The 247,560-nt window shown below is 47.3% G+C and overlaps 8 protein-coding genes across 12 annotated transcripts; 4 read left to right on the plus strand and 4 right to left on the minus strand.

The window, feature by feature from the left end:
* The first annotated feature begins 563 nt into the window (after positions 1 to 563).
* Positions 564 to 22,650, plus strand: STK25 (serine/threonine kinase 25). 2 transcript variants are annotated; one of them, XM_082287822.1, is made up of 12 exons: positions 564 to 692; positions 1,540 to 1,654; positions 7,813 to 8,043; positions 9,205 to 9,261; positions 10,284 to 10,392; positions 11,645 to 11,802; positions 12,057 to 12,242; positions 12,788 to 12,933; positions 13,800 to 13,914; positions 14,210 to 14,281; positions 17,662 to 17,798; positions 20,520 to 22,650. In XM_082287822.1, the coding sequence occupies exons 2-12, from the start codon at positions 1,625 to 1,627 to the stop codon at positions 20,557 to 20,559; spliced, it is 1,281 nt and encodes a 426-aa protein (XP_082143948.1). In that variant the 5' UTR covers positions 564 to 692; positions 1,540 to 1,624; the 3' UTR covers positions 20,560 to 22,650. The 2 variants fall into 2 exon arrangements, with proteins under 2 accessions (XP_082143948.1, XP_082143949.1); XM_082287823.1 differs by having other exon boundaries at positions 570 to 688.
* A 2,822-nt stretch (positions 22,651 to 25,472) lies between these two features.
* Positions 25,473 to 99,935, minus strand: FARP2 (FERM, ARH/RhoGEF and pleckstrin domain protein 2). Of its 2 annotated transcripts, XM_082287923.1 has the most exons (28): positions 99,905 to 99,935; positions 94,761 to 94,984; positions 79,934 to 80,038; positions 78,477 to 78,519; positions 74,793 to 74,871; positions 72,714 to 72,811; positions 70,645 to 70,759; positions 63,023 to 63,170; positions 62,151 to 62,246; positions 60,914 to 61,077; positions 60,714 to 60,782; positions 59,218 to 59,275; positions 57,414 to 58,563; positions 46,958 to 47,136; positions 41,768 to 41,857; positions 40,438 to 40,571; positions 39,480 to 39,561; positions 37,445 to 37,682; positions 36,501 to 36,631; positions 35,641 to 35,709; positions 35,153 to 35,242; positions 34,755 to 34,775; positions 34,403 to 34,485; positions 32,187 to 32,305; positions 31,221 to 31,384; positions 28,516 to 28,623; positions 27,585 to 27,736; positions 25,473 to 26,463 (listed from the first exon to the last, which is right to left on the minus strand). In XM_082287923.1, exons 2-28 carry the CDS (start codon positions 94,962 to 94,964, stop codon positions 26,376 to 26,378), a joined length of 4,077 nt encoding a protein of 1,358 aa, XP_082144049.1. In that variant the 5' UTR covers positions 94,965 to 94,984; positions 99,905 to 99,935; the 3' UTR covers positions 25,473 to 26,375. The 2 variants fall into 2 exon arrangements, with proteins under 2 accessions (XP_082144049.1, XP_082144050.1); XM_082287924.1 differs by lacking the exon at positions 34,755 to 34,775 and having other exon boundaries at positions 58,323 to 58,563; positions 62,157 to 62,246.
* A 12,939-nt stretch (positions 99,936 to 112,874) lies between these two features.
* SEPTIN2 (septin 2) lies at positions 112,875 to 129,422 on the minus strand. Its single transcript, XM_082288296.1, has 12 exons — positions 129,343 to 129,422; positions 128,103 to 128,223; positions 124,805 to 124,891; positions 123,808 to 123,931; positions 120,052 to 120,186; positions 119,695 to 119,812; positions 118,292 to 118,393; positions 117,853 to 117,998; positions 117,123 to 117,206; positions 115,361 to 115,418; positions 113,567 to 113,679; positions 112,875 to 113,142 (listed from the first exon to the last, which is right to left on the minus strand). The coding sequence occupies exons 1-11, from the start codon at positions 129,349 to 129,351 to the stop codon at positions 113,575 to 113,577; spliced, it is 1,089 nt and encodes a 362-aa protein (XP_082144422.1). The 5' UTR covers positions 129,352 to 129,422; the 3' UTR covers positions 112,875 to 113,142; positions 113,567 to 113,574.
* A 2,444-nt stretch (positions 129,423 to 131,866) lies between these two features.
* HDLBP (high density lipoprotein binding protein) lies at positions 131,867 to 169,243 on the plus strand. Of its 2 annotated transcripts, none has more exons than XM_082288100.1 (28): positions 131,867 to 131,994; positions 150,183 to 150,250; positions 150,792 to 150,904; positions 151,836 to 151,990; positions 152,462 to 152,677; positions 154,303 to 154,509; positions 154,969 to 155,184; positions 155,996 to 156,202; positions 156,407 to 156,514; positions 157,038 to 157,142; positions 157,577 to 157,655; positions 158,321 to 158,460; positions 158,739 to 158,843; positions 159,149 to 159,262; positions 159,585 to 159,671; positions 159,858 to 159,989; positions 160,306 to 160,524; positions 161,360 to 161,581; positions 161,807 to 162,025; positions 162,728 to 162,866; positions 163,266 to 163,420; positions 164,033 to 164,137; positions 164,795 to 164,929; positions 165,477 to 165,620; positions 165,795 to 165,980; positions 167,388 to 167,504; positions 167,929 to 168,057; positions 168,697 to 169,243. In XM_082288100.1, exons 3-28 carry the CDS (start codon positions 150,829 to 150,831, stop codon positions 168,781 to 168,783), a joined length of 3,804 nt encoding a protein of 1,267 aa, XP_082144226.1. In that variant the 5' UTR covers positions 131,867 to 131,994; positions 150,183 to 150,250; positions 150,792 to 150,828; the 3' UTR covers positions 168,784 to 169,243. The 2 variants fall into 2 exon arrangements, with proteins under 2 accessions (XP_082144226.1, XP_082144227.1); XM_082288101.1 differs by lacking the exon at positions 131,867 to 131,994 and adding an exon at positions 145,962 to 146,013.
* Positions 169,244 to 179,664: 10,421 nt separating this feature from the next.
* On the minus strand, positions 179,665 to 195,814 carry PPP1R7 (protein phosphatase 1 regulatory subunit 7). 2 transcript variants are annotated; one of them, XM_082287957.1, is made up of 11 exons: positions 195,742 to 195,814; positions 195,007 to 195,084; positions 194,717 to 194,839; positions 190,513 to 190,568; positions 189,504 to 189,569; positions 188,707 to 188,837; positions 187,654 to 187,816; positions 184,462 to 184,578; positions 183,077 to 183,181; positions 182,165 to 182,251; positions 179,665 to 180,045 (listed from the first exon to the last, which is right to left on the minus strand). In XM_082287957.1, exons 2-11 carry the CDS (start codon positions 195,047 to 195,049, stop codon positions 179,869 to 179,871), a joined length of 1,068 nt encoding a protein of 355 aa, XP_082144083.1. In that variant the 5' UTR covers positions 195,050 to 195,084; positions 195,742 to 195,814; the 3' UTR covers positions 179,665 to 179,868. The 2 variants fall into 2 exon arrangements, with proteins under 2 accessions (XP_082144083.1, XP_082144084.1); XM_082287958.1 differs by lacking the exon at positions 195,007 to 195,084 and having other exon boundaries at positions 195,742 to 195,799.
* A 1,094-nt stretch (positions 195,815 to 196,908) lies between these two features.
* PASK (PAS domain containing serine/threonine kinase) lies at positions 196,909 to 214,286 on the plus strand (the record flags this gene model as incomplete). The annotated part of the gene is made up of 16 exons (XM_082288008.1): positions 196,909 to 197,080; positions 198,135 to 198,370; positions 199,445 to 199,615; positions 200,904 to 201,044; positions 201,613 to 201,747; positions 202,281 to 202,568; positions 202,936 to 203,035; positions 204,565 to 204,739; positions 206,953 to 207,821; positions 208,482 to 208,663; positions 209,076 to 209,243; positions 210,014 to 210,139; positions 210,726 to 210,860; positions 212,274 to 212,473; positions 213,717 to 213,850; positions 214,096 to 214,286. The coding sequence occupies 16 exons, from the start codon at positions 196,909 to 196,911 to the stop codon at positions 214,284 to 214,286; spliced, it is 3,423 nt and encodes a 1,140-aa protein (XP_082144134.1).
* A 955-nt stretch (positions 214,287 to 215,241) lies between these two features.
* On the plus strand, positions 215,242 to 216,481 carry MTERF4 (mitochondrial transcription termination factor 4). The gene is made up of 3 exons (XM_082288212.1): positions 215,242 to 215,570; positions 215,635 to 215,819; positions 215,902 to 216,481. Exons 1-3 carry the CDS (start codon positions 215,249 to 215,251, stop codon positions 216,253 to 216,255), a joined length of 861 nt encoding a protein of 286 aa, XP_082144338.1. The 5' UTR covers positions 215,242 to 215,248; the 3' UTR covers positions 216,256 to 216,481.
* Positions 216,482 to 218,110: 1,629 nt separating this feature from the next.
* SNED1 (sushi, nidogen and EGF like domains 1) lies at positions 218,111 to 238,514 on the minus strand (the record flags this gene model as incomplete). The annotated part of the gene is made up of 33 exons (XM_082288191.1): positions 218,111 to 218,240; positions 218,614 to 218,652; positions 218,872 to 218,955; positions 219,541 to 219,628; positions 220,096 to 220,212; positions 220,413 to 220,499; positions 221,282 to 221,364; positions 221,680 to 221,824; positions 222,198 to 222,476; positions 222,980 to 223,092; positions 223,180 to 223,363; positions 225,413 to 225,709; positions 226,295 to 226,408; positions 226,490 to 226,603; positions 227,026 to 227,139; positions 227,757 to 227,870; positions 228,048 to 228,221; positions 228,301 to 228,414; positions 228,572 to 228,688; positions 228,763 to 228,879; positions 229,333 to 229,449; positions 229,581 to 229,694; positions 230,130 to 230,234; positions 230,512 to 230,637; positions 230,911 to 231,027; positions 231,150 to 231,263; positions 231,506 to 231,619; positions 232,375 to 232,488; positions 232,600 to 232,725; positions 233,654 to 233,816; positions 234,519 to 234,659; positions 235,132 to 235,419; positions 238,311 to 238,514. The coding sequence occupies 32 exons, from the start codon at positions 238,512 to 238,514 to the stop codon at positions 218,616 to 218,618; spliced, it is 4,335 nt and encodes a 1,444-aa protein (XP_082144317.1). The 3' UTR covers positions 218,111 to 218,240; positions 218,614 to 218,615.
* Between the last annotated feature and the right edge of the window lie 9,046 nt (positions 238,515 to 247,560).

Raw genomic sequence — 247,560 nt, forward strand, 5'->3', positions numbered from 1 at the left:
TTTCCTTTGAAAACGTTAATCAGCCACTGACACTACAGCACGTGAAGGAAAACCCAACCCCGCAGATGCAGCGCTGGGAACGAGGCTTCCGTCCCCTCGCCTCTCCTCCTCCCGCCCTGCCGGCGCCCCCGGGAGCCGGGCGTCCCGCGGCGGGGTGGGGGCACCGGGAGGGCGGGGAGGAGACAGCCCCTCACCCTCATGAGGGGCACCGGGAGAAGAGCTGAAGGCGGGCCTGCATGGTGTTACCCGGGGGACTCCAAGGCGCAGTCCCGTAAAGGCTGGGCAGAGGAAAGCCCGGTGAGGCGGGACTGGCAGGACAAAAGCGACTCCTCCCCGCCAGTGCGCGGGGGCCGCTGGGCCGGGCAGCGCCCGCCCCCCAGGACTCCCCGCCCCAGCCACCCCCGCGCCACCGCCCCGCCCTGCAGCTCCGCCCCGCCGCTGCGCGCGCGGCATCCTGGGTATCGCAGTCCAGGAACGCGGTCGCACTGCCGGGTGGCGCGGCGTGGAGACTACATCTCCCGGCATGCGGCGCGGCGCGGCCTCCCCCACCGCCGCGCCGTGTTGTTGCGCCCGGCCCGGCGCTCCCGCCCCCCCCGCCGCGCCTGGTGTCCCGGGGCAGCCCGGGGCGGCGGCGGCTCCGTGCGCCAGGGCCCGGCATGGCGCTCCCGACGGCGGCGCAGCGCTGCCCGTAGGTGCGGCGGCGCTCAGGGCCGGGCGGGCCTGTGCGGGCTGGGCGGGGCGGCGATGCGCCACAGAGGGACTCTGAGGGTGCCGGGCGGGGCTGGGGGGGGTGGGGGCGCGCTGAGTACCCCATGATGGCGAGAGGAGCACGGGAGGGGGGAGATCTCTGAGGTGTGAGGTGGGACGAGGTGTCCGTGACGGGAGTGTGGGGCCGCACCGTGGCGGGGGATGCTGGGGTCGGGGGCCCTGGAGAGGGCTGGAGCGCGGGTGCCCCGAGGGGGCTGAGCTGGGGGGCCGGGCTGGGTTGGGGCTCAGCTGTTGCTGGGTGCAGGGGAGGGCCGCTGAGGAGGACAGAGCTGGGGAGCAGCGGAGAGGGAGCGGGCGGGCTGGTGCAGGGTTGGGGCTCCCTGAAGAGAAAGGTGTGTGCTGAGCAGCTGAGCTTTGCCAGTGGCTGTACCGGGGACAGTGGGAGCGGAGGAGTGCTGTCAGTGACAGAGTAGAAGTAGACGATGCTGTGGGTTGTGCTGGGGAAGATGCTGCGAATGGTGGTGAGGGAATAGAACTGTGGGGTTAACTCTAATACTGGGGAGCGTGCTGAGGTGATGGTAGGGAAAATGGAGCCTGAGACTTGGTCAGTGTATAACATTAGAGTGAGGTTCCTTGACACATCTAGAAGGCATTTCTGTTAAGAATTGAGAAGTGCTGTGTGCAAGGAGGGCCTAGCATACTTGGAACGTGTTGGCAGGTTCAAGGAGAACTTCAGATCAAGGAGGGAAAAAAGATGCAGGTAATTCCTCAGGGGAATGAGCCAACTTCCAAGAACCTCACATGAGAGCTCTGTGTTCTTGCTTGTTACAGGTGACCAGTAGAGAAATCATCACTTTCCTGCTGTGCTGCCACATCCTAATCCTCCCTGATTTTGCAAAAAACCCATTCTGCAGGCATGGCTCACCTGAGAGAATTTGCTAGCCAGGTAAGTGGTGATTAAAAATTTATTTTAAAACCCTCTTCAAGGGTTTATATAAAGGTGTTTGCTCTTGATATGAGGGTTTCAAACAAATAACGAGAAAATCACTTTTTGCCACTCTTTATCTCTCTTGCACAGGTCTCAGCTTACTCCTGTTAGCTGATTGACCTGTGTCTCACTCTATGCTGGTGTTGGGCTGATAGCATTGTGTTGCCAGCCATACAGAAAGCGAATTCTTCACCCACTGTGGAGCCTTTCTCTGGGATTAACTGTGTTCTTTTTAGGGAGGCAGGAGTCATTGGCTTTCTGAGTATTTTTGGAAGGGGAAGTCTAGAAATGGGAACAGAAAAACTGTGTGTGCTGGCTCTGCCAGACATGTCTTCCTGAAGTGTTCATGGCATTAGTGTCAGAAAAATGGTGCTTGTAACCTTGCTGCATAAGAGGCAGTGATATTTGATACTGGGCTGTAACTCTTCCGAGACATCTCAGCCTCCGTGGATGTGATAAAAGCTGCTGTTGTGACGACATTTTCATAAAAGGAATGTGGAAAGATGATGCCAGGGTTTGGGACTAAAAGCTAAACCACATTAATAGTATGGGCTTGCATCTTCCCTCTGAATTTTGTTGCGGGCTGTGTTTGATTATTGGCACATGTCAATGCTGAACATAGGTCTTCTAAAACCATGTTCTGTGAGTTTTGGGGCATTATTCTGTTCTGCTCCTAGGTGTAGAATTACTAAGAGCTTTAGTGGTTTGAGATAATGCTTTCTCTGAACCTTTTTTGATTTAAAATTGATTTGCAATGCACCTCAGTTTACATGCTGTCTTTCACGTCAACTGCTTCCCCAAAGTGCGTATGGAATTAAATGTAAATATAGTGCCTGGCTGAGTCACTGTACAGGGGGAGAAAGGGAAGGATACTGTCTGCTTAGGGCTGAAAACTGAGTTCTGTAGCTGCAGAGGAGGTTGCTCTGAAGCTTTTTTTATACACAGCATTCACTCATGAAGCTTATCAGCATTCTAGTGGTTTCAGCTCTGAATTTATTATGGAAATGTTAGGCATTCTCAGATCATGCCATCCCATGACTCTCTATCTGGTCTTGGAATAGGAAACCAATCTGTGTTGTCCATTTTCCGGTCTTTTCAGGAATCCCTGGTGGAACCTCGTAATCTGTGTAACTGAGGCTTGCTGCGAGGGCAGTAGGAACTGGCCTGAAATTCCCTTCACTTAGGGGGAGATTTAGGGAGCAGTGGGAGGTGCTGTGAAAATCAAGAAACTAAGACTTGCCTTGGCATGTCAGAGGCTTGACTTGTTTCTGATTCTCAGTTCTAGTGCTGATGGGCACTTACCTTAGGCCAATGCCCAGGTTGCTCTGCCTCTGTGCCTCCATTTCCCTGCCTCAGCTGGTTGTTTCCTCTCTTTCCTTGGCTCCCTTGTGCTGTGTACATACAGCACTGCAGGCCTGGTCTTGGTCTGAAGCTCTATCTGCCAGGTGATGTGTTAGTCACTATGTTTAAAGCTCTGACCTGAGCTCTGTTTCTAGATTTGCTGTTCCTTATGTGACCTTGGAGAAGCCATTTAGGGTTTTTTGGCTAAATAATGCTTCACTACCTGAAGCAAAAGAATACTGTCTGTAAAGAGTTGGGAGTCTCAGACAAACAGATGTGTTTCAAAGTGTTGAACAGAAACTTCTCTCTTTTTTATGCTCCAGTAATTCAAAACTGTCCCAGGTTTTGGCAGTTGCAGAGAGCTGTGCACAGATTTCATATAGACAGGGAAGCTTTCAGATAGTTCCAGATAGGAAGCTGGTTTCACCAGAGAGACTGTTGGTAGCCCAGAGGTGAGTGTTCAGTATGCTGGCTGGGAAGTTGGGGAGCAGAGGAGGCAATGAGGGAAAGAGAAGAGCAGATGAGTTCTATTAAAACCAACTTCCTTCTTCCACTGTGTTTGGCAGAGCAATATTATGTTTGTTTGGCTGGTGGGAAAGTGCTTCAGTCAGAAATAACACTAAATGTGGCTGTAGTTCCACATAAACCCTTTGAAGTTGCCACATTCCTGGTCAGCTTCAGCTTGTAAAGTGTTGTGGCCTTGACAATCTTCTGTTACAGACCTCTCCCATATAGAACAGCAATTCCAATTCCAACCTGCCCCAGATTAAGGAATTCTCATTTCCAAAAGGGTTTAAGCACCCCTCAGTGTTTTATGCAACAAATGCAGGCGTGATTCTTGCTCTTGAATATTTTGAGAGTACGATCCAGCTGGACACAGCCCAGAGAGAAGATCTGCAGCTGGTTCAAATGGTGTTTGCTTCTGTTCCCAATATGCAGCTTATCCTTCCAGGCAGTAACTTTGAAATGAGAGCAGATACTTACCCTTCTTCTCTAGTACTTATCCACATCTTCTCAAAGACTGTGGGTATCATGTCTCTGCAGCTGGAGGTGGCAGAGCTGCCAAAACCATTCTTTCCCCATGAAGCAGTTGGTGTTATTGCCAGGCTCGTCTCACAACACACGGCAATTCCTAATTCCTGATGGCTGCAGCGAGTTGGTCTGTTTTAAAACATGGTATCATCAGTCAGGATGGCAAACACTCCCACACCTGTCAGGACAGAGCATCCTTCTTTCCTGTGCTGTGAGATTAGATCCCAGAGGGCAGAAGTGGAGCACATTACTAGGAAATTGTCATCATCCCTCTCATACTTGTTCCCTTCCTGCACTTACTGAGATAGTGCATTGTGTGCTCTCCCTCCAAAGCCTGCCCAGGCGTGCCTGAGCCATCTCTAATGCCTGACTGACTGCTCTCAGTGGTGAGGAACAGCAGGAGGCTTTTTGCTTCAGAACTGCTGTGTAATGAGCATTCAGTCAAGCACAAAGTTACGATGTAGTGACCATTCCTTAACGGCTTTACATGTAGTAGTAGAACGAGGAGCAGCCGCTGCTGACCTGGAGCTCCATTTTTCAGCTCTGGTGGGTGCTGCGGATGTGGAAGAAAAATGGGAAGAACCCAAGCTGGTGAGCAGTTGCAGAGGTGACAGGTGCTAATAAGCTGCTTTGGGTTATCTGTGCTCATTTAAGCTGGTACAAAACATTTCATCTGGATTCTGTTGCTTCCTACTAATGAAGTGTCCCAGGTGTGTTTGTAGTAGTGCAATTCCAGAGCACAGATTTCCAGCCAGGGTGATTCTCTAACAAGATGACTGGTACTGAGGTAATTCATGTTTAGGAAAGGGACAGATGGTGCTTGTTACACCTCTTACCACACTGCTTTGCAGGTGCAGATGTGTTGGGGTAGGGGAAAGTTGGGCTCATGGAGTGCATCCTTCTCTCTCCTGACAGAGCAGTGCAGTTCCATAGCTCTCCATTCTTGGTGGAACTGTGTTTGTGCTGCTGTCTGATGCGTACTGAGGCTTTTATGCCTATGGATCTGAGCATTTTTGTTTGTCAGCACATGTCGCCATGTGGTGTCTCAAACTGGATTTTTTTAATGGACAAGGGCTTTTGAACAATGTCCTGCAGCCAGGACATCTTAGTTTGTTGTGGGAATTCGGAATTGCTGGAAGTGCTGCCTGGAAATTTCTTCTGCGAATGGTAGTCCACAATGGTAGTTCACCAGGTGTTCTGTTGAGCAGACATTGACCTGCTTGAATTGGGGAAGGGCCTGTTTCCTCCTCCCTGGTTACAGAAAGCAAAGAAATTCATCAGCAAACTATGCTCCTCCAGCAGTGTCTGGGGACTGTAACTGTGGCTGGAATGACTCTGTACCCCCTGGCCCTATACTGGCTCCGTGGGTTCTGTCTGTTGCTGGGTCTGATTTCTATGAATTTGGCCACTGCATTGAGGGATGTTTGTCCTCAGGCCCTCCATAGAGTCAGGCTCTTGCCCTGTCACCTGCGGGCTCTACAGCAGTTCCAGGTCAGTACTGGGAAGGTAAATGCAGTACCTACAAACGAAGTGTCCTAATGTGTCCACCCTAATGGGAGTGGGCCTGTCTCACATGCCCATCAGTTACATTGTTCTCCTGAGTCCCTCGGGCAAAATTTCTGTCTGCCTGTCAGGAAGCTTTGTCTCCTTCACCGCACCTACCTGAACTGCTTTGTTCTACAGAAAACAGGATAAACCAACATCCAAGTCTGGAAGCTTGTTTATGAAGCTGTCCATGATTACAGAGCCTGCCACATAAAGTGGTGGCTGTCCCAAAAGCTGCCTGCCATAGCCGGTGCATTTGATGTCCTGATTTGGAGAAATCAGTCCTGATTCTCTGATGTGCCCTACCAAGCTGAGGGGGGAGCACTTACTTCCACCTTGCTGTTTCTTACCTCGTGTAAAAGTTATGTGGGAGGGGAGGAAGATTTTCTTGAAGGTTTGCTTCCCTGCAGTATTCATGTGGATAGGGTTTCTTTTCCGAGCTGAGTGGGTACTTCTAGGAGATGATCCTCTTTCTCTCTCTTCTCCCTGGTTTGTGGAAGTGGCTGAGGTGTTGAGTGGCATTTTTAGGGTGCAGTAGGTCACTGTGCACAGTAATGTCTGGGGCACTTTCTTGCCCCTTCCTCCAAGTCGGTCAAGAGATGGAAACTGCTCCTGGTCTGTAGTGAGCCTGGACTAGTCAGACTGTTCTCCCTGCCTGCAGTCATCATTCTCATGTTGTTCCCTGGTATTCCTCAAGCTTAAATTCTCTTTCCCCCACCTCCCTCTCTTCAGTCTCTGCTATGTATGTCCAGTTCTTTTTGTCTCTGAACATCCCTTCTGGTCTGTTTCCAGTGCGTTTGTTCAAAGTACAGCCTATTTGGTGTTGCTATGGATGCCAGAGGATATTTGGTTATCCTTCTGTATCTTGGACTGGAGTTTGTGTGGAAATCCTGTTGAACGAGCTGCCTGTAAAGATCACCTGGGCCTGGCTTAGAGCAATGCACTAGGTACAGAAGGCAAACAACCTGTGATGACAGACTGGCTTAATCATTAAGCAGCACCTTGGGCTGCTCAATGATGGCCTACTGCTAGAACCTGGTGTGAGATGGAAAAATGCAGCTTCCCTGTTCTCTGATAAAATCTGCCAACTCAAGACGCTTGTGAGGGAGCAGTCTCACTGAGTGACGTGTTGGAGGTGAGACTGAGAAGTTCTGGGTGTGGAAAATTCCTTCTAATGGCTTGGCTGCTTCCTAAGGTCAGGCCATATTTTCCAGGGTTTTTTTTTCAAACTATTATAAAAAAAGGCAGAAAAATTAATCACAAAGAGCGTTTCAGTAGCATGAAGCTACTAGTAGCATGAAGGACTTCCTGGTGTGCAGGTGGACTGAATGAAGCAGCATGAGAAAGTGACTGTGATTTGTTCCCTTTCTTATCCATACTCACCTTAATAAAGAATTCACTGTGCAGCTGCTGTTAAAGAGTCAGTATTTCTCTGTTAGTAACTGCCTGGTTGATGTGCTTATCTGATGAAGGAGATGCTATTTGCCATTGCATCTGAGTGTGCCAGCCAGGGAGGAGGCTGGTCCAGAAAAGCAGGTCAGGTAGATGGAGTGTCCATTCTGCTCTCCTGCCTGCTCCTTGCTGCTGACCTTCCAAAAGATGTGAGGCTCCATCTGGAAATGTCTGAGGAGAGCTGGGCTGGGTGCTGCGTGGAAATCAGGCTGCAGCAGAGAAGACACTAAATGTGAATTCATATTACTGTAATATTTCATCCCCCAGACAAGTAGGGAAGGATGCAGATCAGTCTTTGAGTGCAGGAAGGCTAGCAAGTGTTTTTGTGGCCTCTTGCTTGTGCCTGTTTTCTCATCTGGATCTCCAAGAGAAAGCTGGTTCTGATACCCCTTGCTGGTCTCTGTTGAAGTGTGAACAGATGCTTGCTCATGGAGCTGCTTTGGCACCAGTTAGTGCCTGCAGCTGGGCAGCCCTGTCCCAATGGAGCTGACACTTTCCATAGAGGTATTTGCTGACATTCTCATGCTGGGCTTCCCTCTTTTGTCTCCCCGCTGTGATCTGCAGGGTCAGAAAGCCTTGGATATATTTCTGTGCTAAGTTTCTAAGACTGCTTAGGGTATGTGAGTTGCAGGTGAATTTATCTACGTAGTAGGTGCACAGATATGGAGATGAGCTGTATGGGTATGTGTGGTGCTCTGCAGCCCGGGAACTTAATGGAATTTTCCCATCTCTACTTCATGGTGTAGCACTCCAGGGTGGATCCTGAGGAGCTCTTCACCAAGCTGGAGCGGATCGGCAAAGGATCGTTTGGTGAAGTGTATAAAGGGATCGACAACCGCACCAAGGAAGTGGTTGCTATCAAGATCATTGATCTGGAGGAGGCTGAGGATGAGATCGAGGACATTCAGCAGGAGATTACGGTGCTCAGCCAGTGTGACAGCCCCTACATTACCCGGTACTATGGCTCCTACTTGAAGGTAGGACAAACCATGGTGATTCCTTGCCAGTAGTTTGGGAACGGGGAAGGCTCCTCGGTGGATGCTGCAGTGGATGGTGGCACAGGGCACTGGAAAGTGATGTGTGAGTGGCAGCATGGCAGCAGGAGCAGTGGTGGCTCTGCTCACTGCATCGATGTGCACTTAATAGCAGAGTGGGCTTTGAGACACTTGCTAAGGGCATGGAAATGAAGTGCCCTGTACTGTGTGGTACCAAGACGAGGGCACTTCACTGGAGAGCAAATTATTTGTTGAAGACTGAACTTCCCCTGGTCTGACAATTCCGGAAAGGAAGTTGATGGAATACTTTTGAATACTAAGAATAGCTTAGTCTTAAGGCAGTACCACTGAGGGATTTATGCCTCTGAAAAAAAGAGGAGGTTTAAAGTACTTAATGAGAAATGGTGAAAAGAATTTGGACTGGGTCTATGAAGGAGTGCTAATACTGCTTCCATCGAGAACAGGTTTAGGAATCCCTAATGGAAGCTGCGAGTAGTGTTGATCAGAAGTGGCCTAGGCAGGCTGGCTTCTGGAGATGAGTGTAACAGTGGGACTGCAGCAAACAGTTCCTAAGCTCCTTGGGTCCTGAATATTCCTTACATATTTTTCAAAGGCCATAATAGATTTTCTCAGCCTTCTGCTGTAGTTTCATGGACCTGCTGCTTATGTTCTCTTGGCTCCCTGTGAACCTCAGCATGGAAATCTCTTCTCTGAGGAGTGTCTTGCTGATTGTACTGTTCAAGCTGGCAGTCCTGTTAATGAGATCAAAGGCTGCAATGCTCCCCTGCCATTGCCAAGAAGAACTTATGCCATATGAGCTGTTGGAGAGATGTTAAAGGGCTCTAACCTGGGAATAAACTTATCTGTGGGCTGGGCAGTCTGGTGCCTTTAGGGGCGCTTCCTCAGGTGAAACTGCAGACTGAGAGTTAGAAATGTGCTGAAGGCAGGTCCACCTCTGTAATGCTGTGTCAGCAGAAAAGAGGGAGCTGGGGGCTCCTTCCTTGAGCCCCTGAGAGCTGCAGTGTGCAGCATCTCTTAGATTGTGTACAGGACTGCTCTTGTGCCTTGCTGCTTCATGAGTGTTTAACTTTTTTGTCTGCTTTTATTACTGTCTTTGCTCTTGATTTGTGCTCTTGCTTGCAGGGCACTAAGCTGTGGATAATCATGGAGTACCTGGGAGGAGGTTCAGCCCTGGATTTGGTGAGTAAGTGGCAAGTTCTGGACTACAAAAATTACTGACTGAAGACTTGGTTTGTGCAATCCTCATAAGCCAGACACTCACTTGCCACATACCATCTTTTTGTCAGCCCTGTGCCCGAGGGATAAGCAGTGCAGGACAGGCATGTTGGTTATGCTTATCCCAGGACAGAGGGAATGCTTTCAAGGAGCTCAGCTGTCCCAGTACTGTTGTCCAGCATGCTGTGCTGCTGTATGAACACAGTGAACTGAAAAGTGACCAGCAGCCAGTTGGTTTTGAGTAGTGCAAATCTGTACTTCACCTAGTCAGAGTTATGGTATTGCTCCGTGCTCACATAGCTCAGTAAAGACATGGTCTATAAGTTACCCCCAATTTTAAGAGAATACAAATGCAGAATGTATCCATAGGCAAAGGTCTGCTGCACTGTATTCTGTCACAGCATTTTTCTCTTCTCTTTAGGACAGTAATGCCCATTTTTCCAGAGCAGTAACTAGTCATATAGGGAAAACTGCTGAGCCTACAGTGACTTGGAGGAAGGTGTAGTGGGAGGATGTCATCAGCAGAAGTTACCTGAGTGTCAGAACCTCAGTTATTGCCCTGAGAAGGCAGGTCTTGGTTAGAGAACTGATGGAAAGGAGAAGAGCTTTGATACAGTACTCCACAGCCTGAGGGTTGATGTCTCAGAGGCTAAAATTCACTACTTGTATGCTAGCAGAGAGACCTGAACAAGAAAAACTCTTAAAATGTTCTGTTGGCCAATGTATTTCCAGGCCAAAGTGAGAGATGAACTGCTGTTTGTTTGGGAAGCCTGTAACAAACTGATAGACAAGTAGAAAATCCCCCAAAGTTTTTCCATTGAATACTGCCAGGTGCAAAGACCAACATTCTGCTTGTAGAATGTGCACCAGGTGTGCAAGAACGTGCTTCCTGCTGGATATGACCTGCTTGGCCAAGGTTTCCAAGTAACAAACAAGTCCAAGGCATCAGTCACCCTCTTTTAAGTCATCTTTCTGCCTTTAATCAGCTGAAGCCAGGACCACTGGAGGAGACTTACATTGCTACTATCCTGAGAGAAATCCTAAAGGGCTTGGATTACTTGCATTCAGAGAGGAAGATCCACAGAGACATCAAAGGTAAGATTGGAGAGCTCAGCTCCCTTTCTTGTAAGGGATGTTAGTCATATAATACTCAGAGGTGTTATATTCCACCATAATCGGCAAGGTTTCAAAGACTTTCTCAGTGCTGCTTTTCTTGTTGGCTTGCCGTTTTCTGAATCTGATGCTTGTCACTGTATCACAACTCATGCTTTTCATGTCTTTAGGGTTTAGAGTAACAGCAAGGATCTGTAGCTCTCTTCTGGCACTTGGAGTTTGGACAGTGAGGGAGCTAAAGCAAAGGAGTCAGTGAAAGGCATGCTCAGATATTAGCTGACTTGTGTCTGGATATTTGCTTTGCTGCTGGACCCCAAGTGTGTGTGTGCTGGGTATTGCAGTTATAACTCACAGCAGAAGTGAGCTGTCCTCATGCAGGGTTCACAGCCCTAGAAAATCAGGGCAGCTTGTGCCAGCTTATCCTCTTGCTGGTTTTTATAGTCACTGGCCACGTGCTGTGTAGAGAGAGCTGGCATCTGCCTCCTGAAGAGCAGTGTCACAGCGAGCCCAGAGCATCAAAGTGCTGCAGGGGGATGGAGGGACAGTGCTGTGGAGCTGGGACAGTGCTGTGGAGCTGGGACAGTGCTGGATGCTCGCTGCTCTGACCCACTGCAGGAGAGGGTGTGAGCAGGCAGGGAGCAGAAACCTCATGCAGGGAGATTGGGAGAAAAGATTTCATTGTGTATGTGAGACTGCACATTTCTAGCACTGCACAAGATGTGTAGGGCTGTTGGCTGCCAGTGGTGGGGAAATGCTGAAAGTTGTTAGGTAGGGTCTCAGAATGAAAAGTCCTGTGGAAAACCCCCATTCCCAAACCTGCACAATGTTACAGTCTTATGAGTGAGTGGGAACTAGTACAAGAGCTCTTTAGAAGGATCTGCTATTTCACCTGTGCTGAATGCTACTCTGGAAAAAAAATCAAGAGCATTAGAGGCTGTGTCACCCTCCCTTCTTTGGCCAGGAGTCACATTGACTTGGTGTGGCCCTTCACACCTACTCCCTGCTCCTACCTCAGCAATAGTCCCCTTCTGATCCAACAAAGTGCACGAGCTTGTTCCACATTACCCAGTGGAGTTCAAAGTGTGAGGATGGGTCTGAGGCTGGAAATCCAGGCTGAGGGTTATCACTGGTGTGAAGGAGGATGGCATGGGAAGGCTTCACTCAATACTCGGTTCTGTGTGGGCTGGGGGTGATTCAGAGGCCAGCAGATTTAATTGCTTATTTGTGTGTCCAGCTGCCAACGTGCTGCTTTCGGAACAAGGAGATGTGAAACTGGCTGACTTTGGGGTGGCTGGACAGTTGACAGACACCCAAATCAAGAGAAACACCTTTGTGGGGACTCCATTCTGGATGGCACCAGAGGTCATCAAACAGTCTGCTTATGACTTCAAGGTGAGCTGGGAGCAGGAGGATTGCTGCTTGGGGCTACTATACAGGTGGTGGTGCTTGGACAGAAACAGGGATTGGAAGTGCTGCTTGCTGCAGGAATTAGTCTTTTCTGTTATGATGCAGGGTCTGCTGGAGAAGTTTGTATATTAGACTTAAAATGCCACATCTGATTTATGTGATTAGCTGTCCTAAAAATGTGCTTTCATGTTGTAGAATTGCTCCTTGCTGTTCTGTGTTGTTCTTCTTCTCTTTTCCAGGCAGACATCTGGTCCCTTGGGATTACAGCCATTGAACTAGCAAAGGGAGAGCCTCCAAATTCTGACTTGCATCCTATGAGGGTTCTCTTCTTGATCCCCAAAAACAACCCTCCGACACTTGAGGGTCACCACAGCAAGCCCTTCAAGGAGTTTGTGGAAGCCTGCCTCAATAAGGATCCTAGATTTGTGAGTATTGCTGCCCACCTGTGAATTTGGGTGAAAGTCAGCAGAGGTCAAAAATTCCTTCAACAGGAAGGTGCCAGAATCCTGGAGTGAGAGACTTGCTGACCTTACAGGGTGGACACATGAGCCTGGCAGGATTTCCTCATGAGGGGAGGTGGAGGGGTGGGCACTGATCACTCCTCTCTGATGGCCAGCAATGGGACCTAAGGGAATGGCATGAGGCTGTGTCAGGGGAGGTTTAGGTTGGATATTAGGAAAAAGCTTTTCCCCCAGAGGACAGTCAGGCACTGGAACAGGCTCCTAAGGACAGTGGTCATGGCCCCAAGGCCGCTAGAGTTCAAGGAGTGTTTGGATAACACTCTCAGGCACTTTGCTGGGGATTGGTAGCATTGTTGGGGGCTGTTCTGTGCAGGGCCAGGAGTTGGATTTGATGATCCTTGTGCATCCCTTGCAGCTCAGGATATTCTGTGATTCCAGTTGAAGTCAGTGAGTTGCGTGTTTAGTGTGCAGAGATGTTAGATGTGACATGCTTTCCTTATCTGCTCCAGAGGCCGACAGCTAAAGAATTGCTAAAGCACAAGTTCATCACACGCTACACCAAGAAAACCTCATTCCTAATGGAGCTCATCGATCGATTCAAGCGCTGGAAGTCAGAGGGCCATGGAGAGGATTCCAGTTCTGGTGATTCCGATATGTACGTACATGTTTTGCATGGAGGGGTGCTCCTGCTGCCCCTGCTTGCCCCAGGGTAGCCTACTGCAAACAGCTCAGGTCCTTCTCCCACCTGAGACCTCAACTTTGAGCTTTTGTTTGTGGGAGCAAGTGAGTGCTGCCTGAAGAGCCAGGCTGTTACCTCCTGTTCAGTGGGACCCCGTTCTCTGTTCTGGTCTTCACCTGTGGAGCCTCTTTGCTGAGTGTGAGGAATCAGGGTACTGACACAAAACAGTCTGTGTGTAACTAGTAGAACAGGGCTCTTGTTGCCTGTATTTTATGCACATTTCATGAACTACAAGAGCCCCAGGCTTTAGTAACTGTGGCAAGAGCTGTGTTTGTGTGTATAGTCAGGGGTAAATCTTTGCACTGCCATGCAGGACAGTCAAGTTATGGGCCTTGGGTGGGGAAAGGGCACTTCACTGCCAGACTGGTGTCACAGAGCTGCTCTTCACCTGTAGTGGCAGCGACTCCAGTGACCAAGGACTCGGGGAGACTGGCTTATAATATCTAAGTCTGGCCCCTCACCTTGTGAGCTTGGATTGTCTTGAAATTCTCTTAAATTTAACTAGCACTAGAAACTTCTTCAAGCTGGCTGGATCAGAGAGGTGAATGTGGTTGTTTGGAAACATGATATAGTACTTAGCTCAGATCTCTTTGATGCTGCATATGTGCTGTAGAGACTGAAGTGGTTTCTCTTCATAATTTGTTCTGGGATAGGGAAAAGCCTGAAGGCCTGCAGCAATATGGCAGTCAGGTGGGGAGAACTTGTGACTCTGGGAAAGGGTGGGCAAACCCCCAGTGTATGGAACTGAGGCTTTGTCTTGACTTTCCCCTTTTCATTTGCAGTGATGGAGATGCAGAGGATGGAGACCAGGGTCCAATCTGGACATTCCCACCAACCATTCGCCCCAATTCCTTGAGCAAGCTGCACAAAGGAATGGCTCTTCATGGTTCCCAGAAGGTCTGTGTGCTGTCTGGTCTTTCTGAAGTGGACTGAACTAGCACAAGCTTTTGGATGTCTTGGGGAAGCCACCAGGCACTTGTCTTCTGTCTGAGATTTACTTCAGTCTGGCACCTAGGGCTGATGCTCCAGAGGTGCCTCTTCCACATCATCAGGGTGCTGTGACTTGTGGCTTTCCCAAGATCTAGTGATGGGATTGCCGTGGAGGGGCTGTGAATTCACCAAAGGCTTAGTACTTCATGTGACCTGGGAGCTTTTGCCTGTGCTTGTAACTTCTTTTCTTGCTGCTTTCCAGCCTACTGAGCCCATCAAGAGGCAACCACGGTCACAGTGTCTCTCCACACTTGTTCATCCAGTTTTTGGGGAGGTGAGTAGAACCTTCTTGCTCTCTACTGGTTGGAGATGAAGAGATACCTTCAGATAAGTAAATAAGGAAAGATTTGGAGAAGGGAGGTGTGGTGGGGTAGCTTGTAGGGCTAAGGGACTCTGAAGCATTTGCACCAGTGGAGGGGGCAAGACCATATGTGGGGAAAGTGAGTGTGTCCCTGGCGTGTACTGAAAACACTTGTGTTTGGAAGAAGGGCATTACCCTTCTGGTAATCTGTCTTCTGGTGAGGATCTGATAGAGAAGTGTCTGTCTCCTGCCTGCATCTTAGGCTTGCTGATGCCTAGGCAGCTCCAGACTCTGATGTCCATGGCTGAAGTGCAGCTCCTGGTAGAGCAGATAGGTGCTTGAGCTGGCCCGTGACTGTGCATGTCCCCTGCCCTTCTGCTGTTACTGAGGGGAAGGTAGGTGGGTTAGAGCAGGAATTGGCTTTGCTGGTTGCTAGGCCATTTCTTGATCTGTACAGACTGCTATTGGTAGCAAGCCAAGACCAAGGAGTTCCCTGCCACCTAGCCTCTAGAAGGCAGGCAGAGAAAATGTGTTCAGAAAACCTACTCAAATCCCCTGCCTTGTGGTCTGGACGGGAATGTGGAGTTGAAGTAAGAGCTGCCATTAACGATAGGATGGTGTCTGTATCAGCAGAGAGGTGACAGCTCATCTTTCCAGCTGGGTGATGTTGTCAGGGAAGAGGAGGATAATCACAAGGGGGCTGCTGGCTCTGAGCTCTGGTTGCTCTTTCCAGCAGAAGGGTAGGAAAGGAGATTATGCTTTGGAAGAAATCAATTAGATGCTGCATGTCAGGGTTCTGTTCTTGAGATGCTGGTGACAGACACCCTTTCTCTGGTCCTGAGGAGTTACTCTTCTGGATCCTGATTGCATGGCCCAGCAGAGAGCTGAGCTTTTTCCAGGGATAGTTTCTGGACTTAACTCTCTTTTTTCAGGTTTACTGATATGTGGAAAGAGGGTTTGCTGCATGGCAGGAACCAGAGGTCATTTGGAAAACCAGGCTCTTGACACTGCTTCAGTTGGAAATTGGGAGTTTATTTAACTGGCCTCTTCTGTGCTCCACAGGGCTTGACTTTCAGAGGTCGGAGCATGAGGCCAGTGACCTGGGTCTTGTAGGCCTAGAGCTATGAGATGAAACTGCATTAAAACCATGTTGATTTGTTTGTGCAGCACAGTCACTGATGTCTGGGTCTCTGCTCAGTTTAGGAGCCTCCTTGGGCAGAGTGCTCAGGGCTGTGACTGTTAATGCATTTTTGTGCTTCTCCTTACTAACTTTGCTGCACCAGTTCCAGGCAGGAAGTGGCTTCTTGGACATTTCATTTCTGCTAGTTTGACTCCCTTGCCCCAGTTTGTTGATCCCCCTTTCCTTTGAGTAGACTTTTGCTGGCTCTGCAGATCTGAGTGAAACTGGGAGCAGGAAAGGTTCTGGGCAGTCTCTGAAATAACCTGGCTTTTGTGTGCAGTAGAGAGGGCTTGAAAGAAAACTTCTCCAGGTTGGAAATCTGCTTCACTGCTGGTTGCATGTGTTATTTGCTATTGGTAGGAAACTAGAACTGAAGACTTTGTCCTCCTCACTCTTGTGTGATTGCAGTTTAAACCAGCTAGGCTTGATCCCCTCTTTCCCTAAAGGGGCTGAAGCTGGGCTTTGTGAATGGAAATCTGACTGAGATGTTCTTTGTAGTCTTTCCTTTACCTTCCCTGAATGTGTGTTACTGGATGTTAATATTGAAAATGGCCCGTGAGGAGTCATTAACAGGTGTGGGCAACTGCAAATCTGGAAACATCCTGGGGCAGGGAGGTAAAATGATGTTTGGGCCTAGTAAGGCTGAGCTCATTGCAGTGCTCTAACTCCCACAAGCCTCCAGAGAGCTCTTCTGCAGTGGGAACAGAGAGTCCAGCACACACTGCTCCCTCCCATCATAGGCTGCTGGGCAAGCTGAAGGTCAAGGGCTTGGCATCAAAGGCTGATGATAAACTGACAGCTTACCTCAAGGACAGACCCTTTGCTTACTCTGAGGTGGGCAGCCTTTGGTAGGTAGACATCAAATTCTTGGTTTTAGCATCATACCTATTTTTGGCTGTGAAATCTGTATCCTTGATGTGTAACTGAGTTGCCCTCCGTGCCCCTGCCACTTCTGACTGAGCAGAGGTGTGCATGGGTTGTTCCCACAGCTTTGTGGTAGGGAACAGGTGCCCCACTGAGGAGGCAGCAGCCCTTTTTGGCTGGGAACTGTTTGTTCCCAGCAGGGGCCTTGGTGCACAGGAACGACTGCAGCTGGGGATTAGCATTCACATTGTTCTGCTTTCCGAAGCACAGAGAAAAGGTGAGCTCCAGCAACAGGATAGGCTGATCCTGGAACTGAGGCAAAGAACTGCGAGGCTTGTATAAAGCCCTTTAATCAGCAGGGCCTAATGAGAGCTTAATTGAACTGGACAGTGGTAAGCTGGCAGATGTTGCTGGTTCAACAGGATGCTTGATTGTTGTTCAGCTTCTTGTGTGATGGTGCCCTGAGGAAGGGGCTGTCATATCAGCAGCTTGTGGGAAGGAGATGGGGAACTGCTGCAGGGGGTGGAAATGTAGGATTTCCAACAAGGGACTCCTTCAGGCTCAGCACCAGTGACCTGTCAGGCATTCCTTCTCAACAGAGGTGTAGCTATTTCAGATTAACAGCTGGAAACATGTGCAAGTAGAGGCCTAGTCGGAGTGCACTGATCATGAGAGATGTGAACTGAGGCAGATGCTGCATGTGGGGGGTGTGGTGCGTGGACTTTCTTTCCCTGCCCCCCTGGGTAAAGCTCTCTTAGAGAGGAATGTTGGAAGTGAAGGTGCTCAGGATCCCTGGTGTGGCAGTTGTCTGCCTTGGCCTCCCAGTCACTAGAAGCAACTCAAACTTTTTTATGGTTATTAAAAGGGGTGGTGACTAACTCCTGGCATTGGATATATTCTGCCCAACCTGCCTGTGAGCCTGTGTGTGTGTCTGGGTGCTGGGCTGTCATGAGCAGCAAAGGTCATTGTACTGCTTCAGATACACCCGGAGTTCTTCATGCTGTTAGGAGTTTTCAGGGCTGTTGGTCCATTTCTTGTAACATTTAGTTACAAGAGTACATCCTGTTAGGTAAGGACTTTGATTGCCGTAAGTACCTGGAGGCAAATTTGAACCCCAGACAGTGGACTTCTACTTTCCTGACCAACAAAAGGAACTCTTTTTGGTTCATTTAAGTGGAATGTGGGTGCCCTCCTGCACCCTGGTGGAGTCATACTAAAAGGGAAAGGGCTTTAATGTCAGTGCTGCACTTTCTCAACCAGTACTTTCTGCAACAAAATAAGGACCTAATACCCTGTTTCTGGGTTGCAGCTCAAAGATAAGCACAAGCAGACTGGAGGCAACGTGGGAGCCATGGAGGAGCTGGAGAACGCCTTTAGCTTGGCTGAGGAGTCCTGCCCAGGCATCTCTGACAAACTGATAGCGCACATGGTGGAGCGGGTCCAAAGGTGAGTGTCCTGCGTGTGAGCTGGGGTGGAGCCAGCACTGAACCACGTGGCTCTTGTGCTCCACAGCTGTGCAAAGGTCAGTGCCAAGCAGTCAGGACAGACAGAAGGGAATATTCATGACAGCTGCCCTGATAGTTCCTATGGCACTTCTTTTAATTGCTTTCATTTAATGCAAACAGTTTGTCTGCCTCAGAAGTCAGGTTTCTGTAGTGGTGATGTATGTTGCAAGGCACAGAAAGATGCTGCTGTTCACCTTCATTCTGCACATATATCTATATACATCTGATATCCTGCTGGTCCCATTACCCAGGCAGCAAGGACTATGCAAAATCTCACTGGGATCACTTCTGGGATAGAAAGTTTCTGTTAATAAATATCTGTTTCATTGCAAGGAATGTGCTTCAAAGCACTGTGTGCAGCTAGTCACTGCTTGCCCAGCTTTAGGTATACAGGAAAGTGTACTTTTCCTGGAGAGAATTACTTACTGAACCAGTGAAGGAGTGTAGTCTGGTAGAATTTAGTTCTTTGCCAGGTCAAACTTGGCTCCACTGGTGGCACCAGGTCCAGTCAAATCCATGTGTTGCAGGCACTAACACAGCTAACCTGGTCACAGATTTATCAGGCTTTATTTAACATGATTTTGTCTTTTTTCCCTTTCCCTAAATCTCACCCTTTCCTTATCAAGAGAGAAAGTTAACATTTGGCTCCTCCCTGGTTAGCAGGCTGGAAGTGCTTTATGTGACAGAAGAAGCTGTTCTATGCTCTGGCTGCCCCTGTAAACACAGCCCAAGCTCTACAGTCTTTACACCCTTGAACTTAGGCTTTCTAAGCCTTTCTTTCTGATGGGTTAAAGTTTGTGCCTTGTAACTCAAGTACCCATTGAATGGAACAGAATCATTAAGGTTGGAAAAGCCTTTGACTGATAGCCACTGTGTCTACTAGACCAGAGCACTGAGTGCCACATCCAGCTGTTTCTTGAACGTCTCAAGGGCTGGTGACTCCACCACCTCCTGGACAGCACATTCCAATGCTTGACAACCCTTTACATGAAGAAATTCTTCCTTATTCCCAACCTGAACCTCCACCAGTGCAGCTTGAGGTCATTCCTCTTGTCCTGCCCCTTGTTCCCTGGGAGCAGAGTCCAACCCCCCACCTGGCTGTCCCCTCCTGTCAGGGACTTGTGCAGAGCCACAAGGTCCCCCCTGAGCCTCCTTTGCTCCAGGCTGAGCCCCTTTCCCAGCTGCTCCTGGTGCTCCAGCCCCTTTCCCATCCCCATTCCCTTCTCTGGACATGCTCCAGCCCCTCAATGTCCTTGTCATGAGGGCCCGGAACTGTACACAGCACTCAAGGTGGGGCCTCACCAGTGCCCAGCACAGGGGGATGGTGACTGCCCTGGTCCTGCTGCCACACTACTGCTGACACAAGGGCAATTGCTGGCCCTCTAGGCCACCTGCACACATGCCAGCTCATGTTCAGCTGCTGTTGAGCAGCATCCCTAAGTCCTTTCCTACCAAGCAGCTTTCCAGCTGTTTTGCCCCAAACCTGTAGCAGTGCAGGGGATTGTTGTGACTTCGGTGCAGGACCTGGCACCTGACCTTGTTGAACCTCACCCCATTGGTCTTGGTCTAGCCTGTCCAGATCCCTCTGCAGAGCCTTCATGCCCACCCAACTTGGTGTCATCTGTGAATGTGCTTAAGGGAGCCCTCAATCTCCTTGTCCAGATCATGGATAAAGACACTAAACTGGACTAGTCCCAACACTGAGCCTTGGGGAACCTTCCTAGTGATCAGTCCCAGCTGGATGTAACTTCATTCCCCACCACTCTCTGGACTCAGCCAATCCAGCCAGTTTTTAAGCCAGCAAAGTGTGTACCTGTCCAAGCTGTGGGCTGCAGCCTCTCCAGGAGAATGCTGAGGTCATGGACTACCTGCAGAGCCTTTCCCTCATCCACTAAGGGGGTCACCTGGTCATAGGAGATCAGACTGGTCATGCAGGACCCGCCTTTCCTAAACCCATGCTGTTTGGGCCTGACCCCCTGCTTGTCCTGTCAAGCAAAGAAGAGCTGTAGACATTAAGGACCAAATATAATGGCCATCTTAGAGGGATTCTGTTTCTACATCATTCAAGCTTCCAAGCAAATACACCATGGGACTGTGTAGAACCCTGATCCAATAATCACTTAATGCCAGGAAGAGAACACTCATTCTGCTGGCTGACCCATAGAGGTCACAGAAGGTGTCCTGTGATATCTGTAAAACCTGAGCCTCTGACTGAGCAGGAGGTGCTCATGGATGTGTGGGCGTGACTGCAGACAGGTAGTTGTTACAGCATCATTCCCTTCTGTCAGCCTAGAAATGACACTGCTGGATGGGGCAGAAGCACAAGATACTTGTTTTTTGGGGGGGGCTTGCAAAACCTCAAAGACCCGGTTGCTTTCTTACCATAAAACACTAGTGCTGAAAACTTCTTACTAGGTGCAAACTGAATCTTGAAAGCCTGAAAAAGTGTCAAACCACCTTGGCTTTTTGTTAAAGTGCTGGTTTTGTCTGTCAGGACTTTATCTAGTAAAAGCTGGCAGTGGCAATGGCAGTGGGGACAGACCCACACAGCCTGACCCCTTCCCCCACAGAGCTGCTGGTGGGTGCCTCTGGGCACCATTCCAGGTGAGAGCTTCAGCCAGCCAGTGCTGACCAGTTCTCCCTTGTCAATTCTTCCCTGCAGGTTTTCACACAGTCGGAACCACCTGACCTCTGCCCGCTGACACTCACACTCCCTGCTGTTGTCGTGAGGGGGAAGGATTTTTTCCAGCTTCATAAGAACTACATCTCTAATCCAGACCACCATCTGCCGTTGGATGTGACATTGTGATGGACTCCAGGACATTTCAGAGCCTTCATGTTAGCCGTGTTTCCATGATAACCCAGGGTGGGGTTTGCAATGCAAGTACAATTTAGACCTTTTGCAGAACCCGAGATGGGTGGTCTAATTGTTTTTACAATGTAATCAATGCAGTTTTTAATTGTTTTCCTACAATGGTTGTGTCCATTTTGGCTTGGTTTGATTCACAGCTTGTTTCTGGTAAATGCCTGGCTGCTGGAAAAAGGGAGATTCTCTTCCATTGATGTGTTTCACAGGCAAGTCTGATGGGTTTAGTCTCCTGCCCTTCCTAAAGAAGCATTTGTGAGCAGTTGTGTGTGAGTACAGGGATGGTGGGAAGCTCTCCAGGCATTTAGGGCCTCTGGGAGAGTGAGACCCACTCTCCAGTTGTTCTGGAGGATCACTTCAAGCCCTTCACACACAAGTAACAATGCTTTCCAGTGCTGCAGCAGCTGAGCTGATACACGGTTGCTCTTTCCCAGCCTGTCATTTCATAGGAGGATGGGTTTGCTGATTGTTCTGGTTTTGGCTCTGGGACATCATTTTGTATTAGGCTTTAGTTCATCTACTTCAGGCAACAGCAGAACTTGCCTTGGATCTCCAGGGAGCAGAAGGCAAAGTGGGTATGTTTGCTGTGGGAGCTGGTGGAGTTCCTGTCCTTGGCACTTCTGGCAGCTGAAGAAGCTCCACAGGCAGGCTGGGCAGTGCTGGTCTGAGCTGAGCAGGCCCACGTGGGGCAGAAGGGTTAAAAAGGGGAATGGGGGCAACACAACAGCTGCAGGTATCAGCAGGGCTTTGGTCCACAAGGCAGAGGGACACTACAGAGCAGGTTTTGATGCAAGAACCTGTGCTCTACATGAAGACATAAACTGGATGGCTCACAGCAGTGTGGTGGGGCTGGGGATTCCCAAAAGCTGCTCTAGGCCTCCCTCTCCTTCTCAACCTTCCCTTTCTGGCTCCTTCTTCAGCCTGGGATCTAGACTCACTGCAGCCAGGGCTCTGCTCCAGTTGACAAGCTGGGGTGGTGTTTGGTAGCAGAGAAGGTAAAGCGTCTACTGCTGTGTTGGCTGCTTAAGGTGTTCCAGCAGAGCCATCCCCAGGAGCTTTGCTTTCTGTATCATACTAGTTTATAAAGCAAATCTTTAATTCAGGTAAGCACACAGATCTTATATCTACACTTTAAAGGTCTAGAAAAATAGACTTAGGAAAATAACCCCGGACAGCTGGTTGCTTAGAGAGCTGCTCTCTAACTGAAAAGAGATTCCCATGAAGTCAGCAAGAACTCAGTTACCCAGACCTTCCTGTCTGAGTGTTTGTGTGTGGATGATATGGCTCATCCCAGAGCCACTGAGAACAAAGGCTGGAGCTGTTCAGCATTTTTTTAATGATAGGCCACTTGGTTATAAACAAGGCTTGATTTTTGGTACTTAGATTCAGACCTGCAGACTTTAAGTGCTGGGCTGCAAGTAGCTCAGGAGGACCATACGTTCCCTCATCCTGGTGTATGGTGCTCACTTTACCTTATGACTGTCCTTTATTTGTCCTGGGACAAATCCAGGCTCAGCAACGCTATGAACTTGTACAGTAGAGAAGAGGTGCTGCTGTTGGATCTCTGCTGCAGAGCAGTGTTGTGTGGTGAGAGCCAGCTCAGAGCCTGCAGTTAGGAAGAACAGAACAAACCCACTTTTCCCTCAGGAGGAGAAGTTAATGTAGAGACAGGACTTGGAGAGGGGGAAGGCAGAGGCTGCAGGCCAGCACAAGGGCCCCTGCTGCTTTTGAAGTTGCTGTTCACAGCAGTAGCAAACCGTGTGGATAAGGTACCTGTATTGTTACTCACATGCTCTGCAGTGTAATGAGGAAACTTTTTAAAGGAAACAATCCCCACACCCTTCGTCCAGTACTCAAAGCAACAATGGGTTTAGTTTTCAAAAACGTTGAAAGGGATCTGCCACTTTCAATAAAGTAACAAAACAAATGAGGCTGGTGTAACTGTGTTATATGGGGAAGAGCATCGGTTCCAGCTGCTTTTCTCTGCATTCTTCTTGGTCTTCCCCTAAATTTTCCTCATGCATCTGTAACAGAGACCCCAGAGACAGAGCCAAGTACTTTGTGTGCAAGGATTACAGCTGCAGGCACATCAGCCTTTCCTGCTGGCACTCCAGGAAGCCCACGCTGTTGGCAGAGGTGTAGCTGTGCACTGGGGGCACACTGCAGCGTGGTTTTTTGCTGGAGTTTGTTTATTAGTTGCAGTCTTTAGAGTCAGGCTCGACTGGTAACAGGGTATCTCTGCCTTCCTCTGTCTCACTTTGCAGCTGGGAGGGGGCCCAAGTGGTGGCATGGGTCACCCACGGAGGTGGTGGAGTCTCCATCTTTGGTGATAATCCACTGCACAGATGCAGCCCTGCATGAGCAGGGATTGAACCAGACAGCCCTGAGCCTGTGTGACCTCAGGACAGCATGAACACCCTGGAGATGCCACTTTAATTGTGTGTAAACCCTTGTGACTGTCCTTCCCTGGGCAGCAACAGAGGCGAAGGGCTCAGCTGCTGCTGTGCCCAACTCTACAGTGCTCCTCATCTGTTTATGCCTTGGAGCCAAGAAGCGGAACTGATTAATGTACTTCTGACTGTGCTTTTTGGTGGGGGAATTTTGCTAAATGCCATGTGCTCAGCTCAGCAGGTTGTTGCCAGGACAGTGGTGATGAGCCAGCCTCAGCAGCAGCAGCAGGAGTGCGGAAGCACAGGGTCAGTGCACCAGGTGCTCTGTGGGTGGGTGCAGCTTGTAATGGGAATGGTGCCTGATGCCTCATAAAAATGGAAGTCTGACAGTTAATGTCTCCCCAGCAATCAGGCACTAACCCTGCCTAGCAGAGGACTTGGCTCCTGGCACGCCAGCCCTTGTCCCCTGGCACAGCTGCGGTGTGGGCACTGCCAGGCACAGAACACCTGGAGCCCACGCCTGCTGCTGCTTCAGCAGAGCTAAAGCTGTGCTGCTGGGGCCAGTCTGAAGGACTGCACTGGTGTAACAGAATCACTGCTATGACCAGGGAGGAGAAGGGAGCAGTCACCAGAACAGCTCCAGTCTGTTGGGTTAAATGTGTCAGGAGTTACTGCACAAAGTCTGGTGTCTTAAGCAACGAAGCAGGACAGTGTTATCCTGGATCAAGGCCAAGCATGAAGAGGGAAATCTGTAGTGTAGGGGTTGTTCAGCCTGGAGAAGAAAAGGCTCCAGGGTGACAAGGGCGGGAATAGCTTCACACTGACGGGGCAGGGTTAGATGGGGTATTGGGAAGAAATTCTTCCCTGGGAGGGAGGTGAGGCCCTGGCACAAGGTGCCCAGAGAAGCTGGGGCTGCCCCATCCCTGGAAGTGTCCAAGGCCAGGTTGGATGGGGCTTGGAGCACCCTGGGCTAGTGGAAGGTGTCCATGCCTGTGGTGGGGAGGGGTGGAAGTGGATGGTCTTTGAAATAGTGAGACTATGGCTATTAAGCCATGCAGTCCCAAATGCATCTCCCCCTCATGTACACCTTAGCTCCATAGCAAGAACATAATGCATAAGGACCTGTTTTAATTCTGTTCTTGCCTAATGCTCCTGTTAAGGAAACTTCTCATGCTTGTAGTTAAGAGAAAAACAAAGTATTTCACAGAACTGATACACCACTGAAATCCCCACCACTTTTAAAGTTCACTGAGGTAAGGCAGCTGCAGTTTTGCTCGGAATAGCAAAGCTTTTGGCTTTTCGAGCCTGAGCTCCTGCACTATAAATGCACAGACATTTGAGCTCAATATTCTCAAACCAAGAAGAGGCTTTTGCTGCCTGCTGTCCTTCCAGAGGCTCCTGGTTTAGAGACCCCACCTCAGCAGTTGCATCTTTAAGAAAGATGCTGAGCTGCAGGTTCAGCACAGGAGCAACTAAAGGATCATTCACTCACCAGCCCAAAAACCATAGGGAAAGACCCTTGCTCACTGTGGGGCAAGTGCCACTCAAGCTCCACAAAGGCAGCTCTGCCACCTCCTCCACACCATCCCCACTCTGTCTGGAGAGCACTTGGTACAGGGTGAGCTGAGATCCAGAGTTGTGGAAAACTACTGAGTAACTTGAACGTGGAATGGTGGGCCCAGGAATAAGAGGCTGAGAGAGTTTTATACCAAGATGCTATTTACTTTGAACAGTCATATTCAGCCACATGTCTAATCAATCCACATGGATACACCTACAACAGGTAATTTAAAAAATAATAAATGAAGACGCTAATAAATTAAGTACATTTAACTTAGATGGGACAATGGTCTTTGTGAGAGCGGCGGCAAAGGCTGGATCTGCAGTCACTCCTCTAGGATGCAAATGCCAAGCAAGAAAATCCCTCTGGACTCCCCATCCCTTCAGTCCTCATCCTGCTTGAGACCATAACTGAACATTCGTGCTGGCCTCTGTCCTTCCCATTGTCCCATGGGATCTCCACATTCCTCCATCCTCACAGCATGCAACACTTTCCTTTTTCTTTCACTGCTTCACTGCATTTTTCCTTCTGTTAGTACACAAACACTTTTCTATCTAATGTAAATCAGAGTCTCCTCAGCCCATCAAAGCCACTTCCAACAGCATCTTGTGGCACTTAGCGTGTGTCAGTCCTTCTTGTGGAGGCACCCAAAGGTGACAGCTTTACAAAAGAGAACAAGCTGCAAACATTTCAGAGTTAATACAGAAATTTAATAGAGTCCACAGACACTACTGCTCCATCTGGAATCCAGTGACTTTTACACCTTCATGAGAAACAGAAGATGGATCCCACCCCGAACTGAAATAGAAGATTAGGGATTTTCAGAAGTCTTTGCATGACAAAAGCACAAGCAACAGTGACTTTCAGAGGCTTGTTCTCCTACAGTGCTTAAATGCCTTGAAAACATCACCCACACCAGAGTGGAGAGTGTTTGCCATCCCGTGCCTTACTTAACTCCTACTACAGGATAAAGAAACTGGAGCTGTGATATGAGAACAGTGATTGAGTTCAGAGGACAAACCATGCACCCCCCTGCACCGATCCACAATACACCAACACCTCAACAGCTCAGCAGAGACTTGGTCCTCCTGCTTCCCTGGAAAACTGCTGCTGTGGCAGCTCCTGAGGAGCAGAGCTGTTCTGGGAGAGCTGCGGTGTCTGTTCAGAATGAGCTGTGGGTAAGCCAATGCACCGTGTGCTCCTGTTAGTCTGAGACAGCTGTGCCAGCAGGCCGATGGTGACAGCAGCAGGACGGGTTGTGCCGCCAGCCCCGCGGAGCACCTGGGGCCTGGGAGCCCTGGCACCCGCTGCTGCCAGCCAACTACACCACTGGAAGCTGCTGCTTTTCTCCCATGTGTGCTGATCATCCAGTCAAAATGTAAAAACAAGGTGGTACCTGCCTTCAGGGCAGGTGAAGGTGTTACTGTACAGGTACAATGGAACAAGAACCCTTCCGCGATGTGTGCGCACTGCAGCACTGCTGTTGTTGGGTTCTCTCTAAGTAGGTTCAACTGGAACGGACTTGACCCTCTTCCACACCATCGGGAATGGATGCGATCCCTGTCTGCAGCCCCCTCACTCCCACTTTCCATCCCAGGGGAAATGAGCCTCCTGGGTCTTTGCTTTATCAACTCCAGATACTCCTGTTCCCACCTGCTTCTTTTGTTGGTGTTGCCAGCAGAGATCCAGCTCTGCCCCACTTCAGTCTGTGTGAGTGTCCTTCTCCTTGGGAAGCAGCAGGCTCGACCTGGCCGGAGAGCTGGTGGCTCTTTTGATCACCTCCATCCACCTACCAAGAACAGACATGAGAAAAGCTTGCCCCTCACTCACAGATAACTTTGTCCTTTGGTTATGAGCTGTAACCCTTTCCCAAACCTTCCAAAACAGCCATTTTCTTTCTTTTACAGGTCTTCTGGGAAATTAACTCTTCAAAGGAACAGCTTGAGATGTGGTAAATACCCTGCAGAATACAGTTGTCTGTCCAAGTAACAGGTCCACAGTGCTCTGAGATCCAGAGAACTCTCATGAGAGCTCCCTGTGTTCTCTCCTCAGTGTTATCAAGGATGGCAAGGTGGCAATAATTACTGCTTTTCTTAACAGTAAATTAGGAAATAGGTAACAGCCTTGCTCAGATGGAGGAAAGCAAAGCAGCAGTGAAAAAAGCAATACAAATCCACTGTCAGTTAGACATTTTCCCCTTGACATCACTACATGAGCCCAGTGCATTAAAGAGCACAACTTATGGCCCGGGTAGCTGATACCTAAGCTGTTCACAAGTGTGTGACACTCTCCCAAGGAAGGGGGACATGTGACACCTCAGTAAAACCACATTCCAAAACAACCAATATGGCCCTGCATGACAGGACCCAGTGCAAGGGTTCTCAACGTAGCAGCAAAGTGTTGTATGTTTCACACTCTGTGGAACTCCCTAAGAGCAATTAATTGTAATTATAGAGGATAATAAAATGTAATTACAGAGAAACCAGCCAAGTGAAAGGGAGCCCTGCACTTATTGCTCTCAGCCTTGTGTTGTAACTTCTTCTCCCAGAGATGGAAGATAAAAACCAAAAAACTCTTTACAGAACCTGGAAATCTGACTCCCAAAGAGCTGGTGGAGCTGAGCACCCCACAGCCCCTTCCTCCCACATCCCTCCCTGGCTCCAAGGAAGCCCCAGACTCCTGGCACAAAGCCCAGCTCACAGCTCTAGGTGTATCCCCACCTCTCCCCACACAGAGGAGGGTTCTGTCAGAGGAGGGATCTCCAAATATCATCGGTGGGGAGAGGAAGGGAATGTTACTCCTGAGAATGTGCTGGAAGATCACTCAGACTAGGAGGAAAGAGAGGATGGGATGACCAACCACTGAGTTAAGAGCAGGTTATACACCAAGACAGAGAAAACAGAAAATTACCTCTCAAAGGTGTATTTGCTCTCAGCCCTGAAGAAATACACGTGGGACTTGAACTGCAGCTTGAAGACATAATCCTTCTGAATCCCATCTGCTTCCACAGGGCAGCTGACCGTGTAGCCGAGCAGCGGGAGGCTGGCCAGGGGATAATCATCCTGCAAGAGCCCAAGAGCCCAGCCCTCAGTGCAAGGCACCCCTGCCATGCAGCCCCTGTGCCACAGGTAAGGGCTGTGCACTCTTGTTCAGGAGACAACAGGAGGACTCTTCTGCAAGGCCACCAACAGCTAACAATGAAACCTTCCCCCAACTCCTTTCATTTTTTTTACAGTTATTTGCTTCTGCTCCTCTGCCTGACGCTGCCTCCTGGGCTCCCTCCTCCCTCTCTGCACCCTTTCTATGGAACTCCAAGCACAGATCTGACAAAAAAGGTAAAGTAACCCTCACAAAAGAAATGTGCCCTCAAGGCAAGAAGCCAGAATAACCCAGTTATAATAAACCAGTTAATAAACACAGTTTATTTGGTTAATAAGATGAAAAGATTGTGCTGCACCATGGTTCATTATCAAGCAGGTGCTGAATGTACCGTGGGCAGAAAAATCCCTGGAGCCCGTCAGGCTGAGCTGAAGCCCAGCAGGGAGAGAAGCTGGCAATGGAGGCCCAGAGGCTGCTGCATCCCTCACATCCTTTAGTCACTGCATGAGGAGATGCTTCCCCCTCCCCCACAGAAGGTCAGTACCATCAGAACTGGGAATCCTGATGAAGTTCCACAAGCAGTGCCCACAGCCTTTCAGAGAGCAGCTTCATTATGAACTACCTCCTCTTCCACTTGTTACTCTCCTTCAAACAGCAGCGATTTGCCCCTGGAGCTGAAAGTTAAGGATCCCCAGGTCCCCCCAACACCCCGACCATCATCCCCTCACCTACACCTGCCCACCTGGTGTGTCTTGTAGAAGAACAAGCAGAAGTTGGTGAAGACCACCCACAGTTTCTGCCAGCCATTGCTGTTCTTGAACTTCCTCAGCAAATACCCAGAGAGCTGGTTCTGGCACAGAAGGAAAAGAGGATTCCCATGAAATCCCAGGTTGCCCTCCTGCTCTAGGTGAACAGCTCAACGTTGCTCCTGCGCTTGTTCCCTGGTGTCAAAGGCCTCCCAGGTATGGAGACAGCCCCCAGGGCCCATCCCTTTCAGCCACCCTTTCTCACATGCAGAAAACCCACATGGAACACACTGTGTGAGAAGGGAAATAAAGCAGGAGAGGAAACAGAGGACTGCACAGCTGGGAGATAACATGTGGCAGCTACACAAAGCCAAGCCAGCGTGGAAAGGGGGGCTGCAGGGAGGGGAGCACCACTGCCTTGGAGTCAGCCAGCGGGATAAGGAATCCTATGGCATGGAATGACAGTGCATGGATTTTGTAATTTGATAAAAAGACAGGATACACGACAGATTTACAGAGAGTACCATTTTTTGAGGCATAAACAGGAGGAAATCCTGCCTTAACAAGGCAATGGTACAAGTCTGCCTCTGAGGACGAGCATCCTCACGTGAGCAGTTAGGAAGCAGGACATTTTCCTGGGCATCCCATGGCTCCTCCCCACCAGCACAAAATGTGAGAGGCATCTTTACCTGGATCATGCACAAGTAATCAGACAGGGATAGGCTCTGGTTCCGGTACCAACAAACATGGGTGATTGTGTTGGGCCGTTGGGCCTGGCCCAGCAAATAGCGAGGAGGAAGCTCTGGAGAAACAGCAAGAGAGCAGAAAACTGAGCACAGAAAGGGGGAGAGAAAGAGAAAAACAGAATGTTAAGGTGAGAGGAGTGATGCAAGAAAGGTGGCTGTCAAAGGAAAATGGATTGTGAAAAAAATGACGGCGTTAGAACACGGAACAGATCAGAGTGAGAGGGAGTGCAAGAACTCACACGTTCAATCCCAGAACCTCTAGCAGGGTGGGCTTGTTATCCATGCACAGAAGTGTGAAATGGTGTCTTTCCCAAGGTGTCAGCAGGGAAAGGCCTGTCCCTTCCAACAGAAACCACAACAGAAGCCAGCTCGAGTGTCCAGTGTCTGCACCTCAAGCCCAGGTCACATCTATAGCACTTCTCTTACCAAGCTAATCCACACGGTCTCTACATCAGAAAAATGCAGGAGCTCCAGTGCCCAAACTTTTAACTCCAGTTAAACAAGTGCCTCAAGAGCAGAGCAGGACAGGCAGGCACAGACATGCTGCAGCCCCCTGCCCCATTGCTTTTGTCAGGTTAGTGACCTTCTTTTTCTCTCCATGTCATTTAGGGTCCTTCCCACTTCTGGAAGTCTTCCAAGCATGCCAGCCTCCAGGAAGGTGTTCTACCCTGCCAAACTGCTGCCTAAAGTAAAACCATAGAGTTGGTGCAAGCAGTGTAAGGAGTGCTGAGCTGATCTGTCTCGAAATCTGCAGGATTCAGTGCCCAAATGTGCCACCAGTGCTGCCCTGCACTGTGAATAACAGCAAGACCGCAGGTACCAGCGGCTCATAGAATCCCAAGAAGGTTTGGGTTGGAAGGGACCTTAAAGCTCATCTGGTTCCACCCCCTGCCATGGGCAGGGACACCTTCCACTACCCCAGGTTGCTCAGACCCCCACCCAACCTGGCCTTGAACACCTCAGTGGGCACATAATAAACATCTCTGCTCAGCATCAAATGATGCTGCCATGAAGACACTTGACTGCTCAGTCCTGCCAACGAGGCAAGGGCAGAGAATTCCAACTGAATTCCCTCTTCTTAATTCTGTGTGCAGTACAGCACCTAACCAGAGCTCAGTACAGCATGGTCAATCTCTAAAGGAAAATATCATGGATAGGGAACTTACAATCGTAGAACCATTAAGGTTGGAAAAGACCTCCAAGATCATCAAGTCCAACCTTTGACCAAATCCCACTGAACAATATAGCGAAGTGCCACATCCACACATTCTTTGAACATTTCCAGGGACAGTGGCCCCACCACTGCCCTGGGCAGCCTGTTCCAATGCTTAACCACTCTTTCTGTGGAGAAATTCTTCCTGATTCCCAACCTGAACCTCAACTGGTGCAGCTTGAGGTCATTCCCTCTTGTCCTACCCCTTGTTCCCTGGGAGCAGAGCCCGACCCCCACCTGACTGTCCCCTCCTGTCAGGGAGTTGAGCAGAGCCACAAGGTCCCCCCTGAGCCTCCTTTGCTCCAGCCTGAGCTCCCCGAGCTGCTCCTGGTGCTCCAAACCCTCCCCCAGCTCCGCTGTCATTCTCTGGATACACTCCAGCCCCTCAACGTCCTTCTTATCATGAGGGGCCCAGAACTGACCCCAGCATCAGCAGTGCCCAGCACAGGAGGATACTCAGTCCTCCAGCAAGCAGGATGAAACCCAAAGGAGCAATTCAATCCCAGGATATCCTGGGTTGCCTTTAAACTTTCCCTGCTTTGATCCTGCTGCCGAAGCAAAGCCATGCTGCACGGAGAGCAGAGTGTGAGTAGGGACACGCAGACGAGCACAGAGGGGACAGGCATGCAGTGGTGTTGGGTGGCCCACGCTGTCCCTGGACACAGAACCACTGCCGAGGCGCAGGGGCAGCTGGAGGCCAAGGCAGGGGGACAGAGCGAGGCGAGCGCTGCGCCCTCGGTACCTCGACGGCCACACTGTGGTCGGTCATGGAGACGCTGGTGTTGCGGTACCAGCACACGTGCATGGTTGTGTTGGCACGGTGATGGCTCTGCCTGTCCAAGGAGCTACGAGAGGAGTGAATGTCATCTTCGGACTCCTGTTCTACAGAGACCTCATCAGAGGATCCTGGGGGAGGAGAATTGGGTAGTGGTTTAAGAAAACCGTGCAATACAAAAAAGCAAGAGGAGCTGGGGTTCCTGAGAAAGGCTGTTTTCTCTTGCCATGGTCCAGTTTTAAGTATGTCAAGCTGAACTGGTGACACAGCTCCTATGACCATGCTAAGCACATCAGTCTGGGTTTCATTATTCAGTTCTGCCTGGGGCAGCTGACGCACAGGATCAAAGGAGAGTTTGGGTTGGAAGGGACCTTAAAGCTCATCGGGTTCCAACCCCCTGCCATGGCAGGGACACCTTCCACTGGAATAAAATCACAGAATGGTTTGAGTCAGTGCTGTGTCAAACGAACAAAAATGACCACACTTCATCTTGAGTCAAGGAACAGGACAGAGGGCTCCAAGATGAAATCCTCCATGTTTCAGCACAGCCATAACACCACCAGACAGGCACAGGAATACTGGGCTGTAAAAGCTGACCTTCAGAGACACCACATTTTGGACAAAAAAATTCACCACGCGGTTAAATTGAGAAAAATCTCTGTAAAAGGTGACTTAAGGACACACTTAAGGACTTAAGTTGCTATAAAATTAACAACTCTGTAATGGGAGCATCTCTGCTGCATTTAAAGCTACCTTGAACATCAGTCTAGGAAGACAAAGCATGTCTCTTTTGATTAAAACCAAAGCCCAATTGACTCTCCATTATCATATGAATTATAAAAATACTTCCTTTATGTCATCAAACTCACAAAAGGAAAAGCAGAAAGGACAGAACTGCTGCTGCTTTCCAAGGAGGCAGGGAACAGCACTTACTGTTGGAGCGGTTGCACACCGAGTTTTCCAGAAGCATCTCGGATTTCTCAGTAGATTTCTTGGCCATTTCAATTGCCACATTGAGGTCTTCCATCCACTTGCTCATCTCCAGGCGGGTACTGCAAGGGAAGAAGTGGGAATGAGGATCCACCAGCCCAGAGCTGAGCCCATGTGCTGAAGGCACAGGTCACTGCCCAAAACAAGGCACAGCGTCCTTCCATTAGATAAATAAAAACAAAATTAGAATTCCTCCAAAGCAGGAGCTTTCCAGAAAGCAAACTGAAGTCATACAGCCTCCACCTCTATATTCAATCCTTGAAACAAGACTAAACTAACAATTAAACACTTGGACTTTACAGCAAATAAAATGAACTGACAGCTGGCGGGGGTCAGGAGAGGAACTCTGGAGATGGGGGATATGAGCCATGATTTTTGGAAGGATAAATGGCAGCCTGAAGCACAGCCCATCTTTTAAAGGGCATCTGGGACGTACCTGACATCTCAAGCCAGTAAAACCCAGAGCACAGGAAGAGGAGACTTCCTTCACCCCTCCCAGGATCCACTACAGAGTGAGACCTTCACAGCCCTTCCAGGTGTATCAGTGTCCACAGGGATGCAGCAGTGGAAGGTCTGGCTTTAGACACAGCCACAACATTTCCTTGTTTTGGTAACCATCTCTTTTTTCTGAAAGTTTTTAATTTAGACTGAAAATTCCACACATGGTCTAAGCCCAGCAGCAATTTTTTTTTTTTTTTTGACAGGCAACCTTTGAGCTATTTTTAAGTCATGACAAGGTAAAACTTGTATTTATTTTTCCAAATTTAAAAATCTTTCAAGCACCTTATGACTCACAGCTGCTGAGAAATAGCTGATCTTAAAAAAACCTGTGTTTTCAGGTCTTAGGTTGGAATTAAAAAAATACATCTGCATACCAAACATATTGGCTCATGTGCCATTACACACCTGATTGATAAATATACTGTAGTGGTTATTTTTCAAGAACAGGTCATCAAGCAGTAAAAAACCCTGTGATTTAAGGCTGAGATTTAGTGCTCCCACCCTGTATCGTTGGCATTCCTGATTCCAGCTGCCTTTTTATAGCAGACTTGGAGAAAGACACAAACTCCTACAGCTGTTTCTGAGACCAGGTGTAGGAGACATCCTAAGTACAAAAAGGCACCAAACTCACTGCACAGGGATAATTTAGGCTGAAAAGAGATTGTTTTTATTACCAAGTCAGCCTTTAATTTCTCCTCTCCCCAGCTTCCTCCATGAGATCCTGCAGGAACTCTCCCCTCCCCACAGCAATTCACATGTTCTGAATTTTCATTCTTTTGAGTCTCTAAAATATTTTTATGTTTAGATTTTGTCTCCTGAAGTGGTGTGAAGGATGACACTGGAAACTCCCAAATAAACAAACACACTGGCAACCTTATTGCTGCTGTTTGTGCTTTGAGTCAGATAGAAACAGAGAATCCCAGGATGGTTTGGGTTGGAAGGGACCTTAAAGCCCATCTCATCCCACTCCCTGCCATGGGCAGGGACACCTTCCACTAGCCCAGGCTGCTCCAAGCCCCATCCAACCCGGCCTCAGACACTCCCAGGGATGGGGCAGCCACAGGCACCCTGTGCCAGGGCCTCACCACCCTCATAGGGAAGAATTCCTTCCCAATATCCCATCTAACCCTGTGGCACTGGGAAGCCATTCCCCCTTGTGCTGTCACTCCATCCCTTGTCCAAAGTCCTTCTCCAGCTTCCTCGTCGGCTCCTTCAGGCCCTGCAAGGCCACACTGAGGTCACCCCAGAGCTTCTCCTCTCCAGGCTGAACAATCCCAGCTCTCGCAGCCTTTCCTCCCAGCAGAGCTGCTCCATCCCTCTGCTCATCCTGGAGCCTCCTCTGGGCTCTCTCCAGCAGCTCCACGTCCTCCCTGTGCTGGGCCCCAGGGCTGGGGCAGCTCTGCAGGTGGGGTCTCACCTGAGGGGGCAGAGGGGCAGAATCCCAACCCCTTTCCTGCTGCCCACGCTGGGGATCAGCCCAGGATAAAGTACTCCTTCCCAAAATTCAACACTGAAAAAGGAGTTGTGAGGAGTCCTGGGCTTGTTTTGAAGTCCAGAGGATGCATGAAACACCCCTCTGGCTCTGCACCACTTGAGCAGTAACTTTCTGGAGAAGGAATCCATCAAAGCCATAGGCAACTGAGGAAAACTAGGATTACCTGGCTGCCACCACAATGGTTTTCTGTGCAGAATAGATAGTGAAGCAGTGTGGCACAGACCATTCATTCTCACTCTCCTCCACCTGCAGGAAAAGAAAAGATTTTTTTCATCAGTGCTCAGTCATCAATAAACACTAAAACTGTCCTGTGCTGGCTGGGACTGGAGACAAACAGAATTCCAACCCGGCTGCAGAAGTGCAGAAGAGCAACTCTTTGAAGAATATCACCTACTTCCAAGTCTATTTTGGCTCTCTACGAAAATCTATGGTGTGTTTCTACTGCAGGAGCACAACACCACTTCCAACAGGGCAAGGAAAGGAAGGGGTTGGAGCAGATCTGGCTCATTACTCACCGGAGGGTCGAGCACTATCAGCTGCAAATCAAAGACAGAAAGAACAATCCTGTTAGAAAAGGTGTGGGGAGGCAGGAGGATTGGTTATAAGCCAAGGTGTGTGCAGGGGGACAAGACACCAGGATAAATAAATGCCTATTTCCAGATCAGCCTCTCACAGCAGTGTGAAAATGAATGGACAAGAGGGTGTGCTCCAGCTGTTTTGCTAATGTGGAAGGAACAGACTCATCTCCTGCAGATAAAGAAAGCTCTGCTTGACACACATCAAGGTCCAATTGCTGCTGAGATCAGCCTTGGAGCAGTTTGTGGCTTTGGTCCTTGTGCCCTGAAGGAATTCCTCAACCTGCCTTAGGCAAAGCCATGTCCTTAACCCTATGATGCAACATGGAACCACTTACCAACATGCCATGCAGAGAGAGATGTCCGTGGATTTTGAACTGATTTGTCCCTGTGACCCCTTTGCTTGTGTACAGTAACATATCTGAGAACTGGAAAGGCAGGAAGAGAACAATCAATGTTCTGAAAGCAGCAGGCAGGGCCAAGGATTTTTTGACATCTCCTTACAAATCTGTTGTTTAAAGGCCACTGTAATGCATGAAAAATGCCATTTCTCTGTCTCAGTCAGTTTGGCCAACTACCCTTAAAATCTCTCTTTTGTTTACCCATAAGAGAGGAAATTAAGTTTTTAAATTCTATTAAAACTCTGTGCCATTAAGGAACCAAGTTGACCAGAAAGTAGTGTCACACTCATGCCCTCTTAAAACATTGCTTGGAGTGAGTTTTCAGTCTCAGGTGCTGATTTTCAACACAAGCACATGAAAACACACTTCCCCAACAACTTTATCTTGAAGACTTTGGGTTTATAAAAGTCAGAAGCAACACCCACCAGAAAGAACATCCTCTGCTGTAAGCCCTTCTTAGTGAGCTTGTACAAGCAACCTTCCCGGATAAACTCCTGCAGTGGAAAAGAAAAAGTCAGACAATGTTTGATCTTTCCTGACTCAAGGGAATTTTATTTTCATCCCAGAGTACACAGATGTTGATTGGTGCCCAGCAATGATCACTAACAGATTTCTTAGAGGCCCGATGACACTTTTCCTTCCTTTTTTATGATGTGAATCAGCTCCTTGCTGCAGCCAGCATTTAAATCAGTGAAGGAAGAGAAGGGAAAAGAGCAGAATTCCTGTTGGACACCAGCAGTTCACCTCTCACACTTACATCCCACTGCAGTGACTGCCATAGCATCCCCAAAGCACATGTGATGCTCCTGTATTTATGCCCAGAACATCTATCAAAAACAAAGACACAAAAATCCAGGCAGGAACTGCACAAACTCCTGTAATACAGAGGCCCCCACACCAGCTTAGCCCAGTACAGTGGCTCTCACCGTCCCTCCATTCTCTGAGGCTGCACCAGGCAGACACAAGCAGAGCTGGGAGTGGATTTCCAGTACGACACACCAGTTCCCACTCACACACACAGCACCATACCCCAGTATACCCAGTATCTGTACTGGAAACATGAAACTGCAGCCACAGTTTAAGCAGAAGCATTTCTGATCTATCCCTCTGAATATCACCAAGGTGATGATCCCATCATCCATGGCATTCACTAAGAGACAGTTACATGAAGCCTTTAGAGTTGTCCCGTAGACATGGGGGGCAGCAATGGCAAATCCACGCTTCAAAGGCACTTCCTTGGAAATAAAACCAATAAAAGCTCTCAAAACTAAGCAGAGGCACTTACCCTGCCAGGTGCTGTGAGATTGTCTATCCCAATCAGGTCGTGCTGCAGCTCTGTAAGCTTCTGGAAGTTTTCCAGGCGGATGAGGCTGTGCTGCAGCTGTGAGGTCATTTCTGTGACTTCCTTCAACGCGTCTGTGTGGAGAACAGCACCAATGGGACCAGAGCAGAGCAACCCAGGCCACCCATTTCACCCCTGGAAAATTGAATCTGAACTTTAGATCCGAAATTTATAGCCAATTTTCGAACAGAATAGTTCAGTCAGAAGGGACCTACAGCGATCACCCAGTCCAGCTGCCAACTTTAAGTGTATTTTAGAGGGTAAATAGAGACAAGCAAGTGACTTCACAGCATTTCCTGTGCTTCTGGAGATCATTGTGTATCTCAGATCTTGCTTAAACAAAAAGTATTTATCATGTAGCTGAAAGTAAATGAAAAAAATCAAATCCAACTATTTCTGCCAAAGATTACTTTGTCATGAATGGAATTTACTACACATGCTTTTGATGCTACAAAACAAGCACTTTTTGGTCATATTTTTACATCTAAATGACAACGAGTTCATTAAAAAAACCACTATTTTTGTCCCCTGCTAAAACAGGAGACAAGAAAAGGACTAGTTTTCCAGCTTTGGCTGAAACATTGGGATCCATCATGAGAAAACCAATTTCTGGAATGCCAGGAAAAAGAAGCACTTACGTGAAATTTGTGGACATAAGTGAACATAAGTGCTCAAGGCGAGGTTGGACGGGGCTCTGAGCACCCCTGGTCTAGTAAAAGGGTATCCCTGTCCATGGTGGAAGGGGAATGAGATGAGCTTTAAGGTCCCCTTTCAACCCAAACATTCTGAGATTCTGTGAGCCTATAATTCTTGTCTTCCCAGGGTAGGATTTTGGAAGTCTGTGGGAAGGGGTGTTGCCAGCAGGACATGGCTGGGTGCTCACTCACTCCGGCAGTCGGTGAAGTCCCGGTGCTCTGCTGTGTAGTGCTTGCACAGCCTCCCCAGGATCAGCTTGTAGTGCATCAGTCTCTGGATGGGTTTGAGCAGGAAGGTGTTGAGGGGCAGGTAGCAAACCTTCTGCAGCTCAAACTCCTTATAAACCATCTCCAGCTTCTTGAGGCGTTTGGTTGCTTTCTCCAGTTCCGTCAGGACCTCGTCGTGCTTCTGCAGGTAACTGGTGAACTCCTGTGGAATTGGACAAAAAGTTACTTGGATCAAAGGAAAACAAGTCTCTCATAACTAAAGCAGGCAGGCAGCTCCCAGTCAAGGTTAAAACAGGGGTCTGTATGGCATTGTGCCTGCTGGGAACACCAAATGCTGGTAGTGGAAACGGCAGTCCCACACTCCTGCGCTCCCATTCAAGCCACTGGTTTTAATTAAATTACTCCACTACTACAGCACTAATGTAACTGTCCCTCAAAGGCACTGTGCTCCACATAAAGTTGACTTCATTTCAGAAGAAACTATTCTGCTTTTAAAAAATACGTATGTTTTTAAATTAAATAACCTTATGAATCAAGGTCTCAATAGGGGAGCTAAATAAATAATGTTTGTTTTCTGCTGAATAATCAACAAACACCTTTCCTCAAGGTAAATGTAGGTGGCTAAATAAGCAACAGTGCTTCAAAGCCTTCCTGCAATTATTTTACTCTGTTTTATTTTTAAATTGTTTCTCAACAATAATTGTCTGCAAGTTACTTCAAGATTGACTAAAACAGAATGGGTTTAGATGGGATATTGGAAAGAAATTCTTCCCAGTGAGGGTGGTGTGAGATACTGGAATCTTATAGTGCATGGCTTAAAGATTATTATGAAGCTTCTGCCCGTTTGGCAAAACTGTATAAAGCAGCTACAAGCTCAGAAGCCCAGCCCCCCCTGAAGACGCCTGACTGGAACTTTGGACTGTGAGTTAAGATGCCTTGATAAGATAAAGGGAACACTGTTGTTCATCATCTCAGGTCTAGGGAGAAATAAACAAGGCTGAGGGAAAGGAAGGCATCCACAAGAGAGCCAAACCCAGCAGAAAATCATCCCTGGCTGGGTTTGGGGTGGGGGAGGCCACAGCCCAAGAGGCCGGGTTTGCACAGACCCCCGCAACGAAGGCGAGAGGAGGAGAGTTCTGGGTGCGTGGCAAACCCACTGGTCAGAGGCAGTGAACACAAACTGGAGCAGTTGTTAAACCACATCCCCCCAAGGAAGGCCACATCCATGGGACAGTCACGTGGGAGGCAGCTGAGAGGGTGTCACAACCCATCAAAGACCCCCCAAAGTGCTCCCAAAACTTATTCCTGTGGCCTTGCAGCACAGGACTGCACGTGATGCAAAGTGATTCAGTCTGCTGCAAGAGACAGTGTCAAACTGTCCTCCCTCCCAGGGAGGTACCATCTGGCCTGAGCATACATGAATCCATTGGATTCTATGCTTTTTGGGGTCTATGTTTTCCCACCACCAAGATGACCAGCTGGAGAGGATCATCAGGATGTTGGTGGGATCCATGGAGTGGTGATATTTTCTTTAATCTGTCTCTGCCATTCTCCTTCTGTCCCCCCACCTCTTTTCTATTTCTTTCTCTTCTCTCTCTCATATTTACTATTAAATAAAGCCCATACTACTGACTTTGGCATATGGTCTTGTTTGCACCTCAATTCAGGCAGAGGCATTTCTAATAATTTTAAGAACCAGACCATAACAGGTGGGGAGGCTCTGGCACAGGGTGCCCAGAGAAGCTGGGGCTACCCCTGGATCCCTGGAAGTGTCCAAGGCCAGGTTGAATGGGACTTGGAGCAGCCTGGGACAGTGGAAGGTGTCCCTGCCCATGGCAGGGAGTGGGATGAGATGGGCTTTAAGGTCCCTTCCAACCCAAACCATCCTGGGATTCTGTGATTAATGGAAATACTAACCCTGAGCTCTGATCCTTGACAAAACAAAACAAAACAAAACCTCAGTAATCCCAGAATTCCAGGTCTTTAATCCTGTATCTACCTTCAGAGTGCGCATGTTCCTGAGCATGACATCTCCGATGCGCTGGTGATCCCCTTTCACGTGGGCATTGGTTCTGCCTTCCCTGGAACACACACAAGGAGGAAAGAAGAAGGCAACATACATATGGGGGATCAAGACATTTCTGTTTTCCCCCTCCATCTTCCCCTGTAATTCAAGACATAATCTTTAGCCACTTGACGTTCCTATTTCACTGTTCAGATTGAAAACTTGGTATATTAAATATGGATGCTGCACAAAACAGCAAACACAAAGCCATGCTTAGAAAACTGAGAAAGGACTAGAAAGGAATTTGTGTGAAATTCTATTCGAGAGTTTTATGTTTCAGACCTCCAAATTAATGTCATAACATGACCCTACCCGATTTTGTGAATTTATTTTTGTTCATACTTTGTTTACATTGACCACCTCCTTTTGAAAGGTAGTTATACTGTAATACATAACATGTCAGGTCAGGAGAAAATAATACGAAGGTTAAAAGACTAAAAACATGATCTGTGAAATAAACTGCATTGCAAGAACCAAACTCCCACCTTAATCACAAAGATGTTTCCTAGATTTTCACCTAGAGATTCATTAACTGGAAGGTGTGGAAAAAACACACACACTGTCTTTTTGATCTTGTGTTCCTTCTTTTTTCTAAGGCTTGAGAGACACTATCAGGTTGTATGAACAATTGGACTTGACAATCTTAAGGGTGTTTTCCAACCTAAATGATTCTGTGATTACAAAACCCTCAGTCTGGTGCACAAGTCATACAACTACAGGATATTATATACAAGGCAAAGCTTGAAAAACGGGCTTTGTGCAAGGTAGTTGGCACTTTTTTAATAACTTTCAATTCGTAAAAGATTTCTCCTTGCTTCTCTTGACGTGGAAATACCAGTTGTAGTCTGGTTTTGACATGAGGATATAGAAAAAGGTCCCTCCCCTCGCTTACCAGAGTGAGAGCCTTTGTTCAATCTCCTTCAGAAAGCCTCGATGGAACTCATAGATGGGGTCAATGTTGGAGAAGAGCAGTGTCATCAGGCCCTCTGGCATGGCATTCTCCTTGATCACAGCACTGCGGAACCACTGCCAGAAAACCAGAAATTCTCATCAATCTCCCTGCTTCAGAAATTCATTGTTAGTATGAAAATTCCTGCTCCTGCAGTGATGGGGTAGGAGAAGATATGCACAGGGAAACAGCAGGAAGGAAGAAGAAATATTTAGGGAAGACGTAATTTGTGAAAAATGAAAAGATGGGGGGTTTTTTTCCTTGCCAAATATTAGGAAGATGAGGCACATGGCTGGCTCTGGGCACAAGCTTGTTTCTGAATGCAATGATGGGATGGTTGGGGACAGCTGAGTGACAGTCAGTTACCCAGTGGCTGCCCCAGCTGCTGCCACTTCCACGCAGATACAACTGCTGTCATACACCTGGAGCCCTGTTACTCAGCTGAAGACATCTCGTTGCAGGTCACATTCCACACTTTATCTCTTCCAGGTCCCCGCTTTCTGGCAGGGATGGGGATATTACAAAAATCCTCTGAGGTATCAGGTATTCCCCCTTCTTTTAGGAGAAGTGCTGGGAAGCCTGTAGGAGGAATTGGAGTGAGATGGTGCTCAATGAGCTTGCAGAGAACACCTCCACTGAGGCCACGCAGAGTTAAGGGACTTTTTTTGATGAAATTAAAACAACAGCTTACAGAAAGGCAACAGTCCCAGTGCTCAAACATGGAGTTCATTAGCAAAAAAGCTCTTTTAGAAACACAGCTGCAAGTTCATGCTGCCCTCCAAACCGGGACTCACTTGTCTGTTCTGGGTGAGAGGAGGAGGAAACAGAAGCAACAAAACAAGAAAATACTCTTCAAATCCCCATGGGTTTGATGCCCTTTGCAACTGTCATCTGCTCTCATATTCAAAGGCACAAGGCTGTTAAACGCTTCCCAAGGAAAACCATGGAGAAGATGGCTAGGTTATAAGCAGAGCTGGCAGCTATCACTGAAACTGAACTCAAAACATTTTGAGGCTGTCCCTGTTCATGGTTTTCAGACCAAAAGTTTGCCTAAGTCATCAGGATGGCACAGGATGTAGCTGCTGGAGCAAATGATGGAAGCCCAGAGAAGGTATCTGCTCTCCCACAGAAGGAGCTATGGAACAAGGAAGGGGACAGCAACTTGGCTCATGGATTACTCTACATCACAGGAAGAAATTCCAAGCTTTTCCAACCTAACAATCACCAATCTGTTTAAAAAAAAGGGAAAACAAATAAAATCAAGCCCACTTACCACTGTAATAACCTCCAGGTCCTTTAAATAGGTGCGTTCTGTGGCAAGGATCTCCTTGGCTATGAAGTACGCCTTGTCGGTGGGGTAGCGCTGAAAGGACACACAGCCACCAGTCAGTACTGAAATACAAACCTCTTTTTACTACTGGCCATCAAACCTTACATCCACTTGCCCTTGCTGTGTGCAAATGGAGCAGATCATTACTAACAGGACATCTCTCTGTTCAGTACTGGTCATTTTCTCTGCTGTCGTTTCGTCTCTGAATCGCGCGTTCTTTTCCTCCGAGTTCGGACTGAAACGCAGCAGAAGCCAGGCTTTCCTTCTAATTGATGTTTATTATTTCCTTATCCATGGCACAGCTGCACAGAGCGTGCCTCCAAGTTAACAAGGTGGAAAATGGCTCTGAGTTCTACCTTGCAAGGCCATTTAAAGGTCCAAATCAACCAATTATGCAATGCTAAGTAATGTGTTTTTATTTATAACCCAGTAACTATCTATTCATGACCTCCAGTGCAGGGGTTTTGACCCAATACCAGAACAGCCACATTTGTGAAGAAGGAGAAAAGATGAAGAATAAATCCACTTCCAAAATCCTCCATATTGTTACATATATATTATTATATCTCAGAAATCTAAATTCTCTAAACCCAGGGTTCCAACAAGTATCACATTCCCAAATACTGACGTTACTACAAAACATTCTTTGTATTGCAAGGGTATTAAAAAATAATGTCAATTATCATAGAACCACAGATGGTTTAGGTTAGAAGGGACCTTAAAGCTTATCTCATTCCAACCCCCTTCCCACTAAGGGCAGGGACACCTTCCACTAGCCCAGGGTGCTCCAAGACCTGTCCCACCTGGCCTTGGACACTTCCATTACATGAACTTCCATCTCAAATCAAGGAAGCACTTTACAAAAATATGGAAACACATATTCCAAGATACCTAGATTTTAAACACTTCTCCAACCAAACACAGCACAACAGATCTGCAAACAGTCCTTTTCCAAAACCATTTATTTCCACTTACAGCTTTTATTCAAGCTTTTACTCCTTTGAGGACCATATTAATGAGCTAAGAAAAACAGAAAACTGCAGCAGTTGGTGGCTGCATGATTGCTCTGGGCTGCTATTTGAAGAGAAGACAGAATGGATATGGAAGAACAAAGGAATGAAATGGTGGTAAGAGATGTTCTGCAGCTGCAACAACACAAAATCAGCCTGAAAACATAGATTACTAAAAATAATGAAATATTAAGGAACTAGTCACTCTTCAAGGTAAGGGACTGCTCTGTCTCCTTAGCTCACTATGCTGTACTGTAGTTCCCTGCCAAATGCCACTGAGTTACATCAAAATTTCGTCTCCTCCATTTCTACCCCTCCTGAGGGAAACACTGCTTTGAAAATTCTTTCTTCTGTTTCCTTGTATGTTCTGAGTTAATTAAAAATTCTCTTTATGGAGTCACTTTGAGATGCCTCCAGTGCTGTCAGCACAGCTACTGAGTGTTTCCCAATCCTCCAGCTCAATGTTGCCCATGGAGGAGATTCTCCTGGTTGCTCAGTAACCTCTCTGTTGAGCCCACAGAGAATCCCTGGAGGTGTGTATCCTCAAATAATTAATTCTGAAACACTGTCTAGTCTCTTCTCAGGTTATTTTATGCTAGTTATTGTAGTTCCACACATCAGCCCCCTCCCTGGAGGGACCAGAGGACATACTTCTACTCACTCCATAGCCATCCTCTTAACTTCAGCATACCTGTCTCAGGTACAAGGTGTCAGGCAAAGTCCTACCTAATCTTGGCTTTTTCCCTTGGGCTATTTACCTGACTGCAGTCTCATATGTTGTTGAACCCTTTCTCAAACAGCCTCTTCCCAAAGGAAACAGCCATCATTTTTCTGCCCTCCCTGGAGCCTGAGGTGACACAGTTTCACCATCTCACTTACCAGCCTCAGCAGTTCCTGACATGACAGGAGAATTTCTGCTATCAGGGATGTTTTTACACAGCTCTGGGTACATCCCCTTCTGGACTATGTACAGCATCCTACTGCACTTCTTTGAAATCTTACAGAGCATGAAGGTGCATGAAAACGTGGGAGCATGACTTTTACACAGGCAGGTAGGATAGGGGGATAGGGGGATATTTTTAAAAACTAAAAGAGGGGGAACTTTTTAAAAACTAAAACCACACCATGGTCATAACTTGTCACTTCTCATAGCCTGCATGGATCACGTTTTTCACCACCTCTGAGCATTTCTGCAGGTTTTTGCTTCATTCTCCAGCTGACTGTGTGCTAACCCAGGGCACAAGAGATGCTTTTCTTTTCCCAGGTATCTTCTCTTCCTTTCTCCCTCCCCAACACATCAGCCCTTTCTGTTTATTCTCAGAAGTTCCTGCTCTTTCCAAATTGCTCCCTGGTGGAATTCAGTGCCCTTAACTTGCTTTTTTCCAGCCTTGCACCACTCCTAAGTGCATCCCTTGTGCTGAGTGCTGGCAGCAGCTGCTGGGCAGACCCTGCACCAGAGGAGTGGAAGGTTGGTCTTTTTTTGGCAGAGGCCCTGCCAAAAACCTTCTTTACTGCTCAGGCTCTGCAAGGGGAAAGAAAATCAGCTCATGCCCCAAAAAACCAAACACAAGAACTCTCTGAGGTGGCAGTCTCCTTCTAGAGTTCAAAGAAAATGTTTTTACAACCACAGCAGGCATCAAGGCAAATATTCCCACTTGGAAAAACTGGTGTTTCACCGTATCATGTACACACAATCCCACCTGGAAACCTTCAACACTCACCAGATGCAGCAACCCCCAGCTTGTGGGGAGTGAAGAGCTCCACTCTACATTATTTTTGTAATAGCCAAAATGTTTAACTTTTCACTTCAAACACCAGGCTTCAGAAGTGTTAAAAATAACTCTGAATGGGGGACCTCCCCCAAAAAGCCTAGCTTCGATGCCCTTTCTTAAGTGGGTTGCCACAACCAACCTCCATTAGAAAAGGAACAGGGAGAAATCTACCAGTAAGATGAAAGAAAAGCACAGTGATTTAAAAAGAAAGAAAAAACCTCATCTTTCTCAAGGTTTCAGTACAGGACCAGCAGCACCATGGCAGCACAGAGCAGAAAGCACACATTGTGAGGGCTGAAGAGTTTGCAGAACATGCCCTGATTAACCAGGTGGAACTACAGCACTATCACCTTCAAATCAGACCTCTAGTCGGAGAGATATTGCAAGATTACATTTTTCTTGTACAATAAAGCTGTAAAGCTCCTGTGAAATTGAACCAATTTAACACTGGTTTCCTCCTGGGTCTGTTTCACTTAAAACAATGTCTCTGAATAGACATCTAAGCCTTGGAATGCTCAGGAGCTGATCAAGCTTAAGATCAATACAATAAAAAGAAGTTCCCTTCTAAGGAGTCCCACTTCTATAAATTAGTTTCAGCCTGAAGGAGAGCACAAGCTGCCAAAACACCAGACCTTGCAGAATGCAGCAGAAAGGGTTGGGCTTCATGTTTAAGTCAGCTAACACAGACTCTGCTCATTATTTCCAAGCTATAAGGATAAATGAGAGGAGTTATTTTTAAAATAACTATGGAAACTAATAGATCAGCCAAAGCTATAAACTCCACCTCAAAAAGTCTAAATGAGACAGGGAAGCTACCAGCTGGGCAGGTTGTCTGCAGCTCAGCTCCCAGTTACTGGTTAGACCTTCCTCTCTCTCTGGCAGGCACTTACACCACGTCCACACCATGGGTGTTTCTCAACAGCATCACAGAAGTGCCTGGAGGTGCCCAAGAACATGGTAAAGACACCAAAGAGCAGGGGCCTGTGACCTTCTTGCCTGAGGATCCTGATCCTGACAGAGGTAAGACAACCAGAACACTGGATGGGGTAAGCAGAAGAGCAGAAGCAAAGACCACAGAAAGTGGTTTCTTCCTCTGTGTGGATGTATGGAAAACTGTAGATCCCAGTGTGGCCACTGACTCCATATGGAACTGAGTTTGGACAGTGGAGCCTTCCTTGCACTGTAATGGAAGGTCCTGGATCCTTCTCAAGCACCAGAGTCAACAAACCTCTCTGCAAGCAAGGCAAGGAGAGCAGAGAGTCTTCCAGAAAAACACTACTGTTAGGTGGACTTCTCTATCCTACTGGAAGAAATGCAGCAAATCCTGAGCTCTACATGGGGGTGAGGAAAACCTCACATCATGTGGGGGAATCCCTGGTTAAAGCAACCAGTGCTCACCGGTAGGCAGGCAGAAAGCATTCCAGGCACAGAGCAATACCTAGACATAAGCACATCTTGAAGACCCAAAGCTGTTCCTGGTTTGAGACTCACTGCACCTGGCCCCTCTTTCCAGAAAGTGAGACTCAAGCTTCTGCAAGGCCAGAGCACTGTGCACCTCTCTCTGGACAGAAGGGTCAGCCACGGAAAGAACAACTTCAACAACACAGCCAGCTCTGCTGACCAAGCCCATGATGAAATGGGTGTGAGAGAATTCACACTGAGCTCAGGTCCTCCACAGTTCAAGAGGAACACCTCAGGACCCCTCCAAAGGTCCTGTTATGGTCAGAAAGCATGACCTGGAGAAACAATGTATGGTGAGATGGACCAATGAGACCATCACGAGACTGCACGGGAAGGAAGGAACCCAGGAAACACACAGCTTACACATTAACAAGTAAGGATCTCTGAGGATCATTGTGTCCAGCCCCTCATTCCTTGCAGATCCACCTGAAAATAAACCATATGACCAGGGGCATCATCCAGATGTTCCTTGATCTTTGTTAGGCTTGGTGTCGTGATCACTTCCCTAGGGAACCTGTTCCAGGGATCAGCCTCGGGGTGAAGAACCTTTCCCTAATGTCCAACCTGACCTCGTTTCCATTCTGGGATACAAAAAGTGGATTTTGAACACAGTTCCCTGACACACTGCTCCTGCTAAAACAGGGGTAGGTGGTCCCAGTGGCCATGCCAAGAAGACACAAGAAATGCCAGGAGGTCATCGGGAACTCCTGCCACAACAGCGCAACACATCCCACCAGCCTTCAGCACTGCAGTTTTACCACAGCCACCACAGAATAAAACACAATCAGCATTCAGCACCCAGCAAGCACAGCTCCTCACCTGGCACCTTCAGTGCCCACAGCACAGCTCCCACATGGCACCATCATTCCCCAGCTACATCATGACCTTACCTTCCTTTTCATTTCGTCATCCTCTTCTATCCTGGCCCCGCCAGCATCGCTGAGGACAGGGCTCAGCAGAGGGGATGAGCCCTGAGTGACTGCATTCAAGTTCACCTGAAACGCTGGGGTCAAGCCTAGGGCACTCTTCAGCACAAAGGAGGAGAGCTGGGGATGGTCCACGGGGAGGCCTGGATGGGAAGACAACAAGGAAATGGAGTGGAAAAGGAGAGAAAATTATTTCAAAGATAGTGCAAATAAGGTGATTATCCACTGTTACAGCAAACCAGAATTGCAATCTCATATTATTTTAAAAAAAGTAAAAGAGCAAAAAAGCATACAAATCCAAAGACTTCAGCGTGTATCTCAAAGTAAAGGGAGCGTTCCCTGCATCCCAGAGGTTGGATGGCAGTGTAGTAAGGACAGACACTGCCACAACCACAGCTGAGGGAAGGATAAACTGCTTATTGTCAAGGAAAAATTGCTGCTGAGTAGCAGCACAGTTCACAACACAGGGTTATACTGCAGGGACAAGAATACAGCTTTTAATTTTTGCTTTTCAATATAAGAGTTACTTTTCAACACAGGGAAAAGCTAGGACACATTATTCCATGACTTGCCACTCCAGGAGACAAAGTATGTTAGAAATACCCTGGTTTCTGAATGCATCTCCAAAACTGGCCCAAAGGGAAAGGAAAGCCTATTGCTATACAAAGAGGGAGCATGGAAAAAATTTCATTCCTGGCTTTTCTAAATATGCAAGCAGAGTAATCTCAAGGAAAACCATTTTGCAGCACTGAGTATTAACTGGATGGACACAAGCCACAGCTAAACCTGTTAGAAGCAACAGGCACCACTTTGCTTTAGATTATTAAATGTCTTTGTTAAAAAATTATTATTATTATTTTGTGGACCCTTTAGAGATTTCTGACCCATCACAGTGAATTCAAGCCTCCTCTTTTCAGCATGTAGACCCCCCTCGGGGGTGAAAATGACCATTCAAGATCAACTTTTTTGGGCCAAAGGAAGGCAACAGACACATTATGCCCACAGAATTCCTCCTAACCTCACATGCTGTTTTTCTGATCTTCCCTGTGATAAACAAATGAGTTTTCTCAGATCAGGCAATGAAACAGGTACCAGCACTTAAACATCTACAGCTCTAACACCCTCCCAAGCCTCCCCAGCAGGATTTGTTGTGCCACAAGTGCTAAACCACCCACCCGAAGACAAATGGGGAAATCAACATCCAACCCCAAACTGCCAAATCATCATTTCCCAGACTGAAAATCATCACAAAAGGCTTTAAAAAAACCAGTCCTCACAGATACACAGTAACTCCTCACACTGTCATGGGTGCTGCAGGAGGAGTTGGGAGCTTTCGATTCCCAGCTGCTCCGGCTTGGAAAGCACACCCAGGGCGAGGCAGCCCCAGCCTGTAATTCCACATGGACAAACGCAGGAAGCTAAACAGTGCTGCACTCGGTCACCTGGAAGAGATTCAGATCATCCAGGCTGCAGAGTTAACTATTCGTACACTAGTCCAGCACCAACGTTGGAGCAGATTTTGGCTTCTCCCTGAGCATTTGGTCCATTCACATTGCTTTTAATAAAAGCAACACTGAACAAAGTGTTTGTTTCACCTATCCAGGCACCGGATTCAAGTTTGCTTTTACATGCCAGGAACGCTGAAAAAACAGCTTCCAAACAAATGAGCTTGCAGGGGTGAGGAGCTTCTTTAAGTTCTTGGAATTTAACACAAAGTAGTGACAAATTCCAGAATCTGTAACTTGAATTGCTTCCAGACAGCCTGAAAACTCGGATACAGTGGGAGCACATGGGATATAAGTTGCTATAAACCACCCTGCTTTTTTAGTCGGGTTGTTCTACCTTTTATCTCCTCCAACAGAAGACAGCCAGTAAATTAATTTCAAACATTGAATCCGAAAGCAAGAACCCCTCCCCAAAGCCAGAGGGACTGACGGAAATGAGAGGCACATTCACAGAATCACTGAAGGGTTTGCATGGGAAGGGACCTTAAAGACCATCCAGTCCCACCCCCTGCCATGGGCAGGGACACCTTCCACTAGCCCACGTTGCTCCAAGCCCTGTCCAACCTGGCCTTGGACACTTCCAGGGATCCAGTGGCAGCCACAGTTTCTCTGGACACCCTGTGCCAGGGCCTCAGCACCCTCACAAGGAAGAATTGACTCCATTTAAAAATACCCTCCTTCAGCTTAAGGCCATTCCCTCTTGTCCTGTCACTTCCCAATTCTATATTTTTTTTCTAGAAGAGGCTATAAGAAGTCACAGAGCAGCTCAGGTTAGCTTTTTGGCAAACATTTGTTTAATTAAATGTTTGATCTAAGCTCAGTGTGATGGTGTGTCTTGGCAGATGATATTACAAGTGAGGACTGAAATTTTCATTCTCATAATCCAAGTCTTCTCCACCAGAGCAGCACAGGAGGACTCCAGGCAAGCAGGTAGGATGTACAGCAATTCCTCATTCTCATGGAGAAGGATGGTAAAGGGAGAAGCCATTTCAACTGCTGTTCAGTGTATAAAACTCATGATTAGGTAGAAATATTGATGTGAAGATCAAAACACGCAAATGATTCCCTTTGACATCAAACCCTGGTGCTCCGAGGTCTTCCCTTCCCCACAGGCAGCATCCTCCAGTTATACTTAAAGGGATTATTCTTTCAGAGGGATGTTTCTGTGTTTCAACGTCCTGCATGAAGTGGAAATTTGTTCTCTACAAGTAAGTCACACAAACATCCCCAACTGGTGTCTGTAAATGCTGTGAGCACAAGCCAGGCCTCCGCGCAATGACATGAATGAATTCAACGCTGTAGCCCAGACTGTCAGACATGGCTGCATTCTGTATACAACATATTTCTGCCTCCACATCACATACAAATGCACTTAAGGCAACATCCAAAAATGCACCAGCTCGGTGTAATACTCCACATACTCACAGACCTTTCAGTATACTAATACTTCTTAGTTACACTACGTAGTGAGAAACACGTATCCTTAAGCAAACAAACCCACAGTTTCATAAAGACCAGAATACACGTAAGAGAAATAAAAAATAAAAACTAATCAATAAAACATTGCAAAAGCACTGTAGTATGCAAAAGCATAGCTACAGAATGTGGTGAGAATGCTGAAAATATCCTCCAGAGCTACTGTGTAATATTGGTCATGTAGAAGCAGGTTCTGTTTGATTTTCACTGAGATAAGAATAATAAGATAACAAGCTTTTGGTGTCATTTCCCAGTTATTTTTTCAGCAGGTATTTCCATTCTTCAATCTAAATTCAATTCCAACACAGAAAGCCAGACTTGAGTGTACAGGCTGGCCAAAACGAAAAGTACAGGTTCTGTAAGCTTTATGCATGGATGCTTAAAATAATTCAAACACAGACAACTAAAATAGTACCCCAATAATACTGAGCATTATGGGATGGACAAAAGCCACGTGAGGGTCAACTGTCAGTAATGGCTTTTTATCAAATGGAGCATCTCCTGCATTTCCCAGAAAACATTTAAAGACACAACTTTATTATTACATCATTGCTATTACCACTACTTCAAAAGGCAAGATTATTTTCAGGCTAAAACCCTGCAGGGGCTGACCAGAGGACAATGGGAGCCTGCTCAGAGCCTCCCTTCCACCCAGTGCCCTGCTGAACCCATCACATGCACAGACCAAACATTATTTTCTAGAGTGAAAGTACAGAGAGTTACTTCTAGAGTGAGGTCATTAGCAAGCTGATGTACTACAAGTAAAATCCTGGATACCTTCCCTATCTTCCTTATTTCAAAACATCGCTACTAGCAAATTTTCCCTCTGCAAATCTTCCCTTTAAAAAGATGAGAAATAGCTGGGAGATAAGAGAACCTTGAAAATTATCTAAGAGCCTAAAAAACCTACGCAAGCGACTTTAAATTCAAAGATCTCAAACAGGTACAGGTCACGTGAAACATTAAAGCACATTTACAGCACTTGGCACGTGTCCCAGTGCTGTGTACCTGGGAAGTCACACCTACATGTGGTACTAGCAGGATCCTAAGGTTGGCCCTGGTTTTATAGTTATGCCCACAAAACAGCTGAAACAATCCCAAATAACCACCCTTCTTTTGTCACCTGTCCAACTTGTTAAAGCCCTGTTTGCATGGCAGAGGATTTACCTAAACACTGGTCACAGACACCTGAAGGATAACCTGCCAACTAGAAAACATGCAATTGCCGTCACATGCTACGTTTGCAAAAAAGGACAATCTTCCAATAAAAACAGATATGCAGGAGAGAGAGTTCAAGGGACACACCAAGCTTAAAAGAAAAGGTCTCCACAATAAATATAATTCCTACAAAGAAATCTGAGCTTCTAGTCCCATTTGTATCCCAAGCAAAAGATCTGCACAAACCAGGAATTTGAAACCCACACACCAGTGTTTGCCTACTGTGCTCTATTTTCAACAAAGTGGTACAGGTGGAAAACCGTGTGGAGAAAGCTGGGAATAAAACTATAAGATGCCTTGGCTAGGAGAACAAATATTTATTCTATTTCAAAGATAAGGGTAATGAAAATAAAGCTAAAAAGCCCATGTTGTCATTTATATCAAAGTTTTCCTTGTTTTATTGCATAAACAATTAAAATTATGAATTAGTACAAATCTGTAGGTTCATAATCGGCAATCTGAACAGACACAAAGATACTCAAAACCCCAACATATAATTCAATCAACATTTACCATATAAAAGATAAAGTTCAAGAGATCAATTAAAAAATTCCAGCTCTCTTTGTTCGAAGGTAATCTTTCCCTGGCAAGAGTGAAGTAGCACCTATGGAACCGGGGAGTCCCTCTAACCAAGGCACACGTACCCCTGTACGTACCGAGAAATGGGAATTTCGTGCTTCGAGCGACTGCGGAACGTTATGACTTTGGAAAAGGCACAGGAACACCTTCCCACAGAGCAGGTTCAGTGAATCACATTCCAAATATGAACTCCCAAACCTCCAGCTCACCCACTGGAGTAATTCTACAGGAGCCCATGGGCAGGTAATTAATTAGATTTTATGATGCATTTGAAACTGTGAAGTCTCCCCATCTTCAGACAGAGAATGTATATGTACAGCCATACATATACACACAGCCCTTGTGACAAGTGAGGTGTAAGAGCCCCTAAAAAGAGCAGGCAATGACAGCTAAAGGACTGGATTGAGACCTGTGATTACACTCATTCAGTACTGAGTAATTATGGCTTAGAACAGTTTGCAAAATGACAATAATGGGAATGACTTACCGACAGGTTTGCACCAAAAAAGCATAAAATTACAACTTTTATTAGTGTCTTCACAAAATCTTACCCCTACCAAGACTTGCAACTAGACAAAACCTACCACCACCAAAAAAAAAAAAGAAAAACCCAAATAAAAATGCCCAACACCAAACCATAACCAAGCCACCAAAAAAACCAAAACAAAAATCCCTTAAACAAGATCACCTATGACCACAATACAAATAAGCACAGGAAAAAAAGAGATCAATACTTGGTATTATCCAGATTATTCAGCAACTCTGAAATTTACTGGAAATTAAAGTGAAAGTTGAGAGTAGATTGATATATCGCCCTATTCCACCCTAAGATAAAATATGGCAAGTCCTGGGAATACACAGCATGTATTACTTCACTAATGAATACTTTAAAATTACAAAGTCTATGCACAATAGATAACACAGGTTAGTGAATTTAACAAAGCTTAACCAGGTGGTGGATAGGTCAGAGAATATTCCATGACCCACGTTTTGTGCAAATTAAGTTTCATTAACTGCATAGATGATGATCAAAAATGCTCTGCTGTAGTGCTTTACATTTAATAAATGTGTTTAAGCATCAGAAGGGTTGTAGTACACACATAGAGAAGTGCAGGTGGGGATTAAATTGCTCACTCGAAACACCCATTTTGCTTTCTTTCAGTCACACTGCAACCTTCAGTTGAGCACTGCAGAGAGTTAAGCCCAGCAGCCTGACTCACTGGGAAAAGCCACTAATACTGGCATGCATCCTACAGCTGCATGTGTTTGCTAAAACAGAACAGAGAGATGTGGAAGGATGGGAAACAACCCTGCTTCACTGTGGAGCCCTGGCACCCTCCCTCTGCCAAGCCAGCGCTGCAACAGCTGCTGGGTGCACTGTGTAGAGCAGGAGAACACACCTGGAAAGTCCTGTGGTTCTCCTACTGGAAAAGCACAGCACTAAAACCTGTGCACTGGCCAGAAATGTTCGTACCTGTGTGCGTCCCCAGCTCCCCCACGGGGTGGGAGGCACAAAGCCAATATGCAAGGATGTACCTGTGATGCCATTGTGGGTTTCACCCTTTTTTTCTTTTATATATTCTCTGTATCCTTTACACATATACTTGTAGCTTTGTAGCTTCGTATTGCAGCTTAGCTTCAACATTTTCCTAGGCAGAAAGACAAAACAAATTCCAGGACCCCTATGCTGTCTTGGTTCTCCTTAGAAACCAAGGCTGAAACCAGCTTTCTGAGACATACTTTTGTAAGCAGGGCCTGGATCTCATCCTAAGGGGGGGAGAATCTAGAAGGTACTAGAACTGGGGAAATTACTTCACCAGGCAGGTTCCTAATTGGGGGGTTCTTGTCAGATATGCTAATTTGCAGGATCTATAACAATTGTACACGCATTACGTGGGGCACGCATCTTCGGCCTTTTCTACCTGACGGATTTGTGCACCTGAGGATCCTCATATAAAGGTACCCTTTTTACCACCCTAACTGTGTCTGACTCGTATTTTTAGGACCAGAGAAAAAGGCATCACCTGCAGAGGTGTTTGCTGGGAGGAGCAGGGGGACGACTGCTCACTGGCCACGGACTCACAGAGTTTACACCTAGGTTTTATCTGCTCTACCACAGCTCCTCCAGTGCTGCTTTCTTGCATAGGATACTCAACAAAGATCTTCTCGATCTTGTCCTTTTTCCTAAGTCATTTCCCCTGTTTTCCATGCCATGTGGTTCCCGCAGCAGAGGTCACTGCCTAGGGTCTGCAAGGCTCCTGGCCAGCTCACCACTCACCTTCATGAAAGGAAAACTTGTGTTCTCAGGAAATAAACAGGAATCAGTACCAGGAACTAAGTTTTAATATCAACACTGTAACAAGAAAATAAAGCAAACTACAGGGAATAGTGCTGGAAGTTAAGCAGCATTGCCAGGACTCAGGACACACCACACTTCTCCAGTTCACCACTCCTCTCACCCCCAAAAGTAAATGAAGGGGACAGAGTAGGGAAAGACATTGCTTGTCTCACCTTCTCCTGCCACCTCAGGAGACACCCAGGGGGGAAGAGGACAGCTCCACTGCACTGAAATAACCCATACATGGTGCTCGAGCTCCCTGAGGTCTGAGCTGCCACCTTCCCTTGAGGGCAGCTGGTTTTCTCTGCATCTCTAGTGGAAAGTCAATCTGAACTTATGCCTCTGAAGGAAATGATGAAGAACCTTTGCTCACAGCTTTCTTGCTATAAGAAAAACTCTACTTATGAACCAAATTTTCCGCTCTTTGTGTCTGTCTGGGAAAGCTTGAACAAAACAACACAGCTCAGCATGCAAAGATATCCTCAGAAGCCATATGCCTTTGGAAATCAAGTGAAGCACAGAAGGAAACCAGGACAGTTCTATGCTCTCAGTCAGCCAGAGCACAGACAGAACTAACAGGGGCACAGCAGCAGCTCTGAACTCTCATTCTGTACCTAAAACCTTCATCTGAACAGATCTGTACCAGGGTCAAAGCTCCCCTCACCCCTTCCTCACCTGTGGATCCACACAACGTGCCCTAAGATAGAAGACTGAAATCCTAGTCACTACCACTCCTCTGGAAAACAAAAAGGGCACTACACTAAGAATCTTATTGCTTCCTTTAAAAAAAAAAAAAATAAAATCCCTGAGAGTTAGAACTGCCAATAAAAGATCCACACAGTTGCAAAATAAGAAAAGAAGAAAATAAAATAAGAAGAAAAACATTGAAGATGCCTTTTCAAACTAACTGTGGTGCAAGAAGGCAAACTGGCAAGCCTGTACATTGAAAATACAGGCAGCTTTTTACCAAGATCTTTTGAAAACTAGAATTTCATTGGATTTCTTTCCATCTTAAGCTATTCTAACACATTCAAAGGAATGCTTGTGATTGAGGCACAGGACATGAAACACAGTTATATGTAATAGCTGAATCCTGATTCTTTTTTTAAAAGATCAAAGGCATCAACAGCCTTTCCTACATCTTTATCTATATACTTGTCCCTGAAGCTACCACCTGTTACAGAGTTTGCAGACAGAATTCTATCTTTATGCTGATTTTCTTTTCCTTCCTTAGGTTACACAATGTAGTTCATCTTGGGAAGAAGTCAGACAAACCACCTAGAAACATACTTAAAGGCACCAGCTCTCTACACCACTGCAAACCTCCTCCAAGTCCTATTTCAAAATGTCACACCACAGACCCATGACACCATCTCCACAGGCCAGAATAAAGTCCCACAAAGAGCCAGAACACACATTCTTACAGGAAAGAAATAAAATAGAAGTAACATATAGCAAAAAAAAAAAAAAAAGAGCACCTTGTTGTGCATTACTGGAGGTCTGGGCTAATACTTTGTTCTGAGTGTGCTTTGTCTTTCTGTGCTGCTGGCAAAGGGGACAGGTTTCTCATGGGACAGCACACATTGCACTCAAACACAAGATAAAAGCAAGCACTGTGCAGAATAGTTATACCTTGGTAAAACTAAACTGGAAGAAATGGGTGACTAAAGGAGGTTTCACCTCCTTGTGTTCTGCCTCATGTTGAAAAGTATTCCATCGAAGTTTCAGTTGAGAAATAATAGTATTTTTTAAATGTCTGAGTAAACAATGAAGGTCTTTAACAGTATCTCAAGACCGTATTTAAACTGCTACCAATAACATTGACCATAAAGTTGTTTGTAACTAAGCTGCTTATTTTGGAGGCATCAACTGTATTAGTACTGCACTCACTCTACAAAGGACTGAAAAGAGCAGAAAGGAACCCAAAACCAAATGGCTGAAGAAGATGATGCTTTCCATCACAAGATTTGGGTCAGGTGTTAACAGATTTCCCATTCTTGCTTGGATGTAGTCTAAAAAATGCTCTTACAAGCTGAAGCTCAGAATTCCACCCCCACAATCCATGGCAGTTGGGAAGGACATTTCACAACTTTTGTTGTTTTGCCTCAATAAATGTTGCTAAATTAAATGTGATCAGTTAAGCAACAATTCAATTGTCTTTTCAATTACACTTCTGAACTTACAGCTCAAGTCTCACATCAAAGCCACCTGTCTAAAAGAATTTACAAAAGCCCTGAAACCCTGTTGTCTCCAGTATTTACCTCTCCTAACAACTCCATTTCTCAGAAAAATTACAGTATTTTTCTGCATGCAGCCCATATTTTAAAGAAAAAGTTAAAGCTATCACCAGGTTGACCACCAGCTGTCCTCCACAGATACAGGACACTTTTCTGAATTAATTTGTAAGTATTTTTATGCAGAGTAATTAATAACAAGAAAGAAGGGAAATGTGATGGGGATTAAGTGCTTTTATAGTCTCTGTGTATCTCCAAACTGCTGCAAAATGTTTGCTGCTGGACTGCTGAAGACATCTGGAAGTCAGCAAATAAGCTTGTCTTCACAAGAAGTTTGGAAACTGCTATTTCCATTTGGTTGTATATGCATTCCCTCTTCCAAACTACCTTCCAAAGGTAGGTATAGGCTATTTATTCTTCAAAGCCTACCACAGACGTGTAGCACAGGTTGGTATTTTAAAACTGTCCTTCAGAGATCATTTGAAGATTGTGTGGTTTTTTTGATTATGGGAACAAAAACAAACCCAAAATGAGGCTCTTGCTACAGCACAGGAAAACAGGCAATTTAGGATGCAGCTGCTGGTTAAGAAGCATGTGCAAAAGTGACTGTTTTATTTGGATTTTGGAGGAACAGCATATTATATGAGACTCTTACAGATATGTTTACAGCTGAAGAAATCGTTCAGTAAGTTGTGATGTCTGCATGAGCCAGTTGATACTTAAAATTCTCTGAAACCAGTTTTTTCCTAAATGCAGTATTTTCCAACATTGTAGCCTATTATAACCCATTCTTGATGTAGTGTGATGCACAGAAACAGAGCACCAAAACTTGCATTCTTGGAGGGACACTGAAGAGGCACACGAATTTTTAAAAAATTTTTAAAAATCAACTATGTTATGTGATTTAATATCCAGACACTGGATTGACTGATATCACACCCTACTGACTTCCAAGCCTGAACAGCATAGAGGAATCCACCACAGAAATCAAGACAATCAATTGATTTGTGACTTCTCTGTCCAGTCTTCTTGAGTGAGATTTTTTAAATTATTCTGAAAGTCAAAGGCACAGTTGTCCCCGACGGTTTGAGCAAAGGGGTTACTAAAGAAAAGGTTTTCATCCAGAGGCGCAGCCGTTCCCGAGTCCCAGGAGTCGGTGTCCGTGCTGCTGGAGTCTTCTGTGGTGGTGGGTGGGTAGCTCAGCTGCTCCAGCTGGTCAATAATGTCCGTGAACTGGAAGGCTGAGCTGGACTCGGAGCGCACGGAGTAGGCAGGGAAGTTCAGCATGGAGCTGGCCTCGGAATGGTTGGCAGAGCTGTAGGTGTGCAGGGAGGAGGTCCCATTCAGCGGCAGGTTGTTGAGGGAGCTGCTCTCGGAGCGGTTGTTGATGAGGGAGCTCGTTTCTGAGGGGCTCAGGAGGCTTTGCATTCTGCTTGCTTGGGCCTTCACCTCAAACAGCTCCGAGGTGTCTGATGGCCTCTCATTGCCGTTGAAATCGCTCCCTTCTTCAAATTCAAACTCCTCTTCCATATTCATATCCACGGCCTCAGTTGAGTACCTGTCGGGGCTCGACTGAGCAGAGACTGTGTTTTGCTGGAGGGCATCTGCAGTTAAACCAGCTGACTCTGACAGACACTTAGAAAACTCAGAACCCTTTAATTCTAACCCACTGTACACATAGGAAAATGCCTCAGAGCCCCCAGCAAAAAAGGACATTTCTGCTGGGTCGTCATCAATAAACTCCTCCGACACCTGTAACTGGGAACTTGTCAGTGTGAAAAGAGGGGCACCTCGGCTGCCATGCTGCTGCTCTTTTTCAGCAATGAATACACCTGTGGTAAAGTCATCCTCATCATTGTCATTTTTACAACCAGCAACCCTGCTCTCCTTACTACTCCTCTCTACATCTACATCACAACCACTCTCAACAACAGGACAAGACGGGTTACAGTTTCCTGCAACACTACCAAACCCAACACCTTGGAGCATGGGAGATCCAGGCTGCTGCATCAGCTTCCTCCCCGCTTCTTCCACTGGTGCTGCAGTGGTTTTGTCTGGAATCCTTGTGTACGGTGCTCGGGGGTCCAAGGAGGAAGGGCTGGGTTCAGCAAACATGGGCAGGATAGAAGCAGGACCGGCCAAGGAGTGAACCGAGTGGAAGGGGGCAGCTGTTGAGGCTGGAGACCCTGGAGTTCTCAAGCCCTCACTGAATGGGACACTCTAAAAGGAAAAAAAAAAAAAGGCAGAAATACAACAGATAAAAAGGTTTTTGTCATACATAAAAAACAAATGTAACATCCAGTTACATCCAGATGCAGAAGGAATATATGCTTCACAGGAGCTCACTTTACAGCAAACACTGCACAGAAACTGATCCAGCAGCCCATGTAAAAGGCAAGGTTTTTTTCCTTAATTCTGATAACTGGATGGAAAATTAAATGCATGTATTTTATAGCTGAACAAGCATCCACAGGGAAAAATAACAAAATGACAGTGAAATTCTGTGATCCTTCCTTAACCTCTCCCATGTAACACAAGTGGTTTCAGTGAAATGATTGTTTCTCGCTGTGTCCTGCAGAAGGCATCTTGAGTCTGCCTTGAGACTGCCAGAGAGTAGTCAGAGAGTACCTGGAGATAAACTAATCCTCTGAAATAACAACACCCTAGAAAAGTCCAACATTTCCTTTTCAGTTCAGTGGAACTTTGAGTAAAATAGTATTCAATTTACACTCCACTGGCTACAACTATCTGGCTACAGCCAGACAAAGAGCAAACAGTGGAAGCAATCCTGGTGAGTTGACTCCTTCACTATCACCTCAGAAAGTTGTTTGTCAATGCCCCTGACCACACCACCGAGAGCGCTGCAGAACTGACCTGCTTTGGCACATCTGTGTTCGAGGTGCGAGTGGATGCTCTGACCTTGCTGTGCCTCCTGTGGAACAGACCAGTCTGTCAGCATCCAAGACATGCATCAGACTCTTTCTTTCCCCCATCACTTCTTGTGATCATTCCAGTAGACAACAGAAACATCTCAAGCTCTATTTTTTCATGTGTTGTTAATAACTAGTTCAAGTTTTAAAAGGTCAAAAGAGTTGTAAATTAAATGATGCAAGAGTAAGAAACGTATAAAAATGGAGTAAAGCAAGATCCAGATCATTCACGGAACTAGAGAATCATTAAGGTTGGAAAAGACCTCTAAGATCATCAAGACCAACTGTTGCCCCAACACTACCCCATGTCCCCAAGCACTTTATCTCCACGTTTTTTGAACACCTCCAGGGACAGTGACTCCACAACACTTCCCTGGGCAGCCTGTGCCACTGCCTGACCACCCTTTCAGTGAAGAAATTTCTCCCAGTATCCAACTTAAACTTCTCATGGCACAACTTGAAGCTGTTTCCTCTTGTCCTGTCACCCACTATCTGGGAAAAGAGCCTGACCCCGACCTGGCTCATGGGGAACTCAAGAACAACTTGGGGCTGAATACTAACTGGATACTAAACAGCACATTTTAGTTTAACTCCATCCTCTGTCATTATTATAAACATCTACAGAGGAATGGCTTCAGAACCAGAATGAGCTAACCTGCAACAACTGTTCAAATTTTTACAAATTCACTCAACCATATAGAAGTCTGTATGTTAGACTCCAAAAAGTGGTATCCTACCTAACTCTCGTAGTTAGGTCCATTCTATATCAATAATGAAACAGAAAATCAAATTTTCATATAGAAAAGGAGCTCAACTGGAGTCTGAGACACTAAAAGTACTTATTAATAGTAGATTGATGCAAACTTTAAAAAATTCCTATTAAGTCCCTATAATCTTTTGGATTAGGAGTAGGAGTCTCCCACACATAGTTTGGATTAGGATTTGGAGGAGGAGGAGGAGTTTCCCACATGTAGACTGGACAGCTTTAGAGTCAAGTAAGTAAAAAACAATTTTATAATGAAAAAGCATATTCTTAATTTATATATTTCTATGTTTAGAAACAATTGAGTCTTTTAAGGTCACAGTTTCAAACTTGCAGATCCCAAGTTCCATTATGTGCTCTGCCACTGGCTGATTGCACAGCCACAGTGGCACACACACAGGTCCTCATTAACATTATGGAATCTTGAGTATGTGCTGAACTTTCAGACAGGTAAGCCACACATTGTCCATAGACATCAAAATGTGGTACCAAAACTTTCCTAATCTTCTTACATCATCACAAAATAATAAATCTTTCACATTTTTGTTTAGCTACCTTAAATTTGATAACTGAGGATGAGCCTGCCTCCAAGCAGCATGAAAACACTGAAATTTAGGCAATGAGGGCACTGTGAAAGTCTCAGCTGTGTTTTGCCTTACAAAGCTATTTCATCTTACCTTTCATATGGGGTTCTCTTCATCCCACTGTCCTTAATATAATCCACTAGTTGCTTCTGTGTTCGTCCACTGTGAACCCACAGAAGTACAAAGGTTATCAAACACAGGGGATGAGCATTAGAGATGGAATGACTTTAAAATACTTCTTCCTTCTGATCTCAGTTTCTAAGACATACTGAGGCTGTTGTGTTTCTCCCTACCTGTATCTGAACGATGACCCTCTGGTGAAGAACACTGCTTTAGCCTTTGGCTTTGGTTGGTCGAAGAGCCTAAAGAACGTGTGATACTCCACACAGATTTTCCAGAAGTTTTTACACTCATCCCTACTTCCCAAAAGAAACTCCAATGTATCTTGATATGGGCCCTGGGAAAAAAAACATAGAAGTTCAGTAGCACCTAAAATGACAATAAGGAGAAAAGGAAGGCGCATATGGGTGCCAACAAAAAAGCTGAATTCCAGCGAGAGGCAGGACTTTGCTAAATCACTACTTGCATGCCTTAATGGGAGTGATTCTGAATGCAGCTGAAAATTATTTAATAGCTTTCAAAAATGTTTGCTTAACCTGAAACTGTAAGTGTGTTTAGACTTTAGAAACCTGCTCAATATAACTCAGCTTTAGAAATCTCAAAGAAAAATTTAAATATTTAAGTGAAATAGTAGCTACTTTAAAATACTAATCTTTTTCTAAGAGTTCTGATGCTTGTTTCCCTGAAATTTAGACAAAACTGGAAAATACTGCATATGTCAGAGTACAGTTATCTCATGGAATTTCTGAAGGGCTCTTTGTGAGACACACTGCTACACAAGCAGACTGTTTCAGGTGTCCTTGATACATGAAATTATAGTATGTCCAAATTTGGTTTTTTTCTCAATTTTAATATAAATTAAAACCTGAGTGCAATCTAGTCATCCAGCGTGGAAGCAACAACAACTTTGATGACATCTGCAATCAAAAACATCTACTGTAAATCAGCTAAGCATGAAAAATAACACTTGTGCTATACAGATGTATAGAAAAGATGAAGCAAGAGTAATCACACCATCCTTAAAATGAAGCTACAACAATACAGTTTCAGCCACCTATTCCTACCTGAGATGTATCAGGTAATTCTCATTTGATTCAAGAAAGTGGATGTAACTTTTTCAAAGTAGAAGTACTGAGACAGGGTGCACCAAATTCCTGGGTCTAGTAATTCTTCTCTGTTTTACATTTATACCTGTGTAAGCTTGTGTCAAGAATAAGCTTTGATTGAAACACAAAACCTAAAGATCCTAAGTTGTGGGGTGAGAAAGGAAGGATTTACCCTTGAATGATGAAGCCAAGCTTGCCCTGCTGAGGCTGTTTCATAAAATCACAAACTCCAGAAACGTTCATAATAAAATGAAGCATAGGTATTTTTTCAACACTGACCAGTCTATAGTACAGTAAAACTTACACAGACCTCTGGGTGGAGCTTAATAAGGAATCTTTTCCTCTTGAAGCTCAGTTTACGGACCTTGGACCAGTTGAAGGTATTGATTTTCGTGTTACCCTGAATTAAAATGAGAACGATTAAATGTTAGCAAAAGCGTCAGAAAAGCAGAGTACCAAATAAAATTCTGTTGTGGGTACATAGACACATGTATGTGGACACATTCAGCTGGATTTTTAGTTCTGGTAGCAATATTCCCTTAAACAAGAAAAGCCACTGAGCAGTCTGAGAGGAATTGCAGGACTGCAGCGGCTGATGCACCTCCAAAAGAAGCTGCCCCACAGTAACTAAAGGACAGGTAAGACTCAGCTGAGCACCCAAACAGAGATATTTCAGTAGATCAGCTGCCTCTGTGTTTTGGGGAGAGGAAAACAGTATCATTGCTTTCATAAACAGGACTCTGAGCACAGAGTCACTTATTTAATACAACAAACATAGTAACACTAATTGGCCCAACCACTCCAATCAATCAGCATTCCTATACAGTAAGAGCAACAATATCCCAGCAAAAAAACACTGGAATATGAAAAGAAGAGAAACCAAACCAAAAGTCCAGGATGACAGACGTGACCCAGGCCTGTTCCAAATGAATTGATTTTCTCTGATGACACACCTAACTTCAAGCAAAGACCCTCTACTTCAGTGTCACTTGGTTTTGATGCTCTTCACTCTGCACAAGAACAAGCTGCACCAAACAGTATTTTGGGGGCTTAAATGACACTCCTTGACCATAGAACACATTAGATTTTCAAGACATCAGAGATACCTTATGGTAGAATGGGAGACTTACTCCCAGACTTGCTAAAGGACAGACAGACACAGTTTGCCATCTGTACCTGGAACACCAGCACACCCATGTGTGAAACTGCCAGATTGATTTTGGTGCCCTCACGGTCAGAGGCAAGGTGGAATCTGATGCCATACATCTCCAGTTTCCGGGCAATTTCAAGAACTTGAAAGTCAGATTCAGCAGGAGTTTGACCCCTGTAATGAGGAAGAAAAATAAAGTTTTAAGAACAATCTGGTTCGACTATACTGCCAACACTGCTAACACACTTAAGTCTGAACTCTGGCACTAAAATTTTCTGTCTCATCTAGTTGGGTGGTTTCACTCCAAGTCACATGTAACATTGAAAATTCTGTAATGACACAACTGATGGCCAATGTCAAATGTATCCCAAGACAAGTGCTGAAAGAGATTTTAATTAGCTCAGAGCTTTTTCAGTTTAGAAACTACGAAGTTAAACAAATCTAAATTCAATCCACAGTGCTCCTCCTTCTGCTTGCTTGTGTACACATCAGCATTAACTAAGATAAGAAGTGAGAGCTGGTAGAGCTGCACAGCCAGCAAAACAGAAACAATGCAAATATTGCAACAGAATGACCCTTTTCAGGTCAGGTTTTGGGATCACAAGATTATTACTCTATTACTTCCAGGTGCAACACATTCCTCCAGTCTTTGGCTGGATAATTCTCTCTCTGCCAAGGATCCTGAGAAGGATCTTTAAATGAAACCTCATCTTGCTGTCAAAATTACCCTAAAAACAGGAGGAAGCTGTACACAGACAGGAGCAACTGCTCTGTAAGGGTGCACAAGGTCCAAAACCACAACACAGAGACTGTTCCTGACTCTGGCACACACCTGTCACAGTTTCAGCCCTCACTGACTGCTCCCCAGCTTAGCTGATGTCAAACCACTAACACTTTGCTCTCCTGCATGAAAACAGTTCTTTTTTTCCTCAATCCCCCCGTTTTTCTCAGTGAGAGGGAGTGTGTTAGATTGCAGCGCATTTTCAGCTGGTACTCATACTGACAAGAGCTTTGCCCTCTAAGTCAAAGCACTCTCTGTAAGTTCATGGGTCCTGACAAGGAGTTAGAGGTCCTCCATGAACGAGCAAATGGTGCTGTGGAAATGAAGGAATTCTTAGAATCATAGGATCATAAAATCATTAAGGCTGAAAAAGACCTTGAAGATTATCAAGTCCGACTGCTGCTACTGATCGTGCCCCAGTTACACTGCAAAGCAAGAAAGCCTTTATCACAAACATAAGCATGTCACCCAAGTAGGTCTCTGAACCAGAAATATCCTGCAAGAAAACACTATTACCTAGTTTTAGTCCAGGAGAACCAGGAAAAGCAGGAGAACCTTTGCCTGTGCTAACCCTCAGGAAACCCCACTGCAGAGCTGCCTCCAGATCTGGGGCCCCCAGCATAAGTGGACACTCCATAAGATAAAGCAAGACTAGAGAAGGGCACAGAGATGCTCCAAGGGCTGGAGTGGCTCTGCTCTGGAGACAGGCTGGGAGAGCTGGGGGTGTTCACCTGGAGAAGAGAAGGCTCCAGGGAGAGCTCACCGTGGCCTTTCAGTACTTAACAAGGGCTAATAAAAAACAGGGAGAGGGACTTTTCATATGGACAGAAGGTGAGAGGAGAAGGGGAATGGTTTTAAATTAAAAGAGATGAGATTAGGATTACATTAGGAGAAATTCTTCCCTGTGAGGGAGGTGAGGCCCTGGCACAGGGTGCCCAGAGAAGCTGGGGCTGTCCCATCCCTGGAAGTGTCCAAGATCAGGTTGGATGGGGCTTGGAGCAGCCTGGGCTAGTGGAAAGTGTCCCTGCCCATGGCAGCAGGTCAAAGTAAGATGAGCTTTAAGATCCCTTCCATCCCAAACCACTCCAGAATTCTATGAAACACCAGCAGCACAGGACCCGCTGGGGCATTCAGAGCAGTGAGGCTGTAGCAGCCACAGCTGGATAAACTGACCCCCCTACATCACTGCTGACAATGATTAGAAATAATAAATACCAAATTACTTCCATGTACAAGTTCACTAGGATAAGTGTAATGATACAAGGAAGACACCGGTGCTAAACAAATATTATTTTTCTATTTACAAACAACCAGGGCTGAAACCGGATTAGATTCCTGCACACACAGACTAAGCAAATCTTACAAGCCTTTTTTTCAAGAAGAAAATGGCCTTCCTTCCACAAATCTGCATTTCATTTCATTAAAACAGGTGATAAACTATTTTTAGCATTACCTATTTTTGTGTACTATGCAGTGCCAACCACAACACTACTAAATAAATTCTCCTGCTTCCTTGACTGGCCTTTCTAGCCATACTCCTTAAAAATACCTCCTTCAACCCACCTAGAGTCACGTGTTAGATTAAACAATTGTTTAGTGCCATATAGGGGGTTTTTTTTAATATAAATAGAGAATATTGAAATGAATAATTATTACACTTGAATTTAACAGAACTAGGGATGATGACAATATATATTAACTCCAAGTAGGAGCTGTCTCTACAATTCAGAATACAATTATGAAACTTATTTCATATGCTATGGTTTTAAAAATAGAAGTTGTTGGTAAAAGCAATGCTTCTTTGATACTGACTAAAATGCTCTTTAGTGTAAAACACACACATACACAAAATGCCCTGAGAAAGTAAGCCTGACTGCATACAAGTTTGACAACAGGATTTCAGCAGTGCTCTGTTGCCTTGTTCATTCTGGAGGGGAAAACAAAGAATCTAAAACACTACAGCAGGAAATCACAAATTCATTTTGGCACCTCCAGAAGGCAGGGATTCAATGACATTCCTGACTTTACAAGCTCATTCCATAATCCACCCTTACCCAAACGTCACTGTTATGTGACCATGTAATATAAAGGGAAGAATATAAGAGGAACAAAAACCTGATTTCAAATGGAAACAGAAATGCCAAACTACAGAGAGAGCCTTGTAGCTGCATTTCTACCAGTGTTACTACTACATGTATTAGTTATGTCTAGAATTTCAACTGGCAAAGCAGATTTCTCTTCCCCTCACTGAAATGAGTAACACTGGAGCAAGTGCTTTTAATATTGGCTTTGAGTGTTGTTTCCATTTCCACCACAGATTCCTTAACTGCATCAAAAAAGCTGGAGTACCAGGGTTCCTATTTATTAAATATATACAGGACAAAGGAGGTAGATCATAAATCCTACTTTTGGCCAGAGCTTCCTGAGTTACACTCTGAGAGCACTGTGTGTAACTCCCACCCACACTAATTCCTGCTGTAATTCTTCTGAATACAGCGACATTAAGAATGAAAGCAGGGCTTTGTCTTTTAAAGAGGGTGCTGAGGTTGGGAAGGAGGGTTGGAAGGGAAGGGAGGCAAAACAAAAAAACGGCAAGAGGAAAATTGGAGCTCTGCAGTACTAAAAATTCCTCATGAATGGTCTGGTGTAACTGATGTAGAACCACTGACAGTTATTTCGTGTACCATTACATATGATCCAAAGCACAGCACATCTCAGAGAATTAAAAATAAGATACCAGCCAATTTTAAGAATGTTCACTTGCACACAACCTGCCTGTACCCACCAAAGAAGGCTGAGCCTGGTGTGGAGGAGCTGGGAGCAGAGCCAGGCAGCTCTGACTGTACCACAGACGGGGGTACAAAGAGAGGCAGTTTCAGAAATTGCCCTCAGATGCTGCCTGCAGGCTTAGCTGCACAGCCCAGTGCCAAAACAATCTGCTCTAATTTTGTCCAGCCATTAAGCAGATAAATCTACTTAATCTTCCCCAGGTCAATGGACGACACACTAATATCAGTATTTCCAGCAAAAACTGCTGTCAGTGCAATAGATGTTAGAGGTTCCTTACAACCATCCAGCTAGACAAATATTGGTTGTGATACAATATTCCCATGGCAACGGATTCAAAATAAATGCTGTCAAGTGGTAGGTGATTTACAGAGTATTTAAACCCAGTGATTAACAGAGAACTTTAAAGATGAAGTGTCAAGTTAGAGTTTTTCTAGTTTACACAGAATTTAAAGAATTTAAATCCAAGGACAACTAAGCTAACACATTGTGAAAGGACATGAGGGATAACAGTAAATGTAAATATAAATCTATTAAATCTTCTAATTCTTTCCTGATTTATGTATGTACAGACAAAGAAACCACAGACATGTGAACACAGGCAAAATGTGTCATGTTGAATCCTGCACTCACCTTGCAGCAAGTATTCTGCTACTCACACGAAGGCAGAAAACATTGTATTTTGAGTGCCTGGGTACCAGGAATTAACTGCACCAGTACCAATACACCATCTACAAAATATACATCTTTTATTTTTAATTAACTATAGAAATAAAATAAGTTACTTCAGGCTCTTGCTGAAGCAGTAACTAATGTGCTACACCAAAAATATAACTCATCTTGTTTACCATTATTACATTTGCAAAGTATAGAAACCATATTGCTATATTTTTGAAAGTAAAAGAAAGAATTTATAAATGTAAAAAATTATATATGTTTAATAGAAAATAAGCATTCAATTGCCATCTTTCCAATTACAACATTCTCCATATACAGAATGGATTGGAAACACAGGTTCTGTTTTATTGAGGGTGATGATGTTCTACCACTTCTAATAGCTACAGTGAAGTAATTAAAACAGAAAAGGAAAACTGGGGCAGAAAGAAAGTGCCACAAAACAATCTGGAGGAGATGAGCCATCCTGCCAGAAATGGGTTTCTCTTCCTGGGCACCCAGTTTGTACAAGAAATCTCTGTCAGGAGCAATCATCAGTGAAAGAATCACAGAATCCCAGGATGGTTTGGGTTGGGAAGGGACCTTAAAGACCATCGAGTCCCACCCCCTGCTGTGAGCAAGAACAACTTCCACCAGCCCAGGCTGCTCCAAGCCCCATCCAACCTGGCCTCAAAAATATTAGTCTGCTAAAGGTAAGTGGGGGAATAAGGTAATTAAAGGTCACAAAAAATTAAACCAAAAAAGTAAAAATATGACACACCAGGATAATATGAGAGAGAAGCAATTTTGTCTGTCCAACTGCACTGTGCGTCGCCAGGAAAAAGCCAAATGCCCAGGTCCCTGCTCCTGCCTGCTCCTTGGAACAGAAATGAGGGAAAACATGTCTGCACAGAGAAAACACAGAACCCTGCTCAACTGCTGAAGATGGGAAAGGGTGGTCAATCCTCCCTGAGAAAGGGAAGAGGGAAGGGATGTGTGTGCTAGTTCGGGCTGGGTTAATTTTCCTCACACGAGCTGGGATTTCTATTTGAGCTCGACACAATGTTGATAACCCAGGGGTGTTTTCCTTATCGCCCAGCAAAGCTCACCCAGAGCCAAGGCCTCTTTTGCCCCACACCGAGCTCCACCAGGGAGGGGCTGGGAGAGGAGCAAGGACTCAGGAGGAGGCACAGCAGGGACAGCTGATCCCAACTGGATATTCCACCCCGTATGGCCTCTTGCTCAGCATATAATGCTGGGGGAAGAAGGAGGAAGGGAGGACATTTGCAGTGATCTTGTTTGTTTTCCCAAGTCACTGTTACCCATGAACAGATCCTGCTCTCCTGAGGATGGCTGAACACCTGCCTGCCCATGGGAAGTAAGGAATGAATTCCTGGTTTTGCTTTGCATGAGTGTGTGGCTTTTGCTTCAGCTATTTAAACTGTCTGTATCTCAAGGTGTGAATTTTCCTACTTTCACCCTCCCAAATCTCTCCCCCAACCCACCAAGGGGGAGCTAGCAGCTGATGGGGCTAAGCTGGGGTTAAACCATGGAAGCCACAGCTAATTGTAAGATTGCAGTGCTTGTAAAATGACATCTCTCTAACAAAAATGTTTCCAAAGGTGCAGGGGAAATTTGAAACGTGCCTTCAAGGTACCCAGGTATTGCTAACATTCCACAGTAACCATTTCTAATTACATGGCTCAGCTGTTAATCTTAACATGGCTTGCATATATACCTCTAAAACACTGCCTTAAAATCAGATTTACAATCATTTTAATAATATGGCTGTATTAAATGCAATTCTCATGAAACTAATTTTGCAAAGTACATTTATGAAGCAAGGAATCTTTACCTATTAACCTTCCTCTGACTCCTTCCTGAAAGGCAAAAATACAAACTTTCCTTACTGTAACGAATGATTAGAAGTAACTTGTTTGAAAAAAAAAGCTCAAATCCATTTAACAAAACTACCAGTCCCTGACTCAGAAGACAGTCACAGCCCTTCCATCAAGAGAAGCAAAGCAGGAAAATTCCCCACAAGCAGAATCAGCTCAACAGAATCCTGGTACATGACTAACACTGGGCTGTTCTGTCCATGCTCTGGGGGTACTTAGATCTAAAAATCCCACATTTCACCTCAAATTTGAGAGCCATCAGCCGACACTGCATGGCGTCATCAAAACCTTGCATGACCCATTTGCACCTTCAGACTCCACAGCACCTTGCAGCAGTATCACAATATTGCTACAAGTTCTGTGAAAAGGATGTTTCCCTCTTTTAATTTGCTCTGAAGTTACTAATTCTTTCAGCACTTTTCTTTAGACAAGAGAAAAATAATGAAATTAATGGTGCCCCTCCTCCAGCTACCTTCTCCCAAGGTGAAGAATCCTTCCACATATTTTCATTTACTTCAAAATTACTTTAAAACATTTATTTTTTTCTTCATCATTTCCACGTGCACCTCAAAGGTTCAAAAGCAGAAAAAAGTAACCACCTGATTTCACGAAGAATCGACAAAGCTGAAATTTCATCATTAACAATAATTTCAGTACAAGTTAAAATGACTGATCATAAACAGCAAATAGTTAATCACTGAAATTCTCAGGAACTAATTTTCCAATACTACAGGATGTGTCTTTAAACACAGATGCTGCCCTGAAAAACCTTTGTTCAGTCTTAAAAGAAAATCAGTCAGCAACAATCCACAAGTTTACCCACAGAGAGCAAAGGAAAATCTAAGTTTGGATTAGAACACACAAGTATGCACAATAAAATGTGTGTGTGAATATTCGCAATTTATAAAAGAACTTCTAAATTTATAAAAGAACTGCTAAATCCTAATATGCAAGGTCTCGAAAAATACAGAAAAGTAAGTTCCTGCAGTTCCTGACTCCATGTTGGAACTAATTTTATTTTAGTGGCAGAGTTTGTCACCAATAATCTTCCCTTATTTCAAAAATACCCAGCTGTAAGATAAGGTATTACATGAATTCTGATGGAAGTTATTTCTTCCCCACTCCCTCCGTCCCTTCTCCATCTCCCTTATGCTTAATGTGTAGCAAAAGAATATGATGCAATTGATATCTAATTATTTAGACAAAAGCAAGAGCTCTGCATATGCTGGCAAAACAAACTTTGTAGAACGGAAATTCTGAAGAATAATTTTGCATAAACCCATTATTACATGACAGCTGTCTTTGGCACACTATTAAAGATACACTGCAAAAATCACTTGAGAAAAACCACTGCCCAACAACTCCATCCTGACTATGTAACTATTGCTACACCCAACTTTTCTTGCTCGAATGGTGTTTAATTTACACACTCTAACGTCATCTTATCATGCAGCTGCTCGACCTCCCCCAGACAAGCCCATCTGCTGCCCCAGGGTTACATTAGTGCTTTACATTAATCCTCACTTACACGTGCTTCCTGTGGAACTCCAGGATCTTTCCCTCAAGTTTCTCCTGGTTTGGCAAATACTGGTTTGTTTTAAGGTGTTCTCGATCTTCCGATTCATCGAAATCCCCTATTTCAGCTACGACAGAGAACAAAACAATGTTAGAGTAAGAAGAAACCATGGGAAAGGATTGATGACAGGAGTACTTGGTAAGGAATTAGAGAGACCACAAGAGCCTTTAATGATTCAAATTTGTGCATGATGCTTTGTATCCAGCTTCATTTTACCAAACTCATATTTATCCCAACATGACTTCCAGGGGATTACAGCAGTATTTGAACATGGTCTGGAAAATTTAGACTTCTTATGGGTGCAAGATGTGAGACCTGTAGAAGACCTGTGAGGTGGTCTGGAACATTTCTTCCTTACAGATACCTTATACCAAACATCATATTTCAATTTATTTTTTAGTAAATATATGTAAAATAGTAATAGACAAGGCTACTTGGGAAGATGGCAAATTACATCTGGAATTTTGGTCTCCCCTTCACATATCCATGTCTTTCAGATGCAATGCTGTGAATTTAGGAAGAGATTTACAGAAAAAAAAGAAGCATTATTGTAAAGTGCAGAACAGCTTCCATCTGATACAACATGAAATGACCAGAAGTCTTTGGCTTGGAATACAGAAGCACAAGGCAAGCTGAACATATGGCAAATGTATATAAAAATTACAAGCTGAACAAATAAATTTTTAAAAGCCATTTACTTTTTTCCTAATAATAAAATATGAAGTTGCAATATTAAATTCAAACACAAAAGGTTTTTAAAGCTAAAAGTATATATGTTATCCTAAAAACTTCCCAAAAACTAAGCTGTGAAGCTCATTTCTGTGGAAGGATGCCAAAAATATAAGCAAATTCAAAAATTAGACAAATACAAGGACCACCAAACCCAGATGCAGAGTCAATCTGTGGTGCTGTGTGTGCAGTGATGATGGGATGGATGCAGCAGAGTTGCCATATGCTTGCTCTATGTCTTAGTGCTTCCCCATTGCATCTGCCATCAGCTACTGTCAGAGAAAGAACTGGGCTTGTTCTTGACAAGAACACAGCAAATCCTGTTTAAAATCAAGCCAGCACATGAAAGAACGAGTGAAAAGTACTGAAAGGTGCTTTTGTAAAATAATTTCTGCTGAAAATAAACTTTCTCACAGCGCACCTTTCAGAAGAGCAGAATCAAGCTAAGCAAGGCCTGATGGTGAGATTTGCTCATCAGCTCCACAGTGCTGGAAAATCATGAGCAGGTTTTGAGGTGTCACTCACTGATGGCACACACACAAGACAGAATTGCTCTTCCAATAAAATCACCAGAAGTAATACTATCATAACTGTATTATTATATTGCATTGCAGAATTAGACAACCAATAACTATTTAGCTGTGCACATGTGAAGAAGCATCATTGATCAGCTTTTGCTGCCAGCCAGCAAAGAGCCACCAACAGGCCCTGTCTGCAGGTCGGGTTGCAGATCTGTGAACACTTCAGCTGCTGCTCCAGCTATTTGGTGTTTGAACTCACTCAAGGTTTCCACCCTCCTTGTCTCAAAGGCCACATTTTAGGTCTTTAAGCATGTACAGGCTGAGCCAGCAGCAGCATGGAGTGCTTCCAAAAAAATTGCTTCCTATTTCCACTTTCAGTCCCAGTGAGGAGGAAAGCTGCCGACAGCCCCACTGCAGAGCCTGTTCCAGCATGGCTCTAGTTGTATTTCAGCCCAGTTCCTGTACAGCCATCTCCTCCCAGACACAGGGAAAGTGAGAAGTGAAGCTGAGGGAGCACAGAAACAGGTGGGAACAGCTGTCTGGAAGATGTGGAGTGCTGGCAACACAGCTTGCAGAGCCAGGGAAACAGACAGCAAAGGGCTCCCCACACCAGCCCTGATGACCATCCCAGGGTTGAAAATCAACATATTTACAGTGTGTGGAGAAGGAAATACTGTGAGACAGAGACTTCTTTTAGTTACCAAAAGCTTCTGTGTGCTATTTAACGTGGGTTGGCCCCGTCAGCAGTGCCAGCCCAGCTGGGATACTCACACTGCAGAAGGTGGGAGACCAGCAGAGCAGCCGTGTTGTCGCTGCAGGTCAGTCGCTCCTCCGCCAGGTCCCTCTTGATTTGCAATGCAAACAGGTACCTGGAGGAGAGGTACAGGGCTGCAGTTACCCAGACCATCCTGACACAGGAAAGGACAACAGAACAACTGAGCAGAAGGTTATAAAGGCAGCATGTCCTGATCCTTCTGCTCTCCAAAGAGTAACACAACAGCCTGGCTACCAAGGAGTGTCAAATCAAACCAAAATAACCTGTGACTAGTCCAGTGCAATTCACCAGCACAAAAAGACTCACAGCAACAAGGAAGCAGAAGGAAAACCACATTTTAAGCAGGCTTTGTCTGTGCAGTAACAGCAGCTGTCATTTTTAGCTGGAAAGAAACTTAAAGAACACTTCAAGTGATCTTATCTATTAGAAAAAAAGATGGAAGAACATCACTGATTCCAGTATTTTGTTAGGAACACTGATAAGCACTTCTGTTAGCACTCAACTAATCTACTCAGCAGTTGTATTTTCCAGAACTATATTAGCAGCCTACAAAAACAGTAAGTTCAATTTACTTTTCTTATACTGCTATATTAGTTCAACTAAAATATTTCCCATTCAGTGGTTAAAGAGGAATAATTTCTGTTTAACAGCTTTCTATGCTGTTCCTTTTACTTGGAAGAAGATACAGTAAGGACTCCAGTAAACAGGCAACAACTCACTACTACAAACCTTCAAACTGACAGACTGATCCTTTTTCTTTACTGAATTACACCCTGAGAAATAGCAATAATGTTTTTTAAAGAAGAACTTATTTTAAAACTTTATTCCTGAAGCAAAAAGATAATAAAAGTTATTGAATGGTAGGGGGTTTTTTTAATTTTAAACTACTGTAAATATGTATTAAAGGCTTCTCAAAAAGTGTGCCCTGCTTTCAGCATGTCTGATGAGCTCTCTCAGTTTCTTCAGTACTTTACTCACAATAAAGAATACATTATCATTAACAGCATCATTAACTATCCAGCTGCTTTAAGTGCAGACCATAAATACTCAATAAATAGGCAAAATACAGTTTCTGCTCTAAAAAGCTGTATTCCTAGTGAATTTCCTATATGAAACAGCAGTTAATATAAGAAAACTTGGTGCAAAGGAAATATTTAGGTAGTATTTCTCTTTACAAGAGACAATCACAACAGTTATCATGCTGGTTTTGTTCTTAAATACATCTGAAGGATAATAAGGAACCTCTCTAAGAGGAATTCCAATTAAAAGTAGTGAAACTGTGAAAAGCACCAAATGAGCTCTTTAAACAACAACATCTGGGTAATGTCCTTGTTAGAGGCACAGACTTCAAACCAGATCCCCAGGTGATAGCAGGTGGATAGGGCTCCTTAATTGACCATAGATCAATCAGCAATCAGCAAAAATGACCCATGATAAGCAGGGTGAAAAATGTGAACAGTGAAGTGTGCTTGCAAGTGTGAGATTTGGAAGTTTAAATCACTTATTAAAATATGTACTGATTATTTTGTGTTTACTCTACAGGCATTGTTTATAAACATTATTGTTTTCTGATACTCTGACTCCCTTGACACCATGATGCTGGAAAGCCTAACCCTAAGCAGAGACTGTGCTGTTCTTAGTTTTGAAAAAGTATTTCTTCTGGTAACATTTGTTTGACTTTGTTCCCTGATTTGGGGGTTTCAGTAAGTGCAATTTTGGCAAGTTTTGGTCCTTTTCAGTGTGCCTCATTTCATCCCAATCCATTTGGTTGGAGTCACTCCATTCCCAAATTTTCTTCTTTTTTTCAGTTGTATTTCATTTTATCATATCTCCCATCCAGAGTTATTGTTACACTTTCTTCTCTGTTTTCAAGGATTGTGCTGTTTTCTGTTTTGAAAAGTATTTTTCCTGATAACATTCATCTGCCAACACCTGTCTGCTGGAACTGTAACATTCACTGTAAGTGTTCTTTCACTCATCTTCCATCTCAGCTTTGCTTGGAAGCAGCTGTGCTGCCCTCCTACTCTATTAATTCAGTATGTAATACAAGTCCAATGGTTCTAAAAATACTTTACCTGGTATATTCCTCTTGCAACTGACCCGGATCTGGAGGGAAAAACTTTACAGCCAGACGAAGCATTGTAGTCTTTGGTCCTAGAAGAAAAGTTGGTAATTTCACAAAAAAAACCTAGTGTTCTTCATGAACACATGCATATTCTGTTTGCCAACAGGCATAAAAATAACACAAAGAAAGTCTAGGCAGATTTCAAGTCCCAGCTAACCACAGCAGGCTCTGGTGTAGATTGTCCATGTCAAGGGAGATAGAGCAGCTGATTTCCAGAGGAACTTGGATACCACAGACAAGGTGAGTCTGCAGGCTGAATGCTAGAGAAAGTGTTTCATGCAACATGAAGTCTGTAATACCCCAAAGCAACTACTTGGCTGCATAAAAGACCATCACAGGTGACTCAGGGAGAGGGTCCCAGAAGGGGAGCAAGAGGGAGACACATCCCACAGGCTCCCAACACCCACTTCCACCATCAGGACTGATGCCAGCACACCCAGCTGGCTCACCATGGAAATAAAAGGGTGTTTGCAGCCTGCTCCCAGCATGTCTGGTGATACCCATGTCCTCCCATTTTCAACACTGTTCTTGTACATCTCAACAACAAGAAGAAAACTAATTTAATTGTCAAAATTAAAGAGAACCCTTGCTCACTCTTGGGAACAGTCCATAATGCTCTGAATTAACAGTTCCAGCATCACAACTCAGCCTGCAGAACCACAATCCCTGTTCCACCTGGATTTCTGAAGGAATTACTACAGGGCCTGACCGTCTCTCACCATGCCAGGACTGGGCACCACTGTTTTCCCATTGTTTTCCCTGCCTTAAAGCAAATGAGGCCAAGTATTCCACAGGCAGGCAAAGCACTGGCCAGCCTTTGCTTACAGGAGCCTGCTGAGCATCCACCTGATGTCCACAGGCACCCTCTGGACCAGAGCCAGGCACAGTCCCCCAGGACTCCCCATGCCACTGCTAATTCAAAGTAAACTTAGCCAAATTAAAAATAAATCAAACTTGTTGGAGCACAAGCAGCCTGCTTTAATTTATTTTAAGCACCAAGATCTCTTAAAGCCTGTCAAAGTCCAAGGTTTAACCCCATCAGCCCCAAAGTGCACTGATTTCTTCTGTCTGGAATACCTGATTCCCACAGGCCAAACGTTCCTTCCCTCACCCTCTTGGTTGCTAATGAGAGAATAACAAACTTTGCTTTTTGACAAGTAGCTGGGAGAACTCACAGACTATCACAGCTATGACAAGAGCAGCTCCCAGCCTCCAATTCCAGAATTACCAAAGCTTTGGTGAATGAAAAAAACCCTAAAATCCACACCCTAATTACAGTGTAGTGTCTAGAAATAAAGGGAGGCTGGAAATAACACCCTGTAATGACGCAGAAAGCTCACATTTGGCAGAGATTAAGGATTCCACAGTTCTAGAGATACACCAAGTGAAGAAAATAAACAGTTTTAATTATTCCAGTTAAAAGACCAAAATTTTACATCAAATTTCTGAAAATATTCTGAGCCTCTGGAAGACCTTCACAAGGTTAAGAACAGTCCTGCACATCACTGATACCAATCAAGTGGAAGTATTAATGTGGGAGCAATTTTGGAAGTGTTTCAAGCATCACTTACATCAAATGATAACAAATACAAAAAAATGAAAACATAATACTGCAGATTTGCTTTTGTCACACAACCCTCCTCTTTTTGTTTAGTCAATCTTGCCTCTTCTCTGTGAATGAGTTGCACTCAAATCAGGAAAAGAAACATTTGCCCAGTCTTAACCAAGATGCAGAATTCATTTTAAGAAGCCAAGTCTGAGCAAAAACAAGAAACAAAAAGGATGTGAGGAAAAATTACCCAGGCGGGAATGGTGAATATAACACTATATAAAGGGGCAGCACCTCAGAGAAGGTACCCAAATGTCAACCTGATACTGTGTGCCTGTTAGGAGGCTGGAAATTTGGATCCTAACTCCTTCCCATCTGGAGTGCTTCAGTAGTAAAACTGATTGCATTCATCTGAATTTAATAAAAAAACCCCCAAACCTTACCACACAAGAGAAAGTTCAGTGTATGTCATGATAGGTCATTAGCCAAAACTAACTGGGAGAAGAACTTTTGTTTTTAGAGAGAATGTCAAAGACTGAGAAGTGCTTATCTGCAGGTACACAGCAATCACCAGCAACATCAACCAACAGGTTTGAGCAAGATCACCACCCTAAAGCCAGTAACATCTATGTTCCCCTGCTGTCAGACTAAAAGTTAAATGGTTAACTTCAAAATCATCACACTCTGCAGAAAAAGCCCCCAACCAAACAAAGCCCCCAATCTACAGAAAATAGGACATTTCAAGCAATTTAAAATTGATTTCAGAATGTGAACATCTGCCAGACAACTGACTGGTATCTCTTACAGACTAATTTTTTTTAAAAAATTAAATAAATCTTTCAGTTTCACTGGCAACACAACATGGGTGGTAGACTGCAAAGCAGCCATAAATCTTAGTACATCCCCATGATTTTAGACCATTTTAGAACAATATTTGTATCATCAGGGAACACTGTCTGTGGTCTAAGGTCAAGTTTCCACAATTTACATAGTATAGGAGAGGATACAGAAGGAGTAACCAAGCAGCACTGCAGACCTATGATCCACCAGGTCTTTTGACTAGGACATAAATCCTTCTAGCCAGGAGCATATAAAAAGATGGCACTCCCAACATCTTTTTGGCAGGAAAAATAGAGTGAAAATATTCTGTTCTCTCCTAAGGGAGCCTTATTTTATAGATGATTTGGCTCTTCTGCTTAAAAAACAATGTTGATAAAAGTCAAAATCATGACCTTAAAGTTAAAAAATTAGCTAGAATTGATGATTTCATGTTTTCTGGCAATCAATTTTAAACAGAAGGGTAACTAAAAGCTACTTCCCAGTACTCATATTCAACATATTTCAACAGGATTTGGAAAGGAGTAGGAATCCACCACACCCTCCTGATCTTGTTCTTCCACAAAGCCTCTACAATCAGAGCCACAAAACAAACAAATAGCTTAACTGTGTTCTACAGGGGAAAAACAAAAATTTGGACCTAATCTTTCAACATCTGAAGAACCACCCAGCATCCTGCATTCTTCAACTATTTTTGGCCTTTAAAGTGCCTGTCACATTAACACTTTTTAGGTGGTATAAAGACAAGACAGCATCACTACTGCAGGATCCTCCTGGCCAGGCAGCACAAGCACACTTCACAGCCAAGGCAGAGGCTCTGACATTGCAGCCACCAACCAGGTGGGAGATCCCCACCTCTGCTCTTCCAGCAAAGCTGCTCCTGAGCACGTGGAAAGAGCTGACATGGGAATCAGCCAAAATGTTCCTTTTTCTTCCCACAGTGTGACAACACAACTTCCAAGAGCTAACACAGCAAGTGTTGTATTTCACTTCAACGTCACACCAGCTGGCCCAACCTATCCAGATATTTATCAGAGAAAGAACCCTACCCTCAGGAAGTTTCCATTCCACCCACCACATACTACCTATTGAAATGTCAGGCTGGCATGCCCCAGCAGGAACCTCTATCACCCCTACCACGTGTAATTTGCAGGGAAGCATAACCAGTAAATCAAGTAGTAATTGTGAAAGCAACCCACATAAAGAAGACGCAAATTAAGGAAAACTTCCTTTTTTAAAACTACTTACTCCGTACTTGTTTAATAACAGGTTTCATAGGTTCCAGCCAAATCTGAAATTGAAGAGAAAAAAAACCACAAATTTACATTCTTATTGAATATAATATGAGAACATCAAAAGTAAATTCAAATTAAACAGTAATTTATGAGTAGCATTTCTTCCTCAGTGCAGTAATTCCTTTGCTTTGCAAAAAGTGTACTTATCTATTTGAATTGACATTTCTCATGCATCAATAGAAAAGCCACTGATCTGTGCTTAAAGCTCACTGGACAGAAGAGGAGCCAAGTCAGCAAAAGCAGAGCCCCACTACCAAGAGGACAGGAGTCATGCCAAAACCCACAGTCTGACAGGAGCCAGGCTGCAGAATTACAGAAAGTCTGTAGAACATGAAAAGGTCCAACATTTTTTTCCCTTCTGTGCTTTTTCTGTCACTTTCACCTACTTAAGGGTTTTTACTCAATATTAGCTTCCCCCCATTTTTTCCCTTCCGACAAGCATATTTTAAGACTATTGTTCTACTAAAAGGAACATCCATAAAGGTAATGCAAAATATTCTGAAAGCTCAACCTTTTATTTTCCCCACTCTTCCAAACAGAAAATTGTTACAAGACAATTATGTTTGGTCCTTATTAGTTACTGCTCTGTTTAAAAGACAGCTGAGGATTTTAAGAACCTTGTTAGCTACAGAAACAGTTTGGACACCATGCACAAGAAATGGAAACTAAATAAGCTTTACTGTGTTTCCTCAGCTCGAGAGCAGCATGGATTAGTGCCACTAGCATTGCCTATGTTCTCAGTCATATTTTCTGGATGTGAGTCCTAAGACTAAAAAAAGTAAGTAAAAATGTTAAAAAAACCAAACCAAAACAAAACAAAAGAAAGTTTGGGGAACCTTTTCTAGTTTAGAAGCCACATTGTCCTCTTTGCAAGGTACAGGATAAGTGACTAGGAGGCTTAAAGGTGTCAGCACTGATCTAGATCAATGATTTAAAAAGGTTGCAGGCCTGTGTGCCTGCTGAGGTTTGTGTTGATTAGAAAGAGGTTTGTAATGGCTCTTCAGGAAAATTAATTGATGACTGAATTAACTGAGGATAAATACAAACACTACAAAAATTACACATTGTAATTTGATTTTATAAGCACTCCACAGAGTACACTTTGAGTTCATGTTTCCTCTTTCAGAGGACAGGAGGATTTTATTTTTGTCCCTGCAAGTAGGAACATCAGCAGCTATTTAACTGCTTTATATAATTTCTGAAATGTAACAAGAAGCAGAATTTGATTCCTCCCTTCTGCTTTAATAGCTCTCGTCATTCTGGTGAGTGAAACAGATTTACAAGAATCCAAGAGATAATCCCACAGGAGACTACAGAAGACTTCAGCAGACTGAGAAATTTTTGTCACTCAAGGAACTGCATTCACCCAACCTTTTCATTATACCAAATTCATCAGGGAACTGTACGCACCCAATATGACTGGATATTCTGGAACTCAATTCCAAAGTAGTCTGATTCAATCAAATTCAGATGCTTGTAAACTTCTGTCAATAATGTCTGGCCGTAACACTTCGACTAAGGAAGCAATAAAAAAAAGTTACAGTGAGATTAATAAGAATAAACAAGAATAAGTTTACAGCAAATTCAAAAACAAACGGCATCTTTAGAAACTGGAGAAAAAATATCACAAAGATTTTTCACATTATTCTTGCCACTGTAACACACAAACACCTAATATACAGACACGACTCCATATAAAAATCCTTCTCAGAACGAGAGGAACTGAAGTTGGAAGGGGCCACTGGAGGTCACCTACATCCAGTCTCCTGCTCCCAGCAGGGTCAGCAGAGAGCTGAGGAGACCAGCTGCAGGCTATTTGCAGCTCCCTCAATAAACCCACACGTTTGTTTGTGTAGCTGAGTAGTTCGGTCTGCCTCAGCTGCAGCACATGGAAGCAGGAGCTGCCAAATCCCTGCTCCACACAGACCCCTCACTCCTTCCCACACCAGGAACCCCAGGGCCACACGCAGCCTTCGCACCAACCAGGCTGGAAATGCCTGTGGACAGCGGGAACCCAACCAAACCTCCTCTCACACCACGCTTGCTGGGGAATCCTTTCAATGAATCTCTCCCTCAAGAAACTCACTCACCAACCCTTTCTGACAGTCAAGTTAGGGGCAAAGCCACAAACGCCTACAGCAACACAGGAGCGAACAGGAAACTTCCACAGCACACCCAAACCAGCAACACTTGGGGCTGCTGGTTCAATCACCCAGCTTGCTCTCAGCATCTCTTCCCCTGTGACTGTAGCAGGCACCAGGAGAAAAACAGCATTTATGAACCCACACATCAGTCCACCTTCATCACTCAGGAAAGGATCCAAAAAGGCTGTCGCATCCCATTCCAGCAACACACAAAACCTAGCAGGGTTCAGCGGGAGGTTGCGTGGCCACCAAGCTACACCTTGGACCATGGGAGCAGTCCCTCAGCTGTGGTGACAGGGTGTGGCAGCATTCTGGTTGGCCGGGTTATCCAGCAGAAGACTCTGGCAGTGTTGATGCCACCAGGGTTTTGTTCATTTGGAAAAGTCCAGTGATGGAAGACTCTATGACTTTGCCACCAAAGCAGGCACAGAGCTCTCTAATGACTCCACACACTCAGAATAGTACCTCCTTTAAAACTATTAGGCATTATAATAAATTATCACAGAATCACAGGATGGTTTGGGTGGGAAGGGACCTTAAAGCCCATCCAGTCCACCCCCCTGCCACGGGCAGGGACACCTCCCACTATTCCAGGTTGCTCCAAACCCTGTGCTCCAAACCCTGGCCTGGAACACTTCCAGGGATGGGGAAGCCACAGCTTCTCTGGGCAACCCGTGCCAGGGTCTCCCCACCCTCATAGGGAACAATTTCTTCCCAACATTTAATCTAAATCTACCCTTCTTCCATTTTAAAGCCAAATTAGTGTTAGAATTAGAATAATTTAATACAATGCAAATTAAAATACCCGAGAGGAAAAATGTGCTATTTTAGGCTTAAAAGGTAAAAAAATAAGGTGAACATTGGGGAAATACTTTCACATCACTGAGGTGCATAAAAAATTCAAAAGTAAATGCCTCTTACAGGAAAAAGATATAAACTGCCAATGCTTTTAGAATTGTGCAAATGCCTCTGTAACACTTCAAAAAACCCTGAAATTTCATAGAAAGAAAGTCTGACAGCCATGCAGTGCTGCAAATCTGAAACAGCTTTGGTATCCGCAGTGGTGTGAGCGAAGCTGACTGAATCCAACACTCAGAGAAAAGCACAGAAGCACGGCAGAGAACGACACAAGATGGGCTTGTCCCTCTCACTCAGGCTTTCACCAGCCACGCTACCTGTAAGAGCCACCACAGCTTCAGTCAGGTGAATTCATCTGGAGCAAACACAAGCCATTCAAAAAGCTCCTTGGTATCACACTGGCTCAGGCCACTAATGCTGAAACCCCCAAATAAAACTGCAAGTCAGGAGAAATGATCCAGTTCTCGGTGACTGCAAGGGGTACAGAGATGCCAGGCTGAGTGCTGACACGGTACATGAGCAGGAGTACTCATCTCTTTTTCTGAACAAGTTTGGTCACGTCTAAAAAGGCATTGTCTTGGTAAGAACAGAGCTGAACTTTTTTAGCCAAAATCTGTGCTTGCAGAAGACTCTGTGGGTATGGGTTTTGGTTTTTAAATGGTGACAATGAAATAAGGAATGGTACAGGTAATGGCAAGCCACATCTCCAGTAAATGACATTCTTTCTCTGCTGTCTCCTGCACATTTCCCAGGCAGGTTACAGACTCTGCCACAGGAGACACATAAGCCTGGAGAAATGCATTTTGGTAACTATGTTTTTTAATTCCAGTTGAAACAAATTTCTTGCGATGGACTTGCGCATAAATCTTCAAATAGTAACAGAAGAAAATACCCTCAAATATAGTAGGACCCTTTCTTTTTTTTAAGGTACATCCACACACATCTGTTATTGTAAACCTCCTTCTCCCAGGCCCCTCAGATCCAAGAAGGGAACACTTTTCAGCCAGCAAGGTTTGTGGGGACGCAGCAGTACCCTGACCAACCTCATATGCAGAAGATGGGACATGCCACTTGCCTTTTCATGGACAAATCTTATCCACAATCTACAAACCTTTAGAAGCCTCTGAACAGGAGGTGTCCTGTGACCCAGATCTCTGATTTCTCATTCATGAAACAAGAAGGGATTCTGGTTCCAACCACCTTCTGTTAGAACTGATACACTTGGATTAACTCGTGAAGGACACCTGCTAGCAATCAGACAAGTTTTACAGCCAAAATGTGCTGCACTGATCAAGGAATCTGTGTGCATGGCTAGTTCCATACACAGGCATTAAAATTATCCCAACTAGATTCTAATACACAGATTTCTTCCATTTAAACTGAGTCACATCTCTTGGCTCCATCAAGTTCCGTGCCTGAAGACAATCTAGCTGCCTTCATCTCTCCCAAGAAAAGAGCCCATATGGCACAGATCCCTGGCACTTCTCTCCTTCCACTGTCAAGAGAAACTTGTCTCCTTCAAGAGAAACTGCAGATGAAGAAATTAAGATGGTTGGAGCTGGAAGCACTTGGCAACTGATTAAATTATAAAGGTATTAACATCCAAATGTTAAAAGTGTAAAATAATTTTGCTTGGGCTACCAACTATAATTTTGGGTGTCATTTACACTGACAAGCTAAGAAAAAGTCCAGTTCAAGCTCGGTATCCTTTTGCATCCTTCAAAGGAAAAATGTCACATTTTGAAAGAACAGCATTAATTTTATTTTAAAATAAAAATGGGGTTCAAAAGCTTGAGACAGAACACAGTCTTTTATTATTACACCTCAAATTATTTGGGAAAACTCCTCTTAGAACTATTTAGTTCCTCAAGTTATTACATTTATAACCATCCTTTCCAAAGAGCTGAACATTTTGAAGTACACAGAAACGAAAGTGATGTAGTGGGCAGCTCCATGTTATTGTTTAATTTGCATAACAGCAGCACAAAGCAAAATACTTTAAGTAATTCCTTAATTACTGTAACTTTGACATCAGGGCAAGTAGCTGCATGAATGCATTTCATAAAGGTCCTGCTTTCAATACAAATTCACAACATGGCATACTTTCCATTCCAAACTTCTCAATTACTCTTTATTTTCTGCCAAGACAATGACTACTGATATTACTGAATTATTTCACATAAAAAGGAAGAACAAGAAAACAGGGTAAAGAAACTAAATAGGCAGCTAACAACAGCTTTCCTCAGTGACCCAGCTCCAACTGTACTGTAGATAATTTTAACAAGTCATCATCAGAAGACTGTTCAATAGAACAGATTTATTTCAAATTGATTTCTGTAGTGAGGTCAAGCTTGAAAAGTTCCCTCAGAGCTGTGCAAATGCCAGCAGGGTACCCTGACAGGCAGTAACAGCACAGAGAGCCCTGTGTGGCAAGAAAAACTACACCTTCAGACCCCTCTCAGTGCCAAGACAGCATCAAACAGGAATAAGCATTCCCAGCTGAAGTTTCTTGCCTCATGGAGGTATCTGTGTTTTTTACTTTATCAGAAAAATAAACATATTTAATGTTAGGAATGCTTAGGACAGAGGAGTAAAATATAAATATTTTTTTTAAAGTTGTAACAACAGTTATTTTTGTTTTGTAGAACCATGTAATCACAGAATGGTTTGGGTGGGAAGGGACCTTAAGGCTCATCCTATTCCAGCTCCGTGCCACGGGCAGGGACACCTTCCACTATCCCAGGTTGCCCCAAGTCCTGTCTAACTTGGCCTTTGACACTTCCAGGGATGGAGCAACCACAGCTTCTCTGGGCACCCTGTGCCAGGGCCTCCCCACCCTCACAGCGAACAATTTCTTCCCAATATCCCATCTAACCCTGCCCTTGGCAGGGGGATGCCATTCCCCCTTGTCCTGTCCCTCCAGACCCTGGTCCAAAGTCCTTCTCCAGCTCTCCTGGAGCCCTTTTAGACCCTGGAAGGGGCTCTGAGGTCTCCCTGGAGCTTTCTCTTCTCCAGGCTGGACACCCCCAGCCCTCCCAGCCTGGCTCCAGACCAGAGGGGCTTCAGCCCTTGGAGCATCTCTGTGGCCTCCTCCAGACTCACTTCAGCAGATCCATGTCTTCCTGGTGGGGTCTCACCAGAGCAGAGCAGAGGGGAGAATCGAGCCAAGTGTTGTTTGCTATTTTCTCAAAAATCACTACCTACATGGCAGATTCCCCCTCTGCCCTAACGTCTGAGCTTAGGAAGAGAGAAAAACAAACTCACAGCCTAGGATTTTCAGTAGACCATAGCTCCATATTATCAAAATCAATTCTTCCTCTCTTAACTCCTAAACTTGTCTTCCAGAACATCTTAACTTCCTGCTTCCACATATTTTAATTTAAAAACCAAAAACCCCAGTATTTTCATAAGGAGTATTCTCATCTTCCAAAACTGGCAAGCTGCCCTTGCTCCAACTTTCCAAAAGAGAAATCCACTTTTGGCAGCAGATAAAATGGAAGGGAAAATCAGTCCAAAAGTCAAGAGTTTGGAAAAAAACAGAGTTATAAAACTGAGGTATAGAATGGAAACTCTTGTGCAGCCAGAGCCAGGGGAGCCACTGGACCCTAGCACCAGCAAACACCTTGGATTTTTGTGTCACAGAAATCTGCAACTGTCAGGAGACCAAATCCTCTAGTTAATAGTGGATGTGCATGAGAAGCAGAAGTTTAGATTTGACATCATCACTGACAAGCAGGAAACACAGAGCCAACGTGGAGCACCCTGTGAATGGCCAAAGCAAACTAAACTGATTTAAATAAAAGTCCCTTCAACAGACACAGATTTTTATTGGTTTTTCTTCTCTGGGGCACTTTAGAGAGCTTCCTAATGAAAAAGTGATTTTTCATTTTTTGGCAAATTAAAAAAAATAGACAATTTGCAACTAAACATAGACTTGTTGTTTCCTTTCTTAATCAGAAATATGCAAACATTTTGGTGAGTTTATAGCTCTGTTTATCTCCAGCCCTTCCGTAATCTGTTAGATCTCTGTCCAAATGAAGCGTGAGACAGAAAAAACACCCTCAAAACTCCCTGTTAATAACCATCATTAATGCCACATATAAACAAAAATGCATTTCTGAATACAGGGTGGACATTAGAATCCTTATTAGAAAGAAGGAAATAATCTAAGATGGCAAGGAATACCAGTCATTAAGTTTGTGCTTTCATGGCTGAAACAAGATGACCTTACAGCTCTGTATCTAGTATTCAATCTGCAGAGTGGAAAAGCAAGAAACAACCGCCTTTCCTTTTCAGTACTTTATTAATTTCCTCAATTTCGAATGGAACTAGTAACTCCAATGAAAACAGTCCCTGCTCCCCCACAAAAACAAGCACCAGGTAATAACTCTGTCAAACACTGTTTTCATGTGCTCAGCCAAATTGCTTAAATACTATTCTATTTTGATCATCTGAACATTTAACAGTAAGTGTCAATTCTTTCAATTTTTCTCTTAACTCTTTGTGAAGAAAATGGTATTTAAATACATTTATTTTTTCACTCTTCTACATTGACAAGTCCCAACTACAGGTTACTTCACTAAGAGACCACACCATGAATAGTCGCAGAGCATTTAGCAGCTTACAGAGCACAGGATGCTCAGCTGGAGACATGACTCTCATACAAGGTCCTGATGACCTGCAGTCCCATCCTGCCACTGAGTGAGGATGCCAATCCTCAATTCTTCCAGAATTAGGTGAAGACCTGTAGGAGCCGACCTAGCACACATGAGTTTTGTGAAACTTCATCCACCTTTCTGCCCTAGTTGCTGGTATGATTTTTTTTTTTCCCCCAAACTTTTTTTTCCTACCCTAGAGAGCACAGTTCAGCTACTGGGTTTCCCTCTTGCAACAGCAGTCTTACAATGTGGCTTCATTATCACAAAACGAGACAGCGTGCACTTTCATCTTGAAAGTCCTTTATTAAAAAGAAGTTATTATGTTACAGAAAGAAGAATTATTGTGTTACAGTATTTCTACACAGCACTGAAATACCATTTACTCAAATATGGAAGCTGCAAACCCAAATAAAAATCTCAGAGCTATTTTAAGTTCCATTATTACACTCCATATTGGGCATAATTTTTTGTTTAGGGGGAAAAAAAAAAATCATTCTAAGACTCTCTCCCCATGATTTTTTTTTTGTCCTAAGATTTCAGTGGTTGGTTTTGATGTGGGTTTGTCAGGGTTTTTTTAAGCAGAATCCACAGCCAGACAAATTATTCTAGAAATGGAAGCCTCTGGCTCATTTAATTAAGGCGAGCTTTAAAATTATGATCATTTAAAGGATCATTTAAGGCAATGTCAAAGCACATCACTGCCAATTGAACCAGCTCTACCCAACAAACAAGCTTTTCCAGAGCAGCTAGACTTGCTGGATGCCTGAAAGTAGGAAAACAACAATTGGCTGACATGGGAAAGATTCCCAAAAGGGAGGGAATTATGTGAAGGAGATTGGAAAGTGTATACTTAGGTAGAGAGCACGTGGAGACAAAAAACGGTCCTAAGTTTTAGAAATGGTGCTGTGCTGAAACACCAAACTACTTGGAATAAAACACACTGTGCTCAGAGTAAAAAGCAAGCAGAAACATGGCTGAGAGCACTCAGCCAATACACGGTGCCCCGGTGTACAAGCAGCAACGTGGAGGAGCCACAAACCGGGCACCAAGCAGAAATTCTCAGCTGTTTTCATTACCTGGAGAGGTAAACAGATACATGAACCTCCACACCTCTACTTCACACACTGCTGTAGACTACTTGGGGAAGAAGGAAGTTGCATAAATCAACACTGTGGGCCACATCCTTGGACAGTTTCACAGGTAACTGCTGGATGATTTGGCACCAGAGCTCCTGCTTGTTAATAATTAAGCATCCAGGTGACAACAGTGACACTATCACAGAGAGGAGATGCTTTGGGGTAGCTGATCCCAGATTCAGGTTCATAACAAAAAGTCTAAGCACCTACTTTGCTCACACAAGCTAATAAAGAGAAGGAACTAGGAAGTCAGGAGACTGATGTCAATTTTCCCCCCTTGAACTTTGTTACAAGCCCCTACTCACTTGCACGAACCCCTGAACCTTTCTATGCCCGTTCCCTCGGACAGGCCTGGCCACTCCACACACTCAGACTGTCAGTGCTTCTGGGACCTTGCACAGCCTCATTTCACAAGTGTGTATATGCATATAAATAAAACTTTATTTTTAAGTCATTTTAAACATAGAAAATACTTTGTTTTCCTCTGTTCATAAAAAAACCCACCTCATTAAAATTGCAAGTCCTTCTCCATTAATTATGCTTTTGCCTCAAAACCATCGTCCATGCCCACATTCACCAGATTTGATTTGGGCTTTCACAGAATTCCAGAACGGTTTGGGTTGGAAGTGACTTTGAAGACCATCTCATTCCACCCCCTGCCATGGGCAGGGACACCTTCCACTACACCAGGGTGCTCCAGGCCCCATCCAACCTGGCCTTGTCCAACACTTCCAGGGATGGGGCAGCCACAGCTTCTCTGGGCACCCTGTGCCAGGGCCTCCCCACCCTCACAGCGAACAATTTCTTCCCAATTTCCCATCTAACCCTGCCCCCTGGCAGTGGGAAGCCATTCCCCTTTGTCCTGTCTCTCCAGAACCTTGTCCAAAGTCCCTCTCCAGCTCTCTTGGAGCCCCTTGAGGTGCTCAAAGACTACAATATGGTCTCCCCAGAGATTTTCCTTCTCCAGGCTGCACAATCCCAATTCTCCCAGCCTTCTCTCCCAGGAGAGGTGTTACAGCACCCAGGTACTGTACTTCCCCTGCAAGGTGTTAGGCTACTCCAGGCTGACACCCTGCTTTGAGAAAATCTGCCCAAAGGAAATAGTTTAAAACATCAAGAGGACAGTTATGACAGACTCTTTACACAAAAGACAAATACAACTGTGGTATTTTTACAGAAAAGGCCAAAACTCCCTTTTGTTTTGTGCAAAACTGAAATTGTACCAGCTGTCCTAACATCACTCCCCACTGTACTTTGAGCAGAGGTTCGATAACATGGTGATGGGTTAATAAATACCTACAGGCCAGATTAGATAAGGCCAAGCTTTTCTAATTTCCCCCTCACCAGCAGAAGTCTTTCCTACACCACTGGCTTTGGGCTATCTGCCTGAGACGTGGGCTGAGGGCACAGTGACATTTTTCCTTCATGACTTCAGTTGAAGACTCGTCACACAGTTCTAACAGAGTCTCTACAAAGCTTTTCTTTTTTTTTTTTCCCCTCTTCTAATTCTTGTTTTTATTAATGAATGACTGCTCTGTCAGAGAGAGGGGCCTACCCCCCTGCCATATCCAACACTCCAGCTTTGAACAGTAAATCTCTCACACCAGGCATTGCCACCATAGCACAGCTTTTTAAATATTCAATGGATACAGTCTCTCTCTTACCCAAGCAGGCAACACTGCCTTTTCCAGATGTGAATTTGGTTGCAAGGAGAAAGGGCTGACACACAGGTGTGCTTTTGCAACCCTGTTTAGCTAAATGCACATCCCCAAGCCTGTGCTGCTCTGAACCCTGAGAGTACCATGTCACACCATCCTTGCTCAACTCCAAGCCCCTTTTTTCAGTAGGCACAAACCTAAAATTTCTCTGATCTGCCTCTCAGCACACTGAACTTCTGTAGCTGTCTTTAGCTACTCATGGGTTGATTCTTGCTTTGGTTTGGGGTTTCTTTTCCCTTTCAGGCTCCACATATATTCTACAGAATTACCCATCTGTGGGTCCAACCTTGAACGTCACACACACCCAAAAAAGGTTTTAAAAGGTTTCCAGCGGACTTCTTAGTTTTGGGTTTTTTTGTGGAATACAGCATTTCCTGCAGCCATTTTGGCTGAATGGCATAAGACTGATTTCAGCTGACTTTCACTATCCTGCATCACTAGATTATGAAAACAAATGAACACCTGCCTAGCCATACAAACTGTTATGAATTCAATTCACTACATTAATATTTCAAGGACTGTGATAACACTTGATCACCATTTTGCTAAATGGTTTCTGTGTTTTAAGATGTGCACATAACCAACTTTTTGTACAGGGATATTCAGACTGTTTTTTCTTTACAGCAGTATAAGTGAATTTTCTTTACATGTGATATGACACCTAATGTCAAGAGAACTGTAAAATAATAAATTTGGCTTATTATACAATTTAAGTTCACATTTTTCCTAAAAAAAACCACCCAAAACCAAAAAACTCAAATGAACAAAACACACACTCTAAATGTCTATCAATAAAATGGCTGTGGTTTCACCTTTCTCCACCCAATACCACATTCTTACATAGCATCAAAAAAGTCAAGCTTCCAAACACAAAATAACAGGCCTAAAAAGTATATAGTGGAATCAAATGGTACACAAAATGCAAAGCTTTAGTTACCTTCTTTTCAAACCCTATAATAATTGCAAATTTAAAATAGTGAATTAGTAACTTTCTTTTCTGAGGTCAGATAAAAATAAGTCCTAAGGCAGCTTATTTGCCTTATTTAGGAGGCTCAAACCGAAGCAATGACAAACATCTGGCTATGATTCTTTCTGGAATTTTGACTATTTCTTCCTGGCTAGGGAAGAAAAACACTGAGCTGACCAACAGCACCTCAATTCCTCCAGCACAGCACTTAATAGGATTCAGCAGCAGACTATCCCTTGACTCCTCACATATTTAAGCTGTTAATACTTTCACAGCACAGAGGGGAAAAGCCTTCATGAAAGGAAGGTCTAAGCAGGCACAGGGAGAGCAGGGCAGAGGCAGGAGGGCAGCCAGAGCCCAGAGCCAGGACTGGGCTGCCTGTCCCACCAGCAGCGTGCCCAGGGCTCCTCATGGCACACAGCAAATGCTTTTCAGTGCCCACAGCTTTATCCCAGTTTTTAACTTACACGTCTTTCTTATTTTAAATTGCTCAATAACAGCAGTTAAAAGTTGCATCATTTCTGCATCACCCCACAAAAGTTCTTGGGGGCACTAACACTACCAAAAAGCTGCTACTGAGAGCAGCATTTTGCCTTGTGCACGAGTGGGAAACACTGTCTCCAAACCATGGGAAGCATACTGCAGCCAGATTGCTTCCTCTGCCATCCCAAAAACCTCCTGCAGCCCCAGCCCAGCTCCCGATTTCAGGGCCTCCAATGGCTGGTCAAAAACAATGGGCATCCACGGGAAAGTCACTATCATGGCACCTTTTCAACCACAGATAACTGCAAACTGCGCAGAAACCAGAATAACCAGACTTATTCTATCCCATTCTAAACTTAAGGATGAAGAGTAGCTTTGCACTTTGAAGAATGCAATTTATACATTTCAATAAGCCAAGGAAGTGCCCAGCAAAGACAGTATCACTATCAGAGTAACCACCAAGTACACATTTTCAGTTTAATATAGAATAAGCCACTTTGGTTTTGTATTAATGTAATAATTTTGCCCAGTACATTAATGAACACCAAAGTAGACATGAGCAGTGAGAGGGCAATACTTAATAATAAAATAAGAAGGGGAATGAAGGTGTAATCTTATCTCACTAGCCTGTTCTCAAGAACAGCAGTGGAGTGGAGCATCTCCCTGCTAGGAGTCCACCAATGTCAGAGGGAGAGGGACACCTCAGACAGCACTGCAGGGATACATCATTACTTCATTACATAAAAGAAAAATAAAAAAGAACAGACTTCTGCTCTCAAAACGAACCAACAAAGATTAGCACAAAAGAAAAAAATTCCAGTTTAAATTTTCCCTTAGAGTGGAGCAAGCAGGCAGACCCTATAATAAAATGTAGAAGTATTTTTCGCTCCCAAATTTCATTTGACATCCAAGCAGAAGAAGAGGAAGTACATGCCACTGAAGAAGCACCAAGTTCTCCCCAAACAATTTGGTAAACTTGAAGTGTAATAATATAAACTTCTTTTTCTGGGGCACTTCCTCATAGCATAGAGCATAACTCATGTAAAAGAATTTCCTAAATGACACGTACTTCCTACACAAGGAACAACACAGAGCCCAAATATTAAACATCATATTATGGCAGCAATTCCACTAAATGTCATTTTGGTGAATTCAACCCAGCCCAGACCCTTCTGCTTAAGAATCTGCCACATTTTTGTGCTGATCAAAAGCCTCCAAGTTTAATCTCCTCAGAAAATCTGGAAAGCTGGCAGAACTTCTACTGTAAAACTCTGATTACTTTGAAGTGTGCCCACAGTCTGAACTAAACTGAATTTGCCAGTCATTCATCTCACAGTCTGCAAAACCACCCTTTGGACAGACTTAGTTTGGAGAGAAGAGGTACATGAAATGGCACATGCAAGATTTGAGCTGACTAAACAAGCTGGCTGTAAAAAGGGAAAACAAAACAACTCATGAAAATAATGAATATTGCAGCCTAGCTTTGAATGGATATGTTTCATTCTCTCTTCTGTTTTGGAAGGGAAAGGAGAAACCATAAATAGCCCATTTTCAGTTTTTTTAAACGCTAGAAAACACTGAGTATTTCTCTATCCCCTAACATTCAAATCAGATTCCCTGGAGAAGGGCTCTGCCCAACATACTTTAGGGAATAATTCCCTCTTAGTAATTAATGAAATTGCTACTTAGAAATCAAACCTTACGAAACAGATGGGGAAAATGGACAGAGGCAGGGACTTCAGACAAAAGGTGGTAGAATGTAGCTACATGGAACTTCTTGCAAACTGTTCCAGGTACACCAGTAACACAAAGAAAAAGACTGTTCTTTCCCATTTTGTTCTCTCTCCATCCATTACATCACTCTGTCAGTCTCTTTTCTTGCTCTTTGGCAAGTTAAAAAGTCAAGTGGGCTATCAGTGAGGGCAACCACCAACTCCTTGCTTCTCTCCAGGCAGATGATGTTTTAAACACGTCTTGGAGAAAGGAGGGGATGACAAAGTAAGGCTGCATGATTAAGTTGTTACTGTGGCTACTGCTACTGTTGGCTCACTTTAGGCAGTGAGGCAATAAACAGAGCTACTGCATCAGGTTCCCCACCACCCTGCACAGGGAAGGGTCTCTCCAAGAGCTGATCCTACACCCAGTCTGTCCTTCCACTGACACCCCATTTTTCCCAGTAAAATGCCCTCTGCCATAGTTCTTACAGACAGGAGAGAAAATAATTTGAATAGGAGGAAAAAAAGCCCCAAACCACCTTTTGCCATCACTTACATCTCCCTGAGCAGGCAGTGCCAAAACCCCATGGGAAAGGCCTGTTTCCCACTGCACTGGCAAACTATTGCTGACCTGAATCAAACAAAACCTCATGACATCACACCTTGTTGTGATGACAAAAATTGCAAAAGCAAAGAGAAGTGGGCAAGTGGCATGGCAATCTGAACCTCCACTCCTCTAGGACAGCTGCTTGGCCATCAGTTTCTCTAATTTCTTTTTGAGAAATTACCGTGCTAGCACACACCACCTATTCAGCAATGTCACTGCCTTTTCTTAATTCCTGCCCTCAATCCCAAGTGAAAAATTCCCACTTTCCATGACAAACAGCAGTCAGCAGCTCCTCCTATCCCATCAGCTCACCAAAGAAATCAAGCAGAGGGTCACAGTTTAATACCTCATGCCTGTTTGCTATCATTTGCTACCTTATTTAGCCAAAGCTGAAAGGCAATGGAGGCAGCGTTAGCTGGACTGTAATGCCACAGCTGCTGATTCTGGACCTTTTTGTGCTCAGTGCTCTGAAGCTGACCCGAGGCTGACCCCTTCTCCTCACCACTCACAGAGTCAGGCATGATGTTTCTAAGTTTTTCACTTCCAACTGATCTCATAAAGAAGATCAGCACAATATTAATTATGGCCTCAGCAGGCTAGTGCCCAAATTCGGGTGTTTCTGTGGGTGCCATAATCAGAGAGAGCTTTCCAGGTAAAAAAAAAAAACTAAGATAGCTCCTAATTATGGGAAACACATACAACACAACTAGCTGAAAGCCCCATAAACCTGGCCTCGCACTGACTTTCAAAATTACAGAGCTGAGGGTGCTGCTTGGGTTTTTTTTTTCTTTTTTGAATCAAAACACAAAAGCACCATCTACATGAACTTGGAAAAATAAATAAAATTATCCTTCAAAAGAACCAAAGTCAGCGGATTTTCTAAAAAAATATTCTAACGTAATTTAAAGGGGAAAAAGAGGCTTTTGTGTTCTACGTGGTACATGAGGGATGGGTGGGTTTGCAGTACCAGACACTGTGTGCTCAAGTGGAAGGACACAGGCACAGCCTCACTCTTAAAAAAACAAAAAAGCAAACAGCTTTCATGTCTGAGAGTTGAACAGCTGGACAGAATCTGTAGAAGACATCCCCAAATCCACTGTTTCTTCAGAGTTCCACAGACATCTTTTTCACTTTATTTGAAAAACCCTTTTTGAGTCTGTGTAACAAACTAAGGTTCCAAGTGCTAATTATAAATTACACATTTATAGACTACACAATTATAAAACTGATTACAGTTTGATACTAATGTAGAATATCTGATAGCTGAGTATGTTCACTAGAACACAGTTATTTTCTACAACACATTTAAGGCAAACTAGAATTAAACTCTGAGGTTAGTGCTGAAAATGTAACAAGAATTGGAAAAAAAAATGTTTAAAAGCAAAATCTCCCCTTATTTGTCATGGCTTCTATGTCTTATGGCAGATTTCCTCAAGCATACTTTTAAATAAACATTTTCAGAAACACTGAACTGGTTTTGGTGCATCCCTCCTAAAGTGTGCTGGCAAGCAAAGACTTTCAAATAGGAGCAAGTTTACTTAGAGAGGATACAAACCATTAAAATAATCAATATAAATCAGTAACTAAGGCAAAGCTCTTCTGCTCTCCCAGCTGCCAAATTGACAAAGCTGCATGTGGCTCAGGAAGCAAGAACAGTTTGGCAGGAGATGTTTGGTATTCCCCCAAAGCAAACAACAAATAAAGACTCTCCTTACAGTATGTGCTTGTATTTAAAGTCTGTTAAAAACACAAAACATGTGTTATACTCAAAAGATTTTAAAAAACAAGCCATGCAACTGCTATCACTACTTCTCAGCAGGTAAAATCCCAACAGGAATCTTCATTCAGATATTGCCTCAAAATGTCCCAGCTCTCTACAGAGGCCCATCCTTACGAGCTTTGAATTATCAGAGGCTCAGTGTACATGACATCAGGTTTAAATATCTCTTACCTCAATGTCAAGTACTTCCACTGTGTTGTCCAACATCCTTATTTTGACGGGGAGGTCGCGCTCGTGCGCTTTGGCAGGCGATGATGCCATGGCAGTCAAGAGGTTCTGTCCTGGCTCCAAGGTACTCACTCCTGAGGTCTTCTGGGCACCCAAACGAGAGCCTGGTGTCTGCAGAATTCTGTATGTTCCTTCTATCTCTCCCATCTTCCAACAGCGAGCAGAGTCTACAGAAACATGGAAGAAAACAGAGGGTTACAGCCTGAAAGATTTTCCACTTACATTCTGTATGAAAGTATTACCCACTGAAGCACTGTCACAAAATCCTTATTCAACACTCTTTATCTCACTAGCAAAATCAGTAATAAGGTTAGTGAAACTCTGGACAGGGCTTAGAGAAACCTGGTCTAGTGGAAGGTGTCCCTGCCCGTAGGAGAGGTTGGAACAAGATGAGCTTTAGTGTCCCTTCCAACCCAAATCATTATATAATGACTAAAATCCAACAGCTGGGAAGAAAAAGCAGGAAGAAAAACTAACTATTCTGAAGCATGGTTAAGAAATGGGACAGTCCAACCTGTGCCTTCTGCGCTCCCAACACGAACACCTTAAGTTTCTGGTGAGTTTTTCTGCTGATGAGCCCCCTACCACCAGCAGCATGAGCACTGGGGACAGTGAAGGGTAAGGCAGAACTGTGCGTCTCACCTGTACCCAACCATCCCATTGACTGCTCACTGAGATAACAGGAACTGTTAACTTCCTGCATCCCCAAAACCATGGCTCAGGCAAAACCTTTCATCAAGGTAACAGTTCCTCACCTCACTGGCACACTCGTGCTACACCCATATTAAATCAGTGGGCAAAAAGAGACACACAGTAGTACAAGGAGGCCAACTCCTACAGAGCAAGTCTTGCTGTCACGGCTTGGTGGCAGCTGTGCAGAGCAAATGTTTAATTCAAAATGGGGAAAAAGGGCTGTGTGGCTCTCTCCCCAGCTCTCCCATGCTGCCAGAGCAGTGGTGATATTTGCACAGGGAACCACGGCGGGGTCTGTACGAAGGTGAGGCCTGTGTGCTCAGAATGCAGCACAGCCTCTGTGTCCCATGCCCACCGCTGGCACCATTTGGCAGCAAGGTGCAAGGAACCCAGCAGGAACACACAGGGAGGTTCCTTGGGCCTTTTGGGTGAATTACCCAAACACCACACTGAGTGCCAACAATCCAGAGTATGTGGGTACTGCGGTGGGACAGCCTTCACATGGCTTCACATCCAAAGGAGTGAGAGGCTGTTGTTTTGTAATAAATGTGTTTTGTCAGAAAAGAAGAGAGGCAGCCCAAGAAAACACTCCTTTGTCTCTCTGTGCTCAGAGTAGGTAGGCAGCCTGCTCCAAGGATTTGAATGAAGCCCGACCTACATGTCTACCAACAAATTAGTTGGGGGCGGTTTACATTTCAATTCTCACACACATCGAGACTGGTCAAATGTCTTCCTAGCCTGCAGCCCAGTGCATTTTAACATTTTGGGGGTTTTATTTTTAATACTTGCAGACCCCTGTAGAGATAAACTTATCCCAGGAGGGCAGACAGATGCCTCCCCACCTCATCACACCCACCACAAAGCTTGTGTGGCCTCTGAGCCCCTGAAGAGCCCTGCCTGAGCAGCACAGCTGAGACCACCCAGAGACACCACCAGCCTTCCAGGTGATGACATGCAACAAGAAAGTGTGACAATCACAGAATCAATACAACTGGAAAAAGTCTCTGACATCATCACATCCAACCATCAACCTAGCACTGCCAACATCATCACTAAACCATGTCCCCCAAGTGCCCCACCCACACGTGTGAAAACTTCCAGGGATGGGGACTCCACCACTGCCCGAGGAAGCTTGTTCCAACACCTGACAAATCTTTCAGTGAAGAAATTTCCCCTGATATCGAATCTAAACCTCCCCTGGCCTAGCTTAAGGCCATTTCCTCTTGTCCTGCCTGCCCCATGTTCCCCGGGAGCAGAGCCCAGCGCAGCCCCTCTGCTGCATCCTCCTGTCAGGGAGTTACAGAGAGTGAGAAGGTCCCACCTGAGCCTCCTGTTCTCCAGGCTGAGCCCCACCAGGCTGTGCCTCATCTGTCTGACTTCTTCTCCAGACCCTTCCCCAGCTCCACTGCCCTTCTCTGGACACGCACCAGGGACCCAAAACTGAACCCTGCATGAAGGATGAGCTTAAGCTTTAAAGTGGGCATACATTGCCCAGTTGCCCAACCTCACAGCTTTGGGTGACAAATAATCAGAAAGTTTCTTTCTTGGGGTGTTTTGTGCATATTCTTTGGCTGAACTTCTTGGTTTGTGTGACCACACAGCCAAGGAGAAAAACTTTTAGGTCATAAATTTTAAAACCATCCTAACAACAAAAGTCAGCAGAAAGAGATGCCCAGGTTACACCTCTAACTGCTCATCTGAAGAGAAACCAGAGCTTGATGTCATCTGAATCCTCTTGATACTGTGTCCCTTATCATGTAATTGCATAGTAAGATTTTTGCTATTGGCATTCAGGAGCCTATGAGCAACTGGAGCTGCCCAGGATCGGTCATCCTCCTCACAAGGCTATTTATGAGCCACCCGCTCTTAAAATTAGTGCTCCAGGAGCACTCATTCCCTTCTGAATAAACAGCTCCTGGAAGAGACACACACTGCAGTTACTCAAAAGGAAAAAAATGCAAGCGGCAATAGCCGAGGCAGCACAAGGAACAGCCCTGCAGCAGAGACCTCAGCAGCCTCCCCTCCAGCTGGAGCCAGCTGCTTCCCAAAGGCAAGGCAGGCAGGCCACCCAAGGCCGGGCTAATGAGGAGCTCCTGGGCACTCTCTAGCTTTGGTCGCCAGCCAGGAGAGACCAAAGTCATATCAAACAGAAACTGCAGATGTCAAAGTCCTTCCCCACAGGTGGTAACAGGAAAAGCGAACTCAATGGGGCTTGACCTCGTGTCCTACTGATTACATGTTCCTAAAAATATTTATACCGGCCAATATTCAGATTTGAAAGGCCAAACAAGAACTAGGCAGAACACATGATGTGCAGAAGCAAGCATGATCCCCAGAAGAGCAGTGGCCTGCTGTGCCAGCTGGGAGCATCTCTCCCATGCCACATCCTGTTCCAAGGCACCCTACTAATGCCATCACACCTATTAACAATCCCCATACAGCCTGGCCTGCTCCCACTGTCTTCAACACTCAACGTGTGAGGAGTGCTAACCAAGCCAAGCACTATTTCCAGTTTCACCACCAGAGTTACACACCATGTTTTATGTACTCTGACTACATATGACATTTCTGGACAAAAACCATAGTGTCATGGTTCAGGAAACACTTCAGTTCAAGGGGCTGACTACATGAGAGGAGGAGGAAAATGAACTAGTGAAGCCTGAGACAGGCTGCAAGCTCCAAGAACACAGAATTTCTACAGGCAGAGCAGAGCGTCCCACAGCACCGAGAGCCCCCTGCCACAGGTGAGCCACAACAAGGTCTCAACAATGCAAAACTGAAATGCAGTATTACCACAACAGTAAAAAAATCTTCCTTGCATTGCCTCTCCCTGAACTTGTTTGCACCTAGTGTTTATCCTGATAATTTCCTACAAACTAGGACCAGGCACCAAAGCTAAATCTGCTCCCTGAAGCACAGTGACTGAATGAGTGTTGCTCTCAGCCCTAAGTGAAGGAGCAAATAAAACAAAATTTACAAAATTTAGGTAGCCGTATATAATCTTTTTTTTTAACTTTTTGTACCAGCTACTTTTTGAAATAGCTTTTAAGTCACAATGAGTTTCATCTTCTACTTGGATGGAATAAACTTTTTTTTCAGAAGCAAGACAACGTTTTCAGCTACCAGCAAATCTGGAAAGGCAGCTTATACCTGAGTATATGTAAGATCACAGAAACATAGAGTGGGGTTTGGACTTGAAGGGACCTTAAAGCCCATCTTGTTCCAACCTCTTGCCACAGGCAGGAACACCTTCCACTAGACCAGTTTACTTCAAGAAGCTCCATTCAATCTGGCTTTGTGTGCTTCCAGGGATGGTACCAATGGCTTTCACAGGAACTCCTCTGAGCACCGTGCCTGTCGGTCAGTGGCAGGGTCTGTGCTCCATCCCTCACCCGTGCAGAAGGCAGATCTGAAGTAAGGCCAGCTTCCCAGTTGCTGCATCTGAGCAGGGTGGTCCCTGCCTTCCATAGGAAGGGATTGCTACACACAGAAGTACTCTCAGATCAGGTCCCTTCAGGCATCAGGAGCAACCTCTCCTCTTTTAACTTTCTCACTAAGCCATCGCCACCCGTTAGCATCGCTACACTGAGCTGGCACCAACTGATGCAGCAGGAATCCACCACCGCAATTAAGAGGGATGAAGATTCCGAGTGCCCAGTTGTGAGAGGAGCGACATGTCTCCCTGGGACGCGGACCTCACGCTTCCCTATGACCACGGTCCCTCCTCACGGCCTCGAAGGGTTTCATGGCTCTCCCCTGCAGCGCTGCACGGCAACACGCTGGCTTGGAAGGAGCTGGATGGGCGGGGAGAGTGGGGAACGTCCGCAGCCGGTCCCTGCCAGGTGAGCGGGGCTTCAGGAGCGCTCCTCTGACCCAGCAGCAGGGCGACACAGCTCGCCTCCCAGCGCGGGTCCCCAGCACAGAGGCGGACGCAGCGCACGGGGTGTGCCGGGGCGCTCACACACTCCCAGCCCGAGAGAGCAGCGGCGAAGCCGCCAGGCCAGACCTGCGGCAGCCCCCGGCGAAGGGGCTCTCTGAGCCCCCAGCAGCCCCGGGGAAGCCGCTCCCCAGGCCCCGGCAGCCGCCGGGAGACCTCGGCAGCCGGAGCCCTCGGGGCTGGCGGAGCGCGGGCCGCAGACCCCGTTCCCTTCCCCGGCCAGGCTCCCACGCGAGCGCCCGGCCCGGGGCCGCACCGCCCGGCAGCGGCGGAAGCGCGGCCGCGCAGGCGGGGCGGGCCGAGCCACCGGCCTGGGGCGCCGCTCGCCGCCGGCGCCGCTCCAGCCCCTCAGCCCCCGCCCCGCGCCCGCTCCCCGGGCTCCGGCCGTCGGCTCGGCCCCGGCCCCGGCCCGGTTCGCGCCCCGGCCCGCGCCCCGCAGCCACCGCCCCGCGCTCACCTCCAGGCCGGGCCCGTGCCGCCGCCGCCGCCCGCGCACACCGGCCCCGAGCCGGCCCCGCCCCGGCCCGCCCGCCCGTCGCCAGTGGCCAGCGGGGCCGGGGCGGGGCCGGCCCCACCCTGCGGGCGGGTAACGGGGCTGGGGCAGGCCCGGCGGAGCGCGGCTCCGCGCACCGAGCTTCGCCGCGGGGAGCGGCGCAGCGAGTCACATAGCGATCCCTCCTGTTTGCCCCACCGCCCGGCCGGTTCCGCCGAGCTTTGAGGATTATTTCATACCGCAGTGAAACCCAAAGCGTGGTTTTTAAGCACGAGGAAGGCTTTAGAAGAGTATTTCCATCCGAAGCTGAAGGGCAGCCAGCTCACAGGCTGCTGCCCAATGCCTGCACCCCAAAAAAAGGCACATGAAACCCCCCAATGTACACCCCAGAGATCCACCACGCGCACCCCCGAACCCATCCCACACCCCACAGATCTCATTTGCTCAGGGAAACACTGCCCTGGTGGACGACACCATGCCAGTAACCAGCCCCAGGGCAAGTAACGAGCGCCTTAAGTCTTCACTTAGCTAAATTTTTCATATATAGATTTTAAGTGGGGATAGAAACAGACTCAGCGCTACAGAACAGGAGAAAAGGTGGGTGCTGCGCAGAGGCATCGGGCAGTGTTGCTGGCCAAAGGAGCTGAAGACCACCAAAAGCAGCAGCATCTTCCTCCTCCTCACTCCCCAACCAGCAACCCCATCCCTCACTGACACAGACAAGAACACGACACTGTAGGAAATTCAGCACAGGACAAACAGATCTTTGCACTGTCTGGATTTCATCAGCTCTAAAGCTGAGGCCAAGGCTGGCAGATAACAGGACAGCCAGGAAAAGAGCTCTTCCTGAAAAGGGCCACCTTTGACAGCCCCTGAGCCACCCAAAGCTCACTAGAGTCTGCACTTCAAGATAAGAAGCAACAGGAATGAGAGAAATCCTTGGGTTTCTCTAGGTAGGGGTTGTTGGCCAATAGCATGAGAAATGCAAGGAGCTGTCTTGTTTCTGAGAACTTGACCTTTTCACAACAATTTGAAAAACAAAATATTAGCATAGCATATGACTTTTGATAATAACAAACACATAAATTATGCAGAACAGCCCTTTCAAACAGAAGCAGCTTCATTAGTCTCACTCACCGAAAGGCAACTTGCAAATTTAATGAGTAATTCCTGACTAGCAGCATTCTCATCTCTTCAAAAGAACAAAAGACACAAGGTTTTAAAAAATATGTCCCATGATTTGTTCTCCTTAAAAAGTGAAATGGAGCTGAAGAATCCCATGGATACAGGGAAAAAAACCGCATAAATATGAAAGCTGCAAAAGTGTACACAACATTTTAGACAACTCCATTCATAATATCAGTTGTGATTTCAATTGGGTGAAGTGCTTTCATTACTGACAGGCTGTTTCAGTATCCTATTTGCATGGCTCTTTATTTGCAACTTAATTACTAATACAGTTCCACATCGTTCAAAGTGCAGACACTTCAGAGTCATCTTCATTTCAATCACTTTCTTAAAGAGCTAGAAAGAGCACTGGAGTTTTCTTGTGCAAAAAAGCAGCTGCCACTAAGTCAGAGAACAAATCTGATGTGATCACTTTAAAGCCACATACCACCCCACTCGGGAGAGGAAGCAATAATTACGGATATGGCAGAGTCTTTAGAAATGTCAACACCCTGCTGCTGCTCTTTCTGCTTCACTCAAGAGTCCTGACTTTATTGCTTACCCAAAACACAAGTCATTTACTGAACTAAAACAATGCAGTAAAGAAAAGGCACAAAGGTTCAGTGTGTTTAATTGTCCACATCCCCAGCACCTCTGTTTCCACATGCGGCTCATTTCTGACTTTTTTACCCCCACAAACAAAAAAAATATTTTCCATCATATCAGAGAATTCCAGAATAGTGTGTGTTGGAAGGAACCTTAAAGATCATCCAGTTTCAAATCCTCTGCCATGGGACAGCTTCCACTAGCCCAGGGTGCTCCAAACCCTGTCCAACCTGGCCTCAGACACTTCCAGGGATGGGGCAGCCACAGCTTCTCTGGACAACCCTGTGCCAGGGCCTCACCTCCCTCCCAGGGAAGAATTTCTTCCCAATATCCCATCTAACCCTGCCCTCTGGCACTGGGAAGCCATTCCCCCTTGTCCTGGTACTCCAGAGCTTTGTCCAATGTCCTTCTCCAGCTTTCTTGGAGCCCCTTCAGATCCTGAAAGAACACAATATGGTCACCCCAGGCATTCTCTTCCCCAGGCTGCACAGCCCCCATTCTCTCCGCCTTTCCTCACAGCAGAGGTACTCCATCTCTTTGATCACCTTGCTGGCCTCCTGTGTACCTGCTCCAACAGGTCAGTGTCCTTCCTGTACTGGGCCCCCCACAGGTGGATGCAGTACATATACATAAATGTTTGTGTGTGTGTGTATAAGAAAACTCAATCATGCACACAAACCTTTGTAAGAGCTGACTTTTCCCTGTTAGAGAAGTCCCCACCCATTTTCACACTCCTACCTGCACATTTAGAACCAGGCTGCAAAGAGACACGTGGCACCACCTGCCGCCACAAGCAGGGGAAGTGACAAGAAGGGACAAGACTCCGCTTGTACAGTCTAGATGACAGCTCTACCCTCTGTAATTCCTACTCCCAACCAAACAGGGTACGATTAGGAAGGGCCATATCAGGTTGAACCTCTGTTCTATACACTCAATCATTTGATAAATCCTCAGCAACTGTAAGAAAAAACATGCTTGAGATGTGGTGTTTGGTGATTTTGAAATCTAAAAGAGGGAGTGGATGGTTATCTCTGCCAGACTCAGCAGCATGTTCTTCACAGCTATCCACAAAGAGCTCTGAGTTCCTGTAACACCCATGAAATCAAACTTTTCAGCCATCCAGGCAGTGTTTGAAGCCTTTACAGGAGGAGGAAGAAGTTTAGAGACCAAAACTAGAAGAAGAATGTCATTACACATGAAAGTCAGCTGTTGCTGTTGGAAGGATGCAGTGTCAGGACAAAGTACAACTTTCTCCTTTTGAGATAAAAACTGCTAACAAAGTGCAACTCTTTCACTCAACTAATATAACAAATTATCTGCACCACATTCTCCTCTTGGCCTGAGCAGGACAATTAAAATTATCTTTTCACTACACTATAATATCATCTTTTTCTTTAATCACACAGTGGATGAGGGTTGAGGAAGTTCTTTAATGCAGACTTCTTATCCAGCCAAGATAAACAACAGCTGGGAAAGCTTCTCTTTGTTCAGAGCCTTCACCATGACAAAGAGAAACTCTGCAGACTGAAAAATTACACCTATTGATGATTTTGTCAGCACATATTTTCCAAATACACACTACAAAGCTCTGTCTCTCAGAGGTCTCCATCTCATAACAAAAAGGCAAGCAGTTTCAAAAGCTTACATTATGTCTTCCCTTCTGTCTACAGAAGCAAGCCGGCATAGCTGAGAGCAAAAATAGTTACAACCATTTAAACCAGTGTTTTATACCATGTACACCAAACTAACTGGGCCACACATCACCAGTTCACTTCTCTAGTGTGTTGTACTGGGACTCTACAACAACAACATGCATGAACGTGCCAAGGCTGAAAATAGGAAGATGGATTGGTATGGATTTCCTTGCAGGTGGGTCACTGAAAGCACCAGAATCCCTTTTGGGGCAGTTCACAGACCTTTGATTGCCACAGTTCACTGCCATTATCCTACTTTAGTTCAAGACAGTGCTTTGAATTGACAATTCTCCCATCTGTTACTACCTGGAGATACTCAACAATTTGCTGTAGGCATCATTAACCTAAGCCTAAGCACAGTGTCACTTAGCACTAACTGGAAGGGCTGAGAGCTTTCTCCACAAGATGATCACACTTCTATCACTTTTGAGGACCTGGTGACACCACACCACCTGCAGAGCACCTCAGAGGTCCACCAAGGGAAAAACTTGCTTTTCAACAGCTATGTTCACACGTTAAATGAAATGTCATGACAATCAGTGACCACTCTGGCCATGTTTCTGGTCTGGAAGTGTTTCAGCCCTGAAGAGTTCAGCCAAGTACTTCACAGCCTGTAATGGCCTGTGCCACAGAACCAGACAGAGACCAGTTATCTTGTCTTACTGACCCATCCTCTGGATTGCCTTCCACATCACTTCAGACATCTCAGTAGGGACTAGTCTGCATGGATCAACAAATCATTCCTCAACCTCTCTCATCACTGAGTTCTCTACCCAACAGTCACAAACAGTCACAAAGACCATTAGTTTGTTTCTTAAGTAGCAAAATCAAGCCAATGTCAGCAATTTTTATTCAGGTGGTGTTCTTCCCACCAGTGTTCTAACAGGTGGTGTTCTAACAGCCCACCAGTATTGCAGGTGGTAGAAAAACATGTAAAGAGTGAAATCATAAAGTTGTATATTCCACCTACTGTCATTAACAAATGACAAAAGACTCAAGTCAAGGTGAACAGGAATTGCTGGATAAGCAGAGATACGATCCACATGATGGGCACAAAGGTTGAACAACACAGCCATACCTGTACATACCACTCACCAGAATTACTCTCTTACTCCAGGCTCACTTACTGTTAAAACTGACCTGAAAGCATAGGAGAAATACTGTTCTTCAACAGCAATGAATGAAGATACTTCAAAAGCAGTCAGAATGCACCTCATTCTACTGGCAGAGATGCAATGGCAAAGGCACTCAGCAGTAGCAGTACCTTGCAAAACCAACTTGACAAACTGATTTCCATGCTACAGATACTTGTACACTCTGTGGCTGGGATTTTACACTTCCAACCTTAAATAATTCTCCCCCCCACAATCATGCTCTAGCACTTCTCCCAGAAGGAAACCTTTGAGCTTCTCAGATTGTTCCCCTTTGGAGAATTCTTGAAGAGCCCTTCTACACACACTGCAACTACTAATTACAGTGGCCTTTATAAAGCACAAAGTCCACCAGCCTTAGACCGTGACCTGGAATTAAACCCTCAGTATTAACCAATTCTTTAGAACAGGCCTGAGTACTTACATACAGGAAAAACTTCTGCTAAGAGAAAAAAACCCAGGAGGCTGCAATCCCTTTTTGCAATCACCTACTTTGACTTTCATAATTATATCTCTATTTTAACTTGGCTCTCATGGTGAAGATGGCAATTAGAACAAGTAAATTAAGCACAGCATATGTTTGTACCTGCACACACACAGACGCACTCACTCAGCAGCTCCTCTCAGTCTGACTAGTGAACTTGTCCAAGCACGTCCTCTCTACCCAGAAGGTTCAGTCTGTAGCCAGCAGCAGTTCTGAAGCCACAGCATAAAAATCAAGAGTATAGACAAGCTACAAGCTGCAACAAAATAGAGCTGCTGAGCCACAACACTGGAACAGAAGTCCAATCTGCAACTGTGTCTCCCGTGTTCTTATCCACAGGTAAAAGCTGAGAGACAGTCCCTTATTGCCCCCACGTGGTACATCGATCCTATTGCACAGAAGCACAAATATGCCCCGAATTTCCTCTAAATTTGCTTTAAATTGAATCCTGAGGTTTTTTGATAGGTGTTCGTTCTGTGGCTGTAACAGCCTGAACATTAAGCAGCTACCAAACAGTCTTTTCTGCAATTACATTGAGTTTTTTCTTCTCTTACACTTAATGATGTCTGCACAGTGAGGGTAACCAAGCATCTGAAGCAGCAAGGCCTGACAACCACCCCCCAATAAAACTGGGAGTGCCAGAAAGCTCACCCTGCTTTTTTTTTGTTTTTAAATCGCATTGAGATTCATCTCATTTCCCTGCCCATCAAATCAGCCTGGGTTTTGTTACCCCAGAGAAGTTGCACAAGGGCTCAATTCAGTCGTGACTTGTACCATGCCTCAAAAATTACATGAAAAATGTCTGTGTGTGTTTGAGGGGGTAGGGAACAAGACACCCCCAAACAGAAAACACCGCTCCCCCACAATCTGAAATTCTGACAAGAAAGAAGATCACCTCATCTTCACATACCGATCAACTTTAGTCAACTCAAATACACAAAAGCCCAGTTAAATATAAAGGAGAAAAAGGCCTGGTTCTATTTCATGGACAGGACTCTTCAGATTAAATGATAAATGTAGGATCTCCAAACACTAGCCACGGATAAGCTTGGCAATTATTTTACTGCCAGATAAACCGCAGTTGAGGCTGTCAGTGACACCAACTCTGCTGCATTAAGTTCTTTCAGAAATGAGGCAGCCAAACACAGATTGCTGGCAGAACAAACTGGCAGATTCCCCACTCTGCCCCCAACCAAAAGGACTGTTCCAGCTGTTTGTGCCAGGACGCAGAGCACGGCAGTCCCACTGCTGCCAAGACGCAGCCCCTGAGCCGAGCCCAGCTGTCAGACACATGGAAAACCATCCCTGCCATGCTGTGTTTCCGTGCTTCAAAGCAGTCTGAGACTACTTGCTGGGTAGGAAAGGAAGACTCAAACCAGTTTTCTTGGGTACAAACTTTCAAAGAGACTGAAATATTCCTGGAGAGCCAAATTGAATGTTCTCTGCAGGGGAGAAGCTCTGAACTCAGAGCAAGTACCACTACAGGAACAGCTCGACCTAGGTTTTAGGCTCTCCTTTAAGGAAAAGCTTCTCAAAAGTAAAAAATAAATCAAAAACTTTAAAGTAACTGGGGAATTAGAGATTGCCAGGCACAGGAGTGAGCATGTTCTGAACAAAGCCTTTTACTGTCAGTGCCTTTCTTTTTTTTTAATAAATATGCTATTGAAGCAGCACAGGATCTGTTTAAATGAGTGTTTTGCATTAGCTCTCAGGGTGTGTATATTTACCTATTCTATAGAATGCACTGAGTTACCTTCACATCACTTATAAGCTCCTATGCTTCCTACATGGGTTTTTTCCCATGAATTTTTGGCTTCTGCTTATAAAAATGAGGCAACTCCTCATTGCCCCACCAGCTTCAAATTGTTTGTCAATAAAAAACAGGAGGACAGCCAGCCTGAGGCACTTTAAGCACGATGCCTCAACATGGTGAAGTTGCTAATGGAAAGCATGTTGTATAACTCAGATCTCCCTGACTTTTTGCCATGTCTTCCTGGATGTGACTTACAGGGCCGAGCAGAAATTTCTATCTGGCAACGTGGATCACTCTTGGAACGCAGCCTTAAACCTGACACCATTTACATCACCACAGACGATATGTGCAAAGCTGAGAGCCAGGGAGGGCTGGGATAGAGCAAAAACAACCAGCTCCATCAGTTCTACAGAACTGTTCACAGTGGGTTTCAAAGGGAGCAGGATAAGCCCCAGGCTTGGGAGAGAGAGTAGAGCTCCTCATTCTTTTCCTGCCTAGGAGTTCAGTGTTTCCTACGGCAATGAGAGCGCTGCACTGCTTTCTCTGTGGGACTGCTCCGTAAAGCCAGGCAGGATGGCTGCGGGGCTGTGTCTGCTCTTGCCAGGGTAGATTCCCAAAAGCATGTTGTTCTCTGAGGTAGCTGGACACCCTCCTCTGCCTTGCTGGACTGACAGGCTCTCATTCCTGTGGGTGGGAGTGAAATTCATTTGCCTTCTGCATTTCAAGCACCGAAACTAACCTTGCAAACACACAGCTACATCAGATCTCACCTTGCTAAATGCTGCAGAAACTCCACAAGGCACCTGAAACTTGGGCACACCCTGCTGTGGCTATGAGCCAGGCCTGGGTGATCCCATCGTGTCTGGGCTGCACAGGCAGTGTGGCTGCCCATCACACACTCCTTAGACAAAGCTCTTCCTCCTCATACTCCCTCCATTCCCAGTTTCTGGGCTTGACCCATGACATCAAATGTCACTTCACTGCACATGGCCTCACCTGGTCTCTCTGACAACAGCCTGGTTTCAGTACCCTTCATATAAAAGGACACACGAGCAGGTGGCAGCACCTCCCATTTTTTGGGTTAGGAAGAGGTTCTTTAGGAAACAACTACACACCAGGGGCTGCTCCAGCACAGGGACACCTGCTTCACTGTTAAACTGGCCTGCATTGCCAGCCATATGCCTTTGGGACTGTCCAAAGGAACAGGGCATACAGCAGCCCAGAGCCTTGTTCAGCATCCCCACGAAGAGGTGGCAGACATGGTAGGGAATAGGGCTCTAAGACAACAAGCTGCTAATCGAACTGTTATCTCTCCTGAGAAATCGCCCTTGGGAATCGTGGGCTGTGGGAAAAATCTCTACAGCAAGCTGAGTTATGAAGTGTTTTAATCACAGCTTTCTTGCATTGCAGGAATCCTTTAAGCATTTCTTTCTGGCTTTCTCTGACAGCAGGAGCCCTGTGTTAAGCTCTTTGCGCTCTATTCCATACGCAGCGTTGAGAGAAAACAGCAAATAGGGAAGAGCACATAATTCCTGGGAGTCCTTTGCACTGAAGTCCAGTACAATGTCCTTCCAAGCAATAGTTTCAACTCTTCCCACAGCCTTTATAGATTGTGTTCTTGCACATTCCAAGCAATTAACCACCTCATTTGTCCTCTAGTTTGGACACTTCACTGAGGCATGTAGCATTTCAGGATCTATTACAAAGTGTCCAGAAAAATACAGGAAAAGTTACATATTTCATTTTTCTTAACTCAGATGTCACAAAACAGGAGTTTAAAGATATTTGTTCATTTTCTTTCTCTTTTTTGTAACCACTAAATCTGTATAACAAGCTAGCAAAATCCTGATGGAAATCCTTCTTCAGGGCCCAGAAACCAGATAAACCAACAAGAACACCACAGAGAAGCCAATGAAATGGACACACGAGGTTTGCTTAGCCCTGTCCAAACACTCAGAAAGATCCAGACAGTATTTGGCAGTGTGGAGCAGAGTTGCCTGAAAACAAGGCACTTCTCTGCACTCATGCTATCTACTGAGATAGAAACAGCAAAGGATTCAACTGACATCGAAGTTACAATCCATGAATCTGAACTTAAATTTCTTCCAGTCTTGGGAGGATTTCCTACTAAATGCCTTCTGAATATAGTTGGGATTGGTAGCATTTGTTAATGAAATGCTAAACACTCCCTTCCAGTCACATCACAGGACAGCTTTCTCCCCAGTGGCTTACTCTGTGGTCATTAGAGTGTGCATGAAGACAGAGGTGTGACTAATTCATCCTCAGGTGTCACACAAATGGAAAGCCTGGGAGCAAGCGGTGACAATTTCATCTCCAGCCCAGCCATCCTAATATTCAAAACTACCTGAAAAGGGCACACCACAAGCTCTGAATGATCTTTTTCCTCATTCCTTGCTGAAGAGCCATAATGGCCAGGAAATGAACTTGAACTACTCTCCTCAGAAAAGAGAACATTTGGATCCCAAATGGAAGGAGCAAAGAAAGGGAAGGAGTCTAAAGACAGCCACGGTGCCTGTTGCTCTGCTTTCCTCCTCCTCCCCTGAGGGTGCTCTCCAGTGAAGAGCAGTATCCAGTAAATAAAAGCCAGGGCTCAGCACACTGCAATAAGCTGCTCCTCTCTGGAGTTGCCACAGCATTCTCCTTGAAAATATTGTCACTTTACTAGGGTCCTGTACTTCTTTAGGGGTGAACTTCCAAACCATTGTAGCAAAGAATTTCCCCAAAACCTGGCTCATATTCTCCCATGCTGTGCATGTCTATTCACCCTTGGGGGCAGATGTCTGAATGACCTCCATAGAAATCTCTGCCCTGACTCTAAACACGGTATGGAGTCCACTGAGTAGACCTGGCAGACTTAGCAACAAGAACACGCTTTCCTAAACATACAAAGGGAATTCAAAACTCTCAAAAGCTGTTGTAACAGGCCTGAGGGAGGCAAAAGGGGCAAAAAGCTGGGGAAAATCATCCTTCCCTGCTCTCCCTGGATAGCAACATTGAACACACATCAAGTGACCCTCATTGCCCTTCATGTTATCATGTCAGGAACTGGCATCCCACAGTACAGCAACAAAGCAACCCTGATTGCTCTCCCTGCTCTGAAAAAACTCCCCACCAGGAGCATCTACAGCAATATGCAGAGTTAGGCACCTCACCCACATGAACGGACCGAGCAGCATTGTGACCAGTGGCTCTGTACGAATACAGAAAATGCTTGGATCAAAACTATTTCCAACCCATTCTGGGCAGTTCTGTTGTTATCTCACCCCTTTGTGCCCCACATTGGGGCCTGGTTAAGGTTGTGTAGTTTAGGAATGGTATTTCCCAGTTTAGTGTTCCCACTGAAACTCCAAACCACTCTGCCAATCACCTGCTCCCTTTTCCTCTCTCCCTCTTTTCTGCATCCGGATGGAGAGGAGAACTGGAAGCACAAAATGTAAAGATCACACACTGTTATAAGAACAATTTACTGGAAACAGCAATGAGATAAGAAAAGGAACAGTAATAGCAACCATATTAATAAGAAAAGGGTACAAAAGACAGAGTGATTCACATGCAAAAATCCTTACCATGGAGGCCAACCCCACTCACTGCCACTCCAACCCTGCCCTTCCTGGTTGGAACAGGACAATATTTCAAACATATCACCACAAAATAATATTGATTATAATAAAGAACCATAATAAACACGAAATAGCTTTTTAGCAATTTTTATTACGGTTTTGGCTAATTGCAGTACATAGAATATAACAGGTTTTTGTACCAAGAACAAGTAATTTTTGCTATCAACTATAAAAGTCTCCAAATTCAAAGTGTTTTTACTCCTAAAATAAAAACCATCACAACACAGTAACAGAAAAAGAACTGTGGCCAGTTCAGCAAGCCACCAAACAGAATCTACCTGTTGTCCCCAAGTCTTTCTGCTGCTCATAGCTTTCTTTTACCAGCAGCTTTTCTGAGAAAAGCAGTCTTGCTTTTCATGCCTTAGCACAAACCCATGAACTTCAAGACCATCCCAAGAAAAGTGAAGGGGAAACAGATCTTCAGAGACATCAGGCACACTATGAACAATTGCCCCAAGGGCTTGGGAAGAAGCAGCAATTAATTACCTGTCTTGAAATGGCTAGTGCCATAAACTTGTTTTTTCCCATTAAATACCAAAACAGCGTACAAAAATATTTCTCCTGCTGAATTTTTAGATCAGTCTTTTTTTGCTTAAGAATCAAATGAAATGCTTTATCCTGATCAAATATTTTAATAGATGTGTAAATAGTCCAAAGAATCACACACTGCCTGAAATAATTTCACAGATGGTCACCAAACAGCACTAAACAAACGGACAATCTGCTCTTGTTCCCATGCTAAAAATATAGGAAAAAAAGTAACAACCCAATATACACAGTGAGAGTGACAAGTACAACCAGGCCCCTGTGCAGACATTTTACATTTCACAGTTTTTCTTCAAGTACAGGCTCATGGAAATAGAAATAAATAAGGTGGTGTGGAGTGTCCTCTGACAGTGCTGCTACATTACTTTGGTCCTATACTTTCTTTTGAAAAAGCAACTCAAGAATTTAGAAGCATATGTGTTTCCATCCAAGTTTTATATGTAAAGATTTGACAAAATGGGACTTAACTCTTCTATGCATCTCAGCATACAAAAAGGTTCTCATTTTCACTTTTGTCGAGGTTAGGGAAGGTCAAATGAGCCGTGTCAAACTTTGATAGTAATTACTTTTGAAAAGAGAGCTGGAGCTCCCCAGCAAAGGCTACGACACAAGGTTTTACTTCACATTTTCAGAAAGATTCAAACATAAACCAGTAGTTTCAGGCAAGCAAAAATTTCAGTTGATTAACAGGTTTATATTTAATCTAGCCACTGAAGTACCATTGGAATGATACACTAGCTGTAGAAATTCTATTATTTTTTTCAAAGAAACATTAACAAAATTATAAAAGTCACAGCTGCACCTGAGCTCAAAGAGCTGAAAGAAGTTGCAATTCTATCTGTTCATTAGCTGCTCAGATAAGGATATTTTGTGACAGATCAGATGAAGAAATCTGATTGCTGGCTTTATCAGAAGCAGGAGACAACCCGAGGTGTGTCACTGCTTGCCCTGTCAGCCACCACCAGGGCAGGTGTGTGCTACAGTGTGATTACTTGCTGCAAACACAATACGAGGCATGATCTGCAGCACAAGTCCAGCCAAGATAAGAACAGACTCCTCTGCTATCAGTATTAAGAAAGCGACCTTGGCCTAATTAAAAAATCAGCCGCTCCTGAAGTAATACTGCTGACTCCATCCTGGAACAAGAAGTTAGAATACTGTTTGCATTGATCCTGTCAGGAACAGATCACTTTTAAAAAGAGAAGCGTGCTAATATATATTTTTATATATTTATATTTTTACTACATAGAACAGTTTGCAATGTCCTAAAAACACTATGAAAATACTGATTAGGAATTATAGAATTTCTTACGCCTTTGGATATAGGAAACACCCATGCATAGAAAACTACTCTCTGGAGTTTACCTCATTCAACAAAATCAGCCTTATTCAAGTTTATTTGGCTACAATAATGCCAGAAAATAGCAGGAGTGATTTGTGATGGCCTACAAGAAACTATTCAAAATTAGCTGCAATAGAGGAAGAGATTTTAGGAAAATAATAACCCTCAAGGTTAAATCTAAAGGAAATAACGTCTGTCATGTAACATACAGTGTGCCTCTCACAGAGGCATTTCCTCTTCTTTCTTTCGCTAAGACACAAGGCATGCTTGAATTTTCATTTGATATTTTGCAGAGGCCAAGGAAATCCTCTGCTGTGAGCAGAGACAGAGAAAGGGCTGCTGGTCTCGCACACATATGTAAACACTGCAACATATATAAAAGTAACCTTGCAGGGGTGCAACCTTAGTGAGGTGACTGTTACCTGGCACTGAACAAGGTATCACTGACAGCTGTTTATTTCTAAATGGAATACAAAGTTAAAAGCAGGGAGCTAATAAGGTATATTAAAAAAGTATTATCTAATGCTTATCAGGCTAGAAAGCTATCAATTACTATTTTGTATCCCTAATATAATAGGAAATTTAAAATAACCCCTAAGTAAGAAGAACTAAAGAAAACAAAAGTCAAACGTGTATAATATATAAAAATATCAACTGACTACATGTTATGAAATACATCTCACAAGGTGTTACCACAAAATATTCCCGCATTAAACTCTACAGCAAGCTCCAGACCACATAGAAGCAAGAGGCATCCTTTCTGCCTCCACCACTGCAATCCAACTCCAGGTCTCCTGTAAGTCAGGGGATAAAGTCATCTAAAAACAAGACAGGAAAACACCATTTCAGATCAGCAGTCTTCTCACATTAAGAAACCTGAAAGAACTGCACATATTTTATAAGTCACAAGGAAACAATGAGTTACTTCATCATGAGCTTGAGAAACCTGTTTAAACTATTTCAAAGACTTCCTCCATAATTCTGACCAGTATATATTGTATTGGCTTTCTGGAAAATTTTCATATACACACACACATACAATACCACACTGTTTACTTTGACTCCAAGCCATTTAACTTTGCAAACAGCAGTTAATCTGTATAAATTAAAAGTAAGACTGAAACCTATAGACCTATAGACTGAAACCTATCTTGCAAACATTTTTCCAAAACTTCTTAATACCAAGCACATTAGAGAGCAGCTAAAGGAGAAGCCCTTTAAGTGGCTATTTGAACATCTTACCCAAGACTTTACACATGGTGCCCATGAACTGCACTGCTGTCACCTTCTCCACTTTGCATCTGCATCTGCATCTGTGCCTGCATTCTTGCAATCATCTCCTGCATGCGACGGAGCTGGAAAAGCAGCACAGAAGAATTCTGTACCCTAATCTCACTTCAGAATATAATTTTTCACTGTCACCACCCTATTACTTATTTTTATTGAAGAGGGATCACATATCTGCATTTTCTTTATCTGACACGCAATGATCTCAGGTTATGGCATCTTCTTTTATTGCTCTTCATCCCTGAAGAGGCTGGCATTTACCGACCAAAATAAATAGGCTTTATTGTTGTACTGTGGGATGGGATTTTTAAGCATCCCTAAATGGAAGTCTCTGACATTAAATGTACAAAAATTATGGTTCTGAAGCATGGAACAAGCATTTACACCTACTAAAGTTTATCAGAAAAAAATGCAGCTTGTTTATGTCCCTCCAAACTACTCCTGTATCTGTCATCAAAAAAAAAATTGTCAAGATTACTCCCCAACTCCCTTGCTAGCAATGACTAGGTGGAAGCAAGTATTACAGGCAAACCATCCAATGAGACAAAAGCATAATTAAACTTGGTTGAAGCTCAATTTTAGAGTATTGCATTTAAACATATTAAACATTTAAACACAAGGAAAGTATGTAACTCACCTACTAAGATTAATTGAACCATGTTGCACATACATTATTTAAATCCTTTTGTTGCATCCAGCTCTGACAGGTGGCAAGTCAACCTCACTATGGAAATAATTTTGGGTGCCTTTGTGCACTTACACTGTAAACTCAAACTAAACTGTTAAGCTTAACAATAAAGTTAAACCTGTAGAATGTTTACACTATACTTGTTTTACATATTGCTTGAAACAACAACCCTTTTCATTTTCACTCAGTTATATTTTGAGACTTGGGTCCCCACTAAGATCACTGGTAGAAGTCTGAGCATCTGCTTGTGCTAGGGGAGGCTAAGGAGCTCATCTAACTCAGCTCTCTCCCCTGTACAAGCTGTTAGGAAGTGCATGGAAGAGCCTGACAGCCAGGTGCCCACTCCCAGTGCTTATCCACACGTGCTCAAAATCCAGAATCTGTCCCTTTGGAGCTTGCCAAACCAAAAAAATTCTACCTCTGCATTTAGTGAGCACATTCATGGAGAAAGTAAACTCTCCTGTCTCAGCATTTTTTGCCTTACCTGCTCAAAAATACCTTGCTATGTACAAATTCCATGCTAACAAATACCACAATCTACAGACTATGTTAGAAGTATCTTTTTAAATTGAAATCAGCCATCTATTAATCCCATTAATCTACTACACAAACGACCTCTTGTTTGTGTAGTAGATTCCCATTCATCCTGCCATCTATGATCATGTTAGTCCCTTTCCCTCCAGTCATCTACTTCTCAACAAGGCTGTTAATCTCATCTACCCTATCACAGGACCTGCTTCAGGTCTCCACTTCAGCCTTTCTGCCCACATTTTGCTTTTCATTGCACTTTTTCTAGTCTTGCAGTGTGCGTTACATCCATCGCTGATCACTACAGTGGAATCATGTTTTATCAGATTCCATTTGTTCCAAAAAATCCCTATCCTGAGTCTCCTCTCACCTCTTTTCATTCTGTTTTCTTAGTGAACTTTAAACAACTTTATATTGGCATATAACAGTTTTTCCTTTATGAATTATTAAGATCATATAGATATTTGCTCTAAAGTAGCAACAAAAGAACAAAAATTCCCCCATTATAAGAATATAAAGCTCTGTCATCTTACTTCTGCTTCCTTCTCAAGCAGAATCTGGTCTTTATTTACTTCTTCATCTTCTATTTTCCTAAAATAATATTAATATTGTTAGAACCATTAAATAATTAAGGTTGAAAAAACCCTCTGAGATTGCTGAGTCCAAGCATTAACCCACCATTGTGTTCACCAGTAAACCACGTCCCCAAGTGCCACATCCACAAGCAGTTTGAACACTTCCAGGGATGGCAGCTCCACCATTGTCCTTGGGCAGCCTGTGCCAGTGCCCAAACACCCTTTCTGTGAAGAAATTTCTCCTAATATTCAATCTAAACCTCCCCGGTGCAACTTGAGGCCGTTTCCTGTTGTCCCATCCCTTGTTACTCAGGAGAAGCAATTGACTCCCACGTGGCTTTATTCAAGATTATCTACCACTTTGTTAAAAGCTTTCTCCTACTCCATGTCACGACAGGGAAGATCTACTAATGGATCTAATCAAGCAAGTGCCATCAAATATGCAAAGCAAACAACCTTGTGTTTGTTAAAAGGTTAACAGAGAAATAGATTGTAAAAAATCCGCTGTGCCCCAAAGCCTCTGAGATCATCAGTGAGTACAGTCAACAAGCACCTATTGCCAAGCACTCCTGGGAGCAGAAGTGCAAGCTTGAAATACACTCACGTGAAATCTACCCTCACTTATAGTAAACCTGACTATGTCCTAGCACCACCTCAGAAATGTGAAAGCAAAGGTGTATGGGCCACTTAACTAGGCAAGATACAAAAACATGCTTTAGCTTCACATACCCAACTTAACAGCAACTTGAAATCCTCTAAAAATTGGATGACCTTAGGTCACATTACTTCTAAGGCCTTTGTACACACCTGTTGGATAAGAGACGCCAGAACTTGGGAAATTTGGGGACTTTCACCTTGAATTTCAGAAAGCAGAATTTAAAGTCAGGAGAGAAGAGCATTTCATCTTGCCTGGAGGCCAGCGCTACAAGCAGAAACAAACTCCTTTTGCTGAAAACTGACCAGACGTGTGACAAAATCTCTCTCAACAGCAGGATGGGGAAACTTGTGCAAAATGCCCCAAAGCCCCCAAAATGTGCAATTCGGAACCCTCTAGTGGCTGTAAGAAGAGACGCAGCTGAAACACCTAAACCAGGAAACACGTGGTTTCCCACAAGACCTCACCAACTCACCTTTACAGACCCTGCTATTGTACTTAAAAATGGGGTGTTTTGCCCAGTTCTCTTTCCAGGAAAGATGTGCCCTACCCACTCCAGCTCAAAACAGGGTTGACAGCCATTACCCTGTGGCTGCTATGTAGAGAAAATTATGTATGTCATGTTCAATAAAACACCTCAAAAAAATTCAATCATCTCTTCTAAAGACCCAATCCAAATATTCCGGCTGCTAGTTCTGAAAAAAACCCACACTCTTTTTAACATATCAGCTCTGATCTAATTTTGCAGGTTTTTTAAGACAACATTTATCATAGACATCTGTCCTACTTAGTACCTTCGACATTCCAATCCAACTGTGTTCAAGTCTCAGACCAAAGCACAGATGTAACTATTCCCACAGTTCCCTAACTCCACAACTGTCACTTCAGATTTACCAAATATTTTTTGTTACACTCTTTGTAAGCTGGTTGATAGAACTTGATGTTGACTGGAGTCACAGAGCTGCCCTTGATCTACCAAATCCAAATGCAATGCTAGGTGAGACACACAGAGCAAAATATAAATTCAGAAGAGGAAGAAGCAGCATGTAACCATGAGATGACAACCTGCTGCCTCGTTTGAGCCTCTCAGAGCGGAAGTTCTCATAGTGAAGATCCTGGGTCACCTCCTGAAGGTCTTGCATATGGGTGCTGGAGGAAGAAAAGTAATTAAAACATAAAACATCCTTATGTCACATCAGTTTACTTAAGTAACTCTCACATTCAGCGCTGCCTTGGATCAATGGGCTCAGCATGCACACCCAATTAGCATACTAATCTAAAAGCTAATTTCAGTTAAATTGGTGCAGTAAAGGACACCGAGAGATCACCTCAGCCCTGAGACTTCCCTGACAGAAGCTGTACTCCTGGGCGAGGCCTCTGATGAATGTGAGCAGGCGAAACAGAGTAGCAAAGACCAGGAAAAAAAACAAGCAGTGGACTTCTCAAGCCTGCTCCTTTGCAATTGTATCTGCTTAAAGATACATTGAAATAAGGACAACTTGTTTTATGTTCCTGGGGATCTGAGTAGCAATACAACGCTAGGTTGGACAAAAGAATTAGACAAAGCATTATTAGTCTGAATCACTAATTCAGATTGGAGAGAACCTATGGGGCCTGTGTGGTCCAATCCCTGACTAGGCCTAGCTCAGCTAGGTAAAGGCTGCTCATGGCCTTCCCCACACAAATTCTGAATGTCTTCAGGGATTACACAACTGCAGCAAACCCCCAACACAGCGCTTGATTATCTTGGTGATTGTTTTCTAAACTACTATTTAATTGGAATTTTCTAACTTACATTAACATGGTCCTCAGCTTCAGGAAGTCATTATGCTCTGGATTCTCCACTTCAACTACACCCCATGGGTAGAGCCGACCTCTAACTTTTTTACCTTTTGCTTCGATGAGTTGATTGGACCCCACTACACAAAATGGAATGCTGGCCTGAAAGCCAAAAGCGCAAAACTTACTTATAATGAACCAGGACAAACAACTCCAAGAACAACTCTTGTTCTGCCCAGCACTGCATATTATGGTAATAAGTTCATAACTCTTTGAATTAAAAGGTGTAAAATGAATAAAAGTAATTGCTGCTACCATCTTCCAAGCTAGGGAAGCCTGGGCAGACACACAGTGACTCACTCCAGGTTGCATTGCAGGTCTTGTTCTAAAGCCATCTGAGCAGTCTGAAAAAATACAATATATTATCCACATATAACCTATTAAACCAGTCACACCTTCAGGAGTCTGGTCTGCTCTTTAAAATCTTCATCCTCATCTGATTCTGCATCAGGCAGGTGATAAATCTTGATGCCATGCTCTTCTATTTCATCCAGAATCTGAGATTTGCAATAAAAGAAATTTATATAATATGCATGTAGAATCAGCACTTTAAAATCTTAACATAAAATTACTTAATATGCAGTCTCTTAAGAAATCTGGATTTATCTTACTGATCCAAATTACTCAACAAGGATTTGGTTTTAAATACCATATTTCTTCATGGTACTCAACAACTACTTGCCACAGACTTTCAGACAAACAACAGTGTTCACAAAACCACAGTCCTTTGTGGAAACTGTGTTTTGTTAAACCTCTGCAATTTTTTTTGTAATAACAAAAGCATTGACTCAGAAGTCATAGTTGCTTTCTACAGCTTAACCTCCTTGCTCTTACCTCTGAATTACAACTTGGGAGGTAGGGGTGGGAGTGTTTGAAAAACTGAGATATACACACAACAAATACTTTTTCCTTCATGACTGCCAGTAACGGCATCTGGAGCAGGAATCCATTTGCCATAGACCCCAAATTTTGCTCTTTTAAAAAAGAATAATCCTTATTTCTGCAGAATTCTAGCACAGTAAACGTACCTACTAGAATATACTATATAAAAAGTCTCTATTTTTATTCCAGATTGGCTAAGATGGCTATAAGGATTTTCAGAATAACTGACAAAAAATCATAGTTTTCAATGCAAGAACTAAGACTGAAGCATGCCTTTGAGAAGTTAATCCTAATGCTTCTTTCTAAACTTCATAGCTGTTATTAGTGTGCAATGGTTTGCTGAATTCCACCTCCTCCCAGCAAGTACATCATCAAGTCCTGCAAGACTGAATGTGTTAAGAGGTCCTGCCTCTGGAAGAAAGAATTGGAAGGCTTTAGAAGGAGTGACATAGGGGAAGAAAAACAGCCCCAAAATCAGAAACATCACTGAAAATCCCATTTTTTAACCATCAGAATTCTGACTGGGTAAAAGAAAAAAATATATAATACATATGCACATTCTATATGCAGATACTATCTCTGCTTTGGGACTGATTAAACAGGTAACAGACCAATTACCATCAGCAAATGTATTTAAATATTTTTCCAAAGTTTCAAAATTCACTCATAATCTCATTGTAAATGTAGCCAGTCTGCCATTTTGCAAACAGCATTCTAAGGACAATTTCTCAGTTAAATACGTAATAAAATAATTTACAAGATACCAAACTACATATTAAATGATGCTACACTGTGCATGAGATTATATTTTCCTCAGCTAGGACAGAGTAAGGTTAATGAGAACAGTCCTCTCTTCAGCCACCATACTGCTACAACCAAAGCACAACACATTTCTGCAAGCCAGGAGAACACTCACCCTTTTCTTTAGTCTCTCTCGCTCTTTCAGAGAAAGTGTGTCAGCTTTTGCAATCACTGGTACAATATTTACTTTGTTGTGTATGGCCTTCATAAACTCAACATCCAGAGGCTTAAGGCTAAAATTAAAACATGGAGAAATTTTATTTATTTTTTACTGTAAATTACCAATTTATTTTCACTCCAGCATAAATATCTCTCTTTACACAGAGAGAAAGAACACAGCCAATTAATGTCAGCAGTTATAGCACTTGCTTAAGTACTGGCAACCCGATTCTGAAAATTTAAGTCAACAGGCACAAACCAACTCTCTAAAATAAAATAATGAAAAAAAAAAAAAAGACAGAGAAACACCTACCCATGACCAAATGGTGAAATGAAATAGAAACAGCAATGAACTCGATTATCTATGATATGCCTTCTGTTCAATCCACTCTCATCATGCAGGTATCGCTCAAACTGCTCATCAATGTATGAGATTATGGTCTTAAAACTGTAAAACAAACATGGATTTGAGAAATCACCAAATGGTCCACAACTTTAGGACCCTTTCAAAGGTAATATTAAACCACTAAGATACCCTGCTGATGAACCAATCTTCTGATGGACAAAAATTCATTTACTGATTCTATAGAACAGGGAAAATAGAAGAGCATGTATCTCAAAATTTTATTTGAATTCTAGAATAAAAAGCTACTATGCATATTAGATATATATATAGTAAGATAAAATATATATAACCCAACCTCAGTTCTACAACAAATTTCTCTTGGGTTAGTGTTTATATCTTGATCAACATTAACCACACATTTTCAAGATATTTTAAGGTTCTTGTTCCAAACTGATTTAAAATCATAAATGGTTGGTGGTGGAAGGGACCTTTAAAGATCACCTAGTTCCAAGCTACTGTCATGGGCAGGGACACCTTCCATTAGTGCAGGGTGCTGTAAACCTTGTCCAACCTGGCCTTGAACACTTCCAGGGATGGGACAGTCACAGCTACTCTGGGCAACCTGTGCCAGTGTCTTAACACCATCACTGTAAAAAGGTCTCTGCTACATCCAACCTAAATACACTGTCAGTTTCAAACCATTGCCCCTTGCTCTGCTACTACAGGCCCTGTTATTAAGTCTCTCTCCATGTTTCCTGTGAGACACTTGGATAAATTTCAAGGTGTCAGTAAGGTCTCCCTGCAGTCTTCTCTTCTCCAGATGGAGCTCAAACTCTCCCAGCCTCTCTTTACTGCTGTTCTAGCCCTTGAATCATTTTCGTGGTCCTCCTCTGCACCTGCTCCAGTAGGTCCATGTCTGTCTTGTGCTAGAGCCCCAGAGCTGGGTGCAAGTCTCACAGGAGCACAGTAGTGGGGCAGAACTCCCTCCCTCAACCTGCTGGCCACACTGCTTTTGATGCAGCCCAGGATATTAATGGCTCTCAGGGACTGCCTGCTTATATCCAACTTTCTGTCCACTAGTGTCCTGGTTCTGGCCCAGATCAGCAGGAGGGGGCAACTCCAGAGAGGAGCAACTTATTGCAGTGTGCTGAGCCCTAGCTTTTATTTACTGGACACTGCTTGTCACTAGAGAGCACCCTCAGGGGAGAAGGAGGAAAGCAGAGCAACAGGCACTGTGGCCTTTCCAGCTGCAGCTGAACCACTGCAACAACCTGTGCCACGAACAGTTGCCCCTACACAGAAGAAGAAATCCAAGACCAAATCAGTTTGCTCAGTGAAGGATGAAGAGGAAGCAGGGCCCTCACAGCAGGAGGAAGAGACAGGGCCAGAGATAATCACCTGACTGCTATCCCTAGTGAGCTGCGAGATACATGAAAACATTTCAGCCGCCATCTGGGGGAGCCCCTGGCAACCCGGCTGCACCGGTACTGGGATACCACGGCCCACGCTATGGAACCAGATGGTAGGGGAGCCAAGCAACTGGGATCCCTGGCCTGGGATGTGGGCATTGACAAGGGGATTGGGAAGAGGACAGAAACTCTCAGCTCTGGTGGCGACTCCTGTCAAGCGTGAGGGAAAGGTATTCTCTCAAGGATGATCTAATAATGTGACTAGGCAGGTGGAAGGCCATGGAGGAAGGTATCCAGTACCTGAGAGAATTAACTGTGCTGGAGGCAATCTATAGGGGTCCAAATAATGATCAGTGCCCTGTGGATCCAGATGAGGTCCACTGTACACAATCCACATGGCAGAAGTTTGTACGGAGCACGCCATTGTTGTATGCCAACTCATTTGTGTTGTTGTCAATGAAAGGAGAACAAACAGTGCTTCAAGTGACCTAACTCTGGCAGTAATATCATCTTTTTCCTTCCCTACCAACCTGCACCTCAGCTGCGGAAAGACTGTCCAAGATTAAGAGTAGATTTGAAGAACTCGAGCAAACTAGAGAGGAAATGTTCCATACCCCACCAGTATGGGCCAGAGCCTCTGCTACTGGGAGCAAACACTGCCCTCCTCAAGAGGCACGATATACACCAAGATGTAACCTGTGGTTTTACCCACATGACCACAGAGAGGACATGAGGAAGTGGGATGGAAAACCCACCACTGCCTCAGCAGCATGGGTGCAGGAGTTGAGAGGAAGTACAACCACCACAGGAAATTCTTCAAGGATAAACACAGCTCCAGTTTCCAGTGGGCATGTCCTCAGACAGAATAGAAGGGCTGATGTTACTTCTGATCCTCTTGGATGGGACCTACCATGAGGGGACTTCCAGGTCATATTTACAAGAAGCTAGCAATGAGTACCACAACCAGAACCAGCCTCCAGCCAGGTGGAGGAAAGAGACAATCCCTATTAGGCTGTGTTGATCCAATGGCTTGGCAGAGCAGAACAAGTGTACCCTGATGCCATCGAGATACAAAGGGGAAGAATTTATTTCTGCAAAGACAGGGAATCCCAACAGCTGATTGCACTGGAAGCTGAAGTACATCTGGAACTGACTGCCTCAGGGTGGAAGTACAGCCTACCATTTGCCATGGACTGATCCAGACTGCACTGAAAAAGTGCAAGGCTTCAGAACACTTGCAATACATTGATTACATCACTGTGTGGAAAAACATGGCAAATGAAGTTGTTGAAAAGGGGGAGAAGATAATCCAGCTCTTCCTGAAGGTTGGTTTTGCCATAAAACAAAGTAAGGTCAAGGTACCTGTCCAGGAAGTCCAGTTTTTAGGAGTAAAATGGCAAGATAGGCATCATCAGACTCCAACAGATGTGGTCAACGAAACAGCAGCTCTGTCCCCAGTGACCAGCAAGAAGGAAGCTCAGGCTTTCCCAGGTGCTGTGGGTTTTTGTAAGCAGCATACCCAGAGTACAGTCAGACTGTAAGGCCTCTCTATCATGTGACCCAGAAGAAGAATGATTTCAAGTGGGGCCCTGAACAACAACAAGCTTTTGACCAAATTAAACAGGAGATTGTTCATGCAGTAGCCCTTGGGCTCACCAGGACAGGACATGTGGTCTTGAACCAGAATTTCACTTTATTGGGAAGCACTTAATTTCCAAAGTTCTGGGGAAAGCCAGAGGTCACCTTGAGGTTCACGGGCTTGAGAGATGTGGGAAAAGGGATTACCATTGAAAACCGATTGCCATTGATCTCAAGATTACTTCTCAGTATTTACTATAATGTAAATTTGTAAAAAAAAAACCAACCAAACAACCAAACAATCAAAATCTAAGATGGTGAAAAGCACTAAAAAATTAGGCACAGAATCTGAGAATGCTCAAGTGAATGTAGACAAGATCTAAGGGTGGATTTTTGCTTGCACTGAAGAGTAGGTGATTTACTTTCTTAAAGTATAAGTGAAGTGTGACCTTGACTCTCAATAAAAGCTCTTTCAAGCAAAATGAAAGTTAACAAAGAAAAAAAAAAAGTGCCACAAAATTTATTTCAAGTTGTGTCGAAGCCACTGATGCCTCTTTACATGTATCAGAATTAATTCATAACACTGAAATTAAGCTTCCTCAAAATAAGAAAATGAAAAATCCCACCTCAAATTCAGCATTTCACAGACACACACCACACTTCCACTCCCCAGGACAGATAAGAAATCTATGTCAGTCTCCATAGATAGATCAAGATACATTCTCTGTGCACGTACCAGTCCCGACAATTGATAGCATCCCCATATCCTGGTGTATCTACAACCGTCAGCCGCAGTTTCACACCCCTCTCTTCAATTTCAACTGTTGAGGCTTCAATCTGCACAGTGCGTTCAATCTTATCTGAAAGACAACAAACTCCATCTTTCAGAATCAAATTTGTAAGACCGTGTCATTTTGAGATAAGCTCCAAAGATTAATTGGCAGATAAAACCACATAAATATTATTCTATCGATTACATTTTAAGGCCTGATAACAAAAGGACTCAGTACATAAATTCTTTAGATGTTATTAGAGGACTATATGAGATTTTAAACTTTTCTTAAAAATAATGTAGAAATTAAAGCAAAAGGGACTGAGACAAAACCATAGCTAATTGGAGAACAATACAAAATTATACCTAATGGATTTTTTTCCTAAGGCTGGAAGTTATATGTAATCATCAGCTAACATGATAAAACCCTTAAAGCAAGTCACTCAACAGGTAGCAAAAAGGGAAAAATTGCATCTTTTATTTTATTACGATATCCTCTTTTGTTGGATTATTGCATGCCTTGATTAACAGAATAAAAATAGGACAAGGGAATGAAGAAGAACAGGAAGTGAAGCCCACATTCACTAAATATCCATCCAAAGCAAAGGAATTAAGGTGCAAGCAGGTATAAACAATTCATATGTTTACAATTGCAACAAATTAAAAACTAAATAAATTCTCTGATTGTTTTAGTTGATTGTTTCTCTTACTGTGGCACAATGACTATTTTTAAGCAAAAGAAGGGATCAAATTTCTAGATGCTAATACAAATACACCCAAGGACTAAATAACAAAGACTCGATAGACATCCCAGTTGCAGAGGAAAATGGTTTTATCAAACAGCTCAAGTGTCAGGAAATACATTAGAAACTCTTACAGCTAGAAATCACTGCTGGCTGTTACCAAAACTCAAAGATAAAAGCACTCAACTCCAAAAATCATTGAGCAAAGATGTATTTACCAGCAGCTCCTGGGATTATCCTTTCTGGGTAGAGATCTGTCAAGAAGAGGCTGTTTATTAATGTAGATTTCCCCAATCCAGATTCACCTGTGATTCAATATAAAGATAAATTCAACATATTTACATAAATAATTTCAACAGTATCTGGACAGTATTATCTGACTATACATTTTTTCGTATTTCTTTCAAATTAAAAATTTACAATTTATAATTTTGTATTAACAAAGTTTGCACAAAAGGGTTGAATAACAATTTTTACATCTTGGCTTTATAATGCACTTTCCCAGAGCTTTCACTGATGATTTGTAATTAATTCTGCTAGTCAAGCAGAGTTGGGATCCATTTAGACCTAAGATTTCCCATTTCATGTCTCCTGATTTTTTAAGACATGCTTTTCTTTTATCACTCCAGAATGTGAAATATCATACCCAGTGAGAAGCTATATCCTCTCAAGGCTACATCATCCATTTAAACAATGAAAAATGCATTAATGAACTTCTGCACAGCCAGGCATCATAAAGTGGGATTTATTTCTGCTTTTTATGCCAATATGGCAAACAAGAACTAAAAGCAAGAGGAATATGGCCATTGAGTAATTTTTTTTATACTGATGAACTTGGGGATTCCCAATTTGTACTGTAAATATATTTTTGTTCTAGAGATAATGACAGCCATGAGGAAAGTTCAGAGGACAACAAACTAGTTAAAGATCAAGATTTTAATCAGAAAAAATGTTCATAGCATAAGAAAGAGCAGCAACTTGTAATGCTCAGTACTTGAATTCACTGAGGAGATCTTTTTCTAGAATTTTAGTTCTATTTCAGGTGTTGATAGAATTAAACTTAAAAATTAGATGTTAAAAAATGATGGGCCACAGAATCCCTGAGTAACACAGACTATTCTACAATATGAATCTGACAAAAATATCTGAACAAAAGAAAAAAAAGATGAAAATTGTTTTTAAATAAAGATTTGAGTAGGGGCTGCCAGTTTTTAATGCCTTATAGAATGCAGCTTTCAAGGTCAGATTGTGCCAGTGCAGCCTTCACCAGTGAAGGTGACACGCACCCAGAGTAACTCAACAGTCACATGGAGTCATTTTGGCAAAACCAAAAAAAGTATGATTTCATCCAGTGCCACATTCCATAGTTCCAGTATGGGTAAATATTACACATAAACAAAATCAGTTTTCATAGTCACCGGCGACAATGATACTGGCTACAGTAGTTTAGTGACTCTTAACTGAAATAACTATTTAGATGAAGTCATAGCTAAATAATGAGAATGAACATAAAATTGTTAATAAATACAAGTGATTGGGATTTCTTTGGGAGCAACACAGCCAAGCAGCCAAATTCTTATAAACTCCAGCTCATATTTTCAGATACCACAGTAAACAATAGCAGGAAAAAAAAACATAACCAAAAGCAAGGTGAAAAAACAACATCATTGATTAGGATTCTGTCAGCACAGGCAGCTTTTAAAGTATTACCCTGCTCACAAATGAAGGATGGCAACTTAATGAAGAATGATAGTTTGAAACAGGCACTGTGACACAGTCCACAAGGGAACATACTTAAACTCCATGCATATTTGAAGAGAAAGAATTCACATTCCAAACTGTTGAAATAATCAAAAATTTAAAGCATGGTTTATTTTATCTTACATCAGCTGCCTGCCTCTGCTAGTGTATCTTAAAATACCATTCCAAACTTTCAATGGAATTATTTTTTTCCGAGTTCTCTTCCTGTAGTTTTCATTTGTCCCTTAAAACAGTGGCAGGCAACAACCGCAAAGTTCCACTTTACTCCAACATGGGTGGATTAAACCCCTTTCTGTTACTCTTACACCATGTCATTTCCCCTCTCTATTCTATTTCTATTTTACAAGAGGCTAGAAACAACTGTTGGTCTACATAATTTTGCACTGCTTTCTTCCAGAACTGTTTTACATGGCACTGTTTGCAATTAGAATTCAAAGAGGTCTGAAAGTTAAGTTTAGCTACAGCAGAGAAAGCCCATCTCTTCTTTCTCCAAACTATTCCCACTTTTAGGATCACTGAACAGTAAATTCTGAAGAGTTACAGTAGATAGCATAATTTAAAGCAGCTACTTATAGTTTGGCTTGACTCTTAGATTTTATAAGATATCCTTTATGGTATCATCCAAATCAAGTCTAATGAAAGATACAGTAAACAACTACAATAAAATTCTAGGAAGACAAACATAAGGGCAAACTCTGTACAACACTGAAGAACAAAACTCAGAAGCAGGACAAAAGCAGTGCTAGGGCTGTCATTTGGCAAAACTAATGAAAGGTTTGAGGATAGACTCTCTCTGTAACTACTAAAATCAAAAACAATTAAGAAGTTAAACACCTCCTATCATGTACTGTGTGTCACCTCTCCTGCTCGTTCCCACTGTGATCTCTCTTGGGCAAATCTAACACACAAATGGGATTTATTTCTTGTGGTGCCAGGTAATAAGAGCCTAATTCTATCAGGGTACTTCTTGTGAAAGCAAGAATTACAGAGTTCAAACACCAAAACTCACAAGTTATGGCTCACAAACAGAGAAACAGAGAAGACACCCAAGCCTGATTTGGGAGTCTACTTAACCTTCAAGAATATCAACCGATTTCTCAAAGGATCAAGGTATTTCTTCTGCAGACACTAGATTTTTCTTTCCATTCCAGATACCAACACAGATTCCCAATGAATTATCAAATAGAACAACACTTTAGATTACAACTGCTAACATAAAATCATGATCAATGTAAAAAGTAACAGCTCACACCAAAAACAACAGGTCCAATTCTCAGTCTTTGTCACTCTTTCACGAGAGTATTTGGAAGGGTTGAAAAGACTAGAGTTCAGATTGTTTTGAACTACAGAAGCATAAACAACATCTTAAATAGAATGGTCTCCTTAATCCTAGTCTCTTAATCAAAATATGCAAGTGAACCAAGATTGTATTCAAATGCAAAACCAGTTTAAAACTACATTTTAAATGGAATGCTGGAATACTGTAAGGGGAGAAGGAAGGAAGAAATGATTGATGGAGAGCACAATAAAATTTCTTCACCCACAAACTTATTAATGTATTCAAGCATGGTTTGTAATGTGGTAAACAACTGCTGCAAGAATCAATAAAATAGGAAAGAAAGCTAAATGCTACAGTACAGGAAAGTTTCTGATGCCAGCTGGAGCCTTACAATAGTGGAAGTAACATTCATTTTAACATCAAATTCCCTGTGAACAAGCACTAATTGTGAGAAAAACTATAAAACGTTTCCTTACCAACCACCATAAGAGTAAATTCAAACCCCTTTTTCACAGACTTTCGGTGAACCTGATTGGGAAGGTTTGCGAATCCAACATAGCCAGGAGTTTCTGGATTGGTAAATTGAGCAGGCTGTTGCTAAAAATGAAATTAAAAAAAATAAAATAAGACAGTAATAAACAACCACTCAAGACTTACTAGTTTGTAGAACTGCTTTCCTCACTTATCTCAAAAAGTTTGAAGCTACGTGACATACAGAGAGGAAACTACTCAGAGGTTCCTACTACTCGACAGTTTCACAAAGAAGTGCAAAACAACTACATTGACCCAGAGCTTAAAAAACTTCACTTGTTCAGCTCTCCAGCCAAGATCACCTCAAGTAAAACAGATAAAACAGAAACAAAATCCCAAATAATTACTTATTGAAGTATGACAAAGTATGAAGTGTGGTCACTAATCACACACTTTTTGAACAGTCTTCACACACAGTTAAAATGAAACAGTTTTCTGTGGACTTGAATAAAAAGTTGACCATTTCTGATCCGTTTTTAGCACATCCAAAGGAAAACCCTGAGCAACTTGTGAAGTGACAGCCATCTGCTGGAAGTGCTCTTCAGAGAGCTCTCTTAAAGTGTGGGCAAGGGGAATTTACACAGGAGCGTTTTGAATGCTCACTGCTACAGATATGGCAGAGAAATCTTTACATCTCTTATTTCCTTCCTCAAACACATTACTCAAGCACCCTTTATCATTCATTTCACCCTAATAAGCCAAGATGGATATTTTACCTATCATATCAACTGCTGGGGGCCAAGAATTAGATGAATCCCAGCATGACAATAGTATTTTCGGTTACAATATTTTAAATGAAGGATTTTATTGGAAAACCAGTTGATTCTATTAGCAAAGAAAGAAATTATACCTAAACCATCATTTTCTTAAACGAGTCCTGCTCAAAACAAAGTTGAAGAAAGGAAGTTTCAACGAAGATGCACCAGGGAGTTTGCATACAACTCTGACTAAAATCCTTCCAAGAGTATTAGTTAACTGCAGAGATTTATACTTGCATGAAACTACTTTAATATATGTTTTACATCACTCATCTTTCAATATCATGTCTCCTATAGACAGTAAATTTAGAATACCTTTCATCATCAAACAGATGCAAGTTGCACAATTTGTCATTGAAGATTAGTATTTAAAAACAAAAAATAGGTTTCACATTGTTACATTGGAAGACAGAAATATTATTCTTACCTTGGACATTTTTAGGGAAGGGCAGGAAAAAATCTGAAAAAATAATAATGTTTTTCAGCTTCTTAAAAATTGTATGAGAGAAAAACTCACGCACAAACCAATGTAATATCCACTGTTGCACACTAAATTGAAAAAGGAGCATCCCTGACTGGATGTCCAGATTCTGAAACAGTGTCCACTTCTTCACAGAGCACAAGCATTTGACTCTTCTGTACTAACAAGAGGCAGAATTTTCAGCTACCATTGCTCCTATAAACACAGTCAGACAATAAATTCAAGCAACATGAATGTGGGGTGCTGAAGGCATCAGGTGAGTGACAAACTGTTCTGAAGCCTTGAAAGTCCACATCCTTTCCGGAAACTAACCAAACCAAACACTCTGCTAAAAGACACCTTGCTCTTTACAGGAAACAGTTTCTTCAAAGCTAAAAAAACCCCCAAACTCAGTTAATTATTTTTCTTTTCAATCCTCTTTCTCTTCAGCATTTTCCATCATGCTCAAGTGTTTTGTAAAGAGCTAACAGCTTCAAAATGAAACTTTTTCTCCTCCTCTTTTATCTAGATGCTTAAAACTCAGTCATTCTACCTTCTGTCACCAATATAAAATTTTCACGTGTAGCTGCATGTGAAATATAAATCATGCCAGGGACACACACACAAAAAAAGTAAAGATTTCTTATCTAACACTTCTATGCAAAAAGGTCTCTTAACAAAGACTCACCAACCACTAACTTGCATGATTTCAAGAGATCATGTGATTTACCGTGGCAAAATAAAAATGTCAGCATATGCTGTATCTGCAAGCGATGAGAGCTCAATTCCCCTTTCTAGTCCCTCCCCTGGCTTACCCTCTTACCACAGGGTATCTGTTCCCAATCCCAAAGCCCACACTCGCCTCTTATCAAGCTCACTCACACTTTAATTCTACGGATTTGAAATTAGCACTGATTCCTTTCCATCTTCCAAGCAGATTTTTGTCAGCAAGTTCAGCTTCGTGTGAAATTACACCAAACTGCTTCAGTCTGTTCCTCCCAGCAAAGAGACATCTTGGAATCAAAACAAACTGTCCAGTGTTAGATAGCAGAAGCCAAACTTTTTGTGTCAGGCACAAGGTAAAGTTGTTTCAATGTGTGGACGATTTCGAGGATTTTCTTCTCAAAGCTACCATATAGGTGTATATTTACACAATTGCAACCTCATTTGGGTTTGATGGGAGGTCCAGACTGAAGATGTTAAACATTGAAGCAATCTGGTGTCCCTTCTCATGAAGCCGAGGTTGCTAACAAAAATCCGGCACCCTGGTTACTCACGCAAAATAAAAACTGGATAACATGGTTCTCAAGGGAAATTTCAAGATAAAAATAAATTCTAGTATCTGCAACATCTGTGTTTCAGTCCATAAAACGATCTATGACCTGTGATGTATTCAACTAGTGAAGAGGTTATCCGTGAGCCTTTTATCATGTAAGACTGCTCTGATAGCAACTCTTCCTTCCAAGAGTGTTTCCTGCCAGTGATGTCATTGATTCCTGCTTAAGCATTCTCCATGAGAGGTTTTCAATGCCAAACAAAACTAGATCCTGCTGGAACACAGAGGAACATTCTTTTAATTTGTGAGACTTGTCTGTCACCCAACCATTTCTCAGAGGCAGGCTAAAAGCAGAGGAAAGTTTCTCACAGCTGCTAAGAAACGAAGCAGCGAGCAGAGTTATGCAGACGGCTACAGCTGCACTACATTTTAACAAACGGACCAAGCACAGGAATGTTTCACGAATGATCGTTCCCACAGCGTTCCCATCAGGTCTGAGCTCTCCGTCACAGGCAGGAGCACACCCGAACCCGAAGGCCAAGGCCCTGCTCGACCGCAGCCCGAGCCCAGGGGGTGGCTCGGGGGGCTTAGGGTTGAGGTCGGGGTTAGGGGCTTAGGGTTCGGGTGCCTCGAAGCAGCCCGGATTTTCCTCAGGAGCTGGTCGGTCACGTTCTTCACCCTCCGGTTTCAACAGCGCGGCTGGAGTTTTCTACGAGACCGTGTTCAGAAGCGACTGCCTTACACGCTGTGGGAGAGGCCCCGCTCCTCCGCGGCCCCCGCTCGAGGGTCCCACGGCGGCCCATACAACCACTAGGTCCCGCGCTGGGCGGTGCCTCACCGGGGACCCCGGTACCGCCCGCAGCGCCCATCGTCCCGCTCCCTCCTCACCAGCATCACCCAACCTCAACCAAACCCCTCAGGCTCGGGGCTTCGTCTGCGCGGCTGAAAAGGCGAAACCCTTCCCCAGCGCTCCTCCCCGCCGCCTCCCCTCATCCCCGCTCCCTTTGCCGCCGCGCAGAGGGACCCCGAGCTCCCCCGAGGCAGGGCAGGGCCCCTCACCTCAGCGCAGCCCAGTTCGCGCCTCCCTCAGCCGCCAGCTCCGAGCTCCGCTCCCGCGCGCGCACGGCCGGAGGAGGGGGCGGGGCCGCCCCGCCCCAGGCCCCGCCCCCGGGCCGCGCCGGGCTCCGCGCGCAGGCGCGCGCCCCATCCCCATAGCAACCCACTGGGACGGGGCGGGGCCGCCCGCATGCTGTAGGTCACGCACATCCCCTCTGCTGCACCAAGATGGCGGCCGGGCCGTCGGCCTCGTACCCAGCATAGGCTTCGCTGCGGGCCGACTAGAGGTAATGCCGGGCCCGGCGCGGGAGGGCGGGGGCGGGAGCGCCTCAGGTGAGCGGGGGGAAGGCGCGGGCCCGGCGCCGCGGCCGGGCGCGTTCCGTCGCCCGCAGCAAGATGGCGGCAGCGGCGAGAAGGGCAGCGGGCGGGATGTGCAGCGAGCGCCCGGCCCCGCTCTATGGTCGCGGCCGCTGCCATTGGCGCAGCGCGGGCCACGTGCCGCCGGCGCACCCCGCACCGGGCCGGGGCGCGGGGGCTGCCCCAGGGCCCCGCTCCGCCGCCCGAGGCCCCGCTCCGCCGCCAGCGCCGCCTTGGCGGCGGGGAGCGCTCCGGGGCCACCCAGGAGCAGATAAAAGCCATGAGTCATGTCCCGCTTCCTTCCCCTGCGGCGGATCGGCCGGGGCTGCGCCCTCGCCCCCGCTGAGGGGATGCGGCTGAGGAAGCTGGTCGCTTTCCCCCTTCCTTCGGCTGGTGGTGGGGCCCGCCCTGTGTCCCCGGACTGCTGCGGGCTCTCGAAGTGCCGTAGTCTCCATTCCCACTGTTCCTGGTCCCAAAAGCTGAGGCTGCGCCCTGGGCCGCGGTGGGGGAGGGTTTTGGCCTCACCTGTGGCACTGTAGGTAGTGTCAGCTGCCTCTGTGCATGATGTGTGAGGAAATTCAGCCTCTGCTGGCCTGCTCTCTATGTCTGCAGTGTGGTTTTATTTCGGGTTATTTATAGACCAGGATGATCCAGCAATCCTGCAGCCCTGAAGAGGGTTAAGCACAGGGCGCTGATGATTCTTGAGCTATAGCTGAAGTGACACATGATAAGTAGCACTTCCCATGATGGCTTTCCCCAAACGGTAGGAACAGTTTCCTGCCTGGCAAGAGTAATTTCTTCCACTGAAAGACAAGAAGCAAGAGAGGAGATTGTGCTGGGAATGTTGGTAATGTAGAGATCAGTTAACTTGTAAGATGAGATAAGGGCCTTGAATTCACTAAGTTTAGAATTTAAACATTCTCAGCTCCATATCTGGGAAGGGAAGATTGGTGACATTCAGTCCCAAGGAGTTGAAAAGAGTAATTTTTTTTCCCATCCTGTTGTGTAATGACAAAGAAAAATCTGCACACTCATATGTGCTGTGTTGCTTTATCACGTTTTCCGTTCAGTAAGGTAAGTGAAGAAGCTGCCTGGGAATTTAGTCTCCATTTTTCCTACTGCTTCTGTTCTGACAACTGTCTTCAGTTAAAAGACAACAGATAGTAGTATGGTTTGTGGGGTTTTTTTTTCAAACCTGGCTTGGAAGTGGTGTTTCATAGGTGGGCCGGATATCCCTCTCTCTGGTAAAAGAACATATCAGAGGTGAAGCAGGAAAAGAAGTGGTAACCTAATGATAAGCTGTGTGTCTGCTAAAGCTCTGTCTCTATCCCTTTGCCTGTTTAGATTTAAGCTGTTAGAAAAAACAGTCTTCCTACTTGTACATGGATTTTCATAAGGCATGGCCCAAATCATAGGCAGAGCCATCCACAACAAAAACACACAACCTTTTTCATAAAGGTCCACGGTATAATTTTACAGGGATCAGAATGACAGGCACTTTTAGGAAAAGCTCTCACTAGATAGGAAAGTAACAGTAACTGGCAGTATGTAACTGCAGGGTGACAGAGGCAGTGTAACCAGCCGGCCTGAGCTTTGCCACTGCTGCAAGGTACAGTAAGTCCAGATCATTCTCAAAGGACAGTTTTCCAAGTAGCTCCTAAGAAACAGTTAAAGACTGCTCCATGTTTGTTCTATGTAGATCATTCTGGTGTGTCCACAGCTGGTAGTTTGATACACACTTCTGTATCCTCCTGTGTTGCAAGTTAAGCTGATTTTTTTTGTTGGCTTCTTTTTTGCCTCTCCCGCACTTCTGCTTGACAGGGTGAAAAAATTGATATATCTTCTTATGATTTTGAAGGTTGTTATGGTCCCTACTTTTTTATTGGCCTCACTTACCTAGACTGGGATGGTGAGGGAGGAGGTTTCCCCTTGAACTGGAATTGGATCATAATGTTGCTATTTGTTGCACAGCATAGTGGTAACAATAGTAACTTGGTTTTGGTAGATTAAGAGCAGTTGTTCTTAGTCCTAGCTGGTCTTTTTCCATCTGACATTAAGCTACCTCTGAAGATAGTATGGTCTGTTAGAAAGCCCAAGTAACCTTGGGCTTTCCATAGCTGTTATCTGAGTGGGAGCCATCCCACACAAGGCAAACTGTGCAGTTTTCACCTTTTTGAAGAAAATTGCCATGTTTTACTGGTTACAGTATTTTGGGTGATACTGCCTTTTCCAAAGCATAGTATTCTTGTTGTATATAGAAGCTTGTTAAACTGGTACAAATGCACTTAGGATGGTGCTGCTGTGGAAATTTGGGTAATTCATCCAGTCACTACTGGTTGGATGGTCAGAGTAGTCAGCAGTGGCCCTGGGACCAGTCCAGAATGTTCAAACTGAATGCAGATGTGTGGTTAGAATCATAGGATCATTTAGGATGGAAAAGACCTCCAACACCATCAAGTCCAACCACTCACCCAGCACTGCTGTGTTCACCACTGACCCATTCCCCAGGTGCCGTGTCCATACAACTCAAATGCTTCCAGGGATGGTGACTGATGGGTAGCCTGTGCTGCTTCCCAATATCCAATCTAAACTTCCCCTATGAATGAAGGGTTCACTTACTGTAACTGGCAGCGTTTTGACAATTTGATTGGTGGATTTCTGTAGAGTATCAGATTTATGTGAAAATGTTTCTTTTTGAAAAAAAAGTCACTCAGCAATGGTTCAACTTTGTTTTGTATTTAAGAATTCTGCAGAAGGAAGTGCTCAGACCTGTGCTGTGCAGAGCTTATAAAATAAACTTTAGAGTGAAACAGCAAGACTGGCAAGTGTTCCCATGCGTGTTTTGAACCCTTATGGGAATGTTGTTACAGTCTTGACAAAGATACACAGAGTAGCGGTGGTTTCCCCATTCCTGGCAATATTTAAGGCCAGGTTGGATGGGACTTGGGGCAACATGGTCTAGTGGAAGGTTTCCCTGCCCGTGGCCGGGGGTGGAATTGGGTGATGGTTAAGGTGCCTTCCAACCCAAACCAGTCTGGGATTCTGTGCATCGTTGAAGAAGTTGCAACAGGGTTTTTAAAGCAGTCTGAGAAAGGCATGTTCATCCAAGAGGTAACAAGTCTAACTTGTCCAGGAGCACATTACTGAGAGGCCCAGAGCCTGTAGAATTTCTGCAACATGTGTCTTCGCAAGAATTAAGTAGGTGTTACTGTATTAAAATATGAAAACAGATAAAGAAGAGATAGGAAAATAAAACCCAGCTGCAGGATTAGGCCTCTGTTCCTCTTCCTGATTACCCTGCCTTTGAAAGCAGAATGCTGTTGTGTAGCTTGTTGGGCTTTGCTCATGTTTTTTTATTTTACTTATTGTTTTTTCTAGGCCTTTGGTCTAGAAGCTGTTCCTGCAGTCTGTGCTTCCAGGAGGCTGTGGTGTTGATAGTGGCCTGTGAGACTGCATCTGGAGTGGAAGGGAGGGCCCTGCTCAGTAGGGCCTCTTGGGGAAGGGATTGCAGAGGACTCAGTACACCTGGAGCTGTTCTCTGGCCTCCAGGTGTTTATGCTAGACTGGTCACTAAGTCAAGAATCTAGTATTGTTTCAAGAATCTAGGACTTGTTTCAAGAGCTCTTTCCATTTTAGAAATTCCTGGGTTTAGAAGAACAGTTTTGGGTTACTAGCTTATCCTGGATGTGGAATTACACCTGAGAGATTTGTATTTATATTTGTATTTATTTGTCCTTTAGCTTTAAAAGGAAGCAGATTTTTAGGACCTAAGCAGTCTTATTAAAATCTTGTGATTTGCATTCCCATCTTAAAGAGCAAGTCCTGAACGCCTAATAACTCTAGTAATCTTTTTCACATCTTCCTTCTGTGAACTCATGTTGCCCCTTAGCTCTCATGATATGACTTCAGTGGAAGGAAATCAGAAAGTCAGGTTGGAAAAAGATGTATCAATAAATGAGAATGAAAAGTTCCATCCAAACCAAGGGGAAAAACTGAGTTACTAGAGGATTTATCTGTTTAAGGTTTTAATTGCATCAAGGAGAAGTAGTCAGGCTGTAATTAGTGTTCTGAGTTTGATAAAAAAGGTATGTTAAAGCTGAAATACTTAATTTTTCCTTCATTTAGATGTTCTTTGGTGTTTCTACCTACACAAGCTCTGATATTTTCCCAGCAGTCTTGCAGAAGTCCAGGAATCATTTCTGGCAGCGACTATATAATACAGATACTTTTCTTTGATCCTGCTGGTAGACTTCACTTGTCTCTCATGACTGGTTCTGTGTTGTTGAATCTTGCATTTGGTAGATCTTTCAAGCCTCAAAGATACCTACTAATATTTTGCAAATTATTGCTAGATATATTAGCATGTAAGTAACTTAAGTACATTTAAGTACTCTTGTGGGTGCAGAGGGCTGACCTTGGCCACAGCTGCCTGGCCTGTGGGAGCTGGCTGTGTTGCTGAGGCAGCAAGGGAAGCATGTCACTCTTTTGTGAGGAGCAGGGGTTGGAGCAAGGAGTTATGTCCAGCTAGAGGCACAAAAGAGGCACTTGCATAGCAGTGGGCAGAAAAAAACAGGGAGAAACCTGAGAGAAAAGATGGACCACAAAAGGCTCATCTAGAGGAAGTCATAATGAGTTTAACTTCAGTGGAAAAACAGCACTAGAAGAAGGGAAGGGATTGGTTCAGTAGCTGCAAGACACAAAGAAATGGTGACTCACAGGAAAAGTTTTGCCTTTGAGAGGATTGAATAGCACAGTCATATTTATGCGACCTCCCTTAAATGATGTTATTTAATTTAATTGCAAAATAAAATGAGTTTACTTGTTGACGCAAAATGGAAGCAGTACCAGATTCTCTTACACTCCACAGCACAGTGTCTGGAACTGTTTTCCAGCAACAGTTTTTCTGTCTTTACTGAATATTTTTCAGTGATGAGAAAGAACCACTTGGGAGAAATTTGAGGATGGAACAGATAAATTTATTTAGCATTATTGGAAGAAAAGAGACACACCCATCCCTCCCCCCGGAAGAAAACAACAACATCAAAACAAACTCAAACATGAAAACAAGGAAACAAAGCAGAACCAAGAAAAAGAATTCTATAAGGAACTTGTTTATAAACGTATGTCAGTGTGATTCTGGTAAAAGTATCCGCACATATAACTTGTGTGTGTGCCCCGTCTTTTACCTGCATGAGAAATACCTGTGAAGGAGAATTTCTGGGAGTGCTCATATCATGACAATTGATACTTGTGTGCTGTAGCTATGAATTCAGCAACATCCCAGCAAACAACTGGATTTTAAGGAGGAAAGACTCGGAACCGTGTTGTGTTTTGACTGTTACAATCCTGTTTGGAGGAGGCAGGACCCAGCCTTCTCTCTGTGTTATTGAACTGATAGTTGCTTGTTGAGATCTCTGTCAAAGCCCATGAAGTGCTGTCTGACCCCAGGTCACAGGCCAGGTACATGTCAGGACTCTGGTTTTAAAGGAAGGTTACTGGTATCATATCTCACAGTAAATACCGTGAGGCAGGTATAGTTGACTGTCACAAAGGTAACCTCTGGCATATTTTTCATCAGGGATTGGATAGCTGGAATAATCTTCTTACACCCATCATTCAAATGTCAGGCTTGGTTCAGGGTATTGGCACATAGCATGGGCATCACTCCCCTGTCCCTTTTCCCCACCCCTGTTAGTTTTGGTTGACTGGTATTTCACAGGTTTTACAGTGAGTTGCTGAAAAATCTGCAAAGGCTTTTTTTCAGAGGAACACTGACTGCTTTGATGGCCAGTGCTTGATTCAGGTGGTACCACCTGCTTTAGCATCACTTGCTGGTTCTCTTCTGCTTTTTTGTAGTGTTGTGGTTTTGTCTATCCCTGCATTTCTGGCACTGGGAATTAAACTGGATATTTCACAAAGTAAACTGGATAGTTGCCAAAAATGAGTGACAAACAAAGCCTACGACAGGCTGTGTGACTGGAACAGGGACCTCGGGCAAGGGGTGGTTACATGGGTTGAGTTAGGAAAAAGGAAGAGACTAAGGGACAGGGTTAAGATTTCCCCACTGGCAGGGACAAAGGCAAAGCCAGAGAAAGCCACAGTGGAACAGGAGGCCAGGAGTGATTGAAGTGGACTGATTACTGCTCGCCCCAGATGTTGGGGGTCATTTTTATGTCTCCAGTGGGCACTGGAGATGGTGTGGACTGCCTGACTTCTGCCTTTCTGAAAGAGGAGAGCACGGTTCTGCTGTTTGTACACCAGGCCCCAGCTGTTTCCATTGCTCAGGAGAAAGTAAGTTGGCTGTTATCGCTGTGCCAGTGATAAAGCTGAATGTAAACCTGTGCTGGAGCAATTGAAAGGGAAGCTGAAAAGAACAATTCTCAGAGCAGGCAGGGTGAGAGTGGGAATGGGAATATATTATGGTTGACCTGTTAGTGCACATGCCTTTGTTTTCAAAGTGAATGCTTCAGCAGTTGGTGCAGCCTGCTGGGATTTAGGTGTTTGGTCTTACAAGGACCCTTGGAATGTCTGGAGAATAGCAAGTTGTGGGTATGACTATTGCTTAAAAGTAGAGCTAGTTAAGCATTGAGGAAGCTTAAAAGTCAAGTTTTACACCTGCTCTTATAAGCAGTTTCATGAAATTAAAATACTGAGTTGATGGCTCTGTTGCTTGCAGCATGGTTATGGGTAAAATGAGAGCAAGCAGTGAGTATTTACAGAAGAAGTTCTTGCAAATTTAGGAAATGTTAACCCCTCTATTTTATTTGAAAACTCATCTTGCTCAGGACACCGTTCTATTAATCCAAAAGACAATAACTGAGTGGGTGGAGGACTGAGCAGCATGAGGTATCAAAACAAAAAAATTGTACCCGAAATGGTTCATGTCCTGTTCCAGTTCAGCCTAAAGATGAGCAGAGTAGAACTGGGAATGATTCAGTTATGAAAAGGGGTTTTAAGCGTAAAATAATATTATTTGTAACAATTAGGGGGAATAGTTTTACTCTGAGTTCTCACTATCTCTCTTTCTCTTCTTTCATAGCAGGCTTAGAGTGGCCTTGCAAATTTGGAAGGGAAGACTGTCTGGGTTTTTCACTGTCAGTTTAGATCACCGTGATGTAATTCTGTCTAACACATGAAGAGCCTTTTGCTTGGCCTAGTAGAGATTAGGAATTAGTGCTTGTCTGTGGATATGCTGAGCCCCTGTTGCATGTGCTATGAATAGGACAAAGGAAAGGCAGTGCTTAAATAGTGAGGGTCCGAGCATTGCTTTTCCAAAGTAGCAGTTGGAATCAGATATTTACTTTAATGCTTTCTCAGAGGAATTGTTGCCAAACTGAAGGTGGGTTTTTTCAATATTAAATAGTTCTGTCCTGCTCCAAACAAAGCACTAGCCTCCCTGCAAGTTTCAGGCTTTTATTCTTTCAAGTGTTTTGTTTGTCACAATAACTCTGACTTTACTGGTTTGTAATTTCAAGCTGCTTATTGCAAATGAAAGACAGAAATAAAGAAAAATAAAATTTACAGAATAAGAGAGTCTTGTGAAGCCATGTGACTTGGGAAACTGGAATTCGGAGCAAAACATACCAGAGCGCATAGGAAGTTTATAAAAATGGAGCTCTGGCATTCTCTTGAGTCTTCGTTATCCAATAAACATTAGAAACTCAGGAATCCTTAAAATCTTTCAAGAAGCCTTTTACAAGTTTGCTGAGGTTTTTTTATATAATACATCAAATCAAAGTAGCTAAGCAAGATTAAAAAGAACTGTAACCTAAACAAAATGGACAAAACCAAATGTCTGTTTACATTTTTGCTTCAGTTGCAATTTTTCCGCTCCTCCCCTGAAAAGTGGCACTGGGGAGGTCTCAGTTTGCCACTGTTTGGTTGTTTTTTTTTTTTTCATTTTCTGTATATATTTATCTAATCAGCATGAAAAGAAGTTGTTGTTGTCATCTTTATAAACTGCTGTAAGCAAGTACTTAAATTCTGTCCTGCAAAACATCAGCCTAAGAGTACCTGGAGGAGGGTCTTGGTGAGTTTGGTGACAGGTTTGAGCTAAGGGACACAGCTGACTACATTTTCTAAGTATGTGACAGTTAATGTGGAAAAAGGTAAATTTAGGGCTTGCAAATCCCCTGCTTTTTTAAGCTAAGTGATGTATAGTGCATGAGAGCTGCTGGCAGCATTTCTTTAAAAAAATTGCCACGTGTTCATTTTATATTGCAGTGGCCAGTGGAGAGAGAGCAGGAGACACTGAAAGGTAAACAAAAGAACTTCAATGCAGTAGCCAAAGGAGAGAGAAGTGAAAGTTTCCATTTGAAGAACAGAAAGAAAATAGTGCATGCTTTCTTCTGCAGTATCTCCAAAATCCTCATTTCTTGGGTAACTGGGATATTAGCAGGCTTTGGGAAGTGCCTCTCCGTTCACTAATTGTGAAAGAGTTTCGTTCTTCTGCAGTGTAGAATGGCAAGCAGTGCTGCAGCACCGCTCTGAAAGCACCTGGGAGTGATAAGCACACAGTGTGGTGGTAATTTAAACTAAAAAGCAGGTTCAGATCAGCATAAAGAGCCAACATTGAAATTAAAGGTTCTAACTGCGAGTTAAAAACCTTTTTTCACTGTAAGGATAGTCAGGTATTGGAATAGGTTGCCCAGAAAGTTTGTGCAGTTCTGGAGGTTTTCAAGAGCTGAGTGAGGAAAGCCCTGAATGCCCTGGTCTGACCCTGCTTTGAGCAGGCCCCAGAGACTCAGACCTCCATGTGTTGCCAGATATTCTGAATTTCTGTTATTTCTGTGCAATATATTTGGAATCTTTTTTTTTCTGAACCATTTTTTTCATTCTTGAGTCAAAACAGTGTTTTGCTTTACTGTGAAACTGAAAAATACTGTATTTTACTTTATCCCTCATATTTATTCCTCATGAAAATGTTTATTGGGTCCCCAAGGCCAGGAACCTGAAATTTGCTTCTACTCCTTAAAAATTCTACTCCTTTGCAACTTCTTGAAAGCCAAGTTTATGTTAAATCAGGTCTTTCTCATGGTGTAAGCGGAAGGGCAGATGCAAACTGGTGTTCTGTGGCTTCCTTTTGCTTTGCTTTTGAATTGATTTTATTAAACTGTCCATTGATTTTTTTTTTTCTTCCTCATCTCTGAAAAGGCATTTGTTTTGTCATAGCACCTGACATCCAAGTATCACAGCATTCTGAACAACCTGAAATGAAATAACAAGTCCACAGAGAAAATCAAGATGCTGTGTGTGCCCAGCCAGGGCAACCAAGAGAATTTTGCTGGCCAGTTCACCAAATCTGCAGCAAATCTAAGAGCAGAGCTTGAGTCTCTTTATTTTTTTTTTTTTTCATTAAATCTCATTTTCTCACAGTGTCCCTGTATAAAACCAGCAGCTTTTCCTCCCTCTGCAGTCAGAAGGCCTGATGCTCCTTGTTCACACTAGAACTCTGTCCACACCAGGAAGCTGCTCCTGTTCTTCCTACCATTCTGCATGCCCCTTGTTATAGATCCCCTGTGACAGGCTAGGAAGGGCAGTGTACATATTCTTTGCTAGCTGATGGTTGCATAATTTTATTGTCAGAGTGCCCAGGAAATAAGTCTTTTAAAGACCCATATTGGCCTGAGAGCCCTGCTGAGGTTTGTCATTTTCCTTCAATATCTAGTCAGCTCTTCTGTTCCTGCGAGAGAATTGCCCTCAATAAACAATGTAGGTTACCAGGAGAAAGGCAGGTGGTGTTGCACCCACCTGGGACCCTGTATTTTATACCACCCAGATCCTGTGTGAGACAAACATACATAGTCGCTCATCTTCCTTCCACCACCCTCCCTTCTTCACTATCACTTCAATATCACTAAGTGGTTGGAGCTGGGATTAGTGTCTAGGCTTGGGTAGACTTTTCTCTTTCTGCCTTCAGTTCTCTAATTAGGTATTTGCAGTGGGCCTCTGAAGATGGAGGGGCTGCATTAAGTACAGCCAAGGGGCAGAATTTAGCCTATGGAATAATTTCTTCCTAGCCCTGGTGTGTGAATGCAGAAGATAGGTGTCTGATTTGCACGTCCCTGGAAGTTTTGTTCCTCATGGCAAATAAGTAAAAACTAGTCTCAAAGTCACAGAGACATAAGCAATGTGGACTCACATTCAGTCATTTTTTAATGATTAAACTTTTTTTATTGTCTTAGCAGAATGATCTATGTAATTTGACTCAGCTTCAATTTAATAGAGATTTTCTGTAGAAATGCAAATGTTCTGTTGGAAGATCCCCTGGTGAGCCACAGCGATAGCTGTAGAGCTGAGACACATATCCTGCTTTGGCTGAGAACCTCAGTACTCTCTGGCATACAAGTGCCCTGCATCCTGAATCCTCTTTTGCTTCCTTTTTCTAGTGTGATGCAAAGTATACCCCCAGCCTTTTTCTCTTAATGCCACTGGCAAGGGATGTGCTGAAATGGATGCTTTCAGGGGTAGCTCTTTTGTGGTGTTCTCTGACTTGAGTGTGTGGGATAAGCACCCAGAGTACAAAAAGGTGCTTATTTGTACAGTTTTAGAAATCTGGGGTTATATTTAACAGGAAATAAAATCACAGCACACACTCTTTGGAACATACTTGGGTTGCTTTCCAAATAAGGCTTTCGGTTTCTGGCAGGAAAAATAGGACTCTCTTATAACAACAGAAAATACAAATAGGCTAGAAGAAATGCTTTGCAAAATCCCAGCTCAGCTGAGGGTAGATGTGCCAGGAAAGACCAACCTTTTTGCTCCAGTCATTTAAGGTGCAGTTTCCTCTCCCTTCCCCAAGAGTCCTGGGGTGAAGCGATTATGGAAAGCTTCTTAACTCCTCAACCTTGCCTTCACATGGGTGAACACATGTTCCAAAAAAACAAGCCCCAAATCGGTTCAGTGTTAGTTTTATCTCTGTGCGTGTTTGATGTTTTTGCTGGTCCCATTTCTGTGTCCTCCCTCAGACTGGTGATATGAGCTGCCAGTCCGATAAGCCGTGGAAACTATGCACTGCCCAATCCTTTACCCTTTCTGCCACCCTTTGGTGTTCTCTTTGGGAGACTTCTTAATCAGTTGTTCTAACAAGTCATGAAATTGGGGTCTGCTGTAATGCTGCCAAAATATGGGTTGCTGGAGGGAGAGTGGTAGGTTAGTGTTTGTCAAGGGGTAGGGTACCTTCTTCTGTCTCCATTCCCCTCAGCTACCAATTTCTACACCTGGCTTATAGCAGAGCCATTTTACACACATCTCCATGACACATATATTTTTAATTTAATTTTTAGTGAGAGGTTGTCTTTGTGGGCAAGTAAGTAGACAGAGCAGGCCTGAAGCAATCCCTGCAGACCCCTCTCTGCCCATACTCCATAGCCTCATTGAAGAAAAGGTATGGGATGGGACACGGATGGTCTGGTGCTGGTGGGAGCAGGATGTGGAAATAAGCCTCCTGGCACTCTCTAAATGTGCTTTTGTCCTTGCACAGGACGCTTCTGCACTTACTGAATGTGGGAGGAAAGCTGAGCTCTTCCCCCCATACACACACCTCTTTCCCTGTGGATGATCTTCCTCTAAGGAGAACAGCCTGTGACAGGTTTCCTTCAGCAGAAATCATTATTTGAGGGTGGCACACAGTGAGGTGCTCGAGGCCTTCCAGTAGTTTCTGGGACTGGCAGGCTTCCCTCCCACCACTTGGAGCTGGAAATAAAGGAAGAGCAACAGGCAGAGGAAGATTGCCTCTTAAGCAGACCTGGAGAGGAAGCTGTGATAGAAGCCAGAAATCCATAATGACCTGGCAACCTGTGGCTGCAGCAACACTACATAGAGAGAGCAGGAGAGGGCCATGTGGTTATCCCAGAGGCACAAGGTGGCATGTCCCCACAGAGGGCCCCTGCTGAACCAGATAATGAGGTGGAGTTGAGGGAGAACGATGTTGGTGCCTTGGTAGGATGCTGTAGGCTGGAGGTTGCGATGCTTCTGTGGTTCCCTGGCACAAGGGATCGTGGTACTTACTCAAGTTAGAGTTAATTGGAAGTTAGGGTGTTGGAAGGAGCCTGCCTGCTTTGCACTGGGGAGATAAACACCAGGGAGCAAAAGCACCAGAAAAGCATCCTGCACCTTAAGCAAGGGTCTGAGTCCCAAATTACAACACCCTGCACTGCAGCTGCTGCCCAAAGTCTGGAGGTGCTGAGGTTTGCCCAGGTCCCTGGAGCTCTGCTCTTGCACATCAATGCCTTGGTAGGCACCAGCCTGCTTGTGTGCCTTACGGATGCTTGTGGCACCCACAGCCCAAGCGGTTTGTGGCAGAGCAGCTAGAGCCAGCTCCTGGAGCATATATGACGTGGCAGCAGTTTGTCAATGCCTTTCTGTGGAGAACCCCATGCTTGGAGCGGGATTCCTGCATCCCCAGACTTTCTGAGGAGAGGCTGGGGTGGGGGAGATAGATCACAGAGGTGCCTGGCCATGGTGTCAGTTCTTGATGATTGTTCTCCTCTGTTCAGGAGACTTCCTGCTTTCACCCACAAGTGTATCTTTATTTATAGTTCTAAATTGTTTGTGTCAAAAAATTCAAGTGTTTTGATGATGTCTTCCCAGCTATAAGATAAAAAGAGGAGAAATGGAGAAATATACTCTTGTTTAATAATAAGTAATAATTTTACTAAAGGCTAAATAGCATCCATGTTTCTATAAATACAGTGCACAAAATCTCTAAAATTTACTGCATGTAATCAAAAGCAGTTATCCCAAAGACCTCAAATTTTTGTGGTCAGAGCTCCACAGAGCAGCGTCTTTTGTTTTGTTTGCTAGGGCCTGGAAGTGCTCTCTCTCAAGGTGGGAATGAGAAAACCAGTCACTAAGTGTGTTAGGAATTATGAGAAAGATTAATGCTGTGTAGGAAAATGAGCTAACACAAAAATCAGTTCAAATCTGATGTATTTTTACAGTGATGAGACAGGGTTTTTTCCTTGGTTCCCTGAGAGCATAGAGCTAATAATTAAAAACATCTATATTGCACAAACTAATAAACATCCTCTATGCAGGAAAGGAGGGTATTGTGCTTGCTGGCTTGCCTTTTCCCCCCCTTCACTCTTCCCCATTTTCAAATTAGAGACTGGAATAAGAAGAGGGGCTTTTCTCTTTTTTTACTTTTCTGGGAGAGAGGGGGTGTGTTGTGGTTTTGGGGATTTTATGTTATTTTGTTCGTTTTTCTTTTTCTTTCCTACTTTTACCTTGCCCCTTCTGCCTGCCTGCAGCCTCACTTCAGGTAGCTGCTGCTCTGTCACAGTCTGTGCAGGAGGAGGCGGATCAAGGGGCCACCTGGGGCTGGGGCCTCGCTGTCCCTCTCCACTCGCGGCACCGGGCAGGAGCCCCAGGTGTTCGCTCTCTCCGGTGCCAGCTGTGGTTTTCAGGCTGATCAGAGCCCTCATGAGCCACTGCTCGCTAACCCTGCGTGAAACCGGGCTTGACCAAAGTGGGTAATCCTGAGCTCTGGGGCCGTCGCGGGGCTGGGTAAGGACCCGCGGGCGGTTGGGCTACAGCAGCCCCAGCCCCCTCTGCCGCTGGGGGGGATACGCAGGGAAGGTGGAAAGGGCCTGTACCGCGGCTATCAGCCGGGGAGCAGGCGGCGGCGCGGTCCCGAGGCGCGCAGAGCGGGCGGTAGCCACCCGCGACTCGCTTGCCTCGCCGTGCGCCCCGCGGGCCGGGCCGGCCGGCGGGAGCGAAGCCACCAGCAGAGCCGCAGGCTCCGGGGCCGCTCGGCCGCGGCGGGGCGTCCCCGGCGGCGCAGGGCACGCGTGGCGGGCCGGCCCCGCCGGGAAGGGGCATGTCCCGCTGACGTGTGGGCCGGGGATTGGCAGCAGCCCGGCCTATATATGCGGCGGGGCGGGCGCCGCGCCGTTCTCCCAGGAGCGCTCCGTTTCTCCAGAAGGGCGGGCGAGCGGGCACCGGCCGGAGTGAGTCACGGGGGACGGGGGGCGGCCCCTCCGCCGCGGCCGCGGCGCCGACGTGGAGGCTGGCGGGGCGGCCCGGCCCGAGGCGGCCTCGCATCCTCCCCAGGGCACCGACGTGTCGGCGCTGCCTGGAAACTCCGCACTAACTTCCCGCCGGCCGGGCCGGGCAGGGCAAAGTCCGGCGAGGGAGGGTATCCGGCGGCGGGAGGTGGGGAAAAGTCTGGCCCCGCGGCGCGGCCTCGGACGGTGGTGGTATGGCTGTGCCGGCCGGCAGCAACTGCCGCGTATCGCCGGCATATGGGGCCGGACCGATGGGGAGGCCGAGCCCCGCGGCTGCGTGGGGAGGGGGCGGCCCGGCCAGGCCGAGCGCGGCGTGGTTCCTGTCGTCGGTGGCAGACGGTTAGCGGCGCAGGCCGACGCGGTTCCACGCCGTTCCCGGCGGTCGTAGGGTTTGATTCCGATACGAGTTAAAGCAGCCGGCGGCGAGCGTTCGTCCAGTGTTGGTCAGCCCGCGGAGCACCGGCGGCGGGCAGCCCAGCCTGCCGCGGGGCCGAGCGCTCCGCTCCTGCTGTGGCTATAGAAGGACAAGCGCCCTGGCCCCGCTTCCTGGCCACCGTCGGCGGGGGGGAGGTGCCAGCGCCGGGCCCGGAGCTGGCCGTGCCCGCCACGCTACCGCCACCGGCAGCGTCCCGGTGGCCGCGGAACCGCGCTCGAGGCTGTCACTGGGCCCCGCGGGAGCGCCTGTTCCCCGCTCGCCTGATGCGGCCGCCCCGGCCTGCAACCCGCAGGGCCGCGGCGGGCTGGGGCTGCCCCGTGGCACTGGCCGCGCCCCGGCCCCGTTCCCGCACGGTCCTGGTGCGCTGGGCGCGCCCCCGCCGCCCCCTCCCGCTCGGCCCCGCGGGGGGCGCGGTGACAGCGGGGCCCGCCGGGCCCTTTAAGGGCGCCGCCCCGCCCCGCCGCCCCGCCCCCGGTGCCGCCAGTGCTGAGGTGGCGCTGGCGGCGCCGCCCGCCCGGCCGGGCCCGCGGGGCCTGGCGGCTCCCCCGCCCCTCTGCCGGGCACCGCGGGGCCAAGCGGAGGGGTGGCCCCGTGCCGCTGCCCCGGGGGTCACGGTGGCGGTGTGGGCCTGGGTAGGCTCCGGGCGCAGACAGCCCGGCGCGGAAGGCTCCCCCGGGCCGATGCCCCTCTCGGTGCGCGGCCGGGGAAGCCCTCTGCCAGCCCCGCTGAGAGGCACTATCTGTGCCTGCCCCGCCGGGCCGGCCAGCAGGACGCGGCCGGGTGCACGTCCTCGGTGGCGGGGCCGCCACAGGGCTCCTCCTGTCCGGGGCCAGACGTGGTGGCGGGGCCGGCGCTAGTGGAAGAGTAAACATGGGGGATGGGTCAGGGCTGCCCGCGGCCAGGGCTGCGGTCGTGTTGCACTCTATGGTGTACTAAGTCGGGAATCGCTACGAAGGGAGACTGCATTCTGCCACACAGCAGCTGTGTCAGCGTGATTCCCCCAAAACTGGGGGGCCTGGGCCTCCAATCTCTGAGGAAGCTCGTCGGGTTTCAGAAAGCAAGTATTTTCGTTTGTGTCCATTCATCAGCCAAGAGATTGCCCTGTCCTGCGTGAACGTTTGGCAGAGGACAGTGCCTACCACAACCAGCCCAGTCCTGTTGCTACGTGCGGTTCTTGCTACATGGGATTAAAAAAGTGATCATGTTTTTTTTAAATATACTTTTAAATAACGTGTAGCTGACATTTCCATCCACAAGAGCTGATTGTATTGGCAGTGTAACTCATGACTTTGCCTTTGTTTCTCTTCATACAGATGTTTCCCGTGTGATTAGCTCTGCCCCTTGCTGGAGGTTCTTTTTAGGATGATTTCATTCTCATTATTGAAGTGTGCTCTAGACTTCTGTAACTTCTTTTGGTGCACAAGGCCAGCACCACAAGCAGTGTATCAACCAGGCAGTTTGAAACCTGTTGACCCAGTCAGCTGCACACTGGCATGACGTAGCTGTAACCTTAGTTTCAAAACCTAAGTGTGAAGCCAAGGAGGTGTAAGATCCAAATGCAGTGCTTGAGCTGCTGGTTTTGACATTATGTTTAAAATACCATTCTAATGGTTGCCTCTGATTTTGGCCAGAGATTAATCCCTGAGGCTTACAATATACCAGATGCTTGGGATTGCTGGAGATGAGGAGTATTTGTTCTTAGCTTCTTGTATGGGTGACGAAGCAGAAATTCATATGGATAAACACTGCCCTTTGATTTCTCATTGAATGTCTGGCTGTTCTCTGAGGTGGAGGCAGCAAGGAAGATCTCTGCAGCTGGTGTGTACACAGTGAAACCAGCAGCTGTGCCTTGAGGTTGTGGCTTTCAAGTAGGCACTATATTGGGTGTTGTTCACTGATTTCTTATCCTTACCCTCCTCTAAGGAGCAGAACACATGCAAAATCAGCCAGGTGGTGTTTTCTGGAGAAATGAGAGTTATAAGCACATCTGTGCCATTAGCAAGGCAGAGCCAGAGCTTGACAGCTGTTTGTGATGCCTAGGATGCTTCTCCCTCCTGGCCTCGTTTGGAACTTGCCATGAGGTGGTGGCACCCTTGTTAGTGACCCAACAGGCTGGAGGAGCTGCCACGGAGCCTGCAGGCCTTGCCAAGATAGTCTGGAACAGGTGCCATGGCACTAACTTGCTTTCCTTGGATCTGCAGCAGCTTGAGCCATGCAGGCATGTGCCATGGACACATAACCACGTGTTACACTGTGGCATAACCCTGGACAGCAAGGAGATTTCTCCAAGAAAATAGGTTACTTAGAGTAAAAAAAATAGGTTCTCCAGGTTACTAGCCACCCTTTCTGTACAGCAGCAAATGCCTTGCAGAGATCTGCATTGCTGCAGCACCTGTACTTCAGCAGCATGACTGGCTGTCCTGGTACCTGCTGCCTCATTCCAGGATTAATTGCAACATTAGCTCTATTGCTCTGACAGCACAGTTTGTGCTGCCTTCTGCCTGTAAAAGGCGTGTTGAAGTAGGGGAAAAAAAAAGCCTTGGCTGAGGTGCAGATCAGGCCTGTATGACTCTTGCATCACTGCTCTCCCTGTTCTTCCCTCCTTCTGCCACCATCAGCTTCCCTTACTGCATCATAGCTCTACCATGATGTGAGACACCCCATCAGCAACGCTGTGTTTTTAGGAGTGGCACTGGTTTGGGGAGCTTTTTCTAGAACAATGAGAGGTCAGAGATGGCAACTGTCACTTTCCTGAGAAGCGATCAAGTTTGCTGTACAGAAGGTGGTCCAAGCAGCACTGCAGGGTGTGTGTGGGAGAGGGGCCCCTTGTCCCATGAGCAGGCAGAGGCACTGGATTTTAGGAGAATGCAAGCTCTGCTGAAGCACAGCTCTGGAGGACTCTGGGTGTGGATTTGGTACAACTGACAGAGTGTGTACTGTACTGGCTTTTACATTTTCACTTGTATTCCTAAATGCTTTTTTCAGTAAATCTGCAGATCCGGATTCAGGAGATGGAAAGTCCTTCCCAGCAGTGTCTTTCTCTTCCTGCTTCTGTCTTGTGTACATGTTTAAAATAGTCCATGTAAACCAGTGTGAATTTTCTTCTAGCTTTCAGATTTAGGCGTGGAGACAGAATTTCGTGCCTGGTGCATGATCTTATTGCAATAAAAACTGCAGAGCTGGGCTGCCCAACAGATGAGTGTCAAGAGCCCCGAGTGTGTGCCTTAGTTTGTGAGGATGTCTGTGTTGATTCACCCAAGCTCCACTGAACTACATTCCTAACTTGTGACTGATGGCAGTGTTGTTGGCAGGTTTTCAGATTGTTAGTCTCTTCTGACTAGAGAAGGTCTTGCTTGCAACCCTGAAATTTCATGTCTTGAACATCTGTTATTAATTTTTTGCCTGATACTGTATGGCTACTCTTGTAGCCAGTGTGATGAAAGAGTAACTACTCCAGACTTCCTGCTGTGAAGTTTGAGTAGATAGTGGCATTGCCTGCAGAGCTAGTAAAACACAACACGTGTCATGTATGGGGAGATGCAACTGGGTATGAGAGTGTTTTGGATAAGGTGCAACTTTGAAACATACAGGTTGAAAGTTACAGTAACAGGGGTGTCATGGTTTTCTGTTGTCTTGGACCTAATTTATTTATTTTAATTTCTTTTTTTCTATAAAGCAAAAGCTGGCAGGCTGACAAACAGGCAGCTTACAGGACGGACTCTCTGGCTACTGACCATTTAGCTGGTAAGTTCTTATTTTGGTAGAGCCAAACATCTTTCTGAGCTTGCTAGACAGAGTGGCTTTCTGAATATGTCCCTCAGTCAGGCACCTCAGTAAGTTTCTCAGGAAGAGGCAACTTTTCTTATCTCTTTTCTCTCCAGGGATAGACAATGGTCTTGGACTGACTATCCAGACGTTCACATACTCATTTAAAAATTGCCTGCCATTAATAATGAATAGATTAATTAGACCGTACTTCAGATTAATTAGAATACGCTTTAAAAATTTGTGGTGTCCCCCTTTCCAGTGACCTTCTTAGGTTACACATCCTCTGCCTTCTTAGGGAGGAGCTTAGGGAGGTTTTGGTGATGACTGTAGGGAGGAAATATCCATCCTGAGTTCCTGTCTGGTTCAACAAGGAAATTGGGCAGCTGATGGGCACTGTGGGTGCTTTTCAGGAGGATGACTGAAAGAGTGCTTAGTAACATACACTTTGTCTTCCTGGAGTGACTGTGTGCATCCTGGGTGGTGTTGGTGATAGTGTTGCTGCCTCCATCTCTTCCAGTGGCATACCCGGATTGTGTGTGGGTGGGAAGTCGACAATGAGCTCTGTGGCAGTTTTGACCCAGGAGAGCTTTGCTGAACACCGCAGCGGCCTGGCCCAGCAGCAAGTGAAAGGTGAGCAAACACAACTGAGTTCCTGTGATGTGCCTCTAGATCCAGACTGCACAGGCAAGATTCCTTGCTCTTGCACAAGCTCACTCCATGTGTCTGGTTCCCCAAAAGTATGCATTCTTCATTCCTAGATTAGCATTTTGCTGGACTCTAGCTTTGTATCTCCAGCAGCACAGTGATGATGCTGCACAGTGCAGGGCTGTGAGGAGACAGGCCTGAACACTTCAGAGAGTTCTGGCTAGCAGTGCTGTCTGCCCTAGGATGGGGCACATGCAAGAGTGGGGCACTGAGCTACACGAGAACCTCATGGATCAGTGTGCTGGGCTGTCATTTCCACCCTTTGCTCAGCCAGGTGCTGGGGGTGGTCACTAGCCCTGTGAACTGACCAGTGATGGGTTTTGGCATCTGTCCCCAGCTGCAAAGTGCCCCATTTGGTATGGCCCAGTGCACAACTGAGTTGAACATAATGTACAGGCCTACAAGCTTTGTCTAGACTTTGCCCTGACTATAGCCCTTCTCTCTGCCTTTTTCCTGGGCTTATATTTGTCTTGTCCCTTTCTGACCTGCACCCTTGCTCTGGTCCTTTCACTTCTTTCTGCTCAGCCTGTTTTCCCCTAATTGAACCCCTCTTGACAAAGTTGGCAATAAGGTGGTGTTTGCTGCCACCATTCACTTGCACGTTCACTCCCTGCACCCACTGTGCCAGCTCAGACAAGGCTGGTGGTTTGTGGCATTCACTGCAGTCTGTGCTATGCTGATGTCAGTCATGCTCCAGACTTGGCAGCCCCATAGGCATAGCTGTAATGGGATTAATAGCAGGGCACAAGCCATTTGCTCTCCCTTGTTAGTGGTGCCTAATTGCAATTGCACTGCCTGTGAACAGGGGCATTTCTGCAGCCAAAGTAGCTCATTTACCCTATTTGCTTTACTCTAGTTACAGCTTTAAACTCTGAAGAAGAGAATGATCCTCCAACCTACAAGGAAGCCTTCCCTCCACTCCCTGAGAAAGCACCATGTTTGGAAGCTGCCCAGGAACCTGCTGGTCCCTGGAGCAAAATTCGACCAATAAAGGCTTCTGTCATCACTCAGGTTGGTGGGAGTGGATGTCTTATGTCCTGTCTTTTCCCCGCTCCCAAAAGTACGTGAAGTGAAGCATTCCCTGAAGTGTGAAATCCTTGTTATGTCAGCTTCTTTGTTGTGTTTTACCCTGGTACTGCAGCTGAGAGCTAGGACTGCTCTGGAGGGGAGGGATGTGTTGGAAAACTGTCCAGAAAGAGCTCTGTATCCCTGTTCCACAAATAGCTGAAGCAGGCCTGAAGGGAGCATTGCAGAATTCCTGTAGTGAGTGCTAATCCCCCTTTAGGAAGACTCCTAGTGTGGGACAGACTGCGTGCTGCAGTGCTCCTGCACTTCCCTGGGCACAGCTGGTTGATGCAGTGCACAAACCTGGGAGGTCAGCTTGCCATTTAAGTCCTGTATGGGCATGAGAGAGAGAGGAACTGTCAGGCAAAAGCACACTGACAGCTTGTTGTGCCCTTTTATCTGTCTGTGGCTGAGCAGGTGTTTCATGTGCCGCTGGAGGAGAGGAAATACAAGGACATGAATCAGTTTGGAGAAGGCGAGCAGGCCAAGATCTGCCTTGACATCATGCAGAAGACAGGAGCTCACCTGGAGCTGTCTCTCGCGAAGGACCAGGGCCTTTCCATCATGGTCTCTGGCAAGCTGGAAGCAGTCATGAAGGCTCGGAAGGAAATTGTTGCTCGACTGCAGACTCAGGTGAGGGCAGCTAACTGTTTCTCACTTGATCCCTGCTCTTCCCCAAGACTCCCAAATGCTTTGAGACCCTTGGGTGTGTGTGCTTATAAGCCAAAGAGGTGTTATTAGATGACTAATTCAGCCTTGCCATCTGTTTTCAAAGCACACAATTGGCAATTTGGAATGGAAATGAGGCTTAAAATAGGGTTCAAAGCTAATTACAGGCCATGGTGTTGCATGAAGGGTGGAGTCTTCAATCTGTGACTTTGTGCTGAGGTGCTGGTGCTGGCAGGGTACAGGCCCCTCACAAAATTCATGGTGTGTGAGAATGGAATGGTGCTTTCTCTGAAGTCCTTCAGAGAAGAATATGGAGGGTTGGGAGAAAGAAAAGTAGAGAAGAGGGAGTTCTGCCAAATGCTGAAAGCTTCAGATCAGGGTTCTGGGTTGTGTAACTTGAGCCCCATTGGTAAGTAATTGCAGACTCCTTGTTTCAGTTGCTTCTCCTTTCAGTCCTCTGAATTTTGATTTCTTGCCTTCAGGTTCTTGAGTTCATTATCAAAATGGTAGTTCTTGTTAAGATATATCACAGCTAGGTGTCATGGTGTGTTTTAAAGTGTAATGTCCAAGGTAGTTAATGCAATAGGTAGGTAATACCGTATCTGCTCAGTGCTGTTCAGCCTGTGTGTCATACCCTGCCAGAGGGAAGAAAACGGACAAACCCTACATAATGTGCATCTTAAGAAATAGTTTAGGTTGTACTACCACAGATCCATACCCCACTGTCCTCAAATATCCCTCCTAATTGGTCCCAGGTCTGAAAGGTGTGTCTTGTGTTGCAACTTCTCTTAGGCTTGGCTGGCCTAATGTGGGCAGAAAGCTAAAGAGTCACACCAAGTGATCTGGCTTTGATTTGATTTATTTCTTTTTCTATTGTAGGTTGAATTGTAAGTGTCTAGTTAGTTAGTAGTTACATATTCACAGGGATCAAGAGCATAGTAGCAATCCTAAACTATCAGTAAGGTCAGTAAAAACTCATTGAGAAGGGAAGAAGTCAGGAATACCTGTTACAAACCAGCCCTTTAATGCTAGATTGAGAGAAGCTCTGAGAACCCCTCTTTTTCAAGAGGAGCCATCTAGAAGCAGTCCCTGAAGCAGCGTGTGCTGCATTGAAGACACCTTAGCACCCAGAAGTGGTAAGCATATTTGAGCTCTCTGCCTGCTGGAGTAAGTTTCTGGTGTTGAATTTCGGTTTCCTAGGAGTCAGACTATGTCTTCTTCTCTGTAGCCTTGGCAGCAGATATCAGAGTTCAGATAAACTCTCCCCCAGAGCTGTCATCCCAGTTGCTCTCTGGTGCTGAGAGACCGTGAGACAGTGGAGTGTAGACACCTCCTCATCTGTGCCTGAAGGCCTTTGCTTATTCAGAGTATTGCTCCTGGGCAAACAGAAGGCTTTTGAGGGAATAGTGGGGTTTAGACTCCTGGAATACAGGCACCATAGATCTACTCCTCTGGTGTACTATCAGTCTTTGGACAGGATGTGCCAGAAGGCATTGTGTTTCCTCCTCAGTTGTGCCACTAAGCAGCATCTGAAGAACTTTCCCTGTGCAGGCAAGGGCTCTCATAGATTCTTGGCCTTTGTGTTGCAGGCTTCAGCGACAGTTGCCATCCCCAAGGAGCACCATCGTTTTGTCATTGGAAAGAATGGTGAGAAGCTGCAGGACCTGGAGCTCAAAACTGCAACCAAAATCCAGATCCCCCGCCCAGATGACCCCAGCAACCAGATCAAGATCACTGGCACTAAAGAAGGGATTGAAAAGGCCCGACACGAGATCCTGCTTATCTCTGCTGAGCAGGTACTTCAGTCCTGTGATCTCTCTCATGTTATTATCTGAACCGCCATTTTGGTTCTCCATGGTATATTAGATGTTTGTAGCCATGATGGGCACAGCCAGTGCTAACATTGTTAGTCTGAACGGAGGTGTATACCCTTCCACTGGCTGTTTGATCACTGCTTCCAGGTTCTGCACCTTCTGGTGCACCCTTTTATCTGTCTCTAAAGTCAGATAAGCACTTTTTGTACTTTGAAGTGAACCATATTAGATGCCAGCTGAGATAAGACGGGAGATTACAGACGTGAATATCATAAATTTGGAACAGCACTATTTGTAGATGGAAAGGGATGGAGCCTGCAAAGTGGAAAGGGTGCTTGGGCTAGAGTGTCAAGCAAGACAGCACTGGGAATTCAGCTGTATGTGGCAGAGATGGTAATACTGACAGCAGTTTCCACTGAGGACTGTTCTGGATACTTTTAGGATAAGCGTGCCGTGGAGCGGCTGGATGTGGAGAAAGTGTACCATCCCTTCATTGCTGGCCCTTACAACAAGCTGGTGAGTGAGCTCATGCAGGAGACAGGGACACGCATCAACATTCCTCCGCCCAGCGTTAACAAGACAGAGATAGTCTTCACAGGGGAGAAGGAGCAGCTAGCCCAGGCTGTGGCTCGTGTTAAGAAGATCTATGAGGAGAAGGTATGGACGGTCCCTAGAGCTTCCCATCTTCCCCCCACCTGCTCACAGCCCTTCTTCCCTTATTTTTCTACTTCTCTGCATCCCTCAGTTCCATACTCCTCGTGTCAGTTCTTGCTCAGCAGCCCTTGCAGTACATGGACCTGGGTCTTACCATTTCCTTGCTCACCAGAGTGGGACTTGGGGTGATTCTGCCGAGGAGGTGACAGATCTCCTGCTTTTGTAATGAAAATTAGCAGACCACAAAGAGCTCTCTGGGTGCATGTTTTCACAGGTGCTGCAAAGGAAGGAGGGAAGTGTGAAGGCTACAGTGTGGCCAACTGACAGTATCAAAGTTGTTTCATGAGTAGAAGTTGCTGAAGAGTAAATTTCACTTCAGTTTATTTTCCACTGCCAGCATCACTGTGAATATCCTTGTTGTGGGTTGTTGGTCTGTTTTTCCTCATGGTTACGTCTGTTTTTGTACCAGTCTGAATTTCAACACAGATAATCATCTTATAGCGTGGTGTTGCATTACAGCACTGCCTGGGGACAGCTGGGCATTGTGCAAGGGCAGGGGTGTGTATGTGGTCTCTTCCATGTAGTGTCCCAGGGAGCTTAAACAGAATTTTTGTATTTCACCTGTAAATTTTTGAGAATAGGGCTTTCTGTAGGCAGGATCCCAGAGATGCTAGGGTACTGCAGAACTCCTGTGCTCACCTTTGCTTTGATCTTTCCTGGGTGCTGAGCTTCACTGCATCTTGTGTCTCTTCCTTTCACTTTTGTCCTTCCCTGCTCCCTTGTGATTGATGCTCCAGTGCCTCTGCTCCTACAGAAAAAGAAGACTACTACCATCGCTGTGGAGGTGAAGAAGTCCCAGCACAAGTATGTCATCGGCCCCAAGGGTAATTCCCTGCAGGAGATCTTGGAGAAAACTGGAGTGTCTGTCGAGATCCCACCCACTGACAGTAGCTCGGAGACGGTGATACTGCGAGGCGAGCCTGAAAAGCTTGGGCAAGCATTGACTGAAGTCTATGCAAAGGTACTGACTGGATGGGCCAGGCCTCCTTTGAAAGCCCCACAAAGATACATCCCTGGGCTCTGACAGGTGGAGGGGGTGGTCTCTGTCAGGCTGTCAGAGATGCAGCTTAGAACTCAATAACGAGGGTGCAGCATGGGAATTGGAAGTGAATTTTTGTGAAGGCCTCTTCCAGTCTGTCCACCCAACAGCTTCTCTGTCCCTCAGGCCAACAGTTTTACCGTCTCCTCGGTCTCAGCCCCCTCTTGGCTTCATCGTTTCATCATTGGAAAGAAAGGACAAAACCTGGCCAAAATAACTCAGCAGATGCCAAAGGTATGGATGAGCTATTAGCTTAGCAAAGTAGAGTATGGTTTAATCCAGCTCACTCTTTGTAGAGAGAGAAATGTATTTTAGCATGGATAAAACCAGGGAGGAAATGGCACAGATCTTAAAATATTCAGGGGAACTACCAAATTCTACTGCCTCGAACACTTCCCATCCTGTGTTACTTTCAAGGGTTGAGTCCTTCAAAGGAAGCTTTATGTGTTCCTATTTGGAGAATTGATGTAGTAGGAGACCTGGAAATGCTGACTTCAATGAGGCTTCTCCCTGGTGAGTTAGATGGTATCTGGAGAAAGGTTAGGTGAGGAACTTTTCCAAAGCCCTTGCAGACTCCAGGACAGCATGAAAATTTTATGCTCTAGACACTGTGATGTGGCCAAAATTGTAACTTGCCTACTTCTGAAACCATGTGTATCCTTAGTGGTAGGGATTGATGGTGTAGGCCTGACTGACAGCATTGACCTGGCTTGTGTCTTGGAAAATTCTTACTGATTTCCTTGCCTTGTGTCTCAAGGTTCACATCGAATTCACTGAAGGAGAAGACAAAATCACTTTGGAAGGACCTACAGAAGATGTGAATGTGGCTCAGGAACAGATTGAAGTCATGGTCAAGGATCTGGTAAGTTGGTGGTACTAGTTCTGGTATATAAGAACAAAGTGGGGAAAGGTGGAGCAACAGAGCAGAGATAAAGTGTAGCTCACATCTGTGAGTATTTTCACAGGCTTAACAGAACTTGCAGAAGGCAAGTTGTGTGACAGATGAACAAAAACCTTGGTTGTGAAGCTTTTCTTAAAAAATCACCAGCACATCTTAAGTCTTTTGATGCAGAGAAGGGAAGATTCTCTTTCAGTCACAGCTAGAGAGGCATTTAAGTCCCTTTAAATGTTTCACAAGCATGGTGCTCTCAGCTCAAAGCAGAGGAGTGTTCTGCTCTGCTCACTAGCAGGAGGAGTGCTTGTAGCTTTCAGCTGGAGTTAGTGCCTGCACTGGCAGTGGGCACAGGCAGCAGCAGAGGGGGCCTGCCCTGCCTAGCCCTGTACAATTCTTTATAGATCAACCGGATGGATTATGCAGAAATCAACGTTGACCACAAATTCCACCGACACCTCATTGGCAAGAACGGAGCTAACAGTAAGTGGAGTGCCTTTCTTATCCTTCCTGTGCCCAGACTCTCTGTGAGTAGTCAATCATATCATGGCTCTGCAGCTCAACCAGGGTGCTGCCTCCATTACATTGCCCCTGCCCTTCTGGAGTGAAGTTGGCACAAGGAGATAAATGGGCAGTGTGGCCTTGGAATGGCTTTAATGTATTGGAAATGTCAGGGAAAATTGAACAGATTACTTTGCCATGTCCTGGCAGAATTTCTGTATGTTGGGGAGGTTGGAGAGTTGTCTTTTATTTTTTTTTCAAGTTGGCCTATGTGAATTTCATTTTAGAACTCAGGTGGGGGTGGTAGAAATCTGCATGGTGAGTTTCTCCCCAAAAAAGAATTTAGGATTAGAAATTAATAAGTATCTTCTAGTCTAAATATGGTGCTGTTTGGGGAAGAAACAGATGCCTCACTCTGGCAAGTGAGCTATTGGCTCAAGATGCCATAGTATTTAATTGTACAGATTCCTGTGTAGCACAGATCTGCTCTTGCTGAACCCCAGAGTGAAGAGGCACTTTCCTCTGATTCAACTCCACCCCTCTGGCTTTTCCTCAGAGGCTGATGTACTTCTTAAACAGCCTCAAAGGTGTCTTTGCTTCCAAATCTTGGCCTAGCAGAGTGTGTCACCACATCCCTTTCCTTGCAGTTAACAGGATTAAGGACCTCTACAAGGTGTCTGTGCGCATTCCCCCGGACAATGAGAAGAGCAACCTGATCAGAATTGAAGGAGACCCACAGGGGGTCCAACAGGCCAAGAAAGAGCTGCTGGAACTCGCTTCCCGTATGGTTAGTGGGATGTGATGCCTGGGAGGCCAGAGGGTTTGAGCTCTTGTGTTCCCTAGTAACCTTCTGGTGGAGGTGTGTGCCCCTTGGCCACTGAGCACTTGGGTCTCGTGACCAGTGCAAGTTCCTTTATTCCCTTGGATCCCCTTTTCAGTCAACCTAGAGTGACTTATGTCTGGAGGAAAAACACTGATGACAAGTAAGCTGTTGGGCAGCAAACTGGTAATTACAAGTACGTGTGTCTCCTGCTGAACACTCTGTGTAAACTCTGTTCTCCATAGGAAAATGAACGCACCAAGGACCTAATCATTGAGCAGAAATTCCACCGGACCATCATTGGGCAGAAGGGCGAGCGGATCCGGGAAATCCGGGAGAAATTCCCAGAGGTAAGGCTTTCTAGGAGATGAGGAATTCAGAGGGCATATTTCCTACATTGGTAATAGACATATGGTCACTTAAGTCATAAATGTGTTGTCCCTGTAAGTGTGAGAAATATCTAACTGATTGATAGGTGTCTGCTCATACATCTAATGTGTATGAGAAGATGGTTCTTCTGGCCAAAGACTGCTGATGTGGTTACCTGCTTCTGAATGGCAAAGGGGATGTGCAGGATCCCTCCAACCTTTGCACATGTCTGACATGATAATTCTTGCATTTGTTTGAGTTGACTCTAAGTGACCATTTCCTGCAGGTTATCATCAACTTCCCAGACCCTGCACACAAGAGTGACATTGTTCAACTCAGAGGTCCCAAAAACGAGGTGGAGAAGTGCACCAAGTACATGCAAAAGATGGTGGCAGACCTGGTAAGGGAGACTTCTGTCTGCTGTTTTCTCTGTTCCATGCCTGGATAACCCTGGAATAGAGCAGACCTGTAGTGGCTAGGGCTGACACACCTCAAGATGAGGGAACTGTGGACATTGTTCTTTCTGTATGGGGGCAGGCAGGTAATACCTGTTATTTAAGGGCTATAGGAGAAAGTGCATATCTTTGCTTATTCTTGGAAGTGTCCCATATAGAGAATTCCTTGGGTCTAAATCTGTTGTCAAAAGCTTCTTTATAGAGTTCCTGGGATGGGGCCTCACTTGCCAGGATGGTGTAATCTTCAATTCTCCCTTTCTCTCTTAGGTTGAAAACAGCTTTTCTATTTCTGTTCCCATCTTCAAACAATTCCACAAGAACATCATAGGGAAAGGAGGTGCCAACATCAAGAAGGTGAGATCTCTTTCCTGTCTTCACTGCTCATTATGGTGACTGCCTGCAGCAAAATCTCATTCTCTGGTCTCCCCTGCTCATTGGTAATGTAAAATAAAACCTCCAAGGCCTTTTTTTCTGACACGGGACACCTCTCAAATGATTTTGCTGGGATTTTTTTTTTTTTTTTTTTTTTTTTTGTGGCAGATCCGTGAAGAAAGCAACACCAAAATAGATCTCCCAGCTGAGAACAGCAACTCAGAGACAATTGTTATCACGGGCAAAAGAGCAAACTGTGAGGCTGCTCGCCACAGGATTTTGGCTATCCAAAAGGAGCTGGTAAGTGAAACAACCGGCCTGTGGTGGATTAGGGACTTGAAAACATAAATACAGGAGTTATAGGAGATATAAATATAGAAGCACTTGTAGTGGGGTGTGGCAGGAGACAAATGTGGATGTCAGTCTGTTCTTGACTCTTCAGCTGAAGTTTGTGGCTGCTCATGTGTTAGGAGTGGCCAGTCTCAATTCCCTCTGGTCAGGCATTTCTGACACTCAGCTCTGCAAAGCTCCTGGCAATGTGGGAGTTAGAGGGCAAGAAGAGTCTGTGCAAACACATTGCTACAGCTTGACTAACACCCGTACTGTCCTCACTTAGGCCAACATCACGGAAGTGGAGGTCTCTATTCCTTCCAAACTCCACAATTCCCTCATTGGCGCCAAAGGCCGCTTCATCCGCTCCATCATGGAGGAGTGTGGTGGAGTCCACATCCACTTCCCCACAGAGGGCTCTGGCAGTGACACTGTGACCATCAGGGGCCCAGCCCAGGATGTGGAGAAAGCCAAGAAACAGCTGCTACATCTGGCAGAGGAGAAGGTGAGCCTTGTCCTATGGGGGAAGGAGCAGGTTGGTTTGGCCAGCTGTTTCTTTTGAAGTGATTCCCTCTGTCTGCGTGGAAGCCTTTGGCATCAGTCAAACAAATCCTCTTTTGAGGATTTGGGTACAGTTTGGATGATTAAAAGAAAGCTATATTTCTATCCTTGTGACAATGAGTTCTTCACTCATGGGTGGTAGAACTGTCTGTAATGCATCTCTGCCCAGGCTGATGACATACTGAGAGTTAAGGCTCCCTTGCATCTGTGGTTTGAATGCTCTTGGGTATCCACACTTCTCTGAAACAGTTTACTCTGCAGATCTCCTTTTTTCTTAATCTCTGAATTTTGGCTCCAGTCATCCATTTCACTGCATACATTCAGATTTGAGAGCTTTTGGTTACAAGACCTTGCTCTGAGTTGTGGCTGGCTGACTGACTGGTCATTTTAATAGCAAGCTTTCTCGGGTCAGCATGTGAACATGTTCTCCCTGGGAGTTGGTTGGTTGCCTCTGGGGCCTGGCTTGCAGCAGTCAGTTAGCAAATGATGGTATTGCCTTTTGTGCTGTTCAGACCCTTCTCCTAGGGAAGTCTCTGTTCATCCTCTCATTGGTCATGCTGAGTGTACAGTTAGTTTTTTGGCCCTGAGAATATCTTTGGGGTAGTGTTTTTAATTTAAGACATTGTATACCTTTTTTACTTTCAACGGCACACTACACCTACCTTGCTTTTGCAGCGCTCTGCATGTAGGTGCACATAACATATCTACATGCTGACTGTTGGTGCTGATGGATATTTTCTATACATTGACATGTTCCGTGGGTCTCTGGCTCTTTTCAGCAAACAAAGAGTTATACTGTGGACCTCCGTGCAAAGCCAGAGTACCACAAATTCCTTATTGGTAAGGGTGGTGGCAACATCCGTAAGGTGCGAGACAACACGGGGGCCCGCATCATCTTCCCCACCTCTGAGGATAAAGATCAGGAACTGATCACTATCATGGGAACAGAGGAGGCTGTCAAAGAGGCACAGAAGGAGCTGGAGGCTCTCATCAAGAACTTGGTATGAACTTTTTCTACTTTCTTGCCTTTCACTGTGGCAAGGTATAACGAGTCAGTGTGGAGGACCTGCTTGTCCTAAAAATACTTGCTGCCCTGCCCTTCATGGGAGCTCAGGAAGATCCTTCCTTACCTTGGAGTGAGGTTGTAAGCTGATTGCTGTTGGGTACAGCCAGCTCATGCCTATCACCAGGACAGGCAGGGTTGACTAGCTGTTGTGTGTTGGCAGGATAACGTGGTTGAAGACTCCATGGTGGTTGACCCCAAGCACCACCGCCACTTTGTCATCCGTAGAGGACAAGTTCTGCGTGAGATTGCAGATGAATACGGTGGTGTGATGGTCAGCTTCCCGCGCTCCGGCACCCAGAGCGATAAAGTCACCCTCAAGGGAGCCAAGGACTGTGTGGAGGCAGCCAAGAAGCGCATCCAGGAGATCATTGAGGACCTGGTATGTTGCAGAAAAACTGTTTCTCCTGTATTCTGTTCCTTCAGCAGTGTCCTGCTTGAAACTGCTGTATGACCAAGCTTTTTGTGAACAAGTCCCATGGTAGTGCTTGGATCTGAACCTTTGCTGTCAGCGTACAAGGTCTGCGGACTTTAGATCCTGGCCTGGGGGTAGCAGCTGGCTCCAAAATGGCAGTGCTGTATGAATGAATTTCCTCCTCTGACCATCTTCTTCGTTTTTAGGGGTGGAAGTAGGAGACCACTCCTTGATGTGCGTCTAGACATTAAAAGATCAGAGCCTTCTTGTGCCTCTCCATGTCTGGCCTTGGGCAGTGATTGCTTTCAGGGGTTTCCTGCACTGTTAGTATTGGTTTTCGGAAGCAGTCAACTGTCAAACCTGTTCTCTTCCCTTCTTTCTTTATTTTTTTTCATTTCTTCTAATGCTTCCTCCTCCTCAGGGTAATAAAGAGTTTGAGCTTGGCTCTTGGAAGCCTTTAACATCCTGAGTTGAAGGCAGCCTTCTTTAAATCCTCTGCTCTTCTCTGAGAGAGAAACAATTCTAGGAAATTTTCAGTTCTTCCCCTGTCAGCCGTTGTTATCTTTTTTGACCCCTCTCTGTCCGTTTTGGATTTCATCATGCACAAACATCCTGTCTCCTGGTGTGAAAGAGGCTGCATTGCAATAGAGCAACTCTGCTTTCCCACAGGAAGCTCAAGTGACAATCGAATGCACCATCCCACAAAAGTTCCACCGCTCCATTATGGGCCCCAAAGGATCCCGGATCCAGCAGATCACCCGGGACTTTGGCGTCCAGATCAAATTCCCTGACAGGGAGGAAAACCCAGGTATACCTATGGATGCACATTCACATGGTAGTTGGGATGATCAAATGAGTGTAGTGTAGCCTACACTCTGCTCCAGTGGACATGTTCTACTTAAAATTTATGGAGAGAACTGATCCCTGGTGTTCCTGCAGTGTCCTTGAATCTGGGCCTAGCATCAGCCTTGCCCTCTTGGGAAGGGGACAGTTTCAGGAGGTCAAACCACAGACCTGGGTGTTGTGAACATGTTGTCACTGCAGAGTACAGGGAGAATGAGGACTTAGCCTGACAAAAATGGCTCTGTGGGCTTACTGAGATCTCTCTGAGTTCTCACTGATGGCTGAGCCTGAGGATCTGGAGGAGGGAGATGATGAGCAAGGAGGTGGCTCTGTGTATTGAACACAAGACTTTCCATGTTTTCAGCCCCTGTTGCGGAGCAAGCTGTGCAGGAGAATGGTGAGGAAGGTGGGGAAGGCAAGGAGGGGAAGGACACAGATCCCAGCTCTCCGAAGAAGTGCGATATCATCATCATCTCTGGCCGCAGGGAGAAGTGTGAGGCAGCAAAGGAGGCACTGCAGGTGTGTGGCTTTCTCAGCCCCTTACCCTGTTAAAGTAGTGATGCTTGGACGTAATTTTTGGTGGGGGTAGTAAAAGCTACTCAGTCCAGGTGTAATGCAAGTGGTCAGTGATGCTGGCTCTAGAGGGGGTCTGTACTGCTCGAGGGAAGCCCCTCTGCTCTGTGACTTAGCCTGCCACCTTGAATTGTAGGGCCTGACCTTGCAATTGCTAGAGCTTGTAAGCAGCCCCAAGTTACTTGCCATAAAAAGCATAACATGCTTGTTTTATGGAGCACAGCTGGGAAGAGGAGGAGTCTGATTGAGGCTGAGTCATTCCAGGTTCAGTAGACCTTGCCATGCTTCTGCAGTGATGTTTTCCAAGTCTCCAAAGGATATGAAAACAACCTGTTGCCCAGGTGGGGTTTCAGACGGCTTGTTTGGAAAGCATGCTTTAACATGCAACAGGTCATTTTGGTGTTCCCAGCTGTCCTCTCTTCCTGTCAAGTTTGTATCCTGACTACAAGGGAGTGTAGCATTGCTCTGTTCAGCAATATGTTCTTTTGGGCAAGTATATGGCAAGATAGAAGACAGGAGAAGTCTTTCCACTGGTAAACCATGCTCCATCCCCTGCAGGCTCTGGTTCCTGTCACCATTGAGGTGGAAGTTCCCTTTGATCTTCACCGTTACATCATAGGCCAGAAAGGAAGTGGGATCCGCAAAATGATGGATGAGTTTGAAGTAAGTTGTTGCCCTTCCTTCCATCTCCTCTGTCCTGGAGAATCTGTAAGTGACTGTGTTTGAGGTTTGGACAGTTACAGCATACTCAGGTCTGCCATGGAATCCAAGGCTCCATAATAGGAAAATGATCCCTGTGTGTTTTGGACCCTGGGTCCAGGGCTTGGCAGGTTTTGTGCTGAAGCTGTATGATCGGTGTTGATGTTGTGAGTGTTGCATGACTTGGCTGGTGTCTGCAGGGATTCCTCATCACTGTGAGAGTTGTTTTCCTCCTGGGCTCTGGGAAACAACTCTGTTGCGCCTACCCATTTGGGAGAATTCTCCAGATCCTCTGGGCCTGATGCAGGTTGGCTGCAGTCAGTGTTGTTGAACATATATTTGTTTCCTGGCCTCTCTAGGCTGTCACAGGGGCTGGAGAAACAGAGTTCTATGCAAAAACTATCTAGAAATGGTCCTAGGCAACTGACTTCAGGTGGCCCAGCTTGAGGACCTCCAGAGATCTTTTACAACCTCTACCATTCTGTGGTTTGTAGGCTGCCTGGGTGGGAGCTGGTCGTGGTGTCAGGGGAGACCAGCGAGATGCCAGCCTGCAGTCAGAGGCATCACAAGTGACACAGAATGAGCAGTGATACAAAGTGATAATTGCTGCTTGTTACTCAGGTGAACATCCAGGTGCCTGCTCCTGAGCTGCAGTCAGATATCATCACCATCACTGGGCTGGCTACCAACCTGGACCGTGCCAAGGTCGGGCTCCTGGAAAGAGTGAAGGAATTGCAAGCTGAACAAGAGGATCGGGTAAGGCCTGTGCCTGTCTGTCTTTCTTACAGCCGAACATGGCTTCAGCCTCTGGGCGCAGACTCCAGGAACACCTCATCTTTTAGAAGCACCCTTAGCTGCTCTGTGGGTGTGGAATGCTCATAAATGGGTTACTCAAAGGTAGCTCATTTACCATGAACTGACAGGACAGTTTGGGAATATAACTTTGGACTGTCCAAATCTCTCTCACACCTTCACATACCTTCGAGACACTGGTGGGTAGGAATCTCACTGTGCTGTGAGTCTCCCTGTATCTATCCTCACTGAATCCTTACCACAGCTCTGAATAATAGCTGAGGGATGAGTTGGGTGGTTGTTTGCTGTTTGTAGTTTCCCTCTGAACTTGGTGAAAGCACAAGGCTCCAGCTTGTGCTTTCAAGGATGGATGGCTTGGGTGCTTAAGCATGACCCTGCAAAATCTGTTTCATGCATCTCAGAAGCTGGAAGGAAATGCTGTGGCTTAAGTGGACATCACTGGAGCAGCCATGGTGTGTTCCCTGTTCTCACTCTGCTTCTCCTGTTCCAGGCCTTGCGAAGCTTCAAACTGACAGTCACTGTAGATCCCAAGTATCACCCTAAAATCATTGGGCGGAAGGGAGCAGTGATCACCCAGATACGCACAGAGCATGAGGTCAACATCCAGTTCCCCGACAAGGATGATGAAAGCCAGGTGAGAGATCAGACAGAGTGCAAGGAAAGCTAGTGGTTGTCTCTGAGCATCTTCTCGAGAGCTCCGAACTCTCTCCATTGCCTTTGGATAAGGTGGATGGTAAAGGGGATTAGCAGGGAGAAAGCTTGCTCAGCTGCTTATGAGCTTGGTCTCTCACACGTCTGTGTGCCCCAGGCCCAAGACCAGATCACCATCACTGGCTATGAGAAGAACGCCGAGGCTGCCCGGGATGCCATCATGAAGATCGTTGGCGAGCTGGAGCAGATGGTTTCCGAGGACGTGACTCTGGACCATCGTGTTCACGCACGCATCATTGGTGCACGTGGTAAAGCCATCCGCAAAATCATGGATGAGTTCAAGGTGAGCACTGGGGCGATGCCACACAGGTCAGGCTGGGCCTGGGCAGCCACCTCCTCCTGGGTAAAGAGCTTGGTGCTGAATGAGCTCACATCTTGTGGTTCTTGTGTCTTGTGCTTGTTGAGCACCTTCAGCTAGAACAGACGTGAAAAAAAAGCCAGTGCTGCCTTGCTCACCTTCAACTCCACCAGCACATGAGCAGCATCCCTGGCCCAGGGCACCTGGGGTGTCTGGACACCACAGCCAGACACCAGCTGAAGCATCCCCACACCACCTCAGCTCTGAGTCATGTTCCTCTGGGAGCCAGGCCAGGAGCTTTTCCTGTTTTGCTGGAATCCAGACAGAAGAGGAACCTGGGAATGCTTCCTTGGTGCTCTGGATTCGCCCTGCAAGCAGCATGAGCTCTGTCCTTCTCTGCAGCCCTTTGGTTGGGTTTCTTGCAGTCAGAGTCCCAGTTGATCTTGAGAGAGAGGCAGAGGTGTGTATGTCAGCTACTCTGATTTCTGGAAGTGGGCAGCCAGGCCTCTTGCTGGGATGCTCTGTGAGGAAGCTGTCCCCAGACCCCCCAGCTACTTGAGCTTAACTCAGAGAATTCCTCTGGATTTCCTCTAGGCCACTGTGGATCCCCTTGACTTTGGGAATCATGGCATATTCTCAGGGCTGTGGATGTGGCAAAGCCGGCTGGCTCTGGGAAGGTCAGGGACCTCTGCCCTGATAGCACGTGGCATCAGCAGCAGGCTTTACTGCAGGGGCAGCAGTGAATGTGAATACAGAGGGATGGGATTTTGGAGACCTGCATCTTGGCTGGGCTCAGTTATTGAAAGAAACTGTTTGCTTCCCAAATGAGCAGCCTTTGGGTTTGGTCCTGTCTTGTTTAGATTTCTGGCACCCATCTGGAAGGCAGGGTGTGAGAGAGCACAGTGCTTGTGCATGGGGTGCACTAGGCCAGCTCTATAAAGTGATTATTCTGTGGCAAGCACAGAAAGCTCATTGTTCTTCATGGTGATGGCTCAGTGGTGAAAATGCTTGCAGCAGTGTGAGGACAGTGTCTGGAAATGCAGCCCCTCTCCTGTCTCTGCTGCAGGAGCTGCCCAGAAATCAGCAAGCCTCTGGGAGTGAGAGCAGCAGGGGCTGCTGGAAGTTGGGTCCTTACTACAGACTGCTCTGCTTTCCTTCTCAGGAAACTGGGCAAGCTTTGGGGCCAGGTATATACCTGCTCACCCCTCAGGTATATACCTGCTCACCCCTCAGTGAGCAGCTCAGTCTGAGCTGTGGAGGTCCAAAAGAGACTGGTGGCTTCAGTGAGGGCATCAGTGAGAGTGATCTGTGATTCTAATGACAGGGCTCGCGGGGGGTCTCTGGCATTTCAGATGTGCAGGCATAACTCTTGTGCTGTTCCTTGTGTTACAGGTGGATATTCGCTTTCCCCAGAGTGGGGCTCCTGACCCCAACTGTGTGACTGTGACAGGACTTCCTGAGAACGTGGAAGAAGCTATTGATCACATCCTGAACTTGGAGGAGGAATATGTAAGTGTTCAGCAAATCTGTGCCAGGGCTTAGCAAGAATTTCCCCTGCCACAGAGCTGGATATCTGAACTATGTCCATGTGTTATTTTCTTCCACTGCATCAGAGAAATTGAGCCCTGTGCCGGTGGCTGTCAGTCTCCACTGCAGCTGTCCCTCAAACCAGCTGGACTGCCCCCTCTGTCCAGGAGAGGACAGTGAATGAGAATGCTTGGACACCCCAGGATGTGCATGTTCTTGCCTTGTAGTAGCTTGGACCAGTTAAAAGTTGTGGCCCTCAGACTAGTGCAGACACACTGGTTTTGGTCATTGTAGAACAGGCTGGTGAACTTGAACAGGTTGCAGTGTGGTGAGATGGAGGGTGGACATTTTATACCAGTTTGAGGAGCTATCCAGATCCCCCCCCTCACTGGTTGTGTTACTGCAGCTTGCAGATGTGGTGGACAACGAGGCAATGCAGGTGTACATGAAGCCCTCCTCACATGAAGAGTCCAAGGCCCCATCCAAGGGCTTTGTGGTGAGAGATGCCCCCTGGGCCACTGTCAACAACGAGAAGGTGAGTGCTGCTTGTGCTGCAGGCTGGGGGGCACAGAGTGTGGGGACACTTCTGTCTGTGCTGGGGACACAGAGCACTCTCCTTGGTGACAGAGCAAGCAGCTTTTTGCTGCTCTTTGTGGCCTGAGTACAGGCCTGGGCTCGCCTGTCCATCTTTCAAAGCACTTTCCCAACCTCTTGTCCACTCTGGCTACACCACTGTGGAGCTGTTGGGGAATGGGGGATCCATAATAGGAGGTGTCCTGCCAGGTTTTGTTACTTTTAGGGGTAGGGGTATGGCCTGGGACTTGAGACTCTTGCTGCAGCACAGAACTGGCTCGGTGTTTGCAACTCTGAGCTGGGACATGCGGCAGCTCATTCTCAGCTGCCCCAGTACTGCTGCAGGGCTGGCCTGACCCTACTCCAGTGGCCCAGTTACTGAGCTGGGACCCTTTTCACTTTATCTGCACCCTCCTCAATGTCACCTCTAGATGGCTTGGCCCTCCACCCTGGGCAGTCCTGGGGCCACAGTGATCCTTTTTGTCCCTTCCCCATTGTCTCTCCTCCTGGGATATCAGCGATGGTGTTTAGCTCAGGGCCCCACCATGTAAGTTCGCAGCAGGGCAGGAGCTTAACTTGTTCCCTTTTTTGTTTGCTCTAGGCCCCTGATATGAGCAGTTCTGAAGACTTCCCCAGCTTTGGGGCTCAAGTGGCCCCCAAGACTCTTCCCTGGGGACCCAAACGATAATGACCTGGAAGCAGAAACTCCTCCAGCCCGCTGACCTGACACTAACCTGCCACAAATACTTCCTGTCTGAAATCTGACCCAGCGGCTGGAGCACAAATCAATTGTCCCAAGAGGTCTCCTAATGGTGTCTGGAGTGCTAGATCCCATCCTGCTCCCCTCAGCTATCACCGTGTATAGGACCCACCCTCATCTCTTGATGGATATTCTTTCCTCCTTTGGAACAAGACTTCCACTCAGATTCAAACACTAAATGTGTGTGTTTTTGTTAGAAACTTCATAATTGACTCCAAGTGGCTAAGATTCGCAGCTTCCCAAGCGCTAGCAGAGCAATCTGCTCTCTTGAGCATGTCTGACTAGGCATTCTCGCCTTCATTAGGAGACCTCCTTTACTGTGGCTAGGAATCTACTTCCTGTCTCATGACCTCAGGAAATAAATTTCCTTGACTTTCTAAAGCCAAAACGTTTGCCCTCTTTCCTTTGTGTTTATCCCAGGCCTTACCTTACCTTTGTAGAGTGCAATCAACTTTTTTTCCTTTTAACTGCCAAAAATTCATTTAATGCTGATAGCTGACTGTGGGGAGAGCTTCAAATAATCTATAAGGGCAGAAACCTGCTTTTAAAAGAAACAAAACCTTCAATAGGCTGTAGAGACAACAGAAGATGGAAGGGGCCAGAAAAACCGTATGGCTACCCTGGTCAGGAAAACACCTGTGAGCGCAGCAAGCGCGCGTCCCTGCGCCGCACCAAGCCCAGCCCCAGCCTGCTCACTTGACCAGTCTTCCAGTGCTTGATGAGAGACCTCGCTCCTAGTTCCCTGCAGTCTCTCGTTCCCCCTTCCCAGCAGTGTGAGCAGGCAGGAGAAGCCAGCACGTGGCAGTGTGACCGGATGGGACAGGTTTGGCTCAGCCGAGGTCGCTGCAGTGACATGGCTCAGGAGCAGCTGGCGGGACGCACAGCCTGGAGACGCTGTAGCCCGCTGTGAGTGCTGCAGCAGCTCGGCACGAGCAGCAGTCACACTGTTCCTGTTGCCTTCTTTCTACCTCAGACATCAGTATGATGGGGGCCTCTCGATGGTTATGGTTTAGCAGCTACTCCAGCTGTCACCTGGGCAGCAATGGCAGAAGCGCGGAGGAGAAGCAAGAGGAGCCTTGTGTCTGCACAGCTGGGAGAGCTGCTCCAGAGGGAAGCAGAGCATGGAGATGCTGAGGCAGGCTGGGAATAATCTGCAGGGACTGCGTGCTGAGCTAGCACAGGGCTTCACCCCAGGGCCATGGGTGCAGCTGTGCCGTAGCCCTGGGCTGCAGAGGTTGTGTGAGCCAGGCTTCTGCTCCGACAGCATTGGGGGGGTGATGTGTGTGCTGAGCCCTCCTGAGGCCTCCATCATGTGGTAGAGGGTGATCTGTGATCTGTACTTGGGGCTGCTTGCACCTGGGCCCTGCCACAGCTTGCTCAAAGGGGGTTGTGTCCGAGCTCCTCCAGCCAGTAAGAGGAAAACTGCATCTTTATAGAGGGAGGTGTGTAGCGTGGGGTTTTTGAGTGTCCCCCACTTTCTGTATCAGTCCTACAGAGCTTGTAGTCTGAGCCATTCCTCTGTCCCAGCTGCTTCAGCTCTTGGACAAGCAGGAGGCCCTAGCCTCTCTTCTCTAGTGCTGCTGACAGAGCACAGCTGTGGCAGGCTGAGCCCAGCTGCCTTGCCTTTCCCTCCGTGGGGCAGGCCCAACATGCCGATGCTTTTCCTTCCTGCGCCAGCTCTTCTTGGCAGACACTGCTATGCAGAAGTCAAACCAAAACCTCACAGTGCTCTCCTTTAGTCTGAGAACCAAGTGAAACGGACCTGTTGTGGAGTGCTTGGTTGCCCCTGAAGGACCAGGGTGGCCTTGCCTCCAGCACGGGAAAAGGGGAACTAGGGTGGTACCCTCCCATCTGCGTCTGTCAGGAAATGGTTAATACCCTGTAGCTTAGGTCTGTCCTGCATCACCAAGCCTATCACCCCCTCCTCCTCTTTATGCCCCCATGCCCTCACCAGTTGCACAGCAAGGCTTGAGTTACATCCAGGGCACCCACTGCCTTGGGCTTGTGCCCCACAGCCCTACCTTCCACTCTAAAGAAGGTCATGAAGTGATTGTACCTAGTACTGTCCCCCCACCACCCTCCTTCCGCAGCAGACTGTGGCATGTGTCCATTTCTTCTCTTTGACGTCTTCCATATTGTACGTTTCCATAGCAATGATCCCTTGGCCTTAACTTTGGAATTTGGAGACTATATGCAAACATGTAAAAAGGCTCATGAGTATGGATGACACTGGAATTTTATAAATTCTAAAATAAAACCTGAAACAGCTTGGAGTGTGGTGGATATTATTTCTGCTGATGGGGTGAGATCCGAGGCAGTCCATGCTGGGCTGGGTTTAGCCAGGGCTGAGGACTTTCAAGTATGCACACCTGAGCCTTTGCTGTGGCCATGCCCTTGATGGGGTGGGACTCACATGGCAAGCGGTGGGTCGAAGGAAGGGGGTGAGAGCAGCAGCAGAGGCTGCATGCTCCTTCTAGGGAAACACAAACCTGCTTGCCTCCAGGCAGCTGGTGCCAGGGATGCTGCTCGTATAAGGGAGGAGGGGGAGGCACCAGCCATGGTCCCTCTTGCTCAGTTACTCCACAACCAGAGCCTCTCGTCTGCCTTCTCAGCGCTCTGATTCCCTCCCTGCCAGGTCATGTATGCAGTAATACCAATGAGCTGGGACAGACACTCAGAGCCAGGTGTGTCCCTTCCCACCTTCAGCAACAGCCATCCCCAAATGCCCAGGTGCCAGGCAGCCATGGGGGCATGGCACACCTGCTGCTCACAGCTCCTCTGTCCTAGTACTGTGCCCTGGGCCGTACTCTGCCACGATAGTCAGCTGCTGGCGAGCTGCTCAGTTTCCCAGTTCCTGCCTGCAGCTGGATCTGTGACCCTGGCCTTGCTTCTTATCTCCTGTTTCTTCAATAGGACGTGAACCACAGAAACAGGGAGCTGGCACTTGTCCTAGCAGGAGCGGCCACAGCCTCTTCCAGGGCTACCTTCCTGCTTGCCAGTGCCTCAGTGTGGGCATAAAGCAAAAAGAGCTTTGGAGGAGGAGGGAGATGACCTGCTGCAGCCCACCTTGTTCTCAGCCAGAGCTCTTTAGCCAGGTACTGTTCACGCTTCATCTTAACCTCCTCAGCCTCAGGAATGTCAGGTGCCAGCCATGCAGTCACACGTCCAATAATGAAATCCAAATGCTGGAAGTGGATGGGATGTGTGGGTTGGCTGTGGTGGCGAGTCCTTACCCCTGCCCCAGCAGCACATCCTTAGCCACCCAGTTGGGCTCAGCAGCTGGTACCTCAAAGGTGACAATGAAACCTGAGCGTACAGCCAGCAGCTGCCAGTGAGTCAAGGTCAGGCTGCCATCCTGGTCCCTGAATGCTCTGTTATCTGTGGGAGCAAAGTGCAGCAGGTACTGACTGACCTTCCTGGCAGTTACTCCTGCTCCCAGCTGGGCATGCTGGAGCACAGCAGAACCAGCCCTCAGCCAGCTTCTGCTGGGACCTACGTCCCACAGGTCACCCGGCCCCGGGGGAATTTAATCTTCACAAAAGCACCTCCCTCCACAATGGTGGCAAGCGACCCTCCCCACTGCCCCACACACAGACCTGTCCAGCACACGCTCAGCCCTGGCATGAGTGAGGGCCCCCAGGACCTCAGCGAAGTGGGTGGGCAGCATGGACCTGGCTCAAAGTCACTCTGCTAAATAAAATGTTTGCTGTGGCAGAGGCAGAGAAAGGCAAAATCCAAGCTGAAGGAAGGAGGAGCCAGGCGAGGCGGGAGCGGGCTCCCACCTGCATGGGGTGTTGCTGTGCAGGACAAAGTCCCGTGGTGCGTACGCCAAGGTGGAGTTCACGTAGCCGTGCAGGCTGCTGTTGTACATATGCCTGTGGTACACAGAGGGCAGAAAATCAGAGCTGAGGGCTATGAGGAAGGCCTGGAAGCCGGAAGATGTGCTGCAGCAGATCCTGCTCAGCAGGGGGACACCCCATCCTCACCTTCCTTCATGCCCCGTGCTTCTGGGGTGGCTTTCTGCCTCTCCTTCCCTCAGCCTGACAAACCAGACATGACGCTGGTGTGGGACAGCAGAGCTGCTCACAGTGCAGTGCCCTGTTCCCTTCTCCCAGTTATTGCCAAGCAAGGCCCAGAGCATGACAGCTGCCCACTGCCCGTGGCTGGAGCTGCATCTTCTGCACAGGCAGACTCACCCCCAGCACTGCAGCTCCCCTCGTCACGCTGCATCCTGCAACACCCAGACGAGTTCCCCCAGTTCCCTTACCCCACCTGCAGCCCCCTCACCCCTGGCCACCCGCCCAGTGCACGTTGCTGATGATGGCCAGGTGAGTGGTGGCCTCCAGGATGGACAACCAGATGCCAATGCCCTGTGCCTGCTCAGCCACAGGCCGCTGGTAGTCACAGATGAGCTTGTTGGGGTCCAGGCAGATCACACAGTTGTTGAGCAGGGTGAAGAGGGATGCCAGGGGACAGGCTGCCACGAAGATGATGGTGATGAAGCCAAACTGCAGGACTAGGAGAAAGAGGAGGAAGAGGAGTGGGGAGGGACAGACTGAGATAATAGCCTCAACTGCAGCATCTCGCAGCCCGATCCTGTGGGGAGCGGGGCGGCCCTTCTCCCTCCAGCACCTACAGGCTGCTCACGGTGAAAGCTCCTTCCTCTGGGGAACTCCTGCAGTTCCTGCCTCTCCACACCAGCCTTCTCTCTCCCAGTGCCTCTCAGCACTCCCCAGCCCGAGGCCAGTCCCTACCCGTCTCCAGGTACTCATCAAGCAACCCTTTGAGCCCCAGCAGCTGCTGGCCCATAACCAGTGCCTGCTCCACCAGGGCCGACCCCCGCTCCTCTCCTGCCTTGGCTGAGAGGAGCTTACACTTATGCCACGAGCACTTCAGCTTCCTGGAGGAACAAAAGAAGGGCCACCACATCCTCTGCTGCTGAACGTGCCCTTGGCATCCTGTGTGAGCTCAGGGACGCGTGATGGCCCTGGCAAGCCATGGTGTACTCACAGGACGGCCACCTCCTGCACGTTGTTGATGATCTGCCTCCCCACCATGATGACCAGCAGCTCCTGCACCATGGAGCATCCACTTGGGCTGCACTGTGGGGAGAGCAGGGCCCTCAGCCTGCTGGCACACGGAGATCAGACCCCGAGGGTGGGAAGGCATTCCCACAGCACACACCAGCATAGGGCCTCTCCCATCCGGCACTCAGCTCCTCATTGCAGATCCCCAGAAAGCTCAGGTAGTTTCTAGGGTAGCCAACAAACCTGCAGGAGCCACGTCAGAGTTGTGAGTGGAGATCCCAGGCACTGATTCCAGGAATGCATCCAGAGCAGCCCCAGGGAAAGAAGGGCTTATCTGGTTCACAGAGCCCTCTTCTTGCTTACTAAGGTGGGACAAAAGGGCTGGCTGATGGTGGTCCCAGACTGGGACCAGTTAGCCCACAGTTGGTTGGCACTGCCCTCAGCCCCAGCTGTCCTGTGGCCATGTGAAGGCTCCCACTCTCTGATGGGACTGTCCCCCTGCCACAGTGCTCCTTGCTCATGATGGCAGCAGCACCATCCCCCCTCCTTTAGCCCTGCCCAAATGCCCAGGAACCTGCTTTTCAGAAGCCAGTGAAAGAAGGGATGGGGCTCTGGAGGAGAAGTTCAGAAGCAAAATGAAATGGGACCCCAGAGCTCTCCATGGGACAAGAGTGGTGACTGGGGATCGCTGGGTCCCCTGGGAAGCAAGGAGGCTGCAAACCCCATCGGAGCTCCACAGAAACCCAGCCAGTCATGCAGACTGGGACACCCAGGAGCACTGGGGCACTGTTCCCCTTCCCCTGCAAGCTTGGGCACCGCAGCCCCTCACCTGCAGGGCACCCAGAGCTGGAACTCCTGGGCACAGCAGCAAAGCAGGCTCCAGGGTGCACTCAGCAGCAGATAGGGCACCACCTTCTTCTCCAGGTGAGTCATGTGCTGTGGGGAGAAAAGAGAATGCTGGCACCCGTACAGGTGCCTGTGGGTGGCACCGGGGTGACTCCGTGCTGGTCACTGGTGTGGATCAGCCTGGTAAAGCTGACCCAGGAGATGAGCACAAACACATTGCATCCCTGCAAGCCCTGGCTCCCCTCCTGAGAGAGGCCCCCGTGGCAGGGCATATCCTCCCCTGGACCCCACAAGCCACAGATGAAGGCTGCATTTACTGCAGGGGGATGGAAAGCTGGAGTCAGATCCCCAGGTACCTTTTGTGTGTGTATCCCAGCAGATTGAAGCTTGTCCTGAAATTCCTTCCTCCAGGTCCTATGGATGGCAGCAGATCTCTCCTGCACGTCACTGTTCTCACAGCTGTCCTGCTCCCAGCTCAGCTCCCAGGGGATTATTTCCCACACCAGGACAAAGTCTGAGGCAAGGAAAGGGATCTCATGATGGAACCCAAAGCTGTTTCTGTCCTGCATGTCTCTCTCCTACAGGACTTGGTGCTCTTGTGGGGCTGGGTGTTGTCTTGTGAGTGAGACAAGGAGCTGAGGGAAGGACGTGCTTGCTCTGGAAAGGGCTTCAACCACTTTGGGTGTTCCTAGCACAGGAAGCTGGGAGAGTTTATTAACAGGACTGAGGACTGCACCTGTCTTGTGAAAGAGAAGGGCTGGAGCACCCAAGTAGGATCAGTAGGATGGTGCCTGCCAGGGCCTGGGGGTCCAGTGCCCTCTGAACCTGATGCATGGACCACCTGCCAGCTCCAGCCATGGAGCACTGGGGCTTTTCCTACGCTCCTCAACCCAGCAGACCCTCTCCTGCCCCAACCTCCTCTCCAGGATGGAAAGGAGCTGAACTCCAAGCCAAGCCTTTTTCCCTCACCTATCCTCATGCAGCTGCTGCTGAAGACATTGGCCATGCTCTTCTTGTCCAGGCTGTGTGGCTGGGCTGGGGGTGAGGTGTGTGGGGTGAGGAGCACAGTGATTCCCCAAGGATCTTGGCTGCAGGGGAACCGGGCTGTGACCACCCACCTGGGGCATTTCCATGGCCTCCTCACCCACTGCCACCATCCTGCCCCACCAGGCTGCAGTGGGGGTCATCCGTGCAGCTCCTCTGTTTCATGGCAGACCTTCGTGCCCCTTCCTTCCTCCTGGTGCTGAGGAGCAGACCCACTGGTGTCCATGGCTCGTGGACACTGCACAGCCTCACCACCCCTCCTGGCAGTGCTGGTGCCCACATCTGGGGAGACTTGGTGTCCACTCCACCAATCATCAGGAATGTTTTCAGGGGGAGAGCAAGGAGACATCAGTGGTCAGTGGTCTGGTGCACAGTTCTCCTGTCACCTCACCACCTAGGCCTCCTCTGAGTGTCCCTCTCCTCCACCACCTCAGCCAAATACATGTTGTGGAACAACCTCCTCTTGCATCTTTTCTCTGTCACTGTAGGTAAGGACTTTTCCTTGGGGTTACCCAGCTCGAAGGTGTGTCCACCAGCAAGCATGATCTGGTGATGGAAAGGTCAGAGACTCCTTCTCCACACCAGCAGCTGGGTCCAGTCCATGCCCAAGCAGTTCACATCTAAAAGACCAAGCAAACTGAGCTCAATTTTGGAACTGGAAACACCTCGAGAAGCTGAGCAGACAGGAATCTCTCACACATGGGAGGTGAATAAGGAGATAAAAAGATGCCTGCAGTGAAAGAGGTGGGAGAGCAGGAGAGCGTCACAACATGAGTGGCAGACAGGGAGAACATTGCACATGCAGTGAAGAGAAACAGCTCTTCCAATGCATCTACCACCTGAAAAAAGGAGCCTGGGAATCTGCATGTGTCCCTCATTATTGCTGGAAGGGACTTGGGAGGATCATTGAAGATCAGGTCCTGGTCTTGCACAGGATAATGAGGACCCCAAGAATCCCACCCTGCACCTGAGAGTGTTGTCCAAATGCTCGAGTTCTGGCAGGCTTAGGGCCATGACCACTGGCCTAGGGAGCCTGTTCCACTGCCCAGCCACTATTTGGAGGAAGAACTTTTTTATAACATCCAGTCTAACCCCCCCCCTCATTTGGCCTTTTTAATAATATCAGGTTGTTCCTCAGAAACGAGGTGGCTTTTCATCATTACTTTCAAGAGCGGCAGTGAAAAGAAACACCAAACAGCCTCAGCTTCTCCAAGCTGCTCCTGGCTAAAATCAAGGTGGGCAAAGCATCTCTTTGCAGAAGCCATTGACAACCAACACCAGCTCTTCTGACACAAGAGCTTCTTCTGGGCACCAATGAAGCAGGAGAGAGACATCTGCTAACTTCACCTAAAAACATCAGAGACCCACTCCTCAAAGCAAGGGAACAGGCTGGGCCTCCTGTTCCTACAGTAAGGATGGATCAGTGTGGGGATAAAATATTCTTGGGCCATGAAGAGAGGGAAATGTGCCACGAAGAGCCTGAGCTTCTCAATATTGCACCACTCAGAATGTCCCCAGCTGGGGTCCTCAAAAAGGCCAAGCCCCTCCTGGGAGGGTGGCCCTGCCACCACACTGTGACCACCAACCAGGCACTTGGTGAGCACACAGAGCAGCTGTAAGAGACCTGCACCAAAAGATGACAACACACCTGGGATTGCAGCGAACGTGCAGTCATGCTTGGGACCTGGAACACCAGGACTGTGCTGGGGAATTGGGGCAGAGCTCTGCTGAGCTGGGCACAGGGGCACAGGTGCTGACCTTCACCCAGTTCTTTTCCAGCAGCTCAGCTTCTCGGGCACTTTCGGCCAAGCCCCCAAACTTGAGCCAAATTCCAGCTTCGTTTACACCCTTTGCAACTCCTACCAAGTCAAGAGGGTTGCATGTCAGCATTGAATTTTGCTTGATTTGGGTCCTGTAACTTCCCAAAGCCCCGGTCAGACCAGCCAGGAAGGCTCGGGTGACATGTGCCAAGCACAGAATCTCCCTAAGGAAAAATATCTGTGTCCTGAAAAGCTCTGGGATGATCTACCCCACAAAAACCCCTCCATCACACAGAGAAGTCCTTATGACATCTGGAGCATGTGGACACGTATCTCTGCTGAGGAGGCAATGCAGCCCCAGCTCTCCAGAGCAATGCAGCAGCGCTCCTTTGGAGCAACATCTGGTTCTCACCCCTGGCAGACAGCAACAAAATCCTCCAACCCCCACAACAGCCCAACAGGCACCTCTGAGCCCCATGGTGGAGCTGGGGAGGGAGCGTGGTGGGGAATCAGCCACAAGGCCAGGCACAGTTTGAGAAGCTGGATGAAGGCACTGGGGTCTGTTGCATCCTGCCCCTCTCCTGCAGCTCCCAACACGAGCCCCAAACCGGCAGCTTTTACCCTCATACCTGCTGCCCAGGCCCTTGCCCTGCTTGTTCCTCCCACAGAGCTGGATCTGAGTGCCAGCAGGTGCAGGGCAGAGGGGTCCTCCCATCCTAAGGCTGCTTCTCCTCCAGTGGGGAGAGAGTGGGAAGTGCCACCCTGTTGCTCCTGTTGATGGCCAGGCTCCCTGTGTAGGAGGGGCAGAGTCTGGGGACAGGAGGAGGAGGACGGTGGATGGGTGTGCAGGCATCTGCCCCATTTAGAAATACCTTCCTCCAAGCAGCCTGGAGGAGGCCCTGCCTTTGTTTGAGCTGGAGGTGGAGCTCTGTGTGGCCCTGAGCAAAGAGGGTTCAGTGGGACTCAGGGAGAGGCAGTGAGGGGGACCAGGTCCCCCTTGCACCCTGGAGGGGCTGGTGCCCAGCCAAGGCACAAGGATTTTGGGGCACCAGGGAAGATTTAAGCACTGTGTTCACCTCACACCTACAACAAAACAGTTTGTGTTGGTTTTTGCAGCTCTGGGTAAAATCCCAGCTGTGTTTTGCCTGCCAGCCAAGGGACATGCCACCAGCCCAGGAACAGTGTGGGGGTACAGCACCAAGGGCCACAGAGTGACTGAGATCCTGCTTTTACAGTCCCCATGGAGAGCTCGTGGCACCTTTGGGCACTCAAAGCAGCTCCTCTCCCCCCATTCCCAGTTCAGTGGCATGGTGGGGTGCAGGTTCCCCAGTCAAGCCCAGTCACCACCCCACCTCCAGCAGCAGCACAACCCACAGCAGAGCTGCCAGTGAGCAAATGTAACACGGCCCACAAAAGGGAACTAAAATCTTTACAGGGCCACACTGTCCTGCTTAATATTCCTTGTCTCCAGCTGAAGAAGGAATTCATCCCCCTCTTCCTAAAATTCAAAGCCATGTCAAACTACCAGCAAGAGCAAATTTGCAAGCACCCCTCCTGTGTTTTCCTTGCTCCCCTGGACTGATGACATGCCTGTTGGACAAACACAGCAGCAGATGGCAAGTGCTTCCAGGAGTTTTTCTCTCTGCTGGAGAGACACAGTTCAACTGCCCAGATCAAACACAGGTGCAGAGGGACAGCAATGCCACACTGCCATCTTCAGTGGAAGCAGGATGTGATTCATACTTTCTGATGGCAAACACTGTCTGCAACAAAGTGCTTCCAACCCCTTACCTTGCCCACCATTAATATATTAATACCAGTTTGTCCCCAGTGCTCTCAGGAGCTTGGAGCTGTGTTTAAAAACATGAGTACAAAAAGGCTACTCTGCCTGCAGCCCCATGTCCTACCACCAGGTGTTTAGCACTGACTCATACCTGGAAACTAACCTGGCTGGGGATCTTCATCAGATCTTTTTCCATTTTTACAGACCACTCTTGAGCCTGGATGTGGCATTTGCAAGGACATTCCTATTCTGAACATGTGTCACAGAGTCAACACCGGTCAGCAAGTGGCTGCAAACACTTTCTGGTAAAACTTCCCCACAAAATAAAAAACACAGGCACAGTGAAGGCTCTTGTGTTAAGATTTAATAATAATAATAACAACATTTCAAAAACAATGAGTGCATTGTACACGAGATCTGGTTTCAGTGCTTTTTATTGACTATTTGCCCTGTGTGTGTCAGTGTACTGAAGACCTGGGGAGTGGTGAGTGGATAAAAAACCCCGCTGGGACATTTCTTGAAGGAGGGCAGGAGAGAGAGGGCAGCAAGAGGCTCAGAATCGAACGAATGTGGCATCGATCTGCCGGACAGTGGGGAGGGCCAGCATGATTTTGCGCCGGTACTGGGGGTCCTTCTGCAAGGGGTTTCGCTCCAGGTATACAGTCTCCAAATTCTTGGCTCCTTTCAGCTCATCCAGGTCGCTCCAGCTCTCAACGAGGTTGTCATTCATCTGCAGAGCACACACAGGCATGGTCACACCCACAGGCAGCCTCAAGCCAGGCGTGGCTGGCAGGAAAGCAGTCATGGTGCTGCATCACTGCTACCAGGGCTGCACAGGCTTCACGCTCATGAACACCTTGTCTACAAGATCCTTCTGCCCCTGGAACCTCTGAGATGAGCTTTCCTGTCTCACATCCCAGGCCTCCGTACTAAACCCAGCTCCCCCACGCTGCCCTGGCTGCTGGTCAGATGCTCCACCCTTCAGACAGCAGGTCCAGTCTAACCACCAGGCTAGGAAAGACCCTGCAAGGCAGCAGGCCAGTCTCTACACCATCTCCCACTCCACTGTGCATTTATGCGCTGGAAATCTTTATATCGTAATTTATTTCCACTGTGACATTCATCTTTGCTTTTATGACTTCCCAGGAAACATTAAAAAAAGTCCCAAACCGACAAGAAAAGCAACATTTTCCTCTCTCCTCTACATAAATTTCCCTTCTACGTTCCAGAGGAAATGCCAAGCTCTCTGATTTGGGTTCTTCTCCTGCCTCATTGTTGGCTCAGCAATTCCACACAAAAGAATAAGTGCTTCAGCTGTCCAACAAGGAAGCAAAGCTGCAAGGCAACCCTGAGACAGTCACTGTAGCAATGCCACCTTCAAATAAAATACAGAAAACCTCATTGGATTGTCTCATTCTGCCTACAGCTCATCACAATGTTACTTTAGCAAGCCTCTCAACCTTCAGATGTCTCAGTCCCTCCACTGGGAAACTGCTAGAAGACTATCACAGTGTCTAGGATTTTGAATTCTGTTTACTTAAGGAGTTAAAGGACATTTTTATGTGGCTTCAACTGTGCAGTCAGTGAAAAAAACCCATAAACTGGGAGATACAACACTGGTTTCCACTGAAAATTCTGCCCTGCTCCTTTTCAAACAAGTGAGTTTTTTTAAACATAGTGTTGAACAAATATAGGAGGGCATTTTCTGTGCTCAGCAAACAGATTTTGGCCAGTGTTCTGCTCTGACAAAGGACTCTAACCACACTGGTGTTTTTGCAAAGGAATCCAGCCAAGTTCAGATCTGGCCTGTCCCTTCAGTACAAGTGCAACCAGTGCAGACACCTCCTGTAAGCAGAGCAACAGCAAAGAGGAAGACAGGAAGAAATTGCCCAGGATCAGGACAGGCCCCACAGCAGCCACACTGCACTGCCTCACTTCTACTGCCCAAAAGGTGTCATGTTAAACAGGCTTCTCAGTCCTGCTCCTTGAAGGGTTCCTTACAGACAGGCATGGACAGGTAACACCACCAGCTGTCTCCTAAGCCACACTGCAAGATGAGGAAAACAATCTAAGGAGCCTGGACTCCAGACTCCAGCTGGGTTTCATTTGAAGCTGCTTTCCACTCCTTTTCTCTCAGCATCTTCCCAAGAGTTTAAATCCAAATGACAGACATTATACAGCACAACTCTTTTTCTCAGCCTTGAATGCAGAAACTCTCCAAGAGCTGCAGCACATACCAGCTCATCAACATCTGCTGCTGCTCCTCTATTTTTTCAGGTGAGCAGATGTGTACACAGCTCCCAAACACGGCATGGTGCTGATGCTTCAGGACAGGGTTATCTCTGTGAATTTCCTGACCTGACTTAGGAAAGCCAAAGAGCTCAGCAATTCAGAAACAGAAGCAACCCTAAGCTGTTATCCTCCTCATAGGAATGGAACCAGAAGATGGCTTCGTTTTCTTCACATTTGTAACACCATAAACATACCAACTCTGCTCTGCACAAGCTCTGTGCTTCCCCTGTTACTTTGTCATGCTCACTTACAGAAAGAGGGGTTGTAGAAATAGGACATGTGGGGCTGTTTCATAACCAACCTGAGTGTGAAGGCAGGGCCCATTTCCTAGGCAGACACAGGCTTCTTACTGCACAGCAAAGACATTTTTAAGCTTTGCCCTTTCCCTAGGGAAAACCACCACACACTCTATCCATGCAGACTGTCAAGCTCTTAAAGCTGATCACCAGAACTAGAGGAGCTCACTCCAAGGCCCACAGGTGTACATGCTGCCCATCAGAAGGGTTTCCCTCACTGTTGGACAGACATTTTGGGGAACAGCTCTGGCCTGTGCTTACCCAGAACTCCTGCAGCTCTGTTAGGTGGCTGATATTCTCAATCTTCTTAATTCTGTTGGATGCAATGTCCAGCATTGTGAGTTTGTTCTAGACAAAGCAAACACAAAAATATAGATCAGATTTCCTTTCATCTTCCCTGTGCCACTTTTTTCAGGCCCAGAGTTGGAAACTGTCAGGAGCAGACACATTATTGCCAGCTGCTCACATTCAGCTCAACTCTTACTGCCTATATCCAACAAGGAAGATTGTTTTCAATTCAGGTGGGCTACTGACCCCCACAGAAGCCGTGTGACAAAAATGAAGGCAGTTACCTGCTGGATGGCAACTGCCAGCCAAGGGCTCCTAAAAAGTGAGCTTTCCTCAAAGTACACTAAGAGGAGGATTAAAAATCAGATCCCAAGTGTCCCCTTGAGCAGCAGAGTGGAACAAACTCTTAGCAGCAGGAAACTCAACAGCTTTTCTAAAACTTTTGCTGAGTGAGAATGAAAATGATACAGGCTTCCACGAAATTCATCCCATCCAGAAAGCTGGACATGTACACTGACAGGAAGGCAAGCTGCATGCCATGGCTGGCCTCTCTCACTCCCAGCTCCAGTTTTTTCCTATAGAAAAGCACTCCTGGTTATCTGAAAGGCTGCAGCAGCCAGCCAGCTGTGTCTTCCCCTGGCTGAACATCAGCCAGGCTACTGCTTCAGCCACATCTTGGGCTTCCCTTCCCCACGTCATGAAAATAATTCTACTCCAGAATATCTGGAGGAGCTTTACTCACACGAGATATTTTAACATCTCTCAAGAGACTCAGGAACCCACATGTAACTGGGGAAACCGAGGAACAAAAACCTCTAGAAAAACCACCAGCACAAGCAGCTTAGGGCAGCAATTGTGTAGCAGAGTCAGCAAAAGCCTGCTCACATTGTTCTCCAGTCCCTCGATGACTTCGATGCCGTTGTGGCTGATGTACAACTCCCGCAAATTCACCAAGCTCTGCAGCCCTTCAATCTTGGTCAGACGGTTATTCTGGAAGTGTAGCAGGCTGTTTAGCACCACTCCAAACAAACTCAAACCCAGGGGACTCACTGGGGGAAATCCATTTCTCTAAAGAATGGCTGGGAAGGGGAAATAGTCTGCTTGGGCCCACACTGATCTTGTGAACTCAGCTGTTTGATCTCTGCACCACTGATGCATGAGGAAGTTCCATGGGAGTCCCAGTCTCCAGGAAGAATCAGACTCTGACCTTCCCATCAGAAGTTGCAGCCTGAAAGTTTTCTGCTTGGTGTCTTTACGAACAACAGGCCTGTGCAAGAACAGCATTCATTCTGTAGGTCTTTATAAATGGGAAGGTCAGAGGGGAAGTTACAGCACCTTAATTCCACTGCACCCTGCTGTAGCTAATTCTTTATGTCCTATGGAATAATGGTGCATACAGGTACCACAGCATGTAGTCAGTGTGTCCTGCCAACAGCTTTAAGAGATACTAGCATGCACAAGCATTGTCATATGGATAAGAAGGAGACTTGGTGAAAGAAATCAGCTGAGTAATTTTTATTCCACCTTTTAAAAAGGAAGAAGCTTTTCAAAAGCTCATTAAGGACAGACTGCATTTAGCACAGGCTTGTTCACATTTCTTGCCTCTTCAGTAAGAAGGCAGTGACACTGAGCCACTGTCATTGTAGGGACTCCCTGGCGTAACACTTTCCATGTTATTGTAATACATTAGGAAACAGTGTTTCAGGAAGGAAATGGGGAATAACATCCATTTCCTGTTCTTTCTTCCATGAAAATCAAGTATTTGTTTTATAATTTTATCAGTGTCTGTCAATCTCAAGTAGCATGAAAGGATGAAAAAAAACCAACACAAAGAAGATCACATTTCCTTCCAGCACAGGAGTTTGACCCTAACACTGCTGACCTGCTAATGGGGGCTTATGAGAAGGCTGAAGAGGAATTTTTCACAAGGGTATGTAGTGGTAGGACAAGGGGGAATGGCGTTAAGCTGAAGGAAGGCAGGTTTAAATCAGATGTTAGGAAGAAATTCTTCCCTGTGAGGGTGGGGAGGCCCTGGCACAGGTTGCCCAGAGCAGCTGTGGCTGCCCCATCCCTGGAAGTGTTCAAGGCAAGGTTGGACAGGGCTTGGAGAAGCCTGGTGTAGTGGGAGGTGTCCCTGCCCATGGCAGGGGCTGGGATGGGATGAGCCTTAAGGTTCCTTCCAACCCAAACCATTCTGGTGATTCAGAAGAGCTGCTCCTAAATCACAGGGTGGTTCATGTCACCGAGGCTTTTCAGAACACAACCAATACCTGTATACTGAGCACAGTCAGGTTTGTCAGTGCATCCAAGTTCTGGAGCTTGGTGATTTTATTCTTTCCAAGGAACAGACTGTCAAGATTGGCCAAGGTGTCAATGTTTTCAATTGCCTGTGAAATGACCAGAGGAGACAGCGTTATTGCAGTGATGCAAAACTGCACCAGGCAGCTGTGGCTGTCATTTTGTAGCCACATTATAACCATGTGGTATATCCTGGGTAGAAGACACTTGTTAGTGAAGCAAGAAAAATCTGTCACTTGTGAATGGAAAGAGAATCTGGGAAGAAAAAGCACAATTTGTAAATTTAATCCTGCACATCAGTGACTGCATAACACAGAGGCAGGTTGTTCAGCTTCTCTGCCATAAGCAAAGCTAACTGTCTCACAGGTGGATGTGTTAATAGATTTAAGTACTGGCCATACAGTCACGAGTCTGGCAGAACACACCCACACCAGTCTGAGTGATATGCACTTTTTAAATACACATGCAGCTGGGAGAATACAGACACTGTACCAGTTTAGTCTGAGCTGAGCCTTCAGTAAGAGAAAATAAGGATGTCTGTGAAGCATCAAGGATATTACAAAGGAAGGGAGAAAGCATGAACAAAAAATGAAAAAAAAGGGAAAAGGGTAGGATTACAAAAGCCTCCTGCAAACAAAAGGAAACACTTTTATTTTGCAGGGAAAAGGCTCTGAATTAAAAACCCAAGATGCTGTTAAAAGCCACAAGGATTTTACAACCAGACTTCAGCTCAAAGTAAAACAATAATATGGACACAGGCACACCCAGAGCTGTGTGTCTGTGCTCAGGTGGGTTGTGACATCTCAGCTTTTCTTTTCCACGTGCTTCTTGCCTGCCAAAGTTTCAAAGCAGTAGTGCTGGTGAGCCAGGCTGCTGAGTCCTAGCACCACTTGGATTACTCTGTGTGTGTGTGTTTACCTGTGCAAGTAATAACATGAGGAGGAAGAAGAAGATGGACACTCAGGAAAGGTAAGAAGCTTTTCAGCCTCTATCCCACAACTGCCAAAAGACTGAACATACAGTGTTAATCAACTCAAATTTGCATTCACCCCCCTTCTAGCCTATGGACTTAGCCCTGTTTTGACCTTGCAAGAAAAAGAATAGATTGGTTGCTCATTGGCAGCTTCTCCAGCCCTGAGGAGGAAATACTGATGACTCAGGACAGGGAGAGGAACGGAACAGATGGACATGAGGGAACAAAAACTTAAGGAACAAGCAAAGAAGTGCTTACATTTTAGTTGCCTCAGTCCAACTTCAGGAAAAAAAACATTAAATATGTCAGCTCAAGCACAAAGTTCTGCTCCCCACCATTCATTTAGAAGAAACAGAACAGAAAGTGCTAAGTCATGGGGGATTCCAAGATAAGGGTACTCTGAGAGGTTTGAGTGTGCAGCAGAGTAGGCAAGAACAGCCCTACTGCAGCAGCTTCCATGCACAGGGAAGCAGTCAAACAGGCACCTCAGAGCCAAGAACACTGCCTGAGGAGTCCACAGGCTTGTACCCTAGAGAGTTAAGGATATGCCCACCTGTAAAGCACACAGCCAAGCCACCCAACTCCAAGAAAAAGCTAGCACAGGAGTTCTAGGTGCCCCCAGACAGCATGAGATTTCTTTGTGCCAAGCCAAGTCACAGGTTACTCACTCCAGCAGAGCAACTAGAAGCATGGAGCACTGCTGTTTGAAGAAGTCAGAACAGAATTAACAGACAAACAGAAAAAAAATCATTCAAAATAAAGCAATTTAAGAAGCTTGTGTTACCCACACAGTGACAATTCCAGGGTTTTTTTGTTTGTTCTGTTAATACGCTCAGGCTCAACACTGAGAAAATACACACAAAATAAATCTAACCTCATTGTTAAAAAGATATTCCTTGGCTTGATAACATTATTGACCATGTACTGCCCAAGTATCAGCTCAGAAATCTAGCTGGATCTCTTTTTTTTCCAGAAGATAATGATGCTTAGATACAGAATACAGTACAGCTTTGCTTAACACAGCTTTTGTAATGTAAGGATCAGTGTGCTGAGCCTGTCCTGCTTCTGAAAAAAGCCAAGTGCTTCTCTCCATAACTCCTGTTCCCCCATCCTGTGTGAACTCTAAGGTTCCTAATCCCTCATCTGGCCTGGCTTATGTTCTCAAACTCTAGATTTATTCCCTCAAATAATTTCATTTCCAAAGCAGAAATTCCTGGAAAACAATTCAGTCCACTTTAGCTTTAGGAGAAAACCAAAATTTTTCCTCTTCAAAAAAAGCAGCACACATTTCTGCCTTAGAGGGCTGTTTTTAACAGCTGAAGTTTCCTTCTTTTCTACAAAGACAAGTGTTCTTCCACAAGTCCTGAAATAAAAAGGACAGATCTTTTCCTAAACTCTTCTTTCAGCATAACTAGTAATTTCTCAGAGACTATAAATGGGCAGCACCAACTTACACCAGATTGATTGAAATGCCCTCATCTTTAATGAGTATTTTCTAAAGAGCATGTAATTTAAAAAGCTTAAAGAAAAAAAAAAGGTTATTTTGCATGTTTTGTGTCATCTGTCTGAGCAGTTCTCTTATGAACTGAGCAAATACAGAGAATCACACCTTAGGGACAGGAGAGACTACTCAGAACTGCTCTCCTGTAAGTGGCACAGATTTTAAATGGAAAAAAGTCCCAAACTGCACAATAAAACCCAAAAGCAATCAGCAGTACAGTACCAAGTTTTAGTTTTTAAAGCCATTTCAGAGCAAAGCCTCAAGAAAATCTTTTTCCTAAACAAGACTGACTGCCATAGGTGGCTGCCAATTACACCTGCAAATCAAACTCATTTTGCATTCAGTAGGTTTCATTGCCTCAGCACCAGTCTGTAGAAAGGTAAGAGAAAACAATTGCTAGTTTTGATAGGCTTGGCTCTAGCAGGAAGCAACCATCACCTGCAAAAGGAAACACACAAAGGATCCACGAGTTCATTCAAGACAGAAGTTCACAAACGGTGATTTAGCAGCCAGACACTAATGCATAATGAAAGGCTCCAGCATGCACAGCAATAAGCACAGTGAGTGACTGGAACAGTAAAAAACCAACAAAACTGCAAATCAAATCAATGCAGGGCACTTTCAGAAAATGCCAATCTCACACCAAAGAGCTCAAAACTCTCCAGCTAACATCTCAAAGAGCAAACCTACCCGAATTCGGTTGGATCCCAACTCTAACATCTGTAGCATCTGCAAGTTGCTCAAATTCTCAATTTTGCTGATTTTGTTGTTGACAAGAAAGAGTTTTTTAAGTTGGGTAAGCCGATCTAGTCCTTCAATGTGTCGCAGAACATTAAAGGAGATGTCCAGGATCCTGAGGTAAAACAAACCAGAGGTGTCATCAGTCCACCAGGCATGGATGATGATTCTGAAAAGGGCACTTGTAAATTGGTGGGGAATCTCACTGTCTGCAGAGATCAAGCCTTTGCTAGGCCTTGAAGCTAAAGTCATGAATGTCATGTCTTTTTAGCAGAAAATACAACAAATACAACTTTCAAAGTACTTCTGTAGTGTGTTAGGAAAAAAAAAACCAAAACAAAACATCTGCCACATGCAGAAGACAGCCATTATTTTGCCCAGCCATGGAGCTGCCACTGTGGGAGGAAGCCAATCTGCATTTACCTTGTTGAAGGTACATGCCTACAAGATCTCCTTTGGACAGGACCATGTCAAGGCCTCCCCTGGGCAGGAAGCAGTTGTGATTGTGAGAAGTAGGCCAGTCCTCGCCCCAATGGGAACAGTTTTGTAATGTATCTCCAGAGTGATCCCAGGCAAATGCCAGAAACTCAGAAACTTGGAAGGGTACTTACTCCTTCCATAACACTCTAAAAAAAAATCATAACCTTACCTGAAATCTCTTGTCATTTTTGCAGGAATAAAAACCTGTTACACAGAGCTCTGGCTGCAAGAGCAAAGGGGGCCTGAGAGCTCCCACACAAGCTGCAACCACCTGCCATTCTCAGTGCCTTACACAGCACAGGTTTCATTTCCAGCTGCCTATTCCTGGGGAGCTTATGGATAATGAAACCAGTTTACTGCACAGGTTAAATATCAATAGAGAATAGACATTATTATCCTTCACAGAGCACCAAAACAAATTCTGAGAGAGGCCTGGGTGATAAACACTGGAATAAGTGCAGCATGAGTAACACAGTGAGTAGCAAACCACCCCCAACCTAATCCTGGTGATTCCCCTGGACTCACTCAAGTTCTGCCAGAGACTCCAAGTTCTCAATCTTCCGAATTTGATTGTCATAGAGATCCAGCTCCCGCAAGGTCTGCAATTGCTCCAGGTTTTCAATGCGCTTGATCAAATTCTGACGGAGACATAGGGTCTAATTGTTGAGGAAAAGTTTAAAAAGAAACAGGAAAATTGATATGAAGGATTGCATGTAATGCCTTTAGGCTTCCAGATAAAGAGGTGTGTGTGTGTGAGGGTTTCCCCATGAAGTTTTACTGGGAATTTGTTTGGTTGTTGGTGGTTTGTTGGGTTTTTTTTGGTCTGGTTTTTTTTTTTAATACAATCTTTTCTTGGTTTACTCCAATTCTACAGAAGGAAATCTTTCAACCACAATAGTCAGACACTGTAACAGCAGCCCAGAGAGGGTACATAATCTCTGTCCTTGGAAATACTCAAAAGCTTAAATGAGAAGGCCTTAAGCAACATGTTCTAACTGGGCCTGCTTTGAGGGTTTTACTGGACACCTCCAGAGATCCTTTCCCATCCACATTATTCTATGTTCAGTCTGCTATGTTAGTCCAGGATGTCCCTCAGGATGTGCCCCGATGCATTGTCTCTCATCCATTTCCAAAACAAACTTTCAAAATCCCAGGATTTTTATTACTACTTGACAAATAGGTGAACACTACCTTCTTCAGCTAAAAAGGAAGTGAACTCACTAAATCTCAGCCAAAAAGGGGCTCTGTATCTGTCCTCTTATAGGTTAGATCCACAAAACCCTTAGTTCCAAGAGGCATTCTCTGTTCCCTAGGACTGTTACCTTCACTTTCTTGAGCACCTCAAATCCTTCAATCTTCCCAATTCGGAAATGATTCAAGTCAACATCCTTAAAGAGAAATGGAGGGATTTAGCAGTTGTTTCAAAACAAATTTGGTCTTTAAAGATCAAACTGGTACTTTGTTCTAAGGAAATTATAGTCTTACAAAATGCGTAGCTCATTAAAACTTCCCTTCAAAGAGCATTTGCAAAATGGGTTTGGCACATGATTTTACCACCACAGGTGAGGCACATGGCCTAAGCTTGTCAACTGCAAATGCAGTACCTGTGAAAAGGCAACAGCCCTTTCCCAAGTCTCGGAGCATTGCCAAAATTAGAAATCTTCAGAAATGTATTGAGATGGAAAAATTCTTGCATAAATAAAGATTTGCATAAAATTCTCTTACCTACTTTTCTAGGGCTTAACTGGAACACCAGTTGCCAGTTCCAGGCCTCAGATGAGCAGGAACCACTGACAGTTTGAACAACCAGTGGTTCTGTGAACGTTAATTCTGCACTGGGAATCAGCTGAGGCACTTCCCATCTGTGCTGTTCAGCCCCAGATGCTCCAGTTTTGCAAGTCAAAGAGAAACGGAGCACTTCCCCATCCAGCTCAAACACTGCGCCCCTTAGGGGCTCATGAGGTTGCCAATGCCAAGGCTCTGGGCTGGGTAAGTCACTGTGCCTGTTCCAAATCACAGGGCTCACAGCAGCAAACAGCTCATTGAACATACTCTCTGAAGCTTGTAGCAATACCTCTTGCAGCACAGACACACTTTCAGCACCTCGACGCTTGATTTCAAATTCTAAAGTACGAACAAAATGTTTCAGCTAGCGATCAAGAATAAAACACCTCTACTCCTAGTCTAAAAGCTCTGAATCAGTTCTGGGGAGGATCACAGCAGCCAGCACCTTCAGAAGAATTAGCTCTTTTAACCAGGTTTCAATACTTGCCTTTGCCTACCTTTGCTTCCTGCCGTATAAAGCCCGTAAGGACAAAAATCTGCCTTTACCTCAGCTTCTGGGTCCAGGCTAATAGTCTCCATGTCCACTGGTGTCTCCGCTTCTCCTGCAGGAGAAGCAAATCCATTATGAACTTCTGTACCACGTAGCTAAAGGCAGGGTAACAGCTGGCATCCAGGGAGACCAAGAGAGCAAATGCTCCTCAGGAGAAGAAACACATGAGATGCACAGTTCAGACATTCTGCTTCATTAAAACCACACTTCACCTACTTGGTTTTCAATGTGACAGCCAGTTACGGAAAAAAAAACTTTCTTAAAGCAGAATTTCATGCTCAGATGCAAAAGACACACAGACCAGCACCTTGCCTGACCTGCCTGTGTGGTTGCTGAAAACTGTTGGCTCAAGACTGGGTGGGATGCCTTTCCTTCACACCTAGGGCCATCATCCCTCTGAAGACACATCATCCAAAGTGTCTGTGCTCCTCTGACAACATAATAAAACCCTGCCAAGAAGGAATCTTAACTGTCTAGTGAGATGACCAGGGATGACCAAGCATCTCAACAATCCCAGCCTTCAGGCTTTTTTTTATCAGCACTGCCACCTTATGTGAACACTTCTGCATGGATCTCCCTTCCTTCGTTTGGCTGAACTCCCTGCTATGCCAGACAACACTGCTTATCCCACTGCATGAATTTTCTTGGGAAATGCTTTTATAGCTCTGGAAGACACCCCAGCATTTGCTGTGCTTCTACCACAGTACATGAGGGAGGGAAATTTACTGGAGAATTCATGCTGAATAATTCATGCCAATTCCCGTTTGTTGGAGATGGTGTGCTGGTTGCATCAATTTCTGAAAGAAAACAAAGTCTAATTCAGCTTTGCAAAATTGACGTACAACATGCAAGCTTTTTTTACTTCATGTGCAGAGCTTCTGTATGTACTACCAAAAATCCAAGCAACTTTAATTACAGTCACATCCCAAAGGCTTTGCACTAACTCCTGCATGTATGCAAGCTCATTCCCTTAACCCAGCAGCAGTGACTATTTCCACAGCCCAGCAAGGTTACAACATCCCTGTAAAATGCCAAGTATTCCTATTTAATGAGTGCTTCTCCTACTAATGCTTGGCCTTGTAAGCAGTAGCACAGGCACAAACAGTACCAGCATCACCATTTTTAATGCTACCATCCAACTCCAAGGGTTTGGTGGTCCACAAATCATCACTGACTTTCCTGCATTTGGGCTGTTGCTCTTGCCTGGGCATTTAAACAGGAAAGAGACTCGCTAAACTGATTCACAGAAATTAAGACTGAAACAGCAATCTCCTATTTCAATTTTTTTTTTTTTTAAACAGCACAAATTAGCAGGAAACAAATTATATTTCAGGAATGCAAAATGAGCTTGTAGGCTTGGGAAAACAGAAATGCCAGCAAAACTGACACACATACACGTGCCTGTCAGCAATTAGCAGTGGGCAATGCTTGCATTTTCTTATTTTAGTTCCAGACCAGGAGCTATGCTCTTCAGCAAGGGAGTGGGATGCCCTACCCTGCTGCTATCAAGGCTGCACCTCTTTGACCTGTTTCTTGGGTGCAAAGACTGTCAGTGGGAAGTGCTCCAAGCCAAACAAGCAGTCTTGCTGAATTTATAGCCCACAGGAACAGTGCCCAAGTTTGGAACAACAGTTATTTGAGACATCACATGAAAAAAATCCACATTATGCCCCTTGCATTGAGTCATACTGGCAGTAATTTAGTGTTCACAGTAAAGGAACTTTTTGAGTTTCAAGTTCTTTGAGATTTTAAAGTTGTCCAACAGAAAAGCCAATCATACACTTAGTAAAAAAAAAATCTTCAATAAAAAAACCCATTCAAGTAAAAAAAATTCTTTGTTTGGCTAGCAAGGTTGATTATTTGAATTTATAAACATTTGATTCAGGTAATGTGTTAAATACTCTGTTCTGGGGCCTGTCAAAGGGTAGCTCCTCTTAATTCTGACACATGGCTTTGAAAGACCACTCATGATAGCCAGCGTGGATAACAGCACTCAAATCCAACAGTGCAAAACCAAATCCCACAGGATACATATCGAATTCACTAAAATAAAAGAAATTTAAAACTGAGCACACAAGCACTGCTGTTGTGTAATAAAGCCAACTGTCATGAAGTCTATGTGCTGTGTATAAAGCACATAGAAGCCTGAGTGAGATGTGTATCTGCTATCAGCTGTAAATCAGTATCAATATGAAAATGTTAAAATATATTTTTTCTCAAAGAACAGAAAAAGAAAAGAAAAATAAGAGAGAAATGGTTCTAGTAAATTTATAGGCATTTATATATAATTTTATTTATGAACTGACTGGATATAAAAACTCTAAACTGACCCTCCTACCAGCACTTTACAGCCAGGACTGCAATTTCCCTTACAAATTGCTTTACTCCACACTTCTCAACGCTGCATGTTTCCCAAGGGGAAAAAACCATCACCATGGCAGTGAAGTTTCATAATTGAATTTTTGTGTAACCTATGCCTTGCAAGCCACATGCCTTTGCAGAGGTAGAAAAAAAAAAATTCCACCATTCAGAAAACCCAAATTCCACAGCAGGAACAGTCATTACCGAGTTACGTAAGTTCCCAGTACCACAAGCATTTCAATCAACAAAAAGCCTAACTACACTTTTTAAGTGCATATGCATGAAGAATATTATAAATAGCTCAGTTATAAGCTTTCTAACCAGAGGCTCTATTCCTCAGAGAATTAGCTAAATGATGAATTGGAAATTTCAGCTGCTCAAGCTCTTTCTACTTAAGATCTTATGTGGAAAACTCTACATTTTCCTTTCAGCTGAGAAACTCAAAGCTGGCTGCGGAAGCTATCTCAAACGTTCGAAAATTATTCCTCTGCTTGGTTCCTGCCCTAGTTTTCTGAATGCTTACAGTTTGGAAAAAGTAACAATACAGTCATTATATTAAGCAGTACACAAATGTAATTCAGCAAATGAATCTGAATGCGTTTTTCTTGCTCCCACTTGAGTAAAAGTACAGCACTTCTGTACTTCCTTTCATAGAATTCCCAGGGGAACAATGTGCAAAATATAACCTCCAACACACAGCTAGATCACGCCAGCTGAGCAAACACTCAGGATTCCAGGCATGCAAAGGAAAGCTCTGTCTGATCTGCATGGTTTTATCAATTATATAGTGCTTCGGATGCACAGCCATGACCTGCCTATGGAAGAGCATTTCTTTATGAATATTTAGGGAGTTTCAATTATCAGCAACAAATTAGACCTATATAGATCGCATTTAGTGATGAGATTTGAAATTCTAGTAACAATTTACTAGTTTGAAAAATACTTTAGCAAATCCCAATGGGCAAGGTTAAGATGAGGAGGGATCCACCACAGATGCATCAACAAAAAGAACTAAAATTTGTTTCATTCTTTCCCTTCCAGTACCAGACCAATAACAGTCACATGGACATCTCTGTCAGAAGAATGATGTTACACTTTAGATTGCACCAAAAGCTCGGGTCAAATCACCACACAGGGTCTGCAGAAATGGATCTGCTCTGACAAGTTCCATGCAAGCCACTGAAAGCCCTTCCATCAAATATTCACAGGCTTAAAAAAGTCTGTCAGTACTTCTACCCCATGTCCTAATACAAACAGTAAGATCAGTAGGAAAAGTTTAAAGCCGAGAGGATTCAAAGATATAATTTTGATATGTCTTAGAAGGTTTAAATTAAAAAAAATAAAATGGACAGATTCCTTCAATCCATCTAGAAATAGTTTTTGTTGCTTTCCAAAGGAACCTGGCAATTCTTTAGGCAAAAAGCTACATAAACTAAGGTAGAATTATGAAAAGCTCCTCGTGATTACTTCTAACGAAAATTTCCAGCATCTTTCCACATAAAGTTTCTAAATTTCCCTAAAAGAAAAATACGAATAAAGATGGTTTGCATTTTGACATTAAATATTCCAAATGGAAACATGGACGGGTAAACAAATAAGAAAAAAAAAAAAAAAAAAAAAAAAAAAAAAAAAAAATCAAAGGTCTAATATCAGTGGTTCCATAAAAAGCAGCCAACTTTATTCCAGCAATACCACCACAATTTATTGAAACTTCAAGAAGATTGCTGCGGGGCAGATTCCCGTGGATAACTAGCATGCAGCCACAAGGAGCACAAGGAACTGACGCAGGCTGTGCACACGAGGGACTCCTGGAGGTGGTGGTTGAGGCTGACACGGTACCTGCGGAGTTCTCGCCGTTCTGCTCATCCCTCAGGCTCTGCTGGCTGAGCTCTGTCACCAAGCGAACCGCCTGCTTCCTCCCCTCCTCGTCTCCCGACTCCTCCGACTCGATCCGCTTATCAACTGCACAAGACACAGAACAGCAGAATTAGGCTATTTCCAGCAGCGGGGCAGAGGGGAGGAGTAGCAAGCAGATATAATAACCAGGAGTCACATAAACGACTACGCAGTTAGTAGAAATCCTAAGTTAACTAAATGAAAGGTTTAGTCTTAAATAAAAGGCCTCTTACCCCTTGTTTCTACTTTGATTTTGGATGCACTTTTTCCTCCCATCACATCTTCCTAAAACCAACAATCTGGGAAGAAGACTGGAGGAAAAAGGAAATTTCTTAGATCAATGAAGTGCAATTCCAAAGATTACGGAGATGGAGTTAGAACTATTACATTTTAAGAGCTTTTAGGGAAAAAACCCCCAGTATCATGTACAATAGTACCAATGACACGAAGAAGTGAAGGCATCAATAAAAAAAATCCTCGCAGAATAAAGCAACCGGCTCCCCAGAACAACCTGCCAGATCCCTTCACGTTTACCGAGCCACAGCTCCGGTGGCCACCCTGGGCCTGGACCAAAAAAAAGCTCCACGCTAGCCCCCCCTCAGTATTTGCTCTCGTTTCACCAGGGGACTAAGGAAAACCAGCGCCATCCAGAAGGTTTCTTTCTTATTATCTTTACTTTTTACGTCACGGCCATCTCCACAACCCCACTCCTTCTCCCTCTAGCGCATGGAGCCCCGGGACATCACGCCATGCCGCGATAACACACACGACAGGGCATGGCCCTCTGGGCAGTGGCCCTGGGGCTGGACACACGGGGGCTGCACGACCGCGGACGGCCCACGAGCCCCCCCCCCCCCCGGCGCACAGCTGGCAGCCGCACCGCCCGGCGGCGGCGGTGCTCGAGCAGCCGGCCCCGCCGCGCCGCCCCGACCCCCGCAGCTTGGGCAGCAGCCCCGGCGGGCTCTCACCCTCCATCATCTCCTGCGGCCCCGCTCCGCTCTCCGCCGCCATATCGCTCCTCCTCCCACCGCCCCTTCCGGAAACTGCCTCCGCCGCCGCCGCAGCCAATCAGAGCCCAGCGCTGCCGCCGCGCCGCAGCCAATCAGAGCCCAGCGCTGCCGCCGCGCCGCAGCCAATCGCCCGCAGGTGGCGCGCCCAGGGGGAGGGGCATTGCCCCGCCCGCTGCCCCCCCCGCCCGCACGCGCGCCGGCTGTGCCCCGCGGCCTCCTGGGAGTTGTAGTTCTTTGCAGGAGGGGGCCGAGGAGGCCGGGACCTGCTCCCCCTCCACCAGCGCCTCGGGCCGGACGCGTTACGCGCTGCTTTCGGCCTCGTCGTTCCGCCTACAAATCCTTCGGAGGATAACTATCGTCCTGCGGAAGGGCCTTCTACCTGCAGCCTTCCGCCCCCGGAGCAGGTCGGCCGCGCTGCCTCGGGCCGACGGCCCGGAGCGCGGGGCACCGCGTGTGGCGGCGGCGGGGAAGGGGAGGCTGGCGGGAGCAACGAATTCCCGGGAGCTCGGTCTGTTTTGCCTGCTCCCGCGCTGGCGTCCCATTTGCTCCTCTCCGTGCCGCTCTCAGAACGCCTTTGCTTATTGGGTGCCGCTGCTGCTGAGTCCCGCCTGCCGTTTCCTCGCGCCCTCCGGCTGTGGCGGGCCGCCGTGAGGAGCCGCGGCCGTGGCTGTGAGCGGACCGGCCCCCCTGTCCTGGTGGGGGCCACTGGTGGCGGGGGTCCGGGCAGGGGGAGAGGGTGCTGGCCGGGTGCTCAGCAGCTCTGACAGAAAGAAATGTGGTGGCGGCGTCCTGTCGGTCACACGTATCCTGCAGACTTGTCTGAGTTGGAAGGGACCCAGAAGGATCATCGAATCCATCTCTTAAGTGAATCCCGTAGCGGGCTCGAGCCCTCACCCGTGCAGGATGCTAAGTCAGTAGTCACATTTGGGTAATAACCGCACAGACCAAACATAGAGCAGGGCGCTCAAGAAGGAGCATTATGCCGTAACTTAGAGGGCTGTGGCTGGGGTTCGAAGGCATCCTTACCTGCCAGCATCAGTCCCTGCTGTGGGTCTGACTCAGTGTCCTTTGTTTCTGTTGCAGATGGTGGCTCCCTAGGTGTGGCGTGGCAACCAGAGCGCGATCATGGCAGCTAAGGCTTATAGCCCCTCTGAAGGGGGCCTTCTGTCTTCATCAGCAGGCTTAGTCCTTACTTGCTTGAGTGACTCTGATAAGCTAAGTAGATCCTTCCCCTGGGGCAACAAAAGCAGGAAAAATCGTCTCTCTGGGCTCTGTCAGCTTGGATCATCACTGCCTGGTGAGCACAGTATTGTGAGACTGAGTTCCGATGAAGCTTTCGGGCAGTTTCAGATCTTCCTCTTCCCCTTCCTCATACGTAGAGGTAGCAGCAATAAGTATCAGGCAGGATGCACTTGTTCAGTGAGCACCTGAGCCCTGGATTACTGCAGGCAGGGAGAGCCTATAGGGAAAACATTACTTAGGTGCTCTGCATTTATACTTGTCCTTGGGCAACCTGTATTGGCTGCCACTGGACCATTCTCCCATCTTGTATAATTATCTAAAGCACAAAAAATTTCCAAGTAAGGAGAAAGATGTTGTTGTGTTGGATTCTGTCAGGATGGGAAGAACTTTGCAGTTTACAGTGTGTCCAGATAAGTGTCTCCCCGTGGTGAGCACGTTCATACTGCATACAGTGCATAAATGTCCTTGTGATGAGTTGTTCATAATGCTTCTTCCAGTATTCCTAAACCTTCAAAGCTGCTTACTGATTTGGGAGTGGACCAATGGTGTTGGGCTGCAGATACCACTTCTTCTCAGAAGAATGTTTTTTACAGGCAGAACCTTTGAAAATTTTAGTACAATCACTTGGCACTGCATAGCTTAAAACATTGGTGTGGACACAGGTAATTCAATGTCACACACTGTGAAGAGTTGATTAAGTGGCTTCCAACTAATGCAGTTGTTAATAAAGGCTTGAGCACTTACTGCAATTATTTAATGACTGTTGCATTTTTAATTTGAGAGATTTCAAAACATTTTGAAAACTGCTAAGTAAAAAAATAGAAGTTAACTAGTCTGATTAAAACTTATGGATGTTGGCAAGTCGTTTTAGCCTATGGACTGAGTTTATGTGTTCCAGTGGCTGTGATTCAGAAAGATACATTTATTAGAATAGTTTCTGTAGTTTCACTGATTTTATTTTCTTGCAGTTTCTTAAAAAATCTAGAAACATGCATTTTGGAATTACTTGACAGTTGCTTCAGATGACAGCTTGTTTTTTAAAATTCGTTCCTCTGATACTCCTGTAGTAGACTGTTACAGCAGCATTGCTGACCTTTATCTTTCCACAGGGGAGAAGGGGAGCTCTTACTGTTCGTCTTCTCTGACAGCTCGTAACATTTGTAGCAGCAAAATTGGTAACTTACGGGCTCAGTGGGATTCTGCCTCTCTCTCTTCTTCCATTGGAAGTTCTGCTTCTTGCTCCTTTTTACACACCCCAGCTGTGGAGGAATCCAGCCAGCACCTCCCGGCTGCTGCACGCAACCCAAACCAAGCCATCTTCACCGTGGATGCCAGCACAACAGAGGTATTCACAGCAGAACCTGCAGCACTAAGCTCCCCATAACTGGTACAGGTTGTGTGATAGCAGGCTAAAAGGACTGGTTTTCTTTTGTGTATCTGCAGGTAATCAGGGTATCATGAAGGGATTTTGTAGTCTGCTCCAGCTCAGTAGTCTTCTAAAGATTGATGAGTTTATTTATGAGTAGTTGGCAAAATATACAATAGCAGAAGCAAGGATGTATCGAGTCTTTTTTCAAACAGGCCAGGGAGGTTGTGGACTCCCCATTCCTGGAAATGTTCTAGGCCAGGCTGGATAAGGCTTGGAGCAACCTGGTCTAGTGGAAGGTGTCCCTAGCCATGGCAGGGGGGTGGAAGTGGATGGTGGTTAAGGTCCTGTCCAACCTAAACCATTCTGTGATTCAATGATTCTGTAAGAATGCAGCTGTGAAGTGACATGAGAGAAGAAAGGAAGAGCAGAATGTGCTTCAAGCCTTCTCTCTGTAAAGTACCAACCCTGAAATGTGTTTGTGGTGGCACAAGATTTATCTGCCCCAGTAAATATTTCATTTGCATTGGGAGGGAAAGAATTTCTCCGTTTCTGTCCTGAGAGGAATCTAAAATTGGGTCCTGAAAACTTTGAAGAGCTGTGCCATTTTTTAGCTTGAACTAACAGCTCGGGTTTGCCTACTTTAAAGACTCTGAGTCCCAACTTGCTCCATTGCACAGCCTCCAGTCTGCCAATGACTGGTGTGATCCCTGCACACCTTTGAGTTTGGATACAGTTTTGTGGCTTGCCTGGGCTTTGCTTGCAAATACAGCTTTGTAGTTTTGCCTCCATGGATGTCATTGTTTACAGTTGAAGCAGGAAACATAAAAGGAAAGCAATGTCTCAAAAGCACACAAAGATGTGTGGGCAAGGGATAAGTCCTAGAATAAGAATCTATAATGAACTCAGAATTCTAAAGAACCATTTCGTTTCCACCAAGAGAAAGGGATATTATAAGACATTAAAGCAACAACCTGAGGAGATAATGAGCTCTTAAAAAAATGTACAGCTTTTATTCTTTGTTTAGGTTTGGTTTTTTCTGTTCTTTTCTAGATCCTAGTGGCCAATGACCGAGCTTGCAAGTTGCTTGGGTGCAGTAGTCAGGAACTTATTGGTCAAAAGCTGTCCCACTTGATATCCAGATCTGGTCAAGAGGCATGGGAAGCAGTGGGTGAGGAGTACCTGGAAACCTCTGAGTGTTCATCGGTGGTTTCAGGAACTGTGGTATGTGAAATGTTCAAGGAGATATTCCCCACCACATAAAGTGCTTTTGTAGGCTTTGGTTTGGGATGTATTTTTTTTTTTTGACATTTTCTCTATAATTTCCTGATATATTTAACTTTGTGGGCATTTGGCAGTTATGTCATTTGCAGAACTGTTTGGTTTAAAAGTTTGCAGATGTGGGCAAAAGATGATTTAAGGGGACACCCATGAGAACCTCGCAGCTGTCAACACACACAGTCACCATGACTTGACGAAATCAGAACTTAAAAGACATTAGAATTTTTAAAAACTGCTTAAGATGGAAAAAATTCTATTGTGGAAGAGTTCCCAATTGTCTGGTCCTTAAGAATATATTTTAAATTATCTTAATTTGGATTGTGCATATTATAAAGGTACAAGCCAGTGAAATACTGTGCAATGTCTGTGCCAAAACACCATAGCTGGTGCAAAAGAGTGGAATTGATATTTTGCCTAGAATGGGGTTGTTTATAAGAGAACTGTGTGACAAAATCTCCATATTATTTTTTTTTGCTGCTGTTGTGAGTTTTCTCTAGAGAATCCTTGGAAAATGAGCTCATATTCTTTCTGGTGTGTTATTTTTGAACTGAAATTGTTGGTATCTCAGAGCCTTATCTTCCCGAATCCTCAGCTGGATATGGGATGGGGCCAAGTTTGATTCAGTGAAACCAGAGATTAAAATTAAACGTCTGACAGAGGCACTTACATACTTTATAGGAGTCACGGTGTAAGTCATAAACCCATTCTGTCAAGATCATATAAAAATCATGAAAGGCTTGATATGAGCCTTGCAGGCAGTAAGATAAAGAAACATTTTCTGATCAGAGAATAATCTCCTCCCATAAGAAATTAAACTGCTGGCTTTGCAGCTGAAAGTAAGAACTGTGTTACTAATGGGGAGTGTTCATTAGCACCGTGGGACATCCCTTAAATAAGGCATCCCTGAGAGGCACTTCTCACTGAATGCAAGCTGTTAGAGTGGCACATTTATTATTCTGAAGTCTTTATGCCTTTAGACTTCCAGAGGCAGGGAGATATGATACAAAAGTAACAACATTTTGTGTATGATCAGTAATTTATTTTCAGACCTTTTCATCTCTGTATTAAAACTGTGTTTCTTCCCATAAAATACTAGTAAGTAGTCAAGAAATTAAGTTTTTCTAATAATGATAGGGAGCTATCTTGGCTCAGAATTTTACCCGTTTGAAATTCTTGCGGAGTAACCACAGTCTCAGTAAGTCATGTCTCCATTTCTGAATCTGGTGGAAAGGTGGATGTTATTGGCCACCTCAACGAGAAGATCCCTGTCTCAGTCTGGCTGAGGCAGATAAGAAGCAAGGACACCCAGCGTTGTGTGGTTGTGCTGGAACCAGTGGAAAGACTTTCAGCTTCTGTTTCCTTCACTGTTGACGTAAGTGTTTTCCTAACAATCAGACGAGATTGCAGTTTGTGAGAGTTTGTGTGTGAGTGGAAGGTGTCTGAAAGGCAGCAGGCACAGGTCACTGGTTGTGAACATGGAGTGTGTCCATGGCAGGGCCTGAAACCAGGGCTGTGCATGCAGGACCTGTGTGTGGATTTCTGGTGGGGCTCACCTTGACATGTTTGACAACCCACATAAAAATACACTCTTTCTCCTCAGGGGACGTCTTACACTTCAACAGTGTCTGTTTGGCAGGGGGTTGATAATCTGGGGTATGGATGCCCTTGTGAAGGGATCATCTTGCTGAGGAGCAGTTCTGTGAGGAGTGCTGGACACCTCTGCCTCTCTCCTGGGCAAAGGGCAGGCTCCCTGCACAGTGATATGGGAATATTGGTTTATGTTGTGTCTGCTTTTACTGAGTGAGTTGTGTCCACCAGAGGACTGCAGAATGAAATTTCCTGCCATTGCTTAGATAAGTGCAGAAACCACTGTCAAAGTATTGAGTGGACTGTGGCTAAAATGTTAAAATTTTAACAATCTTGTAAATTTTCCTCCCCAGGGAAAAATTACATCATGTGATCTCCTTTATGCCCATCTCCATGGCTACCCAACATTGGAAGCAGTAGTTGGACTCCACATAAAGGACCTGATTCCTTCTGTGCAGATCCCTCCTCTAGGCAAAAAAATCCCAAAGGTATAGTGTAAGCACCAACCTCATTCTTCCATAGCCTTCCCATTTGGAGTACATGTGCCCTGACCTCTCACTGGAATCTGTCCTGATGAAAGACAGTTTTCTCCAATCCTAGCTTTGTAAGACACCATGCTCTCTCTGTCTGCTCTTTAGGATTCCTTTTAATTCTTTGATTCTTAGAATTCATTTCAGTTATGTCTGTCTGAGGAGTGAAAGAATACCCAGCTCTTGCAAATGCCATGAAAATGGGCAGATAGGGAGTTGCAGGAGGCCTTCTATGAATGCCTAATTTGTTGAAAAGCTGCAGCATGGACTGGTCTTCATCTTCAGGATATTTATATAGTGGTTCAACACTGGATTCCAAATCCTTAAAAAAACAGATGTTGTTCATTTTGATATTCACAAGATTGGTTCCTTTTTCTTTTCCTGCTCCTTTTCCTGAGAATTCCTGTGTAATTTTATACGAATAATGAAATAAACCCAAGATGTTTGGTTAGAGATTTTCTGTTTGAGTTGGTTTTTTTGCTTTAATTTAGAACCTCAGGATCCAGCGAGCTGCAGGCCAGTCCAGAGAGGGTAACATGTTTCCTCTCAGTTTAAAGCTGGAAGTCAGCCATCTGGAGGAGGAGCAAGCAGTAGTGCAGAAAGATGAGATTCCACAGGCAGAAGGCTCTCTCCCATGCTATCAGTACTCTGCTACAGTTGTGGTTTTCTCCACCATCAGTGGTCTCATTACTGTCCAGTCAGATGGAATCATCTGTGGCATCTCGGATAGTTTTGCTTTAATGCTCTTTGGCTATGAGAAGAAAGATCTGTTGGGAAAGGTAAGATAAGAAGTTTAAATCCTCACAGAAGACTGATACATGTGGCAGCATATCCACTGGAATTGTGAAGTTGTCTTTTTCACTCCTTGCCATCACAGAACCCCTGTGTTCCACATGTTCTGTGTGTGAGGTGTAGGATGACATGTGAATTCCTGTGCTGTAATTGCTAAGACTTGCAGTGCTGAGGAGCTACTATGGATTTCAAGTAGCCCAAAGCAAGCTGCACAGTTCTGTGTTCTCCACTGGTCATGTGGATCACTTTTCCTGGCTATCTATGAGAATCAGGTTCACAGACACAGATTGTTAGCATTTGCCCCCATCCTGTGAGACTTGGCTTAGCTTTATAAGGTTTTGTTCTTTGTTTTAGAACATTACATTCCTGATCCCTGGTTTCTATAACAACATGGAAAGAAGCAGTGGCTGTTCTTTGCCTTTACCTCCTCTGGATGATTCCACAGGGACAGAAGGTGAGTGCCTTTTTGGAGGTGTCAGTGCCTGCCATACAGCTGGCTCTGGCTGCTGTAACCAAGGGGAAATGAGCAGAGACAAGAGGTTCACCTACAAACATGAGAACATTCTTCATAAAAGCAGTGTCCCTCCATGCAGTTTTTAAATTGGGTTTCCACTACAACCTCAGGTAAAGAGAATCATTCACCTAAGATTGAGTTTCTCTCTTTTGTTGCCAAGAAGATAGAACTGAATATCCAATTTGGAAATTACAGTGAGAATAGAGAATGCTTTGTACTTAACAAGCACTTCCCCTCCCTCCCTCCCTCCCTCCCCTGCTAGGACCCTGTAGTATTTTAAAATGTATAAAACACAGCTTTTGTGACTGTATTGCAGTGGAGCTGTAGCTACTTAGGATTAATATTTTAAGGGAAAAATCTAATATTCTGAATAGGCTTGTGCTGCTGGCTAATATTCAATGTTATGGTTGCTGTGTTTCAATCAGGGAAGCGTCACATTCTTCTGATGCAGTTTGCATCAGAATTTATCGAAATTTTACTTCTCTGAACACAGCATGAATAAACAGAAGCAAAGAAGCCTCGTGTTTCCATATCTGTCTTTTCCAGCTAGCTCTGCCCAACAGAGAGAACACCAGCAAGTTCATGCTTTTGTCCATATCACAAGAGACCTTTTATGCTGGTTTTGTCTCTGTTTTTTTCCCCCTATTTTCTTTTTGTCTTTGCTTAGAAATGCACGTCTGTGCTGAAACCAATGCACCCTACTGGAACAAAGAAGAGTTAGTAGACAGTGTACAATTTCTTAGGTAATTCTTTGATGAAATGATGCCCCTAATCTAGGAGTAGTTCAGTTCTTCTGTGAGGAAGCATTGTTGGCACTCTGCCATTACTGATTAAAGGATTGTTCTAGATTCAAATCTAAATTTGTTCTTTTGTTATCTTCTTCTGCAGCAACAATACTTGGATTACTTCATCTTCCAAACTCATGTTTTTCTTCTGATCTTTTGTCACTGGGAAAGGACAGAACTTCATCTCCTCTTCTTTCAAACACGTTTAGACTCTCTTTTTATCATACAGCTTCAGTGAGTTACATAAATCCAGTCCAAACCTTTTCATTATATAGGTTTGGAATGGGCTGGATATGTGTGATTCAGGCTTTTTTTTTTTTAATGCTGCTGCTGCTGCTGTATGATCATTTTAATTTCAGTCTCTTTACATTACTGGCACTTTTTTAGGTCTCTGAACTTCAATTCAAGTAGCTAATGAATGATACCAATATCTGCCAAAGAACTTTGATAGAAAAGCAGATTTTGGCAGCCCTAAAACATGTAGATTCCTGCATGTGGTGATTTCTCAAAGTAGAGTGGAATGCTCATATTTTGACTGTTTTGCCTCAATCAAGCCTTTTATACTCAGTTCCTTAGGGAAAAGACAGACCAAGGCAGTTCCAAGTTTATTTTTAATCACTGTAGCCTCTGAAGCCTAAACATAAACATTTAAGTTGGTGTGGTTTTGTTTCCTATTTGGTACAGAGAGCAGCTTCTTGGCTGCATCTTTAGCACACCTTCTGTCAAGAGATGAAGAGCAGAAATTGGAACAACAACACGAAGGTGACAAATTAATACATGATGAGAATGAGCAAAAGAATGGGACCGGTTTCTTTTCTCCTCCCTCACCTCCTGAAGCAGCATCCACCCCCACTAATAGGTAGGCATTTCATAGACTGCATATTCACTTGGGAAAATGAAGAGCTGTGCTGGCAATCACCAGCAAAAGCTGATTTTTTCACCTGTGTGATGTCTGTGGGAAGGTGTAGCAAGGGCCTTCCATGTTTGCTGTCTTTAGAATCTGAGTGCAAGAGAGGCTGAGCTGGGCCTACCTTAGATTTTTATTTAGATCTGCACAACCTACCATTGTCAAGTTACAGCAATTCCAGCTCTAAAGGGGACCAAATGTTTCATCCAGACTAGGAAAGGTAATTAGGCTCTGTCTTCACTAATCATAAATAGTGGATGTTTATTTCCTTCCAGCTGGTGTTGCACTGAAGTCAGGGTACCTGGAGGGAATTCTAAGTGTTATTCCTTCTGGTGCTTGGTGCAACTGTCAGGTCATCCATTAAAACAGGCTACTGGGTTACTGAAGCCCAGCCATTTTTTCTTGCACATTTCCAGGTCTTTTTCCTGTTACAAGGTTAGAAATTCTGTAGAAGTACATATATGATGCTCACAGCCTACCTGAAGTCAAATTTTAACCCTTCCACGTTAACAATTCTAACCTTCAGTAAGTTTTACTACTAAATTTACTATCCATTTTAAGGTATAGACTATTACAGCACAGTTTTTGCTGCATTTTTTAATGGCTGATAATGTCACTTTTTTGTACTCTCCTGATTTACATCTCTCATATCATACTTGGATTGTAAGTGCTCTGCTTCACTGTTTCTCTATGCTGCATTTTTACTAATGGAAATGTTTGCAAAATACCTTGTGCTATGGGCTTCAGTAAACCCTGATTGATGGAGACATCCATCTCCTGTTGGACACACCAGGGATCTTCTGTTTTCAGGACTGGAAGTGCCCTGCTGATATGCTAAGGCCTGAACAGCAGGCCTAAGCACCAAATTGACTTACAAGATGAATCTTGAGCATGATGCTGTCGATACCATCAAAGTTCTTTTGTTAAAAATAGATGATCAAAACATTTCTATTAGTTGTTCTTAATGCCAAACCTGCTGCTGTAGAGCTGTTTGTATACCCTTGTGTAAGATACATTCAGAAATCCTCCCAACTGATATCCCCAGGGGCTTGTTAGTAGAATATTTTAGGAAAAACCCTCCCAGCCCTGGCCCTGGCCCTGGCCCTGGCTGGTTGGAAGGTGGGCTGTCAGAATCAGATGTTTTCTGCACAAAAAGGTAAACAAGTCATTTGGACTGTTTGATTTGGGCCTATAAAAGCTGGACCCCTTTTTGGGGCAAACTTGGGGACCTCACCTAAAAGTGGACACACAGCATAGGATTTTCCCAATTGCTGGGAAGAGTTCTCCAGGTCCTCACTGAAAAAAGGGGCTCCCCAGCAATTGCAGACTCTGGGTGATGGTAAAGTATTTAAGCAATTGGTGATGGATCTTTCTCAGTCACTGTTCTTTCTCTCTCTCATGCAGTAATGATTAGATGCATCACCTTGCTTATTTTTGCTTGTTGCTAAAGCTGAGCAAGTAATAAGCTTATTATTCTATCAGATATATCCTTTTACCTCTGTTTTGCCTCAACATTAACAGTAAAATAAGTCCATTCTTTCCATTGGTGTCTGTGGCCATTTAGTCACCCCCATCAACTGGGAAAACACCTGCCATGTGTATTAGGTTCTTTTGTGGTGGTAAATGGTTTATGATCTATATTTAGAAATTAGGCTAGAGTAGGAAATTATCCATAGGGGAAGAGTGCCATCCGAGTGTACCTGCTCTTCTTTGGTGAATTTGTTAGGATTTTGGATGCCTGTGCAAACAGCTTTCTGCCTTTTGCTTTTGAACTTGAAATAAAACTATTGGTCCAGGTTTTAAATAGTGACCATATTTAAGTGGGTATTATAGGGTAGGACAGTTTTCTTACTGTTTTGTAATCATGATGTCACTGATAGCTCTGAGTCTTTGCAGTGAGGACAGCCTTGCTACCAATGGGCTGTCAGCCCACCAGAGAGCCTTATCCCAAAAGCTGGCTTGACACCATCAGAGCAGTGGAACAGTATAGAACAGTGGAAACTTCAGGATCAAATAATTCTCAAAAGATGCTCTCTGCAAGGCTCTCTCACATCATCTGACTCAGAACAGTAGGATTTAGGTCAGAACACAGAGATTCCAGGAAGAAGCAGTCACAGTGCAGTATCTCCTGCAGTAACTGTTGCCTGGTTGCCTGTTTGTTCCAGACCAGAAGACAATCTAAATGCATCATCCTGTGACCCAGTGAAGCTGCCTTCTGAAGTTACTTGTAACTCACCTGGAACACCAACAGTGGATGAGCCATGGCCTGGGACAGCACTGAACTGCAGACAAGACCTTAAAAGCCACATGGTTCCAGGGCAGATGTCAAAAACAAACTTGATGTGTGATGCAAAACATTCCAGCCTCCAGCACATTGTTGTTGACAACTGCCTGCTAAATGATGCTTCGACCTTCTTTGCACATGAAAGAAACACTGTCTGTGATGTTTGCTCAGGAAATAAAACAGGTCACAGTGCTTCTGCACCAGGAGCTGCCACAACCTCTGAAGATGCCCAAGAATCTCAACTGAACTGTATTTGCTCTGCTCTTGAGGTACTGGGTCTGAGTAATGGTGTCAAGGGGAACTCAGACAATTCTTTAGGTGTTCCTGCAGCTCTTGCAGGAGCGTGTTGCTGTGATGCAGTGGACTCCAATATGCTAATTGAGCCAAATGGTGCCTTTTGCACTCATCAAGGAAAGCAGCTGCTGAGTGGTGTTGCCACAGAAGCTGATTCTGGATGGCTGGCCTCCAGAAGGCATTTACAAAACTCTGAGGAATCCTCCAAAGCATTTCCTGAGAAACCTGAAACCCTTGCAGAAACTGTGGGGGACAACTCCAACAGAAATCCCCTGAAAAGCAAACGTAGGCCTGAAGAACACTGCCAGGTACTCAGGCAGCAAAATATGGAGATAAAAGTAACATCAACCCCAGTGAAACAAGAAGGCAGGCTAAACCCAGCAGCTCCTTTGACCTGGGAGATTCTGGAAGGCAGCTACATTGGGAACTGCTGTCACAGAGATGGTTCACAATTCAGTAAGTGAAACCTTGTCCCCTTCCCAAACTCTTACTGGGGTGCTCCTTTTCACCCACAGTTTTGCAGAATGCAGATGGTTCTGGTTAAAAGCTGACAGTGGAGAGGAAGGAAGAAGCATCTAGAAGAAAAAATGGTATTTAAGTCTACCCAGAGGATATTAGAAAAGGAGGTGGTATAAAATACAAATTTGGTAAGAAATTAATCCCTACTGAAAAGTCAGAAATACTGTCAAAACATGATTAAAAAGTTTGAACCTGGTAACCTTTTCTGAACAGAAAATACAAACTCCACTGTAAAACTGTAAATTGCATTAAAATTGTATAATGGAATTTGTTTCATTCACTCCTTCAGCTGCATTCAGTGGCTTGTAGAAAAAAAATCCCCATTTTTATGTAATCTAGAATAACAGTGTGAAATGAATAATCACAGTTGGACACTGACAAGTCTCTGCTGGAGGTGGGAGTTCTGGAGGTAGCTGATAGGTACCTCTAGAATAGCTGTGCTGCTGTCAGCCCCTCTGATGATTCTTTACTGAGCAGGTGTTCCCCAAATTCTGAACTTTTTGTCAAGAGCTCAGAATTTTGTCCTAAAATGTCTGCGGTCTTATTCAACACTAAAGTTACATTCTACCATTTTAATTTCCTCACCTGTTTCTACAGGCATACTCTTCGAGGTGAAATGTGCAGAACTGCAGGATCCCACTGTACTTTTCTGTGTCTGGGTGGTGAAAGACATTTCACAGAGCCAAAAGGAAGCAGTAGCAAAGACTCAGAATTTGCTTGCCAGCCTAGCAAACTCTGCCCAATCTGTTGCTGATCTTTCTACTAAAAGTCTTGGAGAAGTAAGACATCCTACCTTTGAATATTGAGCATTTCTCTCCTTGTTTGACTGTTAAGCTGAAGCTAAAGTCAAGATGTTTTTCAAATTACTGACATGAGTTGGTGGGGTGGATGTTACTGTTTCTTTGTTTCCCTACTTTTTTAATAGATATTAAAACAAAATCTCAATTGCTGTTTTGTAACACTTCTGGTTACAAAATAGTGGTTCTGTAGTTCCCTTTCCAGTCTGAACAATGCAGTTCCAAACTGCAGGATACTCAAGGAGTACAGTTCTCACTATGAGAACCAAAGATTTCTCCTTTTATCTGTTCTTGCAGATGTGTATGTTCTTTTCAGTATTTACTCATTTTATGAATGTCATTCTGTGGCTTGCTCATTTTTTCCTGCTATTGTAACTGATATATATGTACTTAGGCCATCAGATCAGCTTCACTTTTCAACAATTCCCGAAGAGCTGAAGATCTTGAAGGATTGAGAGCATGTGAGGGAGAATACACAAAAAATTACAGCACTCTCAGTCTTATTGGCAAAGGCTCTTTTGGCTTTGTCTGGAGTGCCAGGGGCAAGAAAGATCACCAGGAGGTGAAGTATTTCTTCTAGCTCTATTGCAATAACAATTTAGGATGAAAACTGAAAGGTTAGAGCATTCATATTCTGTCAACACTACACTTGTCAAAAGCTTCTCTTTGGTAGTTTGGGGTTTTGCTTTGTTTAAACAGACATCTGTAATAGAAACAAGATAGCAGAACATTTGCACTGATGTAGTGTAGGGATGTTACCTGAGACAGCAGGTGCAGAACGAGCTAATGCACTAATGAATGTAGCTAATTGAACCTGTTTAAAGAAGTAGACATTAATCTTAACAGAATTATAGCTTTTAGTCTTCTGTCTCTACGAAAGAGAATGGCAGACCTGAAAATCTTTGTTGTACCATGACTCAGGAATGGGGAGTAGACATGTTGAGATTATGGCAACTCCTCTTTATCAGGAGAAGTATTTTGGGTGCTGAGAGACAAGCTCTGGTGTTTTCTCTTGCATGGATGTTAAGTGCTCATTTCCCTCCACTGCACCCATGTGCCAGAAGCCACCACTGCTGTAACTGGTTGATAAGAGAGCTGGCCTGTCAAAGCCTTTGGAATTCAGAGCAGCAATGAAAACATTCAATTTATGTGTCATTTGGCTTCTAGGACTAAATTAGTTTAAACACATTTGAGGATGCTATAAGCTATTCACACTGGGTTACTTCCATCCCTCTAGTAATATGAGGCATTAACAGATTTCCTAGAAATTCACTTACCTGACACTCAAAGCCATGCTTTGGCAGGTGATGCTGAATCCTGTTGTCTGTGTAGGTTGTTGTAAAGTTCATCTGGAAGGAGAGGGTGCTGGAGGACTGCTGGGTAGATGATCCTGATCTGGGGAGGGTCACTCAAGAAATTGCAATCCTGCTGAAGCTGCAGCACCCCAATATCATTAAGGTACAGTGACTCAGAATTAGTGCAGTTTGCACTGCATCAGGTGGTTTGTTTGAATACTGGGTGTCTTGTGCTCCTCTTCAGGAGTGAAGTGTCCTGGATTGAGTCTGTCTTTTCAGGAAAGAAAATAACCTGTTTATCCTGCCTTGTTTTGGAGGGTGTGTCACAGCACACTATTGTTTGCTTCCACACTTTTACCCAAAACTGTTCTGAAGATGTGACTCTTAACAGAAAAAAAGCTGTTTCAAGATAAGATGCATATCTTGGAAGTGTGATGTCACATCTGAACTAGCTCAGTAAATAATCTGGACACTTGTTTTGTCCTCTTTGTTTTGAGGTTGTTGGTTTTGATTTTGGAGTTGTTTTTTCTTTTTCTTCAGAAAGAGAATTCCTCTTTGATTTAATTCTGCTCCCAGTTTTAATTCTGTACTCTTTTCAAGAAACATTTGTGCTCAGTGAAATGAGACTTTAAAGATTATAATATATGCCAGTTAAATCTCCAAGAGGAGAGCAGTGTTCGTTAAAAAAAAGAAAAAAAAGGCAGTTTTTGAGGATGAAGCACATGATTAAACAGGTCTTTTATTTATAGGTGCTGGATGTATTTGAAAATGAATGCTTCTTCCAACTGGTGATGGAGAAGCATGGATCTGGTCTGGACCTCTTTACATTTATTGATAATCAGCCCAACTTGGATGAGCCATTAGCAAGTTATATATTCAGACAGGTGAGAGCAGAATTGCTGCATGCAGGTAAGACTCGGTTAATGTAAGAACCAGGACTCTGTTTCACTTAATACTGGCTGATCAACTGGTGTGCTGAACTGGAGTTGTGTTCAATACTTGCAGAACCTTTCCTCGCTGTTCTGTAGGGCTGATTGAAATGCTGCCTGCAGAAACCTTGTTAAGGTTTACTTAGAAACAACAAAGAAGCCTTTCCAGGACCTTACTGCCTGTGAGGGTTTCCCGTGGAGCCATGGCCCCTCAGCTGTTATCAGGACAGCACACAGCCCCTGTCACCCAGACACCGTTCATGTAGCAGTCACATTTCCTCTGAGGGAGGAGGAAAACTCACAGAAGCTGCCCCAAGCCTACAAAAAGCCACATTTTCACTTAGTTCAGTGCTTAGTTTAGATTGGTTACAGGAGTAAAGGGCTCTGCTCTTTAAATCAAGAAATTATCTTGGATTTTAATGTGGCATAAGCAAAGGAACTCAGGGTAGTTGCCCATGAGTCAGGGGCTTGCCTGAGAGCTGAATTGCCCTTTGTTTAGTGAGTTAACCACAGCAGCAGTCCCCAAGTAATTCCCCCTCATGAGTTTTGGAGTAAATTCCTTGCTCTAGGGTATGCAGGAATTGCTGTGCACGTGGTAACCCCCCCGTCCCCCACCCTTGCTGTGCCCACACTGCCCTCACCTGGGGTGCTGATGGAAGATGGAAGCCAAAGGTGTCCCTTTAACCTTGTGATGGGTCCTTTCCTTAACTCAGCCTGAGGTTGGTAAGGCTGTCTTGTTCCCTCAGATCTGAACTGCATTTCTCTGCAGAGGCAGATTTGTATTATAAATAGAAACTTTTCTCCCTCAGCCATCTGCTTCTCTTGTTAAAAACATGGTAGGAGTCACGATCGTCTCCAAGGTGATACCACTCTCATGCTATCCTTAATTATGGCACTGAAGCCTGAGTCGTGCAGGAAGAAGAATGGAATTTAGGAATGATTCTATTATTAATACCAAACTTTGCTCTTAAATGCCTTGTCATCCTGCAGTATAGAAGGCACACAGTAATATCCTCCTGGAGAAACCAGAGAACCCTCCAAATGAAGCTGGGGTAAAAATAGAGTAACTTCCTGGATTGTAGCAATGAGCTCCAATGCTCACAATCACATCATGACTGCAGCATCCCCTTCTCCTGCACATTTGTGAGAGGGAAGCAGCAAAGGCTCTTTAAAGTGTCTCTTCCAAGAGCACTGCAGCAATGCTGACAGGCAGGCCTGAGGCCATTTCCAGTTACCATAATTAGGATGTATATCTTGTTTAGATAGTGTCAAAACAAGCCAAAATGTGACTCTGGGAAAGCTGTGATGCCACATCAATTATCCAGGGCACTCTGTGTAGTAACACCAACTTCTTTCCATCTCTTCCAGCTTGTATCAGCTGTTGGGTATCTCCACTGTAGGAACATCCTTCACAGAGATATCAAGGATGAAAATATTGTCATTGCTGAAGATTTCACTATTAAATTAGTGGACTTTGGTTCGGCTGCCTACCTGGAACCTGGAAAATTGTTTTATACCTTCTGTGGGACAATTGAATACTGCTCACCAGAAGTGCTGTCTGGCAAACCGTATGTCACCCTCTGAAAAGTCATTTTTGTGCCATCACACCAAAAAACCCACGTGTGCAGGGCTGGAACAGAGAAGCCAAGCTGCTGTGTCATTGGAACACTGTTAGAGTATCTAACCACAGGGAAACTGCAGCTAGATTTAAGGCACTGCAGTGGCAGAAATCACTGTGAAGGTTTGAGTGCATACAAAGTAGGGCAGTGTAGTGACAGAAATCAAGTTGTGAAAGCTTGAATATGTACAAAGTTGTTTCTAAATCTGTTGTCAGGCTTTCTCTAGCAAAAGCTGCTCTTTCAGAGAGGTGGAGTAAGCAAGTATTGCTGTTGATAGCACCTTCTCCTTTCATGTCTGTGCTTTATAACCTCCCACTCTTATCCTCTGTTCTCCTCTTTTCTACATGCTTCCCTCTATTTGAATTTTTGCAGTTTGATCTTTGTTCATCTCCCCACTGACTTTTGTACTCCTTGGGACTCAAGGATTCTTCCCTTGCAGCATCTCCTGCTGCTGTTTTGATTGTGCTACCTGAGTCTTGGCTCTCTTCCCTCTTCTTTCCCTCTCCAAGTGCTCTGTACCTGGCAGCCAGTGCTCTCATACCTGCTCCACAAGGAAGCCTCCCCATCACAGGGGTGACACATGCTGTAATGCTATGTGCCTGGATGTATCTTGCTCCTGCTTCACAGCTGTTTCCATGAGTCCTTCAGGCAGCTCCTTGTAATGGAGTGGGGGGAAGAAGCAATGCAAGGAGGAGAGGAAATTCCTGCTGGGAATGAGATGAAAGGTGAAGCAAGCAGCTCTGCCCTGGGAGTTCCACCTTGTACTGTGTGAAGGAACTGGCATGTTTTCTCAGATGGAATTGAGATAGTTAATAGTTATTTCCAAATAACTTTTGTTTTGAAAGGGCTGGGAGCATGTGTTTGCTCTTCCAGTTAAATGTTTACTTGATAGTTTTGGCTGATGATGAAGGTGGAGGGGCAAGTTCTTGTCAGCAGCTTACATATATGGAAGTTGAGTGGATGTTACACACACTCATCAACAGAAACTGGTTGGCTATTCTCTGGTTGGTTTTATTTTCTGGAGAAGGACAATGCAGACTCCTCAAACACATGAGAACCTTCTTAGAATTCTCACAAACTTCCTATGTTAAAACAAAAATTGGAAACAAGGGCTGTCAATGCCCTTTTTACTTTCTTTAGCATATAGATATGTACTGGCAGTCTGATTTTAGGCAAGCTTATCTCTGCACAGGTACCATGGCCCTGAGCTGGAGATGTGGTCGCTTGGCATCACCCTTTACACCCTGGTGCTTGGGGAGAACCCTTTCTGTGAGCTGGAGGAGGCCTTGGCAGCTGTCCTGTGTCCTCCTCGCCCTGTGTCAGAAGGTGAGCTCTTCCCATTTGCTTTTCAAAAGGAACAGATCTCTTGGGAAAGTATAAGCAGCGTTTTTTCACCAGAAATAAAGGGGAAGACTGAAAAAGTGCTCCCCACTATGTTCTGTGATGATTTGACAAGCTGCTCAATGCAGCAGAGTTTGGGAGATTCGTTGTTCTTTGAATATAGACCGTATCTCTCATTCCTAACCTGCCTAAAGTCCAGCCTGAGCCATCCCTCTGCTGTCTCTGCCCAGGTCTCATGGATCTCATGGCCGGGCTCCTGCACCCCGATCCAGAGCAGCGCACGACTCTTGCTGTGCTAGCAGAGCATCCTTGGCTGCGACAGCCTGTGAACCTGGCTGATTATACCTGGGAAGAGGTGTTTGTCTCTGCTGAGCCAGCAGCTTCATCCAGGGATGACTTCGAGGAGTCTGAGCTGTGTTAGCAGGATAGTTCCCATTGGAAGGTCACCTGCTGATCCCCACATATACTCAGTTTATTACTGTTCTTACCCAGGACATGTTTCAAAGATGTGAAGCAAAGATTTTAATGTTGTTTAAATTGTTCATAGCTTGGAATATATTTTTATTGGCTCATTTTACTTTTTATATGTAGTTCATATATCTTTCTGAAAAGTGAGTGAATAAATGAATGATAACATGTCTTTTGGTTTTCTGGAGTATGCGTGCACAAAGGAGCCTCAAAACTAGACGTGTAATTGCATGATTTGAGTGGGAGGGGTGGGTTGGTGGTGTCTTTTTTTTTAATATACCTGTCTGTATCCAGGAAAACAGTCCTCGATTTTGATGAGACAAACATATTGGGAAGAAAAAATAGATTCAATAAAGACAATTTGGTTGAGACACGGGTAACAGGAACATTTTGGGGTACAGCACAGCCGAGGTCAGGCTGCTTAGGAGGAAGTGCTGGGAAAAGGCAGCGGTTCTGCCGGCCGCTGCTGCTGCTTTCTGACACCAGCTCTGCAGAGAAGCAACAGAACTCGGCTTGATTACTAAAGATTAGCTTTCAATCCACTTTGGATTCTGCTATCTCCATCCGAACACATAACAACCGGCCCTCACCTGCCTTCTGTAGCGCGGCGGTGGCACCGCGCCCCGGCTCTGGCCCCGGTGGGGATGATGCCCCGCGGCCCGCGCCGCTCTCGGCTCGGCTCTGCAGGGATGGGAGCGAGCAAGGCGCTCTGCGCGCCCTCTCCCCCGCGTACCGGGCCGCTTCTGCCCCGAGCGAGCCAGCCCTACGCGCCCGCAGGGATCGGGCCGGGCGTGGCTCGCACCCCGCCCCTCCTTTAGGTCCTCCGGCGCAGCCCGGGGCGGGATCGCGGCCGCTCGGGCCGGGCCGCGGCGGGGGCGGAGCGCGGCGGGGCCGTCCCGGGCCCAGCTCGCGGCCATGGCGGGCTGGCTGGGGAGGGCGCTGCTGCCGGGCCGGGCGCTCCCCGCCGCCCCCGGGCCGTGCCCTCGTCGCGGCTGCGGGGAGGCGGCGGCGCTGCGGGCCATGGGCTTCAGCCAGGAGCAGGCCCGGCGGCTCCTGGCGCTGCAGCCCCGGCTCGGCCCCGAGCACCGGGAGGCGGCGGCGGCGCAGCTGCTGCTGCTCGGGCTGAGCACCGAGGCCGCCCTGGCGCTGCTGGAGCGGAGCCCGGCGCTGCTGCGGCTGCCCACGGAGCGACTCCGGGAGCGCGCCGAGGAGCTGCGGCGCCTGGGGCTGGACGGAGGTAGGGCAGCGTGCGGGGGTGCGGGGGGGACACCGGGGCCCTGCCGCTGACGTGCTGCCCGCAGGCCGGCTGCTGCGGGCGGTGAGCCGCTGCCCCCAGCTCTTCCACGTGCCCCGGAAGAGGCTGGAGGCGGCGGTGCGGCTGCTGCGGGAGCGCTGCCTTTTCACGGCGGAGCAGCTGCGGGAAGTGCTAGGAACCTGCCCCACCGTCCTGCTGGAGGAGCCGCGCACCCTCCATCACCAGTTCCAGGTGAGGACCGGGACCCGCCTTCCTGCCAGAACGGGCTGCGGGAATAGGGCTGTGCCTGACACCCCCCCGTCCCGCCCCGCAGTACGCCTACTTCAGAATGGGGGTCCAGCAGAAGGAGATGGTGAAGGCTCGGCTCTTCCAAATGCCCTTTGCTGAGCTCCGGAATCGGCACGTCTTCTTGGAGCGCCGGGGGCTCTACGAGACCCCACACAAAGGGCAGACCCAAACCAGTAACCCAAAACTGAAGGACATCCTTCAGCTCCCGGAGAAAGACTTCCTGGCCAGTCTGGCACACTCTACCCCAGAGGAGTATGAGGTCTTCAAAAAGCTGCTGGCTCGAGAGGACGAGGAGAAGGAAGAGGAGGATGTGGATGCACTACACACGGAGGACAGTGAGGATTTGGACAGTGATGAAAGTAAAACAGCCCGGGAGTGAGGAGGTGAGGCTCCGAGGTGCCCGAGCCCTCCCCTGTTTGTGCACTCTCTGGGTGCTTTGGGCTCCCACCCCACACCAGCACCCGCCAGGGTGGGTGCAGGGCCCCATGGGTGGGGCACAAATAAATCCCATCTGTCAAATACAACAACACTCATTCCTCCTCCTTGACCAACTACTTAAAAAAAAACCCCATAGTTTCCATAAAGTGTTTTTATTAAAAAAAAAAAAAAAAATTAAACAAAACCCCCTAATTTATTTCCAAGTCTAGGTTAAAACCTTCCGGCTGCATTACATACTGTGCCGGCTGTGGGACAGGAGGCGGTGGGCTGCTCTGCCGGCTGGCAGTGGGCCCAGGCTTCCTGCTGCTGTGGGGACAGGTCCTGTGGAAACAGAACTGTCCCATGGCGGGGTCACCTCCACCTCCACAGCCCATGTCAGCGCTGATCTCATGTCTGACAGAGCAGGGGTGCAAATACTCTCAGACCACAGCTCCAAGCCCTCCTGTCTGGGTTTCCCCTTGCCCTGCTCTTCCTGATAGTGGGGGCTGGCTTCTTCTCCTGCCCTGGGAAGGCAGGGCTGCTGTGCTTGCCAGGCAGCTGGAACAGGACCCAGCAGCCTTGGAGGAAAACAAGGCAAAGCTAGAGGTGGTGCAGGAGGGGAGCAGCATGCTGGCCAGCTGGTCGTGGCTTCACATTGTCCCTGCCACTTGCCTCTGCAGCTGTGCCTCCAGGCTGAGCACTATTACACTGCTCCCAGGGGGAAGGGGGTGGTGGCAGGAGCGCTGAAACTCCTGGGCTTGTCCTGCTCTGAGAGCATCTTCCAAGCTGCTGCTTGAGATGTGGCTGAGCAACAGAGCTCTGTGATGCTTGGCAGGAGGGGAGGGCCTCCCCACCAGAATAATCCCATCTGCTGGGGACGTGAGGCTCTATACCATAACTGCGATATATCTCTGGTATGTGTTAATTTATAATATACACCGTGTACGTTAATACACAAATCTATGTTTAACTAGTGTTGTCATACAAACTCACAAAAACTAGGAACGTTTCTAAGCTACACTTTTTCTTTCCTTGCCTGCCCTGCTGCAGTGCTGTGTGCTGGTCCTCTCCTCCACGTACCCTGCAGCACTGGTGCCACAGGGAAGGCACACTCTGGGTGCAGTGCAAGGGGATGGCATGTGGGGCTGGCTTCCCCACCAAGCCTCTGCTGTGCCCTGCACTGGTGTGGAGGCAGCTACAAGTGCGGTGGTACCGCAATGCCTCAGCTGACCGACTTCAGCCTACAGATCATGTTTAAAATTCTTTTTAGGTGCTCTATTGGTTTCTGAGCTGGAAATTTGGTTAAAACCAGGGCTTGTTTACAAAGCAAAGAAAAAAAGCAGGCAGTAGAAGCTGCCTCAGTTTCCCCTGCTAGAGCAGAGGAAACAGGAATGCTCCTCCACTGCCCATGCTCGCCTCACCACTCGGAGCTGCTCACCATTTCTAACTCATCTACAGAGGCTGCTCCTCAGAGCATATTTTGGGGGGCCAGATTTCAGGTGATGGCTAAGGCTTTTTGGTCTGCATTAAACTGTTTTATTTGAGGGTTATAGGTAATTTAGAACCTTGGATTACGAAAACAGATTGGTGCAGATGCTGTTGGCAAGGAGCTGGGCTGATCCCTGAGTGAAGCGGGGAGCCCGTCGCTTGTGCAGGGTGGCTGGGGGTGCTGAGCAGGGCTGGCCCCGTCAAGGGGCACTGGTGCTCAGCTCCTCAGGGGCAGAGAGAGGGCCAGCAAAGGCAGTGCTGGGACAGCGGGGGGGAAAGGGAGCACTACTCAGTGTGCTGATCCAGCTGCATGTCCCTAATGGGCTGGAGGAGAGGGAGAGGTTGACAGCAGGCAGGAAGGCTCCCCTGCTGTGTTCAACCCAGTGAGCAGATCTGATCTTCCTGGTGTTCGAAAAGCCCTTAAGATGTGGAAAGACGAAGCTTCTACTGCTTTAAACCCTGTGGAGGAGCAGGAGGAAAATGAGCTGCTGTACACAGTCTTTCAGATGCCCCGCAGCTGGCCTCTTCCCGCCCTGTGCACTAGTCTTGGGCTGAGAGAAGGGGACCTACTGTCTCCAGGACTCCAGCCTTTGCCTGGCCCTTTCTGTGCAGGAATCTCTTGTTCATGGAACTGCAGAGCCAGGGGGAAGCAGAGCATTGCCTCCTGCTTCTCCACCCCAGCCACAACCAGGAGCCCTCAGCCATAAGCCCTCACACCCTCTCAACACGGCAGTGTAAGCCAGGGTTGTACCCTGGCCTGCACCCACCTCCCCGACTCCCTGCATGGGAACTGCCCCTGCCTGCAGCTGAGCAAGGTGGAGCAGGTACTTACTTCTATGGCTTCTTCAGTGTGTGACTGTTGCTTGGCTTTCTGGAAGAGAAAGGAGGACAGCACCATCAGCCCCTTGGCCATTACTCACAGGCAAGCACACGGCACTGGGATCCAAGCCTTGGTCATATCTGTACCCCTCTACCAGCCCACCCCCCACCTGAGTGTCCCTGTGCATGTTGGGGAACACCAGCCAGCCACATCCTCCTGTCCAGGGTCACAGGAAGGCTGGCACACGCAGTGTGCTGCTGCTGGCTGTACCTGCTGCTTGTCCTCTCCGAACTGATGCTCTCACAGCTCTCCTTGTAGCAGATATCCTGGTGTACCTTGTAGATTCTCCTGGACCTACACACACAGTGGAGATGTGAGTGTAGGGAACAAAAGGGAGAGATGTGCTTTGGTGAGTGTGAAGGGGAAGTCTGGGTGTTTCCCCTATTTCCTTCCAGGCTGCAGTAGCCAGCCTTGGCAGGAATGGGGCTCACAGCCTGCTGTGCCAGAGGACTGATCCCAGCCAGGCCTTTGTGCCTCCATCGCAGGGAGGCCAGGGGCAGAGCAGAAAGCCCCATGCCCTGGCGCTGCACCAGGGCTCCCCCAGCCCTCTGCTCGCAGATGGAGAGGCAGCCAGGAGCTGGATGGGATCTGCTGCTGTCTGGGGCTCACACACACCAAATCCAACCTTGCTGCCACGTGGGTGGGCAACACCAGTATGGAGCTGTCACTTCAGCAACACCCTGCCCTGACGCACAGCTGGGGGGTACCCACAGGGGCATGCCAGGCTGCTCAGCCTGCGCTGGGGAGGGGGAGACTGCCAGCTGGGGTTGGAGACGGCCTTGTGCTTGCTCTCCCTTCCCCAAAGCTGAGCTGCAGGGAGACATCCCCGGCTCAGAGCACAGGGGGAAGGGGGAAGCATAACCTACAGGCAGTACTCACAGATAGTGGCAGGTGCCTCCTTCCCACACTGGGAATGACCTGGTTTCCGAGTACAGCCGCGTGCACGAGTGTGGCACCTTCTTGCAGGCTGCTTGGGGAATAGGAGAGGGGAGCTATCACTGAGCCCATCCCTGGCCCTGCCTGCCTGTGCCTTGTGGCAAGGGTCTGATGAGGCCCCCCTGGCTTCTTGGCCGTGCTGGAGGGCTGGCCTCAACAAAGCTGACCCACCAGTAGAAGCAGAGCCTCCAGCTTCACAGTGCCTATGTAACTCTCTGGGTAAGGCAGGGGCCTGGCTTGCCAGGCAGAGGCAGAGAGCTCAGTCAGGAGCAGGGACCAGACCTGCACTCATATCTCCTCAAATTAAGAGCAGAGCCCGGCCCCTCTCTGAGCTGCCGGCATGACACAGATCTCTAGCAAAGCCTGGCATCGTGGGAGCCCCTGGGTGCTGGCAGGGTGTGCTGGGTGACCTACATCCTGGGGGACCTGTGACAGGGACAGCCACCAGCCTGGCACTGCAGGAGGCAGTCTGGCCCTCTGGAACAGCCTGGCACTCACCCAGCTGGCAGACCCGGCCCTTGAACCCTGGGCGGCAGGCACAGTGGTAGGACTCGTCATCTCTGGTACAGGTGCCTCCATTCCTGCAGGGATTCTTGGAGCAGTTCTGCCCCTCTCCTGCAAAACACGCTCGACCATCAGAGCCCGGGGCCACAGCACAGCCCTGCCAAGCCCCTGGCATTGCCAGGGTGCTCCCAGGAAGAGCAGGTGGGCAGGGGTGCCTGCCATGCCTCCAAGGAGGGCAGGCTGGTGCTGAGCACGTTGCCTGTGGGGCCAGGGCTGGGCTCCTGCTGCTGTGGGTCTCCCCTGGGACTTACTCTTGCTCTTTGCCTCACGCAGCTGCAGTGCCAGACTGTCCCAGCTGGACACCTCTGTGTTCTCCAGCTTCACTGGAGCCTCTGGCTCTGGACAATGAGAGGATTAAATGTCACCTTCCAGGCCAGAGCCAGACCCAAAGGCAGCCCCTCCAAGGGAATCCAGCCTGCCCAGGGCTTTGGGGCACTGGTCAGGCCTGAGGCAGGGCTTTAGCCCTTCCCAGTTGGCATCCCTAGAATTGGGGTGACACTCTCACTCCTCCTGGAAGGGTCTGGGACACAGAGTCCTGGGGAGGCAGGGGCAGAACCAGGATGTGCAGTGAGGCCAAGGACTGCCCTCAGGTGTGCCAGGTCCCTTCCCCACCCCATGGCGTGGGGTTCCCAGGTGGTCTAGGGTATCTTGGGCTGGCACTTGTACTCCCGGTCTTCTGAGGATGGAAAATGGGGGCTAGGTCTGGACTAGTGAAGGGTTTCTCACCCAGGCACCCTCCTCAGGTGTGAGGCTGTTCTTGACAGTGGGGGGCTGAGGCTGCTGGGCAGGCAGGGACTACACTGGAGGGCTATGGAGCCACTGCTCAGGCTCCTGCTGCTGCTGGCAGGGAAGAAGGGCAGCAGTGCCACAGTCAGCACTGCCTCCCATCAGCAAGGGTCCTTCTCTGGGCTCCCCCAGCCAGTCACTCCTCTCCTTGGGCAGGGGTCTAACAAGCAGAGCAGATGTTTGCCTGCCCAGGGCCAGGTGAGAGGGCTCCACCCTCCTCTGTGGCTCCCCCAGTCCTACAGCAGCCTGCCAGGCTGCCACCTCAACTTGCAGGGAGGTGCAGGAGATGGCACTGGATGACAGGAGCAGGACACAAGGGCAGAAGAGCACTTACGCGTCTTCACAGTGATGGCTTTTCCCAGCGCAGTGCCAAACCTGGCGCTGATCCGCCCTCTGCCATCCACCAGCTCCGTGAACCTGGGACAGGAGAACCGTAAGGGTATGGGGCACTGCGGGTTCCCCAGGCCCTGTGTGCTGGGGCTCATGGCAGCTGCATAAAGCATTCACTGGTGGCATCAGGCTCTGTGCAAGTCCCATGGGGGACCTGCTCACAGGGTAAAGGGGCCTGCCCGGCTGAGAACCCCAGTGGATGGGCAAGAGGCTGCACCCCAGCAGGAGCACGGCTTGACCCTGCACACACCTGGACATGGAAACTGGGAAAAGGGGCTGGCTCAGCCTAGTGCTTGGGCCAAGTGCTAGTGGAAGAGCCAGGAGTGCTGAAGCAGTGCCTACCTGGGGGCTGGCGAGGGCTCCTCAGCTGTGTCATGATCTGCTAGCAGGCGGAGCTCGGGCAGGAAAGCTGGGGGCAGCCTGTTCCGCAGAACCCGGGGGTGCCCAGCTTGGCTCCACCGCCTGTCTGGAGCCCCATCCCTTGGCACTGCAGACCAAAGGATGAGGCTTAGTGGGAGGCAGTGTGAGCCAGTAACCCACCTCCCAGCCAGTCCCATCATCCCGTCCCATCATCCCCAGGCTGCCAGGTGACACGAGGACACTCTTCACACACCGGGCATATAAGTGCCCATCACCAAGCTGGAGCTCTGCATCCGCCCTTTGCTGACCCTACAAACCCCACCTCCCCTTCCAGTGGACCTGCATCTTGTCCCCACAGCCTGCTGCAGACACCCAGTGCTGGGGCAGCAAGGGCTCCTCACTCTGTTGGCCAACTGGTTTCCGCCCCCTGCCCCGCTTCCCTGTCATCCCATTGCCTCCCTTGTGCTGCAGCAATGCAGCAGAGCCCCATGAGCACTCACAGGTGTTGACGTAGAGGTGGATGGGCTCGCTGTGCACCTGGCCCTGCTCCGTGTTCTGCACAGCTGTCAAGGATAGGTGGTACCGCTGCCCAGGCAGCAGGTCCCGCACCGTGTAGGACACGAGTTTCCCGTTAGGCACGTAGCGGCTCTTGATGCTCTGAGCAGTGGTGACATTGATGATGTACCCGTCCATGGTGCCAAAGAGTGGCTGCTCCCACACCATGGACACAGAGGTGGCCGTGACGTGGGAGGCGGTGAGGTTTTGTGGGGGGAGAGGCCCTGTGGCAGGCAGGGGATGGGGAGGAAAGTGGTCAGAGCCGGTGTCCTTGAATGGCCACTGCCCTACTTGCTCACACCACCTTACAAGTGTGCCAGGGCCAGGGCCCCAGCTTGCCTGGCACTGCCCAGGCCAGCCCTGAGCCTGCTCCAGCCGTGAGATGTACTGCAAGGGGATGCTCAGTAATAGGTCCTTGCCAAGACAGACAAAGCCTCACTGCACCCTGGCACCCAGGTCAGCCCTCGCCTTCTGACGGCCAGATAGCAGGGGATGAATTGGGCCCATGCATGGGGCTGGGCTCATGCTGGTCTCAGAGACTGAACAACATTTGGCAGGGGAGGACATGCCAGTGTCTCTTTCCTGGCCTCCCCAGGCCTGCCTGCACACCTCCTACTTGCTGTGCTGGCCAGACAGTCTGGCAGCTCCCACACCGCTCCCTCCCCACAGCTTTCGTGCCAAGCCCCTGCACCTGCCAAGCCGGGATGGCAAAGGCAACCTCACTCACTTGTCCACACATGAAAAGGGGCTGTGGCCAGGCTCTCTGAGGGGTGGTCTTCCACTCCCAGGCCGCTCAGTGTCGTGACATGGATGATGTATCTCTCTCCTGGCTGCAGGTCCCTGTGGAGGGAAAAGATAGGGTGGGAAGCGGTAAGCGGGGCAACCTGAGGGAGCCAGTGCCCTGGCAGCCACCACCACCCCACTCACAGGAAAGTGTACTTGGCCACACTGCTGTTCAGCTCCACGGTGCGGCCTGCCAGGTCCCCCATCTGGCGGATGGAGACCCTCACCCTACTGACACTGGAATGCTGGAGTCGGTGGAGAGCCCACTGCACCGTGATGGCACTGGCAGTCACATTCGTGATCTCAAAGCCTTCCACCGGACGCGGTCCTGGCCGGAGCAAGCAGAGAGGACCGCGGTCATTGTGGGTCATGCCATTCCTTCCCCATGCACCCCCAAGGGGGGTCCTGCAGGCACCTCTGGATCACCTTCCCCAGTGGAACAGCTCAGTGCCGCCTCTCCCACTGAACTCATGCTCTCCTGTCCTCTCAGCCTCCAGGCAGGCAGGAGGCACATCCATCTGCTCACCCACAGGGCCTTGTGCACCCCCGAGCACCCCCGAGGCTGTTCCCTCTGCTCCAGCCCCCCACCACAGCTCCAAAGGGGCTGTAGTGCCCAGGCCTGGCCCTAACCACAGAATCATCAAAGTTGGAAGAGACCTAGAAGATCATCCAGTCCAACCATCCTCCCAGCACTGTCACTATAACCCCTAAACCACACCACCCAGCACCAGATCCAGATGCCTCCAGAACACCTCCAGGGATGGTGACTCTACCACCTCCCTGGACATCCTATTCCAATGCTTGACCACCCAAAGAGTGAAAAATTTTTTACTACTATCTAATGTGAATCTCCCCGGTCTTGGCTTTAGGCCATTTCCTCTTGTCCTCTCTCTGCAGGCATGAGAGAAGAAACCAGCCTCCACCACACTACAACCTCCTGTTGGGGAGTTTTGGAGAGCAATGAGGACCCTGAGCCTTCTCAAGGCTAAACAAACCCAGCTCCCTCAGCTGTTCCCCATAAGATATGTTTTCTAGACCCTTGACAAGCCTTGTTGCCCTTCTCTGGACATGCTCCAACGCCTCAATGTCCTTTTTAAAGTGAGGAGCTCAGAACTGAATGCAGTGCAGCCTCAACAATGCCGAGTGCAGAGGGATGATCACTTCCCTAGTCCTGCTGGCCACACTGCTCTTGATACAGGTCAAGATGCCATTGGCCTTCTTAGCCATTTGGGCATGCTGTTGGCTCATGTTCAGCCAGCTGTCAAACAGCATCCCCTAGGCTCTTTCTGTTGAAGAGCTCTTAAGCCACTCCTCCTCCAGCCTGGAGCTACAGGGGGGTTGCTGTGACCCAAGTGCAGGACCCAACACCTGGCCTTATTGAACATCATGCTGTTGTCCTTGGCCCTTTGATTGAGTGTGCCAAGGTCCCTCTGCAGAGCCTTTCTACCCTCAAACAGATCAACACTCCCATCCAACTTGGTATTGTCTACAAATTTACTGAGGATACACAAAATCCCTGGGTCCAGACCATCAGTAAATACATTTAACAGGACTGGCCCCAAACTGAGCCCTGGGGATCCCCACTAGTGACTGCTAAGTCCATGACACACTTCAGGTGGCCATACTGACCCCAGCATCCAGCCATGGCTTGAGGGGCCATGAGATGCTGTGCCCAGCACTGTGCTGCCATCTCCTCCCCTGGGCTTCACTTGGTCTCAGCCCGCTGTGGGAGATGTGGCTCATGGGCTTTACCACCACCATTCTCCTCTCCTCAGAGGCCATCTTCTTTCCTATGTCCAATTCCCTCCATCCTGTTTGCATTTGATTTCCACACCTGCCTGCCCTAGAAAGTGGGATCACAGCTGCTCTGCCTGTCCATGCCCCAGAGGCATCACTGTGCCCCTTCCTCCACCCATGGAGCAGAGGTGCCTGACAGCCTCTGTCCTTGCTGGCATGTTCCCACACCAAGCCCAGCAGTATGGCAGGGTGACCGGCCCATGGGATTGCAGAAGCCCCGCTGCCTGCCTTGCATGGGGGCTCCTCATACTCTCCTGGGCACAGTGACAAGGAGCAGAACAGCCTGGCCCCAATGAACAGGATTCAGGAGCAGTCCCCGCTGCAATCTCCCTTACAGCCCCTGCACAGGGTGAGCCACAGGGTGTCAAGCCTTTTACTCACAGCAAAGAAAACAGCGATTCTCTGATTCTCAAGCACTTTCCAGAGGCCCCCAGCTGGATTTTAGGACCTGCACCAGCAAACCTGCCAGGTTTGACACCATGCTGGAGCTGGTGGCAGGCTGGAGGTGGCAGCACAAACCCTGGCACCTGCAGGGGCCGCGCACGCTCACGACCGTGATCCCCCTGGGGACGCTACTCACTAGTGCGTGTGGTGAGCATGACGGGCCTGCTGATATCATTCTTGTTGTTCACGTTGCGTTTGACTGAAAAGACAGAAATATTGTAGGCTCTGCCGGAGGTTAGTGCCCGCAATTGGTGGGCAGAACGACTTCGGTCCACAAAATCTGTCCTGCGGTAAGAGCCGTCGAGGGATACGTACGTCACGGCGTAGCCGTCAATGAGTTGCCTGGCAGCTGCGTCCTCAGGTGGGTGCCAAGAAATCAACACACCAGTGTCCTCCACCCTTTCCACCTTTAATGAGGTTGGTGGCAGCAATTCTTCAGGGTGTGTGCAAAAGCAAAGGGGAGAGGTAATGCCATGAATCTTTAGAGAACAGACCCCGTCAGCAAGCGGCAGAACAGCGGCGATAAGAGGACAAGGTCCTCGCTTGTCTCACTTGGCACACCTGGCAGGGGCTCTGTGGGTGTAAGCCACCCCTGGCTCAGTGGGCACAGGAGGAGCCAAGGCGCCAGGAGCATTCCCTGGTATCACTGGTGGCCAAGCACTTGCCACTGCGGGATGGGGCGAGGGCTCCTGGGGAGGCCAGTGCCAAGAGGCTTCCCTCAGACGCCTCTGCCTCCCCTCCTGAGGGCATCCGAGGGATTGCCATTGCTGCAGGGGAAATCAGTCCCCCGTGTCCTGGTGCCAAGCTCGGCACCTGCGGCAGCGACTCAGCATGCTAGCACCCACCCATGGCATTGGTGGGGCATGGGCTGCCACCCCCAAGGCGAGCCCCCAGCCCTGCCCGCCTCAAGGAGTGCCGCTGGTCCCGGATGGTGTTGAGCCCCTCGTGGGTGGTGGGCACTGCCAGGCAGGTGTCAAGCCCCACATCATGTCCTGGTGCCGCTGCTGAGGGCCTTTACCTTTTTCGCAGTTCTTGCCTGTGTAGCTGACTTTGCAGGTGCAGCTGTGGGTGCCATTGCTGGGCAGGCAGTAGCCTCTGCTCCCACAGGGGCTGGAGAAGCACGGGTCACTGGCTGTGGGAGAGGTGCCAGGTTTGGCAGTGTCAGCAGTGCCGCTGACCCCAGGGCCACCCTGCCCTGCCCTGCCTGCCTCACCTGTCTCACAGTGGTAGCCGAAGAAGCCCTCTGGGCACACACAGAGGTAGGAGCCCCCGTAGCTCTCACACTCCCCTCCGTTTCGGCAAGGGTCTGACTCACAGGCATCCACTTCTGGAGGTGGGAGAAGGCCAGCGGTGAGCATGCCAACAGCCAGCTCCCATGAGCGAGTGACAGTGACAGACCCCCGAGGGGGCAGCAGGGCAGATGTGTAGCCCAGGGTTTGGCACAGCTGGGCTGGATACTGAGTCCCCCACCGTGAACCATGGTGCCCAAATCCCCTCAAAGGGGTGGACAACTTAGAAAGGGAGTCCATCACTGTTGGACACCTCATTCCTTGTTCCCTCCCCATCAGAGCAGTTTCAGCTCTGCCCCCAAAACTACAGGCAAGGAGGTGCAACGGTGAGCAGCCAGGTGATGGCTTGGGGTCAAGGTATCCAAGACAGTGACCAGCCACCTGGCATGGTGCCAGCCCTGGCAGTGTCCTGGTGCCCACAGTCCAGCTTCCCACTGACCCAGGAAGGGAGAGCCCCTACCTGTCTCGCACTGGGTCCCCAGGAAGCCCTCGGGACAGTAGCAAGCAAAGGACCCAGGGAGGTCCTGGCAGGTCCCGCTGTTCTTGCAGGGCTCCGACTGGCACTCGTCAACATCTGGGGTCCGGCGGGAAGAAAGGCGCCAGCTCAGCACAGAGACAGCTGGTGGCTAGGGACAGGGGCTTGGACAGGCAGCGCTTCTCCCACAGGGCACGGACCCTTTCCCATGTCACTTGCTTCCCCAAGCCCAGTGGCAAGGAACATCCCTGCTCCTGGATGCCCACTGCCTCATGCCTGCCCCTGAAGCACGTGACATGGGGACATTCCTTCAGGGACACCTGGGGACAACTGGCAGTGCAGGGCTGTGCCAAGCGATCCATCCCTTAGGGTGCCTGTGTCATGTCCCCTCATCTAACTTCCAACAGCCCACCTTCTCCTACCACTGTCCTCTGCCAGATCCCAGGGAACTGGACTAGAGCCACCTGCCAGAGTCCCACCACCTCCCACACTGCCCATTGTCCCCAGCCAGGAGCAGTGTCTCCCTGCTGGAAAATCCTACAGCTGGCTGGGAGTCCTAGAAGAGAAGCCCTTGCCTCAGGCTGATCCAAACACACACAACTCCTGGTAACCCAGCTCCTGGCCATGGAGTTCACAACCCACTGGGCTTTCCCAAAGGCTGGAGCGTGAGGAAGGGATTGTGACAGTCCTGGAGCATGCCTGGCATGGTCTCTTACCCAACTCGCAGTGGTAGCCGGTGTAACCTGGCTCACACAAGCACAGGAACGCAGAGACACGATCCTTGCACTGGCCACCGTTCAGGCAGGGCTGGGACTGGCACTCGTCGATCTCTAAAGGCATTTGAGCAAGGGAGAGACGAAGTGAGAGACATGAGCACGGGACAGGGATCCCAGGGGGGAAGGCAGCAGACAACTGGAGTACATATCCCGGGGTCACCAAACCATGCTCATGACTACAGCCCACCGGGATGGTGTCCCAGGGCTTGTCCACTCCCCAGCCCTCCTCACCATCACATTCGGGGGGGTCGCTCCAGACACCTGGCACACGGCAGACACGGGGATGGTTGTGCTGGCTGAGGATGTAGCCCAGCTCACACTGGTATTCAGCCAGTGAGCCCACCTTGGTGGAGTTGAAAGAAGCCTGGGCATGCTTCACCTCACTGGGGATGCCACAATCGACCTCTGGGGAGAGACAGGGAATGAATGGGACCCACAGAGGTGCCCAAGTCCCCAGCTGGAAGAGGAAGCACAAGGCCCTTACCAAACTGGCAATGCTTCCCCACATAGCCCACGGAGCAGGTGCAAGCATAGCCCCCGCTGAGGTCCTCGCAGGTAGCCCCATTCTCGCAGGGGCTAAGAAAGCAAGGGGAGGGCACTGGAAGAAGAGCAGAGCAAAGAATGAAACCAGAGCCAGCCCCCTTTCCCCTTCCAGCAGGGCACAAGAAGAGTTGCAGGGAAAGGGGCTTAAAGCAAGCATCGAGCTCCTGACAGCCAGGCCCACCATCCCCCAGGTAAGCCCTCCTCAAACCTACCGATCTCGCAGTGCCGGCCGGTGTAGCCTGGGGGACAGTCACACTTGTACTTGCCGATGTAGTGGAAACAGGTGCCTCCATTCTGGCAGGGCCCCGATGCACAAGGGTCCGGCTTACCTGGGGGCACAAGGCGGGCGTGAGCCTGGTGGGGCAGCTGCCACCTGTCCTCCCTGTGGGGGCGGGGGCTGTACCGATCTCGCAGTGCTTGCCGGTGAAGCGGTAGGGGCAGGTGCAGTGGTACTCGCCATCCGCCTCCCTGCAGGTGCCCCCGTTGCGGCAGGGCCCCGTGCTGCAGAGCCGAGGCTTGGCTGCAGAGAGAGCGCCCAGAGCGGGGTCACCCAGAGCTGCTGCCTCCCACCAGCACCCCACCAAACCCCTCGCTGCAGGAAGGCTGACTGCATCCTGGGCACAGCAATACCACAAAAATTACACTGAAGGTGTGTGCTGGGGCCTTGGGGGCCCACAGGTGCGTGATGCTGGGAGGAAGCTGGCTACTCCCAAGGGCAGAAGCTGTGGCATGTAAAGAAAAAACACCAACACTGATGGTGTTGTACGGGAAACAACTGGATCTGCTGCTGCAGGGTGGGTGTCATGAAGGGAGTCATGCAATCCCTCACTTTACCCTGTAGGATGGGATGGGAAAACCTGCACCAACTTCCAGCTCTGCGAGTAACTGTTCATCTCCCCAAAAGGTCCAAGCCCTTCTCCCAGCCTCTGCCAGGTGCTGGGGCCACAGATGCTGGGGAGCACTGTGGAGGTACCTTTCTCGCAGTGCATGCCAAGGAAGTCTTGAGGACACTCGCAGATGTACGAGTCATCGTGAACCTTGCAGGACCCCCCATTCAAGCAGGGCTCTGAGTCGCAGGGGGATGGCATCGCTGCAGAGCCAAACACAGGGCATCACCGAGGACATATGGCCAGGGGCACAAGGGCAGCTTCCCTGCTGGTGAGGGTGCCCCCCTGCTCATCCCCACCCTAGAGCTGTTCCCACATCCCCGTGGAGTCTTACTGTGGTTGGTGCCATAGTTGGTGTGGCAGACACAGAGGTAGCTCCCACCATACTCCATGCAGTACCCACCGTCCGGGCACTGCGTGTTCATGTTGCACGGTGTCGTGGTGACTTCTGCAAACACACGGCCAGTGCCGGGTCCCTCAGCCAGTGGCAGGAGGACACCCACATGGAAACAGCAGTCTCCTAACTTTGCAGGGTCCAATGAGACAGGACAGACCCTCTGGCACAGACAGTGCAAATGGCAATGCCCAGCCTGGATGCTCAGTGAGCTTCAGCAAGGGAGCGCACAAAGGCTGCTACTCCCTCCCCACCCATGGGAGCTGGGCTGAGGCAGAGGCTGGGATAGGCACAGCTCAAAGGGGGAGTGATGGAGATGGAAGCATTGCCATCTCGCCAGGTGACAATATTTCCAGGCTCAAATTTAGTGTGTGCCCCTGGCATAGTGCTAGCCTCACGCACTGGCAGTGTCTCCTTGCTGGCCCACAGACTGCCTGACTCAAGCACCCCAGAGGGAATGAACACAGTAGGCAAGAAGCTTTCACCTACCAAATTCACAGAGGAGACCAAAAAAGCCAGGAAGGCACTGGCAGACAGTGACGTTCCCCTCCAGACAACTGCCCCCATTACGACACTCACAGCCCTCAGAGAGCTCTGCAAGAGAGGAAACAGAAGCTTCTCAGGACCTTTCCTGCTTGTGGGCTGGGACAGACAAGTGGCCTTGCCAGATGCCACTCACAGGGGAAGCTCAGGTGGGCAGCAGCCCTGAGGCCCTCAGACACACAGACACAGCCTCCTTCAGCAGGATAGACCCTCTGTTCAATCCCAGAGCCCTGAACAGGCTCTCTGGGGCTGCTGCTTCTGTCATGAGCATGAACGCTCCCCTTGAGGTGCTGCACCCCACTAGCAAGTCCCCTGGGTTGGTACTCACGGTCTCTACAGTCCTGTCCAGTGTAGCCCTCCTGGCACTCACAGACATAGCCCCGCTCCGTCTCCAGACAGCTGCCCGCGTTCTGGCACGGGTGGGAGAGGCAAGCACCAGGCATGCGAGGCCCTCCTGTGGGGAATGGGGAGCCTGAGCGGGAGGGGTCAGTCTGGGGCCGGAACATCCTCTGTCCTGGGGATCCTGCTGGAGGTCCCAGCATGGTCAAGCAGCCCCATAGGAAAGTGTTCCCTCCTGGCAGCACCATGGCCCCTCCACACATGCTGCCCACCAGTTTCAGCAGTGTCTATGACTGACACAGCCCCTTTCCAGCCATTTGCCTGATCCTGCCCAGTACCCCTGACTGCAGTTCCCATGCCAGGCTGGTCGAGGCACAACCTCACGCACCATACTGGCAGTTGTTGCCGTAATAACCCGGGGAGCAGGTGCAGATATAGCGGCCAGGGCGGATGTAATTGCACGTCTGCCGGTTCTGGCAACTCCGATCCTCGCAGGAAGATGAATCTGGTAAGGGGAAAGCAAGGAAGTGAGCATGAGGAAAACCTGGGCCTGGGAGAGAGGCCACGACGGCCAGCAGAACATGGGGGACACAGTCCCTGGCGTGGGTCATCCTGGGGCACAGGCACCTGTCTCGCAGCGCTGTCCCACAAAGGGCTCCAGGCACACACAGGTGTAGTTATCGACCAGGTCAATGCAGTGCCCACCATTCAGGCACGGGCTGGACTCACATTCGTTCACCTCTGCAAGGGGAGGCCAGGAAAGGTGGTCAGGTCATGTGTGGGCACAGCCAGCTCACCTGGTGCCTCCCAGCCTGGATGATGCTCAGGAGGGTGAAGGCGACAGACAGAAAAAATAGGTTCCACTGGCAATTCCAAGCATTTCCCTCCCAAAACTACATGCACGAATGAAGCTGACGGGGAAGGAAGCTTGCCAAGGTATGAAATGTCACCATCTCCACCCCACACCTGTTTCTGTCACCCACCTGTTTGACAGTCCACCCCCGTGTACCCCGACTGGCACAAGCATGCCGCTGTCCTGTTCTCCACCTGGCAACTCCCACCATTCTGGCACACCCTGCTCTCACATGGTGATTCTGCTGCAGAAGAATATCAAAAAAAAGAGGGGCAGGGGTGTCAGCCTAGGTGCAGGACCAGCACATGGCACCCTCTACACGTGGTGATACCAGGCCCAGGCAGAGCACAGATGGGAGCCACCCATGCACCTTCTGTAAGGAGACAGTGGCCATGTCCCCAGTCATGACTGTGCCCAAAACCTGTCCTTAGGCAGCTCAGCTCTTTCATCCCCCTGCGCCTCCTGGATGTCAGTGTGCTGTGCTGGGCATTTCTCCCTCCCTTCCTTCCTCCCCCACGAGTCAACTCCCTTCTCGCCTTTTCCACTGGCGCGGCAGCTTGCTGGGAGCCAAATGCTTTGGCGGCACTTCCACTGGCAGGCGGAGGCCAGAAGCGGGGAAAACCTGTAACCATGGCCCCTGCCAGGGACTGGGAGGGTCTCCCCTGGCTTTGAAGAGCTTGGGACCAGAGCATCACCTGCAAAAGCAGGGCCTGCAAGGCTTGTTTGAGCACTGGCTGCCAGCTTTTCTGGCTAAGGGAGTGGTGGTGGAAGAGTGCTGGCAGCAATGCTGAGCAAAGCCCTCAGAAGAGTCAGCAGCAGGAAAGGCTCATGGCCAGAGAAAAGCTTCTTTTGCCTGAAGCAACCTGAAATCCAAGTTGGCTGTCACAAACTGCTAGAGCCCAGCAGCTACCACAGGAGCCCTGGTCTGGAGAGCCCTCCCGAGAGCAGAAGTGCCCCCCAAGCCTGGGGTCTCTGCTTTTCAAGTGCTGTACTGCTCACCGCTTTCACAGTTGTTGCCTCTGAAGCCTGGCGGACACCTGCAGGTGAAGCTGCCGGCACCGTTGAGGCAGGTGGCTCCGTTCTGACACGGGTGGGAGAGGCACTCATCCACATCTGAAACAGAGCCCCGGGTGGGGACAGGAGCTCAGGGCAGGGACAGACAGACTGCCAGCACGCAGCAGTGACACTGGGAGCGAGATCTGCTCCCTGCAGCAAAGTGCTCACCAACATGGCACCTCTTCCCGGTAAAACCAGCCAGGCAGGAACAGGTGTAGGAGGGGTTCCCTGTGATGCAGTCCTCGATACACTTCCCCCCATTCAGGCAGGGCCGCAGCGTCAGGCAGACAGAGGCTGTGGGAACAGGCAGTGACCCCTGTCAGCCCCCACCCTGGCAGGGCTCACCTGCCACCTTCCAGCCACACCAGTGCTAGGGTCTTTCCCTGCACCCGCCCGGCTCCCTGGGGTGCTTGGGGAGCCCACGGGGCTGCCTGCCTGATGGTGGGGCAGGGTCTGCTCCTCGCAGGCTCCCCTGGGACAGGGGGCAGTTTTACTCCTCCCGTGCAAGGGGGAGAGGCTGCACAGGTCTGCAGCCTGGCTGCAGGGAGAAGGTCTGCTCCACTGGCTGGGGGAACATGGACATACCCTCACTTATCATTCAGGGCAGAGGGAAAGGAGACAGGAGAGCCCGTGTACAGAAAATCCACCGATAACGCAAGACACACAGATCACGAGTGGGAAAACATGGCCAGGGGGAAGTGGGGATGAGGAACAGCTCTGTGGGGGATGTGCCAGGACCCCTGGAATAGGGAGCATGGACCAAGCCCTGGCAACCTAGCCCCACATGGCAGGCTGGCACTCAGCAGCTCTCCACATAGCTCAGCCCAACGTGCTGGGACTGATGGACATATGCACCCCTCAAGGGTGCTGGTCCCTTATGCCCTGCTTGGCAATGGGCTGGCAGGGTCCCAACTGTGCACATCACCTCCTTCCCAGCCTCCCTCATCACTCCCCGCAGGCTCCTTTAAACTAAGAACTCTTCCTCCCCTTCCCATTTGCTCTCCCAGCCCGTTCCCAGCCCCAGGGCAACCACAGGTGCCATCCCCAACCACAGCGGGTGCTGAAGACAGTCCCCGCATAGCTGCCTCCCCTCCCTCCCCAAAGCCCTTCCAGATATCTCTTCCACCCCGCGGAGGTGGGGGTTGAGGCAGGGAAAGATGGGGCTGGAGAACAGTGTGGGGTTGGGTTGGGAGTTAAATAAACCTAACTGCTGTCCTCTTACTTGTATTGCTGCAGCCCCCCACTTGCACCTGGGCATCATCGATTCTGAACACCCAGCGCCCGGGGATACCCACATTTGTCGTCATCTCCACGTCAGCGATGTCATCAGTGCGGGATCCGGGAATGTTGAAGTAGCGCTTTCCATCACCAGCGTTAAAACCTGCCTGGAAGGACAAAGGCAAAGAGTACAGAGACGTCACCAGTGCATGGGGGAAGGCAGCTGGAGCATCTGGACTCATCTCTCCTGTCACGTGGCACCACTGGTGGCACCGCTCAGACCAACTTTCCCCTTCCACATGCCACAGGCCAGTGCTCGGCCCTGTCCACATGACAGGACAACAGGGTGAAGTGGACGCCTGGCCTGCTCAGTCCCTTCCTGAGAATTCAAATCCCATTCACTTCCTCTCCACCTGCAGCATCCTGCCTGCTGCAGGCTGGCAAGCAGGGAGCCAAGCATGGATCAACTGTCAGTAAATTCACACATCCGAGTGGGTACTGGGGTTTTTGTGGGTGTGGGTGTTGGCTTTTCTTCCCTTTAACACAACAACACACACAGGGATGAAATAAAACTACAAGCAAAAGCTGTGCTAGCTGTGGCAGCTGCTCTTAAAGGCTGAGGTTAGGAAGGAAAAGGGACTATGAAGCAGCAGCCAAGGCAAAGACCTGTGGTTTCAGGATAACAAAGCCCCCTGTATGGTCTCAGCTTTGGGAGCCAGAGCGCACACAGATATTTAAGAACTCTGAAGAAGAAAAAAAAAAAACAAGCAGGGGGAAGTTTTCCACCTCCAAGAAACCCAAACGGGAGCAACGATCTGACAAGGGGGATGTGCTACCCAGACACCCCAGGGGCCACATTCACCACTTACCTGTGCCGCGATGCCACCAAGCCCAGCAAAGTCCCCCCCACTGCTGGCGTGCATACCCGTGGTCCAGGTGATGGACTCATAGTTAAAGATGGTGAAGGAAAGCTTGCCATCTGTGATGAGGACAATCTGGAAAGTGTTCACCTGTAGCAGGGGAGTGGAGGAAAGCAGTGAGGGATGATGAACCAGTCATAAAATGAAGTGACAGAAACTACATTAGCAAAGGGGTGTTTCCTTGAACCCCAGTCCTCCTCCGTGAACAAGGGCATTAGAGTTTAATTATTTTTAATCTTAACTTCTCATGATCCTGAGCTAGAACAGCTCGCTTCTCATCCCAGAGGAATGGGAAAAATAGGGGAAAATATGGATATTGAGCGTCTGGAAGGCAAAAGGTGCCTCACTTTTGCCCAAGAAGGCTGATGATGTAAAGCCTCCACATGGCACAAAAAGGAGGGTTTGGTATTGCCAGCCCACTAGTGCTCTGTCACAGCAAGGTATCGTGATGGAGCTGTCGTGGTCAACTTAGCCCTGCTGACAGCTTTGTGCCACAGGTGGCAGGTCTGGCACCACACTGAAGGCACACAGGTGGGGTGGCTGCTTTGCCTCAGCTACTCACTGGTGAAAATGAGCTGCCCCCGAAGAAGGTGACTCGGTACCAGGTTGCAATGAAGACCCACTGTGCAGAAAACCCTGGGAACTCAGGGAAATACTGGGCAATGTCCCTGCTTGCTCTCTCCAGGATGGGCTGCTCGGTGCTCTCCCGGTAATATATATCGCCCGCCCGCCGATTATCCACATCTGCCCAGAAAGCAGCAACCACACGCCGGTCCTTGGAGATGGGGAAGGCCACTGGCGTGAACTGGGAGACCTCCTTCAGGAATGAGATGATCCCATTGTTGTTTACCTGCAGAGAGGAAGGGAAAGAAACGGGTGGCCACAGTTGACTCCTGCTGCCAGCAGGAATCCATGTTTTAGAGGCGCTTTCCATTTCATCTTTCTCTCCCCCTCTCCTTTCCACAAATATTGGAGCGCTTCCCCTTCCTGTCCTTAGAAGCAGAGACGTGCCTCAGCACCCACAACACCCACAGCCCCCTGCCCCAGCCGCCTGCTCACTGGAGCGCGGCTGCGGGCAACTGCCCGAACAAACCCAGCCCTGTTCTCCGGGCCAGGGGAAGGGGAACAGCTGCAAAAACTGCAGGAGCCCTGCGCATAAAACAAACAGTGCCCGGTGTGTGGGGCCAGCTCACGGCACTGCTCTTGGCAGGGGTGAGGGCCTGAGCTCGCTCCCTAGTCTCATGGCTTACAGGCAGCCCTTGGGGCTGGACCCTCCTGGCAGGGGGCTGTGGGCACTGGCCCATGTGGGCACTGGCCCAGGGTGGGAGGAGCAATCCATCCACCGGCATGCACAGCACTCCGAGTGAGCCAAAGGGCTCTTGATCCTCAGATGACCAAGTGCCACCACCCCATGCAAAGCCCCAGTGCTTCGGCAGGCTGTTCTCATTAAAGGGGGGGGGACACCAGACCCCCAGGGTGAGATACTTCAAGCTGTTCCTCAGCACTAACTAATTGGGGCAATTAGGGTTCTGGGATGCCTGGCTCATGGATGCATGGCAGAGGCAGCCACAGCCCAGGGAAGGAAACTGGAAATAGTGGATATTGCTGCCTGGCATGCTGCCTCCCAACTTGGGAAAGCAGTGGGAATGAGGAAGGTGAAGAAACCCCCTGCCTGCCTGAACAGGCTGGATGAGGCAGGGATCAAACGGAAATGTTCTCATCCTGAGCTCCCAGATTTCCAGGAGAACACCCTGCCAGCAATCTGCCACACTGCCACAGCTGGCAGTCCAGTCAGCTCCAAGCCACTCTGTTCCCCAGCCCACAAGCAACAGTGGGACAGCCAGGAACACACAGCCTCCAGCCAAGCTCTCCAGCGTGCAATGTCTGCCTCTGGCAAGCCCCTGGGCTGCAGGATAGAAAAGGGGGCCTGGTGCAGGCAAGAGGCTCTCAACTAGAGAGAGCAGCTCTGGCACGCAGGCAGGCAGTGGTGTCACACTTGTGTGCCAAAAAGGAGCTGGGAGCCAGCATCCCCAGGAGCCATGTGGAAGCCAGAATGCCTTCACCCCAGCTGCGAGTACAGCCAGGCATGGGGGCTGAGCTGTGATGGCCTTGTGCAGTCCCTGGGGGAGGTCCCCAGTCCCTGAGGAGGGTTCATAGCCCCTCCATTTGAGCACAGGGCAGTCCCTACTGTGACTAAGGGAAAGAGGATTCTGTTTTCCCAAAGCCTCCGTAACCCCACTGTGTCCGCAGAGGAACATTCTTCCCTTGATTAAAGCAAGATGGGAGAGAACCAGAGCCAAGAAGGGCTTTTTTTGTTGTTGCTGGTTTTTGTGAAGGAGGAGGGGGGTGGTTGGAGGCAGCCCTTGAGAACAGAGGTTTCCAGGTGAACCCAGCCCTGTGCCAGTCCCCCTGGACAGCAGCTCCCTGGGGAAGAGGGCCCCTGCCACATGGACTTCTGTGCTGGGGGCAGGCAAACTGCAGAGCTGTGGGGTCTCAGCTCAGGGAAGGGGGATGTACTGTCCTCTGATCCCTGCAGCCCCCCCAAGACCTAGAGCTACACTGTGGATCCTCTATGGGACAATTACCTGGCTTCTCCCAGCCTCTTCTATCCTTCCACAGTGGCTCAAGCCCCAAGTCCAGATCCCCCCCACCCAACGGCAGGGCTGGAGCTTTGATCAGGGGAAAAACACGACCAGGTAGGACCAAGGACCCTCTGCACTGAGCCAAGGCAGTAGAATGGTACATGAGCCCAGCTCCGGGGTGGCATGCTCAACCCTCTCCTCCGCCAGCTGGGTCTGGGTCACCACTACGTCCAGAGCAAACCAGGGAGAAGGGATCAGGAAGCTGAAGGATTCACTGTGCCAGGTGGAAACCAGCACGGGGGGGCCCAAATCTCACTCCTGGATGCAAGACAGCACCACCCAAAAGACTCCATGGACAACCAGGCGCTCGGGGTTGCCCCTTTGGCCACAGCTACCGGGGACATGATGGCGAGGCATGACCCGATTTCTCTGGCCACAGTCCCCTCCCAGTGGCTTAGGGGTTGCAAGGGAGTGTGTTACCAGTAGTCCCAGCAGCCCAGTGGGCGCAGGGAAAGGCAAGTGAATCAGATGTGCTGAGTGGGCAGCCTAAAGTGCAGCTGTCTTTATTCTGCATCACACTCAGAGCCCCACCAACACCCCGCTCCCTGCAGCAAGGGCCACCAGCCAGAGGCCACCATGCTAGGGCTGCAGCACCGACGCTGAGCTCTTGCCCACCAGATTTATCCAACTGCCTGCTGCTGGGATCCCCCAGCATGTCACCAGGCCAGTCCCACAAGGTGTGGGTATGCAGCTACTCCAGGCTCCAGCCAGGGCTAAGTCCAGGCTCCCCACCGTGGGTGAGCACTTCGCCCAGCATTCCCAAGGCAGTGGGGTCAGGATCCTCGCTGGTGACCCCCACACTGAGCCACGGGTCCAACATGCTTCCCAGGCCTGGGACCCACTGCACCATCCTCAGCACACTGCTATTCCTCTGACGTTTCCAGTTAAGTGGGGACCACCTGACGGCCCCCAAGGAAACTCAGATTCATCCAAGCAGGACAGGAAAGTGGCAATAAGAGGAAGGGAAGAAGAGGAAAGAAACAGAAAACAGGGAATAAGAGGGAGGGAAAAAGAGGGAATAGGAGGAAATAAATAAGAGGGAGGGAAAAAGAGGAAATAAGAGGGAGCAAATAGGAGCAAATAAGCGGAAATTACTCACGTAGAGGCCGGTGTGCCCCGCACCAAAGAAGGGGAAGGGGATGGAGAGGGGCCGGAGCTCGGAGCCACCGTCGTCCTGCTTCCGCGTGGCGGCGTCGCCCTGGGCCGGCCCGAAGGGGTAGAAGTCCCCCAGCGGCACCTCGCCACCGGCCCACAGCCACTCGCCCAGGGCCACCAGCACGGCCCAGCCTGCCAGGACCCGCATGGCCGCCGGCAACGCCGCTCGCCTCTCACGGGGGCACCAGCCACGGTAGCATGGCGGGGGCGGGGCGGGGCAGGGCAGGGCGAGGCGGGGCGGGGCGGGACGAGGCGGGGCAGGGCAGGGCAGGGCAGGACGCCCGCTGAGGGGCACGGGGCTGCTGCCCGGAGCCGAGCGCTGGGGCCGAACGCCCGGAGCGAAGCAGAGGCCCCTCAGCTCCGCCGCCGCGCGCCCGCGCCCTGCCGGCCGCGCCCCCGCCGCTCATTTGCATATTCCGGGTGTGGCCAGCCAATGGGCGCGCGGCGCGCCGGGGGCGGGGCGCGCGGGAGCAGCGCGAGCGGTGGGGGGTCCCCCGCGCGCACGGAGCCCCCCCCCCGCTCTCCCGGGCGAGCCCACGCGTGGCCACCGAGCCCCCTCCGTGCCCAGCCGCTCTCCGCAGCGGGGCTCGGAGGGCTCCTCCGCTCCCTTAAAGCAGAGGACTGGATGAGAGAAAAACCTGTGTCATTTCCTTTTTCTTTCCTGGTTTTTTTTGGCTTTTTTTCTTTTTTTGCTCCCCATCCCCGCCCCCCCCCCTTTTTTTTTTTTTTTTTTTTTTTTCCAGGTGCTAAAAATAATTATCAGGAAATTCTTTTCAGGAATGCCGTGTTTTAGGTTACGCTCCAGGCTCAAGGGCTTCTTTGTCTTTACTGGAGCAAAAAAAAAACCGAAGCAAAACAAACACACCCACCCTACATTTATTATCGGGAAATGGTTTTACTGGGAGGGGTTGAGCTCCCAGGAAAGTCCCCTAAGCCCCACTAAAAGCACCAATGGTCCTGATTAATTATCAACTCCTGATGGGTGCTGCCTCACCACCATGGGCAGATGCAGGGGCGAGGCATCCTGCTGTACTGGGGGGGCTCAGGGCCCTCTCTCACCTCCTGGCACCCAACTTGTCCCATGGCAGGAGCATCTGAGGTGCCAGAGGCAATGTGAGGGAGAACCTTGACCAGCCCCAGCCTGCCACTGGTGCTGGGACAATGTTGGAATCTATTCCCAGCTCCAGAAGTTTTCCACGTTATTCATACCCCCATTGTATAAATATCCTCTGCTGTCAGGATTGTGGGGTACATCTGAAAAGGGGCCAAGGAACAAATTCTGTAAAGAGTGAACAACAGCAGGATTAGGTGAGGACAAGCCACGGACAAAACCATGGAAAGTCTATCTCACCTGGGGCCCCCGCTCTGCCATCAGCATGAGGATGCTCCCAAAATCCTTGCCCATGCCCTGCTGGTGTGGGGAGTGTCATGTTTCTGTAGTGGGGGACACAAAGGCATGGGGTGAAAGATGGAGGGCAGAAAGTGGGAAGCAGGGATGCAGCAGCCAGGGGCATGCTGTGGGGGCTCTGGAGCAGCACGGCACCCCCAAGCCCCTGGCAACTCCAACACCTGCTCCCCCTCATAGTGGTCCCAGAGCTGGACCCCAAGATTAGCCTGACTCCTGGGATGCCAGTAAACCTCAGCCAGCACCAGCGGTCCAGGACCACATATCCCTCAGGCAGGCAGCCCTGTCTGAGCCCTACTGCCGATCCCAGAGAGGTGACCCTGTCACTTTAAAAATCTCTTGGAAGAAAATGTTAAAAGAAAAGGAGAAAAAAAAAAAAAAAAGGATTGAAATCCAAAATAAATAAGCAGCCACATCCGGATTTCTCCCCTAGGACGCTAATAAAGGTTTTATGGGTTTGATATGAATTACCCTCCCTGGCCATTCATCACTGATTTTCTGGAAGGCATTAGGCTGCACGCCCTGGTCCCGGCCCCGGCCTCGGGGGACGCCGTGGTGGGATGCAGCAGGGGCACTGCCATCCTCCCCACACAGCCAACCTGTGGCTCTGGGATGCCAGCTGAGACCCATCCCTTTCGGGGAGTGACTGCAGGGCCATCTTCTGGCCGTTGCCCTCTACCACTTTACACCCGTCAGAGTGAGCCCAGCGCTCCCAAAAGTCCCATCCCCTGGCCCTGCCATGCCAAGCTCAGCTTCCAAGGAACACAGGGATATTGTGGCGCTAACCTGCCCCTCTGCCAGGGCCAACCCCACAGGGCCATCCTGGGCTTCTCCTGGTAGGTTTTACCTTGAGAAAGGGGAAGGGCAGCCATCCCAAGCATGAGGGGAGGATTTTCTTCCAGGCAGGCTTTGCACAGGAAAGCATCACCATATTCCCCCCATGTTGTCCAGCCCAGCTCCCTGGGATGTTAAATTGGAAGCAGTAAATGGAGCAAGGAGAACAGCTGTGGGCCCCAGCTGCAGACATTTCCTCTGGGCCTGGAGCTGGAGCCAGTGCGAAGCTGGGCTCTGTGCTGAGAATGCTGGGGGGAGTGTGGGGGAAAGCAGCCCTTTCTCCACACCATCTGGCCAAGCTGTGTCCTCTGCCACCCACTCCATCTCTGGGAACAGATGCCCCTTTCTGCCACCCCTTTATGGTGTCCAGCTCTTTGATGGCCACCAAAATGGGGCCAGGACCTGCCACAGCCATCCAAGTGGGCAGTTCTGGTGAGGCTGTCAGGCTGTGGAGGGGATGGTGCAGGTCCCAGGGGTGTCCTGGACTCTCATCCCAGCTTCCCTGGCACCCGCAGCTGGAGATGCTCCCCAGCAAAGAACCACATCATAGGTCCCAGAGTGCTTAGCCCTGGTGCTTCCTCCTGCACTCCACAGACACCCAGCAAGGGGGTTGTGAAGGCCAGCGGGCACTAGGTGTGCTACGGGACCAGCTCTCCACTGCAAAGCTGTGCCAGAGGGAGTGGTAGATGCCACCTCCAGGAGCGAGAGATGGAGGCAGAGATCCTTCCGCTCACCCCAAGCCTGTATAAACATCCCTGTATAAATGACCCCTTCCACTGAGCCCCAAACCTGGCATCACAGTTTCAGGGCCACCCCAAATCCACAGGCAGTCACCCCCTGGTTCCTCCCGGCTTTCACTCACAGCCCTGTGCTGGAGCCCACTGCCTCCCACAAAAGGCAGCCCTAGAAAACCATTGGGAAAGAGCACAAAGCCCTACCCACCCCCCACCCCAGTCAGACCCCGTGCTCGGGGAACAGGACATGTGGAAGGGGCCTGGGGAGCTATTAATGATCCAGAGCGCATTCAGCACGGATGCTTTCAGGCAGAGGGGACTGCAGGTCAGCACATGGTTTGGATTTGGCTCTCTCCTCCCTTCCAGCTAATTGGGCCAAGCCCAGAGAGCATTCCCTGCGGGTGCCAAACACGTGTGTGGCACAGGCATCACCTCCTGTGGGGGAGAGCTAGTCCTGGAAGCTCCCTCCCCAGGGTGGAAGAGGCAGCCAGGTAGCCCAGGGAGGTGTGCGGGTGTTTGAGGGGACCTGAGGTTTGAACTCGTTATCTGGCCCAGGCTCAAAGAATGCAGCAACACAGATCATGCGCATAGATGTGGGTGGTGGGAAGGGGCTGGACAGCAGCCAGGAGGATGGAGGTTACTGCAACACCCAGCTCCCGCTCCCCCAAACCCCCAGCAATGCCTGCCTCCACTCTACGGGGCCAGGGGAACAGGGGGGACCTCTTCCCCTCTCCCATCCTTTCACCTCCTCCTGCCGCCCTGAGACCCTTCTGCACCACATGGCCTGGGTATCTGGTGGCCACGTGTCATCTGAGCTGTGGTGGCAGGGATGTTGCTGGGTTGCAGTTGTGTCCCCTCCCCCCTGCCAGGGGAGTCCCAAATGAGTAGAAGGACATGGGCCTGTGGGGTTCCAGGTGCTGTTGCCCTGGGAAGCTCAGGGTTGTTTGGTGATGCTGGGTGAACACGGTGCCGCCGGGACACAGAAGAGGAGCTGTGGCTCTGCCAGCGACTGCTGACACCAGCACAAATGGGGATGTGCAACCATTGAGATGGACACAAATCCTCTTCCCTGGGGGAAGCCCTGGCCCAAGGCTCTTGCCCACCACTGCAAAGCCAAGGTTTTGAAATGCTGAGGGTGCTGCTGGCTCTGGAGGGATGGGGATGCTTTCAGGGAGTGCCCCAGCAACCCTGTAGCACCAGGGGTCAGTCACCCTGCCAGCTCAGCTGCCACCCTGTCACTCCCCACACATCTCAGGGGAGGACAGGGACACAGCACTTCACCCAAGGATATCCCTGGCTTCTGGGGCACTCCCAGTGCTGGGAACTGTGCCAAAACCAGGATGTGAGGCTGAAACCAGAGCCTGGTGAGATCCTATCCCCAGTTGAGGCTCCTGCAGCAGGCAGCTGGGTTACTGCAAGTGAAAGCCAACCCGCCATCAGTTTTAATGAAGACTTCAAACCTGCTGTGAAGCCACATCGGCAAGTCGGGCATCACACACGGCTGGGGCTGGCCATGAGCACCCCCAGCATTGCAGCGGAGCATCGGAAAGCAACACCGGCTTTCCCAATCCAGCTGAAAGCTCCTCGGATGTTCTGCTGCTTTGATTATTTGACAGACCATGTTTTTTAAATTATTCTTGTATAAATATTTACGCATTTTTACAAGAACCATGCTTTGAGCAACAGGCCATGGCAGATGAAGGGCCAGAGGGGAGGGGGCTGGATGCTGGGCTGCTCCATCCCGGTTCTGCAGGTCAGCTGGGGGTTGAGCAGGACCGGCAGGGATGCAGGGCAGTGCTCCTGCCGGGGGCCCCGGGGCAGTGCGTGCTGGGTGCTGACAGCACACACCCCCCCCCACCCCCGCCTCCCCCCAGCTAAAGGTGGCTGTGATGCTGCCTTCTCCCCTCACTCCCCCAGCAGTCCCCTCCCCAGGGAACAGAACCCAGCCAAACAGGGGACGGGCCAGAGGCCAAGCCGCCTGCTACGGGAATACATCGCCGGCTGCTGCTGGGAGCCCCATGCAGCCCCACATGCCTTCCTGGCCTCATCCCTGATCAGGTCCGAAAACCACTTCCCGCAGACACCCTGAGCAAGGAAAGCCCCACTGGGCAGCAAGGGCTGTTGGCAGGGTGGAGATCACTTCTCCATTCCCTGCTCCCACCTCAGCACTGCACCCCAGCCCAGCCCTTGCACCTTGGACCAGGCTGAGGAGAAGGCAGTGGGTGCTGGGAACCCCTTAGGGTGTTCTGGAAGAGAAGGGGAAGGGGTGGGAGGGCTCTGGGGCTCCCATATCTGTCCCCAAAGCCCCCAGTCTGTAGGGATAGTGCCTGCAGCAAAGTCTGCTGCTGGATTTCCTGGTGGGGACCCTCTCTGCCAGCCCCATCCTGCTCCCCAGGATTGTTGCTGTGGATTTTGGGAAGGATAAGGGTGAGCTCCCCCCCTCCCCCATCCACAGATGGGATCCACAACCCAGCCTCGAGTTTTCCACCGAGCTCAGCAGAAATTCACCCAGAAGGTCAGTGACCAGGGAAAGGGATGATCCATCATTAAATAAATTGTTTTCATTTCCCAGGATAAAGGGGAGGAAAAGGGGAGGAGGGGAGGTGTTGTTGGATCAGGACTGGAAAATAAAAGAGCACAAGGCAGGAAAACTGCCCCCTGTACTCCCTGCAGAGAGCAGCCCCAGCTCCTTCCCTGTGCTCTCACAAGGGTTTTACAGCCAAAGCTCTTAATGTGATTATAATAATTATTTCTTTCCTAGCAATTTCACCCCCCCTTTGGTTTTTTTGTTTTTTTGGTTTTTTTTTTAATAAACAGCCTATTTTGAAATGTCACTAGGGGAAGCCAAGACTCCAGCTGAGCCCTGGCCTGGAGGAAGGAGCAGGGGCAAGGGGAGCGTGCGAATGTGTGCGGATTCATGTAGGCAAGCATGTGTGTGCAGGAGCGTGGGCACCCATGGGGACACCCCGCTGCAGCGTGCAAGCACACCCAGGGCTTTGAAAACCTGGCCATGCCCCAGGGATGAACAGATGGGGGATTCTTTTCCCTCCCTCTCAGTCTGGGTGCCCCATTGAACCCCCCGTCTCGCACCCCTCATCTCCCACCCCTCTGTGTGGTCCCCCCAAGCCCCAGGGCCGAGCTTTGAAATCTGTTGAAAAGAAACCCTTTTTGCCAAAATAAACAGCCTGTCATGTTAAATTACTCTCTCTTCCTCTCTACCTTCCCTGCTTTTGTCCCCCCTCCCCATCCCAGCTGTTTTGTTGGGGGCCATGCCATTCAGGGGGCTTGTGGGGTGCAGAAGTGTGGGACTTGCGGTGCTGGGGCAGAGCATAACCTACCCCCTGCATCCCCAGTGCCCCTCCATCTCCTCAACCCACCAGCTCAGCACCCCAGTACCTTTCTGCTGGGTGATGATGGCATCTTGCAGGGCCTGGGGTGCAGCAGTCACACTGCACAGCCCTACAGAGGGGCAAGCTGAGTGAGGGACACTGGGGGCTCATTGCAGCTCCTTGCCCACCTCTGCTGCGCCAAGTGCTCCCGTGCCGCCAGGTTTTTTCCTCTCTCTTGCTTGTACTTGCCCTTTATTTTTGGGGTTGTTTTCTCTCTCCTGTTTCTAACAGAGCAAAAATTCATGGAACCATAAAATGCTGAGATGGAAACAGTGATTAGCTCATTCAGGCCAGACCGTCTGCCAGTACCAGGGCACTTGCCACCAGCCTCCAGTGACTTGTCCAGACAGGACACTGTGCACTCCAGCCATGTCTTCCACAGTCTAACTATGGACCTTCTCGCTAGGAATTTTTTCCCGGTGTCTTTGGGCCAGTAGAAGTGTGCTCAGCTTGGGCTGGTTGTGGGGTTGAGTGTCCAGCTGCTGCCCCAAATGTCCAGCCATGCAGTGTGCCTGCCCTATGGCTCATCCCATGTAGCACAGCCCCAGCCAGGGCTCAGCCACCCACCCATGTGGGATGGAGCTTCTGTCCCCCACTACCTGATCTACACCATTCCCTCCCCTCGCCAGCTGTGCTCCCTCCTGCTCACAGCATTGCTCAGCATCTGGCAGCATCTCCAGCTGCTCCCACCTCTTCTGGCTGGCCAGCTTTGTCACCAAACATGCCACTACCCAGCATCACTCTTCCTTCTCGCACTGTGCCTGCAGCGGGGTCACTCTCTGTGCTGCCTGTGCCTGGCAGCAGCCAGGAAGATGCTCCTCCAGGGTCTGCGCCTGGCCCCTTGCCTATGGGGGAGAGGAGAGAATGAGGAGGGGACAGAAAGTGGTAGAGGAAGGGGGAAGGGGAATAGGAAAGGAGAAAAACAGGGTGAAGAACAGGAGGGAGGAAAAGGAAGAAAGAAGCAGGAAGGGAAAGGCAGAAGGGGGAAGGAGGAAAGAGGAAAAGGGGAAAAGGGGAAAAAGGGAAAAGGGGAGGTCCCAGCCTGCAGGAAGGGGCAGAAGGCAGCATTTGCAGCACCAACCTCTTGATTGTGGCACCCAGAGGTCCAAAAAGTGCAGATGTCAAAGGCAGAGATGAGCCGAGGTCACACTCGCTCCTCCTGGCATCAGCGCTCTGGCAGCAGGATGTCAGGGCCACGCTGTGGGCTCAGCCAGCACTGTGACAAGAGGGCACGGTTACCCCACCAGCACCAAGACATCTGGGGGGACAGCCATGCTTCCCTGCCCTGCCCAGCCTTACCTTCCCATAGTACCACTCCTGGCTCTCAGTTCAGCTTCTGCATGATGCCCACAGCCTCCTCCAGCATTCCCGCCAGGCACTGACAGAAGGAATGCCCTGGCTGCTGTTGCAGCAGCAGGGACTCCATCCATGACAAAGTGATGCTCCATGGGGACACAGCAACCCTGCCAGCAGTGAGCCATGCCCCACCACCTCCAGAAAAGTGGTGGGCTGCATCTCTCTGCCCTCTTTTTCCCACATCAAGGCATGAAGCAGTAATCTGTCTTGCCTGGCTTGGGTTCAGCATTCTTCAGGATGAGCCCAAGCCACTCTGATGGGGGTCTGTTGCTTTTGGTCCCTCACTGGGACTCCAGCCAGCTTGTCTTCACATGATGGAGGAGGGTAAGACCTGCACCCTCAGCCCTGGTTGAGACAGCCATTGGTGTGGGGGCCCCCTGCTCAGATGGGGTGAAACCCGAAGCACAGGGCTCAGGTGAGGAGAGCCCATCACCCACTGTCAGGGGTTTAAAAGCTGGCTGAGACTCCCCAGCCCAGAGCACCCACAGCCTCCTGGTAGTAAGAAGCCCAGTGCAGGCTTAATGACTCGAACTGCAGGCGCTCAAGGATGCTCTGCAGGCGGAATCTCTGACCCTTGGAAAGCAGAGCTCCTCCAGTCGGCTGGCAGAAGGGCAGACGGCCGTGAGGGACAGACTCCTACCTGCAGGGCAGCTCTTCAGCCACGGGGAACTGAAGGAGGCACAAGGACGAACTGGAAATAACCCTGGGGAGATGCAGAATCTGGGCTGTTTAAAAGGGTAAGCCTGAGCCGAAGGAGGTCTCCCTCCCTTCCTCTGAAGCCGTCCCCACGCTCCTCTTGGGCCCCCTTGCACACGGACCCCTGCTGCGACAGAGCCTCCCCATTCCCTTGCCTGCTATGACCAAGGGCAGAATCAGTTCGCAGGAAAGCCTGGGAGGGCTGAACCACGCTGTCCTGCTGGGAGAGCCCAGCTTTCCGGCCATAACCACTGAGCTCCGGCTCCAGGCCTGCGAAGCTCGGGAACTGTACCTCTGGAAGGTGACGGCATTCAAAAAGATGACGTGCCCGGAAACCCCCATGCCGGGATTTGTGGGAGACGGGGAGAAGTGAGGGCAGGTCTGAGGGCACGGCCGCAGGCAGCTCGGGATGCCCCGGACCCCAAACCGCGGCCGGGGGCCGGCAGCTCCTGCGCCCCCTGGCAGCTGAGGGACCGCACGGACCGGCCCCGCCGCTCCCAGACCCCTCCCCCCGGCGGGTTTGGGGTAGAAAGCCCCGCTTTGTGCATCCTCCCGGGTCGATCCTCCCGCAGCCCGGCAGGAAACCGCGCCCCGGGCGGGGCCCATCTGCGCAGCGGGGCGGGCTCGCTCGTACAGAGAGGCGCCGGGGGCTGCCGCACCTGGAACGCTGGAGCGTGATGTTCTCCGGGCCAGACAGAGTTGCGCTGGGCCTGCAGGGCTGCTCTGGGCACCGGCAAGGCAGGCTCAGGGTCGTGCAGCCCTTCCACAGCCCCGCAATAC

This window comes from Coloeus monedula (assembly GCF_965178545.1).
Source record: "Coloeus monedula genome assembly, chromosome: 10".
Lineage (NCBI taxonomy): Eukaryota > Metazoa > Chordata > Aves > Passeriformes > Corvidae > Coloeus > Coloeus monedula.

Excerpts from the sequence above, each read along its gene's own strand:
- PPP1R7 (XM_082287957.1), bottom strand. The coding sequence starts at position 195,049 with ATGGGAGGAAAAAGTGCATCCAAAATCAAAGTAGAAACAAGGG. Across the intron at positions 194,840-195,006 it reads AATCAAAGTAGAAACAAGGG|TTGATAAGCGGATCGAGTCG; the intron begins GTAAGAGGCCTT and ends TGTCTTGTGCAG. Across the intron at positions 190,569-194,716 it reads GAACGGCGAGAACTCCGCAG|GAGAAGCGGAGACACCAGTG; the intron begins GTACCGTGTCAG and ends CTTCTCCTGCAG.
- STK25 (XM_082287822.1), top strand. The coding sequence starts at position 1,625 with ATGGCTCACCTGAGAGAATTTGCTAGCCAG. Across the intron at positions 13,915-14,209 it reads CTCTTCATGGTTCCCAGAAG|CCTACTGAGCCCATCAAGAG; the intron begins GTCTGTGTGCTG and ends GCTGCTTTCCAG. Across the intron at positions 17,799-20,519 it reads ATGGTGGAGCGGGTCCAAAG|GTTTTCACACAGTCGGAACC; the intron begins GTGAGTGTCCTG and ends TCTTCCCTGCAG.
- FARP2 (XM_082287923.1), bottom strand. The coding sequence starts at position 94,964 with ATGGGAGAGATAGAAGGAACATACAGAATTCTGCAGACACCAGGCTCT. Across the intron at positions 80,039-94,760 it reads TGGAAGTACTTGACATTGAG|TCGAAGTGTTACGGCCAGAC; the intron begins GTAAGAGATATT and ends TTGCTTCCTTAG. Across the intron at positions 39,562-40,437 it reads GAACAAAGGCTCTCACTCTG|GGAAGGCAGAACCAATGCCC; the intron begins GTAAGCGAGGGG and ends TGTGTGTTCCAG.
- SEPTIN2 (XM_082288296.1), bottom strand. Across the intron at positions 124,892-128,102 it reads ATTTACTCTTATGGTGGTTG|GTGAATCTGGATTGGGGAAA; the intron begins GTAAGGAAACGT and ends ATTGAATCACAG. Across the intron at positions 115,419-117,122 it reads AGGCTCAAACGAGGCAGCAG|GAAAATAGAAGATGAAGAAG; the intron begins GTTGTCATCTCA and ends ATATTATTTTAG.
- HDLBP (XM_082288100.1), top strand. The coding sequence starts at position 150,829 with ATGAGCTCTGTGGCAGTTTTGACCCAGGAGAGCTTTGCTGAACACCGC. Across the intron at positions 163,421-164,032 it reads CAGCAAAGGAGGCACTGCAG|GCTCTGGTTCCTGTCACCAT; the intron begins GTGTGTGGCTTT and ends CATCCCCTGCAG. Across the intron at positions 165,981-167,387 it reads AAATCATGGATGAGTTCAAG|GTGGATATTCGCTTTCCCCA; the intron begins GTGAGCACTGGG and ends CTTGTGTTACAG.
- MTERF4 (XM_082288212.1), top strand. The coding sequence starts at position 215,249 with ATGGCGGGCTGGCTGGGGAGGGCGCTGCTGCCGGGCCGGGCGCTCCCC. Across the intron at positions 215,571-215,634 it reads GCGCCTGGGGCTGGACGGAG|GCCGGCTGCTGCGGGCGGTG; the intron begins GTAGGGCAGCGT and ends TGCTGCCCGCAG. Across the intron at positions 215,820-215,901 it reads CCCTCCATCACCAGTTCCAG|TACGCCTACTTCAGAATGGG; the intron begins GTGAGGACCGGG and ends CCCGCCCCGCAG.